At 38.0% G+C, this 253,766-nt stretch overlaps 2 protein-coding genes across 3 annotated transcripts; both read right to left on the reverse strand.

Moving 5' to 3' along the window:
- Window positions 1–8,516: 8,516 nt before the first annotated feature.
- Window positions 8,517–13,661, reverse strand: LOC124404081. The gene is made up of 8 exons (XM_046877929.1): window positions 13,650–13,661; window positions 13,204–13,336; window positions 12,110–12,172; window positions 11,819–11,956; window positions 11,558–11,719; window positions 11,008–11,305; window positions 10,585–10,745; window positions 8,517–10,498 (listed from the first exon to the last, which is right to left on the reverse strand). The coding sequence occupies exons 2-8, from the start codon at window positions 13,261–13,263 to the stop codon at window positions 9,401–9,403; spliced, it is 1,980 nt and encodes a 659-aa protein (XP_046733885.1). The 5' UTR covers window positions 13,264–13,336; window positions 13,650–13,661; the 3' UTR covers window positions 8,517–9,400.
- Window positions 13,662–35,170: 21,509 nt separating this feature from the next.
- LOC124404427 (5-hydroxytryptamine receptor-like) lies at window positions 35,171–186,956 on the reverse strand. 2 transcript variants are annotated; one of them, XM_046878533.1, is made up of 10 exons: window positions 186,783–186,956; window positions 149,412–149,558; window positions 147,080–147,325; window positions 60,573–60,692; window positions 59,870–59,990; window positions 38,050–38,242; window positions 37,425–37,548; window positions 37,109–37,252; window positions 35,866–36,166; window positions 35,171–35,409 (listed from the first exon to the last, which is right to left on the reverse strand). In XM_046878533.1, exons 3-10 carry the CDS (start codon window positions 147,321–147,323, stop codon window positions 35,277–35,279), a joined length of 1,380 nt encoding a protein of 459 aa, XP_046734489.1. In that variant the 5' UTR covers window positions 147,324–147,325; window positions 149,412–149,558; window positions 186,783–186,956; the 3' UTR covers window positions 35,171–35,276. The 2 variants fall into 2 exon arrangements, with proteins under 2 accessions (XP_046734489.1, XP_046734488.1); XM_046878532.1 differs by having other exon boundaries at window positions 59,870–59,993.
- Between the last annotated feature and the right edge of the window lie 66,810 nt (window positions 186,957–253,766).

Below are 253,766 nucleotides of genomic sequence, written 5' to 3' on the forward strand. Positions count from 1 at the left end.
ATATAGAACCTGGTAGTTCTATGCCTTCCTCATCTACATTATTTATGATACTCCTCTCATGTAATGATTTGTCAAAACGGTCAAAAGATTTCCGTAACTCTGCTGGGTCTATCAGTGGTCTTCTGACCCTACATTCTCGTTCTATTGGCAGAAATACATCGTCATCTGACTCGTTATCTATCCGTGTAGACTTCAATTCGATTGCTATATTTTCGGGCTCTAAATCAGATTCATCGTCCGCGTCAGTATTTGCGTCTGTCTGTAAGTCAATTTGTTCCTGTTCTACCGCGTCTCGCGATGTGGTCGTTTGTTCTGACCTTAAACTTGGTAGTACACTACGTTGTTTCCGGTAGGCCGGCGGTTCGGAGGATTCATCATCGGATGAATCTGTCGAATCGGCCTCCGGTATCAGATTTAGATTTTCCCTAATTCCTGTTGTTGTCTTCGCCCGCGATCGCGTTCTTGATGCAATCGCATCTGTACCTGGGTCAACTATCTTTTGATATTCGTACCTTGGCTGAAACGTGTCGTCAGCTGATTTTCTGGTATTGCTAGATGAGCTTGATGCAATAGTTGGTCGATTACCTTTCGCTGAGGTAACTGATTTCGCAATTGGTCTTTTAAATTTTGACGATGGTAATTTTGTAGGATTCGAGTCAATTGGTAAAATCCGCCATTGATTATGTTTCGGCTTAGGTCTAATAACTGGTAACGGGTTGGTAATAGCAAATATCGTTTTAAGACTTTGGTTTTCTATCAAGGCTAAATTTGTACAGGCATAAATTTTAATTCCTGTTCCTCCGAAAATATATCGTAGCATGATTCTCACCTTGTGCCATTCCAGTTTATCCAAACCGCAACCCATTCTAGGTATCCGAATTGACTTTACTGAATCGTCTTCTAGAATTTTCCGGAAATTTACCAAACTACGGTACAAGTCTTCGTAAGTAGGTTTATCCCAAAAGTTTAATTTAGTCATAATGTAATAAATTTTGTGTTCCGGTAATTCTAATTTTGCTACTGAGTGTAAATCGGCTTGACTAATGAGATGATCCGGTACACCGTACCGTTTTCGGAAGTCGGCTGCAATGCCGGCTTTCATCTCTAGATCCGCTGAAACTGTATGCGCGTAATTGTCGAGTTTGTCGAAAACACTCTCATCTATTTCTATAATGTCTGGATTTTTAATATCTGCTGTTTTAATAATTTTTAAGTAGTCTGAATATTTTGGAAAATCATCTATTGATTTGACTATAAAATCACTACTGTCACTATCGTTATCAGTTGAGTCCGACGTTTGGTTGTTTTCATCGGTGTCGGGAACTGGATTTCGCGAAAGCGCATCCGCGTTGACATTCAATCGTCCAGCTTTGTGATTAAATTCATAATCATAATTTCTAAGTTTAAGCCTCCATCGTACTAATCTTTGTCCCGGATCTTTATAATTGTCGATCCATTTTAATGGTTCATGATCACTGAAGAGTTGGAATTTTCGGCCATAAAGGTAAGGTCGAAATTGGTTAACAGCATATACGACTGCGAGACATTCTTTTTCAGTTGTAAAATAATTTCGTTCTGCCTTGTTCAGAGCACGAGACAGGTAGGCGACAGGCATATCATAGCCCTCGACTTCCTGACTCAAAACTGCTCCAATGGCATAGTCAGATGCATCAGTAGTCAGAGTGAAAGGTTTATCAAAATTTGGATACTGCAAAATTGGTTGTTGACATAAAGATTTTCTAAGGATTTTAAAGCTTTTCTTTTGATCTTTTCCCCAATTAAAAGGTGTTTCCTTTTTCAAAAGTTCAGTGAGTGGCTTAGCTTTAGCCGCAAAGTCTTTTATGAAGCGCCTGTAATAGCCAGCGAGTCCAAGAAATTCTCTAATATTTTTCTGAGTTTTGGGTGTTGGAAAATTTCGAACTGCAATTATTTTCTTCGGGTCCGGTTTAACTCCCGATCTGCTAATTATGTGGCCTAGATATGCGACCTCGGTTTTCAAAAATTCACACTTATCCGGTTGTAAAGTTAATTTTGCTTCTTTTAATTTATTGAATAATCGTCGGACCTTTTTACCGTGTTCCTCCAGATTCTTCGCGTAAACCACTATGTCGTCCAAATAAACGAAAACTTCGACGCCTTGCAATCCGCGTAATGTTTGGTCCATTAACCGTTGAAATGTCGCTGGCGCATTTTTCAACCCTTCCGGCATTCTAACGTATTCGTAATGACCGTTTGGTGTTGTGAACGCGGTCTTGGCTCTATCGCGTGGATCCATTTCAATTTGTTGGAAACCGCTAGCAAGATCAAAGGTTGAAAAATACTGCGCCTCACCGAGATGATCTAAGATATCGGTAATGTTCGGCAATGGATACGCGTCTCCGATGGTCTTTTCATTTAATTTTCGAAAGTCTATCACCATGCGCCATCTTGGTTTTCCCGCTGAGTCTGGTTTCTTCGGTACAATCCACACAGGTGAATTATACGGCGAGTTTGAAGGAACTATTATTCCGTTATCGATTTTGACTTTAATTTGATTTTCTATTTCAGTTTTATGAACTGGAGGAAAACGATACTGTCGCGTGTTGATTGGAATATCATCTGTAGTAGGTATTTGATGTTTAATACCGGGTGTAAATTTTAATTTATCCCCGGGTAGATGGAATAGTTCCGGAAATTCCTCAATGATATCTAACACGTGTTCGTGTTCCTCTTTGTTTAAATGACCTAAATGTAATTTTGATTGAATTTCCTCAAATCGGTTGGTCGTTACAGGCTCAATGCTTAACTCATCTGAACTAGAATCAAAATATTCACGTTCTTCAGGAAAATTATGATATTCAAAAGGGGTCAATTCCTGTGGTGGAATCTCTATTTCGATATCCTTGTCAAGAGTATTTATCGCCAGGACATGGCACGCGCCATCCTGAACCGAGACGGCAGCCTCACCAATGTATACGCCTTCGATGGTTTCTATGCGTGGTAAATAGGCTTCGTTTCTGCCGCAGCTGATGACGTCAATGCCAATGGCTTGTTTCGTTCTCGCTTTAATTTTGTAAAATCTTTTCCGCGGTTTCGTTTCTAAATCAGAGTCTGAATCGTCCTCATGTCCAATGAATCGAATCGGTTTTATCGGCGCTGTTTCCATGACTATCGTATTGTGTGTAAATGAAATTTCTGCCTTTCGTTCACGCAAAAAATCTTTTCCCAAGATTCCGTCACAAGGTAATGGAAATGTGGAACGTACCACGTGAATTTTACTTGGATAATTTTGAATTGTTAAATTCGCAACTCCTAAGGTTTCGATTTCTTCAGTTGTTATTCCCGTGATAATTGAAATTTCGTCGGTGCAAATTAACACGTCAGGATGTAAAATCTTTGCTTTTATTAAACTGATATCTGCGCCAGTGTCGATTAAGAATTCGCCTGAGTGATTTTTTAATTCTGGAGCTGTTATTCGAATTAACGGCGATTCTCGATTTGGTCCGCACGAGTAGACTCTCCGGACGGCGGTTCTGCAAACCGTATCGTCGGCTGACGCTTGGGCATCGCGCTCCTCGCCGTCGCGTCGGTTCGGCGAGTCGCGTTGGAGTTTAAATTCTCATCATTTCTTCGCGGAGATGGTGATCGCGCTCTGTTATTTGAATGGTTGTCATCATATGCACGCGAGAAGGAGTTTGGTGAATTCGGTCGGTAATTATTCCGATTTTCCGAGCTTGGTCTGATGTTTTCGGCCCACCTTCCAGTTGGCGATATCGATCTAGACGATGAAGTTAATACCGGTCGCTGAATAAACGGGGATGAATTGGGCATCGCTGGTATGTACCCATGAGGTGATACACAAGGGCAACCCATCGGTGGATACACGTGAGGTGGTGTTTGGTAGTAAAACGGTTGTTCATACCGAGTATTCGAATTATATTGGGGTGGGTAAAACCCATGTGCCGCGGGTGCATAAAAACCATGTGGCGCGGGTCGGTAATACCCACGCGGTTCCGGCGATGACCTCCCGCTGGCGCTTGTTGTCGGGTACCTGCTATTTACTACGCTCGGCGACGGGCTCCTCACACGTGTTTCCCTATCCTCCAAAACCGGGTAATTCGAATATCTACGGTGCCTGTCATATACATCATATGGGACGGGGGAAACCGGTCGAGTGAATTGCACTCTCTGGGTTTCTTCCGAAGGGATTATCCCTTGCTCTATCCGCATTTCCGTTTTACTAGCTAATTCGTGTGCCTCTTCCAGGGTTTTCACTCGTCCCTCTACGTACCTGAAGATATTTAACGGTAATCCCCGCATGTACGCGTCTAAACCGCTTTCCTTCAAAGATTTTATTATTCCTTCTAGTTCCGGTGAAGGATATCTATCTTCTAGCGATAGTCGAGCTCCATGTACAAGTATATTGAGGCGGTCGTAAAAATCACTAACGTTCTCGTCGCGTTTCATCCTCAATGATAAGATTTCCTGCTGATAATAAGCGAATGTTTTATTCGCGGCGAAACGGTTTTTCAGATGTTTAGTTAATTCATCGATTGTATTGAATTTCTTCCCGTAGGTGCTATCTCGCGCTCTACCTTGTAATTTGGATAAAACGGCCTTTACGTACGCGGTTTCTGAATTCGGCGGGACGTATACCGACCCGTTGTGTACGTCTTGAAGGAAATCTTTCAACGGAATGTTCTTCCCGTCGAAAATGGGAATATTAGCGGTGCTCTGTTGTAACGCGAAACATTCTGCCATAGACGTCATCATCATGCTACTTGCGTCTAAGCCTGATACATTAGATCGGTCCGCGCTCTGATTCGGCATTTTGTATCGTTATTTAATAAAGTGATAATTTATTTACACAAGAAATGTGCGCTATTTTTAGCAAAAATTCAGCACACAGATAGATACACAATTGACCAATGGAAATTCGGCAATTTACGATAACAGGGTATACAATATATATATGTATATACGATGGTACAATTTATAAATTACAGGTTTTCAATGCACAATATCTTACAAATCAAATATGCCTTAAAAAGAAAGGAAGATACGTTTCTTATCAATCGTTTGACCAATTTCCAAAGGGGTTTCAAAAATTCAAAAATTCAAAATCTCAAAAATAATTTTTTTTTTTTTTTTTTTATTTAAACAAATCTCAGCTTAAGCAACAGGATCCCACCGCTGCCACCAAAACAGGATGTTACGTGGGAGGGTGAACGTGTGGAGAGCGATGGAAGTTTATGACTATTAAAGATAATAATCAATTATGCACCCACGTAACAGCGCTGAATAAAAATTAAAACTAAGAAGGACCTACCTTTCGGTACGCCGGTATTTGTAGGATCGTGTCGTTGGTAACTGGAGCAGAGCCTCACCTCAAGATGTAGACGAGTATTCGGGTTTCGTAGAAGTTATTTGGTGGATTATTAATATGGTTTGTCGTGAAGTTACTATTAATTATTTTAGTCAAACACTTAAACTTTACCTGATTCTTGAGAATCAGGGCGGAGCTTAATTTGATTTTAAATTTAAGGAAATGAATATCATAAAAATGTCTATTCGTGAAAATAAGAGAGTTAGTACAGAAACAGGAAAGAAATGAAGTTAGGTGATAGAAAGTCTTTGCAATTCACAGAACAAATTGAAAGCTTTAAGATGACGAATCAGCTTGGTACTTTAGGCCGGTCACAACGAAGATTTTCCGAACACTACTATCGACCAGAAGGGCTGACCCGGGTTGACGTCCACGCACCACGCGACTTGACAGACGAAAGACATTGTTTCTTGGGCCTGACGGTCCAAGAACCCTCGGTGCAACTAAGTACAACGGTAATCAGCCAATGGGGTGCAAGGGCGACCTCCCGGTGCCAGAATCGGCATGGTCAGGGTTTTTCCGGGTCCGACTCGAGTGTTAAGACGGTGTTCCGACGATTCTCAATCTCGTCGGTTACATACTATAACTATGAGCAAAAGATATGTAGGTGTAATTCTCACACATTCGAGCAGACATCTTAATAAATAGCCTATTTTAACTTGGTACATATTGTATAATCGGTTTAGCCTAATTATTAATAATTATAATTTTGATTTAGAAAAAGAAGATACTCTTGGGCTGAGTGCCACTGCGTTTCATGTCCGCACTTCAATTTAGGTTCTTGGTACCGCTAAATAACCCTAAACTAAAACTAATACTGAGGCTCTGCGTTGCTTCCTCTAAGAGCGGTGGAAATCCCCTGTTTAGACAATCTGTTATTTTAGCGCTGTTTATTGCGCTGCAGCTTATTCACAAATGTTCAAGATGTTTTATTGAAATAAGCCGTCTTTGGTCGCTATGTACGATTGAACAAAAGGTTCGCCTAGGCGGTACGTCGGGGCGTAACACCTTACTTTTTTGGTCAATTTCTGAGCCGAAAATTTCTCGACTCAGAATCGATTCGTATGACCCTTTCTAGACTAATTCGACCCCCAGGAACTCAAAAAACACATGGAAAATAGCGTGGGACCAACAGCAGAGAAATGACGCAAAAAATCTGCAGTTTTTTGGCTGTAACTTTGCAGGCGTTGCTCGCAGCGTATTGGGACTGCGCTTAATCGATTTCTCTCGCAAAATTACGTCGGAATAGTGCCTCACGAAATTAATTGCAGCACTTTTCAAAGTCGTCGAAATTTTCGCTAAAAATCCAACGGGGTTAGCATTACTTTTTGTGTCATTCTTGGAGATTAGAATTTTCCGTTTTGGAATCGAGTTGTATGACCCCTTCCAGATTAATTGGACTCCCAGGAACTCAGAAAACACAACAAAAAAAGCGTAGAACCAACAGCAGAGAAATTACGACGCACAGACCAATGACCATCAGCTGAGAAATGGACGAAACAGGCTCTTGCTTTTTGGCTGTAACTCTTGATCTGTTGCTCGCAGCGTATTGAGCCTGCGCACAATCTTTTACTCCCGCAGAATTACGTCAGAATAGCGTCTCAACGTATCAATTGCAGCAGTTTTCAAAATTGTCGAAATTTTTACCAAAAATCCACAGGGGTTGCCTTACTTTCTCTTTTGGCAAAAATTTTTCTGACCCACAATTGATCTCCGATCACCCTACCTTAATTATTCGGACCCCCAGGAACTCAGAAGACGCACAAAAAGTGTGTACAATCAACATCAACAGAGTCACTCTTGACCTCATGCCCGCAGAGTATTCGGACAGCGCACAGTCGATTCCTCCGGCAAATTCACGTCTACTTCATCGAGCAGCAAAGAATCGATTTCCGCATTTTTGAAAATTCATAAAATATTCAGCAAAACCACAAAGGGCTTCGTTGGAAAATTCCTAACTCTGAAGTTTATAAGTTGTTCCCAAGTATCAAGTTGATTTCTCTAACTCACTTTAGTTGAAGAAGAAAAAGTAATCGAGCGGATCGAGGGGTATTGACTTCTTTGGGGTTAATATTCGGAAACCATGAAATTCAGAGTGATCATCGGGGAAGAAAAAAGTATCGTACGTTTATGGAAAAAAGAGACCCAGGGTGCAGCGTCTACCAGAAATACACTGTAGCACCATGTGTCAAAATCATGCATACATTAGGATTATAGAAGAGTAGCAGGAGAATTGTTTTGTATCATAACTCTTATTTGACATATACAATAGGGCCAGATGTAATACAAGAATTATAAATTTAAGCAGCATTACGAACCCTCTGTAAAGTAGTAATTATAAATGAGGATGATAAAACTGCGTCCGTATATGGATTATTGGTACAGATAATGGTAGATAATATTATGCTAATTACTCAATAAATTTCTTATCATCACGTTGTTTCCTAAAAATTAGTTTTGTACAAACGTAATACAACCACTGTCGATCAATAAAAAATACATATATATCATGTCACCAACCATACTTGGACCACAAACTCTTGAAACGTATCTACAGGTGCATAGTCGTGAATACCAAGGTATTGATATTTTGCAGAAAATGTATATATAGGTCATCAAGAATCACCACTGTTTTTGGGGAATCACCACTGTTTTTGGGGAATCCGCACACAGTGTAATAGAAAATCCTATCTTTGAGCAACAAACGTTGGCGTTTACTTCACTCTAGGCATCGTTCCGATCCGATTAAAGAGTACAGAAACTAATACAGTTAACTACTGCATGTACAGATCCATTGGTGACTATTCTAGAATTTCAAATGCAGCCTAATTTGTTGTGGATTCCCATAATTTAAACAATAATTCGTGATGGGGACATAATAATAATATATCGCATTGGTTACATTTTTTCTCTATTAGATTATATACATGTCTATACTAGGTATAGATACATATTTTCTAATTTATTTGTATATACAATATGAGTAACGAAATAACAAGATCAAATAAACAAGATAAAATGTTGAACAGAAGGCTTAGAGTAGCTAAGAACATGTTAGAATATTGGCAAGTGTTGTTAATCGGCCTTGAAACCGGATTTTAGGATACGCTAAAGCATTAAAATCTTCTACATATAACAAAAACAATTTTCATTGTTCAAACATGGGCAAAAATTGTACATTTTCAGTACCCCTGGTATCGACGTGAGGCACCACTGAAATATAATTGAGTTTGTTTAGTGTAAGTATTTGGAAAAATTGAGCCTCGATTGATGAGTAATTTACCCACGACTTTGTTTATGTATACCTTGAAGTCCTTCATCTGGGCAAATTTGATTTACATATTGTTCTTGATCATGGGATGAGATATTTCATTGCAAGTTCAATGTTGTCTTACAATGATTCCAATTATTTCGACCATAGGTATCATTAATTAAATACATTTCCTTCTTCGTATTATATTTTATAAAGTCTGTTATATTACAAGGACGAAATAACTTAATGATATCGCGATCTCGCGTTAAAATTTTTTCTTGTTTACAAGCATTGTAGGTAAAAACATTAATCTAGACGTATATATGTATAAGACACCACTTATTTGAATAATTGCATTCACACTCAACCTAGATTTGTAAGTTTTAGTTTTTAGAGAAAAACTCTTAAACTTGGCACAGTAGTTATTTTCCATGAAAAATAATATCATTTAGGCCGGTTACCCCAGTACATTTGTGCTAATTTTTCACCTATTCTCAGAAAGGGAATTAAATGCCTGCCTTACAAATACAAAATTGAGAGAAGTAGCACAAATTTGAACTATCACAACCCCGTATCATTTCAATCTTTGCAAGTGAATTAATTAACGAAAATGAAACACGATTCACATTTATGTTATAATGTTGAATGATAAAAGATCGATGTTAGCGCGGATAAAAAACCAAACATATGTCACGAATTGAATGCCTCTTTCATTTTGTTTCATCATGACTTACATTTGTGGTCAGGGCATGGCGGTGCTCTTCATCACAATGCAAATATTTTCAAATATTTGAACCACTCGGAAAAGTTGTAAGATTATGGTTTTCAGCCAAGTTCGTCAGGCTGCAACTTTTGTCTTTAGAGAATGGCGTTTTGGGAAATCTTTGAATAAGTGATAGCAGCGGAAGTTCTCTAACACTTGAAGTTTTCGAACTAGGCCTTTCCGTTTTCGGACATTCCACAAAATCTCTGTTCAAGCTATTTTCACAAGATTTAGCCATCTCTAATTTAGACGTTAGTCGTCGCTTGACAGGACTAGAGCTTGAACTGTTAGATCCAAGCCCACTTTTATCATTTCTGATACTATTTCCGTCCAATCGATGGACATTATTTCCAAGCTTAGAATGACCGTCATCACACTTGCTGAAATGGAACACCGCTTTAAAAGCGTCATTTTTCGAATTACACTTTTCTTCACGCAATTCCAAAGATCTTTGAACATCATCACTTTGAGAATTTAATAGATTTTTGAAATTTGATTCAGTGAAGTCATCTATTTCCAAATTCGACAGATCCACTGAAATTTTCTTTTTCGCATAAGTTGGGTTGACATTCTGCGAATCCATACCACTCGGCCCATCACGTTTTCCAACATTGTCTACAGTAACTTCTTGTCGACTAATCGGACAACTTTGACTTTCTACATCATTGTTCAATGAAGCTAAAAGAGCATTTTGAGTTTTCAAAGGAGTTTCAGATAAGATCGGGCTTGAATTAGTCGTTTTCTCAGCCATTGAGTTCCAACCTTTATAACATATCGCTGAGTCTGTTCGTTCTAGCGGTCTTTTAACACTGGTTAATCCTTGATTGAATGATATTCTAGATTCGTTATCGTAATTATTCCGTGACCTTTGAACTTGAGGCGAAATTTTACACCGGTTATCATCGGACACTAGGCCGCTTTCACTGAACTTAAGGTCACGAAAGTCTTCTCCACTCACTTCATCTGTGGTAAAGGAACTTAGCTTTCTAATGGGTAAGGTATTAAGCCTCTCAACACTGGCCTGTAACTCCAACTCCCACTGACTCGAATTAGACTCACTTCCATCAACAGAACGAGTACTGAGTTGTTCCATTCGTTGTTTCAAGTCGTCAACATCCTGCAATGAAATGAAAGATATTTAAGAATAATTGGCCAGTAATTTCATAGCTGATATTAGATTTGTTTAGTAAGTTAAGTAGCCACCTCGAAATCCCGAGTTCTTTCATCGATGTCTGGTTCACTGCTGGCTAAAGAGTTTATCCTGCTTAAGCTCAATTTATCCAATTCAGCTTCATAACTTAAACTTGTTGTCGGACTTATGAGCTCAGCACCAACACCAGGTTCTCTCGGCCCCTTGGTCATGTCTGAAATTTTTTTACGAATTATGCACCATTTTTAGTAAAAAACTCAAGGAGCCCAGTTGCGACCAAATTTAGACAGATCATTGTTTAGATACCCTGTTATTGTCATGTATCTTAATTTATTTCAGTATAAGGGAATCTTATCTCGGACAAATGTCACTCGATAAACTTTGATTATCACTTCTAACATGTTTAAACATCATTTTGTCAAATCATCAACAAAACCAGTTGCATAATATCAAAGAATTTTGCATAGATTATTTACCATAGTCTCGTCTGCGTTGATGAATTTGATTACTGATGTCCTCCAGTATTCTGAGACTTCTGGCATAGGTATCCTTTGCTTTTTTAACTCCCCTCTGCAAATATTCTACCCTCGCCTTCTGAGTTGCCAGCATCTCGTCACACTGAGCTCTGATTTCAAAATACGGTTTTGATTTGATTATCGCTCTACGATGTTTCTCCTCAAGCTGTTGAACCTTTTTTTCAGCATCGTGAAAAAGGGTTGCTCGCCTCAGATGCTCTCTTCCACATTCGGCTTTTTGATTTTCTGCATCCATAACCTATTTTAAAATTCAACAATTCCTATTACATCACGTGTTGTACGGCAGATATAAACAAATTAGCACCAAGCTTTTTACGATTATCACAGTTGGTTAAATTAGAGTTCTGAGTTTTTTCTACCGTTGAAAACTATTAACATGTTCAATCTACACCAGGCAATGTTGTTAATGGGATGAAAGTATGTCAGGTTAATAAGAACTCACACGAAAATTGATACAGTTATCGTGAAACAAAAACAATCTTTGTCCTACCTTAATAGTCGCATGATTCAGCATGTCTTGCCACGCTTGATCAAAGTTCCACTCATGTCGATGCGATGTAAACCCTGCCTCGGCCAAAGTGACAGTTTCTTTCGCCGCTGAATGGATTTCACTAGCCCTCTGGAAGAGCTGTGCTTGACGCTGACACTGTATCTAAAATATATGACGAGGAAATTTTATATTTTTCAATCGCTTGGTACATTAAAATAACTTTCAAGAGTGCAGCTTTAAACTGTAACATTAGTTACCAACCTGAGCCTGCTGAGCCACTTCTAATGCTTTGTAATAACATCTTGCTTTCTCTATGCAGCCTGTTCCTATTTTATTCGCTACCTCTTTCAATCGTCTTGTCGAATCTGATAACAATTGGCGAAACGCTGTGTGCGCTTCCTGGAAAAGATATTAATAGTGTTGAAAATTTTTATAATAAGCCATGATTCCAATTCTTTGATTATATGTCACGTGAACACCAACTAAGGTTTTATTTAGCACCTTTTTGCGATTATGTATTTATACTTCTAAATGATCAATTTACCAACTTACATCTAATTCAATTTCTAGTTTATTGATTTCGTCTGTGGAATTGTTGAGATTCTCCAATTCGATCTGAAAAGTAGAAAACAAACAATGATACATACTATAGTATTATTCTTACTGTGCTTTGACTTGACTTCACGGTAGCAAAATTTTGTTTCTAAATTACAATTGTTTGAAAGTACCAAAGTGGCTATAGCGATGGAATAATTAATGTTAAATATGCGTCAGTTGCAAAATTTCATTGAAAAAGTGAGCTTAGAAGAAGCTCAGTTATCAAGTGTTCATAAGCATTGCTGTATTATGAGTCTTTTGTGACGTGAAAACTCCATCAGTCACGAAAATTTTTGTGACTGAAACATGTAGTTGTGCCATTATAAAAATGAACTGATAATACGATCTCTTACAAGTAGTTAATAAATTGGCTAATTCAGTGAAAATTCAAGGTTACTAAAAATTCCTCTCTCTCCTTTCCTCGCTTTTATGAAATTCAACTCTACATCGAACTGTGTTTAATACATTAGAATTCTGAGAAAGCAATCGCCTTCCTTTTTTCCGTCAGCACTATGACACTAAAATTTGCAACGCAAACAAATATACCGAGACTGAGAACAAGGAGGTACCTACGTCACGAAATGTTCTCTGGTATTCAAATACCGTAGCCTACACGTGGGAATTAGTGTGCGTGTATGTATCCCACCTGTCCATGACTCACAAATGATTAAACACACCTTGACTCACGGTAATATTTGCACAAGAGATTATCAGTAGCAATCGAAGGTGGGAAGTTGGGAAGAATGGAAGGGAAAGCATCGACGGGTTTAGAAAATAAAATTGGAACGCAGGTCGAAAGATGATTAGCATTCGGTGAGGTGAAAGAATGAACGCACGGGATGTAAACGAAGTAGGGCAAGGTGCCAGGCCGTGTCAGGTGGCGCGAGGCGTCGTTTGACAGTGGTGAACATTTCGTAAATGCAAATGCAAACACAAAAGACTAACCTAACCTAACTCGGACAAAGAACATTATAAATGCAAAATGACTGATTGATCTCGAGAGCGGAAAAGCGAAGAATATGTCGGAGATGAGAAAGAGTTTGTCTCACCTGGATGCGGGGGTCCAGGGGACCCTCAGCGTCGACGCCCGCGTCGTCCGAGGCGTCCATTCTCTGTTTTTCAGCTTCATTTAACGGCTCCAATTCATGATGCTCTCAGGCTCTTAGAAGCGCGGTTCTTCTCCTCTTGACGTCGGCCTAGGACCTGCCTCACGTCGTTTGTTTCACTGCTCGACATTTACGTAACGGTTCCGGTTTAAAAATACGTATTAACAAGCAGTAAGAAGGAGGAAGCTAGGCGGGGGAAACGATCAGGTTATATTTTCCGAATCCGCGAAGTCCGACGCTATATTCACACTGCGAATAACTGGGAGCGCGAAACTGCTGGCGGCCTGTCAAGACGAGCTGCGAATGCGTGCTGTGCCGTGTTGTATCATCCGACCGGCGATCATTTGCATACAGCAAATGTCATGATTTCATTCAAAGGTCACGCGTACTGCTCTTCTCCTTCTCCCTCCCCCCCTCCTCAGTCGCAAACCGACTAATGTAATGGCCCAGCTCGCCGTGGGAGAATAATGAATAATAGCTCAGATCAGTATCGTAACCTTTTTCCAGAGGCCGAAGCAAGAAGTAACGCAAAAGACGATGAACTTCAGAGCGTTCCTCTCACTGTCCCGCCCGACAGCGTTCGAGGGATGGCAAGGCTTGACAAATGACAGCTTACACGCTGTAACACGCGGAAGCGAACTGAAGTTGTCTACCTAACGTGGCCATCTTGCGCTCACCTGTTCAAGTGGTATGCCTATGACGTCATGGGGAATTCCGTTGCGTCGGTAAATGAGACTACAAGTTTTCGCGTGAATCGTAAAATTCCGGACGGCGTAGACGGGTTGTATTCGAATGTGATTTTACGATTAGACAACGATCGTTGTCGGATTAATACAAGCAAATTTTGCTTAAAAATCACCTTAAGGGTATATAGTAATCCTACACTTACCGACCGAGTAAACTCGTCCTTATTCTCCATATATTAAATGAACAAATGAACGGGAACGGTTCGGATTTTGACGGTGCAGCATCGCCCTTTCGCACCAAAATTTGTACCGATAACCATTAGAGAAATGCGTGGCTTTGTCACACATGCTACTATTTTTTGGATAAAATTTCGAACAGCCCGTACTTCCGATCAATTTGAGATTCGGTATACCCAGGTATTTTGTATTTATACCCATCAACCACATTGCTAAAAGCAGCCGGCTACGGGTAATATTTTTAAACAAGCTAAAGGGCACGAATTCAGCCCTCGGCAATATTCCGAATGAGTTTGGCCGGTAGTCGATACTCGTGGCGATCTAGTCGGTAACAATAGGGCCGTTATCTTATATTGGGCCAAGGTATTTCGATCGGTAAGTCAGTTGGCCATGCCATGTATTAACTAACTGATCTCATGCATGTGATAATTCGCTGTTACAATTTTCTAGCACCCTACGTTGACTGAAGCGATTTTCAGTCAACGCACCCTTATCTCCCATAAGGCCAAATGTCATATGTGAAACTAGCCACTTGGATGCACTATTCTTCGTGCGATGTATTCCAACTCGTTTTATGGCGGACTAGATAAAACCAACGGAGGTAGCCGTAAGAAAAATGAGAAGACTAAAGATTTTAAATAAAATGATGTTAAACAAGTCAATTTGTGTTACCTAATTTTCCTTTCCAAAGTATAGTAAATCGAAACTATAAATAATTTTCAATTATATTTGGGATTTTTTGACAAGAATTACGCATGATACGAGTACAAATCATTCTCTATCTGACAAAATTTTTAAAATTTATGGGTGAAAAGCTGATATTATGACAAGTTTCAAGATTCCTCTGACGATGCTTTTACATTGAGAGTTATTTCAATCGAAATAAATGCACTGCGTATAGAACAATTGGCATTTGGATTCAGGCAGACGCAAAAGAAGTCAATTACAGTCAAGCCCAGTAAAAACTGATTGGATGGTCTGAATTGCAAAATAGTTACGTGATGCGAATATGACTACAGAGTCCGATTTCAGAGGCGCAAACATAAAATCAAAACCGCTGCCAATTTCCAATCGCTTCGAAAGATTAAATTTTTCTCTATCAGGCGTAATTACCATTCTCCAGTATGCATTCGTGAATTTCAACATCGCCATTACTCACTTACTCCGTTCAAACGGACTGTTTTAATATTGAATCATCATGGCTTGGTCTGTCCAATCTACACACGGCATTTGCAATATTTTTGAATGGTTAATAAACAGGCGCAACCCACTCAAGCGATGAACGACAAGTCATGCCTTGTTATACTGTACAGTTAATTCTAGCTCCACACGACCTGTGTCTGTGTATAGATTGAATCAACGTACTCAACTTCAACTGCGTCACGTTGTAAACCAAGTCTGCAATCGTACGTGTGCAGTAACACAGAGAGGCTCGTTTATCTGAAAACAATCTGACTGAGCATCGACCTGTACGGTGCGTGATGTAAATAGAGCGTGTCATTTAACAATACAATGAATTGAAACGTTGATTGCAATACAGTGAAATGAAGTTTCATGCTATCACGAGATCAAATCTTCAGTGGCATTGAACTCGAATCATTCACGTAAAGCATTATATCGTTAACCATACCAAACAGAATGGAACATGCGCAGCAACAAAATGGCGGGCAATCAGAAATTCGAACTTTATTGTAGAACTGATTGTTATCACGAAACATTGATACGCGATTCGATCATCAAACGTCAGGTGTAGGTGTTGATGAACAGTCTGTACGCTAGGTACACATATAATAATGTCATCCATTATTTTGGCCTGCTGCACAATTTGATCGTCAAATATTATGGTGTCTGTTTCCATCAAAGTCGATCTAAACCAAACGACATTCATGTGTTTTACGTATATCTATATTTATATGCAGCGGAAGATAAGCATCGCCACAATACGCATGGCTGACTTTTAATTAAGATAATAGACCGTGGAACGTGCAGGGAAGGGATTATGGTCGGGAAAGGCCATCGGTGTATGGTAATAAATTACACCCCAAGATTTCGCCGAATTCGCTGTAAAGTATAGCTATACGTCTATTATACGTGTACATATAGAGATTTCAATTAGAAGTAGATCAAGAATCGGGGGATGAGGGTAAGGATTTTGCGGATGATGGATCACGCTGCTAACGCACACACGATCAACCTTTCGACTATACTTGCGATTTATCTCCAACGAACAGTGCAATCAAATTTCTTATCCCAGATGGCAGGAAAAGAAAAATCGAAAAATGATGATCGTCTGAAAAGTTCAGGCGTCTTAAATACTTCAATATACATATATTGTCACTCGTTCTTTAATACGTGATTTGCAAACGGTAGAAAATCATGAAATTCTATAAAAGTAAAATGGAAAATACAATGAATGCCTTATACTTATTGCTAGCATTGAAACTCTGCAAGTACAACAGCAAACGCGAAATTTAATTCGGGTAATACAGACACATTTATGATTACAATAAAGAGGAGATAACCCGTGATGGGTGATTCTTCGTTTTTTTTTTTGCGACGGTCAATTGTTACACGGTATCATTTTATTCCAGCGTTAATTAACCAATTAAAACTTGACTGGTGCCCCCTGCTAGATTTGCCTCTTCGCTCGTTTTTTGCCCGTTAAAATATTTAGACGCCCCGGGAATAGTATACGCGTATTACGTATATTTTATGACAAGTCGTTAGTTTAAGGCCACATATAAACCGGCTGAAAATAAAAGCTTCCTATCCGGAAATGACGTATTTTATTATCGAGACATTACTCAACGCTTTCGGATGTCGTTCTTGCAGGCATGTTATAACAATTTACAATCCTGGGTATAATAAGTAATATAGATCACTGTTTTCATTCGCATGTTACTTGAAAAAATTTGAAACAAAATTTAATTTCACGCTTGAGAAATTCACTGCATTTTTGTCTGGTGGATTGTGAAAAAAGTAACCTAGTTGATTCGATCAAAAATATTTTGCAACAATCTATGCAAAAACGTCTCCATAGTACTCGGCGCATCGTAACATTGATTATTGCCGATCAAACGAGACATTCTCATTGAATCGGGATTATACTTAACACTAAAGCTCCCAGAGTGATAATCTGCTACGTAATATACGATACAGCGACGCGATTCTAGATGTGCTGCTTAAAGATGAAATGAACATTCTAACAATATTCTTACAGGAAAATGTGGACTACCTATATACATCAGAAAATTGGAAGAAAAAGATTTTTCACCAGGATTTTCTGTTGTGAGAAAAATTTCTGAGCAGATGATCGTTTTTTTTTTCTTTCTTCCTTTTTTTGCGGGAAATCTTTTTACCGCCGTATTACTTTGGGGGGATAAGATGAGAATATCAAGTTATATCACGTGCACAGCTTGCAGAGCTTTTCACTCGGTTTATCATGCTATTATAATCTAGTGTATAACAGACCAGTTTAGTTGCGTGTTATAATGCCGAGGGTTTCACGCATCGCACGATCTGTTATCATTTCACCTTAGGCAATCTGGTTTTGTCGCATATAGCTATTAGCCCGTGTGGGTTTACCTATAATAAAGCAATATATTTTGCGAAATAAGTGTTGACTTATAAACAAAAGCGGTATTTCGTCGACGGTTGTTTATGGCGGATATCGGAAACCCTCGAATCGAAGTTAAAAAATTATGAGTTTCAGAGTAAAGATTATACCGGAATTGTAATGAGACATGCGTGGAAGCTTGACACAAGATTGATCTTTCGATTTTTATTTGAATAGCTTTACAGTTTTTTAAACCGAAAGTATCGTCATTTAATTATATCAGACTTTATGGAATTCTGTTACTTAAATAATTGTAAAAGTACTAAACCGATCAAAGTCAAAATCTAATAAATTCCAAGTTTGGAAAAGCGGCGTCGATCGAGAGCAAGATCATTGAAATCCAGTTACTCGTTCGCGAGATATCGTCGGGCAAAAAAATTGATCACATACCTACATAAACACACAGCCATCCATCTGGGAAAGTGATTGGAGCTGATTTTCAAAATTTCGGAATGCATAGATCTGGTGAAAAGTTCACATTTTATTTTCGGTGACCATCACATTAACCTCCTTTTATCTCTGAAAACAGAGAAACGGAAAGTTAAAAAATGACTCACCACATCGCTGTGGATAATAAACGAGACGCATTTTTTATACGTTTGAGAAATTCATCCATAAACTATAATTTGCGTATCGTTAGTGAATAAACGAAATGCACTTGTTTATCTCTCGAATGACTGACAACGAGTTGAGAGATTGAAAAGCCTTTTAATCTTCCAAATACCTATACTGTACAGATTGAAGGGAAAAACGGTATCAATTGATGATGCTGGAGATGTGCGAACTGCAGACTGATTCTGAGTGCACATAATCCGATACCGAATAGATACCGGGCATGTGCCGTTGAATACAAGGCTATATCGATTCTCAATACAGCAGGTGCTGTTACTTCCTCCTTTATATTATACATGCATTCATGCACTCGGGTTAAACGGCTTGCACCGGGTTGTTTCGGGCTTAACTGCTACGGTTTCCTTGCTGACGACTTGTGGTCCGGACTAGTTTTATTAAAACGCGAATAAAAAACAATTCAGAACGTGGATATGACATCTGTCTAAAGGAGTATTATTATTAATGCGTGCTTGTACTGGCGATCGGACTAAAAAAACTTTCTATTTTATTTTACAGTAACTAGAAAATTATAAGAAAATTGTCAACGTTACAATATCACGGTTTGAACTTCGTTGGAATTATGTGAATATTATTTTACACCAAGTATTTATTGTGACTATAATTTTTCAGTGCCATATTTTCTAATTATTGCAAAATTAAATCTGTTTGTTTTATTATAAGCTACATATATTTTTTTTCTTTAGTTAAGTATTTATACGGATTTATTATTCGACCAAAATCAAATTACAACAACATATATCAGATGATCGTCCTGCTTTACGTGAATTACCGTTATTTTAACCTAAGCATATACTTTTCAACGGTTGCCGAGTCGGAAAATCGCAAAATTGTTTTCTTCTGAATCACTCTAATAATTATATATATATATATATATATATACGTATATACATCACCGTTATAAAAAGACGATAAATGCGAGTGACTTAGTCGATATACTTCAGTTTGAGCAAATACTTTGTGACAAATTTGCGTTAATTATTCTCGCGTATAAGATGTAAACGAAAACTGTTGCAGTTCGTTTGTAGAGTAAAGAAGGGGATGAAAGAGAATACGCAATAACTCGCTTTGAGGATTCATTAGGGTGCAGGAGGGTGAAATACGAGGGCGAAGGTGCCGGGTATATATGTGTATATATATTATATGTATATACAAAGTTATACAATTCTTTGTTTTATATTAAATTTTCTGATTTCAGTGCCTGGTTCTGGGGATTAACGAGCCCTGTCTTCGCAGCATGAAGTAAAAACGAAAAATGTGAGAAGAAGAGAGAAAAGATTACCTATATTCCTACCGAAGTTGCTGGCGTCTTAGTTCATTCCTGCAGCACTTTTATCTCCAAATGTAAAGTCATTTTTATTAAATTTCCACTCAGGAATTATTTATTATTATTATTGTTTTTTTTTTTTCATATAATATCATGACGTAGCGGGGTTGTTAAATTGGGGCTGTTAACCTCAAGTTTTAATTTAATATATTCGAATACATATTAAAACAATTCTTTAACTCCTCCTCCACTTTTTCCTTCTTCACCTCCCTTCGCTTCCCACCCTTCTCGCCACGTTGGATTCGTTTAATATTATCAAAGCGTTATTCTCCATTTAGCAACTTAATTGTACAATTAAACGTTAAAAATTAATCCATCAAGCAGCTGCCTTTCGTATATAAATTGCTTCAATGCAGACTCACTGTCTTAAATCCTGGCTTTAAATTATTTTTTGACAGCCATTAACTACATAATTTATACAGGTTGAAATTAGTAGCCGTCATTTGGCTCACAATTTAATTATTATTAAATGAGTATTATTAAAATTTTCATAAACCTCATTATAGTGGCAAAAATACGCGAGTACATCCTTATAATTAATTGATCATTACTGTAATCTATGAAATATATTTTCTGTCCTAGTTTCTTTCATTTTTCAACTAACATAAACTATGTAACATTCAATTGTTAACCTATTTATATCGATTATAATTTGATGGAATATTTTTTTGTTATGGCGTAGATACCTCTTCGTATCCAATAATCTGTGTACCTATACGTGAATATTTCAAGCTGATTTGCAAAATCTAACGAGTATTCTTGACGGACTCAAGTTAACGAATGTAATTTTTGTGAGGGTCCTGATCCGTACTAAATGGAGTGCTAAATCACAGGAAAATTGAAGTTTGATTAACCCAGAAACTCCGACTGGTATTTCGTATATACGTATAATAAATTTTTTTCGCCCTGTCCGGGTTTAGTTTGCCCCCCGAAGTGGCTCTAACTTGGTGAATTAACTTTGTCTGCCGACGAAACCCTTTCGGTCTTGGGTGAAATATACGCGATAAACTTGAACCGGCTAAAGTGCGAGAACAGAAGAAGCGGTAGAAAAAAGAACGAAAGTTGGAACCGGAGAGAGGAGAGAGCGAAAATTTTTTCCGAGACTTTCGGGCAGATTCGATTTACACTCCTCTCAGTGAATTCTATTGTTTATTCCAAATTACCGAAACATTTTATACATAGAGCTTCGGTCCAAGTTTAACCCTCGAATTGCTCGAGAGGATTTTCACGTTTTACCTCTAAAATTCGAATTCTTGTAATGCTTCTGGCTATAGATGGAGTAAAAAAAAAAAAAAAGCGTCAGTCTTATCTCTATCTCGCGAAGTCCTTCGTAGTCGTATATAACCTTTTCTTACAATTTGAAAAGTTTCCTTTTTGAATCGTGCCAAAGTTACGATGGGTTTCTTTATAACATAGAGTTAGTACATATACGATACGCGTATATATATATATATATGAATATCTATATATAATTCTCTACAATACCTTATACTCCATCAGGCCTGCTCTCCAAGGAGTATCCTCCGCGTTTCGTCCTTTCGGTCGTTGAATTATTGAGCTCGAAAGGACGCGAGTTATCTGTATGGACTCCTCGCAGCTACCGGTTAAGCACTTCTTCCATAACTTGAACATCATACTTACATTATTTACTCGACTTCCATTTTTCATTACTCTACCGCTTATCAACTTTCGTTCCAGAATGTGCATACAAGATATCCCGACGTTGACCTTCGACTAACTTCGGACGAGGCTATAGTTATAGTTAGGTATCACGTTTCGAAAAAAAAGCTTCGGTCAGAGAGAATAAGAGAGAAAGTGAGAGCTGAGCAGCCATTAATCACCATCAATTATCTACTTGATTATCTACAGTGCTTGAGGCTTCTTGTATCACTATATATTGTATATTCCTTGTGCCGATGCACAAGATTTTCTTTTCAGGGTGAACGGAGCTGAAGAATTAAAAAGAATATACAAAGACGTACGTTCAGAACCTTGTTATCAATTTTTCAACAGGGAACATTCGACACGTGCACTTTACAAATTGTTCAAGGTAGTCGAGAGTAGGTAGTAGTTTCTCTCGTTCTATGAACCACATATAAACGATACACCGCAGAAGAGGAGTCGATAAAACTGTTGCAATGAAACTGCAGTATGGTCGTAAAACTCGATTGAGACACTTGCGGCGTAGTGCAGAAAAGAGATCGAGGTTGGTTCGTCCCTTCGAAGTGGGGTGCAGGTCTGCTATACCTGTGTTATACTTCGGTAATGGGGTCTCTGCACAAAGACGAAGATCGGGGAAGAGAGCGAACCGATATCGGTAATAAATGAAATCAGGGTATTGGACATCGAGACAATTTAACGGGGCGTCTTGTCGGTCGTTTTTTACGGGCTTGTAGAGACAGCTTACACAGCGATGTCTTCCTGAATCACAGGGTAAGTCGGCTTTGAGTCACCGATACTGAAGTGAAGGATGCCTGGAGCTGCGTTTCTCGGTAGAATTTCAAGACATTCTAGAACTTCTCTCTCTCTTTTTGCATTGAGGAAACTTGACAGGGTTGATATTTCTCTAAGTTCGAATCACTCGTTAGTTCGCTCTTGGCGAACCTCTTTTTGCCACGGAAGGGATGTAAGAAGCTTGCAGCTGAGAACAAAGGACTCTTCAAAGAAGTCCGAAAGCTTCCTTCTTCCCTTATGGGGATACAAGCTCGTTCCAATTCTATTACGGACGGTGCAGAGTAAAATAGTAAATTAATTTCTGTATGCAGAATATACCTACGACTAGACTAGACTAGACTGATATACCTGCGAACACATCGATGGAATTTAAACGCGAATGAATATAGTACACCGCGAAGTTGAGGCTCTTTTCACTTGTAATCTCAAGCGATTGTGGCTAACGCCGGTGATAATCCTTCTCCGAATTGTATTTTTCATCATCTAGATATGATTCCGTCGACGACGGTCACAATTGGCGCAATTTGTACGGTTGATTCGTCGCTGGCTTCCGGGGGTGCGCTGTTTTACTCCGGAAGATTTCATTCGAGTGCACTTTTAAACTGTGGTCGTAATCTTGAACTGCTGGTATCTCTCTTATCTGCGCCTTTTCCGAGTCTCTGTTTCTCCCGGATCAGAGGGGGGATGGTGAGGATATTTTTCATTGAAACAATCCGACCGTTAGGGGTCGGGAAATTTCTTCGTTTACGATGTCTCTTTTATATTCTACCCCTCAGTGCCGACTGTGGACAGAAATTAGGTGCAATTCATTAGTCGATTGAATTTCATGATAAGAATTCAGAAATGTCGGGCTTATTGTTTAAAATGCGCAGAAGATGAATAAAATTCTTGTCCTTCAGAGTTCTGATCTCTGCACATTACCTGGGATTACAAAAAAAAAAGAAGCAAATTGAGGAGGGATTTTCAAAGGGAGGTAAACGTGAAAGTTTTTCCAACCTCACACAGCCGTTCGTAGAGATAATTGGAAAGTTAGAGCGTTAATCTTTCTGACGTCGAATAAACTGCGCGTGAAAGCAATGTTGACACTCAGCAGTACCAGGAAAATTAATTATGTAGCGATTGTAAGCTGTTTTCTATTCGGAGCTATCAGTTTGTTCATAAACGGCGAACGGTTTGCCCTGTATAAACAAGATCCTTCCGATTGGCGGAGATTCCAGGCGATGATAAAGGATGTATAGGCAATAAAATATACGCCTATTAATGAAATTGGTATTTGACGACGGAGAGTGTCGTTAAGTTTCGGGAGCAATTGGCATTCGAGATGAAAATAACAATGCAATTTCTCATTTTTTTCGTACCACATGGAACAGATTCCGTACATATATACATATATATATATATATATATATATATATATATATATATATATATATATATATATGTATTTTTTTTTTAGATTTCTCATTCTCTTCTGCCTGGGCGAAGGACGAGTCAATCTGCAATCGGCGTAATTCAGATCGATATCGCACGAATCGCTCGGTTCGGGTCTGATTGTCTGATATTGAAATTCAACGAAGATGCTGGAATAAATAATTGCGAGGCACGTCAAGGCTCATCGGACAAAGAGAAGTCCTCAATTCCGAGCCGTTTACTATTATGATTCAAATTGGAGTCTCCGATGGTCCTCTGGAATTTGGCAATTAGCATTCATCGCGAGTTCAACGACAAAACGCTTCAATTCAACGTCTTCTCGTTTTAGAGAAAATAAAAATAAATCACCCGAACTAATCTCGTGATTTTTTCCAACCTCGGTATCAGCTGCTACCTGTTTCCTGAATTCGGTTCACCCTAATTAACGACTATCGAATAGACTCGTTGTACAGCGTACAATTTGAGATCGAAGTATCTGCATTTAGCGGGCAAGAAGTTGCGGGAATCGGTTTACGCTGAGTCTGGATAACGGAGAAGCTGGAGGCATAAAAAAACCGAAGAATGGCCGTGGCTGTGGCGAAATTTACATCCTTTATAAATACAGCATTGTGTACAGTCTGGAGCTGGGTTCGTAAATCACGCGGTATAAGATATCCGAGAAGGTGTGTCCTGCGGTTTTTCCTCTGCACTTTGGCATCCATTAGTTCAGGGGAGTTGTATAAAGAACTTGAAATTCAATTCGGGTAGTAAATGGCATAAATTTAACGAGTCGTTGGCCAGATGAGGGTAGTGAGCGTGAGGAGGATGGAATAATAATTGACTACCTCGGACGAAGAGAGATAGAGAGAGAGAGATAGAGAGATGCGAAACGCAATTTCCCACTGGTTCTTCATCTACGATGAAATTAGCGTTGGTGGCAGGCAGACCTCAGTGACACTGCAATAATTGAGTCGGTTATTTTTCCCATTTGCAGAGTTGTGCACAAGTCGTGAATCGTCCTCCGACATCTTGGCAATTGTGCTGTATAGTACCTTGCGGATTTGGCTTCGTCCTCGTTAACATCCCGCAACAGCAGCTCCCAGATGCAGTTCTACACGGTCTCGGCTCAGCACCTGACTTCGAGAACCAAATGCCCCCCGGGTAACTTCAAACTAATGGAAGTTATCCACTCAAGTGGCCATGTGGCTAGGATTCACCTGATTGCTTGTTGCCTCCGATGAATTATACATATCTGCATCCTGTTATACGTTTCTGTACACTAGGGCGGACCGGAAAAATGTCATTTTTCAATTTTGACGGTTAGAATTTGCAGCTCATGAACTTAGACGCGTTTATAACCTCGGCAGAAATTTGTTTTTGCTTAAATATTATTGAGAATTTAATTTACGGCTATACAATCGTGTAAATCGGCAGTAAGGAATGCGAATTGAAGATAGCGTCGATGCTCGTCCAATGATCACTTCGGTATTTTTTAATCTCTGCCGAACCGAAGCCAATAAATTACAATCTTAATCGAATCGAACCGCCTGCAGCTTAAGGGTGACGCTGAATTTTTGATCCGAAATACGGTTACGTTTCATCTTGAAATTCATTCCCATCGTGTAATGACGGTGATGAAATCATGATGGAATGCATTAAATCGCGTGACTGTTTTTACGAACAGGATATTTCGTTCCTCGAGAAAAATTACTCTACATCTCATGAAAAAGCGGGCTGCAGGCATTTGATACCGCGCATTGAATAAAATATGGGCGTATTATATAACTCAAGAATTTCCCTCCCGAATGTTCATTAATCAAATCGCGGAGCTCGGTTAAAGGAGAAAAGGATTCCGGGTCCAATGCGTTCTGGCTATAACGGGCGAGCTCGTTTCACTTGTGCGGGAATCGGGCAGGGGAGAAAATTGTCGGATGAATTATTAACAGTCGACCAAAAGAATTTTGAATTTCGAGAAACTGTTATTTAAGATTAATAGAAATAGATTAAGAGAAACTTAGTGAAAAAGCTGCATAACTTCAGTTTCGCATTTGACCCAAGTTCAGTCAAAAACCTAAATGCGAAACTGAAGTTTGTTTAATTCTTATTTACAACAAATGTTTGAGAAAATGGGTATTTTTTCTTAAACTCCGAAATATCGTTCTGGTTTCTACAAAAGTAAAATTTATCAAATAAAACTATTATTCTTTAATTAGTTACGCGGAAGAATTCAAAAGTTAACATCCAGAACGTTGACTAAAAATTCGTGTTGACCGGTGATTATTTATCAGCGTAAAGAAGACACAAGCAAGTTTTATAAGTAATAAATATTTTACTTATAATTCGATGTATATAGAATCAAAATTTGATTACTTACAAACGAACTTAAAAAAAAAACAATGAATTTTGATAGAAACTTAGTTGATTTCTTCACCTTCGAATAACTAACTCCAGCTAAGATCCTAAACGCGGTATCTTGGAAGAGATTCTTTGAAGACAGGTTCCCCGTTTCTTTTTGTCTTTACTTCTTTCTCCCGATGTTTCATACATTTATACAATAAACCTTATATATGACACGGGAGTGAAATAGCGTGGCGTCTATTAGGAGGCGGTGCAGTTTCAAGTAGCCAATTCAATAGAGCCTTGCTAGCGGGAGAACGGCGCCCCCTTGAATCTCATGTTTGGAAATGGTTATATTATATTTACTCTGCAGCCCGTGTGTGATGTCGCTTCACAGGTAAGAGGTATGTGTGTATATACATACATGTATATATATGTTGTATGTACCCTGAGGGAGAGGCGCGAATCCCGGTGTTCCTATCTCGGCGGCGATATCTGCCTCTGGAAAACCAATTCGGTCGCATAGGAAAGGTTATGCTTATTAGACCGCGACACTTCCTCGCTAAACCTTGAAGTTCTCGCCAAAAGTCCCCCAAGTCGAGGAGGAAAAATGGGGCGGATTGAACTTCTCAAAATCTCATGCGACAAATTGGGGATGATCAAAATCTGCAGTTAAGCTAGGGGGGATCATTGTTTTCTGAAATAGTGGTAATTGCATCTATATAGAGAAAAAGAAGAAACGTTGAGATTAGATCCGAAGTGAGAACAGAGTTTTAATGGATTTTTGAAAAATTTACGATTTTTGTATCAAAGAAAAATTTATTGCTTCAAATCTTCGTGTCTTATCGTTGGTATATGATTTAAGGTTTGAGGATTATTAGTCCCGCTTTGTTTAAACTTCATCGATTTTTTGTCACGATATTCTAGTCTTCTTTGAGAAGTTTGAAAAGGGCGAAAAGTTAGACCCGACATCAGGGAGAATTTTTCGAAAAAATATATCGACATTTTTTCTGATCCTCAGCGATAAGGGGGATGTAATTTTTAAAAAGCTTAAAACAATCGAACATTTCGTAAGATATAAATTCCCGGTTTTCAGTTTTGATAAATTGACTCTACGAACCAAAATGGCATCTGTTTGGAAATGAAGAGAAGCTCTTTTTTACGCAATTTCAGGTTTCTATCGAAGTGACGAAAGTTTGGTATTTCCAGGTTCAGCAAAGTCGAAAACTTGACTGTATCAGCAGGTACAATCCTCACTATGATCACAAGTTTTCTCGTCAAAGTTTCAAATTGAGAATCTGAAATAACAAAATTGGATTAAAGCGGCTTTACCTTTCACTCAATTCAGTTATCTCTTGTCACAATTATACACACTCGACAAAAAGTTGCCAGAAGATTGTTCAAGCGACAGCAACGTTCATCGTCCTGCAATTAGATATTTCACCTTTGGTTCCAGAATATTTGAACAGTGACTTGAATCTGCTGGGTTTTCTTTTCCTCAATGGGCTTGTTAAGTACAGAATTATAGCACGAATCACTTTACTCGGTTATAAGACTTTAACTTTGTTCTCGACAAGATTGACTTTGAGATTTTGTTCCCTCTTTCAGCGACTCCTTTCGCATTCCAACCCTTCTATGAAACCGAGTAGACGATGAAAAAGGATCATTTGAGTCAAGTGGTATTCGTTTGATTCGACTAAATATTATGGATGAAAAAAGTCGTTCACACTTAGCACTTGAAAATATTTCTATAGCCAATTCGAAGGTAGTCAATTTTCCTTCAAGTTTCGTTACAGACATTTGAATGCGGCAACGTTTCTTTCGCCCTGACTTCTACTATATACTGAGAAAAATTCGTATCGATTTTCAATCTAACTCAACGATTCAAATAGCCTTATCACAAAATCGGAGCCGTATGGAAAATTTGTGTACAGACTATGAATTTTTCATGAATTATTATACATTTCGTGCGTCTGTAATGTTCCCTCGATGAATTACAATTCGTTTCTACGGCGGTAAAGTCGCGATTCGGTCCGAATAGTCGATCCCTCTTATTGGCAAGAGGAAAAAAAGTATAGATACAATAATAACAGCTGGATGGTTAAGTTACAGCCAATTTGGAAAAACAAAAATTATAAACTGAGTGAGGAACAGGAGCAAGAATTAGCACGTAAAATTTCGTGCTTTGAACAAGAATCTTGATCGATATCAAATTTAATCATTGTACAGTCAATTATCGAAAATTTTTAACGTTTCAAAGATGTTCGATGATCATAGATAGGGAAAATTGATTCGGAGGATTAGAAGATAATGCAGCAGCCAAGAAACGAAGCATATTTATAATAAACGACGGAAAATGGGCTGACATTCACAGAATAATAGGTTAGAAAATGTCAGCCTTTCACCTCGCGTTTAAGATAATTTCTTCCCCCGATTTCTGATTGACTGCGATTGTTTTTTCGACTAATAGAGAAACTTAGCCACTGATAGAAAGACTTGTGGTAGTTAATATAGTTTCTGCGGAAACCAGAGCACGAGTTTTTACGATTTTGAATCCTACGATTTTGAAAATAAAATGGCGCCAAGCTTTGTAGTGACGCGAGAACCGATTGTGATGGAAGGAATCGTTTTCCTTGAATTTATTTTCTGTAATTGTGATGAATTCAGTTCACCTTTTACAGATTTTGGTTCAATCAGCAAACGTTTAGGAAAGATTCGTTCTTTTGATCCATCGCTTGTTTATGGTAGTGCAATTCTTACCACACGTCACTGAGTACAAGAGGAGATCCTGAAACCATGAATCAGAAATTTTTCAATCATGTGGATATTTGGTATTATATATTCTGGGAGTATATTTATTTGATAATTTTTGATTCTTACAACAATCATGTTTTCAATTAACAATGTGAAAAAATGTACAGTATGCATAGTTGTATGAAAACGAAGATGAAAAATACAATTTCTGTAATCACTTAGTAGGTATATTACACGGATTCATTATAAACGGAAGCAAAAAACTTATCGACGCGAGCAAAGGTTCAGGATTTTTCAAAACTTCATTAATTTTATCCTTCACCAAGAACAACTATACGACGATGTAAGTTACACAGAAATGAACAAACTATCATTTTACCAACAAAAATTTTTTTTTAATTTTTCATTCCGTCGGATAAATCCTGAAACCGTTGTTCGTGTCACAGAATTTTTCACCTTAAGACTATAAAATAAAAATAAAACTCTTCGTACAAATAATTATTATTATGCAAACTGACTGAAGAATTTCTGAAATTTTTCCAACTCGACGAAGCAGCCTTATAAACATTTCCTCCGAGTTAAAAATGTTTAAAAAAATTGTGAGATAAGAAAATTGTTCATTTTTTTCTCAATTCAAATCGCGCTCAGTGATTATAGGGGCTCAGTTAATTCACCGAGCGAGATTCAATAGTTTTTCATTCGATCTCGGGAATCAGTCCTACGCTGTATAAATGTTCTTCAAATTGGCATTAGGCTGGAGTGAAATTTCCCAAAAATTGGAACTAAACCCATTATCCAGCTAGCTACAAATTTCGAAGCTCATACATGATATATAAGACGTATTATCATTTCTGCATCAGGATATGAGCTGTGTTATTTTCAATTCCAAACGCCGCAGTTCGATCGCGTCCAATTTACGTTGTTACATTCAAATTATTCGAATTATTATACTATACGTATACGTAGATGTGGCAATAACCCGTCTATATCCTCATTTCGATACCTACAAATCATCGTTTTCAATTATATACATTATATAACGTGCCATTGATAATTGATTATTAAATTAATTAATTAATTAATATTCATATATTTATATGTGTATAGAGGTATGTTACATAGGCATTAATCGTGATATAAATATGTACACGTGTGATATAATGTGTATATACATATAGTCATAAGTACGCATTACACATGCATTACATTAAATATTCAATAACGTAATTATGATAACAATAATATTATATTATAGTTTATATAAAGGAGTTTGAGTAACGACGTCATAGAGGCAGAATTTCAACGATCAAATTTATTATTACGATTTGTATAATAATAATAATAATTTACTACTTACGTATGCATGTCTATGCAATTCATGTATACATATGTACCTACGCACGTAAGTTTTTATTATAAATTTATTATGCGCAACCACCGTTTCGTCGGAAAGTTATTGTTTTTAAAAAATTTAGCTACTATTATCCATACCGCGTTTCACGTTGATTATACAATCACACAATAATTGTTACACTTAACCGAATCGACAGCGTTCAAAGCAGGCTCCACACACTAATCTGTTGGTCCATTATTATTCCTTCGCTTAATACACGAGGTTGTTTTTGTCTACAGTGTCGTTACTCTCAGTACATCGTTCGGTAATAATATACATTTATTTATATATATATATATATTATAGGTATGTATTTATTCCATTATTTAGGTATTTATTTATTTAATTCAATCCCCTAGTAACACAGTTCTACAATAAGCGTATTAGATCTGTCGCGTCGACTCTAATTCATAAGAGCGTTTGGAATTGAAAATAGTCCGTTGTTTCAATTTTCATCCATCCGATAATCTTTTGGTTTTTCTTTCAGCTGAGTAATCGAGTTTGGCTAACAAGGTGAGTCGAAAAAAAAACCGAAAAGAAGAAGAAATCGAAAAAAACACTTCAACCGAGTCTTATGATAATTAATCTGCATTTACTCGCATAATTAAATGATTGTACCTCACAGTTTATTTTACTATATTATTATTTATAATATAACCGTTAGTTTTTTCTTTTCGCCTTCTGCATGGTCTTCCTTACCTTCTTCTTATTTAATTTCACAATCATTCAATTTCGTATAATATTATGTATAATAGTGTATAGCATAATCAGTGACCACTAATAATTACGAATACATGTAATGATTTATGAGATAAAATTTCGTACATCAGTGGACAATGATTACAATTTTTAAACAGCAATCACCATTTAAGTTTTCATTCAAAGGAGAGAAGCGAGAAAAAAATTTTTACTATACATTTGTTCTTATATTTCTTTACGTACACCTATTATATGTATAATAATAATACAAATTGCGTACGAATCGCAATTAAACAAACGCTTTACTAACTTCCCTGGTACTATATTCGACCCCATTGAAATTCTACTATTAGTTGTCCTATTTTTTCTTTCACGCTGAAATGATATCAAAAATTATCCCAAAATCGTTCATCATAAAAACAATTACATTTACGGATAATTTAATTTATAAAATTTTTGATCTGTTCTCGCTCAAGAATAATAATTTCTGTTTATACATACGTGACACGTTGGTTCATTTTCTTTTTCTTTTTCTTCCATGAATATTGAAAAATTCTAGCAAACCTTGAGAACATAGTCACAAAGTAACCGATCACAAGACATACGTTCGTAATATAATAATCCACAAGGTACCTCTATTGATCTTCTGCGCGGTGTAGGTGCGTTTTATACGTAAAAGGTATAATATATCAATATAATGTAATTTATAAGGTTAAAATTAAGGATTCTCTTTATGTTTATTGCCATTTATAACATTTGAAAACTTCTGAATATTTTCGAACAGTTTTCGGGAAGTCCATGTGTTTCATTATTATTATTATTATTATTATTAATACCACTACTACTACTACTATTATTTATTGTTGTTGTTATTATTATTATAATTAGAATTTTTTTCCCTTGTTCTTCGCATAATGTATGCATATAATATATAACTATATTATTATACTTATAAATGTATCGCGGCTTATGCATTATTGTATGTTATTGTTTGTATTTGAACCGACTGAAGGGTTTGGATGTAATATATATATATATATATGTACTATATGTACAGTTGCACGGAAAGTAATATACATATATATCAATTTATAACCTACGTAATGCCTAACTTAATTCGTATTTATATCCGTATATGGTAATGGTAATATAATATAGTTACAGGTATACATTCCCTATCACATAGGGTTCTTATAATTATCATTTAATAAGCAGTTTTTGGTCCTTAACGTAGTTGATATACCTATATATATGTATGTGTACATCATGCTGTACATACTTAGATTTTAAATTGATTTAGAACTAAAATTTATTACACGTTAGACACAAATATTGAAAAACTGCCGAGCTCGCGATTATTATCTCTTTATAATAATTTCATATTATAATATATATATATATATATATATATATATTTATATCTACACATAATTACGAGAATCTAAAATGCTACACGATTTGTAATATAAATGTTTTAACACCGAGTATATGTATTCAATATTGTGTATACATTTATATCTATAAATTATTCGTTATACCTGTATATGAAATTCTTTTAATATTATATATTATAATTAATAACTAATAAGCATATGGTTTATACTGTATGTATATGTCTATGTACATTGTACATATATATGTGTTCGGGTACGTTCGTCGAGTTTACGCACACTTATCTTATTGTTGATTATAATCTTCACATTAGTCAGACGCGATTAGGTACGTTCGATGTCTGCTTCATATTTTCTATAATTTCTGTTTAATTTCTCATTATCTTTATTATCTCTCTTTCGTTCCCATGTTTTACTCCATTTTTTTCACCATTTCTTGACCGTGAAAATTTAGTATTTTTCGATAGTTTTATTTTTTGGTTATCGGACGATATTTCCAAATTTCTGTTCGTTCTCAGAATGTATTTTATTATTGAAATTTGATTTATACGCTGTATGTTATAATAATAAACACGCAAATAAGTAAGTAAATAATCCTTTATAAATAAATACGGTTTTGCGCAGGTAAAAAAGTTGACTGTGAATATAACAGAACACGTAGAATGTATATTAAAATTTTTTTGTTTACTCTCGTATGCCAAGGTCTCAATTGTTGTTTAGGCTTAATCAAGCTCGTGTGGATTAATTCTCTCGATCTTTATTCCCCAGTCTCTGTCTCTCCAAAGAAAAGTAATTTTCTGCCAGAAATTATTTCACTAAAGATCAAAAGTAGATACGAATTCGGTTCTAGCCATTTCGAGGAATACCTAATGAAAATCGCATCGATTATCAAAACTCAACTCGACTCACGTATCTACAATTTTCACAATTTTTCGCACGTTTCTAGAATTTCCAAGTCGAAAATTAAATAACAATTGATAGAAAAAATCAAAGTGAAAAATGATTGAAAATACTTAAACAGCTGAACATAACAATAAAGAAAATTTAATTATTACCCAATTGTTGTCAGCAGTAGGAGATGATTTATTCCACGTTCTAGCGAGTGAGAATTTCACCGTTTATATACGATTCAGGTTCACGTACGTTATTGTGAATTATGAACGGCGTGCCACATTGTTGAGGAATATTACAGCCTCATATACATACACACATATATTTATATACATACGGCTGTATACTCTATCACCGGAAATTGCGACCCCGTTTGAAACGTTTATAATGCTGGAAATATAAGCACTCGGTACGAGTTTATGTATTATATACACGAGTACATAAGTGTAATTATGTATAATTTCACATGTAGCAGTTGTATATGATTATCGTCGAAGAAAATGCCTCTCCGTGCAAGAATCCTGAGGCAAGGAGACTAGATCTATTCTATTTTAATAACGTCATGAAGACGATGCCTCTGCATAGTATAATACAGCATATATATATACATATATATATATCTATATATGAAGAAGAATGAAAACTTTGGTTTGTCTTAGCGAGCCGTTGCACAACGGCACGGGGTGAATTTTCCCCGAGGGTGAAAGTCTGTACGGTCTGCAGGGTGTTGAAACATAATATATAGATATGAACTAGGTTAAATTTTACAGCGTAGAAACTAGAACGAGCGTGAAGAAAAAAGGTGAAAATAGTAATGAGGATAAAAAGCAGCGAAGAAGTAAAGTAAAGAAAAAAAAGGGGAGGAATGAGAAAGTATGAAAGTAGCTCAAAGTTAAAGCGAGAGGTGTCGGTATATCAACAGTGAACGCGAATTATGTGCCCAGCAATCCACCCGAGTCCTTGCAAAAAATTTCCTTAAGAATTCTTCGAAGTATACTAATTAATCTTTTCTGAGCGTGGTAGATCGCTTTACGTATATACCTATATATATATATATATATATATATATATATATGTATATAGCCATGGTCCTTCTTTTTACCGCGCGTGGCAGTTTGGTAAACGAAATGAGACGAGTAATCAGAAAAAAAGCCTGAGAGTGATTTCTATTTATTGCAACAGAATTGTTCCAATTGTCGTACGAATAAAAAATTCTGTACCTACTTCGAATCGGTGACGCAGAAATAATTTTGCAAAACCGGACTTTAATCTTTGATATTAAAACATCAGCTTTGAACATTGGCCGAAATTGTGAAAAAAAAAAAATTCGAATCTTGCAGTGATTATAATCACTTGTCGAAAGTTACTTTGAACACGTGAGAAAAAATTGCGGAAATCGATATGCGCCTGAAAATTGGGAATTTTGGTGACTTAAAATTTAAAAAAAAATTTATTCTCTCAGAGAAAGAGGCATTGATCGGATTAAAGTCGAGATTTGAGAGACTCGAATTCGTGGTTCACTTTTCACCAATATTTTCGTTTTTTGTACTAGTCAATGTCACTTTTCTCAAACATTCGAAAGGTAAAAGGAATGGAATTTTAAGACTTTTCGAGGGTTCGCAGAGGATATCAGAATCAAAGTCCGAGGTACCGGATGTCACCGGCGTTCTCGAGTTTCCTTTGAAGAGTCAAAGTGCCAGCAATTCAGGACGTCAAATTCCGGTCGCTTCCGCTGAAGGAACCGACGTTGTCGAAGATTCTTATCGCGTAGGTATAATATATACATATATCTGGGTAATATAGAGGGAAGGGTTGAAGCTACAAGTCTTTTACACACGTAGGTACGATGTTCTAACAGGGATTCCGAAGAACATGGGATGGCTAGGAAAAGATTTGTAGATTATCTTTTTTCTTTCATCTTAAAAAAAGAGTGACAGTATAAAATTTCTCCGAAAATAATCATCACGGATAGACAAACTTCGTGGGTCAAAGTGCGATTAGTACAAGCCTCAACGAACTTTCAAAATTTTTGATTCTTGATTCACAGTTAATTGTCCGTATGTTGCAGGTGTGATAATATAGAGTCGAAACACGATACTTGATACGGTCTATTTAATCACCTGTAAAATATATACTATTTTTAATGCACGCAATTGTAATCAGATGTGTAACCTCCACCCTAAACCCATTCCTACATGTAATGACGAATGCCCATCCGCCGGCCAACGCTTCGTCGTCGTCTACACAGTAGCTTCTTGAAGGCGTTTCGAAACTCCGGCGAGAAGACTGTGTAGATCACTGGGTTAAGAGTTGAGTTGAAGTACCTGAAACCACATGTATTAAACGATTCCAGTTAAATGCAGTTACAGTGAAAACTCGTATAGTCTGGATCGAATGATATGAAATGGAAGAAAATTGTTTAAACAAATCTTTAAGTGATATTGTTTCGCCCGGTGATAGTGGACACGAACGAAAAGTTGAGTATTATTGATGCAAGTAACGTTGGTGAAGATTTTTCATTCAGATTGAACCTAAAGCACATTGATCCTTGAATATCCGGTCCCTGGAATCCCGCTCTTTAAACAACTCTTCTAAACAACGTGTCACACAAATCTGTAATTGCATCTACCATGACATGTAAAGTCGCCCAAAGGTGAAAAAAATTTTACTGTACGTGAACGAAGGTTAGAAACTCGCTTGGAGTCAGATCACTATCATCAAATGAGGAAGTGACACGCAGCCTGGGTGTAAAATGTATCGATAAGTGAAGCGTCGCTTACCCAAGCCACAGGAAGACGTCCAGTAAATATTCGCTTAAGTAGCAGGTCTGACAGACCGGAAGTAGTATGGCAACGACGAAAAATGGTAGCCAACAGACGACGAAGGCTCCGGTGATGATGGCGAGGGTTTTGGCTGCTTTTCTCTCCCTCTTCGAATCGGCGGCTATTTTTTTCCGCCTCGATATAGCCGGCCTTGGTGACGTTTCCATGGTCGGTGGATCCGCTTCCAGACCGTTGTGATACGAAGTTTTTTCCGGCGACGTGTTTGTCGAGCTGACCGTTGTGAAGGCCGTCGTTGTCTCTGAAATTGTTGGTTCAATTCTGTCCGTCAATTTAACGCTTGTCAAAAATATCCGCTTTTGTATGATCATCAATTATGCACCGACGTTTTCGTCAGAACAATCAAAGAATTAACGACTCACGCTTACCAATCACAAACGATTAGAGACGTTATGCCATGCCAATTGGCATTCATTTACTGGTGCCTCCACTGATCTAATCAAGTTCTCCGATGGAGCGGAAAAGATTTGAGCTTTGCAGAAATTAATGAACCTTTATCGCAGACCTTTTTATTTTTTGGAATGCCGAGAAATGACGGGTGTACGTATAACGACGGTGATACCACGCATTTAATATACGTGGGTGCTGATGACACGTGAAATTGATCGCAGTCGAACGTGGGGGACAGTGCAAAAGCGAGTGTCTTGAACGTTAAATAGCCTTTCGTAAGTGTTGTGACACCAGTAGGTACGCTTAATTAATACCCACAGCTATACGAAGACGAATCGGTGTCAAACCCTCACAACCATATTCAGGGTATACGTATAGAAAAGTGTCGTAACGAAGGTATGCTTATTTCGTGTATGTATAGTTGCCAGTTGATGCCCATTAATTTAAGTTTATATTCCTCGACATGAGCGAGTTTAGGAACTGTGCTCCAGGAGCCGGGTCCTGGGGCAAATCCTCTAGTGTTCCTTGGAACCTGAGGAACCATTAATCTCGCGTACTTGTCACCCTTTAATTAAGTAATACGAGACCTCGACCGAGTGTACGTGAACGTAAATGTTGGCTGCGGATTTCCGAAAGACCAATTTCATGTTTACAGGTCCAAGCGCGAGGAATTCGTTGATATTAATTTTGGTCAAAGTGACCGTTTTCACAATACGATTGACCTCCACTCGGGGAACTTTCCTGGATTTCCTGAATGCATTTCACCACCCGATGTATGAGTATTTCTTCTCACCTGATATCGTAGGCAAAGGTCTTCCGATCACTGCAACAACCGCAGCTGCGATTCCACCGGAAGCTTGCGCCTGAGCCAAAGCGCCTCCAACGGCATGACTTCCTCCAATGGGTCTGGGTGGTGCACCCATGGTTTTGGTGGTACCTGTGCGATCGTTGGATAACAAATAAACGAAAAAGAATAATAAGCGAAGGTAAGAAATGACTAAACCTGAGTGCGGAAAATTGAGTTACTCCCTTCATCGATTAGTACAAGCAATTGATTTCAATCAAATTGAAATTTTGTCATATATTGTAGCAAAGTGATTGACAACAACCTGGAGGGTTCGCCGGTTGACCCGCGCGTCGCCTGATCCGTTTCCGGGCCGTTTGAAATATCCTCCAGTAAAGTATGAGGATGACAAAGAGCGGCAGATAGAATGAAGACGCCGTTGCGAATATCTGCGATCAGTGAAAAAGACAGGATCAAATAAGTATTCGGCAATGATTTTTAAGTAAATCTCTTCACTTTTTCTAGTCATGAATTGCCAAGAGATTGCTTCGGCAATTCTAGCATAGCGTAGCAATTCGCACTGCGTTAGTCGACACGTGAGATTGGGAATTCAAAGTTGTTCACGTCCTTGAAGATGGCACGATTTCCACTGGGATCCCAGGGGGACGTGTAAGCCAGTGACGTTGCCTTAATTGAATGCTATATAGTGTAGGATCGTAAAGTGCAGTTGGTTGAGATTGAAGGATGGTCTGTCCCTCCCAGAGAGGAGAGCTAACTAAATGGAATCTCGGTTCTTGGGTGCACTCCAAAGGATGTTGCGTGACATGCGTTCAATATGCAACAGCTAGGCCTGTCGAATATTCGATTAACGGTCAACCGGTTCGATTCAAAACCTCTTCGCGAAAAAGGACTCTGTCAAAGATGGCTCGAAACATCGAAGCTTGTCTTACCTGGTAGCCGATGTCCTGACTGACCAGACAAGATTTTTCGTGCACCACACGATGTTCCCATTGAGGATCCTTCCACCCTAGAAGTGGAGCGATGCAGACTAATGCGGCAACGAGCCAAACGACGGCGATCATTAGACCGATTCGCTTTCCGGTCCTCTGATGGATGTAGTCGATATTCGTCACTGCCCAGTACCTGCACACAGAGGAAGAGAAGTGATTCACTAAATTACAGGAACGGTAGAAAGGATGCATGCAACGCCCACGATGTGAGCAGAGATTACGAGAGGAATCTTGAGGCGGGAAATCTTGGCTCACTCTTGCGTGTTCAGCTCTTTGATGCACCGAGGAGAATCCGATATAAAACGGAGAAAAGGAGACATTCAATGTCCTCGCAAACCGGCTCTCGTACTGGAATCCAAGTTCTTACAATGACGGGATCGTATAGGTATTCTATTTGGCTGTATTTCGCCGACTGCACGGGGGTAGAAGTAAAGGCATGAGGGTGACAATTGCACCTTGGTCTCACCAATCCATTTGTATCTATCTTTATCTACCTGCAGTCCTCTCGATGGGCTGTACTTTGTCCAATTGAAGACAAAGAAGTGGATCGCAGCTTCGCCCGAACAATGCCTTGATATCGATTAAAGAGAAGACCTGGGTAATGTCCAACCGAGTGTAAGTTACCACCTTTCATTCCATTCGAATGTTGAGCGTGAAGCTCAATTTTCTTCAATACTTGATTGGAACTTGGACCGTTTTGATATCCGATTTAGTGAAACGATTATAAAATATGGCTACTGTATTCTGTTTGATTGGGAACATAAGTTGTCTTCAGTTTTTGGTCGGACCTCAAATTATACGATTGCAGAGAAATGAATAGAGTATGTCTGGCGTGAAATCGAATGAGAATCGATTTAAAGAGTGATTTTATATTCATCGTTTCAAGATATTTTCAGTCACTGTTACAGCTCCATGAAATAAAGTCCTCAAATAGTTTCAAAAGGTGGCAAGCGGTTGAACGGCGTTCTAAAGATGAAAACGTGGTATAAATTATTTACGTACCCCATGCGACGTTGGGAAGTAGTAGGAAAACAGTTAATCAATTGCAGTCAAAGTAACTCGACGACGGTGAGTAAAAGGGAACGACTACTGTAGTACTAGGTTCAGAGTCGGTGATGAGTTGAGGTTGGCAGTAGGTCAGAGGCCACCAAGTACAAGTAAATGCAATTAGACTCCTTCTAGTTCTTGCAATTAGTGCCTCCCGAGTTCAAACTGATGTAAACTGCAGACGACAGAAGTTCTATAATCTTCCACCTGCCCGACTACAACTTCAAAAAGAAGAAGAATAAGAAGAAGAAGAAGAAGAAGAAGAATACGAAAAAGGAGCCAAAGCGCTGCAGCTGCAGGCGTCATAGTAATAAGGGGTGCCGAGACGGTACAGGACCACGGAGCTGAGGCACGTTGTAATTAGCTCCAGCTAATTATTTCAAAAGGTCTCAAGAGTCGTTTTCCGTTTGTCCTGTGTTCAGGTCCATTCTCTACGTAAAAAGGATCGGTAACTGCTTCGCGTCCTATTTCGTAACTCTCTTCAGGGTTTCGTTGGCGAGCGACTGGAATTCAACTCTGTCCGATGCAAGTCCTCACTGCCTACACTGCACCCTTTATTTATTCTACTCCAGCTGCTGACTCGGCTGAATAGAACCGAGGAGAAACTCGATTCAATTCGCTAAACTCGGCGGGATTCAGCCCGTCCTAAGGAAAGATGTCCTAGCTTCGCGACATCCGCACTTATCCGTTCATCTCTTCGATCGTTCCTATGTCACCCCGTTTGCTCAGTGCTAGTCGATGCGCAAACACGTATTGAAGCTGTTTTCTTTGCCTATATTCGCTCGTTCAGCTCTCTTTTGAATTCCATGTATGCTGTGTTGCTTTTTTCTATCTCCATCACGTGTCGGTTGATTATTTATTACTCAGTGTTTTTCGAATCTCTCCTCAAACGCTTCTGAACTTCTTTCCGAAGCTCCGAACCACATGTGTTACTCTTGGTTCCATATTCAGAGTCTTCAGAACGATAGTTGCTTGGCTTATTGTTAGTAGCGGATTAGACCAGATTTCATAACACTTTAGAATGCTACACGTGAGTTGAATAAGTCTAGACTTCAACGACCATTCCTCTCCTTGGTCCACAAGAGTGTGACTAGAGAGCTTAAAGGTTCTGCCAAGTGACACTGACATCCACTACCCGAGTGGATGACAGGATGAATACATAACCTTTCCAAAGACAAGGTATTCAACTTGGTCGTGGATCAATGCCATCGTCCTTCGACTAACAATTCGAATCATTAGGACGATTCGAAGGATACGGCTTGCTCGACGATGTGGAAGTGTATCGTCTGTACCGGCAGCTGCAAGGAACGGAGATCCAATTCCGAGGAAAGCGAAACGTGACAAAGCCAGACGACTCCTGTTTTTCCTCTTGCTCTCCTACAGCGAGAAGACAAGTATCGCTTCGATTAATCCAAACTATATTAGCAAAGCTTTTGTTCGGCTCGTAATCCGTGGCTAATTATCGCGGTCGAATTAATTAGTAGATATAGATCATGGCGCGCCTACTCGTCCACTCCAAGCTGGGCCGACCAAGTCAATTGTATTTAATAATGCTCAAAGCGCCCCGGTTTCGCATCTTTCCATTACCTTCTCCCCTCAGCTTTCTTTGACGACTTTCATTCCCCGAGGGATCTGAGGAATAAAAAGACCGGCTCTTTTGGTGGAAAATTTCACTCTAAGGACTGCATTGTATGAGTGTTGATGTGCCTGAGTTGAACGAAACATATTTCAAACAAAAACGCAAAATGGTTCATTCGAGGTTTGTAAATGAAACAGAAGGTGATTGAATTAAATTTCTTGGGAAAAATTTCTTTCCCAAGTATGAAAACTAATTGAAAATCATAAATTAAAGCTATGTGATAGAATTTTTTTCCCAACTTTAAAAACATCACGTTGTTCGTCCGCGTTTCACTTTTCATCACTTCACTCAAGACGAATTATTCAGTAAAAAAGTTGTGGAATCGTTCAAAATGATTTTAGAATTTTTTAAATTGAATTTAAATATACGCCATTGAAATATTAACGTATATAATAGACGTATAACATTATCCACAAAAAAAAAAAAAAAAAAAAAGAAAAAAGTTGAATGAATTCTAGAATTAAAAAAAAATCTTTGTCGCCATTTTAGCAAATTATTTGAAAATGTTTCCCAATATTTATAAAGTTTGAAATAATACCCAAATTCTAATCACAAAATAGATACTTTGGTAAAATTCATAAATTTTCCAATTTCCACCAAAGACAAAGATAAAATACGAAGACCGATAAACAGACACGCATGAATTATGAAAAAACTCGGTGCATTAGAGGCGGAACCCCGCAGTTTCTATCCGGAACTTTGGGTTAATCCTCGAGGCGTGAATACGGAAGATGCGGAAGACGATAAATTTTCTTGATACTATCGTTAACTGCAGGCCGTGGCGAGATAAGCGTGCGCGAAAGATGGGATATTAATCATGATTATACGGAAAAGCCTTAATCTCGTTTTCTAAACACGTACCTACTTTGGTCGAAAACGTGTACCTGTATCCGCCCATCACCGCTGCATCCTCAGAGGGTGAGTGATAAGCGTGGTTCCTTTGGGGGGTTGGAATTCGCTACTTGTCCGACATTTCTCACCAACCTTAACGCAACCCCAAGCTGCTCTCACTACACGGAGTTCGGATGTAATTCATTCTTTGGTTAGTGTCGCGGTTCTGTGGGAATTTCGGGTAGCGTGAAGGGGAGTCAAAATGCGCAAAGGCTATTACACACGGTATTAAAGTACCTAAGAGAAGAAGAAAGGTGCAAAAAGTTATAAAAATCGGAGTATGATTTGACGACGGTTTGAAAACGTAACTAAAGTTAACCCTTTGAAACATAATTTTTTTCGAAGTTGCCGATTTAAAAAATGGAGTCAGATCTGAGATATTTTCAAAATTTAAAACGGCGGATCTAATATGAGCGAATGGGATCAATTGAATCTTGAGGATCAAATCTTGAATGGCAGATTCAAAACACGTGTCTTATATATGAGACGCTACGCCGCAAACGGTTCTTTTTTTAATTTGTAATTTCTGCTACGATAGCACAATTATTGATGTCTTTGAAGAGATCACTCATTATCGAATTATTGTTAGAATAAAAAAATTCGAATTAGAATTACGGCTAATTTTGTTGATAAATGAATTTTCTACTTGACTTCTTGGTTGATGAATAAATAAAAATACTTGAATAGTGAAAGCACTATGAGTGATACCTAATCTGTCTTTGGGAGTTTTTTTTTTTTACAGTCAGTGAGAGGTGTGAAGTGTGGCAATGCAGATAGCATATCATTCTGTACCTATTACCCAGTAAATCAGCGGCAGGTGAGATAATAAAATACTCGACACTCGAGCACCGTCTGCTTTTTATGGAGTGAGTTGCGTCAACGTCAAGGGTGCAATAGCAGCAGGTGCGAAGAGCCAGAGAATCACCATCGTCACTCGATATTTTCGTTAAATTTGGATCTTCCCTCGGGCATTCCTATGGAAACGGGTCGAGAGAGTAATGTTTTTTTTTTTTTTTACAAAATTTGAAAATGGGCTTCTATTATTTACTCTGAAAAAGCCAGATTGTTTATGATTTTCTCGTGTTCTCCGTTTCATGCTTTGCAAGGTTTTCATGTCCAATAAAATTGCAAATGAGAAAGACGAGGTCAAGTCGATATCCTTAACTTCAATAACCTCAGAAATATATTCTACTTGATCCTCACCTTTTCGTTGGAGTATTACCCAGGCCAAATCCTTCCGTGAATCCATTTTGGAATATAATCGGGTCATCTGGTTTGAAAATATGACTTCTTTCAGAGCGGATCCATATAATGGGGCACCATGGACCAATAGACATTATGTAAATTGATATAGCCGATAAGCGCGGTTTCGTATCACAATTTTTCACTATCGCAGGTACTTGACGAGCGCACGTTTGAGGTTTATCATAAAAATCGATCACCACAGGGATAAAACGATTAGAAAACTCGTAGCATGTTGTGGATTTGACGTTAAAAGCTTTCCATAGAATAGAACGTGCGTTAATCGAGTGTTTCGAGAGTCCACGATCTGTTTTTTACCATCATGTCAAAAACGAAAGTTATGACATCAGTTTTCTGTGAAACTTGCAGCTCAACGCCAGCGGATAGGCAACCGAAGCTGCGTGTAAAACGTAGCAATGCAAGATGTAGCTTCGGTTGCCTATCCGCTGGCGTCGAATGGCAAGTTTCATAGAAAAATTCCGTCATATTTTAATCGGAGGGTAAAATCTGAAAATTCGGCGTGCCGAAAATTAGGTGCATCTATGCAGTTTGCAGAGCACGTGTCAGGCGCGGTTTGGGCTCTTAATTTGCATAAATGTAGCTCGAGAAATGGATCGAAGTGAGCCGAGGGTGACCCAGTTTCCATGGGGATAGGTTTCAAATACCTGCTGGCCTATCTCCGTTCCACAGTTGACTATCTGGCGATATTTACCCCCGCCGCTTCTACGACCACGTTGAAAACGGCTGATATCATCTTGAGCCATACTGCTTCTGTATAAATGCAACACCGGTGTTCGTGTTACTTACGCTCTTCGGGATGTTCAAGCCGTAGGTACAGTCCGGTTGCAAATTTGTCGGTATAAAAATTCTAAACGACACAAATTGAAAGGGTTAAAATTTAGGATGAGGGTATTTCTGTCCATTTATTTTCGTCACCTTGCGAAATTCATAAAAGTTGTCAGTGCATATTATTGAATGCCAAAACAAGTTTTTTCCCTGTTTAATGTCTTTAAATTCGGATTTCATAAATTCTGATTGTACATTTTTTTATGTAAAAAAATGTCCTACCACAATGATCGTCAATGATTTTGGTATTTTTTTCAAAACTAAATCTCAGTCATTGTAATTAACTAGTCTTGTATTGAATTCGCATTCACCATCGACTTAACACCTCATCGGCTTAAATTTGTGGAGACACTATTAATCAGGTTCCCATGAAGTTCAATTAAAACAGAAATTCCGCAATATCACACAAATTACATTTCACCCCATCCCCATCTCTCAAACGCCTTTTCGAGTGGACTGTACCTCATGAACATCCTTAAGTGGTGCTCGGCACATTAAACAGATCCGGTAATGGCTCTAACCCTTGGGTCGAATTCTGATCAAGCAAAGATCGGCGGACCTGTCTAATCGTCCTTGGTTTGGCAAACGAGTACACTGTAATAGGATCGTGATAATGATCCAATTTGACATAAAATGCCGATTAAGCTTTCGAAAAGATATATTCAAATAGGAATCAACCGAATGACTTGATGAAGAAGCATCTGTTTTTCATACGAATGATACAAGATATTACGAGTTGAAAAATTCGTTTTTGTCACAAATGAATCACGTGATCTTTCATTCGTATAAATGTTAAATTTTTCTATAAATGAATTACCTTTGGAAAGGTCATTTATCTACCATCGCATAAATATTTATGCCTACCAAAGATGCGTACTAAGTGATTGCAGTTCGAACGTTTAAACACACACTTAAATATTTAATTACCTGCAGCACTTTATACCTCTGACTACTGTTAAAATCACTGCATATTTCTGTTGAAACGATTTACACGCTGCGTATTCAACTGGTCGAAAATAAAATAAAAGTGAAACTAAAAAATAATAGAGAGAGAGAGAGAAATATATACAACCGAGTGAAGATTATTTCTAAAAATCCAATTTATTCCAAAATATCGTTCTAGCGATAATGTTTCAAAACACTGAATAATCACGTGTAAATTTTATGTGCAAAAAAGATAATTAAAGTAAAATAAAGAAATTGAGGCTATACTATAAAAAACAAAAAAATTCATCCACTACCACATAAAATGTGTTAATTATAAAATTAATTAGATTTTTTCTCACCCTCGTAAATTTACGTTACATGCTTCGGGAAAAAAATCAATTAGTCTTATTCGTGGTATATAAGCTATATCATAAATTTTAATGAAAATGAAAACGCCCTGAATGTACCATAGATTCATGTAAGATTATTTGTTTGTTTACGTTTATTTGTGTAGCTGTATGTTATATGCAGGGTGGCCACAAATTTTTGGGAAATTTTTTTTTCAGGTTTCCCAAGGCCTAAAACCTAGTTTTCCGTGACATTTTCCGAGTTCTATTAAGTAACTTAAACCTAAATCATTTATTAGTTTATAAATTCAATTCGAATCGAAGATAAATTTAATGTTCAAGAATTCGTTATAGGGGGGGGGGAGAGGGGGGCAGCATGGACAGTCTAAAATCATGCCTATTTTTAGGTTGTTTTTTTTTTTTTTTAAGAAAATGCATACACTCGGAAGAAAACACAAAACGTCTTTTCGGGTTTGAGCTTTCAGCCCAAATCTTGGAGAAAAAAAAACTCAAATATAGACCATTATAAACACAAAACTTCATTTTTCGACCGAAACTTTGTTGAAAAAATGTGTACAAAAAAATTTTACGATTAAAATTAAAAAATATAGTCACGAGGTCGAATCTCTAAACAAATAGTAAAGATTATGGCAAAATGTCAAGTCGATTGAACAAAAATTGACCGAGGAATCTGTGCCACCGGATTAAAAATGTGGCCGTTCGTCACTTTTATGTGCTTCGTGTCACCATTTTGATATTAATCTGAATGAAAAAATTTTTAAATATCTTTAAACTATAAATAATAAACTTCCTCAAACTCGAATTGGTTCAAGTGTGTTAATATTCTTAAAAAAAAAAAAAATAAAAAAATAAACTCGTAAAAATAGGAATCATTTTAGATCGTCCCCCTTAAGCCAATTTACTTTTTCGACGAAAAAAAGTAAACCTGTTATCTCAAAAAATAATTTCTAATTCCTATTATAGAAAACTGATACTCTCAGTTTTCTCTGACCAAATAAAAAATTCCCTGACAATTCCAGTTTTTCCATTACCCTTTTTGAATAGCCTGACATTTCCAGGTTCTTCCGGATTTCCAGGCCACCCTGTACATGAATATAATTGAAATCGCAAATGAAGTCCTTATATAACATATTCGCTAATCGTCGCCAATGAACGGGATAAAAGAATTACAGTTTGTACAAGTGGCCGTAACCAAAGTGCAAAGATTCGTATATATGTTTTCCCATGTAACACGCGTGATCTGCAGCTAGTGTCGAGCGAGTCGGAACGAACGCCGGGTTTTACTACTTGACACAAAATGAACGAGCCTTACTCCAGTATTCCACGGATACATTTTGCCCCTCGTTGCGGGGAAGGAAAGAGAAGGGACGGGAAGGGAAGGGAAGGGAAGGGAAGGCAAGGGTTGTCCGCCTCGCCTCGAACCGACACAAAGGTACTTTCCCTTTCCTCTTCCCCCAACCCCTATTTCCTCCCCCCTCTTTTCTCCAGCCATTATAGAAGCGAATAGCGATAAACTAGATTTGATCTACGAGCTCGCCTCGCGGCTGCACCGTTCCTAAGTTTTACGTTTCCCGGTTGTTGTTGTTGTTTTTTTTTTTTTTTTTCGTTTTTTTTTCTCCTCTCTTCCTTCTTCCGCATCCCTTTTCTCATCATGATAATAATACTGATAGCGATTTACAAGGTACTTGCGGCGGTAAACTCTGTCAGGTTGTTTTCTTTTTTCTTTCTTTCGTTTTCTTCGCTTTTCTTTACGTTGTATTTTCTTACTTATACCACGGACATGTTAGACACATAGGTGCTACCTAACATCGTCGTATTTCTTTGCCTTAATAATTATATAGGGATCACGAAACGGCGAAACGACGAAGTTTCGACGTGGAATTATGGCCTGCAACGTTGGAATAACGATTTAGGGATGTATCGCCATCACGGAAGCGGCGAAGAAAAGTGTCGGAAAAAAGAGGAGAGAGAGAGAGAGAGAGATAGAGAGAGAACGTTAAAAAAAATCTACAATTACGTTTAAGAAACGAGTTTACAGTATACAATGGATACAAGGTTGGCTGAAATACATCGACTGAAAAAATATTCCCTTAAAAGGGAATAAAAACTTTCCAAAGTGTAATTTTTCATTAATCATTTGAATTGTTTCTTGATTTTTTTTTTCTTTTTTTCTATTCAGCACCAAAAGTTTACGACTTGTCCAATTTTTCTTCATTACGCAGCTGACTTTGTTCGTAATTTAACTCTTGAAAAATCACTAGCGGTGATTACACATACATATAACTTGTCTTGTAACTTATTTTTTATTATTTATGAGATTGTCGCTTTTAATTTATCACAATAATTTTACATGCCATATTTTTTTCAATAAGTGATAGGGGTGAAAAATTGTCAACGTGTATCCTTTTCACGCTTGTAAAAAAGATCGAATAATTTGCTTACTCAAATATCGTTTGGATGATGCTTTTTCTTTGCAGTTGAAATTTTCAACTGCAGTGGAACTTTGCAAATCATTGTATTATAAGATCAAGATTTGGAAAATCGGTTTCTAATCACCAGCAGAAGTAAATTTACAAACGCTATTTTCTATCTTTATATCGCAAAAAGGGGGGAAAAAAACTTCTTTCACCGACTGAAAATATTGTTCGAATATTTTGAAGTGAGGTTTGAATTTCAATTGAACGAGATAAAATTATAATTGGATTCGAGTTCTGAAAAATACTTTTTCTCTGAACTTATTATAACGACAAATCCTCATCACGATGGCGTATATAATTTTGGAAAGAACGCCGAGCGATGAGGCGAATTGAAGGTTGCAAATTTTGAATCACTCGTCGTATAAAATTCAACTCGGCAAATTCAATTGTATTAGGACTTCGCCACTTAAGCTTCCCGTGCCGGAGTTTTACAGTTATAAAATTTTGTCCAGGCTGCCGAACTTCCGGTGGCTATAAGCTATCTTAGTTTGCCTTTCGCCGGTTCCATTATCTTATGGAAATTCCCACCCTCGTCGTAATTACGACACACGCTTTTAGAAGCGAAACTCCGATGCCCGTTAGATCTCGTTTTTTCCCCCGGTATATGCAAACCATCACGAATACTGAGATAATTCTCAGACGAAAGGGTTAAGTTCGCGTCAGGATTTTCCTTTCTCGTTTTTCGACCGTACATAATTTATCCCGCAGAAAACGGTAGCTCGCTGTTGATCCAATATTAATTGGACCGAAAAAAACTTTCTAGGTCAGTGCTTGAAGAAAATTTTAGATTTACATGTAAATGAAAACAAATTGTGAAAATATATTGTATACATATGTGTAGATATTAAAATATGCGTACTAGGGTGGGCTAAAAAAAAAAAACGAATTTTTTTCTTTCTGTAGTTATCGTGAAAATATCGTTCAAGATCATGAAAAAAAAAATTTTTTTGGTAAAGTTTGAACTCTTAATATTAATATTGAGCTCAAACTTTACCAGAATTATCTATTTTCATGGTAACTAAAGAAAAGAAAATTAGTTTCTTCTTTAGGCCCTCTCTAATGTGAACTGCAATGTGGCATTTTGAATGCACGTTACAAGAAGCTCTCTGAGCCTTAGACGGTACCCAAAATTAGCATTTTCGCGAAATTAATTACCGTAAATTACCATAATAACGTCCAAAATTCCGCGAAGGGATAATTCAAGCGGTATTGAATGAGACTTATTTCTGGCCTGCTGTTTCCTTTTGTTTTTCGAATTTCGACGGCATTGAGCAAGGAGTTGGTGATTAACTCGAAAAAATTGCGGAGTAGGGATCGGGGTTATAATTCCGAATTTAAAACGTTCCAACGGCGCCAAATTCCGAATTTTTGAAAGTTTATTTGATGCTCAAAGTTCCGAAACTTGTCATCAAATAATTCGAAATTAGGCGCTTTCGGAACTTTTTAAATTCGGAACTTCAATCTCACTCCCAAATTTGGCTCGCACGTTTTTTTTCTCAAACATTTGAACTTTCTCGCAATCAAGTAACTCGAAGCCACTACCTATAAGATATCTGGAGAGTGCTCATCTCGTCCTCTGCGCACGACTGTCTCCCGGGTCCTGTTCGTTTTTTTTTACGTTCCCAACAATGCAACGAAACACGGAATAGCTCTCTTGAGGACAGTTTCTACCTTTTGCTCCGGTAGCGCAGGCGTTTTCTACAGAGATATTATACACGGTTAGCCATACCGCGAGTTTCGGTATCTCTCGTGACGCAGGAATACACACGTTTAATAACGCGGAGAAATTATGAATATTCTCACGCGTTGCCTCCCTCGGTTGTGAAACTTTTCAAACCCACTTCAACCCTCTCGTCATTGTAATTCCGGTTACGACGACGCCCCGAATTACCCCGAGGCTTGAGAGCCGTCTTCGACGGGTCTCATTCTCGTGTCTTATTCTTCCTTTCATTCGTAAAGATCATTTTTCACGTTTAGCTGATGGCTCATTTTTTCATTCAACTGCTAAAAATTATTCGGAATTTACCACACATTTACTGTACGAAAGGTTGCAAATTTACAAATTCGGTTCAGTAAAGATAAAACGAACTGTTCAATGCGATTATATTTGTCGATATAATACATCTTCTGATTAGCAGGATCATTAAATCTGCAGATATCATAGCAATAGTTCAAAAAAATGTAGTGTACATAGAAAATAAACGAAAGTATCTGCTTTCAGATGTAAAAATCGTTTGCATTTTACACTCGGAAGTTTATTTTGCGATTATGGTGAAAAATTAGAACAGTTAACGACTGTAAAATGGTAACCATAATGAAAAATTTTCTCTCCGTGGGGAATTGCGAGGTCCAGAAAGTGCAGGATAAATTCTTCAGGTGATTAATAACAATGGGTTAAATTTGCCAAGTAAGTGTCGAGTTGCAGTAGGTAGAGCTATTCAAGCTGGCGTTTCATCATCTCATTGCAGCTGCAGTTTCAAGGCAAGGATATAGGTATACATATAGCAAGGGAACATCATGGTGGAATCGTCTAATTGGTATAAGTTGGAAACAAACTTGATGCGCTGCAGTTTGAAAACTCGTTGTAACATCTGAGACAAGTTTTAGTTGGCTAAACCTCTTAGTTACTGGGAAAAACTTTGTTCCGAAGAAGACAGTGACATTTTCCGAAAGACATTCATTGTTCACTTAATTGTGTAACGTGGTGAACGGCAACCGTTTGACAAAGTCATTAAAAACTGAATTTTTTCAACATACTATAGACGGTGTTAGACTATTGATATTACGATATACGTCAAGTGATTAAAAACTTGTGAAATTTGGTCGAGACTTCGGCGTGAGTCTTTGGTAACCGTTGAGATTTCATTCAAAATATTGTAAAGTTCTTGAAATCATTTGAAATCCTTTTAAATCCTTGGAATCATTAGAAGTTTTTGATACCGTTCGAAATTCTTGAAATCTTTTTGGGATCCCTTGAAATCATTTGAAACCCTTTGAAATTATTTGAAATCTTTTGAAACCATTTAAAATCTTTAAAATCATTAGACATTCTATGAAATCTTTGAAATCTTTTTGGTATCCTTTAAAACCATTTAAAATTTTTTAAATCATAACAAATTTTATGAAATTTTTGAAATCTTGGAATCAGTTCTACAGAAAAATTTATGTTTTTGAAGATTGCCTCATCGGATCGCTGCAATGATCGTGACTTTACTCATCATCTGACTATCAATAATTTTTCTCTACCTTCTGCACATACTTGAAAGTTCTTAAAATTAAGTGCTGCGCTTCCGTAATGCGATCATGGCGTTGGAGCGTCGGTAACGAAATGCAGACTCAGTGTCGCGCCGAATATGCAGGTAATTTATCAGTTCGCGTGGTTCTCGGCAGGCACATTGCATGCGTGTTAGAAAGCGCTCAATCCGAAGTTTCGAGAGAGCGTCTTATCTTAGCTCAGGGGTAAGTGAAATGGAATAGGAAAATTAACGCGGTACGTAGATCTTCGAGTCGCAGAGTGCAACGGCCTGTTAAAGCTGTAATTCGCTGTCGCGATTTACTCGTCGCGATACTAACCTTACCTTACGCAAACGTTATAGACGTGCTGAAATTTGAATCCAAGTGAATAGCTCACCGTTGGAGGAACTTTTATTTTCAACGCGGTTAAAAAATTCACTTCATACTCTGAATATTGATAAAAATTTACGGACCAACGAACCTTGGATGTCGAAATATTTCAAGATATAGATACTATATAAATCCAACTGATCATCAGTCACACTAATAATCTAGAATTTCTAAGATTCTGATTTTTTTTACTAGTTTAAATTTATAAGAAGAAACGGGATGCATAAAAATGAGACAAAAAACGAATGAGTAAGTGACGAAGCGAGCTTTCGAAGTTAAAGAAACAAATATTTCAGTCCACGCGGATTTTTGAATTATTTATTTATCTCTCTTTCTTCGCTAGGATAAATCCAACGCGTAGGATCGCGCTGAACCAAGTAGAATCGGAAATCTATCCGGAAATGTTGCATTTCTCGGTTGTATTGACGAGTCTCCCGTCCCAAATTGCACTTTACGATACCAGGCAGATAAACGAGTGGAAAGAGGGACGGAAGGGGTTGGTGAAGATGAAAAAGGAATTAATTTTCACTCGACCGGATCGTTTTCCCCGTATTCCTCATCGCCGTGCTTCTATTACACCGCGATTTCGTGCAACCGTGGATGCATAGGCGCTTGGAAATAGGAAACGAACTCAGTCGAGCAGCGTGCATCGCATATAATATACATGCAGGGTAGTTTTATCGCGAAACGATATGTGTACGCGATCCGTGGGTGCAATTAATTCAGCGAGATCTCCGTGTTAGCCCGTTGTATAAATCTCGACGTGTATAATTTCTCCGGGGTGGTAAATTTCCCCGGGATTTTACCGCGTTCGCGAAACCGCATCCCCGAAATCAACCTAATTAAAGAATCGCTGCAGCCATGCTGATTGCCGGATTCTTTACGCATTGTGCAATTTTTCAAATCACATATTCGTCTTCCTGTGCGCGCTGATTTTTTGATTGGAATATTGAAATGTCTGCGGAGAATTTATATTTTTAATAGTCATTATCTACGAGCTGTATAAGGGAAGTTGTTTGCCAAATTGATCAGTTTTGACCTCTTCGTTTTTAATTTTGTTGAAAATTTTTATCGAATCGTATCTAAATTCTAATTCTGTCATTTTTTTCTCACCAGATCACTTTTGGGTTACAGATAATCAATCTTAAGTTCTTAAAGGGTTTCACATTTTTATCAAATTCTTCATAGTTTCTCTTTTGCATTGACGAAAATCGGCGTTCAACCTTTCGAAAAGCAAAAAGTTCAGCGGTTTGTTATACAGTTGAAATTATTTGAGATTTCCTAATTCGAAAATTTTAGAGTACTGAAAAAAAGTGAAAAATTAAAATCTGTTCCGAAGGTAGAATTATATGAAATGATTCGAATGTTTATAACTCTCGAAATGAATCAGGTTGAGGATCTTTTTTTTTTTATCAAGTTCCTCCATTAACGCATAAAATATTCACGTCACGGATGAGATTCATTCATACTTTTCCACGTACAGAGAAACGACCGAATAAAAACTGTATAACCTGAAGCTGTTTGCAGTCGCTACAGTATCGATAAAATCGTCGCGTCTAGCGTCTAAGAAATGGGGGAATGGAAAACATCTCCTAGACATCCGGTTCACTGATCTTTTCACTATGCGTGCAGGGTTGCATGGTTGCATGTGTGCGACATGTATGCATGCATACATGCATGGATCCGGAATCCAAGTTGAAGAGTTATTGGATTTTATCCAAGCGAGAATTCAACTATAGTAGAAATTTCTCTTATCGTCAGCTGGGAAGAGAAGAATTGGAAATATGAAATTGCTTCTGCGGTGTAACACGGCTTGCTGATGTTCGCTACTTCGGAAGCTCTGATCGATTTTTTCATCAGTTTCATTCAACATTTTTCACATCGTATCTCCGAATCGAAAATTCACGATGAAAATACGTCGCGTAAGTTTATATTTTCCTGTCATCACAAAAATACGAAGCTTATTTTCAACTGACTCAAGACATTCTAGAAAAAAAAACCTTCAACTTTTTAATCCAGCAATTTCCTCGTCCAGTTCCTTATCACCTATTTTGAAGTCATTTTTTTTAAATTAGAAAACCTTGAAACATATTTCTTTGCGGTTTTTTGTTAGTTCTGATAGCATACTAACAGGTTTTCAATACTCGAGAGTAATTATTGCGATATAATGTGAATTATTATCGTTAGAAACAAATGGTTTGAAAAAAACTAAATTCTCAAAATTGAAGGAACAATTCATTTCTGAGAAGGTTACCCCTCTACTCATGTGCATGTCTTACATGAAGTATAAGTTCTTAGAGTCACCGATTACGAATCTGAAACTGGACTTAAAAAATTCAACATGGCGGATCAAATATGGCGGACAGAAATTTCAAATTCGATCGAATCCAGGGAAAAAACTCTTTCCACAGATTTTTGGGATCGCTGATTACGAGTCTGGAATCAAATTTTCAGTTCGGCGTATCCAACATGGCGACTCGGAAAATCCCTGCATAGAGTTTTTCTACCGGATATAATACGATCAAATTTGAAATTTTCGCCCACCACATTGGATCCACTATCTTGAATTTTCAAAATCTGACTTGAAATTCGTGATCAGTGATCCTAAAAACCATGAAAGATTATCTCGTTATAAAAGTTAACCGAGCAAATGATACGTGACTCAGAGTTTTAAGACGATGTCGTTGAAGGTTCAATTTTACTACGTAGGTATTAACTTCACTTAAACGATTTAGAAACCTCACTGTTCTTGCATAAATTGTGTCTCGAAAGGCTTAATTCACGAATTTCAACCACCGCTAACTTTGATCCACCATTGAAGGTTGTTGAAACTCGAATGCCTGAGAAATTTCAAACCACACGTTTCGCTATCCGGTGGAAAGGTGGAAAAATCGCAGGAGTCGGAGGTCTGTGAAAGTGCATTATTTTCCCTGTACGCATCGGGATCCGCTCAATGTTATTCTCACATCCGGCGCAATCTCCTCGAATATTAAAGTCCGACCAGCATTCGCGTGCTTCGATGTTTCCCGCGCCATGAATGACAGACCGGATCTTGTGTTTCTATTTCATTCCTCATACCGCGTGTCCTGAAGATTTCCTGGAAGAAGGACCGAGGCTCGTTCCATTCCCCCGAACTTATACATTCATCTCCAGAATTATTATACGTAGGATACGTCGAATTGCTCTGTATGGGCACGCCGTGAGCTTATAAGCTTCTCGAGGCAACGTTATACCGCTTCCTACATATGAAAGCACTTTATACGCCTGTCAAAACCATAACTTCGTATATTCAAATGCCAGCAGACTTCCGCCTGCTGCAGTTTACGGGCTGCGTTCTACATCCTGAATATATACTTTTGCATTGTACTCGAGGTCTTCCGCATTTTTGTGCACCCTTTCTTTGCCCTTTTATTTCTTCAAGTCATGCACGATATTCAAACCTCTTGAAGACCCGAGCCGATGTTCTTACTTTGCATCGCTTTGTATTTAAAAATCAATTTTTTTTGTTTTTTTTTTCTCACAAGTCACATCTGTAGATATAGGAAGAATCATTGAAGAAAAGTCCAAACTGCAGCTATGCAGATGAACTTGAAAGTCAATTATTTTTTAGACGTCGATGACTTTTAATCGTGTATATAGAATAAGATTCGAGAACAGCGGATAAATCGATTCAAAGTTGTTAAAAACGGTCTGTCGTATAAATTTCAAACTTATTTTCATAAAAAAAAAAAATGTATTTCAAAATAATTATAAGATGATTGTCACAAGAAAAAAAACCTCCTAAGAACTCAATAAATAACATCCGACAGTTTCTTGGGCTGGTAAAAAGTTCATCCACAGCTACGAGAGGGGAGAGAAGGAGAGAGCCGGTAGTTAATTAAAATTTATAAACCCAGGAAGGAGTTTATTACGAGGCGATCTTAACGCGGCTTTTTGCTAAATCCCTTCTGCAGCAGCAGGGCGGATCGCGTGCTTCGGGTATTGTTTTCTCAGGTCGTTTTGCGACTCGTTTAAGGGAACTCGGAAAAGGCTTCACGGTGTAAAGTATTTTTACCGTTAAAATTAACTACCTGGTAAGGGAAAAAGGGAAGGGGATGCGTATCGGGGAGGATCAGGGAGCGAGTGTTGCTCTGTCGTGAGCCAGTCTAATTACCCGTACAAATTTACAGCCTATATTGATAAGCCTCTCTGCCTCCCTAGTCTTGTAATCAACCGGATGCTTTCACGTCGTCGGATTCGAAAAACAAAACAATTTCAGCCTAAATTACGACTTTGTCGCTTTAACGCCCGTATGAATAACCATCATTGGACTGCAGTTATATATTCATGGATAATTACTTAGATCAACGTGTGTAACCGTTGAAGAATCCTTCTTCGTTTCACGAATGAAAAAAAAACAACGTTTCTTTCAATTCTTCGCAAACGGTTCATAAGTGTATGGACGAAAAATTCTATGCGAACTCGATCAACGTCTGAATGGTTGATATCGTTTAAAATTTTTTCTGCAATTGTCGCAACTTGAAACAGTACTTCAATTTTCTTCAAACTTTTTATTCAACTGCTCAATTATTTATAATATTTAAAGTGATATTTATGATATTTAAAGTATTTTTAGATTCTTTAAAAATTTTCAGAGACCTTATTCTCTATTTCAAACATTTCAAGGCCGGCCCATGATGGGGCAATTTTATTTTCAAAATTAAAACATTTTATGAACGACCCAAAAATTCCTGAAAAATTCTCAAAACTTATATTTCTCATTTAAAATATTTCTAGCCGATTTTTTTTTCTTTTCATCAGGTTCAACTGTTTCTATCAACTCCGTAATAGAAGCGGTCTAGAAATGGTCTAGAAATTTTGAGAATTTTTGGGAAATTTTCAGATCACTCAAACGATATTTTAGCTGTCCAAAAAAAAAAAAATTCATAATGTTAAAAAAAAAGGGAAAAAATCGGCCCATCATGAACCCGCTCTTGAAATATTTGGAAAATATAATACAGTTTTTGAGAATGTGCTGAGAATTCTAAAAATCGTCAGTTTAAAAAATAACACTTAATACTTATACATATTTAACCAGTTGAATAAAAAATATGAAGAAATTTCGGGTGCTCAAAAATTGGTTATCAGATAGAAAAAGACTTGTTCGGTAGAGTGGAATCGAGAGCCACTGGATTCCAGAGTGTAACAATCCATGTTTAGAATAGTACTAGGTAATATTACTAATACTAACAAGCTACGTAAGAAAGAAAAACGGCGTTTAATTCTGCCAAGTGAAATTTTAGACGAATAATTCTGGCGTGAAAAAACCGAACTTTGCCATCTTCAGCGATGGTTGTAGGTGCGCACGAATAACAATCACGAACTTGCGGTGTGTGTCGGGCTAAAACATACCGATATACGGTGCATGGCGCAACTTAGTGGAATGCATGAATATCGGGATCGGCGTGCATGATATTGCATTGTATGTGAGTTGTATTGCGCAATGCGCTGCATGCATGCCACGAGCTAAAGTGAAATTCTAAAGTGCATAATTATCGATCATGCACGTGTGCATATGTTTGTACGTCAAGATACACGTAAACCTAGACGTGGGGATGTATGCGGTGCATTAGGTACGCTCTGAGAATAGTTTCAGAGTTCGCTTCATTGTCAACAATCGCTGCACACGTGGCAAGCTGTTCCATTTCACGTTGCTTCAAGTATTCCATACGTATACTTATATTATAGGTGTGCGTATTTGTCCATTTGCAAAGCAGTTTCCCGCTGCAAATGTGAGAATGTGGGACAAAGTAGGCCCCTTAAGAAAATAATGCACGAAATCAGAATGAAATGTTTAGTTTTCATACCCAATACAATTTTAAGGTACCCACTTTGCCTCACCCTCCCCTATATGGGGTAGTCTAAATGAGCGTGAACAAGATTTGACCCCGACCCTCATCGAATTAGTGGCAGATTGATTTCCTACTTTGTACTCAAGTTAGTCTAGATTTCCTAATTTTTTCAGATTCCTCTCCCCCCTGCCTTTTAGGATCAGGTGTTTTAGATCTCATCTCCCATAACTCGAAAACCGTACATTTTGAAAAAAGTTGTATCTAGAGAGGAAAAAATGGGTTTCTTTTTTGAACTAGTAGACAATAATTTTTTTACAATTTTTATACATGATGTGAATTTTCTTTGACTGACTTGTTTTTGTGAGCTACGCTTCTTTTTGCACATTAATGTGCACGTTATCGGATGAAAAAGGCATTGAAGAAAAGTTGCATCCAAATGTTACAATTTTTTTGTCTCCAGATTTTGTTCTCTACATGTTTTTTCAACTAACAGTTGTCAGTCTGTGAATTAGGTGAGTTTTAAACATCAAGTTACAATTGCTTCGGTGATTTTTAAAGAAAAATTATCAATTTGTGACAGTGTGAATAAATTTAATCGCTTCGAAACGTGCAGCTTATGATCCTTTTTTTCTTCATCCAATTTATCACGTTTTTGTTTCAACGCTTCTACGACTCAACCATTGGTTGAAAAAGTCCTCAAGCTGTTGGTTACCTTGCACCCTATCCGAGGCTTTTATTCGCCAGAGAAAACTGAGCCAGTTTATCCGGCACGCCTGACTCTCTAAATCCATTGTTGTAGTCCTGCAGGACCTCTCCAATTTTCTTTTCCCTCTTAACCTTCTACTTTCTGTCCTTACTCTTCTTTTCTCTTTTTCTTCCGAACGTGGCATGTTCACGTTAATCCACGGGCTTAGATCTAAGCCCAAGGCTGCATAAGATTCATTGATCTTCTCTGTCCAGAGAACTACAGTAGGCTTTGAGTCTTCGATAAGCAAACTTTAATTTTCTGGTACTCTGGGGGTTCATCCGGGCGAAAAAGAACGAAGATTGATTCAGCGCTATCGAGTTCGCTATGTACAACTAATTACCTCATCGTTTGTAGTCCAACAAGTACCATTAAAATAGGTCAGAAGTGCAGTGAACCAAACGACCGAGCAAACGATACTACGAATTAAAAATCTACGAAAAAAGACTTCAGTCGATGGTGAGTAACTGGCTTCGATTCGATAGGCTGCGAATTGCTTCCGGAAAGACGAAGGAGTCTCACAGAATTCTAAACTCACAAGACCGAGACAAAATATCGAAAGTTGTACGAATGGTCATCGAACAAAGTCCATATAAAGGTAACTTATTTCTTGGGGGGAGAAAAATAGCTATTTATGTGGCATGCCCGTAAACCGCCTGTTTTTTTGGCTAGGATAAAGATTTCAGGACGAGCTGAAGGCGAGCCGGAAGCGAGTACTGAAGTTATCCGAGCCAAAAAACGGTTTACGGATATGTCACATATAATATTTTTTACGGTATGGGCATTGAAAAGCAAAACGAAGAGTGAGGTTATGTCGCGATCTCTTCGACGAAGCTACTTTATTCGGCAGTTTGGGATGCGCACTTCGAACTGCGCATCAAAACTGCGGAATAAAGACTTTATTCCGTAACTTTGTTCGCTGCCGTATAAAGCGTCACTTTACGGAACGATAACTGCCACGAAAAGTGAACTTTTCAATGTCCATGCTGTAAAAAATCATTTTACCTAAAAATGGAGTAAGAAAGCCTGAGACGTCTCATTCGAATTGGTCACGACGACGTGACTTGACAGAAATGACTCTCCCATTTGTGTGGATAGGTAAATAAGAGCGTGGCACCGTCGTCACTGACAATAAGGTTGGAATCCTCGACAGACACTCCGCGGTCTGTTTGGTCGGAAACAGATAATGGCAACGGTTGCCGGGGTTCGTCGACGAGGATAAGGACAAGGACGAGGACGAGGGTGAGAATCGGGCTGATTGACGGTAATTGAAGTGCGGTTGGAAGCGTCCGCGGGTTACCCGTCATATTACGAATCCATTCGTCGATTGCGCGCCGAGTTGCTTTGTGACGGACAATGTGAGAAAGAGGTGAAGTGGCTTATACCTGAGGCAGTAATAAAAGAAAGTATTCGAAACGCGTGAGTAATAGCTATTGGTTGGCTCGAGTATCGGCCTTTCTGGCAACCGCTCAACGACGACGAAACACCGACATTATAGGTTCGCAATTATAACATATAATGGATCATAGAAGATTGAAGATGCAGAAGAAGAAGAAGAAGAAGAAGAAGAAGAGGAAGAAACGAGACAATTTTGGAACTTATTTTGAAACTGTAAGTTTTTGGGGTTGCTGATGATGAATCTGAAATCGGATTTTGAAAATTCAAGTACGTGGATCAATATGGCGGACGATAAAATTTCAAATTCGATCACATTCAAAGAAAAACTCTGTTTATCTAAAGGTTTTTGGAGTGTGTTTTGAAAATTCAGTACGACGCATCTAATCGGTGACCCAGAAAACCCCTGCATAGCGTTTTTCGACCGGATATTATCAAATTCAAAATTTTTGTCCACAGTATCAGATCCACCAGCTTGAATTTTTTCAATTTGATTTTAGGTTCGTAATCAGAGACCCCAAAAACCACAGAATACTATCTTATTATAAAACTTGACTCAGCACCATAACGTATGACTCAAAGAGTTAACGTCTATTTTGGGATGATGTCATAGCTTCCAGTGTACAACAAAATGCAAGTCACGTGATTTCCGATTAACTTGTGTCGTTTATTGCACTCGCAAGCAAGCGGCTTGTACGCCAGATTTCAAAATAATGGCGTCCACTAACCTGTCCAAGGCAATAGCGACGAGATGCAAGATCGAGGCAGTGCAGCAGAGAACATCGCTGCTGGTCCACATGTCGCATAGTTCCGGGCCAAGTGCCCACTCGTGTGAAACCTCGTACACGGCTCCTGTCAACAATTCTGCACTAAAACAACTCCGTCGAAATATCGCCAACATTTTCGAATGGAATAAACGGGAGAAAAATGAATTCATGTCTCTAAATCCGTTCGTTTGCCGACACATAATCATCCACCGTACATATTATAATATAAACATTATATCTGCATTATACAAGTACAATGCGTGTTAAACCGATTTCAGCGAAATCCGTGATCTGTGGGTTTGAATCCACCAGCGCGGATGAAATGCGGTATTATATCGTAAAAAATATCAGCATCCATCCGTCTCGTTTGTTGAAAATCGAATTTTGCTTGTTATAAACTGTGCACGCGAATTATTCGCACAATGATAGAATTACGGGAAAAAATTTATACCACGTATCGTATGACGATTTTAATCTTCAATTTTTTAGTATGAATATTCTGTCTATCAATCGTCACGCTGTGATCCGAAGGTATCGAACGTGCTTTGGGAGGATCAAGTTATTTTATGTGATTATTTACTTTATACTTTATACTTTAATACCGTTTAGTTATTTTTTAGTTCGGTTTAAGCGAATTGTGGGTACGTTAAGGGGCTCGACTTACCCAAAGGCATGACCAGGCAGGCCACCAGAAGATCGGCAACGGCGAGGGAGAGAATCAAGTAATTTGCAACGCTTTGGAGATTTCGTTCGAGGAGAATCGCAGCAATGACAAAAACATTTCCTGAAACAAACAAATTTGGAAACGCAAATTATTTCACCAATTCATGGATCGTCGCGTTGATAACAAGGTGAAATTTTCCCATCAATATTATCAAATTCTAGTAGAAATTTCATTAATTATTATGTGTCTGATATCGTGAATCCAAATCCTGGATCTAGCTCATTACAATTCCTACTTGAATGTAATGACTTACCGAATTTAGTATCAACATAATTTCGTTGACAGATTTATTTCAGTAACATCAGATTCAGACTGACTCAACCGGTTTACCCAACGCCTGGTGATCGAATGAAGAACCAGGTTCAGAACGAAAATGGAAATCCTTACAGTATTTACAATCTCTAATCCGGATTATGAATCGGAGAAGGAGATCGGATGCTATTGTTTCCAATCAAGAGCGTGTTTGTATACTCGAACGCTGTTCAAACTTGGGGATAATTACTCGCAACCACAACCTGACTCAACTTAATTATCATTCGAATATAAAATTAACTTATTTATTTATTGCAAGAATAGTATATCTAAGAAAATGGTAGAAACTTGTACTTTTTCATGAGAAAAAACTAATTATAATTTCTCCTAATCTACCGTGAAAATCTGAATGCCAATGACCATATCATACTAAGTTTTATCAAAACCAAATAATTTTTGGAATTTTTGAAATTCTAAACTCAGAATCGTAATCAGTGAACCCCAAAAGCTCATTTATGCAAAAATTCAAATGAATCGGACGTAAGGGAAAATTTATGCATTGTAGGGTTATTAAAGCTCGGTTAGAACGAATGAAGGTTTATCGAATTCAGTCATTACTCAAATTATTGTTGGTGGATACTTAGAAAAAAAGATGTCATGACACTTGCATGTAATAATTGCGAATGCTGCATAAGAATAAGTGCAGAATTTATAAAGAATCAGTAAACTCTTCACGTTAGATACAGAATCGTCATCTCAATTGCGTTGAAAATCAGAGTTAAAATGAACAAAACAGTGTATTTATTTATTTTCATTCCACAAAATCGTTGCAATCATTTTAATCGAAACAATTGCCTACCCAACATTCGGATTTACATGAACATCACATCCGCAGGAATGCGAGAGCTGTAAGTCAGGAAGAGTTCACAGAGTAAACGAAATGTGACGTCTGAAACGTGGTCAGAAGATAAATGTGAGGAAAATTCGTGTGGCTGCAATTTTTTTGTACGTTTTATTCGGCTTCGCCGACCGTTGATGCAGGTCGAGGGTTTAAGGGCTGGGGATTTCCAAGGAGAAAACGATGCAATATTGACGCGTCGTTTCCGTTAAGGGCCGGCAAGGGTGACCCGAAACAAAACATGAAAGACAAAAGACGTGGAACAAGGGGTTTTGGAACTTTCATCAGGGGTCCAACGAGTGAAACGGCGGGAGCAGCGAGCTTTTGTCCCGAGCAAAGCTTCCTTTCCTTTCCGCTGAAAGTCAAAAAGGTCTTGATCTCCTCCCATTGTACTCAGGACTTACGACCTGCTACAGACTTTTATTATCTTCCTTATGTAAATTCATTTCTTATATATTTTTCGGCTTACTGTCGTTCAATTTTTACCCAGTTCTTCCGGGGTTTTTAAAAAAGGATAAAGTATGCATTGTACGCGATGCTAAGGGGAGGAAAAATAAAAACGAAAAAAATTAGAAAAGTTGTTTGACAACTGCAATTCGAGAAGGTAACAAAAATCATTTAAGGACGTCACACACATACATATGTATATTTGAAAAAACTCTCATTTGATTTTTCCTTTCATCAAAACACCAGTTGAATTCATTTTCCCGACTAAAAAATTACGACCCCTTAATCTGCAGACACCTGCTGTTACGCACGGATTGAATTCTTCTTTCCCGCCTACTGAACTACAATAGTAAACGTATTTCAGGCGTGATAAACCTTCTCGAACAAAAAAGACTCATTGCATAGCGTAGATCCTTTCGTAATGGGACCAGAATTGTCCTTCCTCTCGGTAGGATATCAACGCTTGAATTTTCTCACCCCGCAAAAAGCTCAAGCTCGCGGCAAGTTCTATTTCGGAGTTTACTAGCTACATCCCATAGGTATTATATAAATTGTCTCGGTGAGGGCAGAACACGCTTTGCACTTCGTCAACGATTTGTAAGGAGCAGCTGTTATTCGCTGGCTTCTTCCGGAGCTTTTTACTCACACAATCGAAGGAAAATTACTTGTTTTATGGAACTTTATTATGAGTCCAAATTCCAAGTGAATCAAAAAAGTCCAGAGTTTCTTTAAGTGTCCCCTTAATAATTGGTTCGAGAAAAACTTGTATTCATTTTTCTATGATGAATCCCAAAACGATTTTCTTACTTTTTGGATGTTTTTTGTTTTAGTAAATACTTGGGCTGTGTGATTCGATATTTTTAGAATTATTTTATTCCTAATCTACAAAGATCTTTCGAAAAATATGAAAATCGAAAACACCTTTAAATCTTTTCAAAATGTTTCGAGAATCTAAAACATTCCTTCTATTTTACTTTACACTGACTCATTTTAGTCAGTAAATTCTTTCAACATTTGTGCACCGATATTGATTGCAATCAACAAATGGCGATACTGAATGGACTAGAACTGAATAAGAATAAACGCCCTTCGCTGTTTTCATCATTTCGCGGTAAAATTGATAAAAATTATCGACTTTGGCGAGCCAATATCTTCAAAATTAGATAGTTTAACTTTACAAAAACTTAACTTACAACGTGTTGATTTCACGATCATTCTACCGTGACTAATCGCATTTAGCACCCACAGCGATGAAATTTTTTGAGGTTAGACACATGGCGACGAAATGTTATCTAAATTCATGACCGTTGGTAACCCTGGTGCACAACTACTCTCGAATTGTAGCTCATGTGCATTAAATTTTAGCAAAGGACGGACCGTTCGGTCGTTAGAAATTCACTCTGTATACACGAATTATATACCCTGAACACAGCTAGTGCGAGCGGTTTTGCCCCATGGGCACACGTTATAATCATTACCGAGACTGTTTCTGGGTTTACTTTTTCTAGACCGTCGTCCTCGTTTCATCCTTCTAGCAGAGAACGTCGCCGGATGAGAGAAAACGGTATTAAATATATGTGGTGGAAACAGTGAGTAATTCCAGAGGCTCCATACGGAAAGGTCCGATTCCCCGAGGGTTCTACCGGTGCATGTTACAAACTTACAAGCTGCTGTATGCGTGGATACCACGGAATGGATGTAGGTGTGATTTGTCATGGGTTGGATGTTTCCATTTCCTTGACAAAGCCGCGAGCTCCGGATGCTTTGGTTCTTTGGCCAGTTCTCAAGCTCTCGAGTTCACGTGGCGTTTGAATCTTGGCTTGGAAAATTTCCCTCCCACACGTAATAAGGAAGCTGTTTATTCGACCGAAAAAAACGTGGTGCGTTTACAGAGAAATTTGGGTTTGTTTCACGGAAATGTTTCTCTCCCGATTACAATCCACGCCTCTTATTACATATATATGTTAGGGTGGCGCAAAAAAACCAAATATTTTTTTTTTTTTTTGAGTTTCGTGTGACAAAATGTTAGTTTCAGATGTTTTAAGAGCCCACTTCAAAGGACAGTTAAAAAAAAATTTTTTCAGACGTCGCTCCACATTTTTTAAAACGTCAAAAATCGTAAAAATCGATTTTTTTTTTACATTTTTTTTCTTGTTACGGTATAGTATTATAGACAAAAAAAAATAAGTTTCCGAAAGTTTCAGTTCAAAATTTGAATTTTGAAAGGTCGCTCATAATTTTTTTGGTGCATTTCTTTAGATTTTTTCGAGCGACCTTTTAATATTCATATTAAAATTTCATAAATTTTTTTTCTTTTATTCAGTAAGAAAGAATCGATAACAATACATCACGACATGAATTAAAAATCAAACAAAATACTGAAAATATAATTTTTTTAATTTAACATTTTGACGGTTTTAGACATTTTAAAAAATTTGGAGGGACCTCTAGAAATTTTTTTTTCGAGCTGTCCTTTGGAGTGGGCTCTTAAAACATCAAAAACTAACATTTTGTCACACGAAACTCGAAAAAAAAAAATAGTCGGTTTTTTTGCGCCACCCTAATGTATACAAATTTTTCGCGGTGGATCTCCGGCAGCAGGATTTCGTATCGTTTTTTTTTTTTTTTTTTTTTTTTTGACCCCATCCGTCCGTCTTGGGTTTTTGTTTCTTTTTCGTCTACACGTTTTTTTTTTTTCTATATTTTCCCTCTTTGCTCCCTCGAATATCCTCAGAGAATTCCTCAGCCACGTTTGTCCGTTTATGGCTCTTTCGGTCGTAAAATTTACATACCAAAATTGTGTTCCGTACGTATGTCTGTCTGTAGCAGAGAAAGTTGCTGAGGCTACTGAGGAAACAAAAACAATAGTGAAAGAAAAGTCAGAAGGGGACGTAGAATGAAAAATAACTATTTCACGGAGAAGCTTCGTCCCTTTTTTCCGAGTGCCTCGGAATCACGTCGAGACTTATTTAAGTTGTTAATTTGTTTAAGCTTGACAACGGTCTTTGAATTTTTTTTCAATTAATTCTCATCCAAAATCATGAGGCTTATCATCAAGGAGTAAAATAAATTCGAAGAATATTAGATTTTTATCCAAAATTTCGGCGCGATTGGTGAAATTTTTTCCCGAATCTTAGGACATACCTACGTAATAATCGAACTTTAAATACTCAAATGTTTATAACCGGGAGGTTGGAAGTTTGAACATTTTTGTAGATCGTTTCCATTATAAGTACTCGATTACCTGCTCAAGTTTCATTCGAATCGAGCAACAATATTTTCCATAAAATTATCACAAATGCATAATGAATGAATAAAATTTAAAAAACACTCAAGATATTTACTACAAAGGGTAATACATCTATATAAAACAGTTGTAGAAATTGATAAGTGCTGGATTTTAATTAGAATCCAATTAGCAGCCGTCGGGGCAACAACTTTGTGTGCAAGACACGGGGAAAGTCGATTAATCTTACCCGGAGAAAGAAAGAGAGAGAGAGAAAGGAACAAGCGGAAAAAAAGCTCAGAGAATAGGTGGAAAATAAAACAAACTGCAGAGAACAGAATCGGCGTGGAAAGGTTCGAGGTGGTTCAAGACATCATTAATATTAATCTGGAAATAAAGTCATTCTAATGGCCTCTACGTCCACCTTAAATTTCCCCCTTATTCCACCCCCCCCCCTCTATTTTTTTATATCAATCCCTTCTTTTTCGCTCCCATTTAGCTTCTACCCTTCTTCATTTTACTTCCGCCATTTATTGACGTTTAAAGATCAGGATGAATAATTCATCGATTCCTGAAACATCACGTGATGCATTAGCCGGCATTCGCGTGTTACGAATCCGATGTAAACTTGAGTGTTATTCAATTGAATAGCGTGTTTTTTTAACCAAGTTTTTCAACATCATTGTCATGCAACTTTAAAATTGACTCACGGATTTCTAGAGATTTTTTCGAAACATATAAGCGATCGTACCTGTATGAAATTCTCCAGCTGATTTTAAAAATGATTTTGTTTTTTGGGTTTTTTAAAACATTCACAAGGATTTTGTTTGAAACGCAAACTATTTGTGGATGGTATTTTTTCGTACGAGTATAAATACATTAATTGGCGAGTAATAATATTTACAAATAATTGAAAAGTCGAATCAGCTGAAAAAAATTTTGCAAAAGAATTGATTTTCGATGCACTGCAAAGATATCGCTCTTAGAGGAATTTTTTTTTTTTTTTTATCTTCTAGTCATTAAGTAAAATAAATCGCAATTCCGTCGTATTTATTTGGAAAATATTTTTCACCAAATATAATTGGTTTATTTTTGACAAATTCTGAAAGTCATGATTAACAAAGTTAAATTTTTAGAAATAAAAGGAATTAATTAGTGTAATAAAATATGATTCCAAACCTGAACATGACTGTTGAATTCTCGTTTTCAAAAGGACGAGTAAAAAACCTTATCAAATATACATATATATACATATATAGCAAATTGATATTGAAATCAAAATTGTAAAATGCTGTGATTTTTCTCAAGAAAATTAAAATTTGTTATTCTAAATTACACAGTTTGCTCAGAATATCACAACGTTCGTAATTCAGGCTAAATTGCACTCCGTTTACAGGAAAGTACTTTATGGTGCTCCTCGTTGCGGCGGGCAGTGATTTTAATTACATCATTGTGTTATACAAACTTTGCTCTGCTTGACGGAAAATTTTTTCATTCTACTGTAAGCGAGACTGCGAATATGGAGGACAGTTTTTCCAGGTTCGCCGAGGTATCCGGCTCTAATTAGAAAACAGTTAGGTGAACTACAGTTGAAAAGTTGAGGATTAATGAGGCAAATTAGGGAAACCAGGAGGCGAAGTAACGACCTTTGGGATTCAAAATCAACGAGTCTTATCCCAATTTTAAACTTCTTTTTCCTCCATTCGCTAACTCGGCCAGCTTACCACGCAATTTCTCTTCTTACACGTTTCTCGTTTTCTCGTTTCACGTTTTTTTCGTTCACAAATACGCTAGCCTTTGCAGTATAATATTAGGTACTTCAAAATGAAACGCGGGACTTCTTGACATTAATATTATTATTATTATTATGATATTATAATGATCATTATTGTTATTATTATTATTAGAAGAAGAAGAAGAAGAATTGTGTTATAGCAAGAGAGAAATAATGAAAATAAAATAACGAATACATTTCTGCCGCATATGGATAGTTATTTTCAAAATTACAAACAAAACATAAAATTTGAAATACAATTGTCAAAATGTTTGCGAGGTTTTTCGTTGCCACAAGAGTGAAGATATATTGTATAATAAAATTCTCACTTTATAGCCTCGACAAGTTTGGTCGGACTGTTGAATTATTGATATCAGTTGATTAATTAACTAATGAAGAATTGAAATGGTAATTGCGAGTGAGCGCTGAGAAGCCGAGTGAATAAATCCGTTTTGGAATTCCGTGCAATCAGAAGGTATTATTTCACGAATTGCAGGAACGTGGGCAAGAAACTTGAACGATATCACGTATTCCGCGAAACTTCGGAGAAGAATAAGATCTTATCGTTTATAATCGAGTTTATACGTGTAGTGTGTCGATATTTCTATTAAGAAAAACTTTTTTTCTTCGATACGATATTCAGTTATGAATAAAAATAAATTTATAAATACATTTGAAAATGAATAAATGATTTTTTTTTTAAACTCAAGATTGTGGACTAAATTTCAAATTTCATTAAATCCGGTAGAAAAACTCTATGCAGAGGTTTTCGGGGTCGCTGATTGGACTCGCCATACTGAATTTTCAAAATCTGATTTCAGTTTCGTAATCAGCGACTCCAAAAACTTGTTAGTTATGTAAAACGTTAAAATGTGTAGCGGGATAAATTTTTCGGAAATAAATTATTCCTTCGATTTTCACAATTTCTTTCAATCAATTTGTTTATAACAATAATAACTTACATTATATCGCAATAATTATTCCCCAATATTGAAAACCTACATAAGTACACTATCAAAAATAGCAAAAAACCACAGAGAAATACATTGAATAGTTTTAAAAATATAAAAATATGGATAAAAAAAAATACGTGGTTTGACGTATGACGAAAGTTAACGAATTACATGCAATATTCGCAATACTCTGTGCGAAATTTGACGCTGCTTTAACGTCTTCGCACTTCGTTGACATTTGCGCAAATTTAGACAAAGACACACGGCTTTGGGTATCTCCTCGAATCCTTGCAATAATTGGGATGCTGATATTATACTTGCAGCGAGCTTCTGGTTCTGCAAGATATACACGCGCTTGCTGCACAGTTAACTTTGCGAATAAATCAACTCGACGTATATTTACCCTCGAGCTGTCTCCATGCTGGTGTTGAATGTCGAGGAAATAACGAAACTGCAATATTTTATCTCCCCCAGACTGCTCGGATAGAGAAGAAAGTCAAGCTCCCGCGAAAGTCACCCCCGCAAATGAGATTTGGTAGGTTTACTCTTTCGCGAAACAAAAAGTCGTCGTCGTTATTTCTCGGCTGCAGATGCAGTCACATACATCTGGTTATTCTCATTACGTTTACACATACATATATTTATGGAAAATTCTATACGAACCAAGCTAACGTCTAACCCACACCGTTTCTGATTTTGTTCAAAATTTTTTCTGCAATTTTCCAAACTCTGAAACGGTACCTCGATTTTTCGTTTAAAATATTTTTTACTAAAATACTTTTTTAACGTGATTTTCAAAGGAAGATTTTTAACTTCCATAAACTCCTTTTAGTCTGCATTCATTCCGAAACTTTGCAAAGTATTTCATCAGAAATACAACTTTTTAGCTTCTAAAAAATGCGGGAAATGTAGAAATAGTAACGCGTGTCAAAAATTCACAAATTTTTTTGACGAATTTCAGAATATAAGTAACTCTCCTGAATTTCAATACAAAAGCGCTATGCACTGAAGAAACTCAAACCCTTTCCATCCTTTGTTTATTTAATACAGGAAGAAGAAGGAGGGTGAGTTTGCTCGGTCGGTAAAGGTAGGAATTCTACATGACCTTAACCATCCACTTTTCTTTTTCCAGCACTGAGCTCCTTTTTCTCAATTATTTCAAAGTTCGGTAAACACCATGAGGACAAAATCCTTCACTGGCCCCACGAACGTCACAATGTATATATATATATATATGGGGCGTTCCACGCCAAATCGGACGGTTTTTAAAAATTATACATGTATATAAATATCTCGTATACAGTGCAAAAGTGTAACTGATGGACTTTTAGAACCACTGAAGGTAGCCGATCAATCCTATAGGATATCGAATTCTTCCAATGCAAAAAAGTTACCATCACAGTTTAGAAGTTTGTTTTGCCGAGAGAATTTCTCGAATAAAAAAAAATCACTTCTCTCTTCCTTTTTTATTGAAAATCTCGATTTTTTTTTTTTAAATCTAGTATACTCAAATTATAAATTAATAAAACAAAAAGTTAAAAGAAGAAAAGAAGAGAAAAAAAAAACTATTGCCTTCAGGATCGTTGGTTGCCTGATTATGGAGATTTGTAATATCGAGAATTGAAACGAGTCTATAGGCTTTGCGTTAATATCTGAAAAAATACGGGGAAAAATGAGACGAAAGAAACAAAGAAAAGTCATGTACGTAACTGAAGAAGGAGAATATCTGTGAAGCAAAGCCGATGATTACATGGGGGGACGTGCGGAGAATTGTATACCGATACAATACACGAATGAAGATGTCTCCACATTTTTCGTTGAAATATAGCAATTTGTATGCAGCCCAGAAGACGGCGGGGTTGTTTTTATTTTCAGACTATTCCCCGCAGACGGTGCAGGGGAGGGATATCGTGGATTCCAATACCGCGAAACGGTTGTATATAAATCATGGAACCAAATTTAAGAATAAAAACTCGTGAATTGAAGACTGTATAATACAAGCTGTGCGATGCATTCACATACGGAGATTTCTTCTCCGGAAAGGGTGGGGGAGGGGGGGGGGGATCAAACAGCTGCTTATTGTTAGCTCATCGTTTTCTTCACTTCTGTCTTCGTCTAATGCTGTTTGATAAATCGCAGGTACAGGAAAAAAAAAACACATTACCGGATGTGAGAGTATGCTTTGGTTTTTTTTTCCCAACATTTATTATTCGACAGGTTTTGAATATGTGATTTGAATCCAGCTATAAAGTATTTATGGTATGTCTGCAAGTTGTTTGTTTGTAGATTGATTTTGATGTAATTGAAAATATCTTCTGAGGTCTTTTGTCAGACGGTAACTGTTCCGAGAAATGGAATATCTTGTAGGCTCTGAACGTGCAGGGTTAAAATTCAGTTCAACTTTCAAGGGACAAAAGCTGTACAGGCTAAACAACCGGAGTCCAAATGAAGTCAAATAACTACGACAGAAACTGCGAAAAGAAAAACTTCAGACGCTTACGTTCAAGTTTAAGGTATAGAAAAGCTGTATAAACTTCAGAACAAAGCTCAGAATCTAGTTCACGGTTTGATTCACAAAAGCTAAACAGCTGCCTATGCAAATGAAGGCTCAAGAATGTAGTAAATTAAATGAAAGCAGGGGAGGGGCGGGAAATAAAAAAATTTTATTTTTCAGCGGTTTTTTTATTTTTTTATTTTTTTATTATTATTATTTGGATGTAACGAAAGACAAAACAAATTTACCGTATTTGTATTGTACAGTATACAATGTGTAACATTTTGAGAATTTTCAGGAACTTTTTTCGTTTTTTTGATTACATTCGAGCCAAATTTAGGTCGTGGGAATTGAATAAGATCAGGATTTTTCAATTGAGATTCGGATTCTTTTCTAAAAAAATATGCTTAATTTAATTGAAATCGTTAACATTACCGGCATTTTGAGAATTCAACGTCTTATATATATAGAAGCATCTTTCTGCATCGCACGTATTTATTCATTCAGGCTCTCGCAGCTATGGCGACATACTTACATGGTTGGTATACATCTCCGTCGCAAAAATCGTTGGCAGGTAGTATGATGTAACGTAATTCACTCTCCTGAGGTATGCGAGTCATTACAAGGGTAGCCGGATTCCCGCCATCTTTCCTACCGCGTGATCCCTTATATCCTGCACGTGTAATAAAAGTGCCCTGAGCTAGCATCGGAGAGTGAGATTAGAGAAATGCAGTAGAACCTCGATTATTCAAACCCTCGATTATACGAAGTACGATTTTATTTATTCGAACTCTGAATTATCCGAACTTTGGTTCAAATTTTTTTTTCATTTTCCAGCGTTACTTCAGAACTCTGAGGGTTTCGGGCTCTTCGAAACTTGGATGTTTCGTCTCGAAGTTTGATTTCTTTCTTATTTGAGAAATGGTCTTGCTATTAAAAGGTTAAATTAAATAATATTTTTAAAAATTAAATCTATAACGAATCTAATATTTCTAGCCTTGTTTTATTCACCGTAAAGATCTCCAGAATGAGATTTACAGACACATTTTGGGCATGCGATCATTAAGAAAAATGATCCTAAAACTAAAACACTGGAATCGGAATCAGAGACACCGAAGTTTGATCATTTCGAACGTTCTGTAACTGAAAACTTTTTTTCAAATCAATGATATCTTTTAGCTTCTTTCATTTCTATAACCGTAATTACCTCGAATATATTGCTGGAGCTTTCGTCACCGATTTTTCTATTTTCCCAAATTTTTCGACTAACATTCTAACAATTAAAAAATTACTCGGCGTAACACGCCCGTTGAAAAACATTAACAACATTAAGCAAACTCGTTAGCATGATACAAATTTCCTATAACATATACGTATAAAGTTGGGTCGCATAATAATGATCAGAAGATGCAAATACCCGGATAGAAATGTTAATTTTTACGCTTTTCGTTCAACCGGAAGATGAATACGTTCTTGGAAAATGTTCGTTTAACTCGACTTAAAAAGTTTTGCTTGTAAAAGTTTTATGATCGCTTACGTTGCCGCGGAGTAAACTTCTTTCCGAATTAAGTGTGGTTGTCCATGGCGACTTCAAGAGCCGTGTAACCATCGCTCCAAAGTTTACGGGATCCTTCGCTTCCGCTAACTTTCAGCAAAAAGGATCCTCCCTTTTTCCTCAGAGAATTTCGATTATGCTCTGCCCTTGGAATACAAGCGAAAGCTTCGAACTATCTTCAAGGTTCAAAACACAAATTCATCCGCCGAATAATCGCATCGCATTTTCGTAATATCAGAGTGTTTGATATACATGTTTTTCTCATTTCACTTGAAATCAGCGAGTTTTGTGAAAAATCTTTCGGCCCAAGTAACTTTTAATATGTTTCTGTAATTAGATTCTGCTTTCTTTCACACTTTTCATTACAATTTCGTCTTTCGAATTCTTCATTTCCATTGCATTAAAAGAAAAAAATGTAAAGCGCGTCGGTCGGTATTAAAATTTATTTTTATGCAGTCAGAATTCATCACCGGTTTTCATTTCCATAGAAATTGCTCATCGCCTTCTTTTATATACTGTTCTGTGATTTCCAAACTTTCCAAATTCGTGTCTTCGAAGATTCTGCATTTTCCCTTCGCCCTCACTTATAGTGGTCATTCAACTTTTCACCCCCACCAAATTCTCTCCAACTGCATACGCTAAGATTTTCTTCCCCCCTCCCCTCTCCAGATAAAACAGAAGGGTGTATATAACACATTAGCACACGTGTTGCGCCCCTGTTTATAAGGGATGGCTCGATGCCCTTGGACGATAAACTTAGTTGGGGCGTCAAGGTTCGATTTTTATTTTTTTCCACCCCCGTTTTGCTTCACTCTGTTTTTATTTTTTTTTCCCCCTTCTTTTGGTCACCGTCCCTCTTCTCGCTACCGGATAATTAATGTTCGCGCCGTTTTGTCAGGCACTCATTCAATCTTCGAACGCCTCGAGGCTCGTTCCGCAAACGATCAATCTTACCCACGTTGCCTTCCTCTTCAGGGTGTCCTCCGTGAGGTCCAGGTGTTTCTTTCCGTCCATTCTCTAGGCCGGACCTATCAGCTTGGCATAAGGTAAATTTCTCCAAAATCACCCCAACAACCAGCCGGTGCAAGATACATCCTTTGAATGAGGGTAACCGGAAGTTGAGAACTCAGAGAGAGTTTCACTGGCCCCCAGAATTCAAGTCCGTCACTTCTAGTTAGAGAATATTTCTTCCTCCAGTCCTACTCACTTGTTATCTTATCCCTGTTGAGGGAGATTCCCCGAAACTTTCCGCAGCCTTCGATCAATAAACAACTTCGAAGTGGTCCAAACAACTGTCAAGCATGTCTTCGACTTTTGTGATGAGTTCACGTTCGTCCTTTCTCAGTTTTAGAACGTGTGTTTAAGACTCTTCTTCGTCGGCTTGTATACACTTGGAAAGCTGAAAAATTTTTTCGAGGAAAAAGCGGAAGAGATCAACGCAAAAATTCTTTGCTCCTCCGCAGACCGAATGAACCTGAATAATTCACACGAGTTTAGTCTAGATATTTTTACTTTGATATTTCAAATGAGTTCAAACGTCGCTCGGTCTTATGTTTGGGGCTGCTGATCTGAATCGGATTTTCACCTCCTATAAAGCACCCTTTTCAAGTACAATCACGCAACAATTGAGTTCTCGGTCTCGCATACATTCGAGTTAGAGAAACTCTCTAAGTAAAGGCAGCTGCCGCTGAGCATTGAGATCTACACCCATAATTTACATAACTTGGATCTTAGAGTAAACCGTGTACATAGTTTCGCGTAAATTCCAAACGTGTATAATTAATTTTCACTCAAAGGAAAAACAAAACAAACGACTGGAATTCATGCAGGACTGAGAATTTATCTGAGAGATAAAAAAAAATCTCTTTCACAACTGACAATGAGAGACAAATATCTTCCGCCGTTAGCAAGATTTACGCTCAATATCCGGCGTTTATTTATTGCTTGGGACATTCAGCCAGACAATGGAGGCAGAAAATATGTTGCATAGAAGCTGGATTTGTCGGATTTCTTACGACAGCTGGTTCCACTTGAAAATATCAAATATATGTTGCGAAAAATATCGTCGCTGTGAAGTTCAAAATCCCTACTCAATTCAAAACTGCCGTCTTGAAGATACTTTGCGAGGAAATTCTATCGAGACATTCGTAAAAAAAATTTCTCTTCAGGGTTGGACGTATATTTAATATATATAGGGTAGTCCAGCTAATTTCGATCTACGTACACTTTTTGACCTCTCGGATTTGGCCTGCAATTTTTTATACGATTCTTCTCACTTTGAAAAGCACTAATTTTTTTTTTCTTTAGATTTTTTCTACAATTTAGAAAAAATTCTAAAACATCATATGTCAGATATCAAAATTTTTAAGTTTAGAGCCGGAGTGGAGAGATTTTTTCTTCTTAGTGTTTTCAAGCGTTTGTAAAGCCGCTTCTTGTCCAAAAAAAATTCTGTGACACGGAATTGTTTCATCACTGAAAACTATGTTAATTCTTTTGTATTAATTTTGAAAGAAAAAATTATTTCTTCTTCCACGAGGACGATGATGGTGTGATAAATGATCGATGGTCCCAGCCATGGGCATGCCGTTTGTTAATGTACGTCCACCAGTTACCGTCGGCGGGACTCGCACAGTGAACATACTTTATTCAAAACGGGTATTCTGGAGGAATGCGTTGCTTAAAATTCAGCGGAGCTTCGGCGTGTCATAACTCGAACGAAATGACAATGACGGGAGATCAGCGACATCGCTGGTTCCTTCGGCCCTTCACCCAATTTTACATCGAGAACGAAGTTCCATCATCATTTGTTCGAGACTGTCGTACCGCGAGAACTTTCGGAAAGATTTCCCTCCCCATTGCGATAAGATGAGGTATATATGTATAATACATTGTCAAGATATTTTATACATATATATATACATTTTCTGGGTTTAAAAATGAATCCAATTTTTTACGAAAATCTATATCGTCGAACTTTAGACCCTCGAGTCACTGAAGGGAATTTGCGGGGGCAAAAATGTAAGAAAATTACAAAATGAGGGGTTCGGATTCTCATGATTCTGAGTTTGGCTTTTTGTACTTTGATATTTTATACATTTCTTTGACTATTTATATTTTTTTAACTTGAACGAACTAGATTCTCAAGTTTTTGAAAATCCAATATTGTGAAGCTTTTGTCTTCTGGTCCGTTTAAATTCTTAACACCAACCCAAGAATAAATAAGTTAAGTTTGGAATTAGACAACCCTTCGATCTATTAGGTATGGAAATGAATTTAAACCGTGCGATTCTCGAGTTACAGAAAAGCTTGATTATCCAATAACTTGAACGAAATTTATACAGAATTTTATAATTTCTTTTTCATAGCGAGAAACGTACCTAATTCTCATCAAAATTTAATCGATCCCATCATGTTTCTATCGTAATTGAATTCCCTAAAAATTTTTGCAAGTTTTTTTACAGCAAAATTTATTGTATAATAGTATACAATGACGGATAAAAATAATTGGAACAATTTACAATTAAAATCAACCCTGATCCATAAAAATCCAACAAAACAAAAAACGAACAAATTCCCGTTAATAATATAAAATGTACGATTGATTTTGTTTTATCTTCGATACAATTAAAAAGTCAAATAAAAAATAAGGTATTTTGACTTTTGTTGCGACTTTTTCAAGTCTATAGGAAATTTTTCACTCCATTTACAGCTTGAGGAAGATAATGAGCCGAGAGTCTGATTGTTGCTTAATCAATTTTAATTGTCCGCAATAAACTTTTCCCAAATTCTCTGCGAATTTAGATACTATAATACCTATGTGCTCCATTTTCTACGGGACAACTGCTCCGGGATGGAACATCGCTCCTCGAATTTCCATTTGAAGAAAGGTTGCAAAAGAAAAAAAAGAGAGAGTAAAGACGAGAAGAAAATGTCCCTCTCAACTTTGGAACGAGTTTCGTCAATCACTTCAATCGTTCTTACGACGAAATTTGACGCAAAGCAGGAGCGGAAAATTAAATTGGCACAGAAACGGTCAGATCTTAATACTACAGCAAAATTCGACGTTTTTTGCGCTTTCCCCAAAAACTGCTATCGATAAATGAAAAATGACTTAAACATCGTCTAGAGTGGGAAATTCTACATCGAATTAAGTTCTCACACGTCGGGAAAAATTAATAACAGCTTTTGAAGAAAGGCCGCGAAAAACTTCATGTTTTGCTGTTTTCTCGAAACGCCGCCAATGCAGCTCAAAAATGACTTAAAATTTAACTTCCTGTGGGTAGAAAATCCCTCTACTTAAAAATGCAGCCACATCCCAAATATTTTCAATTCAAACGTATTTTGACTAGGCTAGTAAGAGAATCTCAAAGTACCTCGAGTCGGTCGAGGCGCTCTGTCAAAGTATCAAAAAGCTTGCGGAAATCAAAGTGAAATCCGTTGAGAGGGTCCGAATAAGAGTAAGATGTTCGACGGCATTAAGCACATGGAGTGTGCCTCTTCGTCAGTCCAGCATGCCTTAAATATGTAAATGGGTTCGAACGTACACAGCGTTGTTAACCCAACCGGTAAAACAGTGCGGCCAGTTCTCCTGCATATTTATCACGGCTGGCAGTTCGTGTTTCGCGAACAGTGCTGTTGTAGTTTAACCCGACGCCGGGAAACCTTGCCTACGATTATACAACAAGCTCGTTGAAGTCTCGCGTTGCTCTGGCTTGTTTTCCAAAAATTAAACATACCGCCGACGACTCGACTCGCCTCATTCCACTTTTTGTCGCTTCGTCAAGACAAGGATCCAAATTCCAAAGGGTTAAAATTCAGTCTGACCTTTATCCAGGCTCGATTTCAAGGACTTTTATTTCACACTGAATTTCGGAGAGTCTCTGAAAAAACGTCGGTGAATTTTCGAAGTTCAAAAAATTAAGCTGAAAACCTCTGCAGAGAATTGTACGCGGTTAAGCTTACATCAAATTTTCATCTCAACTCGCGGACGTAAAAAACCACATTTTGATGATAGTTCAACCCGTTCGATTTGGTCCAGTCGCGTCACCATTTATTTTGAAAATCATTCAGCGAAAATTTGACTACAGAAATTCTAAAATTCTCAGAAATTTTTGAAATGCCTGGTCAGTGGACACTGAACTGTTTATATCGAATCTCATACTCGGAATAGTTTACAATTTCCAAATAGAGAGTTATTCGGAAATTTTCATTTCCGAGTAAAGCAAAAAGCTTGAAAATGGCGTCCAACGGAATAAATAAGAACGTTGAAATATTTCACTCTAAAACTTGTATGTTTGTGCATTAAATTTGTACGAGAGATAAAGGAATGCACTTTCGTGATTGGTTGAGGATATGCTGAAAAGTTTCAACTTTAGATATTATCAACGCTACAAGTACGCGCAACTGCAGTTAAGGGAAAATCTTGTGGTGACTCTCTGAATGTTTGAAATCACTTAGCAAATTTCTGACAAGCTTAACCATGATTTGAGATAGCAAAATCTCCGGCAATCGTTTCATAGGATTTTGCAAAATTTGAAAACACATCATATTACATGATTTCGAAACGTGCAGCTGTTCGCCACGTTTCGAGATAAACATCCTTCATCTAAAATAATGAAAATTGTTGAAAACCTGTCAAAACAGTTTACCAAAACTACGATAAAAATCCGGATTTAATGAATTTGAAATCGTGCAAAACGCAAGACGTCTCACCGCAGTATAAATTGCGGTCGTACTTCGACCTGAAAATTCATAATTCAACACATATTTACTCTTTTGTTTTGCCTTTGTTCATATACTAGAAGCCCCGTAGCTTCGAGTTTGGTAAAATAACTTGTCATTCCAAGGGTGGTAAAAGATTCAGCCTTTGAAACTTGGTGAAGCCGCGGGATCTTCACTTGAAAAACTATCACACAACGGAATAGAGGAAAGAGTTTGACGATATATGTTTACGCGGTCGGTTCGTGCTACTTGCGAAACTCAGCCAAGTTGGGAATTTTTCTGGAAAAAAACTTGTTCGCAACAACGAGCCAGAAAAGTCTCTGACTTTCTCCGTTCATTTCAGGCACTTTTGATCGTTTCTCAGTATCAGAATTCACACGAGGCTGACACGGAAAACTAAAACTCCCCTGCAGCGTTTTCGGAGACTAACTTACCCTCCGGTATCCAGAATTCCAAATTTCTACCTGTGGAGAGGAGGAGGAGTAAGCAGAGGCAAAAGGAAATAAGCAAACTCCGAACGCCCACTCGCGATATTACTTCCATTTTCTAATGTAACTTTCAAAATACGAAAGAATATGATATTTTAATATTTTTCCCAACTAAGTGTACGAATTTCATGCTGTAAAATCAAGTGAGCGCGAAAAATACTTAATTTTTCGCACTAGTTGCGGATTAACCCTTTGAAGTATGGTGGGAACCCACGTTTCCACCTTGATTTTCTTGAATTTTTCTAATTTATTTACTTTTTTTACGTATTCAGATCTGGTTTTTGCACTTTTTAGTTATTTTAGTAATGAACGAATATAAAAATACAGTCTAATTAACATAATTGTTCATAATATAAGATTTATAAGTAAACAAACTAAAAAAAATAACGTTTCTTCGGAAAAATTCATTCTTGAAGAATCTGTCCAAGGAAATCACTTGAAATTTAGGGAAAGTGATGTTTCTTTTATCACATAAACGCTAAAGTTACGCTAAAGAAGCTCAGGTTTCATCAATGAAGTATGTATGGCATTCGATTGTTATAAATTTTTTGTTGGCCATATTCGTGTACTTATTTTATTTTGAGTACCTAATCGTTTCTGTCAATAAACTTACGACTTTATGGCGCAATACATAAACTTCAAATGAAGTGATATTTAGTTAACGAAATTTCAGAAACACATTAAAAGGTTCGTTTGAATCAATATTTAACTCGATCGCGACGAGAAAGACTTTCATCGAATCGAGGAATAGGCTCGACTAAATAATTTCCAAAAACTAACTAAATCAAAACTGTTAAATTGAAGTCATCGTACTTGGAACAAATTATAAATGATACTAGATCGAAGTCAATAAACTCCAAACAAATCTATTTTGTTAGTTGAAAAATTCCTTTCCCTCCGTGTAATAGTTTACGAATGCACGACAATATCGTCATAAACTAAGCTATAAATTATTGATTTCGACTGGCCAAACTCGCAAACTCGAATTGGTGTAAAACCAATCGTAAAAACTTGTATATACACACAACGGAGATTGAATATCCTGTAATTCTAGACTCTGCAAAATACGAGCTGCGATTCATGACTGAACGTAATTCCACCGAACTATGTTATTCGCGAAGTACACAGCGGTGCAGCCATTATTGAAGAAGGTGAATGTAATGACTAATTGAAAAAGACCGGGGTTTCAGCCGTGAAAATGCCACGGGAGAGTAATTATCACAGAAATGACGCTGATTATTATTAGCAGTGAGGAATTCCAACGGACCAGTCTCCGCCCTAAATCCTTTACTCCTCTCCCCTTCTCCCCCGTCCACCACTCTTCAAACTTATTCAATCTAGAAAGTACTAAGCTCAGATTAACCCCAAGGAGTAAAAAAAAATATTCCCAGCAGGACAATGAGGAACAATGAATGGCCATTCAAATTACGTCGCGTCTCAAAGTTCTGCACCGTCTTATCTTATCACGGATCGTTGCACGATCGGTCCACTGCGAGAGAAGGATCCTTAGAGTTTTTTTTTTCGATTAAGGTTGATATTCAAGCTCAGCGTCATGTCCGATATCATCAGTTTAAGATTCTGGACGACTCGACCTTTATAATGCAGGATAACAATTTCGATAGTATATCAGCTGATCAACTAGTTGATGGGCTTGATTCGGACGATTTTCAAGAAGGTTTCAGAGACTCTGAAAAATCCAGTTTTATCAAAAATTCGAACTACGCTGATGAAATGAAATGTTGACACTTCTCATGACTTATCAATACGAGATCTTTCACACGAGTCTCTTACCATTTTTTGTTTCAACCTCGTAGCTTATCTGTGTTCATAGGTCTAAGAACTTTGTTGAAAATCGTTGTTATTACGTAGATAAGAGCTAGTAGGCTGAAACGCTTTGCAGCGAGAAGCCTGCAGCGTTCGCGTTGGTTGTTGTACCGCAAGTACAACCAGTTGGCTGCATGGCGGTTAAGCTTACGACCTCATGTCACGAAGGACATGAGACATGAGACCCAAGACCCGAGACTAGATAACGAACTCACCAGCAAGCCTGTGTTCAGAGCCGATAAAATACGAGCCTTCGCTGTTTTATAACGCGTTCGAAGGACAGTTATGGGCCAAACAATAACTCGAGGTCATATATTTTTGCAAGGGAATGGCCGGGCTAAAATCCTGCGCATAATCTGACTGCTTCGTAAACACCGGCATGCTTGACTCGCCTTTTTACTACCTGGATGCTGACACATTTTCAAATCACCGCTGTTATAATGCCGGTGTAAAATCCCAACAAGTCTTTCAACGTGACCCAAATATGAGGAGGACATCTTGAAACGGTATGTATGTACCTAGGAAAAGTTAAAGGAATTGGATAAGCATCCTAATGGTGGTCGTTTTTAGTGTAGCTACCAAATGGGAATCGGACCGAGCATTGAACGTCCCTCATTCCAACCTGGCCTAACGATAATTGTTCGTGTACCGAGTTCCTCCTTGTAACCGAGGTTAACCACTTTGACGTACCGTAACAAACGTAGTGCACATTAATCTCCGAATCCCTGGACCTAAGGATTCTTGGACTGAAACTGCGGGTTTATATATCCAGAATTTCTGCTGGCCCCATCCAATTTGGTAGAGATAAAACTAAATACTAAGAGAACACACGTTAGGGACGGTAATTTTGGCTTTGTGAATTACGATTTCAAGGTGTGTTTTGGTCATAACGTACTATAACTACGTTGTCAGAAGATGGTGACATCGAAATACACATTCAATGGAGACGAAATATGTGTGTTTAGAAAGCCCTTCATAGGTCGTTGGAGGTCTGTATGCATGAATACTGTCCGTTCTCAACCAAGTATGATAATCGGTGGTTATGGTGGACAGAATACCACCTTTGATTGAGAGACGAGTTACAAGAATCATGATGTCAGATTCATTTGATTTATTCTCTAACAGTGGATTTTCCTGAGAAACTTCAATGATTTTCATCATTATTCTATAATTCTACACAGTATTAGAATAATATCTTTTAATAAATAAATAAATTCGTTAGGAGTTTGTAAGTTGTTGCGAAAAGCCGTCTAGAATTTAATGGAATCTCTTCAACTTCACCCTCCAACAAATCAGAATAATCTAAGCATTTGCCTGCAAAAATAAATGTTCTTAATAAATTTCGGAAAAATAATACAACAATTTTCCGAGAGTGTCTTTCACTTGGGTCAGTGGTTGACCCGAAGGTTTCTTGCGTCACGGTGGTGGAGAGTAAAGGTCAGTTTGTGATCACGTACGACGTGTCCGGCGATCCCACTTTCCCTGCGGCCTTTCCTTCCCGCTTTTCGGTTTTATTCCTCTTTCCGCGCACGTTTTTCCCCTCGAGTAAAACCACAGCTATTGACCGACTAGCTTCCGGAAGCGACTGGCAGATTTCACTCGCAGAGAAAAACAGAGGTCCATACAGCGTGTCGGTCAGCGACGTCCATAACGATTGGAAGTGCTTTTTTTCATCCCCTTTCCAGGACGTTGTACCTTCCCGATGATCGAACAATCACCAGAGGCTGAAAGGACGCCGCACGTCTTTCGGAAGACCATGGTTACGCAACGATTTCACCATCGAAGAGAGAAAAATCCCTTTCAACCGAGGCGTTAGGCTCCATCAACTCCACCGCAGGGAATACTTGATGGGTAAAAAACACATGGAATACCTTCGCAGGATCGAGAAGAGTTCTGTATTTGAGAATAAGGTTTATGTAAGTGAGAGTACGATTTGTAACGTTATAGTGAAACGATACTGTATTTTATAAGAATACAATATTATACAAATTCAACCCCTTTAAAGTTAGGTACTCTAAAGATGCAAAATAATTATTTCTAGATCAATGTTTCGTCACAGTAACGTAAATCACTTCAACATCGTTTACGTAGTTCAATGAGGATTATACTGAACCTGAAAAATTTACATGCATCAACGCATTTTTGGTTCAATTTCATTTCATACTTCGTTTCTTTCACGAACTTGACCGAGCTGTAGCAGTCACGTTTTCCAGAATCACGTTTAATGTTGGAATAGTGCAGTTTTTAACCCGTTGTTCACTTTGGGGCAAATTTTAAATACATAAATCAGTATTTGTTTTATTAAATTATACCTCGAAGGTTGAGAATTCGAGGAGGATCGATTGGACAGGGTTTCCAATAACACACTCCTTTCGCGTAAAAAACCTCACGGAGTATAGAAAAAAGCCCGAGCAAGCTAGACAGTGAAAACAAGTTTATTGAACACAAAGCGCATCAGATATGAATACATCAAAATGAGGACCACCTGAGGTCAATCTTAATTTCCAGATCAATTATCGCTACCTAAGAGAGCTCTTTCACTATAGTCTAATCAACGTGAGAGGTTTTAATAGTGACGGTCTTAATAGTAAGGGAAACGATACTTTAAGTAGACGAGCCTTTGATCAATCTGTATAGTTTCGGGGCCTTCATATCATGTTGCAGGATGTGGACACAAGGTCGCATTAAGGGTGTACCCTGGAGGTGATCCTGAGATCACCTCCCAGGAGCACATCATGTGACTCGTCCAGGTGATGTCCCTGACTTGCTTGATGAGCTAGTAGAACAATTGACTAGTATCTCCAAGAGGCGAGCCTTTCTGCTAATGCAGCCTGACACATGGATCACCATGATAGAGAGGGGATCCAATATAGGGAGACCTGATCTAGTGTACGGCATGTTATGAAAGACGCGATAAGACGCGCTCGGTCCGCACTCGTTCACTGCCGAAACTTATCTGACTAAATTCGCGCGCTCGTGGTTATCGGGACGTTAAGCAGCACCCGCCCGCCCCCTGGTTCTTAGCGCTGGAACTATTTTCTAACTATGCACTGCGTCTTGAACAACATATATCGCCAAATATCTTGGTTCCAAACGATGTGTCATTAAATTTCATTAAATACGTAGCACGTATTTTTTCTTTGCATCCGATTGGCTAAGAAGTTCAGATTCAGGGGTTTTCAAAAATTTGTTGATGAAGAATTTGAACTGGATATTTGGGAATTTAAAATAGTTGATTCTTTGGATCCGATAATTGAGTTTATGATTTTTACTTTAAAGGCATAAACTATACGTTCTAAAAAAAAATCCCAAGTACCAAATTTGAAATAAATCGAAAGTGAAGATCTACGTATATCCCTCAAAGATAAGATTTGTCAATATGTGAAATCCGTATGAAAATTTTATACAGAGTGAATTCCTAACGACTGTACGATCCGTCGTCTGTAAAAATGTAATCCGAACGCGTTACAATTCGAGAGCTTCTGTTTGTGTATACATCCTCAAAATTTTTGACAGTTATCGGTGTTAAGTGCAACTGTCAAAGACAACTGTCAAAGTTTTTGAGATTCTATTTACGACGGTTGGTCACGACGGGGGTCAAAACTTGAAAGGATCGACATTTGAAATGGCCGATATATTGCAATGTGAAACATGAAATTTTTATTCGATTGAACGACGGACCATGCAGTCGTTAGGAATTCCCTCCGTTCATGACACACATACCTAAATGTTTCATTAACTTTCATGCTTTCTCTTTGCCAATACACGTGAATAAAAAATCGGCGATTGTATTTACGAGATATCTAAGTAACAAAAGTTTTTTGCAAACTTGTACGTATATTTTTCTATATTTTTATGTACGAGGCTGAGAAGCACTCTTCAGTTCAACGCACGCGTATTCAGGGGTCAAACGCGGGTGTGCCTTATGAAAGCAAATATACATTTCAGGTCGGCGTACACTGACGTGGGTTGAATCCGATGTGTAAAGAAGAAGCCTGGAAATCCAGGGATCTCGGATATTCCATGTGACCATGGGTCGTTTGGTGGTGGTGGTGGTGGTGGTGGTGACGATGTCACCGGAGAACGCTGTCCCATATTTCTTACTCGCCTCTCGCCTGGTCCATCGTCTTCTTTTATCGAAAAAGCACGCATTCTTATATCCGGCAAAAAAGTGATATAGGAAAGAGATACACACCCAGTGTGACTGCGAATATATATCACGTTTCGGTGTAAGCTGAACTGTCCAACACCGCGTCGTCAACCGGATTCTCCATTCCCCGTCACACCTTAAAGAGATATGCGACACGGACGCCAGAAAAATCCTCTTCAAAAAAACATCGGAAGACTTCTAAAGATCCTGACGAAGCAAGAGCGGCTAGATTATTTCAATTTTCTATATTGAACAAGAGGTCCGGGAATCAATTGATTACTTACGCCTTCATATATTGAAATAAGTGTAAAGTAAGTGTATCAGTTGTTGACACGTTTAGACCCAATTACTGATCCTTTTATTTTTCAAAATTATAAACTGACGGTACAAACTGTGATTTTCTCCATAACTAAAACCAATTGTCAGAGGGTTACACGCTATAAATTTAATTTTTGGTAATTTTAAACAAATGAAACCAGAAAAGGTCAACGATAGGGATATGGTCGATAAGTTAATGGAAAATACGGTGTAATTATGGACCTAAGCGACGTTATGGTCGGTTGATATCGAGCATAATCTCGTAATAAATCCATTCTTTCAACTTTCTTCCAGTATCTAAAGTGGACGTGGATATACACACGCCATTTCCAAGGTCTCTAAATCGTCGTTCGATTGCCGATAAAAATTGGGATAAAAACAAAAAGAAGAACGTTATGTGGCCCATCTTTTTCACCCAGCGCCACACAATGGGGTGGAAAAGCGTGATTTCGGACATTTGTGGGGTCAGATGTATGGAATCTGGTAACAGAAAACATCTTGAACGGATGTTCTTGGCGATGATGTACTTGTTTTGATCGAACAGACTTCTACTCGCGATATGAGCAGATTTTTCATTGTTAAATCGATGATTTTTCTTTAATGTGTAAATTTTTCAGCTCACTACAATTTCTATCGAACGTTTAAATTTTTAATACATTCAACGATATTTCCAAAGTTTTGCTAAGTTGAAAAATTGCAAACGAACATGCAATGCTTTTAAAAAGAAGCAAAGAATTTCTCCCAGTATTGGATCAAACTTCTCGACTTTCTTACTTTTCACATTCCCCCGAATTTCTAAAACACTCCATTCCGTCCAAGGAATGAAATACCTACATTGAATTCGTCGCGATTTCGGATAACCGCATCACGCTATCCAAAGTTGCCAAGCCAAATAAGCCAAGCGGCAACAAACTCACCACGTCTTGAATTCCCAGGGGATAACTTCATGTCCGGGATGAAAAGAACTTTCGACCTCGAGTCTATCTCGTGGGCACTTTCATCTGTAACTTTGCGACCGTAAACTGCAAACCGCTTTCCATTTTCCGACAAACCGGTGAGTATGAAAATAAAATAATTCATCCTCAATCACTCGTGAATTCATTTTCTACTCTATTGTATAACGCGAATGTGTTTCATTCTCACAAGAACTTTTACAACCAATTCCTCTTTATTTCCTTTCATTCGTATAGCTATTGGCACTTGTCTGATTACACTCTGGACGTTTTAACCATTTATCTCGTATGAAACAAGTTTTATTCTCCTAGTCCTTGACACGAATTGAATTAAAAGTGTCCTTATTCAGACGTCGCAGAATTTATAATCACTCGTGTATATATATACTTCGTACTTTACGGTATTCGCGCTGTTTTTCTTTACCAAGAGGTCTGACGTTGTGCGCTATATTCATTACATTGTTTCAATGCATTTTTATAATATCATGCACCTCGCTTCTGATGAACTTTGAAGGTCTTCTGTACACAGGATGAACTATGGTCTGGCTGTGCTATTAGATTTTTCTTTTCAAAGGCATTCGCAGTTGCAATTCGTTCAATAATGTCAGCGCAACGCGAACGTCGAGAGAAGAAAGACGAATCCTGAGTTTTTAAAGGTTTGAGAATTTTTTATACACTGACGTACAATAAAAATTGACTTTTTTTTTATACGAATCAACAACCAATACAATTTTTCACATAAACTGAGAGAAAAATACGGTTCATGTATAGTTGCGTGGAACTTTGGTTTTTGGATTTGACTTGGTCGGAATATGATTTTATTCTAATATTCTAGATAATTTATATTATCTTGAATCTAAATGAAGGATTGAAGAAAATTTTTCTCATATTTTTCTCATAGCATGTTCAAACTTAGGAATTTTATTGATATTACGACGACACGTAATTTTCTACTAGCTGTTACAGTTACCGAATTTCCTAAATATAATGTAATCTTTAAAATTGTTTTTTTTTTCTTCCTATCAAAGTTGCGAGAAAAAAAAACGTATCCCACCAATAATCCAGTACTTTGCTTTAAAGATTATTGCTTCAACGGAAATATTTTTATCATCCTTATTCGAGTTTTTTATTCTAGAAAACAAGACAAAGTAAAAGTGTGTGAGAGAGAGAGAGAGAGAGAGAGAGAGAGAGAGAGAGAGGCACTTATCTTGAAGAGTGGAGAATTTTGGGACGTGTAATATAATATTTTGGTGTTTCGTCCTAAAAGAATTCGATTGAATCCAATAAGCGAGGAGCGTGAGTAGCTCGTTGAACTTCCTTTAATCATCGTGCCGCACGTATTAAGCGTCATGTTACACGCTGAAAGGAAAAGCCGATGGTAAAACGTTCCCCCGAGTTCCCGGTAATAACGCGTGTGCATTTTGAGCGATTATTAAGCAACGAATTCGAGCGTCATCTAATTGCAAATTGCTTGATGAGGAGAATTTTCCCTTTTCGCCGGAACGCAGCCCTTAATTATTTATTACGAGGTTTGAAATCGTCAGCCCGATCTGAGGTGCCTTTATAAAAATTGAGAAATAACGTTATTGCATGCGGTTACGCGAGTCTATAATAATGATTAATGAATAATGAATTAGTCAAAATTACAGGATCATCAAATTGTTCGAGAATTTGCATCGAGTTATTTTGTTTTCTGTTTTTTGCAATGCATACTACATTCTGTAAAACAATTTATTCAATCACGAGATTTCTCTCTGTTTTGTCGAATATTCATCACAATTGTGAGAAAGTTAGGTAGCTCGAAAAGCTAGAAATTCTCCTTTGAGAGACGAAAAATGTGCCCGTTGACTGAGTCAGTGTGCAAGATACTAACCCGAATAGAACATATGTTGTAGGTACGAAGTCCGGTTTTTGTGCCAGAGCTTTGTTCTGCGGCAAAGAGAAAGAGAAAAAGAGAGAGAGAAAGAAAGATGGAGAGACACGTATAACGTGCAAAATTTCAGCGGAGGAAACAAGGTTAACAACATCTGGCTTCAGACAATTCTCTTCACGTATCCTAGACGTGATCCTGAGAGACGGATAGTTCGCCCTTTTCATTTCCTCAGCCTTACTTTCCCATTACACTATACGTATGGAAGTATAATGATGATTATCGTGGAACTTTTTTCAAAGAAACACGAGCAGTCTTTGATTTGGGCAGAAACAATGTCTTTCGACGTTTACACATTAGTTCTGGTATCATAAATTTTTGATAAATTCTTACGCTTGACCGAATTGGAGCAGATTTTCAATCTAAAATCAAGTTGCTTGGTTATATCGTAAACACGATTCCCGATACTTTTCAAACTCGTACCGCTTCCGGTTATGTAACTTCAGACGCTTGGACTGTATGCAAGACTTATTACTTGTTGTATACCGAATTCCCGGAAAATATCTCGATCGGAACAGATTATAGTTGACTAAAACATTGAAATATTTGGCCAAGTTGAATAACGTGATCAAACATTTACAATTTTCCTCAGATTCCGGTTATGAACGGTGGCCGCTCCAAGTTTTTAGAAAGCAATAAATCTTACGGCCTGCCATGGGGCTTAGAGAATTCACTTGGAGTAGATGAAGAATTACGTGCGAATGTATGATAAGAAATCGCGTATCGAACGGATTAGAAGTGGTCCCGTAACCTTTATCGTTGTTACTAAAATATGAAAATTAGTACACTTCACTAGTTAACTGTTGAAAAATTAAAAGATGCGGTCGTATATAATGCAAAAAACAAAAATCTTTTCGGATTTATTCCATCAAGAAAATACAATATTGACGTTGATGCTGTCGGACATGGTTTTTTGAATATTTGTTTAAAGAATATTATAGTATTATCGATAAGAGATAAATGAATCAATTATACCGACGAAATGGATATAATATTGATGTACAATTTCTAACGACGAATATTGTTTAACCCGTATTACAATGCCATAAAACATTTCATTTTCTCGTCGGACATAGTGTTCATTGGACGGGAAATCAGATCCGAGTGATTGAAGGGTTCAGGATTTATGAGTAAAAAACGAACAAAAACATTCAAGTAAAAACTGTCGTATCAAGTAAGAGTGTAAGAAGACAGAGAACATTCTAAGGAGTATAAAACTTCCATCTCGGTTCTAGATATCACCGCAGAGGATTAGAGGCGGTAGGTATGAGGTATAAGGTTCTATATACCAACGACAGGTGGAATGAGGCGGAGAAGATGCGTGGCGAGGGGGTGGAAAAATTGAAGTGGCAAAATAAGGCAGCTCATTTACAACAGACATTTCACCGGTTGAAAAATTTGTTGGAAAAGTCTTTCTGTAACCCGGTCATCAATATAACCGAAAAATGAGAGATATCGAAGTGTTCAAAATCGGGAACCTCATCGTGTAGAAAAAAGCGATTTATAATATATCGGTTGCCGAAAAATTATACGATTGAGAACTGAAGTGGAATTTCAAATATAAAGAAAAATTTAAGAACTTGTAACGTGAATACAGACTAACAAATTTTTATCAGGATTATGCAATAGTTTTTTCGCTTATTCATTGTCATGACATTTGTCTAACGATTTATCATTAGCGACTCCTCAAGTTCATCAATTCTTAACTATTTATGAATGCATAAACGCAAAAGTGTATTCCGGTATAGTATTTAACCTGAATCGCATAAGTGCAGGCTAATTTTCGCTAAGTTGAATATTTTGATAAGAAATATCAACGAAATAACTCAGAAACCGCATCTTCCACGTCACTCCTTCGCTAAGTTTCGATGAAATTTACATGACCAGGAGTCTCAGAGGCGGGTTATTTCCTCACACACGAGAGCTGTACTGGTTTTATGTACCCATGTCGACAGGTTTACAGGTCGGATATGTAAATGAGAATTATGCGGTGTCGGTGGCGTCGGTAAACGATCGTCGTTGCTTCCCCAAGTAACATCCCTCATATATCATACGCACATATATAAGCAAATCTGATAAATTCTAATCCACCTCTCGGTGCAAGTTTTTTTTTTTTTTTTTATTGTTGTATAATTTTTTTAACTCCTCAGCCCGCAAGTACGGGATAAAGGGGGGGGGGGGGGGGGGGTAAAAAAGACGCAGGATACCAACAGGGGATAGAATAGGATGCATTCTTTTTTTTCCTCAGGAGAGAAAGAAGGCGGAAAACCTGGAGCTTAGCCGAAGATTAAGTTGTAAGTTGAGAAGCGGGCACGTTTTATCCTGCGGGGTGGTAAATCTAAACGTATTACACCCCGTCGCGGCGTATAAAAATCCCTAATCTCGCCACCCTTTACCCGCGCGGATCTACCAGCAGCGAGACTCGTGTCCTCCACTTTTTATGCTTCCTAGAATTTTTAACGACATGACAAAATTTTCCACTTCTCTCCAATCCTCTTCGGAGGTCCTGCCGACTTTCAAAGTCCGACTTCATTGCCGGAACTCTTGGCTCGCGAGTTAGCGAAGCGTTCAGTGTGCAGAGACACCGGATGGCCAAATACGACTCGGAATTAAATTTTCCCTCCCGATCTTTTATCGCCCGACAAAACGTCCGCCTGGTATTAGATTTTGATAGCGTCGATTCTATCGGTCGAGACGATTGCCCGTTTGACCGTCTACGACCTGCTGTTGAAGTAATATCGGAAACTGGAAGTCTGGATCCTCCAGACGCCGCGCCACCTTCGTGCGAAACTTTTTCGAATACGGTCAGTTACGTTTCAATTTCTTACCAGATCGCGGTATATAAGGTTGGAGGTATTATATTAGACTGGTTTAGAAAAATCGACTACTTTTTTTTCTAATGTCACATGTTTCATAGATGTAGAAAGAGGAAGAGCCAAATGGTTGTCATAATTTGATCCCTTAATATTAATATTTAGTGGTTTCGATAAGTAATTTTCCATTTTTCACGTGATCAGCGTAAGAGAATAATTTTCGATTTTTCCGAATCTTGTAGCTCGGTAACGAGGCAATGTAGATAAATTTCTGATACTTATTTTTCTAGGGAATTTAATGCTCTACAAAAATTATATCTTATAATTTTTTGATATTTAAACTCTTTCGAAAGTTATTCGAGGTTAAACTTGTAAAATCATGTAAAAATTCACTTTGATCCGAGATTGACAGCGAAAATACCAGACAGTAAATTTATTTTATTATTAATACAAGTAATAATATGTAATATACGTGATTCTACTTTAAAAGCACCTTTTTTGTAGCAAAAAACAAATTTGCTTAAGTTGAAAATTATTCGAATAACATGATTTTATAGCGGTTGAAATGCTTTACAAAATAAAACCCACAATATTTTGTGACAAGTTTAGTATTTTCGCTGTTAATCTCGAAAACAAGTGAATTTTTACATAAATATTTCTTCAAAACGAAAAAAAAAAAAAAAAATTACTCATGCACTCGACAACTTTTATAGTTTCTTCGTTTCTATGAATGAATTTTTTATCTGACACCCATTCGAAATTTGGTATCAATCTTACTTCAGTAAAAGTATTTCAAATTAAATTTTATTTCAAAACATCCTGAAGAAGGTAAAACTCAAGAATCAATAAAAAAAATTTCGGTCATTGAACTGTTGAATTTCACACGAAATTTTTAGCAGTCTAGTATCGATCACATCTACGAATCAATGCAATAAACATAATTTCCTGAATATCTCCAACTCGTATCACTTCTCACAGAATTCCCGTCTCAAAGAATTTTCCGCAAGTCAATTCCACAACATTATACAATTACCAACATACATTGTCTTCGAGAATCATGAAAACTTGAATATCGCATTCACACTTTGAAAACGCAAGAAATCGTAAAGAAAATAAAAACAATGTCGGAACACTCGCGTCCGGTCTGAATTTATTCTGTTATACAGTTTCAAAGGTGACAATTAAATTTGCGTGATGGATACAGTGACGGCAGCGAATGCATCCATCCCGTTTCGCTGCAGATTTACGAGGCTGCATCCTGCAGGATAGCACTCGGGCCCACAGGTGCCAGTGCAGCCCGTTTATTATCTCTTATTCTCAAAGCTTTTCCGCCTTTCCGGGTGCAGCTATGGCCGTGATGGCAACACGCGGCCACTTTCACGTGGCTTTATGGTCTTCAACCCTTATACCTCGGCCGCAAGATCTTTTCTGTATTTTTTACGACCGTCTTTTTCCAAGTTTCTTCGAGGTCGCTCGTGTTCCCGAGCTATGCCAGATAAAACGATGCTTCGAGATCTCTGCGCGAATGAATCTACTCTGTAACTTTTACCTGCGACCGTATACATCTGCGTAGATAGACTTTAACATACGCTGAATCTTATTAAAGAAGGGCCTTCATACTTTTGATAAGGTATGTGGTATGGTGTTCAATAAAAGAAAAAGAAAAAAAAACTAATCCTTTTCTTCAAACGCCTGTCAAAATTTTGATACAGCATTTCGAATAGAATATCTCAGCCGAATATGAACTCTTAATATTGATATTTATGTGTCTATTCGAGTTCTTCCATTTTACATTTAAATAACAAGTAAAAAAAGTGATAAGATTTTTGATATATATATTTTTTTTTTTTTTCTTTCGCAAACGGCTTGACTTATAAACTATCCGAGAAAGCATTTTCATAGGAAATTTTATGCCCTATAAAAAAGTACTGAAGTAAAACCTTCCTAACTCTAACCATTTAAGAGATATTCGCCTATAAATATTGGGTCATCTTGAATAGATTTAGGTTAGAGTTGGGAAAATTCTACTTCAGTACTTTTTTTGTAAATCGTGAAATTTCCTGTAAGAATCTGTATTTAGATAGTTGACGAGTGATACCGCTTACGAGGAAATTCTCGTTAAAATTACTATAGGTTGACAATATTAATCTATAATACCTTATAAAAAATGCTTAATCGTTTCAAACACACCCGTATTTTTTTTATATTTATAAATTCTGCGAAATAGTTAAAAACGTAACAATTATTTTTCCTCGCCGAACCAACATAATTTAACAAGGTGAAATCTCTTCCAAGTTATTATTAACACAACAGCTGTACTCGTTGTAAATATAAGTTGAAATTGGTACAGTTGAACAATATCCGCTCGAAAAACTTTTCAACTAAACCATGCCCACCCACCTCACCTACCTACCACCTCAACAACCCTGCAGTATTAAAAAGCTCGCACAAGGGTATAATCAAAGTTGGCAAGTGCAGCGGAAGAGTCCTGCGCAGTGGCTGCTAATGAAATTTGGCGACTCAGTAAGTGCAGCGAACACGATGCATGCATGGGAGCCGGGTTTTACAGCGAGTCGTTGGAGGAAAAACGGGGGACGGGGGTAGAATTGGACCCCAGGCGATTGTCCCTCGAAGCTTTGCAGAAGCTCGCACCTTGTTCGCCGGTTCTTAAGGGCGACATAAGGTTCGCGCTGGGTTTGGAATTAGTTTAAGTTTGAGGGGTGGTGGTGGGGTGGGGGGTGGCTTAAGCTTGAGCTGTGAAACAGTCGCACCCCATGGCCCCGCGGCCCTCGGCGTCGGCGTATGAACTCAATTACCCCGTCGACTATGCCGAGGCACTGCCAAATCAAAGCGGCGGTGCTGCACGCACAGCGTCAAGGGACGTGCTTTCAAGATTTCTCCATGCCTTTCCCGAATTAGTCTAATCAACGTTATTAGCCCGACCAACGAAACTTAATTTCCACTCCCCCGTCTCGAAATTAACGCGATATCCATCGCGGTCCTACGTGCATGGCTGCCCATCGCGTTAGTAAACTTTACGACTTGCTTTGTTTGTCGAGTTTTTGTTTTTTTCATCTTTTTTTCATTCGCTAATTTCATTTATTCATTTACTTTTAAATTCACTATATTAAATCCCTTTTTGAGAATTTTACTTCACGTGAGACAATATATAGTCAAAAGTATAAAATGAATCATTCCACATCGAGTATCTGCAACCGAATCAAGTGATACAGAAATACAGGTGAATACAGAATTGTAAAGAGAGAGAGGGGGAATTAAGTGGCTAAAATTTAGTTGAAAATTTAAAGAAAAAACAAAAACAATTAAAGTTCGAATCAAAGTGCAAAAATCGCGATTTATTGCAACCGATCTAATTTCTTTGATAACTTGAAACGGGGTAGAAGGAGTTATTAAAAATGTTGGTAAATCCGCGACGTTTGCAAATTGATGATATATGGCGAGTGTCTAATTTAAATCGAGATAATGCCTAAATAGGACGCATACATTTTGTGCATTGAAAATTATTCGCATCTGTAGGTAGGTATACGAGCGAATCAACAACGCCAGGTTTGCGATTATTAATCCAGTAGCTGTCTGTGTATGAGTTTTGAAATACCTTCGTTACGCGCGCGATACCGAGGAATTGATTTTCAATTGTCTAAACCAACGTAACTCGGTTCTGGCTCTATTCCACAGCGCGATGAAAATTCGCATGGTTTAATCATAGATTGATTGACGAACGTCATCGGCTTTGAAATGGCACACAAACTCTAGAAACCGCGTCTTTAGCCATAATTAAGCACAGCAACTTGACGAAACGATAAATGTACTTCGGAAATTTTTTTGCAATTAGGATGAAGGATTCGTATGTCAAGGTTTAATCCTCGCTTATGAGTAATTGAGATTTACGTTATAATTCAATTGATGATCTGTACAGTTTCCAGTTGTGGACAGCATGCAGGTAATTGCAAGTAACTTAAATAGCATATTTTCTCGTCAACTCCTGCGAACGAATGAAAGGATTGTAAATTAGGTCGCGTAATGATGTTTTTTAATTTTTTCAGTATCGATGGACTTTTCGTGTGCTTTTAAAATAGCATCAACTCGTGTAAAAAATATATCAAAGTCTTGAACAAGGTACAGAAAACGTACTTTCGCGTTCGAAAATACCAGGTAAATCGTACCTGATGATATACGAGGATTACGTCATAATTGGAGTACTCTGTGCCAGAATGTGGACAACGAGATTTATTCAAAGAGCCAGCAAAGCCTGTTTATTAACGCTGGAAAGGCAGGTACGCAACGTGCAGCTAATTTTGGTATAAATTAATTTGCCAGTGAGACCTACAATTTTAAAGCCAAGGACGAGGAGTCGTGGAAAACGGAAATTTAAGTACGAAATGTCAGCTGCTCTGCTCACTATTTTCACATTGTATGTTTTACAAAATGGGTACATCACTTATTTTCATAGATCAACTAAAGGTTCGGAAAAGCAGAAAAAACCACATGAAAAATACTAGAGTTCAATCATTTTGAACGTCCTGATTGTAAAACCTGTTTTTATCCAGCTGCCTGAGTAGAAAGTTTTATTAAGTTCAGAGAAAAGGCACACAGCAGCCTACTTGATCAGGACATTACCAGAAATTTAACGTACCGTTCTAAAATGTCCTGATCAGGCGTAGATCGGAACTAGATCAGGACCTCATTAGACGTTTATCAGGACAGTTTGAGTCACTACTTTATCAGACTCTGTCAACGATTGCTTAGAATTATTAATTTTTAAAATAATGTAACGATTGTTCACTTTTCTATTGACGCAAAACGAAGGCTTCCAATAACGAGTAGCTGATATCTGTGAATAGATCGCTACAAAAATGTTAAACTGCGAAATGATATATCGTACGACAACCTGACCAGAGGCCCAACAGGTACGACTTAGTGAGGAATGCCTGGAGTGACTTTACCAAAGCCACATCAGGTGTGCCTTAATAAGGCACGCCAGATTTGATCCTGAACAGAGCTTTTTAGGACATCAAACTGGCCTGATCCAACAAGGATGATATCATTGTTTGCGCTCCTCAAATTTTCTGAAATTAACTTCCATCACATATCAAGGATGTTGTCTCATTCGTGTTCACTATCGTGGGTTTTATTTTAATAAATTTTTCTCGCCTTTGTAATTCCGATCGAGACTAACCAAGCAGTCAAAGAATTGCATCGAATGAACCCAACTTTGCATTTCAAATAGGACAATCACTATCACATCGGCAACGCCATTCCGTACGGAGACTTTACAACCACTTGTGAAGACAAAATTCTTCTTCATCAAGAGTAGTTGTGATCTTTACTTTTCCGATCGCGTTAAAGATGGTGGTCTATCGGGGTTGACATTTGCCACAACATTGCGGTTTGGACAAGGGGTGAAAATTGCTAGCCAGGATCGGATGTATACGTGTGGTTTCGGCGGTGACGAAAGTTTCCGCATAGTTTGTCACAAATGAATAGGCAACTTGATGCCTCGCCAAAATTCCAACTCGACCGCAATTATCACTCAAGCTCCTCAATCTTGGCGGATAGTTTGCGGGAACTACGGAACAGATTTACACAATGTGTTTCAAGCTGGCGCGCATTCTGAGGGATATCATCCGAAGAGGAGGTCGTTCAGACTTCTTGAACACGTTCATCATTATAATTCAAATAACTTGAGGGTTTAATTGAGGCACACATATTCCGCTGATCCAACAGCTCGACCTCATTTTACGGGTGAAGAGTGATTCGATGTCATTTCAATGGAATTGACGCAGGAGGAAGATCGCTGACAATGTGACTTCGGATTTTGAATTACAGTGATTAGAAGTTTTTTGGGTACTGTCCGAGGGTCTGGTTTCAAGAGTCGATTTGATACGAAGTGATGTTCAGTTTCACATTCTTCTTGGAATGAACCGCTGTTGCTGTTAATTATTTTTCAAAAATCATTACATAACAAATTAGATTTGATAAAAGAAACTGACATTCAATGATAACGCAAATTTTATTAAACGAATCCTCTTCCGATGAAAACGAAATATCGAGCCGATAATTTACATTCAGAAAGTAAAGTGTCGCCAACTTCAGACGGGTCACATTAGATACTCTTGATATCTTTGTACGTCATTTCGAAGTAATTCTGCGAGAAGCTGAAGAAGAAATGAACGCCAAGTAGCTATTAAATTACCCATCCACAAAATGAATTTCAATTAATTAAAATTGAACGAACAGGTGACTTTGTCATTAAGAAAATAACGCTATACTGAAATCCTTTCCATTTCCTGAAGACGATCAGATTTTTCAGGTCAAATTCCTTAGACTTCAGATTATTTTCAAGCGAAGGAGATGTCACAGTTTTAATAAAATTCGACATGCGTATTTTTTAACGACGGTTTTTGATCCTGTTTCTCGTACACACGGTATAACTAAATCCATATTTTTCGAACCTTCTTAACTTCTACCGCGTGTTTGACAAGACAGCATCAGTTTTCCTCGCATTCCTTACCGTCCCTTGTGACTTTTTTCACTCTCCTATTTACCCGGTCATGTTTCTCTCTTCTTCTTCTTCTTCTTCGTCTTTGTCTTCTCGCTGTTTTTCGTCCGGCAGATCTGCACCCTGACGAAGGTTCTCCTCACGGGACGCCTCCTGCCTCGTGGGTGAAAAAAACATGGTTTCCCTTTCAACCCGCCTCGCCTAAACTCCAGTCATTTATATCGTCGCGGTATAGCAGGTTGGTATTATTTTATTTATTGGCTAGGAGGGCCTAACCGCTATTTATGGCGGTGGGACCGGGATCCGGACTAAGCTCGCCCAGTCGTCACGTGGGCTGAGCTTGAATGATCACATTGGTAAGCCCAACTACATTTCAAAAAGATTTCTCGCTTCGAGAAGCGACTATACATAAATCGGATATTGATGCTCGCATGACAGTTGGGTTGTGTTCATTTCAGAGATACGTATCACCGAAATTTCCACAGAACTGATGAAATACTGCCAGTGATGTCAACCCTACGTCACCTCGCTATTTTACGTTACAAAATATATCGACCGCCTCAAATTCAAGGATGTATAGTGCAGTGCTGTCATCATCCTTTGATGAGAAAGAATAGCATCTTAAAATTATAATTCCCAAGTTGAAACGACCGTTTTAAAGTTCTCATTAAGTATGCATTATCTGTTGAAATTAACAATTGAACACGTTTTTTACTATTTTCATAACCTTCGGTGACTTGAGAAGAGTAGATATTGGTTTTGTCGAAAATCATTTTTTCGAATTTTAATGAATGCTTACGTTTTTGAACAATTTCTAATCCGAAAAACAAGTTTTTTCAAAAATGACGTCGAAAACGTTATAGGATTTTACAATGCAATGACGGGAATGAAAAATTATCGGTTCTATCGGAAATGAATCGATTTTCACCGCATTACCGACAAACATATACTTTCTCCTCCATCTTACTTTTTATAAATACACAATTTTGTTTTTCCCAGTTTATATATTTATTTTTGTAAAAATCCATAAACTTATTGCTTGTCAAAAATTTTGTTTTTCCGAATTTTTCGTTCAAAACTTTTTCATTCGGTCGCCAAGTTCTATCAGTTTCAAATTTTTTACTCGGCCATATTCATTCCGAGAGACTCTTAGTTTTTCACGGTGATGAAAAGTTACTACAAGAAAAAAAAAAAACAAATTAACTTCCCAACAATGCCGATCAAACCTGTGAGCTTTCGTTTCATAATTTTTTTGCTTAGACACTTTCTTGAGCACAATTGTAAATCACATTTCTCAAACACATTGACGATTCTTTCGAAATTCGTGAAAGATCTTTACTGAATTCCGGTCCTTCGCGTAATATCGTTTCAAACTTTTTTTTTTTTTTTTTTCTTTCTTTCATTTATCAACAATCTCACGATCCATTGCGAAAAAATGTATAGAAATATTAAAAAGGGTGAAATAGACTTTGGACGGAAAGGGCAAGCAGTGAACATTTACCCACCCACGTAAAACTACGCATTGTGCGTTACCTATATCTACATCTATATCAGGATTGCGCGAATCAGAAGTTATGGCTGTGTTGAAAAGGGTTTGAACGAATAGATATACGATGTGTAGGACTTGAGGATTCCTCAAAAGTTCTTGGGATTGAATTTGCGGCCTTTCCCGCCTCTCTCCAATCGCTCCTGCTTATCCAGGTTCCCACGGGAACCGAGGGTGTGTATAACACGACTTAATTTTCAATTCACAAGAATGTGAAAACCAATTTTTTCCCATACGCGGTACTTCAAAACTTCAAAGCGGTTTTTTCGCCGCGTTACTCACTCGGTGTCAGCATTTAGTATAACTTCGTTTTTTTTTTCTATCTTTTTCTCAACACTGCATTTATCATAAATGATCTATCATCATCCGTGTCGAGTTTTCCAAGGTGCAGGAATAATACCATTATAGAGAGAAGGGCTTTACTCGCGGGTTAATCCTAGCTGGGATCCATTTTTTATGACTTTAATCTCTTGAAATAAGCGAGTATAAGCCGCTTGTTTTATACTGCAGTAACGGGAAAAAATGGGAGAAACTTTTGCGCTTTGAGAGAGAGAGAAGGCAGGAGAGAGAGAGAAAGAGAGAAAGAGAAAAATTAAACCATTTCCAACATCACCACGACCACCATCTATGCAAAGTTGAGTCCTCGTTATGAATTTCAACATGCGTAAGGTCGTCGCTCATTCATGAACGAGAACCAAATGCGGTGGGATTTGAAATCATTGAAATGCGGAGAAAAAAGATTTTGATGTCGTCTTCTTTTTTCATTTTTCTTTTTTTTTTTTCTCCTTTTCTTTTCAATACAATTCTGACGTTCGTCGATTTTATCACACTTCGTTGCGGAATTGCATTCCAGTGCATTTGGATGGTTTTACATGACTTTAAACGAATTCATAAGTAATTTAAGTGAGTTCATGTAACAGATTGATTGAGTTAAACGTTATCTCGTACTTACGTAACTTGACAGATTTACCGGACAGCGTGTAAGATGGTAAGAAAATATTTAACTATTTTATACAATTCTGGAGTTATAGAAGACAAAATAGAAGCAAAAACAAAATTTTCAATAACTTGCAGCAATTTTTACGTATAAGAAAAATAGAAAAAAAAACAGAACTTTCACTTAAAAGCAAAACGATAGTTTCATTAATAATTAATTCATTCATGAGAATTGCGAGAAGTCTGGAATACGTTATACAATTAACAAGCGGGGATCGAATTATTCAATTCTTCTCCACTTTTCGTTTTTCTTTCTTTTTTTTTTTCTCTATTTTCATAATTTTACTCGATTCGGAAAGATATACGACGAGGTAACTGTTCATTAATATTTATGACTATTCCACATCGGTGCTTCTTTTTTCACTCGATCGATTTGAAATACTCTGAAATAGAGGCGATTTTGTTCAGCGTAAGCGTGTTAAAATTTCGCAGAATGTTGTCAGGGGTGGTTTAACGAAGTACGTACGAACCATGTTTATGCAAAAAATGATATGAAAATTGCATGCCAAGGTTGATATTGTGAGCGTGTAATTTTAATCAAACGTTTTAGTATATTTCTACTCAATATTCACGAATCATAAATATCCAAGTCGATGCGATGCGATGCGATGCGATGCGATGCGATATCAGCCACCCTATACATCGAATTTTATATACCTCGAAGTATTTTCTTTATACACGCGTATAAAGCAATTAATTTTCTTTCCGCTCTTTGAGCATTCGACTCAAAATTAAATTTAATTTGCATTATAAACGCGATCGAGAGTTCAACGTGTTGGAAATTTTCGGTAACCTAATTTCTCGCTGAAAGATCCGATGGTCCACTTTTTTTTTTTGTTAACAACATTGTTGATCAGGATTCCACTGATTCACCAGAACCTCGAGAATGGTTTACCGAATTTTAATGATTTTGTTCCTAATCAACGCGGCTTTTCCAAACTTAGAATTGATTAGATTGTGACTTTGATTCATCCAGTACTTTTCGAATTATTTGAATAGCAAAATTCCAAAAAATCCAACCAAAATTATGATGTCTTGAGAATGGAATAATGGATTTGAATGAAAATTTTCAGGTTTAATTACATCGTTGTCACTAAATATATGAGAAAAGGGAAAGGAAAAACTAAAGAAGATAAGAAAAACGAATTTGGTCAGCTTCCGAGATAAAGCGAGAGTTTTTTCGTTTTTTGTTAATGTATTTTGAGACCCAGTCGATTCTTTTTCTGATCGTTTGAGACGCCGTCCAAAGAAGCGGACAAATGTTTCGGTGTCACTCGTTTGATAAATAGAATATCTCGATGTAGTGGATAAGGTGGTGAAGGAAGACGACTTTCTAACCGTCATCACAATCAAATGGTTCGCAAAAACGTTCGTTGCCAAAGTAACCGGTTGGATCTGGTCTTTCTTTCTTTCCAAGTCTTTTCATCCCCAGGGTGCAGGTTATTTTTCATTTCACCGTTCCTTCTCGCCCTTCATTTACTTCCTTATTTTTATTTTTCTGCTTCACGGAAATAGACTCGATGTAATGTTCCTAGTCAAAAATCACTGTTTGCACTCTAATCCCGAATAAAAGTTGAACAGTTTCACTTTGGTGAGCCTGACCACGATTTTTTTATTACTGACGTGATAAGAGAACAAGATAATGAAGAGGAAACGAGGAAACGACGCCGACGATAATGATGATACGAGCGTACAAGAAACGATAATATAGTATAAATTGAAGTTTAAAGTTGAATTGAAATCGCGAGAGAAAAATTTGATCAAAATCAAAAATTGTTAGAATACGTAATCGAAACTTCTAATTAATTTTGCTTCAACTTTGATGAATTACAAAACTAGTTTCGGTTGCAAATGATTTTCATACAAATCGTCTAATACTGAATTTCTATTCAGCTGGCCAACTAAAAGGAAGAGAGAAGAAAAAAAAAAAAAAACAACAACAGGTACATGACGGTGTAACAGGCATAAAAACTTTTATTTTAAATAACAGATACTCATGTGCTTTGATGCAAAAATTATTTCGGTGATAAAAAGTACGTTTCAAACGACCAATTTCGCATGAATGAGCCATTATTTTCCATTTAAAATTAACAAATGACACAGTTTCAGCTTCGAAGTTGTTTGTAATTGAATTTTGTCGGTTAAACTTCGTGGTTTTGATACCCCTTCTCGTGATCAGAAGGCCGTTGAAATTCAAGATTGGCTTCAGTGATTTTACTCTCAAGTTGGATTTATTCAATGACAATTTTGTTCGCAGGCTTTTTTTTATACCAAATGTCAGAGACAATAAATCCATAAATATGCTTGATTTAATTTTCAGTCAGTACACGTACCGTGACTAGGACCAACGAAGGGTTCGACCATCATCCAGACGCCCGCAAACGTATTATCCATATTATAGTCGAAGACGGCGAAGGGAATAGCCGAGGATTAGAGATACCGGTTCATAGCAATCCTTAATGAGAAGAGGACATTGTACATACATAGATACATACATACATACATACATACATAAACGTATATATACGTATATGTGTGTACGAGTTCGTTGGGGATCAGACGACCCCTCAACGAGAATTAATTAATTAATTCCGTAGTGGAAATCCCTGGTCAAAGGCTAGGTGATGGGTTTTCAATTATCGAGTAACGTACCGGGTCCAGCTTGAGACCCGCTAATTGCTGGGCCAGAACTTTGATTATTTGTATATTCGACTCGAGAACAAAATGAAGATAAAGAAAAAATAAATAAAAAAAATTAACTGTCCTTCCTTACGCTTCTCTTGCTCATTCTAAGTCCATTGATAATTTATTTTTCATATTAAACAAACTTGAAATACATTATAGATGTGCAAAAATGATGTGAACCGATCGGAAGACAACCGGGATTGAATTTTTAGGCATGTAATATAACCGGGTGAAATTTCTTAAAGACGCATATCAGAACGCTTCTCAGATCCACCATATTTATAATACGAAAAATAGGCGGAATGAGGAAAGTGCAATTTATTCTTGAATTGAGATTAAACGCTTTGAGTTACCGCAGGGAGTGTATTATAAAAGATAAAAATACTTTTCTTCGCGGTTATTATACTTGGACACCCGTGAAAGATAGGATTTTTCATATATACTATAAATACTACATCAACAAAGTATGGCTTCCGGTTTTTGCATCTTGTAGAAAGAGAATTTTAATTCATTCAATAAGTACTAGTCTCGTTCAGTTTTCATTCCGAAACAGATTTCTAAAATGTTTACGGTACTTTGATGCAAAAAAAATTAATGATGTTAGCAGAAATGGTGTCATTTTTGTTGCAGTTACCAAATACTGTAACATAACCGTTGAACTGGATCCTGGCGAGATAAAGAACTCGAGTAGTAGCATATTTTTCATCATATCCAAAAGATAGCATCCATTTTCCCTCGTGGCCATAAGCTGTAGAGGATATCTTTCCCCAGCGTATAAGGGTAAATAATAATAAAGTACCTCCACCCTCCCACACCGCTCGTTTACCTCTCTCTTTATCTGCCGTTACCGGAGATTTGTTTTATTCACTGGAAGCAACACGAATTGGTGCTGTATAGGAATATAACTGTCTTGTTTCCTTCATGCTCGGCCCTTTTCGACTCTCCGATCATTACGATACCTGAATAATTTCCCATCCCTTATCGGATCCCTCACATGGTCTCGGGCGTAGGATATAAGGTGTGTATCTTGCGCCGGAAGTAGTGATCCACGCGGGTAGCTTGCCTTAGAAATCTTCGAGACGCCTGGTGATCATCGATTAATCGAAGTGACAAAAGAGCCCGGATAATAAGTGAGAGAATGAAATGGGGAAAAACTCGGGGCGAACTTTTGATATCTTATGTGATTTTTCCCGGTGGTACAACGGTGGAGATTCGGATCAAGATATAATCAAGACGACCCTCAACTCGGCTAAATGTCGGATCCTTGCAAAGGAACTGATCACCTATATAAGGCTCGTTTCTTTCAGGATTAACTCGCGCCCAGCGCCAGGCGTCTATCTCTCTGTCAAAGTAAATTGATATTGAATCTCTTGATAGTCCGTCGTGCAGACAATAGAACCGATCCTTATGCCACTCGAGATCGGGAGTCTATTGCTGATTAAGGGGTGAAGCAGGAGAATCCAATCCTCTTCCGCATCATTGTAATTGGCATTCGATAGGCTTTGTTTGCACTGTTTTGTATGACTCATTTCGTTATGTCTCCCGAATTACCACGGTCACAATTGAACGCGAAGACGTAACGCGAAATCGAATAAATGAATAAAATATGCTACGAAGCTGACGACGTGAGAACGATAATGATTACAGGCTTTTCAATTCGTGAATTTGACGCTTCGACACTCTTTTGAAAAATTTGATTTACAGATTGGGATAAATAAAATTGAGGATCGATTCAAGTACTGGAAGCACATGTGTTATAGCAGAAAAAGGGATAATATCTGATAAAGTTTACTCGATATTGATCCGGTGATGAAAGTACCGCAAAGTATTTAATCCCAATTCGTGTTAAATATACTTAAATTTGACAGAAAAACCTTTTGTACCATTGGATAAGCTGAGTAAGTATTTATTTACTCGTATTCTTTTCAACGATGCGTAATATTTGTTTACAAGGAGTGAATTTTTGCAATCCTCGAAGCAGAGAGACGCAGACAAGGGTGGGTACACGTTATTGTACGTATAACACGACAGCACACGTCTGAAAAATTCAAATCACGTACAATATTAGGGGAGATGGAATTTAAGGGTGATATTTTGGAGGATGATGGCGTTCAATATCAGTCAGCATCAAACGACTGTCGATTTTTATTTCATCCACCCCGTGCGGTTAGGAAGCCGCCGTTACTTTGAGAGTGAAATTTATCTCCCCAGCTGATGTATCGAGGTTGGGTAAACTAGGATCTTCAAGGATTCGTTTGGGATCCAAGTTGGGATCCCATCCGGTGTTGTATTCTCTGGATGTATGTAGGCGAGCATCAGCTCCCTGCCTTATATACGCCATTCACCATTCACGGAGCAATTCTCAAATCGTTGGGAAAACATCGGATGCAGGGTCGAAGAATTTCGTGAGAAGAAGCTCCAAACGATACGAAAAATACACGTGCGCTACGACGACAAACAAGTTCATACCCTTATAGGTGGAACATATCGTGATCAATGAAAGTGGGTTTTCGGTAAAAGTTTCCGCACCTACGCTTACTGTTAGCTGAAACGCAAACCGGCTTCTAGATTCAACGATCATGTCACTCGGTTCTATTTTACCGACACTTTACACCATTTTATCGACCCTGAGACCTGAAGATCACCGTCGATTGTACTACCTTACCGACAATTTGCTCTTCCTTACCGGCAATCCCGCCTACAATGATATAGTATACCTCCACTTTATCGGCAGTTGAACCATGTTTAAAGTAATTTTCGAATCTCAGGATAAATGAAGTAAAGTAAATTGCCGGTAAAACGAAGTGAAGTAACAGTAGCGAAGAGGGCGCCATTTTGGGATATTCTGGAGAAGGTTTTGTGTCTCGGCTGAGAGTTTCAGTGATGGTCGATGCAAAAATCTGCGCCTAGAACTCTTCTTGCTACGATTAATAATGAATAAACTTCGATTGAATAAAATTAATTCCAAGTGAATTGGTTACAGTTATTGTAATATTGTAAATGTAACGTTGATTCGGTAATTATACGTAAATGATAATTAATATGATATGATTGTGGCGTTCAAGAATTAGCGTTTTCACTAAAAAATTAAATTTTGCAGTATCTTCTCCAATCAATGATTCATGTATAAACCAAACTTTTGTGATGTCAAAATTTTGAGAAGTATTTCGACAGTATTTGAAAAAGAGTATAAATAAACATTAAAAACAGGCTTGAAAGCACCGATATCGTATTTTTTAGTGCTTCGCGAGCAGGAAGGTTTCACGGTTTAGCGAATTTATGTTTTTTTTTTTCATTTCACCTTTCTCTTCGCTTGCTAGTTAAAAGTTGGGAAAAGCAGAAAATTCCGACGCCACTGTATGATACGCACAGGTAATTCAAGCCTAGCCAAGGGTCCTCGTGCTGTTAGCCCGGCGATGGCTGTCGGGCGATAAAATTTGAAGTGTGTGCGAAATTTGAGCGTGCGTAGAGCGGCCTCGTACCTTTGCGGAGATAAAGAAGTTTTATCGTTCAAATAGTCCCGACATGCCGCCGCCCAGAACTCTGAAACCAAAACGTTTCCCTCGGGAGCTGCGTGGATGTTACGTTGAGGGTATATATTGGTAAGGTGACCCACGTATGAATACCTACGTGTGCGATTTGTGCCCCTCAGAAATCTCGTAGAAAAGTAACCACGAGAGAAAAGAAAACGGGACAAAGAAGGAATCGAAATGAAGAGAGAAAAAATGAAAAAAAATAAATAAAAAATTGAAAACACCAGTATTTCTATTTAGGTAAAAAATGAAGCAGATCCCTCTTGTGTTCCATTTGGTTGAGAAAATTTAAAAATTGCAATTTGTTCTTACATACCGCCCGAAAACGCTTCCAGAATAAAAGGGTGGCGTTCCTAGCTGAGTGGTAAGGCGAGGGACTAATTCAAGGAGAAAGTGAAAAGAGAATTTGTCGGGAGGGTGAGAAAAAATTAACCATAAAGACGGCAATGACTGGCCGGGTGAACACGCAAAGCTCAGCTTTTTTGAAATAGGTAGGGTGATTGCATTCCTAGTCCTTAATAGTTGTTAGTTTACTTCGTTAGACGTTCGATTATAAAAGAAACCGCGTAGAATTGTCGTGTTGGTAAAATTTCAAAATGCTGAACGATACCGAGAAAAAAAACAAATACCTACACCCGTGAAAGAAAGAATGAAAATTTGAAATAAAATGTTTTCAAAAGAATCATGTTTAAATAAGTATAACAATAAATTGCATAATGATCGAGTTTGAAATGGAATATCATGTACGAAATTCTTGGAAAATTTGCAACTTCTTTAGTATATATATATTGGAAGTCTGACCTTGGATTTGTGATCAGCGATTCAAAAAACCTCACGGTTACAATTTTTATTCATATCCATTCATCTATTCTCAAGATATCATGATTTTTGTGCGATTTTTTTAGAATTTTGTTATTTAAATAATTAAAAAAGTAGTGAACCGATCAATGCCAAAATCTAATCAGTTCCAAGTTAGGAGAAGCCGCGTCGATTGAGACCACAATCCAGTCAATCCCTCTCGAGATATCGTCGGACAAAGAAATTTTACTTAAAACTCAACTTTTCATTTTCGGGGTGATTACAATGACAAAATTTGTTCTCTGAAGTCTGAGAATAAAGCCAGTTAATAATGAACATCCTCCCTGACGTATTTGCGTTATTAGACCCATCAGCTTGTCCATTGACGATAAGTCAATCGTAGCGGTTCCGGTGTGGTGAAGCTGCAGGGTAAGATATCGTCGTTTAAGCCGCTTTATGCTTGTCAGCAGCTTACATAATTTCCGATGAACCGGCCTGTTACAGGCAAGCTTGTCACTTAATCTTTTCACTTTCACATTTCCGCGTCCCATCGATTTCAACCATTTTCTCTGTTGTAGAACGAAAAGGCGCCCTCCGATTGACAGAATTGTTCCAGGTTTGGAAATTCTAATACGTTTGTGCATGAATTGAACGTAATTCAAAACGTTTCGTTCAATGTTCAGTTCTCGAAAAAATGTCGATTATAAACGTTTCGTTAAAGTTTCAAACACATTTCAATTAGATGTTCAAATTAGTAAGAAGAGATTTGCAATCATGCAACAATTTCATTCTGTTCAATTTTTTTTTTTTGTTCCGACGCATTCCCATAGTTTTAGAAAATGAAACATCATTTTTACTTTCGAATAAATTCAAGTTTAGCAGAATTTGAAGTACATATTTGTAAATTGTAATTCTTCAAGTAGCTGAGACGACTGAATACGTTAAATTTGCAGAGTAAATTTGTCGTATACTTACACGGTATTTGTTGAAAAACTTTCCTGCAAACTTGTTTACAGAGTATGTATTTAATTTCACCCTTGTAATAACGGGATGAAACTTTGAAACACGTTTATAGCAAACTATCGCAAAAAAAAAAAAAAATCGTTGAATTGGGTTAAAGTTCGTACCGGAACTTTTTCATCTTTCCTTTTGCACCGCATTCCGTTAACCTAGGTATGCATGATTCCGCGTTGCCTCTCGTGCAGGAATGCATTGTATATAATATAAGTGTGTGTTGCTAACTATGTAGCAGTACTTAGTCGCAGAGAAACATAAAGCTCCCATAATATCCTCTACATCGCATTTCAAAATAGTTGATATAATTCAAAGTTTCAAATCGTGTAAAATAGAAGGCAATCATCAAAATTGTTTCGAAAGTTCGAAAAAAATTGTAACAATTTCTAGAAATTGTATCAATACTACGAATCATAGAAGCTCGAATAAAAAAAAAGAAAGAAATCAAGTTGAGTGAGAAAAAAAATTTTCTTCCTCGTTAAAATAAAGTACAATGCACAAATCGATATATTTAGCTTGGATTGATTTCATCAGTCCATAAATATACTTATCTAAGTTTCAAAGGTACAATGCAGAGTAAATATAAGATGAGGATCGCGAGAAAAAGAGGTGAAATTGTTTCAGATTACGATGCAATCTTTCATGAAATGTTTTACTGTAAGCTTGGTTGAAACGAGGTATCCAATACGACGTGAGTTAATGGCGGGCTGATTGAAAAATGAGAATGAGTGTAGTGTCATTACACGTAAAAGCAGCTTGAACGAAGGTTCATAAAAGAGTTGCAATGGACGGTGAGCTTTTATCCGATAGGTAGGTGCCTGAAGGTGTAGGTACAGGTTGGGTTGAGTGCGGGTAAAAGCTGCGTCAGCGAAGCGTCGAAGAGTGGAAACAAGCAAAACAAACAAAAGCCGATTTTTCGTTGTAAAAAGGCTGGAAAGGAAAAGGACACTGAACCACCTGGCGATAGATCCAGGGGGTAACGACAGCGGTAGAAAGGGAGTAAAACGCGACGGTGACACTTATCTGAAATGAAAAAGCTTCGACAAGCTTTTTCTCGATGAGCTTCCGCCCTGTTTTACCAAGGAAATTAACCCGCCTGGGGCGACGCCATGCTGTTTCCACCGATCGGGGTGCCGCCGCCACTTCACCCCATGTCTCTTAATAGATCGAACATGACCTCCATTCAAATGCGTTTCAAGTTTTCCACCGATCCCGATGGAGCGACGACCAGCCACTGCTTCAGAATATTGATTTTCACCTCTTCGGAAGACGATTTTTCAACATAACCTCGCAATCTAATAGCTAAAGACGTACATACCTAGTTCTCGAAATCGAATTCCCGTTCATCGTATCTTATTCACGACTTTGATACGATCATCGAACTTTTCTACCGAATTTCGTGCCGAAAACTTTTCGGTGGATAGACTTCCCTGGTTCCAGTGTTAGGGATGTCACTATCCCTACGAAGAAGAATATGCCATGACGAGGAAAGCGAATTTCCAGCCTGTTGACGTCCAAGTTTTGCGAAAGCCATTCATCCGAATACAGATGAAGTTCTTCTACAGATTTGAAAAGACTTCAAAGAATGCTCAGGTAGTAGTACTATCTAGAAATTCTCAACTTCTCTGGTCGAACATTGATGACACGACTGATGTATCGAATGTGTCGTAAAGTTTTCGGTACACTTTCTCGATCCCATTGCCAAGGATGTCAATGTCTTTACGGAGTATTAGAGTATGAAATGACGAGGAAAAAAATTTTTTCCAGAACCCTGATACACCAAAGTTTTGGAAAAGTCACTCATCCAAACAGAGGTGAAGTCCTTCGAGGCAAACGAAAAGACTGTACAGAAAGTTCGGTTAGTGTTACACTTTCACTGCAAGCACTTCCAAACACTCTTGTTCGAAATTGGATGACTCAACTGATTTCACGTCGAATAAAATGAAGATTTATTCAACGCCCGGAGAACAGGATACAGTTGTAAAAAAACAAGACAACAAATGGTATATCACTCCGGTGAGACCTGCACGAGGAGTTAATCTTGATTCACTAGTTTCGTTGACAGTATATATTTCGCCTAGCTCAGAAAATGGCGAGTGAACGTCAAGCTGGAGGCAACGCGAAACAACAACTAGAAGTTATTCACCGAGCGAACGTGATTTGAGACTCTGATATACTTTGCTACCTAAAACTTTACCTACGCTGTATACACCATGGTATAATTTAATGCCGAGTTGAAGGTAACAGGAAAAGATATGTATTATATGCGTAGCTTCATTCATGATGCGAGGAGTGAAGGAAGTGCGGTGTTATCGACAGAGTACATGAGTTGACGAGACCAGGGTGCAAGAACTAGAGATAGTATCACAAGTCACTCGATTAGAGCCAGTGAACGACTCTTTTTCACGCCACTTTGCAAAGTCCCTTTCTTCCGAGAGGCTAATTGTTCTTATTATTCCGCAGAAGATGTCAGTTGGCGGTTTCCATCCATGTACTCAGACCACTTGGAGCGAACCATCGAGACTTCGAGCAGATCCGCAAGCACTCAGAGTGACATCAGTGTTTGCGAAGCGAGACGTAGTCGTCTATAGGTAGTTACAGAAGCCGCCCTAACGCCTCTCGTTTTTCTTCCTCCGTTAGGCAAAACGTTGCTCGAGTATGTAGCGTACGTCATCCGTTCATTAAACTTCGGTAAAGAGAAAGGTAGAGAAAAAAAACACGAAAACCCATGAGACCAGTGATTCCAAGGATCTGACACACGCGCAGCGACATCGTCGTTGGAAATGGAAAATTATGGAGTTTTCCCGTCATGGTACAAGAGACGAGAAAAATCGCTGCAACTACACGACTGTGATAATGTCCGCCATGTTGCTTGGGTGCAAATTCGTTTTGGTCGGAGGGACAATTTGACGCGCTGTAACGATAAATGATGAAGGTAAAGACCCGAAGCATTTTTCTCTGTGTTTGTTCTCTCTCCCCAATTTTTTTCTCCTCCTTCGTTCATGTGTACTCTGCGTGACATGAATTTTGGATTAGATCAAGGCGCTTGCAACATTATGCAAGAATTCAGAGCACCAGTAGAGACGAGCAGAGACTGCCTCGCCAACAGTGGATGGTAGCTTCGATGAACCCGAGAGCTTAAGCCTGGAATAATCCAGAGTAAACTACCCACGGTCTTCTTGAAGCCAGGATCCCTTGCTGCGCCACCAGTAGAAACTAACGCCAATCGATACAGGATATGTACACCGCAGCAACGGACCACAGAGATTCATGAATTGCGGTTGCCAACCAGCGCGCGGACCAGTTTGCGGTGGCGAAGGCAAGATGGTGTGGGAATCAGACGTGGAATGACAAACGGAGTAATGCTCGAATGATGATTAATTGACAAGGGATTGATACTCTGGGTGATTTAGGTTAGGTTGCTCGACATTTTCACTTGAGAGACCGTGGATGGATGTAATATTGTAGAGCACGTGGTATGTTTGACGACGATGAAGAGACGACTCAGGGATTTCGTGCTATACCTTCCTTATTCAGCAGGGGTTCTGTTTGTTCATAGCTTTTCCCCTAATTTCCCAAAGATTCTTGAACGTCTTGACTCTTTCGAGCCCGTAATACCCTGCCACGGAAAGGGCTTAACACGGAACACGGACGAATATTGAATATAAATGCACCCTCTGTTTCGGCAGCTTTTCCACTCAGACGCGAAGCGGTGAACCGGAACGAAGGAAGTTCGAGTTTGATCTCCGTGTACTCAGGCAGTAGCTTGAGTACCAACCGACTTATCGAGAATGTTGAGTGGCGATAACTAGTTTTCATTTCGACCTTGAAATCATACCGAAAGTCGATGCAGCTTACAAATTTTCACGTGCTTCGAAAACCTGAAATTTTTTTCATGCTATAACGTACAAGTTTTCTATTCTCATGCTGTATAAGGTAAATTCCTGCGTACACTCGCATGTTTGTCGACTCGGTATAGGTACCCTAATTGGGTGCTTCCTCGGTCTAGTGTGTTCAGGCGAAAATGAACGGCTGTATAGCTTGGGTCAGCAAAACGTGTCCGTACATAACTGTTTCATTCGACTCCTCGCAAAGGTGCGGAGCCAAAACTTGATAACCATCAACCAAGGCAATATGAAAACCTCTTTTCAACGCCATAAGACTAATTGTCCATTTCATTCGATGTTATACCTGCTCACGTTCATGATTCAATCGATATGTACAGATTTCAAATTGAAAAACAAACTGATGTGAGCTTTATTTTGTATTCCAAGATCGCATCTATGTAACATGTTTGTACAGTCGATTAACGGCCTTTAATAAAAAAAAAAAAAAAAAAAAACTGTCTGAATAAGATTAGATGAATCTGGACGATTGCGCAACAAGTAGCAATTGACTTTTTAAAGCAAAGCAAAGTCATGCTCAAGGCTTTTTTGGCAGTACGTTAAGTTAAAGCCAGAGGCTGCAGTTTATCGGCTATGTTTATTCTAAGGCAAGGGTACAAATCATCGCGTGAGTTAAATGGTGTGCAATCAAAGGATTGCACCGCATGGATGTTAAACCAAAGGACGAAAAAGCCTGAGTCTACGTGACAGGGGTAGAGAAATACACTCGCTGATAGATTCACGGGCTATAAAACGAGCCCGATGATTCTACCAGCCGTTAAAAGGGACCAGTGATCTATCTAATCGATCCGTTCCCATCTACAAACAGCACACACAAATGACTTCGTGTAACGTTCGGCGAGACCAGATCGAGGCTGAAAACAACGGGCAATGGAATAAATCATTTGGTAAAACGTGCCTGCGTATCTAGCGCGATGAAAACTCTCCGCAGTGTATTGAAATCATGAAAAGATCATACGCGAATAGAATAACGCCCTGAAAATGATAACTTTTATCAACAGCCGTGAAGCCGAGATCACACTCGGTTTATCGATCACTTCGTGGATTCCTTCTGCATAACCTTAACTTTGCTCGGAAATTGGTTAGGTGTTCCAGGAAGCAGTTTGGACGAGATTTTTTCGGACCAGAATGAGAAGAGGAGAAAAGAGGCGTCCTTAAGAAAAATGATTTTCCTGTGAAAGAGTGAGAAAATGTTTGAGGGTTATTTGGTATGCCTCTAACGTTGGATATTCTGATTATGAAAATCCGGAGAAGGAGGAGTCCCATTCGTGGAATAAAAATACGAGATTTCCGTTAACCGTGGAATCCGCTCCGACCATTTCCTGGTTTCATTTCATCACGAGGGTAAGGTGGAAGGGCGGTAATTACGACGCGTGACTTTGTGCGCGTTGGAGGCTTACAAATGGCGGAGATTGACGCGGGCGTTCGACCTCCATAAAAGATGGCTGATCCAAAGTGATCTTGCGGAATTCAATAAAATTCCCGAGGGGTTGGTTCGCGACGCCTGGTTCGAATTAATCGAGGCATCTCGACGATATTTCATGGTCGCGGAGCTCCAGCCACCTCGTTGAAAGTTCTCATCTTCTACCCATCCTTCGGAGGAAAGGAGAACGCAAGGGATCAGAGGGGACGAAGATCGACTAAGTAAAGTGTGAGAATTCCCCGCACCCTTCACCCTTTGCCTTAATGAATCAAAAATCCCATTGACTACGTGCCGTGCTCCATAGGAGAACCTGATATTCTTCAAGATTGTTGTCTCGGTTACCGAAAATCGAAGATCTAGAATCATCATATGATCAGGAATTCTCGAACAAAGACTTGGAATCGGAAATGGTAAACGATGACAGAGAAAACGGAAGTTATAAACATTCTATGCTTCACTTTGAGCCATGACTTTGACGCCAGTGGAATACATTTAAAATTTAGTAATTAGTAATTTCATGAAATCGTGAAGAAAGGTTTAAAACCCTTGGAAATATTAGGAATCATATGATTACTTTTGGAATCATGTGATGTCGGTTCGATTCTGATGAATTTTTAAAAATCTTATGAAACCCTCAGTGACTGATGAGATCAGATTAAATCCTTATTATTATTCAGAAATTAAGAAATTTGATATACAGGCGTTACAAGTTTTTTTATCACGAATCTAGACTGCGAGGAACACATCGAAAAAAAAATTTATTAAAGTTTGTTACTCGATAAATTACACGGTTCTATACCAGCTGTGAACGGATGCAAATTCAGGCAGATATATCCGAGGAGGTTGAAAAAGTTTTAGGTTACGATGAAATACAGTCGAGATTTCGAGGGCAAGGTGGAGCAAAATAAAGAAAGAAAAGGAGAGGAAAAATTAAACCACCGAGGGAATAAATTTGGGTGAATTTCTGAGGGCCAGCTGGCATTGTCCGATGCATAAATCAGGTTTTAGGGTAATCGTGATGCTTGTGATCCGCGAGTCTTGGCCGATAAAGAATTCTCAGAACAGGAGGAAAATTATGCGCGACCTAAAAAGTGGGAGGGCTGTGAAGAGTGATTTTTATCCTTACTTCGAGCCGCCGTGATATCCTGCGACTAATCGAAAGGCAAAGAAAAAAAAGGCAATCAGAAACTGAGCGAAATATTTTTACATCTCAACTACCTTATACCTCCCTAGAATATTACCTGGATATTCCAGAGCCTGTGGGGCACGAGAATATTACCAGAGACTGAAGAAACGTCTGTTCAATGCTCGCCTTTTTCTTTTTTGCATTCATTTATCCCACCGCAAAAGCTCGACGGCAAACTATGCCTTCTTCTTATTCTTCGCGTTTAATTCCGAGCGGAGAATCACAAAGTTATAATTATTAATTAGTAAGTATGTAAGAGTTTTATACTCTGATGGTTTTCAAAATTGTATTAAACGTCCTCCATGCTCTGAAAAAAAGGTGCAAAAACTTTTTATTTTTTATATACAAATTATTGTAAAAACATTAAAGCAATGTTTGTTTCTTCAGAATGGAATCGAAAAGGCGTTAATACTTTTCCCCCCTAGAATATATATTTGGCAGGCTCGTTATAGAAATATTCTCGGCAATCAAAACCGCCTGGTTCGTCGAGCAAAAGATATTTTACGTCCGCCTCAAACAAATCGAACAAAGTAAGGGGCTTCTTTTTTTTCGAGACGGATGAATAGTCGTCTTTATTTTTTTTTTCTCACATATTTTTCGTGAGCATATTCCAATTCTTTCAGACGAAAATGAAATATTATTCTTGATGATTTTCCACCCGGTTATTTTTTTTAACCGTTTAACCGATAACATTTTTTGAAGTCTGTCAAAATAACACTTTTTTTAATATTTCATTTCAAGACGTTTTGATTATTTTATTCAATGTGTTATTGCGTCTCGACTAATCGATATAACAGAGCGAATAAAAACGCATTTAAAAGCCGCGGATTTCCGCTTTAAAATACAAAAAAGTTTTTTGAATTATCTCAAAAATTAACTCCCGTACGTCCGTTTAAGTGGAGCTCTGCAAAAAACGATTGGCAACACGATAACGACGTTTGTAGGCGACGGGAATATATACTGCGAGCTTCCATGGAACGGATTTTTTATAAAATGAAAGTCTTAGCTGCATCTTTTTTCACAGAAGCTTAGTAGATACATTGAAGATTCTAAAAAGTTTTGGTTTTTGTGGCTATCATTTTGTCAATTGTTCTCTGCTGCACCGTAGAAATTTGACCCCTTTCCGATCGTTATCTGATTTAATATAGGGAAAAAAAGGGTGAGTTTGCTCGGTCGGTAAGAGTGGGAATACTACATGACCTTAAGCTCGGTAACCAATTGGTTTAATACAAATGGCGGCCAGGGTGGGAGGGTTGCTCCGATCGTCCGTAGATTTATAGCACACACTTTTTCACTCCTCACCAAGACTGGCCTTTCAACTGAAATAAATTAGGAAATTCAGAGGCCTGAGGGTAGAAAAAAAAAGTTCACAACGGTCGAACCCGCTGGGATCGCTCAGCCGTAGGATCGAGTTGGCAAAGTCTGTCCGGCCGAAACGCAGTTCGCAGTTTCGATTTCGCGATCAATTTTTCTCCGCGTGGTCAACTCACCCCAAAATTTTTTTCCCCCATTTTGTATTCCTCTGATGAAAATTCGGGTCCATTGAATCGGTCAGAAATGCAGCTGAATAGATTTGAAAGGATTCAAATCAGCGCAGAGCTCTACGATTCGCTGTACAAAATCCGATGCAAAGAATGTTCACGTTTTGCCCTTTTTACTTTTCACCCTCTAAATGCTCGCTGCATCGCCGACCGTCGATCCTTCGATATCCGGATTCAGACGTTTTCAAAATCATCGCGCAAATGTTCCAGGATGAATTAATTTACTTTGCAGGGATGATTATTCCAACACGTATCCACGAGTTGATAAAATTTTCCGCACGGCTTGTCCGAATAATTTTCGCCCAATTAAACCAGGCTCCCAGTCTTGCATAATCTGTCCTCAATAGTTTTCCACTCTTCGACCCTTCTCTTCTAATCCCACGTGTTTCGAGGCTAGCTTTACATTCGAGGGGCGGCTTGATATGTAAATACTTGAAGTAGTCAGTCCGCTGGTCGTTGAAGGTCCGAATCGTCCACTTGAAAACCAGAGAACCGAAACCACACGCAACATTAAGTTCGAGTCTGAGGGGTGGGGTTAAAATTCTGAATTTGAAAAGTTCCGAAAGCATCAAATTCCGAATTTTTTGGTGGCGGAACTTGAAGTAAGGAAATCAAAATTAGACGGAACATAAAGGTTCGAATTGTCAGAAGACGACGCTCGAAGTTCCGAAAAGTGTGAAAATGAGAAAATTAGGAAATTCGGAATAATCGTAGATTATCAGTTCTGTGAATTTCTGACTTAGTGAAATTTCGACACTTTGATCTTTCTTCATTTTGGACTTTCGACGTTTTTAGTTTTGGAATCATGGTCGTCATATTTTACGGTTTTTCTGATTTTTTACTCTCACTCGTTGTGTAGCATAAACAAATAAAAAAAAAAAAAAAAAAAAACGGTAACAATAAAATATTAATATCTAGGAACCATATTTATGATACTAATTTGAAGAAACGCGGATATATTCATTTAATCCCAATTAAAAATGTGGCGAAATTAATCCACGTCGTAAATCAAATTATTGGCTCGAAATATTGTAGATTACCAAAGTATTTTTATCTTGGATGAATATAAATGAATTTTCGACTTAATTAAATTATCGGACTTATTTTCAGTCGATGGTTTATTAATCCTGAAATACGTGATCAAACTTAATTTCAGAAGAAGGAGCTGTATTACTTATTTTATGACGCAAGGTGGCGAGGGAAGAAAAATAAAAATGAAATCAGTTCTTTCAACTCTCTAATACGATTTTTATGTATATTGAATGCGCGTATATTCATGAATATATATATATATATATATATATATATATAATATACAAGGAAAGAGAGGAAGACAGAAAGAGAGAGATTTGGGCGGAGGAATCTGAAATAAATTGAAGAAATGCTCTGAGCTGACCTTTGCTAATATTTGCAAAATGAGCAGGAGTTACGCGAGCAGAGGAAATCGATGTATTCGGTACGGCAAGCTTTAAGAAAAGTATATGTATATTAGGGTGTTTAAAAAAAAAGAAAAAACAATATTTTTTTTTGGGGGAAAAAGGTTCGAAAGTTTCAATCGAGTATAAAAATACGCCTGATAAAATTTGAGCTCTTAATATTAAGATCGAGCTCTTAATATTAAGATATTTTCCCAATAACATGGGAAAAACGGTTTTTGTTCGTTCTGATTTTTATATAGCTAGCTAACGATACGTTGTGCAGAAAATTGACAGACATGTTTATGTAGAGAATTAAACGCTCTACGAAAAATGTTTATTAGCATTTTATGATAAATTCACTCGTTCAAAAGTAATTCAAGGTTAAAAGTCATTTAAGGAGTTTAAATAACTTTTTAAAATGTAGATTTATCATATTTGGTGGAGAAACTTAAAGGAAATCAAACTTTGACGAAACGTCAAAGTTTCGAATGTTCCGAAACTCGACGTTCAAACTTCCGAAAGGGCATAAGTTCCGACAAGTCAACGTACCGGAGTGCAAAAATAAGAAAACTTAAAAATCTTTTCAGAATCCTGCTCATTCTGATTTTCGATTTCCCAATTTTTCACACCCCCTTATTGACTAAACTACGCTGTATCATTATATTTTAACTTTCAGATTTCACCTCTATCGAAATTTAATTTTCCGAAATTTTGCTCTATCCTATCTACAATTTCCGTAATCTTGTATTTCGAAACTTTGTGGGGTCGTGTTTCCGACCATTCAAAACTTCGTTGTTAAGTAAAAGTTTGATTTTCTTGCTTTAAGTTTCGCTTGCAAATAATTAGGAATTAGGCGCTTTTGGACCTTTTAAAATTCGGAACTTCAACCTGACCCCGCTATATATCCGTTAGTTTTGTGGATTATCAAATACTGCGTATAGAATATAAGAAGGAAGCTGAGAACTACGAGCTCCGCGTTGTAAGAAAGAATAATAAAAGCACAGCTTCGTCGACAATAAAGAATACCGAAGCTTTCTCCCGGCCATCTTACCACCTGTATTTCAGGGTCAATTTTTGCGGCCGGATATTACGACCCGATTCGGTTTTTCTAGGCTGTTTATTCTTCGGTTTAACCCAACCCCGCAAGCTTATTAAACTCGCGGAAAATCCGCCGCCACGACACTTTCGCGATTCCGTTACAATACAGCGGTGAAAAAATATACATACATATATAAATAAATAAAGTAATACGAGATGAGATTTCGGGGTTTCAGAATCTCCGAGCTCGCGGATGATCCATAAAAAGAAGGGGGATTTTCCATGGTGGACATGACGTACGGATCAAGCCTGTCCGTTCAGAAGGCAATATAAAATCGGAGACGTGTCCTGAAAAGTCTCTCAACGTCATGGAGGTCAGGGTCGAGGATTTTTTCAATAATCCAACGCTTAAACGCCTTCGGTCATTAACTCGTAATCCAAGCGCCATCGTAATCGAGCCATCGGTCGGACGAGGGTGACGAGCGAAGCTTTTTAAATGAGAAAATTAAAGCCAACTTGTAGGGTGAACAAAAAAAGCTTTCGTCGTTGTTACTTATAAATCTGTAGTAACAATTAACGTTTCGATAAGAGTTTAAAGACATATATTGCAGTGCGATTTCTCACCCAATATTTATCAAAATAAAGATCCAAGTTCTATCGATAAATGATCGTGTGAAAAACTTAACGAAAACGATAAGTTCGTGTGAACTTTACGACTGTTTACATAATCAGAAACTGCGTTGATTTCAAACCTCGAATTTAGATCGTAACAATTAATTCCGATCAGACTCCCCGCGTAAAAGACCCTCGATAAAAATATGAAGGGGGGGGGGGGGGGGTCAAACGCGATATCGGTGTCGAATTTCGATAGAAGCCAAGAGAAAAATCACGCTAAATAGTGTGGAAAATGGCGAAACGAACGTCAAACGAATTCTGACATCGAAAATGTCAAATTCCGATCGAATCTCCGGTATCCGTGGGGGGGGGGGGGGGGGGGGGGTGAGAAGCGGATGTGAATGAAAAGGAAAAGAAGGACCTGCACCTAGTACGGGGGTGCATAAATCAGACCCTCCGAAGAGCGTTCGGCAGTCGTCGGTCTATAAATCGCCATTTGGCTGCGAAATCGCAACTTGTAGCGCTGAGTGTATCTCTTTACCGCAAGTGTATACTTGCAAAAATAAAAAAAAAAAAAAAAACCCGAGACTTCCGATCGACTCTCTGTCACTTCTTAAATTTATGGGAAATATAATTCACGGCAATATTTTATGTGGAAACCGCTGTAGCGGTTATCGAGGTGTTAGTATATTCGCTCAGCTTTCTCTCTCTCTCTCTCTCTCTCTCTCTCTCCCCTAGCATATTTTTATATATTCACACAGGATGGACTGCAGGTCCTCAACATATAGTTGTTATCGAATATTTTGTTGGCTGGATGAAATATCGCGAAGAAAGTGAGAAAAAATTTACCCAACACATCAGGTTCTTCTCATATCTGAATTTCAATTTCTACCCGCAAAGACTCCGAATTTTTATAGTTTGAATGATACGAGATTTTTTTTTTTTTTTTGTTACGTTTTTTTCTATCGATCCAACGAGTCGACAAGTATTAAACTTTTAAATTCATTATCCGCAGTCGTTGGTATTAAGTGAAAATTTCATAGATTTCGGAATAAAAATATTGCATTTATCAAAGTTTTAGAATTTTTCTTTCTTCAAATTAACAACATTTTTATCTACTACCTACGACTATGTCATATAGGCTATAGGTAAGAAGTTCACCGAGTGTAAGGTTTTCCGGCCTAAAGTATCAATGCGATATAAAAATTAAGGTCATGTAGTACGCCTACCCTTACCGACCGAGCAAACTCACCCTTTATCTCCCTATATTAAATGAACAAACGAACGAAAAGCCACCATTTAATATAAAAAGAAAAAGGTTGAGTTTGCTCAGTCAGTAAGACTAGGCTTTCAACATGATCTTAATTTCAAAGTAACAAAAATTTTGTGTCATTTATAAAGGACAATACAAAAACTTTCCGCAGATCTTAAAATTCAATAATATGAGCCCGCGATTTTAGCTTCATTCTGTTCAATTGCTTTCTTGTATTTTCCGCATAAAATCGCCATACCAATTCAACGTTTTACGATGGATGTTTCCTGTTTTGTCAATGTTTTCCTGTTTTACCGAGCTGCGTCATCACCTGTGCCCCAAACCTAACCTCGACCTCCACCTCCTCCTCTTTCTCTTTCTCTTTCTCTTTCTCTTTTTCTTCCTCTTGCCGTGTATACACTTTATTATTGCTACTCTGGCTGCGACTTTACGGTAGAGTCGTAAAAATTGCGTAGAAAATTCTATTTATCGTTAAACTCGTAGAAAACGACTCGGCAAATCGTCCCATTGAAACACCCGCGACGTCGCGTCCTACTTTAGGAAAAATTCCGACTGGGTTATGCCTCTGGTGACTGTTTATTCCCTCTGGTCCTCAACAAGAATACTTGCTTATAAACATTCACTCTATGATCCAATAAACTTAACTATTCTGTTTCTCTTTCGCCTTAAGGGTATTGAGTCAATCATATTTCGAGACTTGATTGTTCGGTGGTAGATAAATGTAAAAATTTCGTCAATCTGTACCAGCGAAAATGTTTAATCAAGATTTAACGGATCAGTTGGATTATTTCCTCACACGAACTGGTAAAACTTTCGATTTATAATCGCAGAGTTTTTTTAGTTGATTGTATACTTCGTTTCTGAAAAAAATTTTCGCCAAATAACTTCAACCATAAAATTACTGTAAATTAAAAATATGATAAGAAAATTTTTCAAGTTATCAATATAAAACTTTAGAACTAAATATTCACGTTTAACGATTTATAGAGTCTAGTTAATAAGTCCTGAAATTTTTTTTAGTACGATTGAGCGGACTTTAGCCGGCCAAGACAGTTAACTTGGCTCAAGTAATTAGCCGGCTGATTCCGCCAAAAATAGCTGATCAAGTAATTTCAACCTTTTCACCTAAAAATGCAGATCATCAACAAGTAAGGGAACTTTTTACCACTCGGATTCAAACTTGTAACTAAAATACAACATAAATAAACGTTTGTTGCTCACAATAAGAGAAGTTTTTGAGCAATTCAGGTGAGAAATGATAGATCTAAAATTATTCAAAAATATTTGAAGATTCGTAAGTGACTTTGAAAAGTTAACCAAAACGACTGTCATTTTTATTATTCCCATCTTAGCTGATTATTATTGGGCTAATTGATATTATTGATTCATTAACGTTTTAGGCACCTTGGATAATTGGATATCAATAATTCTGTGAAGTAAATATAATAAAACTCATTCCGGCTGCAAGTTCGAATCTGAGATTTGAAAATTTCATTTGCTTGTTGATTTTGTACATTTTTAGGTTTACTATTTTGGTCGTCTAATTGATTCAGCTGACTAACTTTCAGCTAATTAGCCCATTTAACCGTCACGACCAGGTAAGCCAGCTAAATCGTCCATCACTAGTTTTTGCACCGTTTAACTTTTTCTCGTTTACTTTCTTCATCTCTTCAAGTCCCTCGTCTTATACCCTAACCGTATATACGAACCACTACGATCCCAGTTTTTCAAAAGTCTTATAAATATTTGCAAAATCGATTGCTGATCACGATAAGGAAAGCAGCTGAATATCAGACGCAACTTTGATTTCCGAATATCCGGTAGCGACTTGGGATGTGACGTTACGTTGCTTCGCGTTATGTTTTGTTGCGTCAAGATGACAGGAGGCAAGGTGCGGGTGAATACTCGGCAGCGAATCCGTCGACCATCTTTCCACATTCATTCGTCATGTCAGCCCCTCGTCATTCACCGCGTTATCCCGGGAGGCTCTTTAGCATGGGGTGACACCAAGGCACCACCGCGATCAAGGCGCTGTCTGCGGTACGATATCCCGGTTATCTGCGCCTAGCACAACTCCCAAGTAGGTACCTTCACCAAAGACTCGACAAAGCCTCGACACGAGTTGAAATAATTTATTCCATGCTGCGGATTAATAACCCTTCGTCGAGATATATTTGCGAGACTTCGAAATAGGTGAGAGTTAAAAATATTCGGGATATGATTGAATTTTTGTGCACAGTGGTTTTCGACCCTTGGGAAATCAATTATGAAGAAATCAGTTATTAGCAAATCCACGACTTTTCGAACCTGTCTTTTTTTATTCATAAATGGTGGACTGAAGCCGATCTTTCAAAGTCTACGATAAAAAAAAATGTAAGAGGAGAGGGAATAAAAAGGGAAATCATCGAGTCACATCGAATTATGAGATGCTTCTTAGAAACTTTTTTGATGTCAGCTAAAACAGCGGAAAATTTTTAACTCCGGGAAAAACTGGCCTTTAGACCAGTCCCGTAATAGGTGGAACAAAAAAATATTACCCTTATCTTAAATATAAGTCTAACCGCGTTTTATGGAGCAATAGGCTTTACAGACATATATCTATTATCTACGTGTGCCTATAAATACTCGCGATACAAGATTTTCGAGACTTTACGCAAGCCCGTTTCTCTTGAATAATAGTTAACCGTAGAGCGAGAAAAAGCCGCGAGTCCAAGACGAAGATGTATATTATAATCTGTTTGAATATATGGCGAGAGGGGAGCTCGATGGAAAATTATGATTATTGCTTCTTTTTTGCTTCAGAAAGACCGTGTCGGTTAAATTGCCCATGTGGGAAAAAAGTGAATTATTATTTTCAATTTCTTTTCTTTCCGTTCTCTGCTTGTTGTTTTTTCTTTTTTTTTTTTCTTATTCTTTCTCTCTTTTTCTATTCATTTAAACTTTCACTTTTGCTTATCAAACTTTTTCAATTTCTGTATCGAATAAAGTCTACACTCGTTTATTCCAACGCACGATTTCTCGGTAAAATCATTTTTATTCTTCTTTTCTCCTCACCTTCTCGTTTCTCTATTTTTCCTGATCAATATTACCGATACGATTTCAAGGTTTTAAAAACTAAACTTGGAATCCTTTCACAAAGAACGTGTCAACGTTTCTCTTCATACAATGCGGCTGAATATTATAAAACTATTTAAAAACTTGTTTAAATAAACTTGTTCTAACGAATCGAACAAATCGCTATTTATACCCTTATTGTAGTCTTTCGTTGAATCCCCTGAACCAGAATTTCCTCTAACGTCTGGCGAACGTTATATTTTCGGTACGTGTTAACGAATGAAAAGTGCAAAAAAATTCTACATCATCCGCATATATGAGGCGGCAGCCCGAAATAACCAGACTTTTCCGGATGAAAAAAGGAATTTTGTTACATCCAAAATAACAATCAACCGGGATTATCGATTTACTGGTTCTCCATTTGGCCAGAGCTAAAAGTTCTTTATGCTTCCCCAAACCCGGCGCAACCGCGACCGAGAATATAAAAGCACCGGAATAAAGTATCGATAAAAGCGGGTTGATCAAAATCGAATTGGCAGTAACTTAGCGGGCTTTCATTACACCGACGGCGTTGGTGAAACGCGACGTTGTATCTTCCGGGGTTATATAATCGACAAATCTGGAATGTCGGGAGAATTTAATCCAGGATTTTGTTCACTGAATTTCGTCCATGGTATCGGTAAAAGATAATTCCACGTTCAACCGCGATACACCATATATTCCTCTTGAATGATCTTCAGTGAATTTCTCTATGATTGTAAGCAAAGTTTTTCATCGCACGATGTGTATTGTATTTCAACCAGAAAATAGAAAATCTTAACGAGGTTTTATTTGAAATAAAAAATTTGAATTCTCCTTTCTGTGAATATTTCAAGAGATTCGTTGGCAAAAGATCAAATTAGTCAGAAGGTTATACGAAGATTCTTTACAAAAACACAAAAACAGAAATGATAGGAATCATGAACAGATGCTTCGTTTCAACTCCATCACTGTATACGATGGCTCATTGTATTCCAAAGACTATTTTCTATTTGCTGGTGCACTTTCATTTATTTTTTTTTCACTTCATCCTTAACAATTCAATTTCACAACATGTCGCCATTCCTGATGAAGATCAACTTGAATGTCAATATGTATATATTGAAGTGAGTACTAAAAAAAATGATGAATGAAAAATTTAATACGGAGCATCATCATCACAGCTTCTGTTAATAATTTCATAAAAAGATCATCCTAGTAAGCGAATACAATAATCTGACGATATATACAAAAAAAATATATATATAAAAAAAAAAAAAAACGTAACCTGGAAACATATTGTGTCTCAGGCGGGTTGCGTGGCAACCCTTTGGAACTGTTCTTGAACTTATGCTACACCTTCGTCCCTTATCTATTACAGGGTCGAAGGGCCCTTATTCGGAGATGCGAGGGGCCACCGTATATAGTTTGGTATTAGTTTTCGGACGCTTGGAGCGGTGGATAGGCATAATAGGCGAACGTCAGTAAACAGAAAATGCTAGCTCACCGCAATAAAGCCCAACAAATTCCCACGCGCACCTTGAGGCACCGTAGAAAATGGTCCTGAATTCATATACGTTCGCATCCTTGGTTACACGCAGAGCCTGTAATCTGCACGCGAACCAGAAGACAAAAAAGCCAGAAAGAAGCCGAGAAATATCCATGGACTCTGTTGTACCAGGTGTTTCCGAGTAAACATCGCAGTATGTTGGGCTGCCTATTACTGGGGGCACAAATATCGTTAAGACAGACCTACCATGTTATCGACAGTAAGTGCGTTTACAGACCTCGCGAGTGAGCTGAATCTGCTCGTGTTGCGAAGTTGCGTGGAATTGGCCAAACAGTTGTTTAGCTGACTATAATCAATGTTAAAGCGTTCACCGATCACGTCCCGGAGTCACATAAAAGTGATCATTTGATTTGACTTGACTAAAGTGATTTGCTTCGGTAGCTCTGTTTTACCGATATTTCTTCCCCTCAATGGCAGACAACCCAACATACTGCGACGTTTAACTGGAAACACCTTATACATGTATAGTCTGTTGGTTTCTCAAACCTAACTATACATCCGCGTATACCTACCCTTATCGCTCGTAACACGCGGATGGTTTCAAAGGATGCTGTGTCACACGGTTCTCTCGGTGCTTCAGTTGTTACGAAATTGTATTATTCCATAGTCCCACTGATCCCAGTTGATTCAATCCAGTCGTTGCAGATCCTGCATTCTTTGCGGATATAAGTTTCTTCATTCTGGTTTGGCTGGACCAGAGATCGCAGAATTATTATAACCTCGGGATTGTGACGCGGTACTTTACACATCCAGGGAGAATATGACGTCCTAAAGGTCGGTGACGTCTAGTTAGTCGGGTTGAGAGATCACCCTTTCAGACCATAATTTTGGTCATTGGAATGGGTTAGGTTTTTTATTTCATGAATATTTTCATCATGATCTTATACTGACTATATTTAAAGTAGTTCGGTAGTTCTGAATTCGACATCGTCATATCGAAGATTGTTGACGCGTAATTATTGAATTTTTTAAACTATCGGGGGACGACATACAATTTCATTTTATATCAAAGAATTCACTCATAGATGAACAAAATATCGTCGCACATCTTCAACTACATAGACGATACCGTCTAAACCGGTTGAACAAGATGAAAGATGCTACAAATTCAACGAAAGTATTTTTCCACCGAAGACTTTTTATAATAATTCTCTCATGGTAGACTAATAATTGTTTTCACTGGAGTTAGATCATTTTACAAATACACTCATTATACTTCCGTGTTTCTTTATCGACGGAACGATCCGTGCTCCTGAGACAGGCAACTGAAATTACACCTGATGTTCAGGTTGAGCACCATATACCGCCATGACCATCCCAAAAGTTAAATATTATCTGTCAAAATTACCTAAATATTCTAAAACGTGAAAAATAATGAAAAAATTGAATTCAGACAATCAGCTAACGCAATATCGAGGCAATTGAGAGTTATTGTAACGTGTTATATTTATCGCGATAATAAGTCTGGCAGGATGCGGTGCTCAACCTGAACATACTGTGTAACTCCGGTTTCTGCGATCAGGCGCATGGATCGTTCAGTCGATAAAGAAGCTCAGTGTACGTATAATAACCTGAGTTTTTCTAGTTAAAAAAAGAAAAAAAATTTCTTTCTTTCCAGTGATGCCTGAACCTGAGTTCTACTCTGCAGTGTACCTATATATAATCGCTACCAACAACCGAGGCAAAACCGCGTTCAGGCTGATATACGCGTCAACGATTTCTCGAGGGAAAGGCTGAATATCCCCTGGAGGTGAACTGCATCGGGCAGATAAGCCTCGTAAATCAATCAGGGGAGAGTAGAACACGGGCAATATACCCAGTTCATAATTAATAGGGTATGTACGGGTCGGTGGCGCCACGTGGAGCATTTCGCTGCTCGTTTTCGCGGTCCAGCGATCAGCCTTCCTAACCTGACCCGCAGGGTGTGCCGAAAGTTTTCAAGATGACCGTTTCGATCGGGGCTTTTTCAGCTAACGATGGAATAGCTAAATCGCAATTCGCACAACTCGCGATCTGACTGTTGATTACCTTCTTATTATTTGACACCAGCTTAAATTCAGGATGGTTCAACGATTTCGAGGAACACGTGATCCTGGCGCTAAGCCAACTTCATTAGGCATGAGTTAATCCCTAATTTGCACTAATTACTCCTACTTGGGTGAAAATATCATTTTAAAACGGTTCAAGTCATGTGAAAGATCACTATACCTACTACAAATCTGAATTCGCTTCAATTATTCGCTCAAATAGTGAATAATTAATTTAACGTAATAAATTTTGAGATTCTAGGATTTCGTTTGCTTCTAAAATCATGTTTAATTAGGCAATTTTAGTATCATCGATTGAAATCAAATCATGAAATATTTACCTCTCGAATAATTTCAACACATTCGAAAGCAAATCATCATCACCTGCTTCAAATTAAACTCATTAGTTTAACCCTAAGCCTGCTGTTCAGTAATTCGTGGCACCCGAAACCGGTTTGGATATATTTTTGGGTGAAATGCCCGAGCAGGGAATATCGCGCTGGAATTTCTAGTAAATGGGATCATTTCTACTGTGAAATGTGAACGCGGAACCGCGGCCTAAGCTTCACTATTTTCAGATTCCTCGTCTGCTGTTATTGCCGAGGTCCTCGGTCCCATCTTCACGCTATCGGGCTCAATTTCACAGCTAAATTCCGAATCGCAAGAAAATTTTATAAACTTATGATGTATAGATATGCTTGCAGGATATTCATGGAATATTTGAGCCTAAATAAAATGAATAACGAAGCTAAAAAGCTACATTTATTTCGTGAAAATGATGCTTTTTCTGGGGAGATTCTTACTTTTTCAATTCTGGTAGATAAAAAGGGAAGAAAAAACAAACAGAAATCGAGTCGACTGAATATATTGATCGAAAACTTCTCAGTTTCTTATTTTTATCATTCTAATATTTGTACAAAAAATGATTTATTTGTAACGACGTTGTATTGACGGTTAAAAAATGATTATCAAACTTGTCGAAAAGATGAAAGAAAAAGAATTTCCGAACTCTAGACGATTCGATATAATTTTTTGCACAGGTTTTTGATGTATTCAATTGATTTATCCCATTGGTATACTCAAAGGTGGAATTGTATTCGGTAAAATGTATGGCAGATTTGCATTCCTGAAGTATCTTTCACTGTTAACGACAAGAAAAAAAGGGGGAGAAACGACAGCGATACATATTTTCCTGCAATCCATCTTTTCTTCCGCGAAGAGATGTATACACAACGGAGTCCTGTTTTTCCTCTCGAGGGAAAATACAGTTGTATTTATAATCTCGGTATAGATATATAGAAGGTAGAATGAGGAGGAACGACGTAGAGAAACGAGAGCAGAAATGACGAGGAATAAGAAGGTGGTCATCATCTACACGGGACGGTGAAGAATATATTGCGAGTAAAAAATGTAGCAACAATAATTTTCTTTTCCGTCGTGACTTCGACGATTGCTTTTTACCGGTTTAGACGTCAGTTCTTTTGGCTAAAATGTATGATAATAATATGCGCACCGTTAATGGAGGTTTGGTCGAAGGATACTACATTCAGCTTATATTTTTCTTCAGCGTTTCTTGAAACTCTGGGCAAGTGCCTCTTTACGCAGCGAATCGCGATGATGGGAACGAGGCAAGGACGAAAATGCAAATTTGAGCCTCTTTTCAAACTCGAGGAAACAGTTTACAAAAAACAAGGCAAACTGCCTCGGTTTTACATCTCCTTTATCTCCATTGTCAAGTCAAACTTCCTACCCTCTTTATCTTCTTCTTATTCTTTTCCTGTTCGTCATTCCTCGAGATGCGACATCCTGCTTCTGCACTCCCTACAACCGAAGAACCCTCGAGATACCGTAACGTTTCCATTATGAGACCGCGTCAACGTATCGACGTATTTTAATCTCAAATTAATTGGTAGAAAAAAAAATTATTTCGTACATTCGCAAGGGGATCGATACTCTTTTTTAGCCAAGTATAAAAGTTTGTCAATAATTCATATCTTTTTCGTTTGTAAAACTACGATAACTACTATAACTAACGAGTGATATATGAATATTATTCCAACATACACAAATGAATTTAATCAATTCGTGAAAATCGAGAAAACCGGATACTAATTTGTGCGTATACAATTTTTGGGGCTGAAAATTGTTGCAAAGTTGGAGGAACAAAAAAAAAAAAAAAAAATGAAATGAAAAAATAACAATGAGAAAATTGAATCGAAAAAACGAATAAATAAAGCGGAAAACACTTCCTCGACACGTTTCATCATACTGCAGCGGCAGTTTTATTTACTCGATATCGTAGAGACGTTTTTAAAGGGGAAATTTCAGCTTCTATAGAACAGCCTCAATTCCGGATACAAGAAACGCGATTGACACGAGTTTTCTAATAAACGTCGCGTCAGAGAATTTCTACTTCGAACGTTGACTGAGCTTGACTTCGTTTCGAATTTGTACATATGTATATTCGTTTGACGTATGATGTCCTTGCCTATATGTAGACACATGTAACTATTACCGTCGAGTAGGGTCTTGAATTTAGGCCGGAAAAAACGATGAGAATTAAGTATTTATGGAGGTAAAATTGAAGGAACTCTCGGAATGACTGATTACTTCCAATCTAGCCAAAGGAATGATCGACCCGAAGCCTTTTGAATAATATATGGCTAAGTACAGACGTATGCTTCCAAGCTTTTGATAAGTATTCCATTTTTTTTTATCTAAAGCACAGATTAATATGAATTCCAGTAGTATTCCTCTGCTTTTTGTTGTATTATGATGAAATTGACTAAAATTAGATTTTGTTTCAGGAGAGAAGATGACTTTTTGGTGTCCGTTATTTGGTACAATTTTTTTTCTTTCTTTTCTTCTTTCTCTTTCCTCGAATATTTTTGCAGAATGTTCAATTTTTCTCTTCAATTCTCGTGACGAATCACTACAAAGATCGATTTAACACGTGCCTCTACCTCAATTTTGTAAGAAAGTAATAAAGAGCGATAGAGCGATACATGAGAAGACAAAAATCAAGGATATTTCCGGCACAGATCAATTGGCCCGGAAGACAAAATAAGCGACAAGTCAATTCCCCTGCGTCTCTTGAACTTTATTTCATTCTATATTTATTTACACACATCGTACAGAAATAGCAAGATCCAATTTGCTTTTAAAATCGATTCACCGTTCGCGACACGCGAGTTTTTTCAAACATATCTAAAACTTGAAAGAGGATAAGAAGAACAGAGAAGAGGCAAAGGTATTCATCTTTCAAGTGCTGCAGTTCGCACGGAGAAGAAGAAAAAAAATGACAACAACTTTCTTTCTCTCGTACCTGATGCGTACGATATTCGGATTGAAAAACGACGAAATTGATAAGCATAAAAAGTCCTCGCGAGGGTCGAGAAGTATTTCGCGAGTGGTACATTACGACACAGCAGCATCTGTAAATACGATCACAATTGGAACGAAACGATACATCGAAATTCTAACAATGTTCTGAATTTCTTGCGTGGTACGCATTAAAAGTAACAATCCTACACAATGAAAAGTGTCGATAAATCCAAACCATTTTATACTTCGATAATGAGCCAATTTTAAGATCGAACAGCTGCGACGCAGAAGAATCATTCTGATCGTCCAATGTACAGTGAAATTCATCGAGTTTTGTTACGTCAATCTAAAGAAAGGTAGAATGAAGAAAAAAAGAAGAAAAATATTACGTCATTATGGAAGCAAGTAAATTATTCGTCAATTTAGGTAGATTTCATTTCACTTTTTTTTACAATTTCCGCTGATTTGCGCGTGCAAATTGTACACCTGGTCATACGTAACCCAGTTGAATCAACTTTTATGATCGGTTCTTGCAGTTTTTTTTTTTTTTTTTTTTTTTTTTCTTTTTTCGAGCCTCATTTTTTTCTGTGCGTGAATAGTGAACTCATTACACAATCGATCTACGTGACTCGTATATGACACGGTGCTCTATTTGTGCATTTGACAAATTTTATCCGATCAAAATAATACAGATATTACGATGTCATGCGAACAGAGAAGCGCAATTGATACATAGAATTGACATCACACATGAGTGTCCTTTTGTTTTACACAAGTTCAATGTAACTATTGCGTAGCAAAGAATTAAGTGTATTTCAGAGGTAAAATATGCTCAGTCCTAAGCTGGTGTTTCTGTTTTCAACATGAATTCAGTCCCACCTTCCCATGAAAATGATGCAAAAATTATTCTGCAATTATTTGGACGAAATTTGATAGTCACTTTGCACTTTGTTATGCAACTAGAAAAGCACAGTTTTCGCATGAAACTCACGTTAATAAATCGACGTTTAAATAATGGACCTGTCGTGTAAAACTGATGTATCACTAACATGATAAAACAGGTATACAAACTCTACATTAATCGAGACTTCATGGACATCGATCCGGTGAATCAATCAAATTACTCATCGAGCGGAGGAAATCAGGAAGAACGACTAAACTTCTCTTTGGTAGAGAGACTTAACTTTTTTTTTTTTTGCTTATAATGCTAGTTATTTATCTGGGTTATTTCGAAATTACGCGGATAGTTTCTGACTTTATGAATGCAAGACTTCAAATGACTTCGTGAAGTCAATTGACTTTACATAATATGAGTTCAAATTTTTATTTCTTCTTCCTGTTCTTTTTTCAACCTCTCGAGTAATGAAAATAAAAATGTTATGCCAGAGAAAAGAGACTGAAGACAAGAGTAAATAGAAACTGCTCAGCCATAATCTCTTGAAATTTTCGGGCCGAGCTGGAAGGGTTTAACGACTTTTCTCATCACGGTCACGGCTGCCATCTTTCCTTCGACCCTGCGTCACAGTTCTCTGCGGGGATTTTGCTTAAACCCAATTTCGCTTGTAGTTATCATCTAAATATACTTAGTGGCGCGTGAAATATCAAGACCTACGAACATCATCCCGGCATCAGCGTGAAGTGAGAAAAACCGAGAGAGAGAGAGAGAGTAAAAGCGAAAAAAACAAAAAAAAATTGCATTCTTGCACTAACCGTTGCCATCATGTTAGATAAATGACTGACAGCTGGAGGAGAAGGGCTCGTCAAAAATCTCACGGAAGTCATGATAATAATATTCTCTTTGATCGATCTGCTCGGACGTCAGATAACACCGATTTTTAATTTTCTTTTCAACGTCGTGGAAATCGATGGATAGTCCTGAATGGCATGCTCTAATTACCAGCAACGTGTAGGTTGGACAAGCTGTTTTATCGAAGCTATTAAGGTTGTTCGGACATTGGAACAATGTCAAGATAACAAACTGAATCCTTGACATGTTATTAATCGCTAATAGATACGTATAAAATGGTTTTTCGAGAGAGATAAATTTGATTTGTAATTAATTTTTAACAATTGGACATTTAACGTGTCGTCAATAGAGAATATTGTATAAAACGCACATTTTTCATACAATTTAACCACAACTGTTAGAGATAAAAATACAAAAAACTGTAATTTTTATCAATCAATTCTCGTAGATCAGAAAAAAATTATTGAAAAAGTATTCTGACGTGCATTTTTGTTAAGTAATTCAATATAAATGATGAAAAACTGACGAAAATATCAGTCAGCCATACTTAATAATGAATAACATATCTGACTCGTGGCAACGTCGGATAAAAAAACTGTCTCATCATTTTTATTTTTTTATTTAAAAATGGCCCGTTGTATTGAAATTCAGTTGTTTTATTTCTCAGTTTGAAAATTTATAAATAAAATTCAAATAAACATACATCTGTCGGATGCGCTGTTGCCATATCCAATTTATACGAAAATATACTTGAGTCAAAAGAGATTTATTTATTATCGTTAGAAAATAAATAATTAAATTAATTTTAACGGTAACACTGGACGATTTGAGAACCGCTTTAAAGTCGGTTTGAAGCTCACTTCTCTAATAATCACATGAAATAATCTAGAAAAGAATTGAACTAATCGATTCCCGGGTAGATTAGATAAGGTCAAAAATCGTCGCAGGGGAAATCCCCGTCTAATTTTAACTCCGATAATGATTAGAAATCCCGGGTGAAACGGCTCCTGCAAAGGGATGATTGTTCTCCGTTGTCGTGCTCTAATTCTCAGCAAGCAGCTCACTCTGTAATCATCTATCAATTATACGGGGGCTGATTTTGGCACGAAACGGTCGTGGCTTCTCGTCTACGGTCAGTCATTTCTCTACGACGCTATAACGCTTCCCAGCTTCCCATTAGAGATCGGCAAATCCTGACGTAACGCTCCGCGCTCCGAGGATTAAGGGAGTGTCCAAATCGAACTACGACGTTATTTAGAGTCGGGAGGATAAGCAGGAATTCACAGTCTGGATTCTAATCAAGACGAATTCTGCCAGGCTGCACCTGCCTTTCGTCTCCCATCTATAGAACCCCCTTCGGTTCATGAATTCTTGCGAAAGCACCGTTAAGGGTGCATATTATATACGCGAGTAAACGATTGAAGAAGGGGATGAACATTCGGAATTCATGCCACGAGCGTCGATTAATTCATTTTATTGGGAGTCGTCATTTTATTCTAGAGTATGTGGATCCAGTTTCGTTGACCTGTTTTTTTTTTTATTTATTTAAAAAAATATTTCCTCTTATTAAAGTCGATTAATAACGTTAACTATTCAGCTGAGTGACGTGATTTGAGATGTCTACAATATCTGAAAGCTAATTTACTTCGAAATTGAAAATGTATTTAACGGATAGTATATATATATATCCTGTTTGCCAAAATGTGAACCATTCAAAGTTGGAATTCGATATTTCGTCCGAAATTGACGATTTTTTTGATTCGATTGAGGATAAAGAATCGATGTTGAATAATGAAAAAGCAGGATCATCATGGCTAAAGGAATAAGGATAAAGTGTTCGGAAATACTGTCTCAAAATTAGAAGTAAATCAGTTTAGTCGTTTTCAAGATATCTTGAGTACCGCAAATAACAATGTTTTTTATCGATTGATGGGAGTGTAGAAAAAATTGGCAAATATTTGAATTTACAGACCACTGGCAGTTAAGATAAGAGAAGAAAAACGTGATAAAAGAAAAGTTCATAGATCAAACTCAAGTTCGGATCGTCCCTGATTTACATACTTCCGAAAGTGCGTAATTTTTTTTTTTCTGTTTGACGATAATTTGAAATCGGATGATCGTATTTTAAAAATAGTTTAAAAGCTGAGGAAATTTAAAGTGAAGTAAGATTGAGTTGGTCGATATTTTACTTAGAAATAACCCGCAGCGGGTATATAACGGCGATAAAATAAGAAAAATAATAATACAGCTGTAATAATGTTAGAAAAATTGGTGTTTAGAGAAGCTGCTACGAGCTTTTAGCGATAAGCATAATTTATATACGCTCACGCTGACGCTCTCGCATGTAGGTATATGTAACAAGTCCGAAAACGTGATCGATCTTGATCACTTGTTTGAAAAGAGGCGTTAACGGTGTCAGCATATGATACGATGATACATGAAAGTGTTATGAAGTGCTCACGTAGTCCGCAAGTAGATATATAAATCCTTATACACCAACTTCCGGTGTAATATGTACATTAAGTTCTACGAAAATATAAGAATTCGAAAATTTGTGTAAACATAGAATGATGAAAAAAAAATGTATATTCTTGGAAACGATTCAGAGCACGTCGATCATCCGCGTGTAAATTAAATCCTTGTTTGTTATAATTTATAGGCTTAAATGTGATAAATAATTGCTGATCGTATTACGTGGATTTGGAATTCGTCCAAGAAAGATGTATGTATACAGACAGACACATTAAATACGGTAGGTATGCTAAAGATTGGTCTTCTTCGAAAGCGCGTGCGACGATCTTTCGGCAAAGCTTTAAATCCGTAAATTTTTATTCACGAATTCCTATCGGTCGATATCCATCATCGAATCAGCGTCTGCCACCGTTTGAATTGTGTATTTTTAAAATTCCTTCGAATATATATATATATATATATATATATAAATGTGTCCATCCGCGTGAGCAGAAACGATAATAATATAATATGCGCAGCAGCACGTTCCTTTCAGAATTTCATCTCCAGTTATTATTTCCCATATTTTATTCGCCCACGTTTTATTTTTTAACACGAGTATATATCTGAACGACAAAGATTTGAATTATAAGCTATGAGAAAGAGACTGAAAAGTATTTTATACAACGTGATCATGTTTCACGCGTTTTTCCACGCCTGATTTCCCTACGCCAAAGTACCAGAGTGCAGAAAATACCACTTTCAAGTCCGAGGCGTTGAAAGGCAAAGCGCATGCGCTGTGGCGAACAAATCTGACATCACGTGACCCTAACCTCGATTTCATGCGTCGTGAAAAACTGCGTAGCATACTCTTGATGTATAAAAAATTGCCTCGCGTATTTGCAATATTTGCCTTCACCTACGACTCATATTGCAAATTTAGATTCGGCTCGAAAATACCGAGTTTATCACCTTGTTACCCAATATAAAATTTCAAAGGCGTTGAAAAAATGCGATAAGAATCGTCATTTCGAAATGCTATACCTAGTTTGGACCTTTGTAAATTTTTTGAGAATAATTTGACGAGATGATGACCAAATAAATGAAATCATATGCGAAAAAGACAGTCCAAATATATGAGCAAAATAATCGTGAGGGTAGCTCAGATTTTTTAATCAGGACGAAGTATAAATTACTCCCGAGAATTTCATTTCTGTTCGGTGTTCCCTGATTCGTTATTGTCGTCCTGGTTGTTTTTTGATTTCACTAATGCAGGTATATGCATACCTACATTATTTATTTACTACTGTTTTATGACACAAAGGTTGTCTGGGAATTTTGATAGCTGACGAATGAAATCGTCTCGCTACAATTGAAGCTCCGCTTTTCGAAAACGTCAGTGCTCGTAATCAACGTAATTTTTTTTTTTTTTTCTATATTCTACTTTGAAGTCGTTAATTGCGGATTTCAAAAACAGTCAGATTTTTTTTTATTGAAATTGTACGCCTTTTTGATTTGAAATTCTGGCATTGGGGTTCCAAAATTAGTGGCTCAGCTGTGTAAAATGATCGATCAAAAATTGAAGATGATTAACGACATTCCAATTTCATCTCTGATTTCTATGTCCATTATGAAGAATTTAAAAAAATCGAGCTAATTCTTGCATCGACGTTACTCACAAACAAAAATAAAAATGTTTTGAATTTATTTAATACGACGATCAAATCTGGCGAAAAAAGCGTTGTATGAATTCAAATAAATACCGTTTTACTTGATAACACGAATTATTGATCTAACAACTTTTTTGTTCAATAAAATAACAATTGTTCAGATCGAAACAAGATTTCTTTGTCCATATTTCATGAATTCAACAAATTCTTTCTCTCTGAGTACAAATTGTGAATTTATATATATAAATGTATATTTTTTTCGAGGTGTCTAAACGGCAACAGGAACCTTCTGTCAAGTATTATTAAAACCGGCTTTACTTTGGCCAAAAACACTAATTGAATATACGAAGAATTAAACATGTGGAAAAAATCTTGAAATTTCTACGAACTGCATCAAATCTCAAAAATTTCACGGTAGGTTTTGTCAATTACTAGTTGGTCGGTTTATACAGATTCTCGATTGAAATATGACACCCTGTACATAGCAGTTGTGACATCCGAGCCTTTGCTCTCTGTCCTTGTTATTACGCAGAATATATGTCGCAATCGTTTTCATCTGGCAATGGAAATGGTGCAAATATATTTCTCAGTGAGTTCCTTCGTCCATCGGTGGCTAAAAATCCTTCGTCAAATCGTTGAATTTGTGATTTCTCGATCTGTTTGAACTAAGATATCGCGTTTGCATAACGTTCCTTTGTTTCTCCTTATCAACATTGTTCCACGAAAAAAGTCCACGTTCTTCTTTATCTGATCAACAGAGAATTTGGAATTCAAAATCTGCGCTGCTTTATTATTTCTATAATTATTATGATTTTGTATTTTCAAATTTATTATCATTGAAATTTTTCCCAGGCACAACGGATATAAATTATTATCTCTCAAGATAAAAACACAATCTAAAGAATATATAATCTCGCCTCGAATAAATTACCCGATTTATAACGACTCCGTGATACGCAGGATTGAAGAGAAGGCCTGTCCCCAATCCATCTGTGTCAACGATATTATTCACGTGGGATCGGTAAGCCGCTCATGATCCAGATATAAAGATATATCGCTTTGTTCTTCCGAGTTTTTTTTCATCAAGTCACCGAGTGAGGCAGACGATGAATTTCATTCTGACATGATTTTTTTCACCTGTTTTTCATCGAAAGATAAAGATCGAAATCGAAAGATGAAAAACCTGCAGCGGATCTTAAAGTCGAGTGGATGAAAGACATCGAATTCCGTTTGTCAAACTGTTTTGCCGATCTTCCAACGCCGCGAAACCATGAGGGACAGGAAAAAGGAAAAAATTGTGAGCCGTGGAGATACGAACGTCACTTTTCGTTTCCTTCCTGCAGAATCTGCCGCAGCTTCTAAAACCGCAAGCTTTTCCAGGGATCCTGCCTTTTCGACTTTCGACTTCCGAAGATCTTCGGGCTTTGTACTCCACCTCGCACATTTGCGGGTTCTCTTTTATTGCATTTCTATGGAACTCGGTGAGGAAGGAAGAGAAGGAGAAAGATGCGAGACGTTTTGCGTTACGTATGCCTGCTACACCATATTTTACCGAACAATAAGATTTATTCATATGATGCCTGTTGTACGGATGACTGCGGAAAACTTTCGGCACATTAAACTGGAAATATCCGTTGAAACGCTGATTCAATTTTGAAATTTTTCCCTTAATTGACGGACTTCTCTCGGAATATTATATCGCATTTTACACACGAATTTTCGCAAAGTGTCAAATAAATGTCTCACCTTAGATAGCCTTATTCTTTTGCTACATACTAATCACTCCAATAAATTCATTTGTAACGATTAGAATGTTCAATTTCACTATTTTTCCCAAATTAATACCAAAAAATTATTTGCATTATATTTGTCTAAATTTTAACAATTTTCATGCTACTAGTTTCGATTGATTTAACATTATTTGGCAAAAAATATATACCCTATTTGATTAAAAATTTCCTTTGCAAATTAAGAGATAGTCACTCTAGTTCAGTTCAAAATTAAAAAATTTTTATATCTGACACATCAATTTTCAGATTTTTAAATCGCGTCGATCAATATATTCGTTTTTAAAAATGGTAAAATATTCCAATTGGTTCGAAAAATGTTAAAAAAAAAAACAACCAAGTGCTTTTGAGAATCGAAGCAATCATACAAAAACCGCAAGTCAAATTTCAAAGGTTAAGGGTGAGACCCAGGTTGAGTTGGCATGGAATGCCCTATATATACAGAAACGGTGGAATAAATTCCCGAGCCTAGCGACACCGACGACACGTCCCACTTTTCTTCCCCCTCTCCTCTCCCTTTTCCATTTTCGTTTTCATTGAAATTGTGCTGCCAGCTAGGCTAGGTAGCCCCGAAAACGCAGAATTTCCCGACATTCGCAACCCTTCGGTATAATATAATTCACGTCTCACGCTTCTCCCTCCCGTCTCACTGACTGGTTCGTCTTTCAATTCGCCCTCGTCGCCCTCCATCCACACCATAGCTTTAAGCTCGCCTCTTCCATCGCGAGTTGCATCTTCGCGAAAGCTTCAACGCCTTTACGACGACCGAAGAATATGTTATACCTACGTGCATATTCCTAGTGAAATATTAACGATAGAATGGTCTGTCGTCTGCTAAGATTTAACGCGCATGCGCACTATATTCCGCGAGCAATTGTTTGCCAGGGTGACCAACAGTTAAGTCATAAACTTAACCTCGAAAAATTTGACAGTTGTATTCAGCACCGGAAATTGTAAGAATTTTTGAGGTTACGTTCATGACTTGACTGTTGGTCACCCTGGCAAACAGATGCTCTCGGATTTTCACGCATGCGCTTTAAATCTTAGCAGACGACGGATCATTCGGTCCTTTAATATTCACTCTGTACATGGATTCCCGGCGTTATGTTGTTTCAGAGGTGTGATAGGATTGATGATCCCAACCAGCGAGCAATGGCCGTTGTAACAGCCCTTCTGCCCTTATACGCAATTATGGAAACGACTCGATGACTCGCGTGGATATGATAATAGCCTATTCCCTCCGGGTCTCCGAACTCCAACCCCTGACAGATACATATCCTTGAGGATACTTACCTTATACCCTCGCATTGTTCCGCCCTACATCCCTTCGGAGGACCTTGATGGCCCATTCGAGTGTTTTTTTCTCCCGTTTGCCTATCTTCCCCTGCTCTGCAGACTCTTATGTCTGTCTGGTTAAAACGGCGATTGTCTGTGGTTATAAATTTCATTGAGATGTGGGGTGAGGGTGAAAATGTAGAAGAACTGTTTGAGAATGGAAGCTAGGGGTCATGGTATCGGGTTTTGAAAAAAGTGATGAACTATTTTATAGAATTCTAAAACTTAGATAATGTAAATGTCGAAAAGTTGAAATGTTGAATGTTGTGGGATGCTGACTATTTTACGTTTTGCCTCGTTACATTCGGTGACCGACTTTAATATCTCGTGTAAAAATATCGAAAATAACCCCAGAAGAATATAACTCAAGACACAAATAACCCAAGTCAGAAATAACTCAAGACAAGAGTAACATAAGACAAAAATAAAACATACAGAAATGAAAAATCCAGCTTAAAATAACCCGAGAAAGAAAAACAACTCGAGACAAAAATAACCGAAACAAAAATAACACGTTACAAAAATTTGACAAAATTGACAAATCATTAAATTACACTAAATTAGTTTAAATTAAATTAAACTAATTTTTGAATGTTATATTTTTGTCGTGGGTTATTTTTCTAATGGGATATTTCTATTTGAGTTATTACTTCTGAGGCATTTGGTCCTAGTATTGCTATATTCATATTCATTCTGAAGATTCTATATTTTGCTTTTCCATACTGTCATTTTTTTATAGTTTGACTTTTTTATAATCCGACTTTCTGCGGTTGAAATTCTATGAATATGAAGCAGTTGATGAAAAAAGGATTCAGGCTGAACTGTGCAGTTGAAACGATTCACTAATCACTTACTTTCAACTCGAGAATTTTTTGTATGTTCAACGAATGATTAATCCATTTCAGAAGCTAGTTTGAAGCGATATTGAGATGAATTTCTCTTGATGAAAATAGCATCAATCGTAAGTGATGACAGAATCTTTTACTCGACTGTTCAATTCAGACACAAAAAAATAATCACTGAATGAATTTGTCAGATCATGAAATCATGATACGAATTGAATGATGCGAAAAAAATATTCATCTGGCTTGCTTAATAGTTTCAAAAAAAATTTCTGGTAATGATGGTTAAAAATAAAATTTTTAACTTGGTGATAACGCGATAAAGCTTTAACGTAGCCGCTTCATAAAGTGTTTCAAAGTTCAAAGTTTATCCAGCAAACTCGTAAATTTTTGCTGTTATAGATCATATTGATTGTAAATAAAAATGAAATAGGCGGATAAAAATTGAGTTCAGCATGAAGAAAGTAAAATTTTTTGCTTTGTTCTCGTAATAAATCCACCTGCAAAATGGTTGTGGCTGTGATTTCCGTGACCTGAGATCGTCGAGATCTGGCGAAAACTCTGCTTCTCATTTTCAGAGTGATTACAACAACCTCTTTCATTCTTCTCTGAATTATAGTACGAAGAAGTAAGAGGTTGAAAATGAATTCTTAAGCGATGAATGTGAGAGCGAAAAAACGACGAGTAAAAATTCAGCAATTCAGTGAGTATGCAGCTGCAACTTGGCAAGCCAGCACATTTTATATCGCTTTTCGCAATAAACAGGGTGAAAACTACCCTCCTGCGGGAGTAATAGAATATTCCTGCTGATGTAGCTTCGGTGCGCAATTTCTGACAGAGAAATTCTCCAAATCGTTTTCATTAATTAAAATGGTCAACCTAATTCCTGGCAAATCGATCAGCGATTTCGATAGCATTAAAGAAAATTTTTAGTGCTTAACTTTTTTTTCTTGAGAGTAAAGCACAACTTGAAACATTTCGCGTTACGAGGTGTGCAGTTACTCGAGCAAATGATTTCCGAATAATTCATATTTAATAAAGCCTCGACTTTCAGAAATGGATTTTCAACACACACTCCTAGAATCGAAGAGAAATTCATTAGAAACTCAGGCTGACGAGAGAATTGAATCTAATTCTGATCAGCCGAGTCGAGTGCAGAGGTACCAACGTACGCCATTTTCCAATCTTATACCGGAGCAAATGAGAGAGCTGATTCGAGCACTTTCGATCGCAATATCGATATCGGAATAGTCGAGCTCATATATATGCCCCGTAAGTTTCATCTTGACACGTGTCGAGATTTTTGCGTCCACAATTTTCAATGAATTTTAGTAAAGTTCTTCAGAACTGAAGTTATTGTAAGTGAAGTTGTTTGAGTTTTCACTCGATTTCCACGTTTTGAAGTTTAAACAGTTTCAAAATTCCAAAAAATTGAATAAAAATAACGATATCTTGAGAATGGATAAATGGATTTTAATGAAAATTGGTCAGTACGGTATTTGTGGTCACTAATCACCAATCTGAGAGTCAGACTTACGAAATCCAAAATGGCGAATCCAATATGGTAAAAAAAAAAAAAAAATCTAAAAATATTCTGATTTTGATAGAAATTGGTAGACCGAAGTTTTTTGCCTCACTGATAACGAATCCAAAGTGATGGTTTCAAAATTTGTAATAATGGATCCATTACAGTGGTTGTAAATAAAAGAAAATGCTCACATTTTCACGTAAAATGGTGCCTGAGGATTTCTAAATACTGAATTAGACTATTCAGATGAAACTAATGCAAGAAATCAATGCACTGATGAATTGTAATTAGGAGCAGAAAATTTTCGAAACTTTCATTATTAAAGATTGAAAAATGAGCGTAATTCGTGTACCTAAGCTTCGCAGACGGTAAACAACTTTAAGAAATCTCGGTACGATCAATTAACGTTCAATGCCATAAAATACTTGGCACTTCCAAAAGCTAGGTTTTATTATCCTTTTTTGGATATATAGTCGGTATACAGATTCATAATTTGGTTAACGGGGCTGCTATAATTCATCGATGACAAAGTCTGCAGAGATAAACTGGAGTAAGAGAATCGTCTATAGTCACGAAGAGGCTGTTGAAATTCGAGCACGGAGGTATAAAGTACATCAATCATCGCAGTGTATCCATGATCGATCCACCTTATGGCCAGAAAAGCAAACCTTCAGACTTTAAGGTCTCAATTTAAGGCCTAAAAACACACGATATAACGCGTACGTGACAAAGGAGCTAAAAGAGAGAAAGAGAGAGAGAGATAAAATAACTGATTATCATTTTTGAAGTAGTAAAACATTGTTGGTACAGATCCAATTTTTGGGATCTGATAAATACGTTTGAATCTGGTATTTAAAAAATTTAAGGAAAAAAAAAAAAAAAAAACTTGCGTTTAGTTTCATTCTTTCAAAATCACAAGGTTTGATAGATTTCGGCATTCGATTTGTTGAGACGGGTATATTCGCTGACGGATAGCTTTTTAAGCGAACATAAATCTATAAGTAGGTATTTGTAACTCGGCGCTGCGATCCAGAAGCAATATCGAAGCATCCTCCGAATTGTGTACGTTTGAAAAAAACGATGCGTCATCAGAATTTAAGCCTTCGACGATGGACCCCGAAATACCGAATCGTTTCTCATTCTCCGAATCACTGCGATCTCCGAGCACTTTGACGTGGTTTATATTGCTACTAACCGACAAAAAAGAATAGTAAAAAAAGAAACAGAAAAAAAATTCAGAGAATTTAAGGTTCGAAGGTGTCGGATGAAGTGACAGAGGGAAAAAACCGCAACGGAAATTGAAGCTTGTGTATTTAAAATTGAAAAATCTGAACTGCGTTTCGCTTAGATGACATTTTTTTTATTCAGCATCACGATGTCTTTGTCATTAATCTGAAATAATATAAAACTTGAGTGAAATTGTCACGAATATCCGTTATACGTGCCTAATTCTGACAATTTTAAACACGATGAAAGCTCAAGTAATTTTTTCACAAACTAAACTGTGCGAAACTGTAGAAAAAACGAGTGTGAAATAAATTATGTGGATAAATCACTCGCGAAATTTCATAATTTTTATGATCATCGAGGTTCGGATTGAATGACTTTCAAAATATTCACTTTTTTACTTCCTAATATCGAATTTTAATGCCAAATCCCTTACGAATCAAACGAATTAATTAATTTGCAAAATTTGAGTTATTTTACCGGGTGAAATAACTTCTCGGAAAGATTTTCGTGTAATTGATGAAAATTTTTGAAAAAAATTAATGCTATGTTTTCGTTCTAAATTTTCAGTTGATTTATTTGATTCTTCTCGATCACGAACAACGAAATTAGAGCATTATGTAAGCCTCAACGAAGAAACGAAAAAAAAAAAAAAAATAAAACAAAATAAAAAGAATAAATAAAAAACGATAAATAGCGAATGATAAATTATGAATCAGAAAAATTATAATCATTATAAACGTAGTAACGTAATTAAAAATAAAAATTGAATATGAATTAAACAGATAATAAATATCATAAAAATTATATTCCTTCGAATAAATTGTTCGAAAATTGTAAACTGCTGTTCCAATCACGCAAATCTATTCCTTTTCAGGAAGAGTGACTCTGAATTATGCGAAGGACGCAAATCGTTCATCTATTCGAAATCCATCCAGACTAGCTTCCTCGAGATGTTGCGTTATAATAAGAATGTACCGTGAAAAATTCATGCGTCGGTTAGTGAAAGGAATTTTAGTCATAAATTATCCGTCTTGACTATCCCGCTTACAGACGTCGGTTTTTTTTTCTTTCAGCTATTCTGGAGCAACATCAAGGCGGGAATTTTGAAAATTGAATTAGGCGGGACCATTTGTACGGCTGTCAAATAGAGCCGATTTTCTTCTACACCGCCCACCCTTCTTCTTAAAAAATGTAACCCGACGAGATTTTTCTTCTTCTCTTTTTTTTTTTTTTTTCTTCTTTTTACCTATATTGAGAAAAAATATTCTGGGAAATGAAATTTGGTGAGAAAGAGTTTCAGATTGAAAATAAAAGATGATGAAAGAATAATGAAATTTTTTTGTTCGAAAGATACGTGAAATATTTTAAAACAATTTTATCGAGTACTTGCAGATTCGCGTGCAATTTTCTTCACTGAAATACAATTTCACGGACGAAATTTAATCTAATTAATATTGCAGTAAAATTTCAAAAAATTATTTTTCATTTTTTTTTTTTTTTTGTTCTTTCATTCCAAATCACTTGATCAAAAATTTTCATAAAATCTCGTTAAATCTGAGTATCAATAAATTCTCGAATGAAATATTAATTCATTCATTCTGATTGAAGACAATAGTTTTGATAGCAGAGAGTCCCGAGGATTTCTTCACTGAGAACTTTGCTCCTGACTTTCGAGCGCAAAAGTACAGCTATACTTTCTTGCTAAATAATTTATAAGATTAGAGTATCCCCATGTAAGCTGTAATCTTGAAGCTGATATATTATGTGCCGACATATAACGAAAGTTTCAAGTTGTTTGTATTTATTTCAGAAGTCGTGTAGGTACTCAAGTTTACCTTATACGCGTCCACGGATCTTCGTTCTCGTTCTTTACTTTCTTTCCAAACGTAGATAAAAAATAATTCACCGATACATCGCAAACTCATATATATATTTTTAATTATTCGATTTATTTTTTCTTTGTCACTATTTTGACTTGGTAAATTTTTATTCTAGCCTTCCTTAAAAAATTTTACTCAATAATTTATAGGCTGTGTTTTTTATACGCCATGTTGTTCATTCCATTGTGAAAAATTGAAAATGTTTTGCTAAAAAGTATTTTTGATCCCAGATTTATTTGTTTACCGTTTGATGTTATTTCTGTTTTTTTTTTTTTTTTTGAATCGTTATAAAATTCAGATATATCGGAGTCTGAGAAAAAATGAAATCTTCTTCAAAGATAACGAATTAAAACAAAAAAAAAAGTTATTTCAAAAATCTGCTGGCATCCCTTAATAGTGAGATAGAGCATTAAAATTTGCAAGATCTTTTTTTTTCCAAGGTGAACTCAAGATTTTTCAAGTTGGAGTATGAACTTTTTTTTTAACGGTCACCCTAGTATATATACATATATATATATATATACTTGAAATTAATATCATATTCAGACCTCGCACTGTCAGGAAATGAATAACTGGTGGGGCGTATGAAAAAGCAACGCTTTTCTCACCCGGGGCTGAAGCAGCCATTTAGAATCTCCGAAATTCAGACAATATAATAGGAAAAACATGATAATAAAGGTGGGAAATGAATGCGTTACTGGTGAAACACGGAGCTTATTATTCATACGTGTAAAATTTGAATAAGCCAGTAAAAATTTTTTCCACTCCAAGTAACAATTTTTACAGAGCAATGAAAGAAAAAAAATATAATCGACTCTGTTTAATATATCCCGAAAATAGTTTACCCAGCGCGATTTTTTTGTTTCATTGCAAACATTATTGCTTCTACGGCTAATTATACGTACACTTTCTGCCCGCGGGATGAAATTTTCATTTTTTTTTTTTCACAGTTAGTAAACATTTCATTTCATGAAAACTTGATTGATGAGAAATTGTATCGGGTGAACCTGCCGCAGAGGTTTAAAATCGAGCAGCTAAACATTCGATGTTTTTTTTTTTTCTTCATTCTAATTCTATCAACAAATTTGCGACCGTTTGAAGTTGAAATTTGATTTTTCGTCCAAAAAATTCACGATGTTTTTATTCAATTAACGAAAAATATTTTGGTTAAGAGAAAATATGGGATCGTAGTGATGAGGATGAACTGCCTCAGGACACTGTCTTCAAATTTGGGTTAAATCGTTTGAAATATCACAAGCAGGTAAAAACATGTATCACCGAGCAAAACGTTTGACTTTACTGGCATTAAAAATAGCTCCTATCAATTAATCGCAATGAAACGATCTCTGCATAAAATTCGATCTACATAATTTTGGACAAAAAGAACCCCAATCGAATCGAACAATCCGTTATCGGAATATAAATTCCCAAAACTCACCTAATAATTTCTAAATAATCCATACTCGAAGTAGCCCATAAAATAAATAAATATGACGTAACCCCGTTAAAATAATCACTCGCAAGTCAAGTCCAGGATTAATAAATCGCTGACCTTCCAGCGCACTGTGTCAAGAGGCAGACACCTTGACTATTCTCAAGTGGGATTATAGATACAGTCTTTGTGCCTAGCGTAGGTATATGTTAAGCTCTTTAGTGTAAAATGAAGTAAAATTGATAAATAATTGGCCGTGGAGCTGCTTACTTTTCGTTATTATTATAGACCTCGAAGGCTTGAGGTGTAATTGTGTCAAGAGGGTTGGAGATCTATCGAACTCTCTCTCATCAACGTCGAATCTCCTTCAAAGCTGGTTCATGTACCTAACCGGGCTCAAGAACCACCCTTGAGAGTCCGCGTAGTTTTCTCTTTGTGTAATCAGCACAAAACTCGGTGATTAATCGAGACCTTGGCCGCCTGCACGTACGTCATTGAGTCGAGTAAAAATTGTGTCATGAGCTTTGCCTCGCATCGTAATAAATTTGGTAAAATAAACTTGTCGAAACACCCATAAGACTCGAAAATAAATAATAAAAATGGAAAGGTAATTTAATAGATGCTGCATCCAAAGAGATAAGCTAAAGAAACGGTTCACACTACTTGACTTGGGTAAAACTAATTTGACAAGACCTTTCACTTTGATGCCTTGATACAAGTTTATAGAAAAAGAGGTGGACGTACTTAACGAAAAGTACGAACCTGAATTTCTAACAAAGTTCTTCTTTTTCTCCAACTTCCGAAATTACTCAAAACCACCATCTTTTCCATAACTTAATTAAACGCGATCACGGTGTACAATTTGTCCGTAATTATTGAGTTCACTGTCGCCTCTCGAGTTGTACAAACGCAACTTTTACTCCTGAGGTAATTTAATTTCTAATTATTATAATTTGGATCAGGAGAAAAGCTCAGCTACATTCAGCGAACCTTTGTTCGGTCGACGAATTGACGCCTGTTCAAGGTAATTTGGACCCATTGTAACAGCTATGCTAAGATTCTACCTTTCATGTGCGTAACACCTTGTTTCACAAAATTTCCATCACATTCTTTTTGCTGTATAATTAGTAAAAAAAAAAAAAAAATAGTCATTCCGGTACCACATATATTTGTAAATTTAGACACCATAATGACGCCTCGATTAATAATTCTGGATCCGTGTCCTAAAATTGGCAAATATGTTAAACAATTGTTGAGCGACTTACCGATTACCGTGATCAGTATCAGGAGGCAGAGAATCGTCGCTGTAACGATCATCACTACGAGGTCGCGTTCGCTCCCCGAGGCACTTCCGGTGGTCCAGGTGTCGTTTCCACCCCCGGTAACTACGTCGTGTTCCACCGAGCCGTTCCACGACTCTTCCACCGACGTCGAGCCGACCAGGGTGCCATTCGTCGATGTCCCCCGGCCTCCCATCCCCCACGTCCACCATAACTTCTCACCACCCATCACTGAAAAATGTGACGTGAGATAAGCTGGACGAAGAGAAGGTTGCTACACAGTTCTTGGCTGCTCTCATTTTTCACCATAAGCAAGAATTATGGTTCTAGGTAGAAAGTGAAGATTAATTTTGTAACTATAATCGGAAAATTTGGTCAATAAGGGGGTTGAAACTATGGCAAAACAGGGCGAATTACTAGAGTGGAAGAGCAACTGAATGATTCGATAATCGATAAAGTTAGTCTGATTGGAAACAGCTTCCAACATGGATCATTATGGAAAAAGGTTTGTGTCTTAGCTAATTGTCGGTAAAACGTCGGTACAGGAATCTGTGCCTAGAATTCTTTTTGACCACCGTCACTCGTACTATGTTTTGTTGTAATTGATGCTGGTGTAGTGATATATTAAATATTACAATACCAATAATTGTGCTATATTTTCTGGTAATTTCAAAAATATTTAAACTGTTATTATAATAACACCGATTCCATTGTAACTTTTATTAACGACTATTCCAGACACAAATGATATCTTTCTCAGTGCAACAAGCAATATACTGTACTTTGTTAACATTATCGTTAACTTTTTTGACTGAACTTTCGGTTTTCACTTCGCAGTATCAATGATCATCAAACTAATTAGCAGAACGTATTTTAAATATAGTTATAAATATAAGGTTGAGCCGAGTAGTTTTTTATTCACTGGTTGTTCAGTTCAAGAAAGTATTAAACTGTTCAATAAGGATCCGCGATGCAAACGACGGAAGTTCCTTGATTGGAAGCCCCCAAGGTGGAGCAATGTTGATTGAATTTTCCCCTAATGAAACGAATCGCGATGCGCCAATTTATTCGATACCCGATCACGATGCGGCCAAAATGTTACATTATTGTTCCATTTACCTGTAATTTTTTTATTATTTCGTTTAATCATGTTTAGCCGATTTTCCATTTGAAAATTGAAAAATAAATTTCTCTTACTACAAGCTTCATCGAATGATCTGTTCCTACACGCGGGTGAAAGTGGATCTGCTGGCAAAGCCCTTGAACACCTGTCTCAATACGAGGAAAATTAACGCTTCTGCCATTATCACACAATGACGGAAACTCGCGAATACCGTGCAATTAATTATCGTGAAATATTCTGTAACGACGATGCAAACTTATCATCAATTCCTCAAATATAATTATAGCCGTTTCTCAGTCGTGTATTATATATATATATACATATATATATATACATTATTATATTAATTAAATACATATTTTCACTTCAAAGAGATTCTCGAAAGACAAAAGCAGAATCCGGATATCGGTGTGAGTTCTTTTTTTCCCAGTCCCATTATCAGTTAGTCAATAATAAATTGTTACACGCGGTTCAATCGACTCTATATCGAAAGTTTAAATGTGTAAGTCAGTCTTGTGTGTTTTCATATGCAGCTCACGAGCGATCAAAATATATTTACTTACTTCTGCCTATCCATTTTCTTCAATTGTTCCAAATACTTTTCATTGATCACAAGTAAATCTCTAAACAATTAGTGTGAAATCAACTTTAACACATTATGGCGATTAAATCAGAGAACAAAAAAGAAAAAAACGTTATAACTCTTACTATTTGCAATTCATAATCTGCAAGAATCCTCACAAGGGTTTGAAGATGTGTGACAGCGCAAAAAAAAAGGAACAACAACAAAATTAAACAACATTACGAACGCATGCAGACACGTGCAGATTTAGTCTGGGGATTGATCGAGTGTAATTTGAGCGAAAATAATTTTGCTGTACGGGTAAATAAGCTCGGTAATATTTTACTAAATTTCCTTCCACACTAAAGCTAATAATCGATAAAATGTATCGATCGATCGCTTCGCATTTTCGGGATTGTTCAAGTAATATTTTATAAATAATATAATAAAATGAAAAACGTTTGAAAGACGTTTTATTGCATGTGCAAAAAAGTATGACGAGTTTACGGACCGCATTTTTCCTCTGCCGTATCGAGTTTCGAATTCTCTTGATCAGTGTTCCTTTGACGTTCGGGTGGTTGAAGTAAAAAACGAAGGCAAGATGGACAGCAATATTAAACAATATCACTCACCTTGTGCAACCCTTCGGCAAAAGGCATCCTACGGCACCGAATGTTCATTTTACATCGTTTTCACCTTTCCTCATTTATGTTTGATGTTCCGTCTCCTTTCGGGCTCTGCTTCTGCTCGGAGGTCGAGTCGACTTCATCTTCGAACATCTGAAAGGTACGGAAATTGCACAGATAAGAACGCGTGAAATGTCAAATGTCAAATGTCGCAGAGTCTCTCCTGCTCTGTCCTTTCCGTTCTCTCTCTCTCTCTCTATCTCTCTGTATTTCTTCTCCATAATCGTTAAATGTGACAAAAAATTCGAACCTTTACTTTCTTGATCTCAATGACCTTAAAATAATAAATAAAACAAGCCCAAAATTATTTGAATACGATTAAAACAGAACAAGTTTAATCATTTTCAACATTCTTATTATAAAACATTTTCTCCGATTCTTGATTCTTTTAACTGGTTTTTCCTTTTCTCAATTTTTGATCACCACTGTTGAGTCTAGCAAAGAACAGATGCCTCTTTTATCGTAAATTGATCTGTATATAAAAAATTTTTTTCTCACCATTATCTGTCTTGTGTGATTTTATTTTTGTTCATCCATATTTCGATTTTTATCATGTATACAATTTCCTGTATTTTGTTGTACATACCTTTTTTTTTTAAAATAAAACAAGCTTAATTATTGTTTACTGTTATATTAATTGGTACAGACCTAGACCGACTGAGACTTATTCAATTGAGAGCCGCGCTGGTTGATTGGACTAAATTACTGTGCACAGTTTCGTGAAACTAATTAAATGTCAATAGATCTTAATGGAATTTAACATCATTGATGCGAATGAATTGACTATGAATAAAGAACGCAATGAATACGACCATGAAGGCAAGATTATACTTATTGGTGTATTTCAGACCATCTCGATTTGACCACGACCATAACCATTTACAATAATTCCATGCTGCCCTTACATAGTAATTTGTCTAACACTGCAAAAGGGATGCGCAAAAATTTTCGATTTTCGCAATAACAACTTTTCTAATAATCTCTCGATTGGCCATTATGGAATTCGGTAAAAATGGCAGAGTTAGTACCACGTGAAATAGCAAAAGAAAACAGAAATCTCTTCCGATTTCCTAAAACTTTGAGAATGTTATCGACATTGCAAAAATTTTTTGGAAGTACGTATCTCCAGTCATAACGATATTGCAATCAAAGCGTTTATTCTGAATTTCTGGTGAAGTGTATAATTCAGTTTAGCAGAAAAAAAAAATAATTAAATAAATAAATACAGTGGTTATCGAAACTTTGGGAAAATATTTGACGATAGCTGGTTTGATATTCATGAATGACCGCCAGAAATGGAATGAAAATTGATTTGTGGCTTGCTATCGGTATTGTAGGAACATAGTAGATACAGATAGCTTGATCAAGCCGACCTGCAGCGGTTTTATTGTAACGATGTGTGTTCTGCTGCAGATTCCCTTCAGCGAGATTTACGGTCACTGGATGCATGCGATATAAATTGTGCCCTGAATAAAGCCTGTTACAACGAATAATTGGCAAAGTGCCTGCTTTTCTGCCTTCGTCACGTCACCAAAATCTTCCTATTTCTCACTAAATCCATTCTCTTTCTCTCTCTCTCTTTCTCCTTCTGGTCATTTTTAATCAGCATTTAGAAATCGATATCGTACATTGATAACGCACGATTGAGATAAAAATTTCCATTTTCATAATCTCATGAGGGTCAAGCATTTATAAGCGTCGTGTGTAGTAACTTACTTCAAATTTCTAAAATCAAAATCGAACCAGGAGACTGATAAAAATTCTGTGGATGGAATGGAGGCGTTCACTGAATACCGAAGAGCATAAATTACGTCAATTTCCCGCCAAATTTACGCCGGTCTCTATGATTGATTGAAGACGAGACGTTTCGCGAATCGTTAGGCAATTCCAAGCCGGCCAATTGGCGCATATGATGGAGGGTAAGAAGCCTCGCCAAATGCTGGAAGCTAGTCAGCTACCAGAGCCTTGAAGCTTCCTTATTACACAAAGATGATAGCTGTGTTTCGTTTCGGATACAGTTCCGTTGAATTAGACGTATGTCTACCAACGTTGGCTTCGATACGAGGTGAAATAATAACTGTAATTGGGATCCGAGTTGGCCGAGGACGAGGAAGAATTACAGACAAAGGAAGACCGGCCTTCAATTGGTCTTTGATAGATTTCACATTACACCCTCTAACGCAAGTTTATATGGTATCTAATTGGCAGTCGTGGGTCTGCAATGTCAGCAGACTATACGCCGAATTGCGAGATGTCTTACTTATTTATTTACCAGAGTCAGCGCCATTTTTTTTCGAACAAATTAAACCGACTGGGTATTTTTTCTTTCTTTTTAGCATTTACTGTTTAGTCGTTAAAAACCTGCAGCGTAACAAAAAAAAAAAAGAAACGATAACAATTTTTACCACCGAAGTATGATTTTAGTTAAAATATGAAATTAAACTGTAGAAACTATTTTTAATTTCATTAATCGAAAATCGATACGGTATTGAAGTCATAACTCGTCAAGAAGTGTCATTTTTGAAAGCATTTATCTTTGTGAAATTTCTGGACGTCATAGAAGAGAGAAAAAAAAAACTACGGCTTTTCGAAACTTGAGCTTCCGTATGCAGCTTCATAATAGAACCATCTTGTATGAAATTCTATAAAATTGACGAAAAACGTCAAATTAAACAACATCTTTTGCATAACTAGAGTGATTTTTTTTTTTTTGCAATAACCTGCATACATTTTTTTCAAAGCCTCATAACACGTTCGGTTTCCCATTTTTTCCAAGTCTTCCAGGCTTACTTACGATACTATTTCACGAAAAATAACCAGTCATTTCGAAATTCACATAAACGTTCCAAAATCACCACAAAATAATAAATCCAACGGCAATGGCCTGAAAATATTGGCATTAATCTTTACTTTTCATTGCAATTTTTCAATATAAAATCTAATTGTTCTGTCCAAATAACGAATAACGAACGAAATGTACCATTAGTTTTGTATTATTGGTTAATTGTTAAAAATAAAAAAATCCCCGTTTCCGTCGGCTGCTGTTTCCGAATAATCAATCATCGGGCTACTTGAACCCTGCGCAAGGTGCACACGTTATACTCGCACATACATCGAGTGAATCACGAGAAGTATAACGACCGAGTAAACGAATCATCCCGTTATACCATGCGAGCAAAAATTTATCCTTATCTACTCTGGAGATAACCATTGCTAAAAAAAATTTTCAAGTGATCTCTGAAGATCCCAATGGTAAGCAAAATTTGTCCAGAAAGACTGGAACCGGTTCAAAAATATCAGATTCCAGTGAATTATTTCGAGTTTTCTAAATAATTTTAATAAATGTTCTCAATTTGTCGACATTTTAACTTATATTACTCAAATTCACTTTTGTCTCTTCTTAATTTCTGAGCAGATCTGCTAATCAGATAATTGCCTTCGTGTAACCAAGGCAAATAATGACAATTAATGTTTGTTCATCATGTTTGAAAAAAGAAAAAAGCGTTTCTACCGATACAAGCAACACTGCAGATCGTTACACATATATCAGATCCCGATACATCAATATTTAATGACGTATCAGACGTCCCGCCGGTCTGGTCAAAAAGCTATTAAAACTAAATCAACATGCTGAAACCGTCTCGTTTCGTTAGAAGTTACTAACTAACCGATACTAACAAAGTTAGTGAATCTGGCCGGAATTTTTTATTGTACAGAGTGAAAATACTGATTCGAGATAAAATATAGGCTTTGAAGATTAGAAATAATAATTTGGATTAAAATGAATTTGTTTTTTACCGGAGATTAAAAAATGCCGAAAAATATCTCAAAAAGGATTAACAAGCAAAATTGTTCTCCTAATAAATGTGGGACGTAAATGACTGCGGACCTAGCTTAACAAGAAGCTGTTGAAAGCCAAATTGAAAGCCAGAATTCCACCGCAAGAATTTCCGCTTGTTTGATTATCCGTATAATCACGCGGTAATATAATTAAAGCTTTTGTTATCAGCCTTATAAGATTCAATATCGGCATGACTTTTGACACATTTAGTTAATAACGTGCTAAAGAGTTAACGGACCGTTTTTCAAGATTCGACAACATCGGTCAACAGGAATATTCTCATGTTTTAGTAAAGCTTGAAAAACTTAAAAAATTAATTTCTAAGCTTATTCTCTCTTTAAAATATTTCAATTCCGACATCGAGTCCGACCAATTCATCCTCATATCCTCTATTCCACTCTCTAGTTCTCCATTGTTCAAAGCAACTCATCGACGTCGATCAAGTGTGAAATGTGCAATGCGGCGGTAGTCGCGAAACGCACCTGAGCACCCTTTCACTTTAGATCGAACACACAAGCGGCGCTGGGATGGATATTGTCTGCGGGTATCGCGTTACATGCATAATTACGCTGTCTAATGGACCATCATATCAACTGTCACCGAGGTGGTTAAATATTGCTCGGCAATTAGTACCTATCAGCCGGTGTACGTATAGGCGTGTAGAATTGATTTCAGTTCTATGCACACACACTCGCACTCTCTCTTTCTCTTTCTCTTTCTCTCCCTTACTCTCACCGCAAACAATAAAGCTGCGGCTGTGACGTCAGCTTGTAGTAACCTGAATGTATGAACGTGGAGAAGCAACGAAAAAAAAGGCTTTATGTACGAAGCATGATATTCAACTCGGATTTCAATCATTGAACCATGCAGCCTTCCATAAAAACTCTGCTCCGACTCCTTCTCCCGATACATAATATAACCGATATCGAAATCGGTCTCATTTGCATCGATAACGCTTTTCTCGCAGGCTTATGCAATTCAAATTTCATGAAACGTGTTACAGCTGAATGTTTTCAGTAAACAATTGTTCCTTGGGATATCGGAAATCTTTGCTGGAAATATCAAACTCAGATTAGAATTTCGAATTATACACTTCAAAATAATTTACAATTATCAAATAAGAATGATTTGAGTCCTAATTTTTGTAAAATTGAATATTTTCTAAATACCGATGATGTTGGATAATAATTTACTCCGACAGTCTGAGGTGAAAGGAAAATCATTTCTCACTCGTCGGAGATGAGAAGAAAAATTGGTAATATCGTAAAATTTTCATCGAAATTGCATGTGTGAAAATTGCAACATATCTTTCAAACTTGGTGAAGAAGATGAACGAAAATGACCTCGGGAATCGTTAGTTAACTCAATTTTTAAAACGATTTGTCTCGGATTATCGGAAAGCAGTCGATAATAAGACGCGATTCGTCTCTCCCTCTCTCTCTCTCTCTCTCTCTCTCTCTCTTCATCTATCTTTTCGTTTTTTATTCTCCCTTTGCAGTGTCGCTGTAAGGCGATAGATTTTCGGCGTTTTCTCGTTTGATGAATAGCTTCGACCTCAGCTCTCCCTTGTCGTCCGGATTTTCCCCGCAGGACGCGAAACCACAAGCGGCCTGTTCTACAGGTTGACAAATTGAATCAAACTCATCTTATTTCGTATTTCAAAAGGTACACTCTATCCCGTGGATCACCTACTTCGTACCAAGTCTCAGCTATCCAGGCGCCTCCATGGCGGAGAGACCATCTTTGAAAATCACTTTTTTCACATTCCAATAACTCAAGTATCGACTAAAGGGAATTCTATAAAGGAGTATGTCAAAGCATCGTTTTTCTGATTTTGATTTCTTCAATTTTCCGATCCTCCAATCTTCAAAGTTACCATAAATTTCATTTCGAATATCAATCGATCGATGTTTTTCACATTAAACTTTGCAATAGTTACTTTTACAGCTTGTACCTATACGATAAAAACGGACATCAGGCGAATGCCATAAACCTGCAAGGACTAAAAGGAATCGAGTTTAAATAATACAAAAATATTTTCATCTCATGGAATATTCTTGAAAAACGTAACAATTGCGAAAGATGAAGTTAAAAATTGAGTAGCTATAGCTATAATTCGTCTCTCGGTTATAAAAATCCAGAGAGACGAAGGATATGAAACGGTAAAACCATATCACGATAAAAAACATATGAAAGTCACCGAGTAGAGCAATATGGTGGCGAGAAGACTGATCAGCTGATAGACGCGGTTCAATTGCACGAATATAACCTCAACTAAGATGATATATTTTGTTATAGCAGAGTGGAAGGGGCGGTAAAAAAACAATTTTCAAAATGAAATATGCTCGGCTATATCAATTGGGGTTTTATTTTATATTTTCTACCGCCACATGGCGCTTCCGATATTTCGTATCCTAAACCAGGGTCGTTTTTCATCCAGTTTCGTTGCCCAGAGAGAGAAGGTAGAGAGAGAGAGAGAGAGAGAGAGAGAGAGAGGACTTAGGAACACAGTTTATCCAAGACTCTTACAGGGCTGAAGCTTCCACGTTAAATATACACGCGCAGTGCAATTGGTTGCCAAAGCTTTTTACCTAATTCACCCTAATTTTTTTTTTTTTTTTTTTTTTTTTTACGCTATAGCGAAGAAAGAAGGAAGACGAAAGATGCTCTTGCTTCGTTATGTTAATGGTCGTCGTACAAAAGCCTGGACTATATACTTTATGCGTAACTTTTAACTTTCTCTAAATTATTCAATGCTTAGGTATATTTATAGGTATATATAGCACGACGATGTTGTTTAATGTGTATTTTCGTGTAAATTTCGTCACAGTATTTTACACACACTGAGACATGATTGGGTCTGCTGCTTAGTTCATTTTTCTAGAGTATAAGGTACCGCCAAACGTTTTTTCTTGTGTTACACAACATGTGTGGCCGCGGCTGTGTTAAAGAATACCATAAAACCGTCAGAATTGGCTTTTTCCGAGAGAAAAAATTCACCCACGTAACAGCTTCTCAGGGCTGGTTCGCATCTTTGAGAATGAAAGAATATTAACGCCACAGGCACGTACCAGAGCTTCCAAAAAACGAGAAAAACACGTCTTTCCGATTACCGTTGTTATTGCATTTCTCATATCGGCAAAACGGGGAAAATCACTTTTGCAAAGGACAGTTCGAGCTTTCGACGATTCGTTCCATTGTCGACAATTTTATACATTTGCGAAATCGATCTGATTCTAACGATTATTTAAACATCATTAACCGATCACAAGAAAGAAATTAAAATCTTGAACTAAACGTGTCACGAGAGGAGAAGTTTTGTTTAAACAACGAGTCGCAACGAACTTTTATATCGATTCGTAGATTCCGATATTAAAATTAAAATTCATATTTGTCAAAAGTTTCATTTTTAATAAAAAATTTCACTCTTTCTACGATAAAGATTTTCTCTCTTCTCGCATGGGACCAAGTTCTTGAATTCTAAAACTTTCGATAGCCGATTAATTTTCCTCAATTACTACAATTTTCTTACTTCCACTTAAATTCTCTTCCTTCTTTTGTACTCCTTGTGCGTCAATAATTATCACAGATTAAAGATTCCATCCTCCAGGAAATACTTACTGCAAATGTAACCTGATCGATTCTGTACTTCACAAAGTGAAAACGGAACAGATAAAAAGAAAAACATGAAAATTGAGCCCGTCCTCAGAATGGTACGTGTGGAGCATTTTCATGCCCCCCTTCATCCATCATACGAACGAGGGTTTACAACCAGCCAACCACCCACCCACCTTGTATGCTGGGCAAAAAGAGTGCGTGAATCTATCGCTTCTACGACTACGTTCCTAAGCCGTTATCGTATATTGTACGATCTTTTCGCTATCTGAAGTATCTACCTCTTTATTCGAAAAGCTTTTGCACTCGGCGCGGGGTCTCTTTCCTCCAGAATAATAATAAAATACACGAAAGTAACACGTTTCGAATGGGAACACGCATAAGGCAGGGTTACCGTTACTACCATGGCTGGTGTCAGATAAAGATGATGGAGATCCTGCTCTCTTGTTGCAGGAAACGATTATGCTGAAGAATAGAGCCAACGCCAATGGCGATCAAGCGGACAATTAAGCCCCGGTTTTTTGATGCACGACTATAGGGAGTTGAATGGGGATCGTTCGTCCAACAGATTTGAAAGTTTGAAAAACTTCAAGACTTTTAAGATTTGGAGGAAGACTTCGTCCCGAGAGTAAACCAGAGGGTATAAGGATTTCACGTTTCATCCGCTTGCTGGAAGTGACGTTGAATAAAATTACGTTAATTAAATTCACTCGGCGAAACATCTCATCGTAAAAAATACTTCTTAGTTCCTAAGGGTGAGTTTCAACGTTTGAATTCCGTGCAAATGGATAAAAGTGACAAAGACACTAAACTGTTGGAACTGAACTCCTGTTCCAGTTCCAATTTTCCATCAACACGGTACTAGTAGGTGATATTTTCTCGGAAGTGTAAAGTGTGAACAAAAAAGTGAGCAGCCTGGAGAATCCGGCCGTACCATAGCAGAACTGAGGTCTAACGTTTTTTGAAAATTTAACCCAACCCTGGGACATTGAGGTCAGAGTGGAACAGGGTGTAAGAATTAGGGAAATAAATCAACATCAGGTTGGTCGAGAATTTGGGTGGCTAACCCATGTACACGTGGACGACAAGCCCGTTCCTCTGTAACACTAGTGTTTCTGCTCAAAGTTCTCCAAATATGCAAAGTTACCTTCTCCGCTGGTTCATTGTCGTTGGATTTTAATCAACGCAATTACAATTCCAGACCTGGTTCCCTGACCATTTCAAGCATGACATACATCCGGGTTCTCTTATCCCCACGGGGTCAGTTACACTTGGTAGGGTCTCGTGACACATTACTGGACAAGGTTCACCAAGTAAGTATCACCATAAATTTGATCGCAGCTATTCCGAGTGCGGTTCTCCGTCTCATTTTCACTTCGTACTAGACTCTCCATGAACGACGAACAAGATCATCCGAAGGATAACTTTGCCCTTTAAATGGATTCAAAAGCTCACGATGGATTCCCGATCCTGGCGATATGGTGGATGGTTGGAGAAGAGAGACGGTGAAAAGTTGGGCTAAAATCCTGAAGAAGTGGTGGACAGTATTTCGTCCTCTTGAAGCAGTATCAGTAGTGGAAGCGCGTGACCAGAGGGCTAACAACTAGATTCAGTCGGCCGTGTCCCAAGACGTGGACTCTCTGATTGCCCATGGGGTTGCCTCGACGCCGAGAGCCATCCGTATCCCGGGAATACCGGGGTCCTGGTATCGACGAGAATCTCACTTTTCCTTCCCACTTCTCTTTCTCTCTCATCCCAATCAGACTCAGTCATCCCTTGGCCATGTTGGAGAGGAATTTATAGAACCCGAGTGTGATGGTCTAGGGGTCGATTGCAGGAAGGAGAGGTGGACTACTTATTCGAACTTGGTATAATTGAGATATCGTTTCCGATATCACATCGTAACTCAATGCGTCTTGCTGGAGATAAAGTAGACAGAGATTTAACCCGCGAGTTGATTTCGCTGCTGCTATTGCTGCTGCTGCTGCTGCTGCGTTGGCAGAAAAGATCAAGTATTAGGAAAATGGATCCCGACTTGGTAAAAGATCAAATCCGATTACCAAGTAAATGACGACGACGCCTCCGAGTCGCCGAGCCTATCAGTCGAGAATTTTGCCTACAGCGATGCTTTAACTTGACGGTTTACCGCCTCCCTGGCGTATCTTGCGCTATACCAGATGCTTGGAAAAAAGTCACTTTCCTATTTTATACTCGAGACATATTAAATTCGATAAGACGATTTATGAGTCTGGCCTTGGTATGCAACTATTCTTAAATCGTCGTGTCAAACGCTAATCCACGATTCCAACGCAGCCTGGAGTAAATCAATTTTCACCAGGGTGCTTATTGCATTTTCCAAAACAGCTTCTACGCTGATGGGAATGCATTTTTAAGCACACTGCACTTTTCGTTAGGAACGTTACGCAGGATCATTAAATTCAACGTCATAAATGTCCAATCCATTTCTACTCAAATCTAAGGTGTGTCAAGGTTATATTTAACACTATGGATGTCTTATCGATATCACTTTGAATTCGTAATTTTTAACGACTTCCATGGAAACCTGGAGTTTCACTCTAATTGTCACAATTAAAGGATTACCAACACTATGAATCGGTTTATACAGCATAAGAATTCAGAACGATTTCTAGTGGATATTAAAGAATGTCTACGGATACTCGTAGCGAGCCTTGTTGAAGGTTGTTGTAATGGTAAGACTCGAGGGCCGCGTTGTTCCCAGAGGAAGGTTTCCCTGTCGGTTGCCTGTAGTAATCGTTCAGGAAATTCATCGTGAGCCTGCACCTTGTACCCAGTGAGGATTTATAGGGATCATTTTGGACCACGTACCAATTTCTCAGACGTTTTGTCCGTGACCATAACGAACGAAGCTGTAGCTCGGTTTTCCTTGATGAGTAATATCGTTCTGTTGAATAAATCTGCTTTTGTGTTCATTATTGCTCGAGAAAATGGTTTTCTACAACAGTGGATGGTTGGAGGAATGTATGTATTGTAGGTAAGTACTGTGAGTGTGAATTTTTTCTGGGATATGCAATATATTTACGAAAGGAAAAACCGATAAGTAAGCCTGTGGGGTCGGTGAACAATGGAAAAGGTCGGTGAAACAAATGTCCATTGTCGAAGAAGTGAACTCGGCTTCCTGTGTGTGGCCCGACTCAATCAAACTCAACGGACGTTAAGGTATTCAAGGAATTTCAAGGTGTATTCCCTGCGTATATTCGTGTACGAACCACTCTGCACCCACCAGAACAAAGCCACCTTAGGGACCTTTATTCATGCCCCGGGATTAGGCGGAACAAATTAATGACGGTGTGAATGAAAGGTATTTAGCTTTTATAATTGCGTTCAGTGATTCAAATTCAGGGATTAATTATGTATGTAACACGTCTGAGAACGAGTTGTTAATTTATATGGTGCGATAATATACAACGAATAACGACTACGTGAAACTTGGATATCACGTGTGTCTATAGTGACGTAAAGTCATAACCGCCAAAGACGCGATTTTCATGGTAAAAAGGCGTATGAATTTCTTTTTTTCACTATTCGCCCTGAGCATGATAAAAACGTATACTTAGTTCAATTGAAATTAAGCGGTTGAAAATATAAAGGCAAGAGTCATCTGACTATTACAATGTATAAATAAATTGAAATATCCGAGATCCTAGAAATATTAGAAAAATAATTCTTGAACCGCCAATTTTTTTTCCCCCCCCTTTTTTTTCATTGCAAATACTCTAATAAGACAACTGAAACGAATCGAAGATAGAAACTAACAAAGTATGCCATTAAATTTTTTATATTTTCATTCCTTCTTTGTCTCTTTTTCCTTAATGGAGATTATAAAACGCCTTTGGCACGTTATGTTTTCTTTCGTAAGTAGATTTTTTAGTCAGGCCGGAAGCGTGTTTGTGGCGGTTTTTGAGAGACTATAAACTCAAGAATGTCTTCTGCTGAAGATCTCATAATATAAAGAAGCTTAAAGTGTATCTTGACCATCAAACTACGTGTCAAGTTCAACACCTTAGATTGTGATTGTAAATTTTGTTGTCTAAAAAGCCAGACTGACAAGCTTCTTCTGAGTTTATGGACCTCAATCGTTAGATCAGATATAAAAAAATCAAATACATCATTACCAAGGTGTCCTGGTCCACTCGCGCAGCCATAACATCAAACAACAATACATCGTATCACCATTTACCTCAATATATTATTTCAGACCAATTTGACCATTCTAGGATTACAATAACGCAAAAACGAGACGTCGTGGCATTGTTTATAACAACAACGTTACAGTTCAGACACGGTTCCCCTTTTTTGGTATATTGTATTACGAATGACGAGATGAGGAGGCATTATATTACAGGGTGTTTTCAACTATGAAATGACTAAACGGATGGAAATAATGGAATTCAAGATTAGGATAGTAATTTGCAAGCTCAAGCGTGCTGTGGCGAACTAATTTCTAGTTTGCAAGAGGATTAAGGTAAAACTTAGGAGTCCATTTTGGCCTGGTCGATCCGGCGAACAATCCGGCATATTTTTTGGTCTAAAATGGTCTGGTAAGACCATGGATTAGGCCTGTGTATACACAGTGTCTCTGTTGAAACTGTTCTGTGAATAACAATAAGTGTTTTAAATATGAGGTAATTTTTTTCGCAGGATGATTTCATTTCGTTGGAAAAGTTCGCTGAACCGAATTCTTCAATACATATGTATAATATACTGATGCTGGGCGTACTTGCTTCATTTTTCGTCCAGGTCTTAGGGTGAATCTGATGGAGTAGCATACTTTTCGAGTAATCCAACGTCAGCCGTAGGGAATAAATGAAGAGTGATGTACTCACGGGTAGGTAGAGAGCGTGAAGGAAGGCGAAGAAGAGGAGAAACAAAGTTAGAAAAAAACGGACAGAACAAAATGAGAAACAAAAGAAATTAGTAAAAATAAAATAAAACTCGGCAAAGGCGAAACTCTGCAGAACAATGGAGAACTGTGGTCAGGATATATACGTGGACACGCCGTTGGAGTAAACGAATGGTCAGTAAAAAGAGAGAGAGAGAGAGAGAGAGAGAGAGAGAGAGAGAGAAAGAGGGAAAAGAGGGAATGTGAAGGGAGGAGGACAGAAGGTAGAGATAAATGAGGAGACAAAGAAGTAAAGAGAAAAAATCGGAAGGTTAAAGAGAAAAATGAAAATGACCATTACACGGAGAAAATAACTGAGCGCGCATACTTTTCTCTGAATGTACCGTTGATTATATATATATAGGTATGTATAAACGTGTGTGTGTGTGGACACACAAGGATAAAGAGTAAATAGCCAACATGTATCGAAATTATGTCCTTTTCTGCGAAAATATTACCAGAATATTCGTCAGCGGATCGATGAAATGTAATTTTTCCAAACTGCTTGAGGAAAGTTCGATTTTGCGCACGGGTTTGAGTGTGCAAAGTGCCCGCATTGTGGAAGAGCATGTGGAAAGTAATTATTACTGTCTACTTTGGCAGGTGAAATTAGTAGTAGTCAAGTGATTGGACGAAAATGTTCCGATTCAATTTAATAATTGTACCGTGGCAAAAGATATTATGAAAAAAAATTATTATTATTCAATTCGAAACATTGAAAATAAAAATTATTATTTTCTTTTTCCATGTAAAAGAAAAATAGAATATAATACGAATATAAAAATTCTAGATTATATCCACAATGAAAAAGAAGAAAAAAAAGTGAATAAAAACTTTTATAAATATGAGAACTTTTGGTTTTGTGATGATGATGATGATGAAGTTTTTCAATCTTTCAACGATTCTGAACACTTTTACTTTCTTTATAATTGAAAAAAAAAAAATTGAATATTTTCTTTTGTTGTAATTTTTATGGCGGCGGGGGAAAGGGTGGAGGGAGGGGGTGGGGGGGGGGGGGATCGCTTTGATCGGAAACCTACTTTGCGCACTTGTCGCGTAATGAAAAATGTTCATAATTCGATTATTGCAGGAAAGATATTTTTGGAATCCAATTTTCTGTTATATTATAACAAGTGTACTTGAAAATTTCCTGGGACGGTGTAATAATTTGCCTCTTTCCAGTTCTTGTAAGAATCAAACAAGTTCAATATATATGTATATACGGCATAAATCATAATAACATACATATACTTGTTATCGGTATACGTCTATGCATTACATACGTATAGAAATACGTCTCTCAATGGCTCTTCAACAAAGTTTCAAGCAAGCACAAATGGTTTAACTTCATAGTAAACTCTGAGAGTGCCGAGCTGCGCACTCTGTTCCGGATTGCTTGAATTTCATCCTGCAGGGATGTGCAAACAGTTTTCTCCGGAGGAATTAAACTCGCGCCGAAGAAATATCAAATTGTCTACCGCACCGTTTCAACGAAGTCGCCTATCTTCCTTCTTCTTTCGTGATTAAAATTATTAAACAAGAACGAGAATGAAGATGGGAAAAAGGTTGCGCAGAGCTTATTTCAATTCCGATTACATTTCATGCAATATATTCAATGTTATAAAAGCTCGTCTCTGTTCTCGAATTAAATTACAACAAGGAAAACCACTCGTACACTAAAAGATGTATGAAAAATTGCACCAGACTATGCATAAATTTATCCATAATACAAGCTCGCAGGACCAAGCTTATATTTTTCTATCAGAAGCATTTCGCTCTTTGATCAATAGCCGAGATGTGAAAATTGAAAACTACAGTCTCACACCTACATGAAGGATGCAAAGCTGATTGCGAATAAGACTCGTTTCGCTATATAATTAGGCCAAGAAAAAAATCGAAAGGTTGTTATTTTTTTTATATGAATCCGAAAACTTGATCCTTGAGGTAATTCGATGACGTTGAATGGAATGGTGATAATAATTTTGCAATCAACCCCCAAGATCGTTATAAAAAAAGTGTCAAAGCGTTCAATTCGAAACCTAATAACTTTATGAAAAAATATGGCAAACATAAGTTAACGGGGACAAGAAAAAAAAAAAAAATAACCTAAAAAAGTATTCCATGTTCATCTACGTATATTCAAAAATAATGTCAAAAAAGACGATTGAAAATTTATGGTTTTAATGAAGACCTTTGGGTTCCCCCCCCCCCCTCCCCCCCCCCCGTAATTTAAATGGTTTTTCCTTTTTTTTTCCGGAAACTAGTTCGAAGAATTTGGAAACTAGTTGGGTAAGTCAAATTTTTCCACAATTCGATTGAAATTTCAACGAATGCCTAATATTTGGATTGAATTCTATTACCCATCTATTTTTTCACTTCCATTGGTAGAAAGAAAAAAAAATTGTTTTAGTAAAATTTAAGGTTCGCAGAAAACGATTTCAAAAAATTTTATCTCACCCTTCTGCAAGGTTTTGTAGTTTGAGCGTTCGAAAAAAAAATGTTATAAGGTATCAAAAAATTCGCAATCATTCGAAATTTGCTCGTTTAGATGTCACAGGTATATATTCCATAATTCTTCGAGTTTCGAAATCGTACTTTTAACGGTGAATTCTTGAACTCGGCAATGTCTTCGTGCCTGTAGAACGGATTCTCAGGATTCTCTCCATGGAATTATGATATTGGTACGAGATAATCTAATTCGAACGTTCCGTCTCGTCCGGAAAATAATGCGACAAGAAAAAAAACCAAAAAAAAAAATAAAAATAAAATAAAAAGAAGTGAAATGCCAAAGAAGTAGCAAAAACATAAAATACATATATATGTATATGTAATAAAATAAACAGTAGAAAAAACAGAAAATAAAGAAGACGATAAAAGCAGGGCACGAAATTAAAGAGAGAAGAGCAGACGTTATAAGCCCGAGGCAAGGCAGCTATAGCTGCGTGACAATGTCAGTACTTGTTCTGTTGAATCCGGGAAATATTTGTCAACTAGGTTTATCCTGAAGAGCCAACGAAGCTCTGGATATCCGGAGGCTCCTCGGGCGGCGTTGATACGCCCGGGAAATTGGAGAACTCCATATTATATCAATTTGCAACACTACATTGGGTCTTCGTTTATCCCAATCCGAGAGGATGATTGAAATTTATCAGGAATTACGTTAGGAATTAGTTAGAAATATGAGAAAATTTAAAGATCAAAATATGCTTCGTTTTTTATCTATTACATTAATTTCGGCAAACGCGAATTTACACATTTCTATACCAATTAGTCAAGTGATGGCTTTTCATGACGTTCTAGCTTTAAGCATAGAACGACTCGAGCTTGCGGATCGATCGTCATCGACGGTCCAAAAGACGCGACTCGACTCGACTCGACTTCCAAGCTTGCAATTTGAATACCAAACTCTGTTATTAGCAACTTTGCCCAGCTTCCAGGAAGACCATTCTTCCCGTCACCCTCTCGTAACAGGGATGTGACTTCCGGTGTATAGTCAGTCAGCGATATCAACGGTTATGAAAGCGTAATTATTCGACCCTTCTTCGTTGAGAATCGCCGACGCGATGCCCTTTGACGATTCCTCTATAGGACGCGAATAGCTCTGCTGGCACTTGGTGAGCCGCAAACGATCTACAACAATCTCACAACCCCAACCTGCTAAACAAATTAAATTAAAACTATAACTCTCTCCACTTAGGGGGTTATAAGAGGAAAAATATTCCCAGTTTTTGTTACGATACAGACTTTAATTATTCAATTTTTTACCGTGACCAAAAGGTGAATTGAAAAATAAAAATTCGTTCCCATCCAATAACCATAAAACTTACTATTATTCCTAATTATCATCACTTGTAATACTATTGCGATAGAACATCAGGAATAAAAATTGATGTCATCGTCTCGTTGAACAGGAAAAATCCAGTCAATTGAACAAACGGATTTAACGTTTCAACAACCATAAAATGGGGTTACGTTTTAACGAAACAGTTACTTGTACCAATTTTTTTTTTTTTTTTTTTTTTTTTTTTTTTGGTAATTCAAAAATATTTAACCGTTTCTAGAACGATGATCGATTTAGTAAAATTTTTTAATAATCATAAGAACGTAAAATAAATTTTCGGTAACATTTCTTCGACGATCGCTGCTGTTTCTGCTACTGAGATTTCAAAAGTAACAATTAACGAATAAACCCGATAAGACAATGGTATTCTGTAGTTCCCCCTGTTTCTTCGCAATTCGAGGACGGAAGCCCAGAACTACGCGATAAGATTTTGGCTCAAGTGATACAGAGTCCCCTTAGACATCACGTCGTTTAGGTCGTGTTCCTTAACATCCGTTACACCGATATTAAGCTCGTTATCACTGCAGCAAATGGCACCGTTACGATCTTAGATATAAGGAAGAGCTACATGACCCTTGCGTTCAAGTTTCATCCTCGTAAAGTTCCGTAGTTATAGTTTAAAAGGATTAACTAATTGCTCAAGATAATTATTATATAAGACTCTGAGTCACGTCGGTGTAACATTTTCGACAGGCTTTTATTCGTATAGATTTTTTTTTTTTTTTTTTTTTCTGCTTCGGGATATAAATTAATTGATGCATTAATTATTGTAATATTTGAGTTTTCGTAGTTTTGTCCTGTTCTCGTAAATTCGCAAGTCATATTTTGATTGCAGTGTGCGTGTGGATAAAAAAAATGTAGAAATCGTGATTCTTGAAATCAGTTCGCGTAGAAATCAATGGCGGAACATGCGTATTGTAAAGGCGTTCGATATCCGCAAAAATCGAGTTTTAACGATACGAGGGTTAACCGTAAATGGGCGGGAATATTCGCGTACGAAATTGCAGAGCTTGCGGATGATTGCTTTCCGTTCTTTTATGCAGTAGGGTGAAGAGAAACGGGCGAGAATCGTGGTCGAGATGTAAAGAATCAGGCCCGAATCCGAAACGATATTTAATGCACACCGTAAGCGCTGGGAGCTTTTATCCAATTTGTCTTGCGATCAAGGACGCGAATTTTCTTGCGAACTCGGTAATTTCATTGTAGCTTAGAAAACTTAATTGATCTTGCCCTGCAGCTTTTTACTGCGGGACAGGGTCTGCAATTATTTTGACAGAAGGGATGGAAGAATAAAAAAGACGAGATGCTACGCGGCGTTAATTTGTCAAGAGGGGAATGAGGCGAGGTTGAAGTTCCGAATTTGAAAAGTTCCCAATTATTTTGTGGTGAAACTTGAGACAAGGAAATAAAACTTTGACGAACCAACGAAGATATTTTTTTTTCCTCTTAATTTTGCTGATAAAAAAATTGCAAATCGTAAAATGGTTCCACAAAGATCGAAAAAAACAAAAAACGAAAAAAAATTGAAATCCGAAACCAGATTCGAAAATCTGGTACGCAGGTCAAAATGAGTCGGACTGCCCCGTAATATTCGTTAGTATAAATTTAACCACTAGCAGAAAGTACATTATGATTATTGATTTTGGGAAAAATTTGGCAGGAATCATCGTCATCATCATCAATATACTCGCTGGTTTTGCGTTGAAGCACATTAAAGGAGCAACTTACTTACAGCTTCTAGAAATTCTAACATAATTTGAGTCTAGCTCGTCTCGCAGGGCTAACGATATTATTTTGTTGACTAGAAGTATATATATGCGAACTTCCATCCGGCAGTTTGAACGAAAAATTCTTCACAAACTCAACGGTCACGCGACTCGATCAGCAGCGACGAACGGACGTCAGAACCGCAAAGTGATTTAACGCACTTTCCAAGTGTTCGCAAAACTTTTTTTCCGAATTGCTTTTTCTTTTCTATTTCGTACGACCAGCCTTAATTTTCTCGGGACGTGACCTCGTGTTTAAGGCAAATAGTAGATAAATATCAAGTCCTCGTTATTTATCAATGGCTATGTTAAATATAGCATTAAATAAACAAAATTTGAAAAACAAATTATTCAAAAAACAAGACATAAATTTACAGTCCCGTCAACCTTTAAAGTATCGTGAATCTCAAGTATAGAAATCGAAAATTTGATGGGAATTCGACTTGTTTTTTCATCTCCTTAGCTGTCACCCCCTGATACGAAGACCTGAAAAACGCAGGTAAATACGTTTCTTTGCCAAAATGTATGCGAGTTACATTTCCGTCTATCTGACCTATTTCCGTATGACCGAAACTCCGCTATCGCTTGAATCTTTTGAATGCAGAGGAGCTGGAGTGAAAGGCAATCGCGGAGGGCGATCCGTTGTGCCAACTCGGGTGATATTGCACTGCGGCCATTATGCGGGGTAGTACTTAGCGGGTAGTTTATCCCCGCAATGCACAACTTGTAAGACCGAACAAAGGTCGAGCGATCTACGTTTGCAATATCGGTAGAGAGAGCGCCGGATATGCACGCCTGTCATAATACGGGAGAGAAAGAGAGAAAGAAAGAGAGAGAGAGAGAGAGATGGAGAGACACGTATAACGTGGAAAATTTCAGCGGAGAAAACAAGGTTAACAACATCTGGCTTCAAACAATTCTCTTCACGTATCCTAGACGTGATCCTGAGAGACGGACAGTTCGTCTTTTTCATTTCCTCAGCCTTACTTTCCCATTACACTATACGTATGGAAGTATAATGATGATTGTTGTGAAACTTTTTTCAAAGAAACACGAGCAGTCTTTGATTTGGGCAGAAACAATGTCTTTCGACGTTTACACATTAGTTCTGGTATTATAAATTTTTGATAAATTCTTACGCTTGACCGAATCGGAGCAGATTTTCAATCTAAAATCAAGTTGCTTGGTTATATCGTAAACACGATTCCCGATACTTTTCAAACTCGTACCGCTTCCGGTTATGTAACTTCAGACGCTTGGACTGTATGCAAGACTTATTACTTGTTGTATACCGAATTCCCGGAAAATATCTCGATCGGAACAGATTATAGTTGACTAAAACATTGAAATATTTGGCCAAGTTGAATAACGTGATCAAACATTTACAATTTTCCTCAGATTCCGGTTATGAACGGTGGCCGCTCCAAGTTTTTAGAAAGCAATAAATCTTACGGCCTGCCATGGGGCTTAGAGAATTCACTTGGAGTGGATGAAGAATTACGTGCGAATGTATGATAAGAAATTGCGTATCGAACGGATTAGAAGTGGTCCCGTAACCTTTATCGTTGTTACTAAAATATGAAAACTATTACACCACACTCGTTAACTGTTGAAAAATTATAAGATGCGGTCGTATATAATGCAAAAAACAAAAATCTTTTCGGATTTGTTTCATCAAAAAAATACAATATTGACGTTGATGCTGTCGGACATGGTTTTTTGAATATTTGTTTAAAGAATATTATAGTAATATCGATAAGAGATAAATGAATCAATTATACCGACGAAATGGATATAATATTGCTGTACACTTTTTAAAATCAAACAACGAAAATTTAAATTAGAGTTAAACTGTAATGAGAAAAGAAGATAGATAACAATCGAATAAAAATAAAGTTAACAGACGGAGTACCATAGAGATAAATAAAAAATTAAAAAAAACCATTTGTATAATAATAATTAAAAAAAAAAAAATGTAATTGACAACTAAACACAAGTGTAAAAAAATGAAAGCGAGAGAAAGAGATAAAAGGGTGGGTGGCAAAGTGCGGACGCAAATGTTGTTGAAATTTAGGGATAACTCGATTGTTACGAGAGTCGAGCTTCGCTCAGCATCCGGTCTGACTCTAACTGAATAACTTTTTTAATTTTTTAAAATCATTCAACAGTAATGACGAAATTCGGATCACAAAAGAAGAAAGAAAAAAAGAAAAATTCTCTTCAATCGCGGATGTGTCTTAAGACTATACAAACAATTCTAAAAATCAGTAATTGAATCGTCGAAGCGGAATATGTCATAACAGATTTTGAACACATAGGAAAATGGATAAAAACTGTTCAAAAAAAAAAAAGTGTGAAAATGATCGAATAAAACATCAAAAAAAAAAAAAAAAAACGTTCTTCTACTCTAAACATTTGGTGAAAAGATATGTTTTTCGAAAACAGAATGTTTCTTTCCTTTATTCAAAAAAATCTATTCGAGTGGTTTTGAGATGGGGTTTAAAAATTTATAGGGTAAAAACGAGTTATACGAGAAATTTGATATCATTTGTGGAAGGTTTTCAGGGGTCGTACGAACAAAGGAAAAATCCCTGATAAAATAAAAAAAATTCGTGGTCAAGTGGACATAAATTTGGCGTGAAAAGACCCATTTTTACGTTATGGTTAATATATTTACAACATGTATTCACGTATGGGTGTATCTAGGCGTTATTCTCACGGTTTATGGGACGCGATGCTCTCTGACGACGACCAACAACCCCTGTTACAAATTCGGAGTTTCGATTAACCCCCTCGCTTTTCTCACTCTATGGCCTGTCACGATTTGGTCACTGGTGACGTATATTGGATCGTCGTTTAATCCCCTCTGTCCTGCACACGTGCGTAGTTGTTACGTATAAGCACATAAATGTTTGCATGTATGTGTATAATACGTTAAAGTTGAAATTGTTTAAAATTGAGAAAATATTTTGAATTTGATTTTTTCTTGCTGGAACAATTTATCGAAACGTCAGTTTGGATCAAGTCGGAAAATCACAAATTTTGTCTCTATTCAAATAATTGGTTTTTCTGAAAAAATTTATTCATTGAGGATAAAATTATTGTTCAAGTAGAAAAACGATCTTTATTAGACTTTAAAATCAATTTTCCAAAACGTTTTTGGGTGCACGAAAAAATCGGGAATATTCTTATCTTATGTATTTTCTAAACTACTAAATAAAACTTCTAAACACTGTGCAACGAAGACTTTCCTAAGAAAAAATATATAATTCTGTAGCACATGGTGATTAATTTTTATAATAATTTAAACAATGATACAAGAAAATTGGCAAAATATATTTGATAGATTTTCCATGTTTACAGAATCGGTATGGAAAAATATGTTAAAGGTTTGCAAAAACAGTCTAGCAGACACTGAAAAAACATAATCCAATACGGTTCATGCAATGTTGACTGAATTATACGAAATTGTATACACATATTATCTCTGCGGCTGTCCAACGTCGGCAGATCGGTTCGTCGGTATTGAATAAAAACCCGAGAGCGCACAGAGGCAGCAGAGGAATTCGTTAAATTGGCAAAAATTCGATGTGCAAAATCTGGGTATAAAGTGTAACGAGCTCACGATAAGGATTCGCATATACATGGGGCATTCCACGCCGAATCGACGAAGGTCTCACGGATTTTTCACGTTACTGTACCAACTCTAAAATTTCATCTTACATTTTTTTTCTTTTTTCTTCTTTTGAATAAATTTCTTTTACTTAAGATTTTTGGAAACGAATCTATCTATAAGCGAAAAAAATTTAAGTTACTTTCTTTCGACGTGTCGTTTTTGAAAATATTAACGAAAAACAAATTCGCTAGAACAACAAAACGGTCAAAAAAGAAAGCAAAAATAATCTTGACTGCTTTTTAGAACTGGAGCAACAACATAAAAAATTACGGTCCAAATCCAAGAGGTCGAGGATTAGCACTTGGTCCATTTGGCGTGGAATGTCTTATACGTTAGTGAAGCGATCGAGTCAGGAGGGGACAAAAGTTGAGGTCGTAGCTCGTGTGTTTAACGAGCCTAATCTCTGGCTGAGAAACAGAATCAATGAAACGCGAAACGTATGAAAGTGAAGGGAGTTCAAGAAGATGAATGCACTTCCAGTCCTTCTCCGTCTCCCAATCCGTTTATCCCGACCTCTGCGGCTAATTTTGCGAAATTATATCTATATATATAATATGGGAGTTTTAAGCCTGGCCATAAGCCAGCCCTCGAATTTCCGGTTCTCGCATTGCAGGTTCCAATTAAGTTCACAGAGAGAGAAAAAAAAAGAACAATATCCAATTCTAATTTCAAACTACAAATTCATATTCGTGATTAACGATTTTAGAATCCTCGGGTGACATGTCACGTGAAAATGTGAGGGTTTTTTTTATTTTTTTTTTATTTTCAAGTACTGCAATGGATTCACCATTAAAAATTTTCAAAATCTGACCTTTGACTCGTTATCGGTGAGCCGAAAAACCTCCAATTATCAATTTCTACCAAAATTGGAATATTTGCTATATTTTCAATTTTTTGTTTTTTATTTTTAATGAAAGTTCATCTCGATATACAAAAATTATATTCCCATCCATTAGTTCAGTCTCTGCTTGAAAAAATAATTGGATCGGTGAAACTCTCGTTCGCAAAAATTAACCCTTTATTCAAAATCAAATCGTTGTTTTTTTTTTTTGTGTAATTAATATTGATTCTAACTTTTTTTTTCTACCCCAACCGTACCAAACTTTGGAAAACCTACGCTTTGCTTATACCAGTATTTTATCATGGATTATCATTCTTCCAGAACTTTAATTATGCTTACAATACTGTAAGAAAAAACATTAATTTAGCGTTAATCTGACTTGAAAAAATTTCCCCAAGTTTTTTAACTGGGAATATCTACAGCTAGATTCGTCATTTGAAATTGTCTACAACAATCACTGAAAGTATTTCGTCAGCTAATAACGTTTTTTTCACCAAGCTCGAAAGATTAGAAGAAAAACACAGGAGCGAAAGGAACGAAGAAAAATACTTCAGACATGATCGATGGGTGCTGAGAAAGGAATGGAAACTAATCAACCAGAGCAAATTTACTCGCAACAGATTTGCTCGCGTGTGGATGACAAACAGTTCACTGGACAAACAGAGAATTCGGAAAAAGTTCATCTCACGGTTATCTTCATCAGATATCAATATCAATATCAATACCTGATTATACCCGCACCGGTTTTTCTTATCCTTACCGTCACACGTCAGCGTTGATCATTCAGGGTGTCCAGTAATTTATGAAAACGTAAGTCCCTGAGAATTGTGCAGGTTTTCCTGACAAGAATCATTATTTATCCAGTTTCTTCCCATGTAGATAATAAATGAAAAATAAAATAGTCATACGAACAAGAATATTCTATATTTGACAAGAGCAAAGCTCATAGTGAGTCGAATTTGTAAGAATTCGCTTGCACGTACAATTTTTAAGAAATCGGAGCTTGGTTCATGACCATTGCTTGAAAGTTAGAGGAAAAAAAAAATTTTTCCCTCACGAAATAGCTAAATTTCAAAATGCGATAGTTTCACGTGAGAAACTTGACGTGCTCGTGTTTAAGAATTTGAAAAGTTAAAGAAGAAAACAAGATTCAGATGAAAGGGAGTCGAGATTCCCTGCAGAAAATGCAGGGTGCTTTTATGAATTTTGATGGAACAGTCAAATGAGTGGATAAACGTGCTCGAAAGGAAGCGTGCCGTGGCATTAGAAGGGAGAAAATGGAATCCCAAAATCTCACGATCTTTTTAAGGCCGTTCTATATTAATGTTTAGCCAAGGGAGTATTATACGCATACAGAAGGGCGGCTGCCCGAAGCTGAACTGCCCGTTACACGGCAGCATCGCACTCGTGTACTATCTGAAATTGAAAAAGGTGAAAAACAAAGACGAGGAATAGCCTGTTCAATATTAATGAAAAGAAAAGTAACCTTAATCGCGGACGATAATAAATCAGCCCGTATAATCATTTCGACGAGAAATTTAAGGGGCCACAAGTACAGTTTCTCGATTATGAAAAGGAGATGATTTTTCAGGACTCGTGGAAAAAAGAAAAAAAAATAAAATAAAGTAAGTAAATATTTGAAAATTTTTAGAATATATTTAGATACATTTGATAAGTTGATACAAAAAATCTGAATGATCGAAATTCCGAATGACAGAAGATTTTCAATTCCGTAAATTTCTGGCTCGCTGAAATTTCACTATTTTGGATTCTTGATATTTTTATTTTGGGAATCCTGGTCATTCTGATTTTTGGTTTTTCTGATCTTTTATACCTACTCGTTGATTAAGCTACGCTCTGTGAGTATATTTTAATTTTCTGAATTTTACTCAATCGAAACTTCATTTTTCGAAACTTTGCTCTATCGTAGCTTGAATTTTCGGAATCTTGTATTTCGGAACTTTGAGTGTCGGCTTTTCGGCCATTTGAAACTTTTATTTCTTCAAAGTTTAATTTCTTTACTTCAAGTTTCACTACCAAATACTTCGAAATTAGGCGCTTTCGAAACTCTGCAAATTCGGAACTTCAAACCCGTCCCGCTGGACCAAAATATATATCGAATTATCAAAGACGCGAAAATCTACTTTCTAGAGTTCAAGTACAGAAAATTAAGAACATAGAAAGTTGCCTTTCAAAAAATATAGAAATATCAAAAAACACAACTACAAAATCTATAATCTATGCACGATTCTATATCATCGAAACGAATTCTGCCGATTCCACATTTCGGCATTCTACATTCCGACCTTTCAATTAATCTCCTTCTCCGGACTTCGAATTTCTGCTTAAATTCTCCAAATTGAATTGATTTTCATTTTGAAAAATTCCCCATAACTCCCCCCTTTTATGTTTCGATATGTCCCCCCCCCCCCTCCCGCCCAATTCTCGTCTGAAAAATAATCCTGCACAATGCTGAATATCAAAAGTAGCTGGGTCAAGGTTAAGAATGATTATTCGTAAATTTCTGGTATGAATTTCAGGCGGCTCTGGAGCGTGGGAAAGTCGTCAAATGTCGTCTGGGAGGAAAATACCTCGACGACGATCCCCGTGACCAAGAGAGCGAGAAAATCTTTCGTCACGCGTGGCTTTGCCGGGCTGTTCAGTATTCACCGAGTCTTTCCGCCTTCCCCCTTTGAAATACCTAACGAACGTGCATTCCCTTACTTTCGCTTTCTCTTTCCCTCCACCCTCCACCCTTCTCCCTTTCTCTCACCCCCGAGGGCGAGACGACCTCTTTATTTCGTTCCGCACAATGCGATATCACCAGCCGACTAATCAGAGACGCCTCACTCAGCTTGCAAAGCTCGAACATACATGTCGTGCTTATTTCCTCCACCCCCACACACTTGCTAACGTCACGTGCCAACCACTTAATGTTTCATACACCGTAACGCATATCATGCCACATAAAAGTTCCACCGCTAAGTGCGACCCTCGCATACCTTATACGCCCCCGCATTCTCGCATATCGCACCCCAAAAACCTCTGTACGTTACCTTTCTTTGTGAACTCGGCCATTTTTCCCCTCCGAGCTTTTCACCTTTTTATTTTTTTACCTACCGCGCCGCATTCCTTGAGTAAAAAAAAAGAACCATTTTCTTATACCTGATATGAAAAGACCTCGGAGTTTCGGTGTTCAAAAGTGTACGTAAGAGAATTAGTTTGTTTTTTTTTTCTCCCCACAGAAATCAATGCGCGAGTCGATTGACTGATGATTTTATGAAAAAATGTGACATGTAAACGTTTGCAAACGTTCATATCATCAAATGACCAATGTTGTTGACTGAGATCCTAAATAATAGTTGAAAATTAAAGAGGATACAACTTTACACTGCTATTAATCGTAAGTTTTAATGAAATTTTTTTTGAAATTGAACAATATTTGTCAAAATTTGTTACCAAATGGCAGCTTTCTATATATGTATTTTCAGAGAATGTGCATTATCAAATGTGAGATTACTAAAAATTTGTTTAAGACGAGTTTTGGTTTTTATTTTCAATCTGATTTTTCATTTATTTACATTTTTCATCTTTGGAATAATTTGAGATGTGTTATGGAATGAAGTTTTCTAGTATTGGCACACAGATAAATGTATATCTTGAAAATATCGAAATTCAACAACCTCAACCGACCAAAACCGGTTACAGATTTTTTTTCCTCGATTTATTACTATATAATCTTGTAATTTTCAAACGATACATAAAAAACGGTCTCACGAACGATTCCAATGTTTCTCGATACTCATTTTCAGTATTTTTATCAGCATAGAATATACTCTGTGCCTCGAATTTTTGCATTCAAATATCTAGAAGATTATCGTTAATCAATAACGTGTATCTAAGGAATCCGTAATTCCCATTCAAAAGTTATAAAAAATTAATCTCACCGATCTTTCCATGACTTCATAAAATCAGACAAGCACATCAAGTCGAATACCTATTGTCCGTTAATTCCGTCTGAGTGCAAAACTTTGTTCAGCGCTTAATTGGCGAACGTAATCTGCATGCCCGTAAATAGTCTACAAATTTGAATATATAATTAAACGGTAACTTTTTACGCCTGTGATAACCTAAAACTTACAATATTTTTCAATGTTTTCCGACTCTTCTCGCAAGGCTTATGTCACACCCCGAGAGTTTTAAAGTTTAACATGCAACGTAGATTAATAATAAATGTAACAACTAAATTTACAAAATCAATCCGAAAAGTGATTATCAATATGCGAGTGAATTGATTCAACGACCTTTATACGTTACGTGGTGAAATTTTCCCGGGAGGGACCGAGGCATTTTGCAAATGCGAATCGAGCCCGACCCTTTGCCCTTCTGTACTCATACTCACCTAATAATCACATGGGATTAGCGTCCGCTGCTGATCCCAAATTCAGAGAGATTTTCTCTCCGCGGTTCGCCTCCGGCGAGAGATTGTTTTTATATGTGTGTGTGTGTGTGTGTGTGTGTGTGCGGGTACTTTTATCGTTGAACTATTTTTGTGCAGTTGTGAATTGTGACAAAACGCTTTTACATCGTGTAGGAAAATCGTTGCCGAAATTTTTTGGTATTGTTTGTTGTTTATTTTATTTTTATTTTTTTTTACTGTTTTTTTTTTTTTCTCTTTGAACAACAGATCACAGCCTACCGTCGACGTTTTTGGAATTTCGGTATGTGTGGCAAAGCGAAGAGTTTCTTTTTAGTAGGGATTTTATTGATCGCAGAGTTTTTTTTTTTTTTTTTTTTTTTTTCATATTTGTCGATTTACACAGTAACATTAAACTCTCGACGGTGCGTAAACACAATATAATATACCAGAATATTTTCAGGGAAATTAAGCGACGTGTTTCAACCTTGTAACGAGTTTTTGCAAAGGAATAATATTACACTCGACTTATTAATGGAATATGATGATTAGATGATTAATCAAAGCACGTTCCAGCTTGGCTAACGATTTTTCTTCTTTATGCATATAATGGATGTGACAAATATGATTACAAGTACGATTAAGTCGTTATTGGAATTTGTTTTTCACATTTTTTAGTGTCTTGCACAAGGAATAATCAAGAATGTTGCATTTGAATATGATAATTAATCGTAATAGACTAACCAGAATGTCTTATTGTTAGACTGATAAGAGTCACGTGTGAAAGTGAACATTTACCCTCAATAAAAGGATAATCATCTTGATTAGATTGAACAAGATAAAATTTTTTCGAAAGAAATAAATCATAGCCCCAATTACAGAGTGAATTTAATCTTCTTTAACTTAATTAAATTAATTATCCCTCTATTGAGGTTATGTTCACTTTCACACGTGTATCTATTCAGTTCAAGACATTCTGTTTAGTATTTTACAGTTAATTATTATATTCAAATGCCAAATTCTTAATTATTTCTTGTATAAGACGTACAAAGATAAAAAAAAAAAATTAAAAAATAATAAGGATCTCTATGGATTACAAATTCCAACGACTTGGTCGTACAATCATCATTTGTCATATCCATATATATCGTTCTGAAAAAAACCCTTATTTGGGTCGAAACGTCAACGAAAAATGATGCGACGTTCTTCATTGACCTACATTTCCAATATTTATTACTCCACTATATCAGCGATGTCAAGATTTCAATATTATTCATATTTTATTACACACATGTATATGACATGTAGATAAATATATCAGTAGAATGAATTCTTATTTTTGTGTAACGTTAATAAATCTCGAGGAGCTAAGGAAAAGAATTCAGATGCAAGGGAGGGACATGATTATCGCGATATAAGAGATTTTAAATAAGTGAAAATACCGATGAGGCGGGTGATCTCTGTTCAAAGAAAGTAACTCTGATAGATCCATGTCGATCAGCATCATCAAAAACAGAACGCAGTGCACGAATAGTTAGCCGTGGAGGTGAAAAAATCAACATCAAACCTCGCCAGAGTTCCTTACGCAAATAAAAACTATTTTTCACCACCCCCTGCATGGAAAGTACAACTTCCCGTTCATGCGAGGGGCCGAAAGTTGTACTTTCCGTGGAAGTGTGGTGAAAAAATACAAGTTACATAACGTAAAAGTATATAAGAACGATTAGCAAAAAAGATTATGAAAAAGAACCAAATCTATTCAATTGCGAAATCTGGGAGATCGATTCCGTCGGGACTTGGCTAAAACTCGCAATCGATGGATTAGGCTCTGTATATGGTATCATGTGTATAGGTATGGGAAATTCCATGCCAAATCTTGAACACTCGTCTCCTATTCAGAACAGTGTTCCCTGGTCTTAAAAACACATCAAGCTTATTCTAGTTCATTTTATTTTTCGCTCATTTTTCAACCATGATTCTTTTTTCAACTCTTCCAATATTTTCAGAAAAGTCCAATACAAGTTCCCACAAGGCGACCGTAGTTGCTTTATGCGTATATATATACACAGCGTGAATTTCTAATGACCGAATGGTGGTGCTCGGAAAAGAGTTACAAATTTACACAACAGTTGGCCGCGATGTATGTGACTTCAAAATTTTTTACAGCTTTCGGTATTGAGGACAACTGCCAGCGACATCTGTAAAAATTTTTAAGGTCACGTTGATCACCCTGGCAAACAACTTGTGTATGATCGTAGCGCATGCGCATAAAACTATAACAGACGACGATGATTCTGTCGTCAGCAATTCACACTGTATATATAACCCCAAAAATAACTTCATCCACATCGTTGAATGTAAAATAAATCCCAACAAACGATGTAAAAAAAAAAAAAAAAATAAAAATAAAAATTACAGAAAAAAAAAGTATCTAATAAAATCTAGAAAAGCAAGATTATTTCTCTATGATTGAAAATATCAATTTTTTCTCATTCCCTTTTAAGAAATTGAGGCTTGTACGAAGGGTTGCATGAATGATTGGTGGTTTCGATCAGCCAAATGCGGAAACCAGAACGGCACTATAGGATTTGTAATCTGGATGAGGGATGGCTTGGAAAGCAAGGGTGGGAGTTCTGGGCGGTGAATAAATAAAACCCGTTGGAGGTTGGTTGGCCGGGTGTCCGCAGCACAGCGCGTCCCGGGAATTAAGTGCACAGGTGGTGCCACCGACGTTGAGGCCTGTTGCTCAGTCCCACCGTGGCGCGAGCACCGCTTCCAACGACCGACGAATGATCAAAGACCGTTCAGGGTGAGAGAGGAGTTGAGGGTGGAGGGTGAGGAAAGAGGTGTGGGGTGTGGGGGGCGGGGGGAGGGGGGAGGGGGGAGTAGATAGCGGCATTTTAGCGAAGCGTGAGACTTTAGCGAAGAGCTTCAGTCCTGTCATGTTCTTGAGAAATCCTTGGATTCACACCCCTTGACCGGTTCAGCGGTAAGCTCGAAGGTAGAATAATGACGTAGATATACTGAGGAGAGAGTAAAATTGGCATAGGTGATAGTAAACTATGTGCTAAAAAGTGTTCGAAACTAAAGGGGCAATGATGAAAATTATTTTAATACTAATAGATTGAGTGGGAGGAAGAAAGTTGATTAGTTGATTAGTAGTAGTGAGGTGGTGAGATTGTTGAGAAAATCATAGCAAGGACGGTGATGAGAGTCGTAAAGTTGCAGTATGGATTTCGAAAAGTTTAGGGAAGTTGTACTACTGAAGTTATGAATCTCTCGGAATACTGCGTGTATTATGAGGCACAATGTGTTTTGAAATGGATTTACTCGGTAACTAGCTTCAGAAAATTGATGAAACTTTGATTTTAACTTGTTCTTGTTAAAACTGTCCAATGAGATTTTTTTTTTTTTTTTTTTTTTGAGAATTATAGCATCAAACCTGTGAGTAGGAAGATTTTGATAGATGAATTTAGTGTCTTAATTTATTTCTGACGTTGCACTGACCAAATATGTTCCACGTTATAAAAAATACTCTCGGTCACGTCAAATGATTTTTGACACCGTATCTTAGGCAGACTGAATTGATTTTGTAAATGAAATCAAGCTTTCTCAATTTCAGATTTAGGGGCATTCGTTACCAGAAACATGATTACGAATAAGCTGAGAATAGAGATTTTTATTTCTGTGTGGTCAGTTAATGTGGAAATTAAGCGATATGCTAAAAGGGAATTCCATGCACGTTCCAACCCCCCCCCCCGTTGATCATCACAACACATCTTGACATAATGAATCACGATTGTGGTCCTCACAATCGTAAGAAGCCATAAGCTCTAACCAACCACGTGAGAGAATTAGTCATGCTGTGAAAATCGTTCTTCGAGCCTTAATTACGATAATAAGTGAAGAAAGATGGATTTCTGGGTCGAAGGGTGGTCTGGACTGGTAGGTCAGAACATTAGGAGCACACGTGTATGCTTTATTACTTGGGAAGCGCGGAACAGTTCAGTCACGTGTAAGAATTTCTCGTTGAGATGAGCAGAGTTTTCTAAAATCTGACATTCAAGTGAAACAAACCAGAAACCCACGTCGTTATACTTTAGGGGAAAAAATTATGCTAATTTTCATGTTTTTTTTTACAACCTACCGTTAAGGTCACGGAAACTTTGCGTCTATTGAAGGCCACGTGCGTGCCACACGCCTATCAACGGTTGACGAGTGGGAGGTGATGTAAAATTTACACGCTAATTCCACACTCTGGTTCTCTGTAACTATAATGTGACGAGTTCCTGGCGTCGTCGTTGTGACGTCTGTATATATGGTGTATTAAGCAGAATAAATCTTCACATGAAAGTGGACAAAGTCAGTGACGAATCGACCATTTTTTTAATTTAATGGTTGTTGTTATCAGGAACCATGAAAAAAGTTTGACCTGCAAGTATTACCTAAAAATTTTAGTTCAACTATATAATCGATGAAAAATCTTTTGGATTAAAATCCTGAAGCCACGAAGCATCCGTTGCGGTTTTTTATGATGGAAATAGATTTTCCAAAAGCTACCGAACAGCGCCATAAAGACTGAAATGGTCTCTCTATTGGATCAGTGGATACAAGTAAACAACCCTTCGTCTCAATCAGGGGTATTAACGATTTCAGATAACACATTAAAGGACCCTCGAACCGCCAGGCAATTACGACTCACAAAAAACAGAGGCTGGTGGGTGTCCTAATCCAAGAAGAAAGAGAGAGAGAGAAAGAGAAAGAGAGCGTCTTCGAGGCTGGATAAAGATGCCTTGGTAAATAGATCTTTTCAGAAATCCTAAACAATGATAGAGTCGTATTATCGTTAAAGTTGAAAAGTCATTGTACACTCAACAGTTGTACGGTTTCACCTGCACAATCGGTGAACGGTGACCTGGAGAGAGAATCTTCGAGGCGACCCTTATTGTTCGGTATAGAAAAATATGATGCGCTTCACGATGCGGTACTCGAAGAGTGCGTCTTATCATGATGTGTTCCAGGTACGCGTGTATCCCATTAAAGCACATAATGGCGCAGGTAGAGTGAATAAAAAAAGATAGAAAAGGATCCTTCTTCTACCATGCCACTCCGCATAATCGCAACTACGAAGGAAAGGGAAGAAAAATCACATCGCAGCCCTCAACGATATGAAATCAGTTTCTGTATTTATACAGACCCAGTGGATGTTTCAGCCTGGTAACAACAATGGTTCGTCCAACCGAGAAGAGGGTGTGTAGTTAGCTGGTGCACTAAGCTAAACGTGGTATAATTGATGACGCTGGGTGCTGCTGCTGCTCCTTTTCATTTATCATCCTCCATTTCTGAGGAGGAAAAATATACAGTATAAAGTACCGTCGAGACCATGATGCACTGCTGGAAGCGACGTGACTTTTGCTGATGGTATAACCACCAACCTTTATGGACTTGAAGGTAAAATTTAGCGGATTATTGAGCGTTTAAGGAATGCTCGAAGTAACCGATTGCTTCCAAATTTGCAGTCTTGGATTAAGAAGATATGGAAAAGCCTTTCCGCTGTTGTTCCATGTCGGAATAACCTCGTCAACCGTGTTCTTGAACAATCGCTTTGCTGGCTTTTCCCGAAGCTTCAAGCATCCCTGATTGAGTTAGTTATGATCGAGAGGAGTTGAGAGATGGCAAACAAGTGCAGGTTATGGATGGGGTTAACCATGTTCTCCGGCTCGCCATTAGTCATTGGGTTTCTACGCGTTATCGAGAGGTTGATTACTTCCCAAGATTGTCTGTAAACTAGAGTTTGAACGTGTGATAGTAGCGTAAAGATTTAACGAAAGTTCTTGGATTTCAAAATATTGACAAAGTTTCAAAGTTTTCAAATGACTTCAAAGTTGTTACCTAATGTCGTAGACACTTCGTGATACTTTGGACTTTAGGTGCTACAGTATCAACGGAATGTTACAAAAACTTCACGTGACGTCACGAGACTTTAAAAACTTTACTGAATTACAGGAAACTATAAGATTTCATTGAACGTCGTGCAAATTTTCAGGACCTTAATAAACTAAATTCAATAATCTTACAGAGAATTTCATATGGAAATTACAAGGTTTGATATTGTTTCATGTGACTCCTTACTCAATAAATGATTAAACTCCGCACGTCGAGGTTAATAAAAGATTGCAAAAAAAAAACAGTCTTGAAATACGACGATATTTGGACCACTTTGACAATTTTCTCAAGTACTTAACGCTGTCTAGCCTGGTCCGTGTTAAAATCGCAGACTCGAGTATTAACTTTCCGTGACTTGGACAAAGTGTTATGCCTGTTTCCAGTAACGGTGAAGCCGCAACGGTGAACGAGGAGTAGAAGAACAAAGGTATGAGGGGCGGTTAAACGAGGGTGGAAAGGAAAACGCCGGGGTGAGAAATGGGCGGAAAAAGAGACCAAGGAACTCGGTCGAAAGAGCTTTTGGTTTCGAGGGTGAAAAGTTGGCGATTCGCAGGTCCCGAGGCACTGCATCGGTATCAACCATGTGGCCGAGAGTACGAACGGCAATTATCCTCCCTCCATGCCTAATAATAAGCAGACGCGAACGTAATTAATTTCACTTAGCACTACCGGGGGGAAAGAAGTTCGCCCCGTTTCTTCTGCCTCTCCTTATTCCGTGAGAAAATGGCGTTAGATGTTAGAATACGCGGAGTTCCATCCACCTCTTCGCCACTAAGAGGCCTCCGGGTTGGAGGCTATGTGACTCGGATTCCTCGCGAATCCATTGGCCTTGCTCTTTTAACCCCAACTATAAATCATTGAAAGTGCTACCACGTCCCGCGGGGTACCAGAAAATTTATGTTCGATGGAAAATCGAAGGTTCTCTATTCGCCGCCTCAAGTGGATCGTGTCACAAATCTCACCCAGCAGACGAATACCTATACAGTCCATTTCATGGTGCACACTAGACGTGCCTGCGTGATTCTGGTTCCATATGGTTGTGAGGATAACTGATCGCGAACTGTCCCAAATTGTGAAATGAATTTTTCCCCATTAACGGAGAAAAAAGAATGAAAAGTGAGGTTCCAACGAAGGTTTATCTTCATCTGCTTCGAATGGCTTATAACGAGAAGTGGCAAGATCATTGGGATTCCTGTGGTTTTATAGGTAATCAAAAAAACTCGAGTACCTACATTCTGCCTTTGACACGACGAAGGTTTGACAATAATAAAAAATTATTCAAGATAAAAAATGTTCTCTCGATCAAAGACAATTTCATTCATTTAACAAAACCGTATATTAATGTAACCTCTTCGGAACAGATTTGTGGTTTTTATTTAAAGAATTTTTTTCACCGCTGTTAAGTTACGAGTAGATTCGTTACTTTGGCAAATAATAGGGAATCGTAAAAGTGATTGAAACCCAAGTTGTAGCCAATGCTGAGATTGTAAATACTATAAATATAAAAGTAATTTTGATTCAAGAGTGGTAGAAGGTTCTCTCTTTTTTCTTATTATATCTAAGAATAGAACCGCCTGTGTAAATAAATTTTTCACTTTTATTTCACCTCAATTTACACCGATCGCAATATAAATTGAGAAATAGACCCAACACGCACTTCGTTCTCGATCCAATTTCCATGCAGGTGGATGAAAAAGAAGATAAGAGATAGAAAAAGACATTAAACGCTTGAGGTCGTAAACTCAAGCCTACTAACTCTAACGCCACCTGTGGCAGCAGGACAAACTCGATTTTTGCGCTTCTTTTTTGTGAACGTCGAATTAGCGTTATGAGAGTATAAAAAAGAAATGCGAAAAAAATTAAAAAAAAAAAAACACTAAAAACTAAAAACCAAACATAAAACCAAGAAGCCGAGAAGAATATTTTCAACGACTATACCGATGGCGATTCCCACGAGTTATTAAAGATCTCGATTTCTAATCGCACGTATCTCTTCCTCCGTTCTGTGTAAGATCCGAATTGGCAGTGAGACAACTCAATCTGTTAACCATTCATTCGCGATGATCGATCATCGCACGTAACAGGATTAATGATGCTTTCGGCGTTTTCGCCGATCTGTAAAACAAACGTGATAATGGATGTCTGACGAGATGCGTACCAAGATAGAAAACCAAAAGAAAAAAGAAAAAAAAAAAAAAAAACATCTACAGGAACGTGATTTTAATTTTTTTCTGTTTCAACGCCTCGTATTCACACCTTCAGCTATTAACGCATGAAACATTTAACGCATGCCTTTTTGAATTACCCGGAATTTAGTTCGTTTCAGTGTTTACAATTCGCTCTTCGTAGAAGATTCGATTTATAGTACATTATGACTTGAGAGACCCACACATGTACACCTATACGTATATACATATACATTGTGCGTAATGTATTAAACGTATATAAAGGATGTTACATGTGTGCCCGATTTATTCAGAGATTTTTCGTTTATCCCCGAGGTTTAAAGTAGTTAACCAAATATACACAAATGGCATTACCATGAATAATTTTACATTTTTACCCGGGAGGTCTTAATCTCGTACGTTGACAAAACGAAAAACCGGGGGGTGGGGGTGGGGGTGGGGGAGGGGGGAGGGGGGAGGGGGGGGAGGAATTACACAGCCCCTGAAATTCCTCTGTTAAAATTCCGCCTCTATCACTCCTTCTGCATATTCATTTATTCCTCAGGCATATACGTAAATACCTTCGTCAATAATATTATTTTTCGCAAAAACTTCTACAATCCTCACCGTTTTTTCAAAGTACAAAAACAACGAAAACGACAACGTGTGAATATAATATAGTATTACAATCGTTAGTGGAATTCTAACAAAGATGCAAAATTGCGTGAAACAAAGGTAAATGTATACTAAAATGATGCATCATTATTATTCGGAGGCTTCAATTTATTGTGAAGTATTTTTTTTTTTTTTTTTTTTTGAGGATGAAAAAATAAAAATGGTTTTGGATTTTGTCTTTTTTTACCGCATAAATTTGTCCTTTTTGGTCTTTCTTGTCTACCGTAAATCCATAATAATTTTTCTGACAAGGTATATGATAAATATTAATTTTCCTAACAATGGATGAAAAATGCAAGGATTAAAAATGATTCTCTGATTTTTCGGTCTAGCGTGTATCAATCACTATCGATCGACTGTAGCTCGTTGCTTGGGCGCCCTATAACGTAGTGTTATGGTACTAGCAGGTGTTCCCAAATGGATTTCAATTCTCCTATACATGCATACACGCATATATACATATAAGCATAAATACTCGTTTTATATCCGTTTCATTGTTATTGGATTTTACGTTCGATCACGATTTTGGTACACATGAAACACCAGCGTTCACGTGGCACACATGCCATTATACCTTGCCCATTACGTACCAGAAGAAAACTTGGGCAAAAGTAATGAATGATGTGTACTTCAATCTGCAGAGATATATATCGGCAACATGTTGAAATCGGTAAAAAGAGTCGAAGCAACGGATTTTTCTTCTTCACTCCTTACGCAAAATGATTCAAAGCAGATGTTTCAGAACAGAATGAAGTGAAAGTTCTCAAAGTTGACGTAACGACGAATTTTTTTGAATACCTAGTCGTTATTTCGAGAAACTTTGGAACTTTCCGACATGAAATTCGGCGAACCGTAATACAGCGTTAACTCAACGTACTCATATTTTCCAAACTCAACAGCTTGAAAGTTATTCCAAAGTTGGAGGAACAGTGAGTTTTCAGTCCACGTCTCGTCAGAATGAGGTAAGTTTAACATCGACCTTATCGTTAGACACATGTTGCTCAAGAAGCATAGTTTTTCACGTTTATACTCGCAAATAAAGAGGAGAATTTTAGAAAAAAGCCTCGAAAATCTACCAGAACTTATGTATGTACTTAAGTTCATTCAGCTGTTCAGCCTGACATGTGGGTAAGAGAAGGGCTCACGAGTAGCTCAATTCCAGTTGTTTATTCGTCGTAAGACTGACCCAGAGAATGTCCGTCAGCACAACGTGGCACAATTATTATTGCAAATACCATAATTCAAAACGACGATGGTTCCTTCGTGTAGTTTCCGCGAGAATGTTTATACAAAGTATTATGATTGAGTATATAAAATGTTCTCGTGTACGAAAAGCGTATCTAGGTATATAAAGTGGAATTCCGACAACAATAGAATTTCCACCCCTTTTCCCCGAGCAGTCGTCGTCGTTGTCGAACGGGGGTAAAGGGCTAAAATCGGGGGTTGAATTTGCTCGTGAATATCCATAGGGTACGCGTATCCAAGGCACTGTGTCAAAGCTTGAAGAAGATTGATTCGAAGGTAAAAGCCAAAGCTCGTCGATGATCGTGAATGAGGATAATAAAACAACCACAACACGAACATTAATTTCATATGATGAATAATGTACCAACCTTAAATAACTCGTTGAAATCATCCCCGACTATCGTAATCCCGTGACCAATTTAATCAAAGCGAACCGGGATGAGTTAAGCTTCGTGTAGAAGAATCGACTATGCAGTATGCAGTGCGTTCCTCTAACGTATCTGAAGATAATTCCACAGGATGATAATTTGCTGATATAATTCTGAGTTAATAAGCTCGTAGCGAAGCGTTCCATTCGATGAACATCATTAATGAATATACAAAAAAGTCTGATTAAATATTCCTCCGTATATTTGAGTCACCCGATTTCTCTATGAATTGACTAAATAATCTTATAATTCGTGCCGCGTGAATCCGTCGTCCAGAATCGTTCTATCAACAAAACAATATTCGTGAAAAGTGTCTGCGAGAAACGCAAGAAGCATGAAGAACAGCGTCTGGTCCCAATTGCTCGATGGTCTCACAGTCGCTCCTCCAACTCGGCACTGTCATAACATCAACAACAACAACAACAACAACAACAAGAAAACCAACACGCGTGTACAAGGGTGCAGGGTGAAAACCAGCCGTTGCTCAGTCAGTAAGTCAATGAGTCAATGAGTCAGTGAGTCAGTGAATCGGTGTGTCGGTGTGTCGCCGTGTGATGTGTGGGTGCGAAGAGTCTGGACCCATAAAAACCGAGTCGAGGGATCGAGGCACAAGTCAGTGCGAATGATAACCACGCGCGCGTATCACGGTGTGTCGGTGTCAACTGAGTTGCTCCTAACGGCGGATTCGGTGCGCAGGCGTCCTCGCCCCTCACCGCCCCCCTCTTCCCACCCCCGCCGTCACTTTCCGCGGGTTCTCCACCGCCCCTCTATATGGATCCTGCTGTACCATCCCTTCCTTCTACCGTTCGCCTCAGCCCCCAGCGAGTTCTTCACCCCCTGCAGCATCCCCTTTGCAAGTGGATGAACACCCTCCTCCTCCGCCACCCCAGACACCAGCCTCCACATCCAGCCATCCTCGCGAGTGAACGATGCACGTTTTGCACTCCGCGGTTCACCCGCGAAGGGATCGGATTTGAGTGATCTTCGACCCCCCTTTCTCCTTCTGGGAAACTGCGGGGGTGGTGAAGACAGAAAGAAGACAGTCCCTGAACGGAATTTCATGTTTTTGGTCTAGTGGTTGTCATTTTTAGTTTTTTTTTTTTTTTTTTTTTTGTTTTGTACGCACGGAATTCTTATCTCTAAATTAAACAAGCTTTGTCATAATTGAGTGTTGGGACAACTGGGCTAGACGTTGTTATGCTTTCAGAAGCGATCGAGTTAAATTTGGTTCGAGGGTGAATGGGATCTACGGTTTCAGTTGAGAGCTGAGAAAAGGGGTGAAGAAATATTTGAAAAATCTTCGTCACTGGTGTTTGAGTCAGTGACGGTGAGCATGATAATCTGAATAGAAGTAAATCCAAGTAAACTGGAATAATATAAACTATGATATCAGCAGTTTGAGGAAAGATTATTAGCAGTTGAGATTGTCAAGTTTAAAATTAATAAACTCTGGTGTTTTTAGAAGATTATAATATTTGTTAGCACATTTTTTCCATCGTAAAAGTATTGATTTCGGTCAAAAATCACTATTTCTAGTTATTATTTATTTTATTTTCCCCAGTTTATATATATTTATTGAAAAGAAGAGAAAAATTTGTGTTTCTAATTTTTCGTTAAAAACTTTTTCACTGCACCACCAAGTCCTATACGTTTCCGACTTTTCACTCCGCTGTTTTGGAGACAGACCGACAGACGCTTCCATTTTTATGGCGATGAAATCGTATCGAAAAAAAAATGTTTTTCCGGCTCGTTCTTTTTTCTTTTTTTTTCGATTCTTATCCAGGGATCGCCGACTGCAGATGGCTTCACGTTTCGCATTTCTTCTTTTTGAAACCTTAAAAACTTTCTTAAGACGCGACATCTAGGAGTTTTTGCTATGTGGGCCGCCTATTAAATTCTCACAAACTCGTCAAATTACAGTAAAGCACGTTCATAATGAATAGAATGTATTTAATTAAGGTTTTTTGTCCACGTGTAGTTTTTTTTTTTTCTTCTACTTCGAAAAATTTATCAACAGTCGCGCTGTAGCGTAATTTTTTTTTCAAGTAGGTAACGAGTAAGGTTCATTTATGAAACCCTTAATCTCTTCTTTCAAGAGAAAAGTCCTTTGTTGTATTCTGACAAGACTGTTTTTTTTTCCACCTTCAAAAGTATGACGTTATTTTTCACGTGTTATTATTCGAGCGGAAAGTAGAAAAACTCGACTAAGGATGAGACGCCGTTTAACCTTAGCGACGGAGCTCATCTTTGTAGAGGATTTTCTTCTTATAAAAAAAACTAACGTTCAAAGTGCCGCAGGTTAAGAACAGAATCAATGTTTTGGAGACACCCTGCTGTACAGTTAAGTTCAAAAGATGTATACTTTTAAGGTAAATTACTTCTTACCTCTGAAATACTGAACTCTCGTACATGAAATAATTTCGATAGAAATAAAAAATGTTTACCTTAGAACTGAAAACGTTCCAAAACGATGCGAGATAATGTATATACATATTTCTTTTATATTTGGAACAATTATTCACGTATAATTTTTTGTAAAATATTATACACCTGAACACTTCGATGCTGAATTACTATGAAATTCATCAGCAACGAGTGAAAAATGATTGCTGAAAAATGACCGTTAGGCACAATTAGACTGATACATTTTTTTTTTTTTTTTTATCATTGAAAGAGTACACTGCAATCAAAGTTCATCCAAAGACTAATCGATTACATAAGTCAGTATCTAAAAAATTTCACTTTGACTTATCAATTGCACAAGTCTTCTAGATTCGAAATACTCTAATCTTATGATTGCTAAAGACGTTCAATCGAACTCTTATTGATATTTGATTTTTCGAGGACGGTTTGACGTCTCTTTCGTTGAGAAAATCTCTTCTTTTTTTCGTCGATAAAATATCTAGTAAATAAGAATGTCTTTCGATGAATTTTGGTGTTGATCACGAGACGATTCTCTGACAACTGTTTGCTGGAATTCAAGAGCCTGCTATAGCAACTTTTTTCCAAACGCCTAAGCTTGCACGCAGAGTAATTGGTAATGTCATGAAAAAACTGAAGTGACAAGCTCGGTGAGCAATTTGGAAGCAAGCCCTCTGAATTCCCCAACTTTTTATAGTGAGGATAAACTATGAACCCAGAGAAGATTGAAGAGGTTGAGTTACCGTCTGAGCGTATATCTTATAAAGCATAGATCACACAAGTACAGAAGGAGAGAGAGAGAGAGACAGAGAGAAAGAGAGAGACGTGGAGTAAAAAAGCCAGCAACGTTTCACCCTTAACATTTCGAGGCAACAGCTGCGTGCCGGTTTCTCATTTCATCAGAGTACGATACTGCAGAAAACCCAGAGGATAATGGGCTTGAATATCTTCCAGATTTGGCTCGAGTATCCGGTTCAGAGCCTTTACGAAATTCACGAGGAAATTACAATTTCCGTAATTTCCGTGATACCACGATTTTCAAGATTCTCGGAAAATTCTCAAGACTTTTATTTTTCACTTACAACATTTCTAGACCGGTTTTATTATGGGGCTATTTTGATCTATTTTTTTTTTTTTTTTGCATATTCAACTCTTTTTCATAAACTTCACAATGAAACCGATTTGGAAATATTCTAAGTGAAAGATGGAAGGATTTAGAATTTTTTGTGAAATTTTCAAATCGTTTAAACACTATCTTAGTGAATAAAAAGCAATAGAATCACTAAACAAGTATTAAAAAAAAATGACCCATCATGGGCTCCGGTCTTGGAATAAAAAAATAAAAAAATACAGTTTCTTGGAATTTTTGTGAGGATTTCAACAAGGGTCCGTCTCTAAATAATTATGCTGTTGAATAAGAAATGTAAAAAAAATGGAGAATTGTAGAAATTTTTTTAACCAAAATCAAAAATGGTGAGGTTGAGACGTCGGTTGCGTTCGCACGGAATTCCATATCATCCGTAGATTTGATGCGCTTTTACGTGTCTGATCTGATTTCCAGTAAGTACGTCATTCGAATACAACATTTACGTTATGCAGAAATAGGGGGAAAGAGGGAAACATGGTTGAGTAAATCATGTGGATACCCTTATTTATATGAACTGTTCTTAGCCGTATTGAGCTTGAATAATTTTGGGTCGTTTGATTTGTGGACGTAATCCTAAGAACAATGTTGAACCAGTGAAGCAAATCTTAAAGTTATATTAACGGACGCGAAATATAGGTCTTAGTAAATAACTGAGGAACAATTTAACCGAATTTCAATAATCTATCCAAGTTCATCGAAGTCTTGTAAGGTTGTTCGAATTAATTTTCAAGTAACCAGAAAATTTACACTCGTCTAGACACTTTTTTGTACCCAATGATGGTGTCAATTTCGTAAACCGGGTGATAAGAATTCATCATTTTTATCCAACTTTCGCTCACTTACATTCTGATTTAGTTTCAAACTTCGATCGGACTAGAACAATCACCTTCGCAAACTGTTTCTTTGATCATAGATCAGATTGGACCAGTGGTTTAAAACATGACTATAACACTACACCAGGTGCAAGTGGACGATAGTGTTCCATTAACCCAATTACACGTAAACTCAGTCTTGGAATGGGTTTGATAGAACAACTTCTCCGTTGTGATTGGCTTATGAATTCCAACGAAGCGGTTCGTTTTATGTCCCAATAAATGATCGGCTGGTCCATGAAGTTCCGAGCAAGTTTAATACCAGTAACACCGAGTTGGCTAATTGATTTCAGCATTCACCGAGCGACCATCGAGCCTCGGAGAGTGTTTATAACCGAGTACATTTCGCACAACAATTCGTAATAATTGAATGGAAGTCATAACTATAAGTTAGTCCGTGTTTTGCTTGGACAAATTTTTTTATTTCTCATGGAAATCAATTTTCGCTGCTCTTCTTCCACCGCAGGGACACGCGGTAAACGTATCAAGTCCAGTTCATCTCGCAGTGGCGTTCAATTACAGATTCAATTTCACCTGCCTCTGGTGCAGCTGGTTACCATCTGGGTGTCCGTTTTCTACACCGACAGACACGATCATGCATGCGCGTAGAAATCATGCACGCGATGCATGCAGGTAAGCTTGCAAGCTGCTGCATCCCTGCAGCGATCGGTAGACACTTTGTTTTCACATCTCGTACGGAAGAACACCAAGAGTTTTGTTTCCATTTTCCCTCTGGCGGATGTAGACCTGCTTTATATAGAATATAATCTGTACATGCGAACGAAATGTTGCTTTTCGAGAACCGCATTATTCATCAGACTGCTGCAAGCTTCGGTGCATTATTTTGTTTATTTAAATAGAAAAAAGAAAACTGTTTTACCGGCTCGCTGTCCTCTTGGACAGCTATTATTCGTGATTACCTTATTTAATCGCATGACTTTTATTTATTCAACTTTCAATTTTTTTACGTAATACTTTACGAATAGTCTCCCAATCTGTTTTTGAACCGGACGATTTTTCATTATAAAAACAGAATCTTGATCGATTTTGTTTCACTTTTGTATAATTATCTACAATATTTTGTATATTATCTACAACTGTTAAAATAATCAGCGCTTAAATAAAAATATGTTTAATTAACTTTCACGAACACCAAATTCGTATTTCATGTGTTCAGATCTGCGTTCTGAAAACGACGAAAATTCTCGATCGAACTGACGATTTAAACGATGTTTGAAATATTAGAAACGGTATAGTTTGGCTCTCCGAGCAGAGATCGTATTGATACAGAGTTCAATTGAAAGGTCATTTGAAATTTTCAAATTCACTGTGACTTTAATATTCTGTAATAAACAGCATTTGAAAATGTTTAAAGAATGTTTGAAACTTGAAGGTGAAAAAAAAAAAAAAAAAAACCTCAAACTACAAAATTATTAATTTAAAATCATTTTTTATAATTCTATCAATACGGAGCAGAATCTATGCACAACATAAGTAATAAGTACTGTAAGTAAAAACTGCGGAGATGCAGGTGTATAAGAAAGAAGTTTCTTCAAATTGATGTAACTTTTATATTGTCCGTCAGTAAAGCGAGGCCACGAATTACTTTTTCGTAGTTTCTTTCTGCGTTTTCATTTCCCACCCCTGACATACATCACGGTGACGAGGTAGGTAGGTACACGGGGTCCTAGATAGGCAGAAGAACTTATTTCCTGACGCAGACGTACATATGTATACACTGCTTACACATGTTTCCACGGTTGCTTTTATGTACCTGTATCCGTACCTCAGGAACGCTTCTGTCGCGTTTGTGATATAATATGAGTATTACTACGGACTGCGCAAAGGGACGGAAAAAGGAGCAAGAATTCCACGAAAGGAAAGGAGAGAAAGAAAGAATGAAAAAAGCTTATAGGAATTCCTCGATGAAATCAAGACACTTGATATATATATATATATATATATATATATATGTATAATACAATCATAAATATACATGGGGTGAAAGAAAGCTTGATAAAATGTCTCTTCACCGCATGGTCGTTATTTCAATTTCATCGAAATATACCTCAATCAAGTATTCCTCCCGCATCAATAATCAATCGAAAAAAAAGAAGCGTTGCATTTGCATTTTTACGGCACAGGTACACCATCAATGTGCTTCGAAAATTATTTCGTACCTCCCGAATCTCAAATTCCTACTTCCAACGAGCTTATTTGAATTTTATTTCGCCTAAAAATAAGCCCGCATTATTCAATCCGATGAATTCGGGATACAGTTTGTTTCAAAATGTGTTTTGAATTGGTGAAGATCGTGTAAAAGTGAATGAAACGAGTATATTGAATTAAGTATGTTATAAAGTATAGATATCCTCACATATCGCAATTTTTTTTCGAATTATGAGTTGAAAATTCTTCACGATCTTCAAAATCATCAATAATAAAGGAGAAGGTGAGCCACGATTTTTTTTATAGCTTTTCACGATGCAATTCATTTATTTTTCTTCTACTTTGAGCAAATACACCGAGATTTCAGTAAAACACTAAAAAAAAAATTTTTCTGGGGCACAACGGCTGCCCTCTAAAAAATGGTAAAAAAAAAAGAAAGTTTAATAATAATTTTTTGTTTTAAGGTCCATTTACCCCAGGGCATGGTAAATTGGCCTGAAATATCCTAAGTGGATAAATACTATAAACTTACAACAATGAAAAAATAATCAAAAAAATTTGTTGATCCAATTTTTATAGGTGCTAAACGTTGGCCTAAAAATAAGTAAATACATCAAATCTACGATAATTTGGCAAGAAACCACAAAAAAAAAAAACAATCTCTCTTACGTAGTTTGGTAAAGGTGGGATAGATAACAGAAATAATTAAAAAAGGCGAGTAATATTATTAGCCATTTTGTAATAATGTAATGCAGTGGATGGCGCAGATTAAATAAGCGTAACACAGAGGCGGGCGTGCGGTAACTAAAATGGGGTTCGACTAAAGAGGGAAGAAAATTGCACTACTGGCACCAGCCATTAAGAGATAACAATCTGTCGAGAGATTGCCGTTGTGATGTACGTGTTACACGATTTAACGGCTATTATACAAGTGCGCCAGAGCGATCTGCCCCAAGTTTAAAGATAAGCCAACAATTATTTAAGCGTTTGATACGATATACAGAGATACTTGGCCTGCGATAAAATGAGCAGACGAAAAGAAAAACAATAAAAAAAATTAGGAACGAAAGTACGAGAAGAAGAAGATAGAAGAATTAAAACGCGGCGGAAATAAAAGTTTCCAAAAACATTTCACAGATTACGTGCAGATAATTGAACGTCTCTCTCTGATTCGTATTTAAGTAATGCGATCTTAAGTTGTAAATTGCAATTATTTCATCACCAATTATGTGACTGCGAGGAATCGTTGTAACGAAAATCTCGGATTGAGCTCAAGAAGAAAAAAGAAAAACGAAAAAAAGACAATTTCAACTTTTACAGCTGTATTTTTGAATTCGTTTCGAGTCTCTGGCGTTTTTGAAAAAACGGTGAACTGTGAATTACGAATTGAGAATAGTTACAAAAAATTTTTGACTCCGTGAGATTTTACTTACTCATTTCAATTTGTAATGTAATTTGAGTTTTTTTTCTTTCTGTTTTATTCTATACGATTGTAAATGGATCTAAAAATTATCTTTCCAGCTGATTTCTCAAGATCGTGTAATATTTTCAACGAACAATGGGGAATTCCAAATCGATTTCAAACAAGTTGCACTTCAAATTACGATCTCATTAATCACTCGTTCAGAAATCAGTCAGGCAACTTTTATCTCCGTGTAACGTGTGTAATTAGTGGCAGATTTATTTGGTCCGTCGAATTTCTGTTTGACAATACGAACCGAGCCGACGACGAGAATTTGAATACAAGTTTGAAACGAGGTGGAACAATAAAGCGAGGAGGAAATGTGTTGGTAATTGGATCTCGAGGCTTCGCTGTTCCACCGGATATACAAGCATGCAAGATGCTGAATCACATACATATTAAATACGCTTTCACTGTCCCTGGTATTTCCGTATAAATAGGAACGAACTTTCGACGTGACAGGACACTTAGATTCTCTAATCAAATGTTCCAAATTTATCGAGGCGCAGAAGACGCGGCGAGGAAAATGTGAGAGAAAAACGGATAACGGAGGGATTAGACGAGCGGTTCGTATTGACTCGGACGAGACGTCGACTCGAATATACACGATAAATTATACAAAACTCGAGGTAAAAGGAAAGTGATAAAATAAAAAAAAAAAATTAAAAAAAAAAAAAGGATAAAATAAATACTACAAGGTCGAGAACGGAAAAGCTTTTAGTATATTGCTAAGCTGCAAGAAATGTGGCTGAGGTTGTCAAAACGTTTCACTTTATTACGAAAAATAACGTTTATTTTAATGCCGTAATAACTTCTTATATCACAAATGTTGTTAAGATTTTTTTATAAACGATTATATTACCCGTCTCGACCGCTTCGGTACACGTTGACTTGGAAAATAATTTCGGAGGGCTGTTCGACCTGATATATCATCAATTTACGATCAAAGCGAATTCAAACATCGATAGAACGCTTTATTCCCTCTTTCCGCTATTCCATCACAATCCGTATTCATAGTATCGGGAAATCTAGAGTGAAGTGGAAAAAATTTATACGTAAATTAATGACTGTGAAACACGGTCACTCAACGAACTTAAAATATTTTATGGTCACGATTTACTATTTTTACCATAAAACTGACAGCGATATGTATAGTAAAGAAAAATATTTATTACATTTTATTCCACAGTCACTTTTTTCTTCGAAAAACCTCACGAATAAATGAGAGATTCATTTTCCACCCAAGAGAGAGAAAAACAATAATCGATCGAATAATTCGATCGACAGATTCCGTTACCGACATTTCACACAAATGTACAGGCAAAGGTTCGTGTCTTGGCTAAGAGAAGTGTCGGTAACGGGATCTGTATTGAGAGTAACCAGAACTATATATCCACTAATGCAATTTCTGGAATGTCAAATCCAACAATTGGGTTTCATTAATTGAGGTTCAGGTCTCTTTCATATTTTTATGCGACTGAACGATCATCGTAGAATCACCCATATTCCACGTATATATTCACACATCATATTGTAGAGAGGAAAATGAGTCGTAATATAATATATTACGCCGCTTTCGCTCGAGCAGCAGCACCACCTGAATTAAAATCGCGTCTCTCTCCCAGATGTCATGCGATATTCCATGTGAAACAGATCCAGATATGACAGTTATTTCGCGCCTTTGCAGCGAACGTAGAAGCTGACTTATACTCCCCCTAGGGAGTGAAAAGTATGACGTCACAAGTAAAATAAGTATACATATGTATACACTTCTCCTTCCTAGGGAGGAAAATTGTGACGTCAGCTGACTTCTACTCGCGCTCGGTCGATAAGTGTTACATACTTCACGATCGTTCCACGGGTATAAAAATCTGTCATATTTATGCAAGAAAAATTGACAAGTAATTAAAACTCTTACAGGATACGTATAATTACAGCAGTAGTTGATTATGAAATTTTTGTAAACATTAATGTACACAGGTCGATGGCGTTAATCACCTTTGCACAGAGCGTTCTGCCATTTACAGCTGCGGATAAGCCGAGCAGCCGTAATTAAAACGGTTCAAGGACGGGCGAATGATGTCGGTCGGATGTATCAACTCCGAGAAGAAGGGTCGAGGGTTGGGTAGGAAGGGGTGTCTTCCAGGAGAATCTGTTTCAACTTTCTCTTTTCCGCGCAAATTGAAGGGTGAGGAAGCAAAAAAGAAAAGAAAACAAAAAAAAATAAATACGAACAAGCGAAGACTCGGAAGGTAAGATAGAAAGCTGCCAGGCACCAGAAGTGAACACACTGCCCATCCCATTTACATCAGTACAGCCGTGAATCGATTAACTATACGCGATATTGTAAAACTGGGATGTGTGCCAAGGTAATATGAGCCAGCCGATAATCCTTAGAACATTTTTATTACACTCTCGATTATCAATCACTCTGAATAGGGTTTTTTAAACTCCATTAGCAATACCGATGGCATGTGCTTTAATCAGTGAAGGCCTAGTCGTTGACGGCAAAATATGTTGTGTTTATAAAAATATATATATAGAACGAAATTATGGTAAATATAGAAAATTCGAAAAAATAACCGAAAAACTTGTCGATTTTGTAATCGAGATTTTATATCACAATTATTCTCACTCAGATCCTTTGAGATTTTTGGATACTGCTACTTTTTACATACATCGAATCCTTATATTCAATTTATTTGGCGAGATAAAATTTTTTTTTTTGTTTGTTTTTTTTTCAGCAAATACGGTAATTCCTGTACCAGCGTCTTCAATTTCAGCTTCTTAAATCGTTTCTTTTTGTACAATGCTTACGCGTGGTATTAAACTTTTTCCAAACTCCTTCGGGTTGCGGAAACTTTGCGTAATCCGTGTCATTGAATATTCAAAAACAACGTTAGGTATAACCTGCATTTGTTAAGAAACTTTATTCGCTCGACTTACCGTAAAGATTATTTTTACAAGGATTTCGGGGGTGGTTTTAAATTCTTATTGGAAGCTTTCTGCACCGCCTACAGATTTTTGTACCTAATTTCGCGGACTTTGAACACCTGACTTTGTTAAGGAAAATCAATGTATACCTATAATGTATAAGAAAACCTTTTTTACATCTTTGCTCTAATCTATTTTCCTGTATTTCTTTTTTCTTTTTCCTTTTTTTTCCATCTTTGACACGGTTCCCTTCGTATTTTTTATTTCTTTCCGGTTTTCGCCGCAACACTACTTGTCCTTCGGTTTCCCTATCAGAACTCACTGTCATGAACATGTGTTAACGACGCTTCTAATTAAATGGGACGTAAGTAATCACCTGCTAATATGTATACTACACCTTCCTCGCGAGGCTAATTGCTTTTACAAACCTCTTGCAGCAGTTTACCAGCTAATGTAGCGTCAAGAATTTAGCTGTTTGATACTTGAAGAGATGATCATTTAATGGTAAATATTCTCGATGTGGATGAGAAATAAAAAGAAAGTAGAAAATAAAAAATCAATAATAAGAGAATTGAAAATTTTATCAAGAAAATTTATAATAACAATATTCAATCCTAATCCAACCACGTTGATGGGAAGAAATATTTCCATGTATTATTCAAGTTCACGACAGTGTAATTGAAGGACGTACAGGGTGTACAGTCTGGTTGTGAAAGTGTTGAAAGAAAAACGTAATAAAACAGAGCTTTTAATATTTTCAACCACGCAAATCTTGTTACATTTAACTATAAAAGTTACCGTGATGGAGGAGACAATGTTTAAGCACTAAAATTCAACTATCAACACCTCATTAGCTTAAATAAATTGTAGAAATCTTATTATTCTAATATCTTTTCTCGCTTATCTCGTTCTTATCAGCGAAACCTGGTTTTATTCGTAAATGAATTCTCCGTGGATCGTCCAAGTGAAATTGTTATTAACAATCACGTATTTCTTGTTAAAATACAAGCTCAACATTTGTAAATTATTACGATTGTATGAGAAAGAATCTGTCCAATAATTTCCTTATTCAGACATCCGGATCACAGAATTCTGCTTAAGCGTCTATCGATTCTTCTTTGGCTCTAAATATGGAGCTTTTTAGGTACAATTTCATTCATTGATATTTGAAACACGTTCACTTGTGTCTTGGAGATTTTTTTTGATCAGATTAAACCTGAACACCTTTGTCTAGTTGTCCCGTCAACCTTTTGTTCTGTTATGTTTTGATTCGACACACTTTTGACCTGACTATACATCACACACATACTTCGATTCCGCAACTCATTCGAAAAATGTATATTGCAATTGTTTTAAATAAAATTCTCAAATCGTTACGATCAGATACAAATTATTTACGACCAATGAAAAGAAGATATACTCACGTTTGATGCCGAAGTCAAGTTCAATTTCTGTTTCCTCTGAGTATAACTGCAGGTCAGTCAATATTCCGGATCCACTGTCACATACACTGCACTTTTAGCGTTAATTTGACCTTTACTTTATGCAAAGATAAACATTTTTTACACGCAATTAACGATAAGATGAGATTGTAGTTTCACAGACGATATTGAAAATAAAACAACGAGGGAAATTATACCGAACTTTTCCCAATTTCGCGTAGTGAGTTAAATTTTTATTAAAATAATAAATAATTATTTAAAGGAAAAAATTTAGAGATGAAAAACATTTCGAAAACTATCTTTCTCGAAACACAAGATTAATTTCCGTGACAATCCAACATCTTTTAATAATAATTAAGTATATAGGTAAATCAACTCCCTATTTCTATGCAATCGGATCAACCAAAAAATCTACATTTTACGCGTCACCGATCGATAAATCAATGCTCGCACTTTTCCTGACGTCAGAAAATCCGATTCTGAACATCCGCAAACGCGTATCAGAGATTACGAACACTAATACTGTCCCACAGAGCTCATCCGACTCGGTCGAAATCAAAACACGAACTGACTTTCGGACGAGAGCCGAACCATATTTTCCTCACCAATACGATCGTCCATCGGGTACGATAATCTTGTTTATCCCGAACTAAACGGGATGAGGAACGTTGAGGGTTGTGTACCTACACCAGGGTCTAGACGGTGGATTTTCGCACGCTGTTTGTCAGCCGAGTCTGATATTATATCGCTTTATGCCCGTATCCTCCACTTATCACCTCAGGATGGTGACACTTTTATAGTCCCAGAATGGTGTTCTACATCCTCATCCAGTCGCGACAGCTGCGTTTTTAATAGGTGGAGGGGGGAAGGGGCAGGGGGGGGGGGGGTGAAAAGGTGACCGTCTCTGGGGTGAGAAGATCGCCGTCTCCTCCCTTCGTCGTTGAGTCTTCTAAATATGACTTTCGAAAACTTTTGGCGAAACTTTTTTCCACCCTGCGGGGCACGCGGTAATTAATCATGGAATATCACGGGATCTGTCGTGCTTAATTGTAACGTCGAAGAATATTATAATGCGCTCGCTTTTTTACTCGGTCCTTGCGATTGAATGTAAAATTGATGCGAGAGTGAAAAAAAAAAAGAAAAAAAGACGACGGAATGAATTATATCTTGAATTATTTTTGAGAAGAAACAAAATAATTTTATCTCCGCAAAAGGTTCGACGTTTTTAATGATAAATAATCGTCAATAACAAATTCGAATAAATTCGAAAACAATTGCCTAATTTTTTTGAATTTCTACCTCTACTCTAGTCCGCTTTGTGATCGAAGTTTCTTATGGAAATAACGTGAGAAAAACTTGTTTCCTTGTATATATTTTGTTGCAAGAGTAATAATATTTTTAAAAATCTGCAACTGCAAGGTTTTAGTGGGCATTAGTGCTACTATCTGTAAAAAAAATTTACATCACGATACCAGCAAATATAAACGAATTGCACTACCTTTAAATAAAAATAAAAGGTCAGATTTCGAAGGTGTGCAATTCATCGAGATTGCGCGGTATGATTATGTGAATTTTTTTCCAGACAGTAGCACTAATGCCGACTAAAACCTCACGGTTACAATTTGTTTTTTTTTTTTAATTATTACTTTTACAATAAAATATATACTGAGAAAAAAAGTTTTGCCAATATTATGACTATCTTAGAGTTGAGGTATGAATCTGAAGAAATTAGGTAATTGTTTTCTAACTATTTAATACGAAATCATAAATACGAAATGAAAATACTCCGCAATTAGCGATAATTAGATTTAACTTTGGTCGTGTCATCGTTAATAACTGCATAACTAAACAAAAAATAATAATTTTTTTAAATGTAAAAAAAATGTGCAGGTGATTTGATTCCTGAAATTTTACCGAATAGATTGACTGCTCGTTTTTTCGGTATAAAATTCTCTGTTCATCGGTTGACAAAGCGTTCCGCGCTTTAACGATATGAGATATGCATAAGCAACGCGATTAAAAATTCATTTCAGTCCATTAGTACCTCGTGTAGAGTAAAAGCAGGTTCATTCGTGTTCGTAGTAAAATGTCTGAATCGCATTCAAATTGAATAACCGATTCGATTCCAATTTTTTATTTCTTACTTTTCTATTATTTTTAAATTATTAAACTCTTTATTACCCTACCTCACTCAAAATTAAATAACATCGATATATAATTTGATCGTCACGTACAATTATCACTATATTAACCACGAACTTTAATCAAATTCGGCAATTACTCAAGGGATCATCAAAGTTTGCGAACTCCTTTTTTTCAAAGACATTTCCAACCCTTAAAATAAAATGAAAGGAAACGTTAAACAATTTATTTTCTGTACTTTATAAGTGCTTCGATCTGACATCAATAAAAAAAATCAGACTAATTATCGCGTTTTAACAATTGAAAAAAAATCAAAAAAGATTCAAAAAGCCGCTCACATACAACAACTTGAGTTATACGACACCGTTTCTGGTCCCTCGCCAAAAAGTTTCCTTTTTCTTCTCACAAAGCATTCATCAATCTTGTACCATCTCCCTGAATGAATTCGTGTATTTTACAATCGGCGCCTCGTGGTACAGTGGAATAAATTCAATTAGCAGCTCAATTACTCAAGTTATTACTCAAGTCCTGAATATCAAGAGTTTACACAACTTGACAGTCTCGTTAGGGTTCGTTTGAACCCTATCCTTCCTTCCCTCTCTCTCTCTCTCTCTCTCTCTGTTTCAAAAACATAGAAACCCCTGTATTAATACGGAATAATTCGATATTTCACGGAAGTATGATTCTGTCTCGTTTCGTCTCCACGACACTTCAATTCCCGACCTAATATTATAATATTAAGCATAATTATCTTGTCGCTTTGCAGAAGGCAGAAAAAATAGTACATAGACTAGTGTGAAAAGCGAATGGCACTAGACTCTCCGATTTCTTTCAATAACATGAATTTCAAAAATAAAAAACTAAATTTCTCGCCTTCGATCTTATTGCAGGTATTTTATCATTTTATCCAATCGAATCAATCAAATACTAATTTTCATTTTTATATGGCACAAATCCCATCACCGTGAGCCTAACATCTTCTCCAAGATATAGAAGACGGAATATTAGTTGGTTTCTATTTAGCTGGGGGAAAAAATTGTGCAATTGTAACGATCTTTATGGAATATTGCATTAGATACTCATAAAACTTTGAGTTAATTATCTCCGAATGTAAATTTCTGTTCTTTACACACGTCTTTCGTATCACATTTTACCTCGCAATTTACACTTGAATAACAAATTTTTTTGCACACTATAGCGTACAATCTTATACTGCATATAAAGTAATTGTCAAGTATATTAATCTTTTGACAAATCGATGCCCGCTACATATTTTATAGAATCATTCTCACATTGCGAGAAAAACAAAAAGTGTTTCTTTGCTCGAATTAAGACATTTTGAGCGAGTATTTTCAATTCTAAGTGAACGTGATAATTAGCCTACCATCACACTACGATACCTTTTTAATTCAATTTGCCTTAAGTATCACTTTCTTCAGTCGAAAAACTTCTTTCCTGAGTTAGTCTTTGTTGATTCCATTACAGTTTTCGGATCACTCCGTCCTTTCAACTGAATTTTACCTTTCTCCAAGCTAAACGTGAGCTCATTGAGTGGCAAGAAATCGCATAATCACATTCTAAAATTAAGGTGTCGTGGGCTTCCGACACCGTCGACAGCTCAATGCTTCAACATGCGTAACGAATATCAAATTCACTATATCGACTAGCTATCGACTCCTCGAAATCAATCAATCCTCGGCCGTGATTAGATCTTACAAAGAGTTTGAAGGGCGGGTGCGGCCGAAATCAATGGCTGAACGTCAAGACACACCGAACAGCACTTTTCTTCTTTTAATCAGTTTTCCCCGAAGTGTCATCGCAGAAACCATTCGATTCCACCTTCCGTGCACGTCGCGTCTAGTCGTCGATCCCAGTGCAAACAGTCGTCTCGATCAGACACATGTCACCAGGTTGTCCGAATGCGATGTACCATCGCGAGTTTCAAGTGCCCTGTAACCACTTCTACCAAATTGCGAGCGTCCTCTGGCTTCCATCAGATCCGGCTGAGTAATATCACTTGAAACTCTGTTTTTCGGTAGAAGAAAGTCGCAGGGTATATAGAGAAGATTGATGATTTCGTATGCGACGAGGCGAAGAAGCCTCGAGCGAATTAAGAAGGTCGAGTTTCGAGCCTTCTAATCGTTCTGAAGTGGATCAGCTTTCGATTTCATCGTTTTGAAATTTTTTTTCCTCACAACGACGTCTTGGAATTCCTCTGAAAAAATCGTTCACAGAACTTGCCATTCCTCGTGCAACGTCGTGAAAGCTCCAGTGAAATTGGATCCAAGACTCAGTATCGAGGGTTACGGAACTCTGAAGAACCTTTTTATCCCCACAAACATCAAAGCTGCAAATAATGTGGGAGAAAAATCTACCGACGATGATTATACCTTCACTATGTTTACAGCCGGTACTCTTCGGGGTTGAAGAATTGATTTTGGCACTTGACAGAGAAAATTAACCGTCCCCTACGTCCCTGTCACACTTGAAGTTTAATGACCCGGGAGTCTTAGAGTGCGGTTGAGTTCCTTGCAGAGGTCGTAGGTTGAGTTGTGAGCTCGTCAAGGGGAAGGGCGAAGAGAAGACTTTGTAGAATGAAGAAACTTGGTTATTAAATAATGCAGACCTTGACGGGCCTGACTGATAGTTAACTGAATTGCCGGGGAAAAGTAACATGGCTGAACAATTGAACAATTTTCTGTGGCGTGAACTGATCCCCCTTCAACTTTGACGGCCATTCACCGAGCGTCTTTGGGGCTACAAGACCCCGAAGCTTGCGGAATTATTCCAATCTACTCCGTGTCTAGAGCCCGACACTATTCGGGAACGGTTCGAGGTAATGGCGCCTACAGAAGCCCGACAACAGGTGGGTATTGCTTTAATATTCCAGTATTTCACCTTGACGCGGTGGCAGCTGGACGCATGAGTAATTAAGGGAACCAGATTGACCTCGGCTATGGGACTGGCTGCTCCCCAGCTCATTGGCTTCTGTAATTAACGACCTGCCCAGTCCACGAGCTTTTGCGCTCGTAAAATCCAACCCATGCTTTACAGTTTATTGAGAAATATCTAAATATTTGATAATCGAAATTGAACAGGTGACACGGTATCAGGGGACAAAAAAGTCCAATCATGTGATCTGTTAAGAAGTGAACTTGATCAGAGGACGAGGCTTTGCACTTTCTAAATATTTTTAAATTCAGCAGCGATGTATCCTTACTGTAAACCCGACCTTTGAACTTGAACCTGACACTGTCGAGCGGGCAATATTCAGTAGCATGGCAGAGCGTGGAGCTTGATCAATTCCCTGCAGAGAGACTCAATGTCACTGCATATACCGTTGACAGCTACAAGCCTGCAGCACGAGCTTAATCATCCGTTCATCACTCGAGCAGTACAGTCCATTCTCTGATTGAAGGTCCATGCACCTCCGGATGATTGCGTCCATTGGTTGCACAGTCCATCCGACCTGAGCCTGGATCTTCTAACTAAAACATTTAATGTCTTGTGAAATTAGTTGTGCGCAAATTTTTTGCTCAAGGTGTTTGCACAAGCAGTGCCTCGTCCATAGAAGGTTACCCGTTTATTAAGCTGGAGAAGCGAGAACGAAGCCTTCATAACTTTTGTTGTTTTTAAGGTCTTGGTAGCCTGCAACTCATAGCGTGTGCTAACATCGTAAAGCGCATGGAACCCCATCTGGAAAGAATGAGAATTTATTGGATTCCGAGGGTAAAAAAGGATCACGTGAGATCCGACGTTTCATATATGGTTCAAGGACTCGGTGCAATTAATCACGACACTATAACCCGTGCTTATAAAGTGTGTACCTGCAGTGCAAACGGCGACTTGAATTGTCTTTTTTCAAACAGGTCTCTGGGGAGACATATTGTTTGCAATCCACTGTGTCTCTGAAGCTTAACTCTTTATTGTGCAGACGCCATATTTTATCGAACCTACTGGACAGGCCCGGAATGCTACTGACAGCGAGACTACGGGAGTCTCGTTTTTCCGAAATGCACACCACTGCAGACGAATGATTTATGAAATCGATCGAATGCTTTCCAGTCCATGAGAATCGAGCAAGGCAATGGCCATTGCGTCTACTCTTTTAGCCTTTTAGGGGTAGACGACACATCGGGTAGTATTATCATCCAATTTCCAAATCCATCCTTTCTTTCCGCGATTCAATGCAGTGTCCTTCGCGATAAAAGCACCTCAATTTGGATGTAAATTCGTACCCATAACTCATAGGTAACGCTGAATTTCCATTTCAAAAAAGTTGAAATTAGGAATTTTCACCGAATTTGAGGGTTTTTTGCGATTTCTTTCTCTTCTTGAAGGTAAAATTAGATTTACTTTCTGTTTCTAATGTTTTAAAAGGACTTTTTATCGTCGGATTGAAATTCAATTAGCAGTCGTCTTCTTATAATTCTCGTAATTGTAAAAGTCAGTGTCCATAAAATTCGCAATTGACGAAAAAGTGCCTTCGACCAATGCATGTGAATTAGAAAAGCTTTATCGTGATGAAAAGTCCATCACGTATGTTAGCTGCATGGACAAAACAACACTTGCAATACAGAGAGAATGAGTGGATTCAACTGCTTCGTAATTCAGTTGACCTACAGATGGAACTTTTTCGTACTAAATGACATTCTGCGGTCGTTGAAATATTTCATAAATCAAACGTGTGGTTTGATTTAATTTGTTGCCTGCAGTGAATGCGGCGTACCTTATACGTAACTCGTTTTGTCATTGGTCAAAATTTAGCAGAACTTTTCACATGTGGTCAGAAAGTTTGACTGAAAAATGTGCAACTCGTATTAAATAACGTTAAAATATCACGAAACTTAACCTCTACTAATCAGAATATTTTAATAATTCAAATTTTATTTAAACATGAATCATACCTATAAAACAATACTTATTTGGCATAAACAAGTAAAGCTTACTTGATTTATTCGAAATTCATCATAACGAAGACAACATTTATTCCCAAAAAGTCAATTTTGCGACGAACTGCTGGTCGAATAGATCTTTCTTACAAAATAGGTTATCAAATTCGTAATACGTGTGTATCTGGATGACTGTTTCCACAGTGCCATGAAATTAATCCACAGTGTGGCTACACTGCAGATAATTAGTCAGCAGTACGTTGTGCAATTAGTCCGCAGTTCGGCCAGACTGCTGAAAATAATTCTTCAGCGTGACGAAATTAATCCGCAGTGTGGCAATACTTCAAAAAATAATTCACAAAGTTGGGAAAGTTGTAGGTCTCAAACTGTGCCAACATCGGTGTGAAGTGAAGTGCTTCACGTTGAAAATACGTACATTACTGCCACAACAAAGGAAGTGAAAAAATGCTTTTTGTAAAAAAAAAAAAAAAACGCATAATTTCGAAGAGGACTGAATTGAAATGTATCGTTTCTTGGAGATGAATAAATGAAACGTTACGAAGGAAAATTTTTAACATTTATTTTACAGTGTGTATTTTCTTTATTTTCGTTTACCCAGCGACCGCAAATTACTGTTCCGAGTTTTTTCTTACTCTCCAATCCAACAACATTGTGTACGTGTGGATTCATCGAGCCTCGGTAAATTGAGGTTAAAAAGACGAATCCCCGCCGGCTGTCAGTGTTAATAACTCAATTAGTAGAGGTCGAAAAGAAAGTCTATTAGATTTTACGAAGAGCAAAAAGCTAATCCTGGTTTTATACGAATGGTGTGATAGAAGCCCCCGGGATCCACAAAAAGGATTCTGAAGTCAGCGAGGAGACATATAATTTCGTAATATAAATTTAGTTCAATATCTCACCGCGCGTTGACACTTTGGGGGTGGTATTTCGCCTCTTTCTAATTAAAGGGTTCCCCACTTCCTCTTCTCGACCCTTCATCCAGCTCCCAAAAAAACTGCACACCAAGCAACAAAGAACCCCACGGATGGTATAGAAAATTGAAGATTCGAGAAAAGATAATGAAAAGAGGTCACGATAGTCATAATAATCATTACCGTAAAGGAAGCATTCTTTTCATCCATTTTTTTCATCACACCTGAGGTGAATGTAATATATAACTCGCCAGTAATCAGTCTGCTGCTGGTGAGAGGAAAAAAATTCAAGTCATATTTTTTTCCTATACAAAGTGTTTCACGATTACTTTTTCGGGACTAAACAAATCGAGACGATTAATTATTACACCTGACAATTATGTTACGATATTTTATACATCGAATCGATACAAATGTGAGTCCATGTCCACCTATAAAAATTCAATTGCCGCTTGACGTTTTTATTGCGTTTGAAAAGATCTCACACAGTTTCGTTATCGCCGAAATATTTTAACTTCCAGTGCTTTCATTCCGGGTGAATTTCTCGTTCCTGTTTCTCCGTTCTTGTATTCCACTTTTTCTCTGTATTCTGTACGAGGATCGGCCGATTGTGAATCATATCCAACCAAGCTACAAATTTCAGGTAATTTGTGAATAATTGAGGTTAGTCTGTGAGTCGACAGGCCTGCTGGGAGAGAACCGACGTAGCAACAAGGTATAATTTTCGGTAGTTTGCAAAACATACCGAATAGAAAACGAAAGAGAAAAAAGAAAAAACAAACAAACGTAACGAAAATGGAGGAAGATTATTTCCCTGAAATTTATGGCAACGGTGCCTGAATATACGAGTGTAATTTATTAGTAACTTGAAGCGTGGAAAATGAACAAATCGTGAATCACAATTAGACACTCGCGTAAAATTATCAAGTGATCTACAAGAAGTGAGTATAATAATTCAGAAACCGGCGAAACCTGTTCAAATACATTGTAAAAATAAATAAAAAAGTACTGAATGGTGAAACGTACAATATCATACTGTATTCGTATTTGTTAATAAGGGCTGCAATGCAATTGAAACAAGTATAAGCAAATCGAAATTCACTTAAATTCAGTTCGTCGTAGCTTGTTGTACAATCAGATCCTACTTGACAAGCGTAATAAGTAATATTTTTCGCAAAGGTGACATGCCTGTTCATGTTTGCAGTTACTACTCAACCGTATATACTATACAATCTTACGTATCAAAGACAGACGTGACATTTTCAGCAGGAAGCTCTGTACAGGAAATGATGGATTGGGCGATCCACAGGCAAGCGGTATAATCAGATGTTAATGTATGGGAATTAAGGACTCGAGATTAGCATCGCTGTATTTGCATCCTCAGCACGTTATACCACCAATTTTCCTGACGCTGAAATTTGAATTTATAAATTAAAACTACCCTCCGAATATAACGTCGACATGTAATTATGGTCACCAAACGGACATTCTTAGGATCGAGTGGCTGAAAGCGGTACATCTACAGCAGACGTAAGAGATCCGTCTACAAAAAGTGACAGTATTTTTTTTGTACTTTGACATTACTTCCGTTTTTGTTGTTTTTTTTTGTCGAACTTAGTTCACGGGCAAACCGAAACGAGAAGAAGAGTCGAGAAAATTACAAGAATACTCAGCTAAAAACGCAAAATCATGAAGAAATTGGGACATTTTACATGGATCACATTTTCGGGGGGATCGATAGAGAAGGGACCAATGAAGAGATCCAGGCAAAGACACTCCGGATTGGATCATTCGCTTCGTTGGGATCGTCACTACGTTGAACCGTTCATATTATTGACTTGGGAACCATGCGATGGAAACCTCGTAACTATTAACACGGTGGAACTGAATCCGCTAGAGCAGCATCTCCATAAGCAAGATAAGAAATTTGTTGATGTAAAAATCGCTGAGAAGCCCTACTAAAAATGATGAAAAGAAATGCGAGTAGCCGTATTTAATGAAATAAAGAGGATCATGATTAACCCAGAGATGGAATGTTTCAGTGACGTTATATTCGATATGTCTGAATTCTAGTACAATTTTTCCAGGAGTCGATGTATGAAGTATTTGAAGGAGTAGTCAAATGATATTAAATTCAAGGTCACGAAAAAATTCAAAAATGAGATTGGATGTTGACTGAAAAGTCTAACTATAACGTAGGTAAAGGGGGATTGCAATACATGTAACGTCAAGCAAAAAATAAAAATTGTTGTATCAGATAGTTGTTATAGTAGCTTCCGAGTATCACTGGAGTAACGATTTGCGTACACGAAAAATACGCCTTTCCAGAATGCATTATGTACGATATTGCAGCATTTTAATTTGATTCAATATGAATACATATGATTAACAAAATGAAAATTGAGTTGATTGTCTTGAGCGGTTGTACCAACAAGGTTCTGAATGCCTTTTTGGTTTCCGTGGGGTCGAAATGATATAGAAAGAGCTAGTCGTTTTGATGAATTGCACACTCGAAATTTTTCGGATCGGAACTCGCTAGGAAAAAAAGGCTGACCCGTGCGAAATTTTTGTAGCGTAAATTTTCCGACTTTGAATAATGATAGAATTAATTTCTTGATACCCTAGGACGACGTGATTTTGCGGGAGAGATTATTTGCGCATGGTTTGGAATCGCTGCAAGCTGCAGGTAAGAAGTGAGGACCGAGGACCGAAAAACTTACCGCGTATCTCTAGAGCTGTTGCTCACACAGGGTTTTTGTTGCATTTTTTAGTTTCCTTGGCGTCCAATATCCCTAGTAATACCCTCTTGAATCAATTCCCAGACGAAAGAATTCAGGCTCCAAAATCGCAAAAAAAAGGTTAACTCGTTTAAATGTTTGAGCCGTAGTATTTCCGATTTTGGTTAACGACGGAATTGATTTTTTCATACCCTAGAGCGACGTGATTTTGAGAGGAAAATCGATTGCGCAAGGTCCGAATTCGCAGCGAGCTACAGGTGAAAGGTTGGGTGCGGCACACAAAGAACTACCTGCGTATGTCGGAAGCCGTTGCTCTCAGAAGGATCTCGTTGCGTTTTTTAGTTTCCTTACGGTCCAATAACTTTATGAATGGACTGTTGAATCCATTCGCAGACAAGAGGCTACCAAGTCCATAATCGCCAAAACAGAAAAGTTAACCCCTTTGGATTTTGAGTGAAAATTTCAACGGGATAGATCGTGCTGCAATTGATTTTTTGAGGCTTTGGATTTTTAGCCAAAACTTCGACGAGTTTGGAAAGTGCTGCAATTGATTCTTTGGGGCACTATTTCGACGTAATGTTTCGAGAGGAATCGATTAAGCGCAGTCCCAATACGCTGCGAGCAACGCCTGATGAGTTACAGGCGAAAAACTGCTTATTTTCGTCGTCATTTCTCTGCTGTTGGTCCTACGCTCTTTTTTACGTGTTTTTTGAGTTCCTGGGGGTCGATTTACTCCGGAAAGGGTCATAGAAATCGATTCCATAACGAGAAATTTTTCGCTCCGGAAATGAGGAAAAAACTAAGGCTAACCCCTTTGGATTTTTGGCCAAAATTTCGACGAGTTTGGAAAATGCTGCAATTGATTCTTTGAGGCACTATTTCGACGTAATTTTTCGAGAGGAATCGATTGAGCGCAGTCCCAATACGCTGCGAGCAACGCCTGATGAGTTACAGGCGAAAAACTGCTTATTTTCGTCGTCATTTCTCTGCTGTTGGTCCTACGCTCTTTTTCACGTGTTTTTTGAGTTCCTGGGGGTCGATTTACTCCGGAAAGGGTCATACAAATCGATTCCATAACGAGAAATTTTTCGCTCCGGAAATGAGGAAAAAACTAAGGCTAACCCCTTTGGATTTTTGCCCAAAATTTCGACGAGTTTGGAAAATGCTGCAATTAATTCTTTGAGGCACTGTTTCGACGTAATTTTTCGAGAGGAATCGATTAAGCGCAGTCCCAATACGCTGCGAGCAACGCCTGATGAGTTACAGGCGAAAAACTGCTTATTTTCGTCGTCATTTCTCTGCTGTTGGTCCTACGCTCTTTTTTACGTGTTTTTTGAGTTCCTGGGGGTCGATTTACTCCGAAAAGGGTCATACAAATCGATTCCATAACGAGAAATTTTTCGCTCCGGAAATGAGGAAAAAACTAAGGCTAACCCCTTTGGATTTTTGGCCAAAATTTCGACGAGTTTGGAAAATGCTGCAATTAATTCTTTGAGGCACTGTTTCGACGTAATTTTTCGAGAGGAATCGATTAAGCGCAGTCCCAATACGCTGCGAGCAACGCCTGATGAGTTACAGGCGAAAAACTGCTTATTTTCGTCGTCATTTCTCTGCTGTTGGTCCTACGCTCTTTTTTACGTGTTTTTTGAGTTCCTGGGGGTCGATTTACTCCGAAAAGGGTCATACAAATCGATTCCATAACGAGAAATTTTTCGCTCCGGAAATGAGGAAAAAACTAAGGCTAACCCCTTTGGATTTTTGCCCAAAATTTCGACGAGTTTGGAAAATGCTGCAATTAATTCTTTGGGGCACTATTTCGACGTAATTTTTCGAGAGAAATCGATTGAGCGCAGTCCCAATACGCTGCGAGCAACGCCTGATGAGTTACAGGCGAAAAACTGCTTATTTTCGTCGTCATTTCTCTGCTGTTGGTCCTACGCTCTTTTTCACGTGTTTTTTGAGTTCCTGGGGGTCAATTTACTCCGGAAAGGGTCATACAAATCGATTCCATAACGAGAAATTTTTCGCTCCGGAAATGAGGAAGAAACTAAGGCTAACCCTTTTGGATTTTTGGCCAAAATTTCGACGAGTTTGGAAAATGCTGCAATTAATTCTTTCAGGCACTGTTTCGACGTAATTTTTCGAGAGGAATCGATTAAGCGCAGTCCCAATACGCTGCGAGCAACGCCTGATGAGTTACAGGCGAAAAACTGCTTATTTTCGTCGTCATTTCTCTGCTGTTGGTCCTACGCTCTTTTTCACGTGTTTTTTGAGTTCCTGGGGGTCGATTTACTCCGGAAAGGGTCATACAAATCGATTCCATAACGAGAAATTTTTCGCTCCGGAAATGAGGAAAAAACTAAGGCTAACCCCTTTGGATTTTTGGCCAAAATTTCGACGAGTTTGGAAAATGCTGCAATTAATTCTTCGAGGCACTGTTTCGACGTAATTTTTCGAGAGGAATCGATTAAGCGCAGTCCCAATACGCTGCGAGCAACGCCTGATGAGTTACAGGCGAAAAACTGCTTATTTTCGTCGTCATTTCTCTGCTGTTGGTCCTACGCTCTTTTTCACGTGTTTTTTGAGTTCCTGGGGGTCGATTCACTCCGGAAAGGGTCATACAAATCGATTCCATAACGAGAAATTTTTCGCTCCGGAAATGAGGAAAAAACTAAGGCTAACCCCTTTGGATTTTTGGCCAAAATTTCGACGAGTTTGGAAAATGCTGCAGTTAATTCTTTGAGGCACTGTTCCGACGTAATTTTTCGAGAGGAATCGATTAAGCGCAGTCCCAATACGCTGCGAGCAACGCCTGATGAGTTACAGGCGAAAAACTGCTTATTTTCGTCGTCATTTCTCTGCTGTTGGTCCTACGCTCTTTTTTACGTGTTTTTTGAGTTCCTGGGGGTCGATTTACTCCGGAAAGGGTCATACAAATCGATTCCATAACGAGAAATTTTTCGCTCCGGAAATGAGGAAAAAACTAAGGCTAACCCCTTTGGATTTTTGGCTAAAATTTCGACGAGTTTGGAAAATGCTGCAATTAATCCTTTGAGGCACTGTTTCGACGTAATTTTTCGAGAGGAATCGATTAAGCGCAGTCCCAATACGCTGCGAGCAACGCCTGATGAGTTACAGGCGAAAAACTGCTTATTTTCGTCGTCATTTCTCTGCTGTTGGTCCTACGCTCTTTTTCACGTGTTTTTCGAGTTCCTGGGGGTCGATTCACTCCGGAAAGGGTCATACAAATCGATTCCATAACGAGAAATTTTTCGCTCCGGAAATGAGGAAAAAACTCAGGCTAACCCCTTTGGATTTTTGGCCAAAATTTCGACGAGTTTCGAAAATGCTGCATCTAATTCTTTGAGGCACTTTTTCGACGTAATTTTTCGAGAGGAATCGATTAAGCGCAGTCCCAATACGCTGCGAGCAACGCCTGATGAGTTACAGGCAAAAAACTGCTTATTTTCGTCGTCATTTCTCTGCTGTTGGTCCTACGCTCTTTTTCACGTGTTTTTTGAGTTCCTGGGGGTCGATTTACTCCGGAAAGGGTCATACAAATCGATTCCATAACGAGAAATTTTTCGCTCCGGAAATGAGGAAAAAACTAAGGCTAACCCCTTTGGATTTTTGGCCAAAATTTCGACGAGTTTGGAAAATGCTGCAATTAATTCTTTGAGGTACTGTTTCGACGTAATTTTTCGAGAGGAATCGATTAAGCACAGTCCCAATACGCTGCGAGCAACGCCTGATGAGTTACAGGCGAAAAACTGCTTATTTTCGTCGTCATTTCTCTGCTGTTGGTCCTACGCTCTTTTTCACGTGTTTTTTGAGTTCCTGGGGGTCGATTTACTCCGGAAAGGGTCATACAAATCGATTCCATAACGAGAAATTTTTCGCTCCGGAAATGAGGAAAAAACTAAGGCTAACCCCTTTGGATTTTTGGCCAAAATTTCGACGAGTTTGGAAAATGCTGCAATTAATTCTTTGAGGCACTCTTTCGACGTAATTTTTCGAGAGGAATCGATTAAGCGCAGTCCCAATACGCTGCGAGCAACGCCTGATGAGTTACAGGCGAAAAACTGCTTATTTTCGTCGTCATTTCTCTGCTGTTGGTCCTACGCTCTTTTTCACGTGTTTTTTGAGTTCCTGGGGGTCGATTTACTCCGGAAAGGGTCATACAAATCGATTCCATAACGAGAAATTTTTCGCTCCGGAAATGAGGAAAAAACTAAGGCTAACCCCTTTGGATTTTTGGCTAAAATTTCGACGAGTTTGGAAAATGCTGCAATTAATCCTTTGAGGCACTGTTTCGACGTAATTTTTCGAGAGGAATCGATTAAGCGCAGTCCCAATACGCTGCGAGCAACGCCTGATGAGTTACAGGCGAAAAACTGCTTATTTTCGTCGTCATTTCTCTGCTGTTGGTCCTACGCTCTTTTTCACGTGTTTTTCGAGTTCCTGGGGGTCGATTCACTCCGGAAAGGGTCATACAAATCGATTCCATAACGAGAAATTTTTCGCTCCGGAAATGAGGAAAAAACTCAGGCTAACCCCTTTGGATTTTTGGCCAAAATTTCGACGAGTTTCGAAAATGCTGCATCTAATTCTTTGAGGCACTTTTTCGACGTAATTTTTCGAGAGGAATCGATTAAGCGCAGTCCCAATACGCTGCGAGCAACGCCTGATGAGTTACAGGCGAAAAACTGCTTATTTTCGTCGTTATTTCTCTGCTGTTGGTCCTACGCTCTCTTTCACGTGTTTTTTGAGTTCCTGGGGGTCGATTTACTCCGGAAAGGGTCATACAAATCGATTCCATAACGAGAAATTTTTCGCTCCGGAAATGAGGAAAAAACTAAGGCTAACCCCTTTGGATTTTTGGCCAAAATTTCGACGAGTTTGGAAAATGCTGCAGTTAATTCTTTGAGGCACTGTTCCGACGTAATTTTTCGAGAGGAATCGATTAAGCGCAGTCCCAATACGCTGCGAGCAACGCCTGATGAGTTACAGGCGAAAAACTGCTTATTTTCGTCGTCATTTCTCTGCTGTTGGTCCTACGCTCTTTTTTACGTGTTTTTTGAGTTCCTGGGGGTCGATTTACTCCGGAAAGGGTCATACAAATCGATTCCATAACGAGAAATTTTTCGCTCCGGAAATGAGGAAAAAACTAAGGCTAACCCCTTTGGATTTTTGGCCAAAATTTCGACGAGTTTGGAAAATGCTGCAATTAATTCTTTGAGGCACTGTTTCGACGTAATTTTTCGAGAGGAATCGATTAAGCGCAGTCCCAATACGCTGCGAGCAACGCCTGATGAGTTACAGGCGAAAAACTGCTTATTTTCGTCGTCATTTCTCTGCTGTTGGTCCTACGCTCTTTTTCACGTGTTTTTTGAGTTCCTGGGGGTCGATTCACTCCGGAAAGGGTCATACAAATCGATTCCATAACGAGAAATTTTTCGCTCCGGAAATGAGGAAAAAACTAAGGCTAACCCCTTTGGATTTTTGGCCAAAATTTCGACGAGTTTGGAAAATGCTGCAATTAATTCTTTGAGGCACTATTTCGACGTAATTTTTGGAGAGGAATCGATTAAGCGCAGTCCCAATACGCTGCGAGCAACGCCTGATGAGTTACAGGCAAAAAACCGCTTATTTTCGTCGTCATTTCTCTGCTGTTGGTCCTACGCTCTTTTTCACGTGTTTTTTGAGTTCCTGGGGGTCGATTCACTCCGGAAAGGGTCATACAAATCGATTCCATAACGAGAAATTTTTCGCTCCGGAAATGAGGAAAAAACTAAGGCTAACCCCTTTGGATTTTTGGCCAAAATTTCGACGAGTTTGGAAAATGCTGCAATTGATTCTTTGAGGTACTGTTTCGACGTAATTTTTCGAGAGGAATCGATTAAGCACAGTCCCAATACGCTGCGAGCAACGCCTGATGAGTTACAGGCGAAAAACTGCTTATTTTCGTCGTCATTTCTCTGCTGTTGGTCCTACGCTCTTTTTCACGTGTTTTTTGAGTTCCTGGGGGTCGATTTACTCCGAAAAGGGTCATACAATTCGATTCCATAACGAGAAATTTTTCGCTCCGGAAATGAGGAAAAAACTAAGGCTAACCCCTTTGGATTTTTGGCCAAAATTTCGACGAGTTTGGAAAATGCTGCAATTAATTCTTTGAGGCACTGTTTCGACGTAATTTTTCGAGAGGAATCGATTAAGCGCAGTCCCAATACGCTGCGAGCAACGCCTGATGAGTTACAGGCGAAAAACTGCTTATTTTCGTCGTCATTTCTCTGCTGTTGGTCCTACGCTCTTTTTCACGTGTTTTTTGAGTTCCTGGGGGTCGATTCACTCCGGAAAGGGTCATACAAATCGATTCCATAACGAGAAATTTTTCGCTCCGGAAATGAGGAAAAAACTAAGGCTAACCCCTTTGGATTTTTGGCCAAAATTTCGACGAGTTTGGAAAATGCTGCAATTAATTCTTTGAGGCACTCTTTCGACGTAATTTTTCGAGAGGAATCGATTAAGCGCAGTCCCAATACGCTGCGAGCAACGCCTGATGAGTTACAGGCGAAAAACTGCTTATTTTCGTCGTCATTTCTCTGCTGTTGGTCCTACGCTCTTTTTCACGTGTTTTTCGAGTTCCTGGGGGTCGATTCACTCCGGAAAGGGTCATACAAATCGATTCCATAACGAGAAATTTTTCGCTCCGGAAATGAGGAAAAAACTAAGGCTAACCCCTTTGGATTTTTGGCCAAAATTTCGACGAGTTTGGAAAATGCTGCAGTTAATTCTTTGAGGCACTGTTCCGACGTAATTTTTCGAGAGGAATCGATTAAGCGCAGTCCCAATACGCTGCGAGCAACGCCTGATGAGTTACAGGCGAAAAACTGCTTATTTTCGTCGTCATTTCTCTGCTGTTGGTCCTACGCTCTTTTTTACGTGTTTTTTGAGTTCCTGGGGGTCGATTTACTCCGAAAAGGGTCATACAAATCGATTCCATAACGAGAAATTTTTCGCTCCGGAAATGAGGAAAAAACTAAGGCTAACCCCTTTGGATTTTTGGCCAAAATTTCGACGAGTTTGGAAAATGCTGCAATTAATTCTTTGAGGCACTCTTTCGACGTAATTTTTCGAGAGGAATCGATTAAGCGCAGTCCCAATACGCTGCGAGCAACGCCTGATGAGTTACAGGCGAAAAACTGCTTATTTTCGTCGTCATTTCTCTGCTGTTGGTCCTACGCTCTTTTTCACGTGTTTTTTGAGTTCCTGGGGGTCGATTTACTCCGGAAAGGGTCATACAAATCGATTCCATAACGAGAAATTTTTCGCTCCGGAAATGAGGAAAAAACTAAGGCTAACCCCTTTGGATTTTTGGCCAAAATTTCGACGAGTTTGGAAAATGCTGCAATTAATCCTTTGAGGCACTGTTTCGACGTAATTTTTCGAGAGGAATCGATTAAGCGCAGTCCCAATACGCTGCGAGCAACGCCTGATGAGTTACAGGCGAAAAACTGCTTATTTTCGTCGTCATTTCTCTGCTGTTGGTCCTACGCTCTTTTTCACGTGTTTTTCGAGTTCCTGGGGGTCGATTCACTCCGGAAAGGGTCATACAAATCGATTCCATAACGAGAAATTTTTCGCTCCGGAAATGAGGAAAAAACTCAGGCTAACCCCTTTGGATTTTTGGCCAAAATTTCGACGAGTTTCGAAAATGCTGCATCTAATTCTTTGAGGCACTTTTTCGACGTAATTTTTCGAGAGGAATCGATTAAGCGCAGTCCCAATACGCTGCGAGCAACGCCTGATGAGTTACAGGCGAAAAACTGCTTATTTTCGTCGTTATTTCTCTGCTGTTGGTCCTACGCTCTTTTTCACGTGTTTTTTGAGTTCCTGGGGGTCGATTTACTCCGGAAAGGGTCATACAAATCGATTCCATAACGAGAAATTTTTCGCTCCGGAAATGAGGAAAAAACTAAGGCTAACCCCTTTGGATTTTTGGCCAAAATTTCGACGAGTTTGGAAAATGCTGCAGTTAATTCTTTGAGGCACTGTTCCGACGTAATTTTTCGAGAGGAATCGATTAAGCGCAGTCCCAATACGCTGCGAGCAACGCCTGATGAGTTACAGGCGAAAAACTGCTTATTTTCGTCGTCATTTCTCTGCTGTTGGTCCTACGCTCTTTTTCACGTGTTTTTTGAGTTCCTGGGGGTCGATTTACTCCGAAAAGGGTCATACAATTCGATTCCATAACGAGAAATTTTTCGCTCCGGAAATGAGGAAAAAACTAAGGCTAACCCCTTTGGATTTTTGGCCAAAATTTCGACGAGTTTGGAAAATGCTGCAATTAATTCTTTGAGGCACTGTTTCGACGTAATTTTTCGAGAGGAATCGATTAAGCGCAGTCCCAATACGCTGCGAGCAACGCCTGATGAGTTACAGGCGAAAAACTGCTTATTTTCGTCGTCATTTCTCTGCTGTTGGTCCTACGCTCTTTTTCACGTGTTTTTTGAGTTCCTGGGGGTCGATTCACTCCGGAAAGGGTCATACAAATCGATTCCATAACGAGAAATTTTTCGCTCCGGAAATGAGGAAAAAACTAAGGCTAACCCCTTTGGATTTTTGGCCAAAATTTCGACGAGTTTGGAAAATGCTGCAATTAATTCTTTGAGGCACTCTTTCGACGTAATTTTTCGAGAGGAATCGATTAAGCGCAGTCCCAATACGCTGCGAGCAACGCCTGATGAGTTACAGGCGAAAAACTGCTTATTTTCGTCGTCATTTCTCTGCTGTTGGTCCTACGCTCTTTTTCACGTGTTTTTTGAGTTCCTGGGGGTCGATTTACTCCGGAAAGGGTCATACAAATCGATTCCATAACGAGAAATTTTTCGCTCCGGAAATGAGGAAAAAACTAAGGCTAACCCCTTTGGATTTTTGGCCAAAATTTCGACGAGTTTGGAAAATGCTGCAATTAATTCTTTGAGGCACTGTTTCGACGTAATTTTTCGAGAGGAATCGATTAAGCGCAGTCCCAATACGCTGCGAGCAACGCCTGATGAGTTACAGGCGAAAAACTGCTTATTTTCGTCGTCATTTCTCTGCTGTTGGTCCTACGCTCTTTTTCACGTGTTTTTCGAGTTCCTGGGGGTCGATTCACTCCGGAAAGGGTCATACAAATCGATTCCATAACGAGAAATTTTTCGCTCCGGAAATGAGGAAAAAACTAAGGCTAACCCCTTTGGATTTTTGGCCAAAATTTCGACGAGTTTGGAAAATGCTGCAATTAATTCTTTGAGGTACTGTTTCGACGTAATTTTTCGAGAGGAATCGATTAAGCACAGTCCCAATACGCTGCGAGCAACGCCTGATGAGTTACAGGCGAAAAACTGCTTATTTTCGTCGTCATTTCTCTGCTGTTGGTCCTACGCTCTTTTTCACGTGTTTTTTGAGTTCCTGGGGGTCGATTCACTCCGGAAAGGGTCATACAAATCGATTCCATAACGAGAAATTTTTCGCTCCGGAAATGAGGAAAAAACTCAGGCTAACCCCTTTGGATTTTTGGCCAAAATTTCGACGAGTTTCGAAAATGCTGCATCTAATTCTTTGAGGCACTTTTTCGACGTAATTTTTCGAGAGGAATCGATTAAGCGCAGTCCCAATACGCTGCGAGCAACGCCTGATGAGTTACAGGCGAAAAACTGCTTATTTTCGTCGTCATTTCTCTGCTGTTGGTCCTACGCTCTTTTTCACGTGTTTTTTGAGTTCCTGGGGGTCGATTTACTCCGGAAAGGGTCATACAATTCGATTCCATAACGAGAAATTTTTCGCTCCGGAAATGAGGAAAAAACTAAGGCTAACCCCTTTGGATTTTTGGCCAAAATTTCGACGAGTTTGGAAAATGCTGCAGTTAATTCTTTGAGGCACTGTTCCGACGTAATTTTTCGAGAGGAATCGATTAAGCGCAGTCCCAATACGCTGCGAGCAACGCCTGATGAGTTACAGGCGAAAAACTGCTTATTTTCGTCGTCATTTCTCTGCTGTTGGTCCTACGCTCTTTTTTACGTGTTTTTTGAGTTCCTGGGGGTCGATTTACTCCGAAAAGGGTCATACAAATCGATTCCATAACGAGAAATTTTTCGCTCCGGAAATGAGGAAAAAACTAAGGCTAACCCCTTTGGATTTTTGGCTAAAATTTCGACGAGTTTGGAAAATGCTGCAATTAATCCTTTGAGGCACTGTTTCGACGTAATTTTTCGAGAGGAATCGATTAAGCGCAGTCCCAATACGCTGCGAGCAACGCCTGATGAGTTACAGGCGAAAAACTGCTTATTTTCGTCGTCATTTCTCTGCTGTTGGTCCTACGCTCTTTTTCACGTGTTTTTCGAGTTCCTGGGGGTCGATTCACTCCGGAAAGGGTCATACAAATCGATTCCATAACGAGAAATTTTTCGCTCCGGAAATGAGGAAAAAACTCAGGCTAACCCCTTTGGATTTTTGGCCAAAATTTCGACGAGTTTCGAAAATGCTGCATCTAATTCTTTGAGGCACTTTTTCGACGTAATTTTTCGAGAGGAATCGATTAAGCGCAGTCCCAATACGCTGCGAGCAACGCCTGATGAGTTACAGGCGAAAAACTGCTTATTTTCGTCGTCATTTCTCTGCTGTTGGTCCTACGCTCTTTTTCACGTGTTTTTTGAGTTCCTGGGGGTCGATTTACTCCGGAAAGGGTCATACAAATCGATTCCATAACGAGAAATTTTTCGCTCCGGAAATGAGGAAAAAACTAAGGCTAACCCCTTTGGATTTTTGGCCAAAATTTCGACGAGTTTGGAAAATGCTGCAATTAATTCTTTGAGGTACTGTTTCGACGTAATTTTTCGAGAGGAATCGATTAAGCACAGTCCCAATACGCTGCGAGCAACGCCTGATGAGTTACAGGCGAAAAACTGCTTATTTTCGTCGTCATTTCTCTGCTGTTGGTCCTACGCTCTTTTTCACGTGTTTTTTGAGTTCCTGGGGGTCGATTTACTCCGGAAAGGGTCATACAAATCGATTCCATAACGAGAAATTTTTCGCTCCGGAAATGAGGAAAAAACTAAGGCTAACCCCTTTGGATTTTTGGCCAAAATTTCGACGAGTTTGGAAAATGCTGCAATTAATTCTTTGAGGTACTGTTTCGACGTAATTTTTCGAGAGGAATCGATTAAGCACAGTCCCAATACGCTGCGAGCAACGCCTGATGAGTTACAGGCGAAAAACTGCTTATTTTCGTCGTTATTTCTCTGCTGTTGGTCCTACGCTCTTTTTCACGTGTTTTTTGAGTTCCTGGGGGTCGATTTACTCCGGAAAGGGTCATACAAATCGATTCCATAACGAGAAATTTTTCGCTCCGGAAATGAGGAAAAAACTAAGGCTAACCCCTTTGGATTTTTGGCCAAAATTTCGACGAGTTTGGAAAATGCTGCAATTAATTCTTTGAGGCACTCTTTCGACGTAATTTTTCGAGAGGAATCGATTAAGCGCAGTCCCAATACGCTGCGAGCAACGCCTGATGAGTTACAGGCGAAAAACTGCTTATTTTCGTCGTCATTTCTCTGCTGTTGGTCCTACGCTCTTTTTCACGTGTTTTTTGAGTTCCTGGGGGTCGATTTACTCCGGAAAGGGTCATACAAATCGATTCCATAACGAGAAATTTTTCGCTCCGGAAATGAGGAAAAAACTAAGGCTAACCCCTTTGGATTTTTGGCCAAAATTTCGACGAGTTTGGAAAATGCTGCAATTAATTCTTTGAGGTACTGTTTCGACGTAATTTTTCGAGAGGAATCGATTAAGCACAGTCCCAATACGCTGCGAGCAACGCCTGATGAGTTACAGGCGAAAAACTGCTTATTTTCGTCGTTATTTCTCTGCTGTTGGTCCTACGCTCTTTTTCACGTGTTTTTTGAGTTCCTGGGGGTCGATTTACTCCGGAAAGGGTCATACAAATCGATTCCATAACGAGAAATTTTTCGCTCCGGAAATGAGGAAAAAACTAAGGCTAACCCCTTTGGATTTTTGGCCAAAATTTCGACGAGTTTGGAAAATGCTGCAATTAATTCTTTGAGGCACTGTTTCGACGTAATTTTTCGAGAGGAATCGATTAAGCGCAGTCCCAATACGCTGCGAGCAACGCCTGATGAGTTACAGGCGAAAAACTGCTTATTTTCGTCGTCATTTCTCTGCTGTTGGTCCTACGCTCTTTTTCACGTGTTTTTTGAGTTCCTGGGGGTCGATTCACTCCGGAAAGGGTCATACAAATCGATTCCATAACGAGAAATTTTTCGCTCCGGAAATGAGGAAAAAACTAAGGCTAACCCCTTTGGATTTTTGGCCAAAATTTCGACGAGTTTGGAAAATGCTGCAATTAATTCTTTGAGGCACTATTTCGACGTAATTTTTGGAGAGGAATCGATTAAGCGCAGTCCCAATACGCTGCGAGCAACGCCTGATGAGTTACAGGCAAAAAACCGCTTATTTTCGTCGTCATTTCTCTGCTGTTGGTCCTACGCTCTTTTTCACGTGTTTTTTGAGTTCCTGGGGGTCGATTCACTCCGGAAAGGGTCATACAAATCGATTCCATAACGAGAAATTTTTCGCTCCGGAAATGAGGAAAAAACTAAGGCTAACCCCTTTGGATTTTTGGCCAAAATTTCGACGAGTTTGGAAAATGCTGCAATTGATTCTTTGAGGTACTGTTTCGACGTAATTTTTCGAGAGGAATCGATTAAGCACAGTCCCAATACGCTGCGAGCAACGCCTGATGAGTTACAGGCGAAAAACTGCTTATTTTCGTCGTCATTTCTCTGCTGTTGGTCCTACGCTCTTTTTCACGTGTTTTTTGAGTTCCTGGGGGTCGATTTACTCCGAAAAGGGTCATACAATTCGATTCCATAACGAGAAATTTTTCGCTCCGGAAATGAGGAAAAAACTAAGGCTAACCCCTTTGGATTTTTGGCCAAAATTTCGACGAGTTTGGAAAATGCTGCAATTAATTCTTTGAGGCACTCTTTCGACGTAATTTTTCGAGAGGAATCGATTAAGCGCAGTCCCAATACGCTGCGAGCAACGCCTGATGAGTTACAGGCGAAAAACTGCTTATTTTCGTCGTCATTTCTCTGCTGTTGGTCCTACGCTCTTTTTCACGTGTTTTTTGAGTTCCTGGGGGTCGATTCACTCCGGAAAGGGTCATACAAATCGATTCCATAACGAGAAATTTTTCGCTCCGGAAATGAGGAAAAAACTAAGGCTAACCCCTTTGGATTTTTGGCCAAAATTTCGACGAGTTTGGAAAATGCTGCAATTAATTCTTTGAGGCACTCTTTCGACGTAATTTTTCGAGAGGAATCGATTAAGCGCAGTCCCAATACGCTGCGAGCAACGCCTGATGAGTTACAGGCGAAAAACTGCTTATTTTCGTCGTCATTTCTCTGCTGTTGGTCCTACGCTCTTTTTCACGTGTTTTTTGAGTTCCTGGGGGTCGATTTACTCCGGAAAGGGTCATACAAATCGATTCCATAACGAGAAATTTTTCGCTCCGGAAATGAGGAAAAAACTAAGGCTAACCCCTTTGGATTTTTGGCCAAAATTTCGACGAGTTTGGAAAATGCTGCAATTAATTCTTTGAGGCACTGTTTCGACGTAATTTTTCGAGAGGAATCGATTAAGCGCAGTCCCAATACGCTGCGAGCAACGCCTGATGAGTTACAGGCGAAAAACTGCTTATTTTCGTCGTCATTTCTCTGCTGTTGGTCCTACGCTCTTTTTCACGTGTTTTTCGAGTTCCTGGGGGTCGATTCACTCCGGAAAGGGTCATACAAATCGATTCCATAACGAGAAATTTTTCGCTCCGGAAATGAGGAAAAAACTAAGGCTAACCCCTTTGGATTTTTGGCCAAAATTTCGACGAGTTTGGAAAATGCTGCAGTTAATTCTTTGAGGCACTGTTCCGACGTAATTTTTCGAGAGGAATCGATTAAGCGCAGTCCCAATACGCTGCGAGCAACGCCTGATGAGTTACAGGCGAAAAACTGCTTATTTTCGTCGTCATTTCTCTGCTGTTGGTCCTACGCTCTTTTTCACGTGTTTTTTGAGTTCCTGGGGGTCGATTTACTCCGGAAAGGGTCATACAAATCGATTCCATAACGAGAAATTTTTCGCTCCGGAAATGAGGAAAAAACTAAGGCTAACCCCTTTGGATTTTTGGCTAAAATTTCGACGAGTTTGGAAAATGCTGCAATTAATCCTTTGAGGCACTGTTTCGACGTAATTTTTCGAGAGGAATCGATTAAGCGCAGTCCCAATACGCTGCGAGCAACGCCTGATGAGTTACAGGCGAAAAACTGCTTATTTTCGTCGTCATTTCTCTGCTGTTGGTCCTACGCTCTTTTTCACGTGTTTTTCGAGTTCCTGGGGGTCGATTCACTCCGGAAAGGGTCATACAAATCGATTCCATAACGAGAAATTTTTCGCTCCGGAAATGAGGAAAAAACTCAGGCTAACCCCTTTGGATTTTTGGCCAAAATTTCGACGAGTTTCGAAAATGCTGCATCTAATTCTTTGAGGCACTTTTTCGACGTAATTTTTCGAGAGGAATCGATTAAGCGCAGTCCCAATACGCTGCGAGCAACGCCTGATGAGTTACAGGCGAAAAACTGCTTATTTTCGTCGTTATTTCTCTGCTGTTGGTCCTACGCTCTTTTTCACGTGTTTTTTGAGTTCCTGGGGGTCGATTTACTCCGGAAAGGGTCATACAAATCGATTCCATAACGAGAAATTTTTCGCTCCGGAAATGAGGAAAAAACTAAGGCTAACCCCTTTGGATTTTTGGCCAAAATTTCGACGAGTTTGGAAAATGCTGCAATTAATTCTTTGAGGTACTGTTTCGACGTAATTTTTCGAGAGGAATCGATTAAGCACAGTCCCAATACGCTGCGAGCAACGCCTGATGAGTTACAGGCGAAAAACTGCTTATTTTCGTCGTCATTTCTCTGCTGTTGGTCCTACGCTCTCTTTCACGTGTTTTTTGAGTTCCTGGGGGTCGATTTACTCCGAAAAGGGTCATACAAATCGATTCCATAACGAGAAATTTTTCGCTCCGGAAATGAGGAAAAAACTAAGGCTAACCCCTTTGGATTTTTGGCCAAAATTTCGACGAGTTTGGAAAATGCTGCAATTAATTCTTTGAGGCACTCTTTCGACGTAATTTTTCGAGAGGAATCGATTAAGCGCAGTCCCAATACGCTGCGAGCAACGCCTGATGAGTTACAGGCGAAAAACTGCTTATTTTCGTCGTCATTTCTCTGCTGTTGGTCCTACGCTCTTTTTCACGTGTTTTTTGAGTTCCTGGGGGTCGATTTACTCCGGAAAGGGTCATACAAATCGATTCCATAACGAGAAATTTTTCGCTCCGGAAATGAGGAAAAAACTAAGGCTAACCCCTTTGGATTTTTGGCCAAAATTTCGACGAGTTTGGAAAATGCTGCAATTAATTCTTTGAGGCACTGTTTCGACGTAATTTTTCGAGAGGAATCGATTAAGCGCAGTCCCAATACGCTGCGAGCAACGCCTGATGAGTTACAGGCGAAAAACTGCTTATTTTCGTCGTCATTTCTCTGCTGTTGGTCCTACGCTCTTTTTCACGTGTTTTTTGAGTTCCTGGGGGTCGATTCACTCCGGAAAGGGTCATACAAATCGATTCCATAACGAGAAATTTTTCGCTCCGGAAATGAGGAAAAAACTAAGGCTAACCCCTTTGGATTTTTGGCCAAAATTTCGACGAGTTTGGAAAATGCTGCAATTAATTCTTTGAGGCACTATTTCGACGTAATTTTTGGAGAGGAATCGATTAAGCGCAGTCCCAATACGCTGCGAGCAACGCCTGATGAGTTACAGGCAAAAAACCGCTTATTTTCGTCGTCATTTCTCTGCTGTTGGTCCTACGCTCTTTTTCACGTGTTTTTTGAGTTCCTGGGGGTCGATTCACTCCGGAAAGGGTCATACAAATCGATTCCATAACGAGAAATTTTTCGCTCCGGAAATGAGGAAAAAACTAAGGCTAACCCCTTTGGATTTTTGGCCAAAATTTCGACGAGTTTGGAAAATGCTGCAATTGATTCTTTGAGGTACTGTTTCGACGTAATTTTTCGAGAGGAATCGATTAAGCACAGTCCCAATACGCTGCGAGCAACGCCTGATGAGTTACAGGCGAAAAACTGCTTATTTTCGTCGTCATTTCTCTGCTGTTGGTCCTACGCTCTTTTTCACGTGTTTTTTGAGTTCCTGGGGGTCGATTTACTCCGAAAAGGGTCATACAATTCGATTCCATAACGAGAAATTTTTCGCTCCGGAAATGAGGAAAAAACTAAGGCTAACCCCTTTGGATTTTTGGCCAAAATTTCGACGAGTTTGGAAAATGCTGCAATTAATTCTTTGAGGCACTGTTTCGACGTAATTTTTCGAGAGGAATCGATTAAGCGCAGTCCCAATACGCTGCGAGCAACGCCTGATGAGTTACAGGCGAAAAACTGCTTATTTTCGTCGTCATTTCTCTGCTGTTGGTCCTACGCTCTTTTTCACGTGTTTTTTGAGTTCCTGGGGGTCGATTCACTCCGGAAAGGGTCATACAAATCGATTCCATAACGAGAAATTTTTCGCTCCGGAAATGAGGAAAAAACTAAGGCTAACCCCTTTGGATTTTTGGCCAAAATTTCGACGAGTTTGGAAAATGCTGCAATTAATTCTTTGAGGCACTCTTTCGACGTAATTTTTCGAGAGGAATCGATTAAGCGCAGTCCCAATACGCTGCGAGCAACGCCTGATGAGTTACAGGCGAAAAACTGCTTATTTTCGTCGTCATTTCTCTGCTGTTGGTCCTACGCTCTTTTTCACGTGTTTTTTGAGTTCCTGGGGGTCGATTTACTCCGGAAAGGGTCATACAAATCGATTCCATAACGAGAAATTTTTCGCTCCGGAAATGAGGAAAAAACTAAGGCTAACCCCTTTGGATTTTTGGCCAAAATTTCGACGAGTTTGGAAAATGCTGCAATTAATTCTTTGAGGCACTGTTTCGACGTAATTTTTCGAGAGGAATCGATTAAGCGCAGTCCCAATACGCTGCGAGCAACGCCTGATGAGTTACAGGCGAAAAACTGCTTATTTTCGTCGTCATTTCTCTGCTGTTGGTCCTACGCTCTTTTTCACGTGTTTTTTGAGTTCCTGGGGGTCGATTCACTCCGGAAAGGGTCATACAAATCGATTCCATAACGAGAAATTTTTCGCTCCGGAAATGAGGAAAAAACTAAGGCTAACCCCTTTGGATTTTTGGCCAAAATTTCGACGAGTTTGGAAAATGCTGCAATTAATTCTTTGAGGCACTCTTTCGACGTAATTTTTCGAGAGGAATCGATTAAGCGCAGTCCCAATACGCTGCGAGCAACGCCTGATGAGTTACAGGCGAAAAACTGCTTATTTTCGTCGTCATTTCTCTGCTGTTGGTCCTACGCTCTTTTTCACGTGTTTTTTGAGTTCCTGGGGGTCGATTTACTCCGGAAAGGGTCATACAAATCGATTCCATAACGAGAAATTTTTCGCTCCGGAAATGAGGAAAAAACTAAGGCTAACCCCTTTGGATTTTTGGCCAAAATTTCGACGAGTTTGGAAAATGCTGCAATTAATTCTTTGAGGTACTGTTTCGACGTAATTTTTCGAGAGGAATCGATTAAGCACAGTCCCAATACGCTGCGAGCAACGCCTGATGAGTTACAGGCGAAAAACTGCTTATTTTCGTCGTCATTTCTCTGCTGTTGGTCCTACGCTCTTTTTCACGTGTTTTTTGAGTTCCTGGGGGTCGATTTACTCCGGAAAGGGTCATACAAATCGATTCCATAACGAGAAATTTTTCGCTCCGGAAATGAGGAAAAAACTAAGGCTAACCCCTTTGGATTTTTGGCCAAAATTTCGACGAGTTTGGAAAATGCTGCAATTAATTCTTTGAGGTACTGTTTCGACGTAATTTTTCGAGAGGAATCGATTAAGCACAGTCCCAATACGCTGCGAGCAACGCCTGATGAGTTACAGGCGAAAAACTGCTTATTTTCGTCGTCATTTCTCTGCTGTTGGTCCTACGCTCTTTTTCACGTGTTTTTTGAGTTCCTGGGGGTCGATTTACTCCGGAAAGGGTCATACAAATCGATTCCATAACGAGAAATTTTTCGCTCCGGAAATGAGGAAAAAACTAAGGCTAACCCCTTTGGATTTTTGGCCAAAATTTCGACGAGTTTGGAAAATGCTGCAATTAATTCTTTGAGGTACTGTTTCGACGTAATTTTTCGAGAGGAATCGATTAAGCACAGTCCCAATACGCTGCGAGCAACGCCTGATGAGTTACAGGCGAAAAACTGCTTATTTTCGTCGTCATTTCTCTGCTGTTGGTCCTACGCTCTTTTTCACGTGTTTTTTGAGTTCCTGGGGGTCGATTTACTCCGGAAAGGGTCATACAAATCGATTCCATAACGAGAAATTTTTCGCTCCGGAAATGAGGAAAAAACTAAGGCTAACCCCTTTGGATTTTTGGCCAAAATTTCGACGAGTTTGGAAAATGCTGCAATTAATTCTTTGAGGTACTGTTTCGACGTAATTTTTCGAGAGGAATCGATTAAGCACAGTCCCAATACGCTGCGAGCAACGCCTGATGAGTTACAGGCGAAAAACTGCTTATTTTCGTCGTCATTTCTCTGCTGTTGGTCCTACGCTCTTTTTCACGTGTTTTTTGAGTTCCTGGGGGTCGATTTACTCCGGAAAGGGTCATACAAATCGATTCCATAACGAGAAATTTTTCGCTCCGGAAATGAGGAAAAAACTAAGGCTAACCCCTTTGGATTTTTGGCTAAAATTTCGACGAGTTTGGAAAATGCTGCAATTAATCCTTTGAGGCACTGTTTCGACGTAATTTTTCGAGAGGAATCGATTAAGCGCAGTCCCAATACGCTGCGAGCAACGCCTGATGAGTTACAGGCGAAAAACTGCTTATTTTCGTCGTCATTTCTCTGCTGTTGGTCCTACGCTCTTTTTCACGTGTTTTTCGAGTTCCTGGGGGTCGATTCACTCCGGAAAGGGTCATACAAATCGATATCATAACGAGAAATTTTTCGCTCCGGAAATGAGGAAAAAACTCAGGCTAACCCCTTTGGATTTTTGGCCAAAATTTCGACGAGTTTCGAAAATGCTGCATCTAATTCTTTGAGGCACTTTTTCGACGTAATTTTTCGAGAGGAATCGATTAAGCGCAGTCCCAATACGCTGCGAGCAACGCCTGATGAGTTACAGGCGAAAAACTGCTTATTTTCGTCGTCATTTCTCTGCTGTTGGTCCTACGCTCTTTTTCACGTGTTTTTTGAGTTCCTGGGGGTCGATTTACTCCGGAAAGGGTCATACAAATCGATTCCATAACGAGAAATTTTTCGCTCCGGAAATGAGGAAAAAACTAAGGCTAACCCCTTTGGATTTTTGGCCAAAATTTCGACGAGTTTGGAAAATGCTGCAATTAATTCTTTGAGGTACTGTTTCGACGTAATTTTTCGAGAGGAATCGATTAAGCACAGTCCCAATACGCTGCGAGCAACGCCTGATGAGTTACAGGCGAAAAACTGCTTATTTTCGTCGTCATTTCTCTGCTGTTGGTCCTACGCTCTTTTTCACGTGTTTTTTGAGTTCCTGGGGGTCGATTTACTCCGGAAAGGGTCATACAAATCGATTCCATAACGAGAAATTTTTCGCTCCGGAAATGAGGAAAAAACTAAGGCTAACCCCTTTGGATTTTTGGCTAAAATTTCGACGAGTTTGGAAAATGCTGCAATTAATCCTTTGAGGCACTGTTTCGACGTAATTTTTCGAGAGGAATCGATTAAGCGCAGTCCCAATACGCTGCGAGCAACGCCTGATGAGTTACAGGCGAAAAACTGCTTATTTTCGTCGTCATTTCTCTGCTGTTGGTCCTACGCTCTTTTTCACGTGTTTTTCGAGTTCCTGGGGGTCGATTCACTCCGGAAAGGGTCATACAAATCGATATCATAACGAGAAATTTTTCGCTCCGGAAATGAGGAAAAAACTCAGGCTAACCCCTTTGGATTTTTGGCCAAAATTTCGACGAGTTTCGAAAATGCTGCATCTAATTCTTTGAGGCACTTTTTCGACGTAATTTTTCGAGAGGAATCGATTAAGCGCAGTCCCAATACGCTGCGAGCAACGCCTGATGAGTTACAGGCGAAAAACTGCTTATTTTCGTCGTCATTTCTCTGCTGTTGGTCCTACGCTCTTTTTCACGTGTTTTTTGAGTTCCTGGGGGTCGATTTACTCCGGAAAGGGTCATACAAATCGATTCCATAACGAGAAATTTTTCGCTCCGGAAATGAGGAAAAAACTAAGGCTAACCCCTTTGGATTTTTGGCCAAAATTTCGACGAGTTTGGAAAATGCTGCAATTAATTCTTTGAGGTACTGTTTCGACGTAATTTTTCGAGAGGAATCGATTAAGCACAGTCCCAATACGCTGCGAGCAACGCCTGATGAGTTACAGGCGAAAAACTGCTTATTTTCGTCGTCATTTCTCTGCTGTTGGTCCTACGCTCTTTTTCACGTGTTTTTTGAGTTCCTGGGGGTCGATTTACTCCGGAAAGGGTCATACAAATCGATTCCATAACGAGAAATTTTTCGCTCCGGAAATGAGGAAAAAACTAAGGCTAACCCCTTTGGATTTTTGGCCAAAATTTCGACGAGTTTGGAAAATGCTGCAATTAATTCTTTGAGGTACTGTTTCGACGTAATTTTTCGAGAGGAATCGATTAAGCACAGTCCCAATACGCTGCGAGCAACGCCTGATGAGTTACAGGCGAAAAACTGCTTATTTTCGTCGTCATTTCTCTGCTGTTGGTCCTACGCTCTTTTTCACGTGTTTTTTGAGTTCCTGGGGGTCGATTTACTCCGGAAAGGGTCATACAATTCGATTCCATAACGAGAAATTTTTCGCTCCGGAAATGAGGAAAAAACTAAGGCTAACCCCTTTGGATTTTTGGCCAAAATTTCGACGAGTTTGGAAAATGCTGCAATTAATTCTTTGAGGCACTGTTTCGACGTAATTTTTCGAGAGGAATCGATTTAGCGCAGTCCCAATACGCTGCGAGCAACGCCTGAGAAGTTACACTTGCAAATTGAGAAACTCTTTTCGGATCATCACACTTATCGCTGAGAAAATGAGCTCATCAAGTTTTAGATGAGCGGGAAAGGGAAATGACAATCACACAGCCAGAGTTTCTTAGTTTTATTTCACATAAACATGTTTCTATGCAAGTACAATTGTTTTATGGTCAGTACGTCGTATTTGCGCAAGTCGCATACATACAATTTTGAAGATAATGTCAAAAAAAAAGAAAAAAATGCAGATTGTTAGAAATAATGCATACGATACTTAACATTGTCGTTTGTAAGTATTATTAAGGCAACGGCGTACGTTCACGTGCAATGCATTTCTCTAGAATGCCATGTGTATGATATTGTGTAACTACTGTTTGATGTCATCTTAATCGAAATAAATAACTATTTACGAAATTGCTTGTCTCCATCCGACTCTGCCTATGGAGCTGTCGCTTCGACCAGGTTTTCGTAGCTTTTTTTGGTTTCCTTGGGGTCCGACTGGTCTGAGAATAGTCTCTTGAATCGATTACGTCTCTTGAATCCAATCCTTGTCATCTCCGTAATAGCCAGTCTAGCTTATCGTACAAGCTTGTAAAAGAAGGTCAAATTGCTTTGAGATCTGAAGTTGTGACAGTGTAATCGGCTTTGACAAGTGAATGATAGAGAGAATCAATCTCCGCTTTCGTTCATTCCAATAATTCAAATAAGCAGGAGAACAAAGATATCAAAATAGAAAAGAGGGTAATAAGTGTAATAAAACAAAACCTTGAATGTTGCAGTCACTCAAAAATTCTACTAAAATGTGTTTCGTTGTAATAACGGTATGAATATTACTATAATGACAAGATGTGGTACAAATAATTATCCAGTCTGATCATACTTGTCAACAGTTTACTTCATTGTAGTAAAAATATTAAATCTGTTTATTTGGTCACCTAGATTTTCAGCTAAACAAGGCATTGACATCAATTCATCATTTCATCAGTATCAGATATATAATATATAGTTACAAAAGAACATAGTACGAGTGTCAAAAAGCAAAAAGAAAAAGACGTCATTACTTTTTCTACAAGTGAAAACATTCTTCTGAGATATCAATTAATCAATAAATGTAGATAATTGTTAAAAATTTATACCGGTATCATATCACATGTGTCGGATTCTAAATTAAACTGTGTGTAACAAAAAAAAAGTGTAACAAATTATGTTACTTTGTTGATTGAAAACTTTCATTATGTGATTTATGATTATTGGTAATTTAACATGATGAACATAACCGTTAAGGGGAAGTTTGAATTTTACGTTTAAAAACTCTAAAATGAAAGAATAACGTAATCATTTTGTATTTTACGGTCAATTCTAATACCGTGATTATATTATATTTGTATCATATGTTTGATATAATTTTTATCATAATCTATAGCATCCCATGAATATCATAAGTAAAAAATTCGTTCTCACGTAAATACTCGTACAGATATTTCCTCAACATTAATTATTCTTCTCGTTACTAAAACAATAAAAAGTTGATTGGAGTATAGTGGTTTCATTCATTCTCTGTTTATTCTCATAATATATACGTGGGTATACAGTATCATACAAGTGTCTAATAAAAACCCATTCAGTACAGCTGCAAGATTTTTGTTAGTTCCACTCAGAACCACGGTGAAAAACCAAAAATAAATTAACAAAAAAAAAAAAAAACCAAGAACAGTCAAGAACTACCGTACATAATGGTCTGTAATATTTCTATTATTATAATATATTCTATACTCCTGGAGTATTTTGGGAATGAGGAGATGAGAGTTGAGTTGGGACGGTACTCCATAATGCATTGCGTGCCTTGTACACCGTGGACCCCATATATGTCGTACCCAGCTCTGACAATAGTCCCGCACGTGTTGCGATACACCGCCTTTCCTTGCAGACAGGGTTGAAGGCACCATGTATGTACCTACGTGGCGTTGGTAATATCCCAGTCAAGTGTATGCCGAGCAATCCATCATTTTATCGAGTCCGGTAATAAGCAGGTATACCAGCTTATGTACCCGCCGAACGGAACGAGCTCCTGGTGAAAAATGTTCCAAATATTTCCACCCCGTATGCCACCCCTAGTCGCTGCTGCTCGACACACTCAGGATCAGCATTTGCTGGCACTTTCGAAACTCCGAGCAACCTTTTTACCCCGAATTCTGGATCATCGACACTTCGTGATAGAAATTTCTTGAACCGTCAGACGAATTCACGTAGGGAAAAAGCAGCGCCATTTTGTGGTCTGAATATCAATTGAGTACTTGAAGTGGTACGTATTTATCCCGAGATATCTATTTTTCGTTACTTTTTTTCATTTTTTGAACACTAAATCGATGCAGTAAAATAAAAAATTTACATCAATATTTAAATGGATGTTAAATACTCGATCGAAGTTATCGAATAACCGCTTCGTATCAACGTGAAACGTCGTTTCACGTGAATATACGTTTTACATCGAAGGACGCTAAGTTTATTCAAACTCACTTGAATCCACGTGAACTTGGTTCAAACTTCTGATGAAGGCCTTTAATTCAGGCACCCGTATGTACAAAGATTGTATTTCACTTCAATTATGGAGTTATAATTCATATTCATTTGAATTAATCAATGCTGTATAAACGACTCTGGGTGACCTCAACTGATTTCACACAACTTTTGATGAAATTTAACCCAAATTTGCATTCAGACGAGTGACACTTAAGAAGAGCCTAAGTGAATACAAATGGCTTCAAATAACGTCGTTAAAAGTTGTCGCGGCTCAAAGTCAATTGAATTCATTTCAAGTTCTACAGTCACTTGAAGTTACCTAAAGTCACGCACAAATCATTTTTGGTTCATGTCAGCTATATGAAATACAAAGTAATCCGAACTGCGTTCAAGTTCTTCCAAATATTTCCAAGTCGCGATGTCAAAAGTGCTGAAGTCGATAATGCCGAATTTAAACACCGTCTAAGCGTCATTCAAATGGTATCAAATCAGCGATTCACGTTTCACGGTTGACCAGACTTATTTCCGAGTACAATACCCGCGAAATCACAAACAATAACGCATAATCGACCCGACAGAAACTTCGCTAGTTTGGTAGGTCGCGATAAAACAACCTTGCGCACAGTCCTCCGCTCTACTCTGCCCAAAAGGAAACTAATTAGTGGGAACCCAAAGCCTTTGGAGTAAATTACTCAATTAGCCAAGGTTCTTTTGCGGCTAATTGCCGCCAGGTTTCGGCGCTACGCGCCTTAATTAATCCTTGAGTCCAGGGTTAAAATATGCAACAATGGTAAATCGTGCAGATTGCACGCGTTAAAGAGAACTCGAGCCGCAGGGTTGCAGAAAACGCTATGTATTATACGTATATAACATATCTCTACATACACGCATATGTATATTGAGCTAATTCTATTTGCAAGCCGCTCTTTCATCACCTTTCTTGCCAACCGACTACACGCGCATACATATCACCATGTATGTGTGCTACCGCATTACATGGACATACATACCTATATGTACACCACCCCTAACGAGACTTTCTCCACCCGACGTCCATCCCGTGGTCGCTTGCTGCAACCCTCTTCCTGCGGTTCCCTTTATTGACGCGAATAACAGCAGTCCAAGGTACACTTTACTCCACGGACTCGCATAGTGACTTTTCTTCTTCGTTTATTCATTTCTTCGTCTTGTTATTCGGTCGGAAAGTGGAGGAACGGGTATAAATGTAACTGAAATATATATATAAAGTGAATAAAAAAGTGTCCGCAACTGGGTAGAGGAAAAGATTTTTCTTCGAGTGGAAATTTGAAAATTTGTTTGAACATCTTAGCCTCTATTCTTTCATGGACCGGATATGCAGACTCGAATTAAGAACACATTTACACCCTCGGAATCCTCACAGCTCAATTTGACTCAGTAGAGCTTCAGAGTTCTCAAAATTTTGAGATCCTCGCGGCTCAGTGACACTCAATGGAACCTCAAATATACGGAATTTAAGAACAGAATATCTCAAAGATCAATTAACGTCTAAACTCTGAATACTGCAACTGAGATTCCTGAGGGTGAAATGAGTCCAAATTTTGGTTTTAGTCAGAAGCTCAAACGTCGGTATTGGGACTTTTTGAGAAGCTAATCAGGCTGACTTCGATTTTCAGTGAATAATATTTCTAGTCGTTATAAAACTTGGTATATTCACGTCTCGCCGACGGCGGTAACTGAGTTGCTCAAAAATCCAGCCGCTAACTTCATTAAATTTTAATGGAGAACCTGTGTAATGTACGTACATATATATGTGTAAAAATACATATACATGCATACTTATATAATACAATGCGGTGGGACTGACGTCATCCTTACGGTGGAAAACGTAATTTCATAACGCCCTCTTCCATTCGGGAATGGACGACGGAGGATCCCCAAGTAATACGATCGTTCCTCGTTTCAATGACGCCTTACGTCAAGCTTCTCGGTCCTTCAGCTACTTAAGCACTGCATCTCCCCCGCAGATGTGCTATTCTATTCATCTTAACTCTCCTAATTATCTTCCCCTTCATCATCGCCCCACATTATGTATGTTTAAACGTTTCACCCTCCGCCGTCGCCACCTAGAATCACAATGCGAGGTCAGAATTCTCGAGGAAATGTTAAGATCATACATTGAATTTTGTACCACTTATGAGAATTTGAAAATTGAGAACAAGTCCAAAGCACGAATCTTACTCCGAAAATAGACGAGAGATTGCTAAACAATTGTTAAATGAATTGGTTAAAGAGCTGTGAAAGAGGTTCACCAAGTATGAACTGGATGAGAAAAATTTTGTGTACTGAAAGAAGAAATGAAGAGAAAAATTCAACAACGCTGTGCTGCCACTTAAAAAAAAAAAAATAATTCAAAACAATAAATCACTACGCAGCGAAGAAAAAACAGCTTACACCGTTTTTGTAAATTTCTGGCTGCAGGCACTTGCAGCTTTTTTTAACTCTCATTTTTAAATAACGTTACAGAAGAGTCATTTTAGGCAATTCATAAGGAATGCAGTGTTGCTTGATCCATACAAATTGGATAAATAATACGATCTTAGCATTGAAGATTTTTCCCATAAAGGAGAGACACTCGCGATAGAAGCCTGCGTCTTGATCCAAGACTCGGTTTCGCTTTCCATCCCTAATATTCAATGATTTTTTTCTTTGACCGATAAAAAATAGAAAAAAATGAATAAATAAATTTAAAAAAAAAAAAAAAAAAACTTTAGTGAAATCTGTACAAGGAATATGGAAAATCACATGAATATTGACTATACTTCCAGTACCTACGAAACTGAGAATAAAAGTTCAGCCAAAATTCAAGTTTCCACCGAAATCCTCTCTTAATTCGTTTAGTCGACCTTACGCCGACGGATTGGTGGATCCTTAAAAGCTCGAGAGCTTGCGGAAACGGCGGTCGGAGGGCGCCACGAACTCTGCGTGCAATCAGATTCCTCGTTCGTTTTCTACCGAAGTTGATCGAGTTTCGCAAGCTTCTTGCATTACGGGAAAACTCGCTGGAGAAGCACCGGGTCAGTTGCGAGAACGACGTTCTCCTCAAAAGCTCTTCCTCACTCTGCCCTCTCGGCGCTTCTGCAGACCTACGTAACGACCGTTTGAACGGCGCCTCGTTACGCGATCCGAAAAACCACCAACAGATGTCACGCGACCCAGTCGCCAAATAAAAATTTGAATCCCTTTTGAATCCGCAATATAAGACTGCGGACAGATTTATTGGCCAATGAGGAATTAAGACCAGTCGCTTGCATGTTGGCTGCAAGTCCAGCTTTCGTTCTGACGCAATTAAATCAACTCCATCCGTAAATGTGGACAATACGTATCGTGTATCGTTACACCGCACAGCGATTGGCGAGTGTCCAAAATGCCTGCAGCAGATTTATCCTGCATCGATGAACCTGCTTGACCGAAACTCGGGCATTATTTTGGCCACTCTCCAAGGTTCTACCTTGGAACGACCAATGGGTGACGCAATTTAAGACGCCATATATATATATATATATATATATATATATATATATATATGTATATTGGCGGGAATAATTTGGTGGAAAAAGTTGAAGCTGAAGTAAATTTGAGGACATAATATCTGTCCTTTTTCCGTTTCATAACATCTGTTGTAATTGGAACCGGTTAACCTGCATATCCGGTCTCATCACCCCAGAAATTAATGAGACACGCAACACTTGCCGTAATTAGACGACCAGTGTGACGAAGAAAAAAGAAAACTATCCGAGTTCACGAGCCATTGTTGAGTTTGATAATGAGATATCGACGTTGGTTTCCCCTATGATCGTGGCTTCTGGTCGAGCGCCAGAAGGGGGAAAAACGTCGGTTGAATTATAACGAATGGGTGATAAAACGGACGCGAAACGGTGGCCAATTAGGGCCGGGGACTATTTGGCTCTGTCCTGTGTGGCCGGGTTGGGTTCGTGCGGTTGAAAGTACGATCAACAGTTACTTACCAACCAGCTAACTCTAACGACCGCGAGGTCCGAGCTTTTATCATTCCGCCTCAGCGGATAAGCTGGCAAAGAGGAAACCCTCGGCGGGTCGATAAGACCGCGCGCTACCAACCGACTGAGCAGCGCTTATGTGTGCGAGACTCGCACACACATTGAAAATTCTAACTCACATACAGGATCCTTGAGGAAAGCGAGAACCGATACAGGACCGACTTTTCGCAGTTTGATGGAACTACACGATATTGGGACGACTATCGTGCAGTTTGGCTTTGATTCGAAATTCATCAGGAACTACTAGGATCCTTAAAAAAATGATCCCGTGCCATGTTTGAATTTGCGCATGGTACATACATGTATGACATCGGAGGTGAATCCTGATGATGAAATCCTGCGGAACAGTTTTGGGGCAGAGTTGAGCACGTTAGCACCAAGTGATGGTGCCTGTCTTTCTCCCATTTACTGCCGCATGACGTGCCAATACCAGCTCGCATCTGGGATGATTATTCGATCCCGAATCCCTTCACAACTTCGATTCCAACTCTGCAGGGGTTACATGGGCGGAAATGATTGCTCGGTGGGCGTGTGATTAAAACTTGCGTTAAAAGTTTTAACGAACTATATTCTTGTCTATGTATGTATATATATATGTATATATGTATACAGCGAGCGTCAAGCATATCCCGATATTATCCATCTGTTAGGTGATAATTGCTCGGATGGAGTTGAGCGAACGTCAAGGACGTGTCTCGGCGAGAAAAAGTTCCATTTCAAATAACTACGGCTGTACCCTTTTACATCGTCCAGGCATTTGCTCGGATTTTTTGCTTACATATATATATATATATATATGCATTATACAAATATTTTTCACGAATATTTTATCTCAATCTGATTTCCAACTTTTCTGACGCGGAAATCAAATACCGATTATTTGGAGCGGTTAACTTGTCTCTGCTTCTGTATTCAATTTTTCTCCAATTCGTAGCTCCACTTTACAATTTGGCTATGGAATCTCAACAAGCAAGTGCACAAACTGTCATAACTACGTTGGGATGACATCAGTTTCGAACAATTGTAAAAATAGACTGTTATTTACGTATAAATTGAGAAATTTCGTTGTGCAGTCTGGAATGATTGAAAAATATAGTTTAAGGACGCATTTACAATGGGCTCCCAGAATTATGAAATAAACGACATGATTTCTCCCGTAACATAATCTAAGAATATTCTCCATGACAGCGCAGCCCGTCACTCACTTGGTATAATCAGACAGCGATGAAACGCGATCAAGCTGCAAAGATTTGTCAAACTGTCAAACTGCATGACCTGTCATAAATCCATTTATGTGAACAGCTACGGCAAAAATTCAATATATATATATATATACATTTTTAAGGATGAGGTTTTCTTCAGATTATGGAATGTGCGTGTCTTACCAAAAAATTGGAGCCTCAAATGGTGTAAATAAACTTTTGCGAAGAACCGATTTGAAGTGCTTCTTGCTTCCGCCTCTCTTCTTCCTGTCTTTGCAGGCTTAAATGCGAAGAGCATTCAAATCAAAACTACACAAATCCAGAAGTCGTATCTCTATTCTACCGCATAGTATGAGACTCAGAAGACATCTTCCTTTCAGCAGTATTGGAACAGAACTTTTTCCCAGAAAAGAAATTCAAGCAGTCAGATAGTGACTGCCATCGTCCAGTTGAGCCAAGCTACAGAATGTATCCTTTTGCTCTGTATACGAAAGAGATACTAGTCTTTATTCGAGCTCGGAATAAAAAGTTGCAAAGTCGTTTGAGGTGCGTAAAAAAGGAAGAAAAAAGACACCGAATGGAACAAAAAAGGAAAAGAAAAATGGGACAAAAAATCACCGGTCGTCGATATCATCGGTCTGAATTCTCATTTTGAGTCGCAACGGTATTGCATATGGTTTGTAACTTTGTACAAGCCAACTTAATCCACCCCAAGTACACCGTCACACCTCAAAGAGTCGTTAATCAGACGATGCGAGAACTGACTCATTAAGTTCGTATAATGAAATTCAAAGCAAAGGACAAGTTTTCCGCCCTCCGAAGTTTCGAGACTTGGAAAAAAGCTGAGGCGACAAAATTTCGACCCAGTCAAGGACCAGAGCGTGCAAATACTCGTTGGTCCCGCAGTAATAAGTTTCGCTTACTTTTTACTCAGACGGAATATCAGGGCGAGAAAGAAGGTTCGTTAGCCAGTCTTCATTTGCGAAAAATAATATCGCTCACTATAGCCATTATGCCATATCCAGAGGAGCCGCGATGTGGGTCGTAATCAGCTTCAACGAGGTCCTGCGGGAGTTTGAAAACTCTGTGAAAGCTCCGAGCCGCAGTTCGATTTCGGATATTAGGCTCTAGTGTGACCCGGCATGAAATTACCCCGCAGAGTAGAAACCCCAAAGGGGTGAAGGGTGGCCAATACTCAGTGACGAAGGGTCGGAGGAGAGATAAGCCGGACTCGGTGGCCCACAGCTCCTTTCTCGACTTCCGGAACGTTTATGATCGGCACATACACACGGCGACTACGAGTCGCAAATCCAGGGGAAATCGGGAGAGATTCAACCCCGGTAGACGCATAGTCGGAGGGAATAAATGGGGCGGCAGTACTCGGCTGATAAGTTTTCAATTTTCAATAACTCAGAGGTGGCCAGACTTAACGAGGGAGTGAAAATCCCGGAGGATCGATCCTCGGTAGACAGTCGCATTTCATCCGACTTTCCTTCATCGCACAATGAGATCGAGTTCTCGTATATAGTTGTATCGCTTACAGGTATATATCTATACAAGTGACTCTCGACGATGAGACGTCGTTAGCAAGGCGGCGCGATATCTTGGCAAAAATTGCCGTGCCAAGGACCGGCTTCCTTGGAGTAATGGTTCTTTACCGGAAGTAAACAGTTGCCCTAGTGTCGTTCCGCGTGGATTTCACCATTCCGTATTCGACAGAGGAGAATTGACGGGACTTATGGACAACGAACGTTTGCCAAATTAAGTGGAAACTCGTTCTATGAATCGAATTTCACCCGCTGTAACAACGCTTTACGTAAGCCAGACGTCACCGTTTCAGTGATCCAGAAATTGTTCGATCGGATGGACGTTAAGTCCCCTACTGTACGATTGTCACTCGACGTTTACCTACCACCCCGAGAATCCCTCGCTCTGTTGGAGCTAGGACGTTAAAAAGATAGGGGGAAATCGTATCGTGCTCGCATGCCTGTCTACACACGAATCTCGTGGAATCTGACTCGTGACAATCTTGTATCCTAGCTTGTACTAAGCGAGAGAAGAGATGGAGGTAAACGCATTTTGCACAAATTTCAATCTTCCAACTGACAAGCCATCCCAGTCACCGGAGTTAATTCTAAGGGAGTAAACAGTTTTTATATCTGGATTAGATCATTAGATCGTTAAATAATCACAGCAATATTCCTAAGTGAAGTTAGGCAAGTGTCGTATACAAAACTAAGATGATTGACGATGATTTTTGATGAGACCTAAGGACGTATAAGAAAGGAATTAATCTTGTCTGACTACAAATCTGATGCTCCAAATTGAATGTCATGCCTTGAGTGATTGAGAGCCGCGACATGTTACCAGGTTAAAGCTCAGACTTTTTAAATTTGTTACTGTCTTTTTTAAATTCCTGAAGATCTAATCAGCGAAATGAGATCTCTACGAGTAGATTCTAAGAATAAATATTTTTTAACCCCTCTGGATTCTTCCGGCGAAATTTTTACCGTGTTCTAAAAATCAACGAGAATCACCCAATTCGGACGTTGTGCAGATGTACTTTTGCGAAAGAAATTGATTGCACATAATTTTGAGTCGCTAAAAGCACTAATAGATAAACAATTAGGTATAGACGATAGGCGGAGACATCCTAGTGCAACTTCTCAAAAGTGATTTTCATGCGGTTAAAAGCTCTTTGAAATCGGTTCACAGACAAAAAGTTTTCGGGTCAAAGAAGACCTGGAATGATATTTCGAGCGTCGATCATAATTCCAAAATGAATTGCTAAAAATTCGACGTCATAATCGTTCGTCGATAAAAAGTTTTAGCCAAAAGATGAATCAATTTTAATGTTTCTTCCCAACTATTAGTCTTACACTGTGTTGTTTGTTCCATCAGGATTCTCTTGTTTGTAATTAGTCTAAAAATGATTCTCTACCTGTGGCTTCCTCAAGGAACATCACTTAAAATTGCTTTTAGTCTTAAATAATAAATAATCAATGCCATTATAAAAACAGAGTCATTTATTCTTCTGCCTTCTGTGTTTCGATATCGTCGTTTGCCGTATCTACAAAAATGTTCCAATACTTTTAATAGCAACAATGTTCAACATTCAATATCGTCATGTGTCATCCTGCAATCTTGGTTCCCGGATCCGCATGGTTCCCCAGTGGAAAATGCCCCATTCATCCCATCGTAGTTAAGTTCAATTTGACCAAGTATTCGCTTATATGTACCTTTGCACGGTAGGAGTGCAACGCTGGGTGACGTTAATGATCCCCACTTAGGTAATTACATATGCATATGCATGACTGCATACGAGCCACTCAAGGCATTGAATAAAGCATGCTAGTGGTGCTGACGGCCATGGCCAACGAGGAAACTGGTCTGCATGCTGACTTTTTTTTTACGAGGTCAATTACGCGTCAGCTATATCAAAATTACTTACACTTTCGTTACTTGTCTCCTACTGTACTCACCGATCTCTATGATTCTCTGCGAAGCTTTCTTCGACATCTTCTCTTCTCGTTTTCAAATTTTTTCCCGTCACTTAAGAACACGTTCAAGAAACTTTTTTTTTCGTAATCTTATCTGTCGGTTCTTGTAAAACTATTCAATTTTCTATTTTCGTATCCCACCACTGACACCAATTTCTGCAGAATAGTCGACGATGTCTGCTCCATGGGTTTCAAGGGTTTCATCACCCCCATTTAAACTACGAATATGCTGTCATCCTGATATTGGCGGGGTGATTTGTCAGGAGCCTTGATAACCTCGAAAAAATTTTACCCTTGAGTTCAGATGACATAAGACTATCATGTATGTGGATATAAACTCGATTTGATGCAAGATCATTTCATTCTAGATCTGTTCAAGCAGGGATAAAATTGATATTTTGATAACGGCATAAACAAAAAGTTTGGTGATCTGAAACAGATTTGGCAAATAAATGGCAGGATGAACTCGATACTTTTAAACTACTTTGAAAAATGATAGAGAATTGACGGTCGATAATCGGTGCGATTGGAAGAACGATAGACCGAAGAGTGAAACGTGGAGTGATGATATAACTGTTCGCACAAGTGTTTATCCAAGCGTAGAACTTTGAAAGTTGAGTGGACTTGCAGTTATGGAAACGCGTTAGGGTTCAAATATCTACAACCAAGGGATGCGAGAGAACGGAAGAAACACATAGACACTGGATTTGTGCAGCAATCGAAGTTTCCGAGGCAAAAAATCAACATCGAACAGTAATAATAATATCATCGTGAGCCACTTAGGATTGGATTATTTACCTTGAAGAGAAGGTTCCCAACGTAAGCCAACGTGGATATGATATTATTATCACTTTCGTACTAACATCTCTATTCAGAAAGTTAATACCCACTTCATGCTTTCCATCGTGAGTGTGGAGACATTCTAGAAAACTTTTGACAGCGTATCAACGGCACCGGGTCTTCAGGAGCGAAGAAAAGTTTCCCCTTGTAGTCGAATGGACGTTATTTCCCATGAAATTTTCTTCCTCGCCTTTCTTCCTCTGTCTCTGATTCTGCCTTTGCTACTCTTTCACACACTTTCTCGAAGCAGAACGAGAGAACAAGAGAGGAAATGAAATTTACTGCTGCAATCTGCAACTCTTTTCCAACTTGATCTTTTTCGCTAGCAAAGGATTTTTTCGAAGATCTTCGATTGGTCGACAAAAAAAAGTCACCTTATGCCTCAGTCTTTTCATTTTTTTTTTATTATTATTTTGCTCAAAAGTATTTTTAATTAATGAGATTAAGTTGAGGGAAGAAAAATCAACCCAAGTTTTATTTTTTTCTCTCTCCTTCTCCGTCAACTATGCAAATATTTTCACGTTTACCCACCTCTGCAAACTTCGAGAACCACGCTGCAAGTATAACGCTTCTGAATATTTTCAAGTGGCCGGATCGCCGTTGAACCAGAGGATAAACGGTGAGATCTTTTCTTGGACGATTATCAATACCGACCTAAGCCGTTGATCCGTTGGAAACGGTCTCTGACGTTCGATTTGAAATCCGCTTGGAAAGCTCCCGTCGCGTCGCGTCGCGTCGCTTACCGTTTGCCATTCGCCGTTTGCAAAGTCCTGACGAGCATCAAACGGTGCAGCCGTCATGCAGGTAGGGTAAAAGAATCCACGTCCTAAACAAACAAGGTCTGACTCCGAAGATCATGGTGATTTTCTTCATAAGCCAGATGTTACGTTTGTACATATGACCCTCGGGAGAGCTTGGAGCTTGCCTTTCCCTACTGCTTTTTCTGTTTCTCTACGTTTCTACATTATCCGCAAAGAAAATCCCACGAGCCATTCGACGACAAGTAAAAAGAAATAAGTACATACGGAGGAAAATCACCGTTCCCATTTGAGAACGTTAAAGTCTCTAGTAGGTAAGTACACAGCTTTAGCTCAGGTGGCACAAAGACGGAATGCATTGCGTCTGTGGTCCATTAACCAACCGTTTCTTTGGAGAAGCAAAGTCTGAGCACCGGAACCTCGTGATGGTATACTCTATACTTGACTGTAGCAGTCTATCACAATACTGACAACCATGCAACTGTGTTCTTGCACGGATATGACATTTAATGAGCAATCATCCTTTAAGGCTCAGATGGTTCATAATTATTCAAATGGATACTACCACCAAAATATGATACGCGATCTCATGGTAAGACTACCTTGCCTTCTTCATACGTATTCCCAAAAAGTGAACATTCATATATCCGTCACTGTGCCCATACATCGGCCGTTTATTATCGAGGTGTAACGGGCTGGTTTATGAATCCATCAACATCTGGCCTGTTGTGCCTTGTGTACTACCGGGTTGGTTGATCCGTTGGCTCGTTCGAGACGTATTTCATAAAGGCTCGCACAAAAGCACACACGGTACACTGCAGAAAAGTGGTGTAGTGGACAGCAGATCCGCCGCTGTCTGGTTGACTGATGATCCGGGTAAACGGGAACGTACAGTCCGGGCATATTTTAACGTTTTTCCTCGTTCTTGTATATATTTTACCAAGCACTTCGTGTCCGGTTGTGCCGCGCTTATCCGGCTGCGAAGACGCTTAATGCCCATACCCAAGGCCAAGATGGAGAGGACTTTTTCCGGCGTTGGTAATCTCTGTCCCTCCTTCACCCGGACGACCGAAAGAATATCTAACTTTGATTCATCGTCGCTCTCATTTGACCTTTTTGTCAAGTATAATAAAAGCTCGCAGTTTTTTACACGACTGTGTACCAGGCAGCATAACTATCGCGTCGGCCAAAGTGGAAGCCTGCATGATGTTAACGATCGGCGTGTAATTCTGCGATCAAGAATGGGTTCGTCGTAAGGTTTGGTTCCTCTAACAGCTTGTCACACTCACCTTTCAAGGTGCAATTCAACGGCGGTGAAAAACGTCTCAGAGTTTCTCACATTCTTTATGGTCATTCTTTTTATGCTTGACTTTTACACTCCAATTATCCATCTGGAAACTCCAACTGAATCGATGGATCCCAAGGTGCCCCAAACGCGAAAGTGTCCTGACTCCAAATTCCTAAGTTGAAAACTGTGAACTACGAGTAGCCGCAGACTTCTGGTTGACAGGAAGAAAATTGTGTCTCGAACGAAATTGCTATAAAACTGCCTCACGATATCTGTCTGAAAATAAAGCGAAAGGTGCCAACAAGGGAAACCGGCTTCTCTATACTCTGAAAGTATCCATAACCTGGCAGGAGTAGATTAGCCATATTGTATAAGTGTCTGATACGATAGAAGATTATTTTTCTATTTATAACCCTCGTCAATTTATATAGCTGCAATCTCTCGACCCGGTAGCTCAAGTTCAGCGTGATCAAAGAAATGGCGGTGAACTTCAAGCTCGGAATGACCATGGCAAAAGAAAACTTACAATCAGTCAAGGAACACTTATGCTCTAAAACCGAAGAGTGCTTTACCATGTTCTTAAAAATGCTTGCATCACTTGTACCAGTAGCGTTAAAGCTTGGCCTGCTAGCTACACCGTGACAGAAAACCGATGGAAATAATGTACGAATCGGAATGTTAAGGAAACTGCTTGACTCTAGAAGACTTCAAGAGCATTCCGAAAATCTGACGGTTAATTTGTCGTTTTCCACTTCTATTACCGCCTCAAAAGCAGAACTCATTTTCAAGCAAGGTCAAAGCAGGAGTAGAAGAAGAAAATTTAACCTAAGCGGAGTTTACCGAGTTACTATATACACCAAAGAATCATTGTGGTCGGCTCAAAGAGGCAAATGAACAACCGAATCTTGAGGACCGGAAGTGAATGTTCTTCTCTCTGCGAAGAATTGGCTTTTCCGTAGCCTGAGCAATCTGGATTTCAGAGGGATTTTGCTTTGGGTTGAAAAACGAGTGGCACTCGTCACTTTGATACCTACTACGTCGCAATCTGTACAATGGTCTAGTGGATAACTATCCTAGCTTGTAATTTTATTTCTCCATCAGCGGATTTCCGGCGAGGAGTCGTATAGGATATTATATATCTCTGTGCTGCCATCCTTCGAGATTTCTTTCAGCTTTTCTCACTACTGATCGTTATCCGCGCCATTAAACGAGCAAAGTACACCAGAGAAAACGTTTTTCAAATACATTGCTTTGAGGATGCTTGGTCGTCTCATCGTCGTCGTTCAAAGGTGAGTGAGTTGAAATAACGTTTGATAGATATTAGAATTCAGAAACATTTGCGGAATCTAAAACGTCCGTCACAAGTTAATTGAAGTAATCGTCGCAACTATATGATCACAATCAAGTTTCATTTATTTGAAATTATACAGAATACTAAACAGAGTGAAATTTCATATAATTTGAAACCGAAATGTGTCATTTCTAGGTACGTTCAAAGAATCCGTCTTTCAGAACTTTGCCAGAAAAATCACTAATCATTGAAGGTAAATGGGCTGAAATTCTTCCCTAGAGATATCGGCTTTTCAAACTTTAAAATTTTTTTCGGGCATATAATTATGGCAAGAATCAACTTACTCGGAAGACTTTTTCACAAGCTATGCTGCATCTCATAAGCTTTTTCAAAATTCTAACCTCGTTAACATCGGTTACCAATCAATGGAGATATATTTTATCGCGTCAGAAAATTAAACGTCAATATTACATCGTTGGCACTATATCCAAGTTTATTTTTTTCACCCAGTCCAAAAATATTGAATGAATCCGTTCAAAAATATTCATTTTTTGAATGCCCGTTTATACATATATCAAGTTTCAAGAAGACTTGAGGAAAATTTTCAATCGTAACTGATCAAAAAGGATTCTAATCGAAACTTTACCTTCAACGTAACTCGAAAAAGGAAAATAAAATTGATTTGAAATCCCAAAGCTTATATTCTAATTAAATCCGAACCACCGAAATCAGGCACATGTTCATTGCACGCGTCCAATTCCATGCTTCCACGTAGAGGAGGCTTATCGCCGATACGGTGTGGATACGTGTCATGTCCTTTCGCAGTCTGGGCTGCTCCTTGCTCCTGACATCTATTCGCATGTAGAGCCGCCCCTTTTGCCCCTCCCAGGTGGTGGGTGAACAGTGGAGTGTTTCCGGGTAGTCGTGCCGCGATAATTGAATAACGTAGTAACATGCATAGCCAAGCGAGCGGAACCTGTCCTCAACAGATCCGTCAAGGGCAGAGGGTCGGTTCCAACAGCGCGATGCATTACTCTTGCCCAAAGTCGAGAGCTGGAGGCAAACGCCTCGCCATAAGGGTGATTTCTGAGCGCTAGAAAGTGGCACTCAGGCCAACGTTTATGCCTTTTGCATTTTGCCCGTATAACCGTTAAGAGCAAGGCTCGAGTCGAAGAGTCTTACGGCAATTTTACGGCAGGTGCGGCAAATTCCGTTCCAGTTTGCCGGTCATTCGGTTACTTTTGTTGGATCGTCTGTTCAACGCCGGTTTTTTTTGGACTTCAAATTTCCAAACTTGATATGAGACGAAATAAAAGTAAACCCGCTGTTCTCGACTCCCGGCAGAATTTCCAGATTAACGTTAAGGTAACAACGGGTACCCGTATTGCGTGAAGTACTTTTGTAGGCCCCCGTTAATGCTGGTAATGTGTTTAATGTGATCAAACCGTTCGATTTAATGGGTAATTAACGAAGTCAGAAATTCTAGCGATGTTGCAGATGGAACGTAATGGAAATTGGAATTTTGGTGAATCGTAATGAGTATTCGTGCTGCAATTTTTTACACCTATACATTTCGAAAATCGTTAACGGACGGAAATAATATAATTTTGATTTACTTTCCCATAGGATAAGATAGTTTTGTTGACTATCGGAAGAGGCCGGTTTTATCTTCGTGTGAATTATTGATCAAGTTTCAGGTCAGACAAACTTGTCGGTAATCCCTCAAAAATTAATTAATCATCTGTAGCCAATTTTAATTCATTGTCATCGGTATTACCCAAGGCTGGCATAATATCTTTATTATATTTGCTATATAATAAGAATTTTTAAACTTGGTATTCTTGATTCTGTTATTATACATGAATCAGGTGATTATCGGTCGGATTATTATTTTATAATTTTTAAATCATACAAATTCAAGAAGATCCAATTCGAAATGACTGTTCAGGAAATTAGTAATAACAGATTCCGAATGGTTAGATGATAATACAGTAATTTCAAGAGAGCAAAAGTGGAGAATAATAATTTTTTTAACAAATCCAAAATTAACAACTATGAAAAACTCTTCGCAAGATAGTATAGATTGAATATTGGATATTCTTTTACTCAGTCAATTTTCAGCTCGAAAAATTGAAAATTCAGTCAATCCATCTTCCGGTATTTCGTTACTAAATGAATTTTTTTTTCCTATTCAAAATTCCAATTCGCTATAAATAAGTAATTTGTCGTGAAATATCGAAGTTAAAGAGTATCTCAGAAATTTTTCAAGTTGACTTAATCAATATCTCCGTTTCTACGTACACACAGGACGTGTGCAGCGTAAGGATTAATCCTAGTAGGTAAGCCTCACGTGTGACAGGCACGATCTTGGCAAACACAAAGGCTGAAATGAGTAAAAATGCGACACGATATTCCAGCTGTTAATTTGAACTAAGTCTGATACCCGTCAGTGTAGGCCTCGGTTCTTGAGTCGACCGTTAACTTCCACTTCCAGTATTTACCAGGCTTTCATGATACGTGATGAGAATCCAGATGTTCGACGAGATGCTTCGCGTTGTGAATTGAGGCTATTTATCGAATCGTAACTTGGGATCCAGGTGAGGTGAAAATGTCCTGAATGATGAACAAGGAAAATAAAATCGGGCAGTACGAGAATGTGTACGAATATATGTATGTATGTATGAAGAAATAAGAATAAGCAAAGGAAAAATCGAGGAAGCGGAAGCTGCGCGGCGGGGCGCAAAACAAATGTTGTGCGAAAACGGCGCTGGCACGAAGGCATTTATTCTTGGTCCGTGTTCGCTGAAGCGTTTCAAACCAAAGGCGATTCCACATGTGCCCCTGTTTTCTATGTAACGGATAATGGAAAAGAAAGACGAGAGCGTAACTTGCGATGGGAGAACCGAACTTGACATGATATTTTCTAGTTTAAAATGAAAAAAAATGTTCAAATTTGTTTAAAGCATTCATGTCGTTCCTAATATACTGCAATTTGGTGAAAAAATTTCGATGATGATCTAATTTTAATGTTTTGTCATATGAATAAAAAATTTCTATGAAATCATTGAAATAATTTTTTTATTACGAAAGCCTACACGTATAGACTGTGAAAAAATGGTGCTGGTAAAATTGATAAAAAAACATCCGGTACCATTACACTTGAAATTTTGCAGTGAACAAAGAGGCTTGTGAACAATTTTCGTGGTTACAAAATGTTACAATTATCGGTTGGAGGGAGGGGATGAGGTACCAAGGAAATACTTAGTTTTCGAGCACTAAAATAGGCTGAATTTTTTTTTTTATTGCAACCAAAGAAAATAAAAATGATTTTGAGATATTAGAGGAAAAAATTTTTCTTAAATAATGCTCAATAATTTTTACAAAAGTAATTTTTGACCATTTAAAAAACATTTTGAAATACAAAATTTTACTTGTACCCCATTTTGCCCCCCCTGCTCCGTTTTGCCCAGCCCTCCCCTATACATAATTACCGCATTTCGTATAAGATTTCCATAAGTCTCAAGTCCTTAGAAAGTATTTCAGAATGACAGTTTTTCTTCTTTTTCTTTTTCTTCTTACGATTTTCCACCTCTCGTGCCAGAACTTGCCGAAAACAAGAACAGCTTGCGAGAATCGAATGAGAGTTGGAACGCGATCAGCGCAGCGCAGAGCTAAACTTCAAGAGTGATTAACCCTTAGGTGCCGGACGCAAACAGAGAGATTTCGATAACAGATATACCCTTCCCTTCTATTGTGGTAAACGGAACGCTCAGTAACGCCCCATAAACTCGGAGGGTTGTTCTCATCGTTGTCAGTGGCATAATAGAGTAAACGGATAAATTATTATGCAGGATATAATTTCTGCTGTCACAGTAAGGGCGGGAAATCCTTTCATATAAACTAAACATATATATAAATATATATATAATATATGTGTGTGTGTGTGTAATATAAAAGAGCAGAATAATTGATTTCCTCACACGCAGGGCGCCGTTTTAACACACACCGTCAGGCTGATTCGATTTTGAAATTGACCATTGTTCGCACTCCTGATTGAAAACGAATGGCGGTTATTATTTTACACCCACCTCTGGGCTCCTGCCAACGTACCACGGTTAGCAGTAAACGAAATAGTGTATTATTCGAAGCGATATTCGCATTCTTATATAACCCTCCATTTTTATCGTTTCGTATTTACGGCTTCGGAGAAGAAGGTACGAATAATCTGGTCTGAATTTTTCACACGTTCTCAATAACACCGAGGGTCTACGTAAGACTTTGTGACTTCGATTAAAAAAAATACCAAACATTTAACAAAATTTTTGTATATTTGTTCAGTTCATAGGATGAAGCTTTGTTTGAAAAATTTAAGAAATATTAGAAACCTCGCCTGCGATAAAATCGAGCTCGACACAATGAAAAATTTTTTTTTTTTGTTGATCTGATTTTTTCCGTAAAATTTCATCTTCGAACACGTAGAATCTACGAATAAAATTATGATCATATTAGATTGGCTCTAGTTTTTATGTTAATTTATTATTATAAAGAGGGGGTTGGTTTCTAATATAATCATGATTTTATTCGTATATTCATCGTTCGAATAAAAAATCTCTTTTATTAAGCTGTGTATTATTTATTTGACAAAATTTAGATGTTAAAGAAAAATTGAATTTTTCATCGAAATATTGCTTTTTTGAGTCATGTATGAAAATGTCGATAAAATAAATAACTGGAGCCAATTTCGAAAAACTAAGCTTATTCCTAGTGCCATTGACATCAAATCTTTCTAAGACCACTCAAATATCAAGGCCAACAAACCCACTGTTGACCAGTTAATTGGTACACTAATTACTTTGCGCCCAAGGAACGTTTGTTCGTAGACTGCAGTATGGCTACCGAAACGAGGTGGTTGTGATAATCTGGAGGGAGAGGCGACAGGAGACGATAATAAAAGAAACTGTTTACGACAGAAAGATGTAGATCACCGTATGGCGTTCATTACCTTTTATTTTCGGTGGTAATCCAAATTCTTCAAGTCACTTGTTGTTCTTCGGCACGCACACAAACACACACACACACACACACACTTATCCCGATTCACGAACGACACTTGACAATGACACGTCGAGAGTTATGATCTGACTGACGAGTTTACCAGTCTGACAATAAAGTGACTCGTAGACCCCCCCCCTTCCCCCCCTTTCGATGTTAAAGTTAGTAACGTTATCGCAACGAAAGATGGGGGTGAAAATTTATTTTTTCAATCATTTTTATAACGACTTTGAAAGAACTATGATTTCAAGATTTGAACATCTCTTGTTGTAATTACGATTTACTAAATTACAGATGATCTAAAGTTGCGAAATAATCGTTTATTTTTCAACTGTATGATCCCTTCCAATAATATTATTAACTTCAGTATGATTCCCTCCTCGATAACTCTTTTACGTTGGTACGTGGATTGGAATAAACTCTAATTCGCAAAGATTTATGTGACATATTTTGATACTCGCAAACTCATTCGTCAAAATCTATCGGCTACTGCTCGTTGACCTAGAATCATGAAATTTGAATAGAAGCAAGGTCTCGCAGCGCGAGTAAAGGAATATGTTCGAAAATAGTCAATTTGTAGTTATATCGCTAAAAAAAAATAATTAAGTTTGAACGAAACCCTCAGTGCAGGACTCCTACTCGCACTTGTAAAGTTTTTTTTATAACTTGTAATTTTGGCATTCATATTGTTGAACAGATAAATAATTCGTTCCGGAGATTTGAAATGTTAAGAAGATTTGTTTCGTTCTTTTGATCATCGTTTCCAAGAATACTACAAATTTTTGTCATATCAATTATAATCGACACTCTGTCCTCTTCTTTCCCACAAAAATATCTACTCCCAGTATTTCCAAAGTTTCATAACGTCAAAATGGTGTTAAAAAAAATTTTGAAATCTTACCTCGACTGGTTTGACTTGAGGTTATTTTTTGGAAAACTTTTCGGACATTAGGATTATTGAAAAATGATGGATAATTCATTTGCATGATAAGCTGCGGCACATAAGCAATTCCAGTACTTACCTTGATCACCGTTGGCCGTTTCTCGATGTTCACAGGCTGCTCTAATATTTGCCGTTATTTATGGCAAAATGAAACGCATTTACTCCTTTATCTTGAATTTGTTCAATACTCAAGAAATTCCGTTACAGTTTCGCAGGACGCTTTGTTTTGGATCACTTTGAACACCCCCAAATACAAAGGCCTCAATTCTTTTCTGAAAATTGAATGCAAAAACTGATATATTGAGCATATTGAGGTTGTTTTTTGGATACAACAGGACTGGTTTTCAGTTTGGAAAAAAAGTTCTATTAATAAACTACATCATGATTTTTTCAAGCATTACAAAATTCTGCCACAAGTGGCTGAATCCAAGTCTGCATAACAGAACTATTTCAATAAGTGAAATAAATAAATTATCGAAGGAGTTTACGTGAGATTTAAAATGTTGTGAAGCCACATTACCGTTTGATTGAAAAATTTCCGTTAACTTGCAGGTTGTTTGTATAACCCGAAACATCTAAAATGAATATATTCATGAGGAACCTGTTTTCATACTGGATTATAAAAAAGGTATCAATTGCCTCGTGTTTTATTTAATTTATTCAAACTCAACGATATATCGTTACAACGTGTAATTTCACTGATTTATTCATTTACATCGTTATTACGTAATATAGCACAATTTTTATTTAGTTATGTATATTAATATGTGTGTATATATATGTATATTAATACATTTTTGTTTTTAATTTTATATCGTTATCATAGTTATTAACATTGCAATATTACACAAGAAGATAATCTTAACGATTTACACCTATATTCGTTTCACGTGTCATCAATTAGCGTTTCATGCACTATTATATTGCGCGGGAGATCCGTTTCAAATTATTATTATTATTATTATACACTCTCCCATTCGTCGCACTTCAAGCAACGATCGATAATTAATGATAATTTTGCATGTATTTATACATATAAATATAAGATATATGTGCGTATATAACATGAATCAAATAATTTTACAAGGAATGATTTT

Source organism: Diprion similis, chromosome 3 (genome assembly GCF_021155765.1).
Source record: "Diprion similis isolate iyDipSimi1 chromosome 3, iyDipSimi1.1, whole genome shotgun sequence".
Classification (NCBI taxonomy): Eukaryota; Metazoa; Arthropoda; class Insecta; order Hymenoptera; family Diprionidae; genus Diprion; species Diprion similis.

What these genes read in the sequence shown, in the direction of transcription:
- LOC124404427 (XM_046878532.1), bottom strand. Translation starts at nt 147,323, where the DNA reads ATGGGTGGTGAGAAGTTATGGTGGACGTGGGGGATGGGAGGCCGGGGG. An exon ending in GATACTGATCACGGTAATCG is followed by an intron (nt 60,693 to 147,079) that starts GTAAGTCGCTCA and finishes TGTTTGTTTCAG; the next exon opens with GAAATGTTTTTGTCATTGCT. An exon ending in ACCTTTGCCTACGATATCAG is followed by an intron (nt 36,167 to 37,108) that starts GTGAGAAGAAAT and finishes CAACAATTTCAG; the next exon opens with AGACAACGACGGCCTTCACA.
- LOC124404081 (XM_046877929.1), bottom strand. Translation starts at nt 13,263, where the DNA reads ATGGACGCCTCGGACGACGCGGGCGTCGACGCTGAGGGTCCCCTGGAC. An exon ending in CCCTGGACCCCCGCATCCAG is followed by an intron (nt 12,173 to 13,203) that starts GTGAGACAAACT and finishes TCTACTTTTCAG; the next exon opens with ATCGAATTGGAGAATCTCAA. An exon ending in AACTAGAAATTGAATTAGAT is followed by an intron (nt 11,957 to 12,109) that starts GTAAGTTGGTAA and finishes TATCTTTTCCAG; the next exon opens with GAAGCGCACACAGCGTTTCG.